Below are 263,942 nucleotides of genomic sequence, written 5' to 3'. Positions count from 1 at the left end.
TATGATTATAAGAAATGCAAACAGATAGCAGGTTAAAATTGACACTAATTGATGTATGGGATTAGGTAAAAAATAGAAAAAGCACAAGACTAGAGCATTTGATGTCTTACTTTAACACCCTTTCCGTATAACCGATAAACACAGCACTAAATCATCCGACCAAGCAAAGTTAAAGACTCTGTTGGTCTCTTCTTGGTGTTGATGAAAGTTTTCTCCTACGGATTAAAAGACATAAAACCCATTGTCTTCGTTCTTTAGGTATTATAAGATTTGGATCTGGGCTAAGTCAGGTAATTGTTCTATTAAGTACGTTTTTAAGGAACATTACACTCTACAACTAAAGCGATCCGGGCACCCCGCAGCCGAGCCACATCTTCACGAGGGACCCCCCTTTCATTTCTCAACTTGGGAACAGAAAAGAAAAGTAAAAAAATAAAATAAAGTCAGGGCTTTACCCATCTCCCAGCGGTGGGTTTTAAGGTGGAACAAAAGACTCCAGCAGAGAGGTGACATCGAGGATTACCAAAACTCCAAAGACTCATCCTCTAAAGGAACAATATAGTACAAAACTACGCAGGGCGGTGGGGAGCGCTGAGGGACGAGGCATTTCGTTAACTTGTTGAAAGATTGTCATGTTCTTACAACTAATTCTTTGACCAGCGTTCGACTGGGCATCAGTGGACCCTTTTCCATTTTTTTTTTAAATTAACGCGCCCGGGTCCCCTGTCCCAATATAATCGTAGAATTAGTCCTTAACGTTTTTCGAGACACAGTATAAACAGGACTTGCACAAAAACTGACCCTGCGGTGGTTTGAATCCGAAGAAACCAAACCAGACAAAACCACAGAAACCTAGGATAATTGATTCTCTTCCCAGATTAGTTACCGGACGATCAATAAACAAACGGGTCCTTTATTGATCTCCTGTAGGCCAAAAGCTAATGAGAATGAAATGGCTCTAAATTGACCGGCCGCGAGGAATTATCTGATAGACGACATCCGATGTTCCGGTTATAGAGATTAAGGTTATACGCCTTCAGCGCCAATAAATAAAGGTAATGAAAGAATCGCAAGCTTTGTTCACAGCCTCGTAATAACAAAATACAAACATATAATGCATTCATAAAATATATATATATATATATACACATACATGTACATACACATACACATACATGTACATACACATTCGAGATACGTATTTTGTTTTGGGGAGGCTGCAAAGGACACTACAGCTAGATCAACCAAAAGGACTTCTCTTTGGCAACGTTGAAGACCCAATGCTGGTAGCCGTGTGACCTCGATAAAATAAATTGTCACATTTGGGGATCAGCGGATGCTTTGCCACAGGTGGTGCCAACTCTAGACAATCCTGGTTCTTAATAGCACACAATTCGATGGCTGGTGTTCAGTAGCTGTGAGGTATTCCGGGCCGTACTGTTTATGCCTGCTCCTCGGTTTTCACAACCTTTTTTAATTTCTTAGGTTTTGGGGCAAATCCGCTGGCATACTCAGAACGTAAGAGGTCCGAGAAGCGCTGTTTCACGCCCGTCTTCTTCATCCCCGACCTGAAAAACAGAAACAGAACTTAATTTTGGGTGTCTTGCTCGATAACATGTAGGGTTTTATTTTGGGGGGGGTGAAATTCACAGCCTCAGCCACAAAAATATACATTTATGCCTGGTGTCCGGCCAACAAACACAATCGGGATGCTAGAGGGCGGCCATTTTGAATCTGAGCGACGCGGATGGCAAAGTTAGCTTGCGATTCCAAGATTATTCCGCAAGGTATAGTTTGTGCTACAAAATGTGACAGGATATCAAAGAGACACTTTGTTCTGAATAGAAACAAATCTAGTGTATCACATGTGCCAAAGATAAGAGAAACCCAAGAGAAATTAAAAGGAGCTCTCCGTCTGATCAAAGAAAGGATAAGAGATCCTGACTTAACTCCTTTATCACACCTTCTCCCAAACAACGAGCACTTTAACCGTTTAGCAATCAGAAGAAAAACTCCTATATTGGAAAAAAAATTAAATTGTTTAAAAAGTCATTCAAAGGTCAATTGCCTTTTTGTGAATAACAGCGCTGCGCAATATGATGGCGCTTTATAATTTACATCAGTGATTATAATAAGAAAGCCGTATATCAGTGACATCTCTGGAGGTGTGTTTGGGTTTGAAACCCTCGCTGTGACTTGCTGAACGTCGTGCTAAAACTGTAAAATGGCTCATACAATTAGAAGGTAAAAGCACATCGGTCTCTTTAATCTTCCGTCCGATGATGACGTCTCGCAGGATACCATTTTATACTTTTGTTCGATATGTTATAGTTAATTTGGTTGGGGGCGAGGGCTTAATCGGGTTTCTTATCTGCCCCTCAAGTTCCACCATAGGTGAGCTGCTATTAAAGAACCTAAACCCACAGTACACGGCGAGATTTATCACCTTCTACTGATTCACGTAAAGCAGTCACAGGGCCACTTTTGTACGGAATCACGGTTGTCGCCGTTAAGACGCGGATGGAGGTTTCCATGACGCAGGTGGAGACTCAGGAGGTTCAATAGGTTATAATCTTCCGGTAATTAATGGGTCGAGGCACCTCGTGAGGCGGTGGCCATGCTGAGTTGGGATGCACATTCTTGGAGACATTTGTTTTTCAGCGGTTGATGACTAACATGCCAGGTCAAGACAGGTCACCGCGGACTCCATTTAATCGCCTTAAGGACACCTGAGTAAGAAACGCACTTAATCACCCGAACGACACCTATGTGCTACAACGAAAGGTTGAAGGAGAAGTCCAGCCATGTTTAAGCGGATCAGAAGCTCGTTAGTGTCCTGCAGGCATCTACAACATCTTCAGCCCTCTGAACTAATTGACTACTTACCCTCAGGGGAGGAAGGAGAAGGGAGGCCGCTAAATAACATTACCAGATTGCAGAAGGGAAAGGCCAGCCTACTAACTGTCACACTCTCCTCTCTTTGGGAAAGCGGTCTTTTCTTTTAGTGGACTTTCATTCTAAAATTTGGATTTGGGACAATTAAGGAAGAGTCCAAACCTCGCCTCTTGGAGACAAACTAAGTTAAACTTTATAATTAAAATACACAAAGTACGGCCAAGGTAACAGATAGTTACGAGCCATGCTCGCCTGTCCGGTGAAACCTCTCGAGATAAATATCGGGCTTTAGGTCCGCCACTCCAACTGGCCAATTGACCGACCTGTTGAAGTTCACGAAATAAGTCCTGAGAGGGTCCTTCTAGAGAAGAAAGAGAAAAATGGATGCTTGGGAATGACTGCATTGAGCGTCAGACAACAACAGGTTGAGGTCGGATGGACGAGAGATCCGCAAGGAAGCTACCTGAGGGATAATTGATCCAGCCCAAGGTGAATTGGTATCCGTGCGTTTCGTTGAGAAGCTAACATGCCCAGACATAGCATTAAGGGTTCTGATCCCCATCGGGAAGGGCTAATTGACCTCCTGTGCTCCTTACGCCCATATCGGCGACGGATCGAGGCAAATGGATCACAGTCATTACCAACAAAACGTCTGGCTTATTCCCCGACATGACATCCAGTCTCTTTTTAATTGGGGATTAAATCTGGTTTCTACTCAACTATGACAGAGTATGAAATCGGCTTATTTCGGGAGGCAGAGGGAGCTTCCCTGATCCTTTTACAGACGAGCTCCATGGTCAACGTGCACGGCAAACGAGATAATGCAACAGACATCCCCTTCATTTTCTCTCTTTCACAAGAGTCTGTCTCTTGTATTTCAGACAGACGGAGGAGACGATCTACGCTCTCAAAAGGTAACCACTGGGGTCTGGGACACAGAGACCTCCTTAAAAGAAAATGACAAAAAGCAAACACTTTCCCCAAAACGCCAGACCAAGTTCCTTTGGGCAAGGACTGGCCGGACCGGTCAGTCTCACGATTTGCTTATAGGGAACCAAAAACTTTTGCACATCGACCAGCCACGAGGAATCATAGCACAGGTTAACCATGAAGCTCACTAGAGGATGAGAACTAATATTATCAACTGATATTATTATTAACTCATTTTATTGCCACTTATTTATATAATGAAAATTAAGAATTGTAACAAAATTTTTGATGTGAGCAAAATATATTTTTTTTCATTTTAAGTAGCAAATTCCCCAACTAACCACTTAAAGACCCACGGCTTTTTAAAATCTTGATCTCGGGACTAAGACCGAGTGAAAGTTCAACCGACAGACCGACAAAGGCTAAAATGGTTTGGATACAAAAATACCGAGTAAGAAACAATGATAGTGATTTAGGGAGGTTATGTTGACACAGGTCTCCATCCTCGTTATTTTTGTCTGTATAAAGAAAGCCTTTAATGGTCCTTTAATAGCATCCTAAGATCTCTATTTGATCCTTTTTCATCTGTAACAAGAGAACAAATTCAACATGTCTGTGCTCGCCAGGAGTTTGCCCCTAGTTTGAGTAGTCTGAAGGTTCCTTGTAATCGGAATCACATGGACTCCGTAGCCCCTCATCGTAATCGCATGACACACCTTTGGCTGTCATTCAACGGCGAGCTTGGCAGGCATCTGAGCCGGCCTCATGCTATGTTATGTGCTTATCTGCTAATCGCGCTATTCTTCCCGGAATAATACCCTCCGCAAATCCCCCTAGTCACGGCCCCAACAGAAGGGGAGGGAAGGTTTCTCCACTATTCGCCCCATCTGCCTCCGAAGGACGCAGACAGCGAGGGGCAGGGGCTCCTGGAGATGGGGACAATAGGCGCTGCATGAACCTTGAACATTTATATAAAAAAATAAAAGGGGCTGAAAGACGGCCCTATCCACCAATGGGCCACAGACGTAAAAAGCATGGAAATATGGAATATCAATAGTTTTTGTTTTCAAAAAGATCTTTAAAATAAACCTTCTGGACTTAAATATATGTCATCTTTTGATGTACCAGCATATGAGTTAAATCTGCCCCAAAAAACACCCAGAGCTGAAAAAAGAAGACTTTTTTCTCAAGGATGCAACTAAAATGCTTTTTCATTAAGGGCCGGCTTAACAATCCATGTAAGTTTTAGAGCCATCTTCAGGGGTAGATCCATGAAACGCTCCTCAGGACCAACTTTGATGAGCTAAGAAACTAAACTTGCTAAAGTCCCCTTGGACCTCGAAGATTAATGTAAGGTACGTCAACAGAATCCTTAGTTCAGCAACTTTGGGACTCTTCCCTTCCTTCAGATTTTGACTGAGGAACGAGGTCAAAATAAAGTTCAAAGAGTAGAATTTGGTTGATGCCTCAACTCCTACAAGAACCAAGTAATTATCAGGTATTAAGACAAAGAATTTCAAGTAATTATCAAGTATTAAAGACAAAGAACGTCCATTATGTGATCAGGAAAACTTAAAATAAATGAAAATATGGCAAAGCTCTTTGGTTGTACGGTTGTATATGGTGCATCTATTACAGAGCATACAGTCTACATCCGTCAACCTCCAACACGGGGCAGACTAGAAGAAAAAAGTTATCAAACATATAACAAATTATTGGTATGTCAGGATCCGTAAGCGAGTTTCCAGTGTTATGAAGGGCCAGGCATTTTGTTTTGCTTCCTTACCTCTTGTGTTTAGCTTTGTCTTGATTCTTTGGACTTTTGGCCAGCTGATGGCTGAGGTTCTGCGGAGCGTCCCTCAGTCCAAAACTCTTGGCCACATGGCCCAGGTGCAAGGAGCGGACGTGGAAGATGTGCTTCAGGCTCTTGGGATACGTAGCGTACGACCGGATATAAGACTGTAGAGCTACCAGGAGACATGACGGTATATATGACAAGATTAGATTTACATACATATTATACATTTATGAAAGTATAAGGAGGAACGGACTTCATTAGCATTGCCATAAAGCATCAGCTCAGTGTGGGGTTTGACTGGGGAAAGTCACCCAAAATATCACATGACTGACAGCGACGGCGGCTCCAGGTCTGCAGATAAAGGGAGTTTATTGGAACAAAATTAGATGCTGACCTATATTACTATATACAGCGCTGGGGGTTATATTACTGTATACAGCGCTGGGGGTTATATTACTGTATACAGCGCTGGGGGTTATATTACTGTATACAGCGCTGGGGGGTTATATTACTGTATACAGTGCTGGGGGTTATTTTACTGTACACAGTGCTGGGGGGTTATTTTACTGTATTCAGCGCTGGGGGGTTATATTACTGTATACAGCACTGGGGGGGGTTATATTACTGTATACAGCACTGGGGGTTGTTTTACTGTATACAGCGCTGGGGGTTATATTACTGTATACAGTGCTGGGGGGTTATTTTACTGTATTCAGCGCTGGGGGGTTATTTTACTGTATTCAGCGTAGGGGGGTTATTACTGTATACAGCGTTGGGGGGGGTTATTACTGTATACAGCGTTGGGGGGGTTATTACTGTAAACAGCGTTGGGGGGGTTATTACTGTATACAGCGCCAGAGGTTATTAATCTATAAAGCAATGGGGTTTAAGTTCAAGGAGAAAAATATAGATTTCCCCATTAAGTAACTTTCTGAATTGTGTTTAGGAGAAAGATGTATGCAAGAGAAGACAGCAGGTTGTCAAAGCAACAGCAAAACTGATCCCTGCATACAATAATATATAGATCCCTGCATACAGACGTTGCCCCTTCATGCCTTTTATGTAGCATCTGAATATCAGGGCTCCATTTACCACGAGGGGCAGTAATTCCCCACCTTGCTAGGTTCCTCTCTGCATTCTCTACCATTCCCCAGCAAGCCGGGCTTACACGAGGCTCACAAGTAATCTTCCTCCGACGCGCCTGGATATTGTCGTTTATGAACAGTAATAAAAGGCAAAAAGTGGCTGAGAGGTCCCTGAGAGTCACTGAAGGTGCGCTACGAATTAAATCTCTCTCTCTCTTTATATTGTTACAAAACCACATTCCTCCCCCAAAACGGTCTATGGCCGGAGCGCATCAGGAACCAAGAAATCACTAAACAAGATGCCAATATATACAAGGGGGCTTGAAACACGTTTAAATTCCTTTACCGTATTAACAGCTAATACCTCTGCTGGAAAGCTACTCCACCTATCTACCACCCTCTCTAGGAATGAATATTTTCTTTGCTAGATATTCTTATAAAACATATCGCTTCTCCTAATTTGGAAATTACCTTTTTTTGCACTTAGGGCTGCATCTGGACTGGAATGCACGTAGTCTTCAAACTTGGTCTGCAGCACAGTGGCCCTCTCCCGCACCGCTTGGGGGCCAGTGGCCTCCGATTTCTGTATGAGAAATGAGAGCATTTAATTCGGAGGATTCAGACAGCAAGGAGTCTGAGAGTGAAGGGGGGGGTAGCTTAAAACAGGTTTAATAACAGTAAAATGACACATCATCCCCCTCGGGGGGCAGCTGGGGTAATCCTTTCAATATTAATGCTAAAAGAGAAGAAATTACAATGTAATAAAACGAGGGAGGATGGAAAAATTGGATTGTGGGAGATGCTGGGCACATTTTATAGGAGGGCACCTCAATAACAGATACAGACTGCACGATTACATTTTATTAACCCCTGCATCTCTAAGAGAACAGAAAGGGGGGGTAAACAAAATATTCTGCATTCCCACCACTCTCATGCTGATTACCGCTGATTATACGGCATTATAGTCCAATGATAGCTGCTGTAGCCCAGTACTGAATGCGTTGAAGGTGCCATACAATGAAGAATGCATATTCTGAGCACTTAATATGTATTCTTTAACTTTTAACTTTTATTAACACACTTACCATTAGGAGAAGCTGCAGCTCCACAGCTGCCACCCCTCTGTGGTCTGGTCTCACGACCACTTTTAGCTACTTGAAGCAGCCAATCATGGGCACCAAAGGGCTCCTATCCAAACCAACGGGAACGCTTTCTGCGCATGTGTGTCTGTGAGGGGGTCTTGCTAGACCCCCTGGAACGCTTATGTGGACCAGCAGTACTGCTGGGGACACCCGAACATGTAAAAGGGAGAAGGCAGCCATTATGGCCATTAAAGTGAGCATGATGGCCTTTAACAGCGCAGTATAGACGCCCGGCCCGTTTCTGGCGCGAAGCCCCCTTTACTCCTTCCCAGTTGAGCTGCTCGGTTCAGCAGCATTCGTCGCTACATTGTTGCTATGCGACAATACGCCTTTAATCTTTTCTTTCAAGCGGTTTGTGTAACTTAACTCTCTTTTTATACACTTCTTTTATTATTATTATTTTTTTAATATGAATGCAAAGTTACTCCGGCTACCCCTATCCCAGATGGACACAATCCGCCGTTATTAAAACTAAAGCACTTTAATAATGAAAAAAAAGAAGCTTCTCTTTCTGCCCCCCTCCCTCTCCATTACACACAAACCTCTTCTTTTTTTTCTCCCCTCCTCTTAACGTCTTCAAATTAATGAGAAGAGCGAAGAAAAGAGGAGTAAAGATCGGGGAGGGGGGGATAGAGAGGGTTTAAAGGTAAGGGGGGGTGTGAAAGGAACAGTTGTTAATGTAATATTGAAAACCACGCTGGCCGGGGATGTATAAGCACAAGAAAATCCCCCCAAAGTATTAAATAAACAGAACGGAAGCCGCCGCCGAATCCTTCTGTTGGTTACTGTATGCTTTCCGGAGCGGGGCTCGGAATAGATCTAAGATCCGAAGGAAGGCAAGAGAGGCTTCAGAATTCCAATAAAGACCTCAAATTGAAGGCTGCCCTGCTGTGAGTTCTGCGAGAAAATTAAAGAGAGCTCAATCTTAAGTGACAGATGACTTGTCTCAATGTCACAACTGCCAGGGGATTAGCGATAATATGGCAATATATTACAAAAGGGAGGAGGAGGGGGGACAGAAGAAAGGAGATGAGCCAGGAACGCTTCTCCTTTCCGTGTAAAAGTAACATTTGTATCCAGTCCGTCCCCCTTTGCCTTCTGCGTTGGATGGCGGACACATTGAAACGGTTTAAAGAGCAGTTTATCCGACGTTGGGGGGTCTTTTTCATCTTAAACTTCCAGCCCTGTAACTAGGGCTCACCAGGAAATTCACGCAATCGAGTTAAATAATCCTCTAGGCCGTACGTGGGGCAGAACCTGGCCCAAAAACATAGCAATGCCGGTTACGTGCCAGTACATACTGGAGGTCATTGGCACCAGCCCGACCAATGGGCAAGAAAATTATGATTATGGCAACCAGTACCAAATGAGTTCTTAAGGGTGCTGTTCTACTTGGACAAAATATTTAACTGCACTCTCCGGTACTCTTAACTGCACTCAACCGAGCCCTAGGAGAGCTCCCATTTTATTTCCTTCGGTTTAATCAAACAGAAAACAGAGCATTTTAATATTTCTTTTACTAGTTTACATGGCAACAAAGCATCAATGCCTGCTGAGGTCACATGACATTTAAAATTTTTGCCACAAGCAAATGTGTTTAAAGGATTATTATTTTTATTTTTTAAGAAGGATGGGGCTTTCAACATATACATTCTAGACTAGAATATTCAAGCCTGAACTATATAGCCATCCCATTCTCAGTAATCAGCCACTAATCCTTTTCCTATGTATCGTAAAGCTGGTCACATGATCACCAAAAACATCCTATAGGTTCCTTTCTGTGTAATAGAACAGCTGACAAACACGACGAAGCACAAGGTAATGGGAGTAGTGGTTCAACACCAACTCCATCTATTTAAGGAACAGTGACCTACGGAGAGAATGTTCTAGGCATCCTTGGATCTAAAAAAGGTTAATTATAATCCATTTCCGTCACACAAATAAATGCAGGTACCTACCTTGTTCTGCACGCGTTTGATTTTCAAAAAATCCTCGGCCAGAAGGCTGGACAAAATATCATCCATTTTCATCTCGGATACACTGTTGTTAAAAGGCAGAAAAAATAAACTGGCTAGTATATACAAAATAAAGCAAGGATTTAAACCAGTCCTGCACGAATACACCCAAATTTAAGCATGCCTCTTAAAGGAGGCCAATAAGGTAATCCCGGGGAAGGCATCCGGTATCTCACCTGATCTTGTGGGCCGCCAAAGTCTGGACATACTCTGCTTCCGATGGGATGAGGATAAGCAAACTGCTCCCTTGAGCTCCGAGTCTGGCCGTCCGACCCACCCTGTGTATGTATTCGGCACTGGAGGCCGGGGCGTTGTACTTAAAAGAAAGAAGAAAAAAAAAGGATATTTATTAAAGAGAATTAAAAGGGAAAAAAATGGGCAAATTCAAGTTGTCTTTAGTACCACTGGGGCAAGGGGCAATCCTTTGCCGCAGACCACCTGATATAAGAGATTGGGCAGCTGCCCTTCAAAATGCCAACTTTATCTGAATAATCATGTGCGTTCTCGTACAAAGTAAGCGGTTATTTTTCTGATATGTCTACAGCAGCACCCATCACTCCTAGGCATCCTCTGGCTGGATAAAAACATAAAACCCTACCAAGATGCATCACCTAAAAAGTAATTATTTCCAACACAATGTTTAAGCCATCAGGAGGTTTGCGATGTCTCTCTTCTGTTGCTGTGTGCACTGGAATCCCTGTCACTCTGGCTGAGAGTGATGGGATCTGTAGTGCAAAATCTGACAAGACAGAGTGTCCTACAGAAATCCAGACTGTGACACACAATTTCAGTGACAGGGACGCGCATGCATGCTGAGTGACGTATTCTCGGGAGGAATTTTTGGAGCCGTAATTACCCCAGTGATAAGCCCTACACATAAAATACATTGTGGCCTTCTCAGGCAGCCGGTGCAGCTCCTTAACATTAGAAAGGAGAACACGGCTCAGAAGTGACTGTCAGGAGAGCGCTGCTACCTGACATATGAAGACAAAATGCCTGCTCGATTTGGAAATAATGGGCCCCATCTCCCAGGAATCTGTCCGTCGTTCACCCCGCTCCTTGTTAGCTCGCTTGAATCTGTTCTCAGCGACACCGATGAGGCAGAGAGAGCGGCTGCGTGACACCCGGGGCAGGCGCTGCACTTGAAGGATTGGAGGATTCATCCCTATTCATGATTAGCGCATCAGGTAGACCCGAGGAGTCTTTCAAGGTGTATACGGCGCATGGATGTTTACCGGCGCACGCAGGGTAACAATCTCTGCTTTACAGACCTGCCACGGCCAATTTAGCAGGACAAAGTCTCGCTCGGTGCAATGAAAGCTGGCCCATGTATAGACGTGTAGCTTAGACTTTTTTTCCCCATAGGTTCCAAATCACCCTTACAATACACGCTTGGAACTAAAAGGTACATTCAAAATATAAATGCCTGATACTTTGGGTTGCCCAAGCTATTCCAGGGAATAATAACCACATAACTGCTGTAAAGATGTTAAAGTATGATTAGAAGCAGTCATGAGGACCTGCTAAAGAAGAGAGCAGTTTAAAGTACTCTGTGGATATGGCTTACCTGTGGCAGAAGCTGCAGCTTGAAGCAGCAAATCAGTGGCAGTAAGTAAAGCCCTTCAATAGAATTACTTTCCCCAGTATTCCCAGAATCACCACTGGGGCTTACTGGGGATAAGCACATCACTTGCATTGAGAGGTGTTTGGCCAAACATCTCCTGGATTGAAAGTAGCAGGGGAGTGGGGGAAAGGGACAAATGCATGCGGGGAGAGGAATGAGATGAAAGAGAGCAATAAGATGAATGAGAGCAATAAGATGAATGAGAGGAAACAGGGCTCACCTGAATTATCCAGGTCACGCGTGGAAGGTCCAAGCCCCGAGCAGCAACATCCTGTCCAGAAGCAAAAAAGAAGCAGTAGATGATTAGAGCGGAGATCTTTTGACACAAATCTCTATTCCCATTTAACGCGTGTCCGTGTCTTATTGAGGCATCTCTCGCTGTAAAAATAAATGATTGATTTATACAGTGCCATCATATTCCATAGCGCTGTATGGCTAAACCGAACATAACGAGCGGGGCGTTACGTAAAAATTCAGACTTACAGAGACAAAAGGTGAAGATAACGGATACGTCGATGGAGGTTTTAAATCTGTAATAACACAAGTCAGCTAGAACCGGAGATGGTCCCGAGTGGCGATGCACAGAAGGACGCGGCGTTAAGTCGTTGTCTGTTCTTGGTTGAGTTGACCTCTTTGTATGCTAATTTTTAGGCTTATGGCTCTGGCTATCCTGAATCTAAGATGAGACCGAGGACTGATTAAGTCTTTACAGCAGGAAAAACAGGTAGACTAGATGGGGCCGAATGGGTCCCCTCTGCTGTCATATTCTATGGTTCTATGTGCAAAGCTGTGTATAAGAGTATGTGTTTAGAAGCAAAGGATTGAGCTGTGTATTTGATGCGCCATCCAGTACAGGACGGATGGTGTCGGGTCAGGGCTAAAGCAAGGGCTGATGGGTCTAAACCCATACACTGCCCATTAACTAATTACCGTCTGTTGGCGGGGTAGCATTAGTGTGGGGTAAAAGGACAAAAGAAACACATTCCCAAAGTGTTTTTCTTTTGATCTGCAGCAATATTTAGTGTGGGCGCCGTCCCGGTCCCTGGCAGCCTGCCTGCCCGCAGCTCATCTTTCTGCCGGGTGCGAGGAGGAGGGGGACCGGCACAAGCAAAAAGGTCATTTAGAAAATGTTTTGCTGTTTACTCAGCCACGCTAACTCATGTTGCCATTTTTCGGTGCCTCCAGCCAAGCGTCTTCACCTCCCACGCTCCGCTCAGCCTGCCTCGATTACGTAGCCCAATCTGTCGCCGTGACAACAGGGGATGCCTCCCCGCCGACGGCTCTCCTTGCTCGCCAATAATGACTTTTGGCAGGATGGGAAAGGCTGCCGCTACCTTCTTTGGATAGGCGGGGGGGCTACCCTGCTACCTGCCATACTCGGTGAGCGTGTACGGTAAATAAATGAGTCATTTTAATCCGGCTGACAGCCGGGCACACGAGCGAGCTGACTCCCATCTGTGCCTGCCGGGGAGCGCAGAATCCGCTCAGAACACGCAATCAAACACAACGAACCCGGGACTATACAGTAACCAGAATCCCGTCCCAATCCGCTCCAAACTCCCAACTCAGAATCTCCATTTATTTTCCAAAAAGTCTACGAATATGCAAATTATCTTCATACGATACATATCACTTTAGAGTATACGGGAATTGTTGGCATTGGCCACATTTAAATGGGAAATATCTACAACTAGCTTATTATGGATCGCATTGAATCTTGGATCGGATGTTGCGTTATTATTACTTTTTTAGGTAGCTTTTAACATTTTTTTTAAAAAATGTGTCAATAAAACAAATATATATATAATTTTCTATATATATAGAAAAAAAAAAGTAAAAATGCCTCAAAGTTGGCGTAGCCCTTAAAAACGCATACTGGCCACAGCATTTATGACATTTAAGAAATTCGGCTTATATTAGCTTGATACGGAAAAAGATCATTTAACACTACAACTTCAAACCTTTTGAATAAAAGCGGAAGTCGGACTTTTTTTTTTTAACACGAGCCCAGCGTTGCAGCCCTCCCTGGCACTGAACTGGTTAAACGTCGCCCTTTTCTCAGTCTGCAGTCGTCGAAGCCGTTTTCGGCACTAATTACTCCAGATAGCTGTAATTTACAAGTTGACGGCGGGTCGGACGCTCCAAGCTTCACACGTTCCTCTATCAACAGCTGCCACTATTAGAGAGCTAATTGCGCAGCCTTCTGTAGCTCACTGCCATGATATTACGGGCACCGGCGCGATGCTGCGGAAGCGTGCCAGCGCTACGGTCTAGAGATATTAAAAGGCAGCCGTCTCCTGCCGGTGGAGGGGAGATGAAGGACACACAAAGACCGGACAGATACTGCGTAGTTTGTTTTTTTCACAGGTACCCCCGCTTCCAGGCAGGGTCTCTCCGGAGAAAGCCATACAAAACCTATTACTGTCTCTGCTCAGCTGAGCCTAAAAGTAATGCACACAGGGGCCCTGGCATCGTCTCCTCCTGCCTATCTTCCTCTGCAAAGGTCATCGCTTCCATTACTGTAACAGGATTAAAACGCTCATATCAGTAGAAAATACCAAGTAGGTTCCCCGGTGCTTTATGGGAAGATTGCAAATAGATTAGATCTTTCATATGTATCAGCATAAAAAAAGAGATATTACAGGCCTGGGGGGGTGCTAGAAATCCCACAACCCTTAGCCAGCTAATATTACTTGTGTGTCAATAACAGCCAAGGTGATTTAGGAAGCAAAGGCTTGAAGAGTGAAGGTAGCAACACAGACACAGTAACCTTGTCATATATAGGTTCGTAGTTAAGTTGAACAGCCTCCCAGCAGAAAGGGTAGAGATTAATGCAGCGAGGGGATTTAAACATCCACGGCATAGGAATACGGCTCCTGAATCTAAGACGAGACCGATGACTGATTAAGGTTTTGAGTCTTGACAGCAGGAGAAACGGGAAGACCAGACAGGGCCGAATGGGGCCGATCTGGGCGTGGCATGGAGGCCAGTCGAGGTTTAGTATTACTTTTTCTTTTCCTAGAGGTCTACGCCTAGCTTTTGCCTGGAACAACATATAGATTGTGCTGAAAACATAGAACGTGACGGCAGATAAGAGCCATCCAGCCCATCTGGACAGGAGGTCTGATTTAGAGATATTATAGGGGTCATGCCTTCATTTCCTAGCCTAGCCTATTTCTTACCTAAATCGCTGCTTAGAACGTGGAACTTTTTAATTGACTTGCTCTTTAAATGCTATTTAGAAACCACTTTTGTCTAAAGCCCGGCGCTAGATACTCCTTACCGGTCTACCACCAGCAAGTCATTGTATTTTAAGCCTACTTCTTCCCCCCTTTTTTTTTTAAAGCCACCGCTAATCAGACCTTTACATTCTAAGCAGGTGGTATAATTAAAGGTGGCCACCTGTGATCCACGACACCACGGCTGCTTGACAATAGGTGAGGGTTTATGATGTACACATGAACTCACCGTACACAGCAGTATACCAGCCCGGGCCCGGGTGAACTGCTCAAACACCTCGGTCCTTTCCTGTTACCAGAAACAAGAAAAAAGAAAAAAAAAAGTATTTAGGATCAATAGAATTTGCAAGAGGAAGGTTTCAAAAGATAAATTGAGAAATAACATTTAGGAGCATAAAATGGATACATTGAAAGATATCGAGCCTATCGTGAACGGTAACATAAGGGAAGACTTCATTGTGGGACATGAGTGGGAATCAGGCTCTCACCGGGAGTTCTAGAGATACAGCCATAAAAAAGGGTTAAAAATGGATATAGAAAACACATGGAAATACCACGTTTTTAAGCAGGATACTGCTGGAAACCAGACTCAGCAAACCGCAATCCCTGGAAGGTGTCAGATCAAAAAACAAGCAAAATGCAGCTTTTACTTGGGGTAGATACCGTGTATTGGGCCAACATACAAAAAAGATGTCATGCCTGAATTCGGGACGTCATTTCGATAATTCTAAAGCTGATAACCCAGCATCACCACAGCTCAGATTAAGCATCTCTTCCAAGGTAGCTATTTGCAATTAGACATCAGATTTAAGGATTATGGAGGAAGAACTCCAGGAAGAAAATTCTAAGTTCACTTAAATTAGACTGTAAGCTCTTCTGGGTAGAAAATGGACTGTGATCATTCATCCAGTGCTAGTTTTGCGCTTTTGGCTGCCCTGTCCAGTGACGCATCGTTGGCTCACAGGAACCAAGGTTTCTAAAAATATTAGAGGGCTTTCATAGAAAGCTCTGAATATCTTCTCTGTCTCCTAGAGTCTAATTAGCTGAACAAGGGTTAACAGTGAGGGTGCCCGCCCTGCCTCGAAGGGGTTAAACCCCGAAGTGCGCGAGTCCCTGTAACACACGGCCTGCAGCGTTTTATTGTGGGAAACCTCTGCGTGTGTCCTGCACCATCCCCTGCCAGGGAGATTAAAGAGATCTGGTTACTCGGCCGTTTTCCGCTTTTGTCCCAAACCAGGCACATCCCTTGCAGCCGCTGTCAGCGTAAAGAAGGGAGGAGGGACGTCCTAAAATAACAGGAAAGGAGAAGCAGGATACTATTAATTTGTTTCAAATGCGGGGTGGACTGCCACCATCTGGGAATCCCTGTTTAGTTCCATTAATGCTCCTAATGTGAGGACATCAAGAATTAATTGCCCCCCTAAGCCCTGCCCTCCCCAGGAGGCAGGCAGCAAGGTCGGCCATGTCGCCGCGAACAGCTGGTCCTGAGTGGATTAGCCCAAACAAACGCTCTCAGGTGGTGAGGAGCCAGATCTGCATTTCCAACGCACACAAAGGACAAAACCTGGTGGCTGGTACAAAGTCATTGTGTGCGTGCGCAATAGGGCTGCAACTAACGATTATTTTAATAATCGATTAATCGGCCGATTATTTTTTCGATTAATCGATTAATCGGATAAAAAAAAACAATATGCAAATTTTTCGTTTATTTAAAAGAATTTAATGAACTGGATGTTAAAAAACAACTTAAAATTTACATTAACATTCTTATTTTGTTATGATGTAATAAAAAACAATATTTTCAAAGTACAAGAACCCACACAATATTTATGCACTTTGCACCCAGCACTTTGCACCCAGCACTTTGCACCCAGCCCTTGCACTTTGCACCCAGCACTTTGCACCCAGCCCTGGCACTTTGCACCCAGCACTCAGCACTTTGCACCCAACACTGTGCCCCAGCCCTGGCACTTTGCACCCAGCACTTTGCACCCAGCACTGGCACTTTGCACCCAGCACTTTGCCCCAGCCCTGGCACTTTGCACCCAGCACTTTGCACCCAGCACTTTGCACCCAGCCCTGGCACTTTGCACCCAGCACTTTGCAGTCAGCACTTTGCCCCAGCCCTGGCACTTTGCACCCGGCACTTTGCACCCAGCCCTGGCACTTTGCACCCAGCACTTTGCACTGTGCCCCTGCACCCAGTCTCCAACTCTGCCCTGCACCCAGCCCTGCCCCCACATTCTGCCCTGCACCCACACCCTGCCCTGCCCCCCCACCCCCACTCTGCCCTGCACCCAGTCTCCCACTCTGCCCTGCACCCAGTCTCCCACTCTGCCCTAACCCCCCCACCCCCACTCTGCCCTAACCCCCCCACCCCCACTCTGCCCTGCACCCACACTCACACCCTGCATCCCCACCCCCACTCTGCCCTGCACCCAGTCTCCTGCCCTGCATCCCCACCCCCACTCTGCCCTGCACCCAGTCTCCTACCCTGGCCTGCCCCCCCACCCCCACTCTGCCCTGCACCCCCACTCTCCCCTGCACCCACACTCACACCCTGCCCTGAAACCCCACCCCCACCCCGCCGTGGACCCCCACCCCGCCGTGGACCCCCACCCCCGCGAATCGCTCTGTGCGAATGGAGCCACTCGCACAGAGCGAATCGCTCTGTGCGAATGGAGCCACTCGCACCCCCGCGAATCGCTCTGTGCGAATGGAGCCACTCGCACAGAGCGAATCGATCGCTCTGTGCGAATGGAGCCACTCGCACAGAGCGAATCGCTCTGTGCGAATGGAGCCACTCGCACAGAGCGATTCGCTCTGTGCGAATGGAGCCACTCGCACAGAGCGATTCGCTCTGTGCGAATGGAGCCACTCGCACAGAGCGATTCGCTCTGTTCGAATGGAGCCACTCGCACAGAGCGATTCGCACATAGACATAAAGAATACTTACCTCCGCTACGGACTCGTTCCACTTCAAACTTTTAAAACTTTATTGAACTCGATTGAAGCGCGTCACATCCGTCACGTAGCTAGAAGGCGGAGACTGCAGAGCGTGGAGCAGAAGCGGGGAACGCTGGCGGAGGTAAGTAAAAGGAGCCTAGTGCTCCAACGACGAATCGATCACTCGATTAATCGATAACGGAAATCGTTATCGATGATTTCCGTTATCGATTATTATCGATTTTATCGATTCGTTGTTTCAGCTCTAGTGCGCAAGCTACCCTACGTCAAATGCCTCCTATTATGTGCACAGGTGCTAAACATGCGTAATAATATATAAATATATAATAAATATACCCAGTAAAGGGAGTGAAACGTGACCACGCCAACCGAGTGAAAGGCATCACACGCAGTAGGAGTGGGAATTATAATGCACAATGTGCATTACACACTGCATACACACCATTACAGTAACCCCACAACGCAAGCCACCATAGGCACACTTATGCATTTAAAGACCACGTAAGGAGCAGGATTCATGTTTTTTAGAGTATGAACCACAACAGGAATTTGTAGTTAAAACCAGCAATACATTTTTGGACTCTTAAGAAAAGTAGAAGTCTTACTTGTATCAAAAGTTGGGTTTGCAGAGTTGTTCTCTTACAAGTTTAGCTGGAAACCCTCTCCTTTACTTACCTTATCCCTGGTCTTCTCTGCAGAAGCTGGTCTCCGACAGTACAGGCACCTGCCGTGTCCATAAAGTGCTGATCGGTCCTCAATTATCAGTGATGGTTTTATTAAAGGGGCTCTTATGTGAGCTTTAAATTTACATTGTGTCTGCAGATCCACCCATTTGCATTTACCCCTTTTCCCGTTTTTTTTTTTACCTTTATAAACAATGTATATTGAAGTACTCGGAAAGCACTTTAACGAGCATTCTTCTTTGGGAAGGTTGCCACGCACATTACACTGTACACATTACACATTACACTGTCCCTTTAATGTACTGCGCAGTGAAAATATTGTGTGTGTTTAACGTAAATCATAGTGTACGTAGCAGGACAGATTTTGCGTAAGACGTTATAGAGAGCGTATTCAGCAGTATAACCGGCAAGAGATCGAGACAATGGGGAACTGCTGGTGTCTGGTCAGATGACATTTTAGCGATGTCCATCATGTAGAGTGGCACTTAACCTGCTGCCCACTTAAAAAGAGTATATCTGTTTTTTCCATGTTAATAGTTTTTTATAGTAACATGTTGTATGTAGCATGAAAGTTTGCTCATACTAGTTAACTGCACGCAAGAACTAAAAGTGCCAAAAGTGCCCCTCGCCAATGCATTCCATCTGAAGAACTAACCTCTGGCTTCCCAAAAGTTTATGGGACATCTTTTTACATCGGCCTAACAAAATCATCGCCTACAACCTCCACAAATGTCCTAGTCATGATATTATGAGCAGAGCGCTGATGAAAAAGATTACTTTTAACGGTTTCCATTGAATTCAGCTTTGCTAATAGCTGCGAAGGCGACAGTTCATCTTTAAATTTCTCACAACATCTCTGAAACGTTAAAGGTGACGTACCTCCTGTTCCATGTTCCCATGGAGCCGCAGGAAAACATGGAGGTCCTTGGAATCCGTTTTAGAGAGGTGAGGGGTCAGGACATTGTTGAACAGAGTGTGGTAGAACTCCACCAACTCACAGCTTGGAAAGAACACAATCATCTTTGGCTTCTTCTCGCACTGTAGGTGTAATGGAAGTAAGAGGGTAATGTAAGTTGTATTATTGCACGCACTAGATTACAGACATCGATTGACCTTTAAAATACATCCGTGCAAGAGCATGGGCCACTGTAAGAATATATATTTTTCTTCTCAACTGGTGGTTTAGGTTAGGATTTATGAAGATATCGCTGGCCAATCTTTGCTCATGCCAGAAAAGAAATGGCTAAACATGATCACGACTGCTTGAGAGTCAAAGTTCTACACCAGGGTTGGGTTGTCTGCATTTCATGGGCCCTAACCTACAGCACTAAAGAACAATAAACAAGAGTTTGGTCACCAAAGAGCGCTTTCAGAACAAGGTTTCTGGAAGTCTTAACGTGAGTGCCGCTGAACAATTCTACATGGTTCTTTATTAATACTAACAGTCTTCATTATTAAGACTAACAGTCTTCCACTGATGGAGCCATCGTGCTCCGCTGATGCCCTCTAATGAGCCATACCCTCACCTTCCATTTCCCTAAGGCGAATGCGGCCAAGCTGACGAGCTTTAGTTTGCTTGGGACCACCACTACATGCTGGCGGAGCTGCTCTGGCACAGCAAAACTGCAGGGGTCCCCGGCGTTCTCCTTTGGCTTAGCTTCCACAGCAAACTTGGTTTGGCTGCTGTCATCATCCATAACCGTCACACTGACTGGGTCGTTCAAACTGACGTCAGCCAATCTGGCCACTCCTTCATGGGGTAAAGTGAAGAGACAAAAACATTCATTACGTTTAATTAATCACCGAGTGAGATACATGCAAACACTCCGCACCTGTACCATCTTTATTGTTCTTTATAAAATGTAGGACATTATATTAGGATGTAAAGCTCCAGAGGAATCTTCAATGGAACTAAAGTTCCCAAATCCTCCTCCTTTCTTTGGTCAAGTTACAACAGAGGCTAAATGTGCAGAAAGGTCTATGAATGCCCATTATTTTAGCCACTAGCCACCAAAAAGCAAACAAATATGTTTTCCAAAGAACCACGTAGAAAGAAATGTCACACACAATATATATATTAGTACAATAAAGAGCGTCTGACCTTGGCTTAGTGTGGCTGAAAGGAGTACGTTCTGTCTCTTCTGACACTGTGCATTCAGGGCATTGAGTATGGCGGTGATGTCCTTCTCAAAGCCCAGGTCAAGGATCCTACAAATTATATTATATCCATAAAAACGAGATAATTAAAACCTGCACCACATCCGCTTTTGAAATACGCAGACTTGCCACCTTCAAAAAGGACAAAATTCACAGGGGGGGAGTACTGAATGGGTAGAATACATTTTGCAATAATCTTGAAATATTGTGATGGTGAAAGAAGCCCATTAGCAAATATTTTGGTTACAAACATTGTAGGAATTTGGTTGGAAAACATAGGACAAATTAAAGTTTTTGTTTATTTTGCCAAGGGCTGTGAGAAACACACTGTATAAATCAACACATGATGGAGGTCTACTGTTTTTTAAACATGAATTTTAAAACAGTGGAAACTAACTGCCTTTACTTTTTTAATTCAATGATTAATGTATATTTAAGAAGACTGGGTATTAAAAATGGATCTACTCTAAAAAAAATGGATCCGTTTGATTAATCCTATTACCTGTCTGCTTCATCCACAACAAGCCATCGTACACGTGTGAAGTGGATATTTTTGGTGGACCTTATGTGGTCCAGCAGCCTCCCAGGGGTAGATATCAGAATATTAATTCCTTTACGCAATCTGAAGGACACAAGCACACATACTGAATGTTATACAAGCCGGGATATAATTTACCCAGAGTAACATTTCCTCAAACAAACTCAAGATTGTCAAAATGCTCATCTGATATCATTTCTTACATATTTAGATAACATATTATATAACGTATTATATATTATTCTCCAATGAGGACCTTTTCCTCCGTACGAATAAGAGACTTTTACCTTGCTTTCTCTGATTTCTTTTTCTCTCCTCCCATAAGAACGCCAGGTACAATCCAGGTGAAGGGCTGGAAAACAAAGGATACTAATCACCCGTTGGAAATAGGATTCTTCAGGGTCATCAGCGGGACACAAGAGGCATTTGGCTGCATTTACCTTTCGCAGGAACAATGGGAATAACACTTAAGAAAGGGAGTGGAGGATTTTGGTTATGAGGAGTTTTTTTTGGTCATCCAAAAGGAACGTCCTCTACCTTGATGGGCAAAATTAGTATGTGATTGAATGAGATTTTGCAATAAGGGATACGACGCTGTGTAATTTTATAAAGCTTCAGTGCTTTAAAAACAATTATGTTGTGTACAAGAGTGTGTTGTAAACCCATGTCACTTTTGCCATTAGCACTGCCCATTTTCCATCATGCCAGCCCACCGTAATCATACTGACCTTCAGCAGCTTCTGAATAGTGTTGAAACTCTGCAGAGCCAGCTACGGAAGGGAAAGAACTAAGATTAGGATTAACTGCATTATAACCCCTCAAAGCTGCCCCCACAAGCACATCCAGAACCCGATGAATTCTCTCCTGATCAAGTTATTCACAAAACAGCTGACTTGAGCTACCATGGGACCTCAGTGACTAAAGTTTGAATCCCTTCTTGGAAGCAGTCAACAAATGTTTAACTGAACATCGCAGATCCACTTCAACACACACTGAACACATGTTCCGCTTAGCCAATATTCAATTCAAAATAATTTTTTTAGACATTTCTTGAGAAAGTTATTGAACTGCTGTCCTAGACGCAGAGACCAGGGGTCATCTTACATTGGTACTGATTTTATCTAGAGGCCAACAACATTACAAATGGTTATCTGTTTACTTTGTCCTCGTTTGGGACTGATATTTTTAAGATAGATAGATATATATATATATATCACACACACGTATACACACATATACATATACACACACACACATATTATATATATATATATATATATATATATATATATATATATATATATATATATATATATAGAACAGAGACTTGCAAAGTATTTTGCACCAGGCACTAGCATTTAATGTAACCAAATCGGCTGTTTGCCTCCTACACCCAGCAGATCCAAGTACCCAAAAATAGATTGCTCCATTGCAGATGAAATAACGTGATTACTATATATTTTCTTACCTCTCTAGTAGGAACCAAAACAAGGGCATATGGTCCATCACTGCGCTGTTATGGAGATAAAGATAGATATTACCTGGGTTAGTAGGTGCCCACAGAGACAACCAAATTTATCAAACCAGGGGGCATTCATTCAGTATAATGTATACAGGACAGGGACCCTTGCTTTACTTAATTCAAAAGATTTTACACAAGCTAAATATGGGACTCATTTTATCAAAAAAATTTTAAAGTGCCTTAATAATGAAACATTATAATTAATTTTCAGTAATGCAACAAATGACGTATTGCAAATTTTGTCTATTTTAATATAGGTCATCATATAATATAGTAATTACCTGGATTTTGGAGGTGACGCCTTGGAGAGCTTGAACAACTGGAATTCCGTATGCCAATGTTTTACCTACAAGAAGAAGGAAGCATATTGGTGAAAAATCACATGCAAACATGTAAGTGCAGATCCATTACAACTTGATCTAAATTACCAGTATGTAAAAGCGGCTGTACAGCATCAAAACAGTCCAACTCAAAATCAACAGCCCTCAGTATGATGTTTCTGCACCACAAAGCCACCCTTAGGTAACATTTAGAATGATTTTTCTTTAGAAGTAGTAATGGTTACATATTTTGACAGTGGACCAGATGTTCCTTAGGTGTTTAATAATCACACAAATATGTTTGTGATAGACACAGTGAGCAACATTAAATTAAGAATGGGCTGATTCACTGGTCCATGTTTTTCCTGAAGAGTCAAAATGCCCTGGCTGCACTGTGGATTATGAAGGCCCAGTTCAGGCATTCTTCCTGGAGGAGCACCCTTATGTTTCCTATATGTGTAACTGAACAACTAGAGCAGGTTTTTATCCCTTATTATAAAAACCTGGCTCATAGGAAATCAGCATGTGTGGGTCTTGTCTTCTATACACATTGATCAAAGAAAAAATAAATAATAAGTACTGCTATTAAACTCACCAGAACCTGTCTGTGATCGAACCAGTGCATCTTTTCCGCCGAGAAGAGCTGGGATAGTCATCTTTTGGACACTACAAGAAAATCCACACCGACAAATATATTAATGATATCTTGGACATCCCTGGCTGACCCACAATCCTTTTCTCGGTGATCTTTTCTCTCTTATTCATTCACAATTCACACTGTCAATGCCAATAAATATATATATATTACTAGAACACCCCCAGGTGGCTTTAAAGGCATTTTAATCATGGTAAGTGTTCCCTTCCACAAGCATACATAAAAGAGTAAACAAAGCTGGAAAATTACCTGGTCATACGTTCAATATTGAGTACATTGTTGATTGTGGAGACCTAAAGTAGAGGGAGCAAAATGTTATTTACAGGACAGCAAAAAAATCATCCTTCTGGACACGTAATGCAAAAAAATGTTTAAAAAAATAATAAAAATGATAATAATAGAGATGGAATCATGAAACAAAGTTCACATAAAAGCAAAAAAGCTGACATGAATTGCAGTCTTCCTCAACATAGATTTAGGAAAGACTAGCTTACAAATTACACTCCAATGAAGGATTATATCACATATTGTAAGCAATAGTCTAAAAACCAAAGGATGTTTGATTACTGAAATGTAACTAGTATCCCTAGATATTAAAATCGGAGAATGTTCTGACCAGATGAGGGTGGAGGTTCAACTCAGAGAATGAATCCGACGAGAAAACTTGTTCTTGCAGTTGTTTCACTTTGAGCCTATGGAATAAATAAAAGCATTGTGAATTTACCAACCTATGTAAGAACACTTGTCTTACTTGCAAGACAAGGACAGAAATCTTTGAGGTTGATCATATAATACCTGGAAGCCACCACAGCTCAGTAAACAGAACCCAATAATTTAATATGACAGATATATAACAGACAGAGGTTTTAACCTTTCGATTTCCGGGACCTCAGGGTTGTTCTTGAAGAGGGAGGACGTTTTCACAGAAGACTTTTCCTTTGTGCTCTCCTCCTTCTTTCTTTTCAAGACCTTCTTGTTTGACGAATCTGGAGTCGGGCACTTGCCGGGTTCCATGCCAGCATCCTTGGGTTGCTTCTTCTGGTTAGGCGTAGGCGTTGGGCGCTTAGATGAAGGCTCCTCACTGGGATCTTGAATCTTTCTTTTTGCAGCCTTTGCCTGCTAGAAGATTAAATAAATGGTAGATCAAAACAAATGGAAGATTTAATATCATAGACTAAAAAAATAAGCGGCTTCACAGCTCATGCTGAAATAAAATTTCCCATGACCCTCTGGTATAAAATGGCACGTGATGTTAAGAAAGTTTCCTCAACAGTTGCATCCACGTGTAATGGAAGACAAACCATATTTCACTGTTGGAACTGTCAAAATATGTATAAGGCTAAAGTCTATTCCATTGCTGGGTCAGTTTCAAGATCCTAGCCTAAATGACAGACAGACACCTAGGTCAACATATTACACGTATAACACACTTTCCCAGAATGCCTTGCAGGTTATCGTTCTAGTATGGTGATATATATATATATATATATATATATATATATATATATATATATATATATATACACATCTCTTTGTTTCTTGTAATAAAGATTGTTATATTACAGTATTTTTATTATTTTTGTCCTTTTATTCGCAATGAGTGCATATGCAGGAGTACTTTTGTGCCCCGTGTGATACTTTTTGATCTATAGCTCCAGGACTCTACTTTTTATATGACGCACTATTTTCCTTAAAGATCGTATGAGGAGATCCCCATCTTCTCGTGAGGAAGCGGAATTAAATCGATAAGAATAAGATTTATTTTCCATTGCACTGCAGGTAAAGGTATGGCAGCCCACGGTTGGCATATTACTTGAATATATGTGTAAACTTACCCAGTGTCCTTTGGGCTTCTGGGTGTCTTGAGGCTTGCTTCTGTTGCCCCTCTGAACGGGAGTCTGAATGATGTTCAGGATAATACCCTGATCCTCCATCGCTCCTAAAAGCTAATATCTACCTAAAAGATCACAAACTACCCCCTCAGAAACTACCCCCTCAGATACTACCCCCTCAGATACTACCCCCTCAGATACTACCCCCTCAGATACTACCCCCTCAGATACTACCCCAGCAGAATAAGACACACACTCTGACTGTACACAACCCACATGTGAGCATTTCAGTCAGAAAGGACCCCACAGCGGGCTGCCCCACAACTGCCTGATTAGAACGGTCCATAGTGTTTTTATTTTACTTTAAGCTTACTCATTAGGACATATAATTTAATAAACTTGGTAAGATTAATAATAATCATCATAATTATAATAATTAGTATTATTATAAAAGGACACTAGAATAACTTGTAACATTATTGATACAGCATGACATCATAGTATTGATGCGCGCTAAATACCATATATCTCCAGTTTTCTCATGAAACTGCTGTAAAATTGCTATGCTAATAAGTTTGAATGCAGGCACTGGAAGGGGCAGCCCGGTCTCCATGGAAGCGTGGGGTCCTTTCTCTAGTACTCGTCGCTCTGTGTGAGTGGATGGCGGAAGCATGTCCGAGGAGGAGAAGCAGCAGGAGACCGAGTCCGGTCCCCGGTTCTGTTTGACGTTTTGCAAACGGGATCCAGCCGTGAAGCTCCTGCATCCCGTGAGCGGGGTGGAGCCGCTGGCATGGTCGGAGGATCACCGGGTGTCGGTGTGTACCGCCAACCACCTGGCTGTGCTGGAGCATGTCTGTGATATCAATGGCAATTGCCCTGATCTCACCCTGCACCGCACCTCTCTGCCAGCCCCACTCACCAGCTGCCACCTCAAGGTGAGCAAAGGGATCGTAACGTGGCACTGCAGGCTGGCAAGCTGAACCAGCACTAGAATGACCTTTTCTAGCCAAATGTAAGAATGGATAGAATGTCTGACAGCCCCATTAAAGAAGAGTACCTGAGAGTACTTAAGTATGCATTCTTCCCTTCTCTGGGGGGCAATTGTGTATGGAGAGGGGGGATTCTCCATGCTGGCCACCATGTGGAAATTTAAAGGGACCTCTCAGCTATGATTTGCATGAAAGTGTCCCTGCTGGCATGCATGGACCATTATATTTAGAGAATGCCAACAGATGCCGTAGCGCCATCACAATAGGGGGGCAGCGAGCATTAACGAGAGCATCGACAACGTGCAGTATGATGATAAAATGAACGCATGTTATGATATACTGGCACAGAAGGAATAGAAGCTTCCGCTATTGGTGTTATAACCAAGTAGGAGGTTGAGGATCCATCTCACGGTTTGAAGATGGGTACCGTTTTTTTAAAGGTAAAACTCATTTTGGTAAGACCCCCTTACGTATGAATAAGCTCCAAATTCAATCATGTTTAACACACGTATGTTAGACCCCCCTCCTCGTATACCGCATAAAATGAATACATTGATCATACGCGGTGTTTGATTTTTCTTTCAGGTGGGCTCGCCCGAAGAAGTTGAGGAATGTAGAATGAAGTTTGCCAGGACGAAAGACCCCACTATCAGCCAGGCTTTCATGCTAGACAGGGTATTTAACCCAGACGGGAATTTTTTGCCCCCTTTAACCGGATTCAAGTACTCTAGCTGGTCTCCTGTCGGTTGTGATGAAAACGGGAGATGTTTATTGGCTGCGCTTACCTTGGACAACAGGTTGACCATCAACGCAAATATTAACCGATTGCAGTGGAAACCGTTGGTGGACTTGACTGAAAGATACGGGAAGCATCTGTTCGAGGCCAATTACAAAGTGGACGATAGCGACAGTCCTCCGGCGAGTATAGATGACTTCTCAGAGTTCAAGAGACGCCACAGCATGCAGACTCCGGTGAGGATGGAGTGGTCAGGAATCTGCACCACCCAACAGGTCATGGAAAACAACGAGTGCCGGGATGTTAGTACTTTACTCCTGGCGGTGCTTTTTGAAAATGGGAATATCGTTGTATGGCAGTTCCAAGTCCCATTTGTGAACGAGGAGTCGATCGTTTCCTGCAACACCATCGAGACTGATGTAGAATCCCCTAGCGTTCTGGAATGGTGGGAGTACGAACACAATAATCGAAAAATGAGTGGACTCATCGTTGGGAGCCATTTGGGTCCAATCAAGATCCTCCCGGTCAACTTAAAGGCGGTCAAAGGATACTTCACGTTGCGTCAACCTGTTATATTATGGAAGGAAATGGACCGCTTGCCGGTTAACAGCATCAAGTGCGTAGCGCTGTACCATCCCTACCAGAAGTGTAGCTGTAGCCTTGTAGTTGCTGCACGAGGATGCTACATTTTTTGGTGCTTATTATTGATCTCGAAAGCGGGCCTTAATGTTCACAATTCCCACGTGACCGGACTGCACTCTTTACCGGTTTTATCCATGGCGGTTGATAAAGTGAACGGGACGGTTTACACCAGTTCAGTTGAGGGAAACATTAGGCAGCTGGTCCCTATTTTCACCGCTGTAGCTTTGAAGTTCGAACACCAACTCATCAAGCTGTCTGATGTATTTGGGGCAGTTAAGTGTCATGGTATTACAGTGAGTCCATGCGGCGCTTATTTGGCTTGTATAACATCTGAAGGCCTGAAAAACGGGGTTCACCCAGTAAACCAAAACTACCAAGTTAATTTCGTGGCCCTCAAGACTTTCGAAGAAGCCGCAGCTCAACTTTTGGAGTCATCCAACCAAAACCTCTTCAGGCAGATGGATCTAACGGATCTGCTGCGGTGGAAAATATTAAAAGAGAAGCTCATTCCTCAGTTTCTGCTTGATGAGTTGGACAAGAAAATGGATGGAGGATCTTTATATTTCTGGCGCTTTCGTCTATTGCTGCTGAGAACCTGGTATCATTCTCTAAAGAATTCTGCTCCTGAAGCACCATGGAAACAGCCAAAAAATGAATCGAAGGTTCCTACAGCTGACGACGCGCTTGCAGGGAGCAGCAAAGCAGATGAGCAAGATGATCGGGATGGAGATAGTCCTTCCAAGCAGTCGGACGAGCCCAGCCCTGGTGAGGTATTGAAGGATCCCGCCGAGGCTGGCACAAGTTCTCAGTCCGCAGAGGTCCTTCAAGACATTCAACAGAAAATTAACGCCGTAGAAGAGCACCTATTCAAGGAAAACATGAAACGTGTGCTGGGGGAAGTCTACATGCACACGTGCGTCACCGAAAATAGCAGAGTTCCCACACGAGGTATCTGTGACTACCTGGCTGACAAGAATGGGGATGACCGAAACGCTCAGGTGTTTATTATTTTTCTCTACTCGTTCCGAAAACACCCTTGTTAAGTAGAGAGATCAGTAACTGTTTCGCATGACTGTGTGGCCATCACGGTGACCTCACATGTCATTACACAGAACTTAGAATATCTCCTTTACCTGACCAAGCAACCCCCCAAACTTCAAGTATGTGCTAGCAGTCCATCAAAAAGCCTCTTATTTATGATTCCAAAACTTGAGGCATTCAGTATTAAAGACACTTTTGTACAATGCTGACGATTCATGAAATATTGCACTGAAGCCACCGAGTGACTAGGTCTAGGGTTTGTCCGTAGGGAAGGGGTTAAGAAAGTATCTAAATGTTGTTCTCCTGCAAGAAATTGATCTCCAACCTGCAGCACAGATACGGTAAAAGCAGCGATCTCACACATAGGCTTAGAGGGAACTTCCCAAAAAATACATTTACACGATGTCGTCATTACTTAATGTCTCTATGGGATCCGTGTTGTGTGCAAAGTTCCTTAAGAGTTTAGTACAACGTTCTGATTTCGGTTTCCAGGTCCTTATTGGACACCTTGAGAAGAAGATGTCCAAACAGACGTTCCCAGAGTACTGTATTCTGTGTAAGGAGGTTTTACCGTTCAGCGACTGCAAACTGGCGCGCTGCAGCAAAGGGCATCTCTGGATAAGGTGAGTCTGTCCTGCTGTCTTTCAGGGTTGTATGTAGGTGTATCTGTCTTGTGGCATGAATAGCCCAGTAGGATTTCCATGCCTCCACCCCCCCTATTCATGTCTATAAGATTCAGGCCATACTTATTGTTGGCTTATTTTCTTTATATCATCACCACAGATGCAACTTGACCTTCCAGGCCTGCCAGAGCCTACAGTACAGACGCTGCCTGTTCCGTGACAGTTTTGCGGTGCGTCCGGTCCCGGAAGGTAAATGATCATTGCGTTGTCAATGGGCCGGTAATGGCTAACGTGTTTCAATGCAGTACAGTAATAGCGATAATAATAGTTTTGAATAAATCTCTGTTTTCTACCTTTATCGCCCAGATCCTCCGTGGATAAAGAAGTTGCTTCAAGGCTCCTGCACGTTGTGCGATTCTCTCATTTATTGACTCTTTCCGAAGTTCTAAAGGAGATCTAAACCCGGACTGCGAAGGCAGCGTGAGCCACGAGATACCAAATCTTCAGCCGCTTGGCTTAAGACGATGGGCCAAACTATTGCATATTAAGTATAGGTCACTGAACAATTAATTTATTACGTTACTAAGTAGTTTACGTCTCATGTTTCAAAAGTTATTCTCCTTGTATATTTATATATAATATGTAATTAAATATTTTGTAAGCCTCTCTTGTAATAGAGAAAGGGGGTAAGATTTTTACATGATTTTGGCTTGTTTGTTTCCTCTAGAATTAGCCCCACTGCCTGTATTTTGTATCCAATCTATACCCTGTGACGCTTGTTTTTGGAGAGGTCCCAGTAGCCTTTTTATTTGGACCGGGACTGCCTTAAAATACTTTTAATCAGATGGCAACTCTTTGTACCAAAGTTGGGTTCTTCAACCAGGGTGAGTTTACAAAAGTAAGGCAGGGACCCTTGATGTTTTTAAGATGATGTTTTATTTGATGATAGGTAATAACTTAAGAACATAAGTAAAAAGGCTGTGAAAGGGGAAGAGACTAATATATCATAAAGATGATGCTGCTTACCTTCACAAGAAAGGTAGATGTGTTTCCAAGGCTGACGAGGGTTATATCATCTGTCAGCTCTGGAAGAATGACAGGTCGATGAGAAGATAACGCCTGGTTCTTCTGTGGCATGGACCGCATGATGTGGTCGCCAAGAAATCTTTATTCAGACTACAGTCTATCGTTTCTATAAATCAACAGAGAGAACGTAAAGCGTGACCCCTACCTGCCTGTAGTCACCTCTACCACCCCCTGTCGATACGCTGTAGAAGTGAAACTTTTATTTGGAAAACAGACGAAATCCATCCAGGGGGAAAATTAGAAATAACATTTGCCGAAGCAGACCTCGCACAAAGTGTATGTTTCTGAAGCGTTCCTTTTTCTCCCACCTATAAAACACGCGGATTCTAAACATAGAACAGAACAGCATCAAGCTGGTCTAATAACAGGCTGATTCGAAAAATCCAAAGCTATATTATCATATTCTCGTTACGGTAATAGACATTTTCTGTATGTACATATCTCATTACCGCTGTTGTGTAGCGTTGAAAGTTTGGCGTATTGTTTTATCACCATTACCGATTTGGGTCAGACGGGCTGCTTAGAAATGATAGTCCTGCGCATGTCGTAGCCGTCAATGAGAAGCCCGGTGCTCCGATTTAATTATGGCAGCTTGGCAGGATCGAGTTGTCGTCGTGCGACTGAAAAACGTAACCTTTTCGTGACGATCGAGGCCTTTGTAAGCCTTCGTAGAAGCGCAGTACAGAGTATTGCTGGCAGGGCAGGGGTTAATCCCCAGCACCAATATTAAGCTTCAGTGTGACCCTAGGGATGCCAGTTTGTATATGGCACAACTTGCCATCTGCAGTTTTCAACAAGCTGTGAGTTCCCTGGCATGCGGCAGTTGGCATCATTATGAGGAACGATATCTGTTACTGCGAGCGGCCACTGATACGATGTTAAATAACAAAGAGACGGGCGCTCTACACTACTGGTGGGGTCGCTTAGCTGTTGCCATGGAAAACCAGGACATTTCTGGCTGTAACATAATTGCAAAAGGGTTTTCTAACCATCAATTATCCTTTTAAACTTAAACTTGGGTCAACAAACACAACGTGCCATTGGAGCTCAGGAGTGATGGGAGTGATAAAGGGCCATTGGAACACAGGAGTGATGGGAGTGATAAAGAGTGATGAGCGCCTACGATGATATTCTATTAAAAAACAGCCGTTTCCAGCTACAATAGTTATTTACAACATTAACACCGTCTGCGCTGGATTTCTGATCCATTTCATGTTATTTTAATGGACAGAATTTGGTTTTTATTTAAAAAAACAAAAACTTTTGAATGGTAGTGTATCGAAAAAACAAAAAACCTAGTTATACAGTACTTTGGTTTTGTGGACAGATGAGGTTATAGAGGGCATGCATCATCTTCTTCAGTTTGGCTTCCACTCCTTGCCAGAGAGACAGATGGTACCAGTTTCACCCTCTCCTGTGTGGGCATTGATTGGCTGGTTTCATGAGTGATGATCAGAAGTTTTATGACCGCTTTTTCTTTTATATTGCTTTTTGTATTTCTGCCACAATAATCACTGTGACAAGTGAAATGAGGAATTTGCTCACATAACAATTACTGTTTGATAGACATGTTGTTGGGTATGTTGTTAATATGCAGGCTAAGTACTTCCAGATCACGCTGGGCTTTAACAACATAACAGCATACTGAGTGAAGGTACAGTGGCAAGAAAAAGTAAGTGAACCCTTAGGAATTACCAGCATTTATGTATAAATTTGTCTTAAAATATGAGATGATCTTAGGTACAAGAATGAACAAACACTAATAACACACAGATTAATCTATTATTCTTGTCCATATTGAATACATCGTTCAAACATTCACTGTGTGGGTTGGAAAAAGTATTTGAACCTCTAGACTAATCACTTCAACAAAAGCTAATTGGAGTCAGGAGTTAACAAACCTGCGGTCCAATCAATGAAACGGGATTGGAGGTATATTTTAGAGCTTCTTTGGCATAAAAAACACTCAAACATTTTGAGTTTGCTGTTCTAAAGAAGCATCTGCTGATGTGAACCACGCTTCGCAAAAAAAAAGAAATCTCAGAAGACCTACAATCAAGAATTGTTGATTTGCATTAAGCCAGAAAGAGTTACAAAGTAATTCGTGAAGAGTTTACATATTCATCAGTCCACAGTTAGACAAATTGTTAAATGGAGACTATTTAGTGGGCACCCTGCTGAGATGACTCCAAGTGCATAACTCCGAACGCTCAATGAGGTTAAAAAAAAAGAACCCTAGAGAAGCAGCTAAAGGCTTGAAGGAATCATTGGATTTGGTTAACATCCCTGTTCCTGAGTCTACCAAAAGCAAAACAGTGAACAGGCATGGAGTCCATGGCAGGACACCACGGAGGAAGCCGCTGCTCTCCAAAGAAAACCAAAACATTGCTGTTTGCCTGAAGTTTGCCAAAGAGCACCTTGACGCTCCACAGCGCTACTTCAAAAAGTGTTTTGTGGACTGATGAAACTGAGGTTGAATTGTTGGGGAAGAACTCGCAACACTACGTTTGGCATAAAAAAGGGCACCATATACCAACATCAAAGAATCATCCCAATGGTGAAGAAGAGTGGAGGGGGCATCATGATTTAGGGCTGCTTTGGTGCCATCATCGAGGGGACAATGAAGGTATCATACAGGATAATATCAGGGTGGCTGCCCGCCAGCTGAAGCTCAGTAGAAGTTGGGTGATGCAGCAGGACAATGACCCTAAACACCAAAGTCAATCTACCATAGAATGTTTTTTTTTTTTAAATGCCCAGTCAGAGCCCAGACCTTAACCCATTAGATATGCCATGGAATGACGAGAGAGAGCCATTACACCAGACATGCTAAGAATATGGCTGACTTTAAGCAGTTCTGTGAGTAAAAGTGGTCTAAAGTTCCTCCTGAACGTTGCGCAGGTCCGATCCGCAGCTACCGGAAGCGCGTGTTTTAGGTTATTGCTGCAAAAAGAGGTCCGGCCAGTTATCATAGTCAAAGGTCCACTTTTTCCACCATGCACCGTTCTCGGGACCGTATGAACGATCGAAGGAGGTTAAACTTCCAAGGAGCCCCTTTTTTTGTGCAAAGCAGACTCCATAAAATCATAAGAATTAAACCAGGCTAAGAAATGAAAGCTCCAAGCCTTCCATGGGACAGGAATCGCTGTGACATCACCCTTTTCATCCTCGTGAAATGCTAACTTTTTTTAGTTTGATCGTAACACGGAAGTGGCAGCCGCGGATATATACGGCATGTTTGTGTACGCCATCCAAAGTCACATAAAATACTCAGAAGTTCTGACATTAAAAGGAATTCAGTTTTTATTATTTTTTTTAATAAAAAAAAAAGAGAGAGAACTGCGTCAACTTATACACCAGGACTTCAAAACAACATTTCCACATAAAAGGTGCGGAATGCAGATATTTGACAGAAGAACAGCGTATCCCTCAGCGGATGAGATGACAAAGAAAGTGGTGAACTTCCTACGGTTCATGGTTTACATCTTTTCATGTCATCGCTCCAACAAAGGTTGGGATGTGAGCGCGGCTGCCTCTCTACTGAAGTTCACGGAGTGCGAGCCGCTCCATTGTGAACCACGGCGGACGACAATTCACGTTCTAATTTATTCATATTTATTTGTGTAGCGTCACTAGATCACGCGTCTAAGAACCTATGTCCTAGGTTTGCTCTGCGTATATATATTATTATATATTTATTTTATTTAGCCCTGCTTAATCTTATTTTTTTTAATTATTTTTTTAATTATTATTGTTATTATTATTTTACTTAGAAATGTTGACCTATTTAAATGCAGGCTGTTTATTATTATTATTATTATTATTTTAATAGTTAATGGCAGTGTTGGGTCTATTTTAAACACAAGAGTTGGGAGGGGAAATGGGAATAATGGATATTATAATTTAAGCCGGTAAAAATGTATCTTTTTAAATTATTTTTTATTTTTAAGAGTATTATCCCGCATTTGGTATCTTTAATCACATGTTGTTAAACCTACCCTCTGACATATTGTTCTTAAACATGGATTACGTATAATGAGTCCAATAAGATAAACTGATCATTTTTGTTTTTAATGAATTCAGGGATCTAGAGATCATTTAACCATAATTCGCGACTGTGCATAAATATTCATTTTTATTTTCTAGCATTCAGTATCAGTGATGATTTATTGAAGATCCGTATTTATTACGTTAAGGTGGCAGACGAGGAATTCCCTGGTTATGTTGGCTACGGGAAATACCTTATATTATCCTCTACCACTTCTGCTGGGAGGCCTTTCCTCTTATCTACTACCCTCTCAGTAAAGTAAAACTACCTTACATTCCATCTAAGCCTCTGACCCTCTCGTTTTAGATTACGGTCTCTTATTCTAACATTTCTCCTCCTTTGAAATAAACTTCTCTCCTGTATCTTGTTAGATCCCTTTACTATTTAAATGTGTCCACCCCCCCCTTGCTCCTTCTTTAATTCTCTCTTTATTGCAATTCTTTGTGTCGTGAATATCAGGTAAATTGTTTAATGAAGCATTCCGGAGTTTAAACCGCGATAGAACCATTTTAAGCTAGAACAAAGGCTTTCTCCCGGTAACTAACCGCCCGCTCGGCGCTCGTAGACCCCCTTCGTTTTATGGCTGCAGCGCCCCTATTACTGAACTCACTATGCAAAGTAATGCGCCGAGCCGTTTTGTTTTTGATCATTAAATGTACGCCAATGGATCGCGTCGCTGCGGAGGGAGAATCGTACAAGTGTATCCGCGTGTTGTGCTAACGTTCCCGTTGATTTTCCTGGGTCGGCTACAAGCCTTTCGGGACATGACCTCCGACCCCGCGCTACAAGCCGAGCTGTACGGAAGCGCATGTCAATGAGATACACTCCGCCAAAGCCTCCCTCCGATGCCCGCATTATCCGCTGAGCCACTCAAGGGGAACTAATGTAACGGTGGAGATATGCACTGAGCGGACAAAGAACGGAAGAGAATATTAATCGGCGAAATAAATGAGGCAGATGTACACTCACGGCAGGAGCGACCATCACCGGAGTGCCAGCGGCGGGATTTTCCTGGAACGATGGATCTCTCGTGCAATTAGAGGCTAGTAATATATATACACGTGCAAACTGCACATATGTGTTATGTCAACCAGTGCCTCTACGGGCTGTTGTTACAAGGTTCCTGTATGATCTACACCTTGTTGCAGTATAAATGTATTTTTGATGCAGGGGTTAAGGGTCATCAGGTTCTAAGCAAAGAGCAGGGGAATAAGCGCTAATCAGCAGGATGTGTCTGTGGACATAGTAAGCAGGCCTCCTCACTTGCAAGATGTCCTACATGGCTCCTCAGGGGTGTGGTCTTTATTTGGGGGTGTATCTGACTGCCATATACTGTATGTGCATGCTCACCATGTGTGCAGATCGCTGGTTTATCAAGGACGTATCAACCAAATGTGGCTATTAAATGTATCCTTCCCACTCTTCCAGGATATTGGAGGGGCAGCTGAAACAATGGGACTTACCCGCCAGACCCGGACAGTCCAGGTTTTAGGGGTGTTTGTGGGGGAATGCAGAGGGCTATACTTCCTAGAACTGGGAAGGGGGCTAATGTGACACCCTCCCTTGGGTGCTGCAGATTTCAGCTCTATATATAAATATACCTGAGAAATTCCTAGGGTGGTGGTGTATTTACATAGATGAAGCTCTCCTCCTTCTGGGAGAACGGCCTGACATTGGGGTATATGAGGCAGGCAGCCTTAAGTGGGCTAAGAAAAGGAAGGAACATGAACATGGAGAAAGCGGAAAGTGACCCGGAGACTCCGGGGTAAGTATATAAATACCTTCTATTTTGTTCTGAGTTAGTGCACACCGTGGCACTTTTGAACATTCAGACGGAGTCCTTTTGGACATTCAGAATTGCGCAATCTTTAATACAATTTGAATCAGAAGCCATTATATAAAAAAAAAATCACCACATCTGCTTTTTAATCTACATATAATATTTCTTTAATATTCTATATATACTTATTTAGGAAAACCAATAGGGAAACGTATTATGAGATCAGGTAACGCTCAGCCTTCTCGCACCTTTCCAGAAGAGGCACCAAAATTAATGGAGATAACACTTGGAACAAGTCTCTTTCCGGAGCTCGACGAATCACTTGCCATGTATCTGGAAGCCGTTGTTTAAATACAATCCATTAAGCCGATCTTCCCGTGACAGGCGGCGTTTGTGAGCGCAACTCCCCAAACATTAAACACAATGGTGTCAAAATACTTTCTTTCTACTCAAGAAAAAAAAAATACCCACAACAAATAGACAAAAAAGGGCTGTTTGATTTTCCGGTGACAGCGAAGAACTGTAAACGGTTGGTAAAGCAAATTGCAAATCAATCTGATAAAAGGCTTCACGTTGTATTTTTTATTTATTTGCGTGCCTGTGCGGGAAAGCGGGTTTAAGACGAACAAGCATCAAATCTGCCTCACGAGAGGTATCTATAAAGGTGGAGCTTAAGAGGGGCTCTTACCACCGGCGCTCTGCGGGCAAAACGGGGTGGGACAGAGGTGTTCCTGGGTTATAATAACCTTTATGACTCCTCATGCCCATCCAGTCTGATAGCGATCTATGTGCTGAGTGAGATTAGGGAGACGCGGGGTCCTCAGGGACGCTCTTCGGAAGGGGATTGACGATGCAGCTTTCGATGAACTCGAAGACCGTGTAAGGATCCTGATCAGCGTTGACGTGGATGACGTTCTGATAAAACTCCTCCAGGTCCTCCATGTTGGCGTGATACATGTCTAACTTTGCCTGAACGCTCTCCTCGGCATCCTTCGGGTTTTTCTGCAGGCGCTGGTGGACCTCTGTGCTGGGAGCTGGTTTATAGATGGCATGGTACCTGCATTAAATACACAAATGGGGTTTGTAGAACCTCCACCTTTTCAGACACAGCTGGTGGAATCTCATTGATTGGCATCGGCACATTGCAAGGTTCGGTTATGTCTCGCAATACCCATACGCCTTTAAATTCCCACACTGTATTAACCTCTACCACTTCCGCTGAAAGGCTGTTCCACTTATCTGTGATCCTCCTTACGTTACATCATATAGGAATTGTTTCAGTACCAACCTCTCTCCGGAGACGGGATCTGTCACGCGGTAAGACAGGCGCTCTACGGCAACATCGTCTGGGATATCCATGAAAAAAACTCTGCCGGGGGAAAACCAGGAGGAAAGTGATTATCATGGTTTTAGTCAATGTACGTATAGACCAGAGGGAGAGTACATTCTCACCGTTATTGCCCTTGTCAAAATCTACCCCAGGTGCTTGGGGTTTGTATTGTAACATAGAACTACCCAGTTTATGCTACCCGGAGCTCTCCCACTTCTGGGGGAGTGGTTTTGTAAAGGGGGCAGGGCTAACTGCAGATAACAAAGTGGGTTGGGAATGGGAGGAAAAATGGGCAGGGAATGGGTGCGGCTAAATCCTGCTCCTCTGCAGTGACCTGGAGACCCAGGGAAGCCATGCTTAACCCAGAGACTCCAGATCAAGCCCGGATAGCTCGCAGGTAATGCCCGTAACGGGTAAGTAAAGGTTCCACGATGGTCCCGACACCTTGCCAGGGGCCTAATCTTTAAATACCTTATATGCAGTTACCTGGGGGAAATGAGCATCAGTGAGTGTCAGCTTTCATATTGTGTAACTACGAGTAACGTCATTCTGCCATAAGAACGTTGAAAACGACCTGAACTGCACCAAAAATACAGTTCAGAAAATATAAATATATATATAAAAAAAACAAGAAAAAATAATGTGCTGAGCTAATATAACCTGTGATAAATAAGAGATATTAATTAAGAATAATCACAATAAAAAAAGTCAAAAATATTTGAATATAAATAATACAATATATATATATATATATATATATATATATATATATATATATATATATATATATATATATATATATATATATATACTTTTAATGCATATGCTACATATACATTATATAAAATTAAATTTATGGGATTCTAGATATTAGACTGTATTTTCTTTTTAAATTTGCATAATGCATATGTAGAATATTCATCAGAATCCGTATACTCTGTCCTATTTATATTGAACGGAAAATAAAAATGGAATTTTCATTTTCTGCTTTACCTTTTTTTTGGCAAAAATGTATAAAAAAAGCCTAAAAGACTGTAAGCTCACAAGAGCAGGGCCCTCTTCTGTACCCAGTATGTCTTAACGCGTGTTAATCGTATTGTCAATTGTGTATATTTTCAATTTTCATTTTATTGTTAAATTACGAAATCTGCTGGCGCTCTATACGTAAAATGTAATATACCGTAAAACGCATTAAAAAAAAAAAAATTACTCAATCCATTTAACACTAAGGGGTTAATTCCAATAAAAATAAATGCAAAGTGTAGATTCCCTAATGCTTCTAGATTGTGGGAAGAAATTTTAGCAATCAAGTTTGTAATTTTTTTTTTATTTTTTTTTTCTATATAAAAAGGTTTCTGAATTTTTAATGTATGTTTGTCACAAAACAGAAATAATAACGACTATACTGAGCTATTAGAATTAATATTTATGCGGGCTGACATGAAATATTCATGGGGACAGAGTGTGTAGGAAGGGGAGGCGGAGGTGTTAGTCTTGGTGTCGTGGTAGAATCTACAGTGAGAAGGGGAGGGCGGTATAACGAGATTTAATATACATCGGGGTCTGTTTACTCGATGACTTGATGTTTAAAGATAGCTTGACAAGACTCGGTAGGAATCTGTCAGTCACCCTTTGTACGGGGAGGGGGGTAGCCTGGAACTGTTGACGGCTGGCAGATTAAATTTCCGACAGCACTGTAAAAAAAAAAAAAAAAAAAAAAAAAAAAAAAAAATTATGAAAAAAATTAAAAATATAAAAAAAAAATAAAAATTAAATAATAAAAAAAAGTCTTTAAAGGGGCCCCCTTTTTCCTGGTTTCTTTGCCTTATTTTATTGCCTGAGGCTCACTGCTCGAGCACGCTTCTTCTACCTCCGATTCCATCAGCTGAAATTACAGAACTAATGAGTCCGATATAGACTTTACGGCAAGCCCTAGGAATGTTTACGAGTTATTAAATTATAATGTGAGCGGCTGTATAATTTATCAGCCAATTAAAGGAAGTGTTAGTTGATTTGATGGAATGAGGACCTACAAAATGCATTTAACTAATAGAGAACCGCGAGCTCCTTCCCGCCGGCTCCGAGCCTCTTGGATTACTCGGCTAATTGCTTGCCTTTGTGGGGCCGTCACCGATAGCCATAAATATTTCATCGTTTTCAAAGACTTCAATTGTATGCGTTCGTGTCGCTTCTGTAATATGTAGAGGCCTGGCCAAACTTCGGTGTAGTTAAAAGTGCTCCTTCCGCAGAAGGCTGCCTCTACTGGGGCAGGAGGAAAGAGGGGTGGGGGGGGGCAGTTGGAGTGGGGGGGGTAACATGATGCTTGTGTGTTAAATGTCACTCTGCAATTACATGATTAAAAGGCAACAGCATACGACAGTCTTTTGTTTTACATCTCGCTGACACTCGCTGCGTTAGATGACTTCACCGGCTTCGGGACAGGGGCCTGGGGACTGAATAATTAACCCTTGCTGCGGCAAAAAGGGGGTTAAATTGAAAGCTGCCCCCTTTTTCACGTATAGCTTGATAGTCGGGGCTTGGAACACGATGCCCTGTTGTGTTGTAAAGTATCCGTTGGTCTAAAAAGGTGAACATTGTCAAATATAAGTTTGGACGGTGGTTCTCCATCGGTGGTACCTTTCAAGGTCATCTTCTGGATCCTACAAGATCTACACCCAGGATCGGAAGTGGGAATGATTTCTATTTTAACAGAAATGGCCCCAAGTACTGGGATGGTCTACGCCGGTTTTACACCTTAATAAGATTTTGCTTGCCCCAAAAAGTTGGATACCCGCCGTTACATTAACCTTCGCTTAAAACAACGCGCTGATCTTGACGATAAAAAGGTCTTTCGAGGGGATTTATTTTTATTCGCTTGTCTGTCGCAGAACGATGCGGAGTTCCGTAACTCTACAGCTTTTCCAGAATAATCAACTATCCTGGTAGAGTTTTTGACACTGATATGTTTTTCTGCAGTTATAAAAAGTTTACTGTCGAGGCAAGCATGTTAAATATGAAGTTGCGCCAGAGTCCGGAAGAGTCTTCATAGACTAGAGACATAGAGTCTTCCTGACCCTACTGCTCCCTTTGAAACGGTGATCGCTCAACAGAACAGAGTATCCTGGACAGCCTCAACCATGAAGAAGGCAAAGTTCTCTAATACGCATTCCTCAACCTGTTAAAATAAATGACCTTCTTTTAGAAGAAGCTGCAGCTCCAGAGCTGCAGTGCAACCCCCTCTCAGTGGTAAGTTTTCGTACAACTGATTGGCTGCTTCAAGAAGCCAATCTGTGGCAGGAAAGCACATCCAATGAAATGAATGGGGGTGCTTTCTGGGTATTCTTGTAGAGGATCCCCCCCGGAACTCTCGCCGAGCCGGCGCTGGAGCTGACTGGTGGTGAGGATAACCGCCTGAACGCTGGCAGTAGATGTGTTGGGTTGAGCACAACTCCTGCAAGCCTAGGCCTGGGGGGGGGGCAAATATAATGGGGGGGTCTGCAGAATAACTCCATGTATTTACAAAGGGGAACCATGTGAAAGTTTAAAGGGACCACACAGCTATCATATGCATTAAAGTGTCTATAACAGCTGGAGTGTCCCTTTAAGAGCGAGCAAGGCTGAATCGCCGAACCAAAACGTAAATAATGTAAATATTGCACAAATGTGATTATTTTTTAATACTGATATCTGTATTTTACAAACTAATACTGCGATTCAAACTTGAAAGGGTAGCCGTAAACTTGTAAGGAAATTTGACTTTGCCGCATGATTGACAGCATCCTGAACCCCCCCTCCCTCTTGTCTTATTCACAAATAGCCCCCTAACCCCATCTCTAAGTAAACCTAGTTGAGCTATCCCGTTATATAATTAATCACAGGGAACAATTAGCAGAGTTATCTTGGTTTCCATTAAAAGAAAAAAGAAAATAAGGAGAAAAGAAAAAAAAGGAGCCGGTCCCCTTTTATTGAAGGGTCTGACACCGGCGGTAATAAGATAGCCGTTAATTAATAAAACTGTCAGTTGACTGGTCTTGACTTAAGTGATCTTTATACATTTCGTAACTAAATCCTTGTATCGGCATCATGATCCGCCCCGGAGCTTCCAACTCAATTAACTTAATGCTATGCAAATGAGACGTCTCCCCGTCTTATTAGCTTAAAACCCACCAGCGTTAATGGCATAATTGGGCCCTCGACAGGGTAATTAGACATTATTTTATTTATTTTTTTTCCATTAGTCTTACAGGGCTAATTATTGTTGATGGGGAGCGAGGGGCTGTCTCTCGGTGCACAGAGAGGGGCAGCTGGCGACAGCCGATATGGACGAAAGCATCATCGCTAAAAGGACAAGTCATTAGATGCCGAGACCGAAAGCGACTGAAGAACGGCTTCCCCTGAAACTTAAACACACTTCTCTGAAATATTATCCGCTGCCGAAATAGTATTTGCACACAGGTTCCCCGGGAGCCGACTGAGACAAAAGTCCATCATTTTTCCGTGGAAAGGTAAAAATATGCAATCCGAAGGAATAAAGCTCTGCGCACTAGATATTAGATCTATCATCTATCCATCAATCCATCTATCTATCTATCAATTAGCCTTTTAAACTTAAACTTGGATCAGCGAACACAACATGCCATTGGAACACAGGAGTGATGGGAGTGATAAAGGGCCATTGGAACACAGGAGTGATGGGAGTGATAAAGGGCCATTGGAACACGGGAGTGATGGGAGTGATAAAGGGACATTGGAACACAGGAGTGATGGGAGTGATAAAGGGCCACTGGAACACAGGAGTGATGGGAGTGATAAAGGGCCACTGGAACACAGGAGTGATGGGAGGGATAAAGGGCCATCGGAACACAGGAGTGATGGGAGTGATAAAGGGCCACTGGAACACAGGAGTGATGGGAGGGATAAAGGGCCATCGGAACACAGGAGTGATGGGAGTGATAAAGGGCCATTGGGACACAGGAGTGATGGGAGTTATAAAGGGCCACTGGAACACAGGAGTGATGGGAGTGATAAAGGGCTGTTGGAACACAGGAGTGATGGGAGTGATAAAGGGCCATTGGAACACAGGAGTGATGGGAGTGATAAAGGGCCATTGGAACACAGGAGTGATGGGAGTGATAAAGGGCCATTGGAACACAGGAGTGATGGGAGTGATAAAGGGCCATTGGAACACAGGAGTGATGGGAGTGATAAAGAGTGATGAACGCCTATGAAGAGATTCCATTAAAAATCAGCCATTTCCAGCTACAATAGTCATTTACAACATTAACCCCGTTTGCGCTGGATTTCGGATCCATATCATGTTATTTTAATGGACCAAATGTACTTCTCTTACAAAAACAAGGACGTTTCTAAGTGACGTAGTAAACGTTGGTTTGACCATGGTTGCCTGGGTGGTTTTAAAACTCTCCTTTGGGTTACGGGGCACATCTACGTCTCATCTAGAATCCCTTTGCTCGCCGCGGAGATGCCTCTTCATGCTGACCTTTATGGAGAGCGCGTGATATGTATCTGCGGTGAAACATTTATTAAGCCGCCTCAATATCAATCTCCAAGGTAAATTCTGCTTCAGCAAAGAAAAAAAGTCTTCTTAAAACAATAATGTTTATATATAAAAATCAATGCCCCGGCCTATTCTCAGATGAAGAAGGTGGCTTTTAACCCTGCTTGTGCAAGCTTTCAATGTTTGCTCACTATGAGAGTATTGTAACAACTGCATTGATCGGTTGTTACAATCCCTGCGTCCTTCTTTCCTCCCTGATGCCCCTCTCTCCTCCCCTAACGCCCCTATTTTCTAGGAGGTCAGAATGTTTGCTGGGTATGAGGGTATCGCAGGGTTCTACAAAGCCTCAATAATGTGTATAGAAACAGCAGGGGCAGTGATGCAACGTAAGCTGTCCCTTTAACAATCTTACTTTTAACATGGTTTCTGTTAATTTGAGATACTTTTTCATTACAGAATGCAAATCTTTTAGGATTTTGCTGATGACATAAAAACAAAAAATTATCTTCCCTGACCGGGAATCGAACCCGGGCCGCGGCGGTGAGAGCGCCGAATCCTAACCACTAGACCACCAGGGACACATGCCCTGTTCCTTGACCAGTCCCTTTGATGCCCCTTTCCCCTGCCCTGATGCCCTTCTTTCCTCCCCTGATGCCCCTCTTTTCTAGGAGTTCAGAATGTTTGCTGGGTATGAGGGAATCGCAGGGTTCTACAGCCCTAAAAGCCCCGATAATGTGTATAGAAACAGCAGGAAATTGGTTAATAAATTAAACTGTGTAAATAAAACCCCATTATTCTTCTTCTAAATGCCCCACCCAGTTATATAAATAGCCAGCAATGGGTCACAACGTCAGGAAGTATACACGCGCGCAGGAAGTGTACACGCGAATGCCTCCTGCTTCAGTACAGGCAGCTGGGGGAGGAGTTAAGCCTAATTTTCTATCCCTAATAACTAAAGAGTGCCTGCACCGATTTTCATGCAGCAAAATGCCCCGGAGTCCGAGCAAAATAAACTCCAATCTGCTTGTAACTTGGAAATAGAGCTGGAGTGTTCTTTTTGCACACACTCGGTCAGTAAATAGCCAAAAACGGGGGAAGTTTGCATGCCAACATTCCTGCTTAAATATCTGAATACCGTTTTAGTTGTTTAGCTCTAGCTCCAGATCAGCGTGAAAAGCTGAAACTGACAGGGCGATTGGGATAATCCAGGCCTCCGGTGGCTGGCGGTGCTCCATATTTACTTGATCAACCCCATCCAATCCCCATTCTAGCCTCCAAGAACCATGTATTTCCTATTATTAAAGAAAATCATACTTTCTGATTGGTGCAATAGCTGGTTGTAGGGGACAGGATTTTGCCGAAGGGAAAGCTTTCTTGTTTGTCGTAAGTTTCAAAGACGTGATATTGATTTTGTGATAATGACGGACAGCGCCATATTGTGTGGCAGTAAAAGGTTAAATGACCACCCTGAAAATCAGATGTTTTTTTATATGGGGGGGGCGACGACAATCCCTTCTGGATGCAAAGCAACCGGTCTTAAGAATGTTGTCACAAGGCAATCTCTGTTCAAACACGAGACGTCCACTCATTGTCTCCCCGACGCGCCATCGAAATTGAGAGGGCAAAGGACCATGCCGTTCAAAAGGAGCCGTATCTTTTGGACGGACCCGCTTCGGAAAGTAATTGCTCCCGGCGTCTCTGCCGAGGCTGATTGCAAACCGAGTAACAGACTCTCATAAACTAAGTTTTAACCTGCATGGAGGCGGCGATGACCCCGAGATGTCTCCTCCAAATGTAATTCGCCAAGTTCTTCCGAGCGAAAATGCTTCAAAGTCAAGCACCCGCGGCTCGCGTGACTGCGCCAGCTACGGAAATGCTAAAAGGTCGGAGGGGAACGTTCTGCTTGAATATAAAAAGTAAGAAACCGGCTTTATTTTCTGCCATATTTTACGTTTTAAGGCTCAAAGAATCGAAGATGCGGGGGATGGGTTTTCCAATCGATGCGATTTACCGGCCCGACCTTTAACGCAGACTAGACTGGATTGGGGTGATGGGACTTCATTGGTGGGTCGGCTGTTTATTTAGACGGGCTGCCGGATAGTTCCAGGTTTCAAGAATCCGAAAGTTCCACCTAATGCACCAAACCTATCGTGTTTCTTATGAAAATGAACCACCTGATGCTATGGGCCGGAGTGCGGCACAAACTGAGCTCGAACCGTGATAGACGGCGGCTCGGTTTATGAACCAGTTCATTCGCTCCGTAAACGGACAACGGTCCCAGCGCGGGTCCAGAAAATGTAGCGAGAACCCCCCTTAGAAAACCGTAGAGCCAATGGAATAGAATCAGGGTGGAGATACTGCCCCCTACTGGCTGCATTGTGTATGTCAATGTACAAACTCCCACTTTGTTCCTAGGGGTGCATTCACTAACTACTGAATGGAAATGTCTCACCCCCGGTGCACTTTGTCGGTACTTTAATATGCATTATTCAGAACGTAGGAGAAAAACAGTTAGGACACGTTAGGAGAAGATGCAGCTTCAGAGCTGGTACCCCCTTCCGTGGTCCTTGAAGGAGCCAATCAGTGGCAGGAAAGCCCTTTCACTGAAGTCAATGAACCCCTGGAACGCTGGTGAAAAGTAGCGCATGGCAGGCATGTGATTTGGCGAGCAGGTTCAGATGTTCACGTCTTCTGCAAGCCTAGGAGCTGTAGGTGGAGAACGAGGTAAACGCATGGGGGGGGTCTGTAAAATACCTCCAAGGAGTAGGAAATGATCATCTAAAGGGGACACTCAACTTTCATATCCATCAAAGTGCATATGATGGCTGGAGTGTTGCTTTAACATGGGGATTTTGTCCTCTTGCTCATTGAACAATACATGACACAGCCCAGTCCTTTTTTTTGGCAGAAGCTCATAGTTATTGGCCCCTTAAAAGAGGAAATATACAACCTGCAAACTCCTGGATTAGTGAATAGACCCTAAACTCAAACTAAGTCAAAGATGCAAAGAGCCCCTATGCATCCGTCCACGCTTCCCACAGTGTTGGAAATTTGGAAGATGTGTTTTTTTTTTCGAAAATAAGAATTTCACTAGTTTTGAGACATCTAGAAGCTACTGAAAGTGCGCTTTGTTCTAGGTAGAATGTATTTCTTTCTAAAGTTACCCTAGCCGGATTGAGCGTCGGATAATGGCAGATAATACCGACTTGGGTACCCCCGCGGAGAAGCTTAGATCTCTCCCTACCTTTTCACCACGAATCAATCCCACCCCGTGAGAAAGAAAACAGAGCGAGGGCGGAATCCATATCCCAGAATAAATATTCCAGTCCAGTCTTAGTAAACTCGCAGATAATGGCAGCACGGACGGGTCACGGAGGTTTTATTAGCTCAATTAACGGGGAGTAAGAGAAGGCTTACACCGAGCTCTTCAAACGTAGGAAGCATTGAGCTTGCAGTAATGGAGTTATTAACCTTCGCCAGGCACTGGATTTCGCTGCAAATTCGGGCTCCATTCCTCCGTTCAAGCTTTTTATTAATAGGCTGTTTATTGTGTTTAATCCACACGGGAATCGGCGGTGGAAAATACGAATGCTAGGCAGCAGGACAGTGTAAATAACGGCAATCTAACACATAGCTCGGGACTGATGGAAAGTGTAGACACGGCTCCTGCGTTCTCATCGGACGTTGAAGGAACATTAGGACTACTACAGAACCCAATCTCGTTCCATGTCTTTTGAACTTAACAAACTCTAGAACATTATATTTTATAATTTGTTATGGAAACATAGAATTTGCCGGCAGATCGGACCCATCTATACTGCCCATTCCCTTGTGGTAAAGACTCAAACCTTAATGAGTCGTTGGTCTTAGATCCATGTGCCTGTCCCATGCATGTTTAAATTCCCTCAATGTTTGGTGAATGCCACCTGGGTTTGGCTTCAACGACATGCTCCTCTCCAGAGCAACCGCATTAAAACACGTTCTAACACAATAAGATGGCTAGAATGTGCCAGTTAGTGAACAGTCCTCTATAGGGAGCCCTAAGTGGACTCGTTGAGCTGCGTCAATATCATGCCAGTGGAGAAGAAGGAAAGAATACTATTGTATCAGCAGTAAATGTTGGGAGCGAAGCAGAAGCCACCTTTGGTTCTACTTATCATATGATCTTGTAGGGTGCCTATGTACACTACCGTTCAAATGTTTGGGGTCACTTGAGGGTCACTTTTGAAAGAAAAACAGATTTTGTCTATTAAAATTACATGAAGTGGATGAGAAATCCAGCGCAGACGGGGTTAATGTTGTCAATGATTACTGTAGCTGGAAACGGCTGTTTTTTAATTGAATATCTTCATAGGCGTTCATCACTCTTTATCACTCCCATCACTCCTGTGTTCCAATGGAACTTTATCACTCCCATCACTCCTGTGTTCCAATGGAACTTTATCACTCCCATCACTCCTGTGTTCCAATGACCCTTTATCACTCCCATCACTCCTGTGTTCCAATGGTCCTTTATCACTCCTGTGTTCCAATGACCCTTTATCACTCCCATCACTCCTGTGTTCCAATGGCCCTTTATCACTCCCATCACTCCTGTGCTCCAATGGCCCTTCATCACTCCCATCACTCCTGTGTTCCAGTGGCCCTTTATCACTCCCATCACTCCTGTGTTCCAATGACCCTTTATCACTCCCATCACTCCTGTGTTCCAATGGCCCTTTATCACTCCCATCACTCCTGTGTTCCAATGGCACGTTGTGTTCGCAGATCCAAGTTTAAGTTTAAAAGGATAACTGATGGTTTTTTGCAATTAAGTTACAGCCAGAAATGTCCTTGTTTTCCGTGAAAACAGCTGAGTGACCCCAAACTTTTGAACGGCGGTGTATGTCACCTTCTCTATTTTCTATGTTCGGAGCTACTGCAGAAATTCCCGTAAAACAAACTAAGCACTAGTTTTTTTATGGGCAATTCAGGTGATTATACATGGCCTCTGCCTACCTTAAAAAAAAGAAAAGGTTTACAATAAAAAGTATTCACCTGTTGGGCTGGAAGCCGGCGTCGGACAGGAGCGCCGCCTGCTCGGTGTCTCTGGGGAAACCGTGTAGCACCCATCCGTACGTGGAAGAATCCAGTCGGCCGAGTCGTTCTGTCAGAATCTTCAGTACAAAAGTATTTGGAACTGGGGATGAAAAGCCAATCATTATTTATACATTATGTTCCAAACAAGTTAAGATATTTGTAAAGTTCAACCTCCAAATGAGGGCAAACAAAACAAAAATGTAACTTCAAGCCAAATTTTTTGGGTGGTGGGGAAATTCTGTCCCCTCATAATGCCTCTTTTTGCCAAAAAAAGAAATCCAGTTGATTCTTAAAAGCCTTCATGTTACCCGTTGTAGCTCCTCCATAGTCTGTGCGTTCCTGAGCTTTACAGCCCTTACTGTAAAGAATGTCCTTTTCAGTTTAAGTTGGAACAGTGGCTGTTATAATCAAATTAAGTGGCCTATTGTGTTTAGTTCCATCCAAGGGGGTGAAGATTTCCCCTGCAAGAACCCCATACGGACCCCAAATGTATATTTGAGGTCACCATTTACTCACCTTGTTTCTCATGCAAATAAATCCAATTTCGCTGAATTTATTCCATAACTAAAACCTTCCATTTCTTTTATTATCAGATGGACTAAGTTTTGTTTAAAAACTATTGTTTCCACAAAAATGCGCCTCAAATTAAATCCCATTACACCACGAGCAACCTCCCCTTTGCCCCAATTTTCCTGCTTTTTTTTTTTTTTTTTTAGATTGTAAGCTCCCATGAGCAAAGCTTGCAACTCCACTTGTTTTGCATTGTATGGTGTTGTAGATCTTGGGCATTTACAGCAGTCACTGAAGTATATATTAACATAAAAACAACAGGCTTGTGGGGGAAAAGGGTTTTCGGAAACTCGCGCCTATCTCGTATTTGAGCCTCCTTGGTATTGCCCTGTATCGGCATGGAATGAGTTAAACTGCCTATATGATGTAACTTTCTCACTAGGGACGTGGTGGTCGTCAGCTGCTCTGAGCTCCTTCTGCGTCTCAATTACGGTCATCATCGCCTTACGCTGCCTGGCAGATAGTGGGATGAGAGATCCATGGAGATGCCTGCGCCGGCGGGTCATTAACAGCGATCCACGGTCATTATTATTGGTTATTATTCACTGCCATCTGTAGGCCGATCGGTAGAGTTGCAACTCTTCGGGACCTTTTTTCCGAGATAGCGATTAGCGCCAACAAATGCGTGTCATCTGGAAGAGATTACTGGTTCCAGAGAGGTGCTAATGAAGCACCTGGGACCGGACTGGGAATTAAGAGGAGAAGAACACACCAGGAACCCTGTGTCGCTCTTACCCCAACCATTGGGATTTAGAGGAACGAGGGCAACTGTGGCCTGTAATTTGTTACACACCCCTAAGGCACGCAGAAGGTTAAGGTGCCTCCAGAAGACCTTGTCCTGTTACTAATTTGGCACAAGGTCATGCTTTTGTTCAGAAGGCCATCATTGAAGGATTATTCCATGCATTACAACTAATGTAAGGTCAACTATAGAAGAGGACAACCACCCCTGTTCCAAGTCTGAGCGTTCTTCTTCCAGTTGGGAATGTTGAAATGTCAATTGAGTCTAGACATTTGAACGATCCCGTTGCATATAGATGCAGACTAGATGGACCAAGTAGTTATCTGCCATCAAATGTTTTAATATATTTACAAGAATCTATTATTTCAGTAGTCAGCGATTTGAATGATCTGATAATCTGGGCACTTAGATCCCTTTAAATCCAGAAGGGGTAGGAAGCCTTCAATGGACCTCTTGGAATTGGGGAAGATGGCGAGCAACGTCTTAGCTTTTCCATGCACAGGAGTGGATAGGTACAGCGCTACAGAATTTGATGGCGCTATATAAAACAATAAATAATAATAATAGGGCACTAGATTGGTTTTATAGCATGTCTTAGATATAAATCTAGCCCTGCATTTATCATTTTAATTTATTTGCCCAGCTGCCAGTAAACACCGGTGCGGACGCCTACAAGCAATGTACGACGGCATGTTAAAATGTATAAAAAATACCCCCCCCCCCCAAAAAAAAACCCTGCTCAAAAGGGTTAATAGACTTGATGGGCAATTTTTATTTTTTATAGAAAATTCTGGTATCAGGGATTCTAAAAGGAGCAAAGGCGAGAATGAAATTGCCAAGAAACCGTATAGGCGAGATTTATTCCGGTCCGTGGAAAAATGTTAAAAAAAAAAATAATAATAAAAAAATATAATAAAAAAAAATAAATAAGGGAGTTGCTCTGCGGGGCTCTGAAAGCTTGTGAAAAATTAAACTCAACAGATTCAAACTGTCCTATTTCCACTTCAAAAGCTAAGAACCAACTGAGCTCTTCCCAACTCATCTTCAAACGCCCAGTGCCCTAGAAAGTTTCTAAATAAAAAAAATAAAAATAAAATAAGTTAAAAAAAAAAAAAAAAAAAGAGAAAAAAAAATAGTCTCTTGCTCCCCCAAGCACTGTACCCGTTACTGTAGCTGCTGTCTCTGCTTCGGCTAATTATACCCATGTGTGTCTATTAATCAAGTGGTAAATTATTTACACGGCCAAGTGGTGTATGTAGCTACTGCTAATACACCGACTGCAAGGGGTTCTTCGAATGGAGAGCGAGAAGGTCCCCGCTGAATCGCTCCTTCTCCTTCTCCTGTCTTATTTATCTATTTTCCTTGTCTTCAGACCTGTCTGATTGGTCCCCCCCCCCCCCAAACAAACGCTTTCAGGGAGAGCCTAGGGGGAGCGGGGGAAAAAAAGCGCGTCTCGGTAAGTGAAGAGGTTAGACAGAAATGACCACTTTGGCAAGAGCAGCAAAGCGGCGGACGTTGTTAATGCGAGCGAGCCGTGTTGCGGGATTTGTAGTACATGCGCGTTAACGAGGCTAGATTTGCGGTCATCTGCACCGGTGTTGGTGCATCAGACCTGCGGCTTTCACGGGGGGGGGGCAGGGAAAGTTTTTTTTAACATAAACATTGGGGGAAAAAGACAAAACTATAACTTTTATATGGAAACAAATAAATACTTATATAACATATACAACTTATATAATATAATATATATATATATATATATATATATATACATACAGGTATGTATCAGGTGTGAGCGCAAGTCAAGATGCTCAACAATGATGACCAAGCTAGAACTTGCTTAAAGCAACACTATCAAGGTGTATTGCTTGGGATATACGGGGTAGATTTAATCAGTAGCCCCTTTCGCGTCACCTACCTTGCTGTGAGTTCTCGATGTACGGGGCAATCATCTCTTCGTATTTCTTCTCGTTGGCGACGGCTTCTTTTAGCAGCTGGCCACAGGAGACTACGACAAAGAAAAGAAGGCGCTGAACAAAGAGAGGCATAGGGATCCCCCCAAAAAACATGTTGACCTATCAGCCTGATCAGCGCCAGGATCGGCTAGAAAAAGATTTAATGGCAGACCGTGGCGTGCCCGCCATGCATGTACACGAGAGAAAAAGAGACCTTTTCATCCAGTACGACCTGTTTCTATAAACATTGTTGACTTTTACCGCTGGGAGGATGCTGTCGGGTCGGCTCCAGGATTTCAGACTATTTTTTTCGGGGAGTAGATTGTTTTTTTTTTAAAAAAAAACCTCAAAAGTGCTTTGTATAAAATGGAGTGTTTAGGGGGCAGGGGTAGATCTATAGCCCTCGGGGGTACAACTACGTCATGGGGACTGAGGCCAGAGGAAAACTGATGTGTTGTGTGTGGCCGGAATAAGCGATGAAGGCTGTGCGATACCGCCATCGTGTGTTGTCATAGTAACCCAAAATATCTCAGTGCTATTAAATTACCCGTCCTTAACTCAATAGTCTTAGATCCCCCATTTCTAAAGTTAGCAGGGCATGTCTGATTCGTAAAAATGGTGGATAAATAAATGAGGGCAGTATTTGGGTCTACATGGATTACCCCCGAGAACAATAAGCATGGATTCATTTAACGGGGCTGTCTTGCCTACTTTTCCGGGGGTATCATTCCCTAGGGGCCGGTTTCTGGTTTGCTCGGGACCCGACCCGTTCACACCGGAGAGGTTTCTGACTTACTGTTAATGACACCATATTTCTGAGCCAGTAACGCTGCCTGCAGGGTACAGCCGCTGCCCGGTGGGCCATACATCAAGACCCGCGGAGTGTGGGGGGCCGCAGATCGAGGCTTGCTTAACACAAAAGTCAGTACTAAGAAGGAGACAATAAAAACACATTAGTATTTGAGGTCTCTTTTTGTTTGTACTAAAATATATGTAAATAAACCCAAACATGAAAAAAGGATGCCTCGTTGAAAGGATTTCTGGTTCTGGTAAGGGGACTTGGACCTCTCGGCGCTGCTGAAGACCAGCAGTTATAATCTATAGGCAGGACCTACAGTACCTGCTACCTACCATAATCACCCGCTAATGAAATTTATTATCATGCTGGACCTGATCTACACTTTTGACCTCACTCTTATGTTTTTATTTCATAGTTTTTTGTAGCATTTAAGTGTCGGTTGAGAGATCCATGCTGGGTTTTCCAACAGTAAGACATCTAGGGTTCTCTTAGCGCTGAGGCATGGATGAAAAGGCATCCTTGTATTTCAGGAGGACTCTTCTTTGACCTTAAGACATATAACCAAACCTGCAATGTCCCACGTAGCTAAAACACCACATAATAGAGGATCATAAAGCCTTTTTTACAGATTTGGGACAAATACTTTCAGGCTTACGCCCCCAACCAAATTATGTTCTTTAAATTGAACCCTACTTTTATTTATGTTCAAGGTGTAGCGTTGATGGGAAGCGGTTCCAAGATGTAAATACAGCTTCCATTGTCCTCCATCGGCTTCAGTCTGATGAAGGCAAGTTCCGCTGTACTAAATCTAGAAAACAGCCATCTAGCCCAGCATCACGGAGTTCTAGGTCACACAACTAAGATCCCCCTGGCAGCTTCCGTAGCATTCATGAAGGAACTTTTAGGAAACCCTCATTATCCTAATTCCTTGTATTTTTTTTTATATTCTCAGATCAGCCGACAGAAAGCTCCGCTTACAAATGGAGCTAATTTCCAGTAAATAACTGTAAGTTAATTAGGAGTAATAATCCCCTAGATGGGCTCCCTGACTAATTATCTTGAATAAAGAAGGATTCTGAATCTTGATGTGCCGCAGGAAAGATCTACAGAGGATTTCCTTGTATGTGTACTGATTTCTTTCCGCCTTCCCATCCCTAATTTATCTCTCTGCATTATTAATGAATCATAATTAATATTCAAGCACCCATGTCTTTATTTACAGATCAAGGCATGAATACTTTATGAATGCTGATATCAACTTTTAGATGTAATTAACCAATTTGGAAGCTAATTAATTTGCTTTGTGAAAAAAAAAAAAAAAAAGCCTATCACTCTATCAATGGTCTTTACCTGTTAGGGCATTCTTTTATGTTGAACATAGGTTTATGGCAAGAGGTCAAAATACAATCAGCAACCCAATTAAACCTTCAAATATTCAGAAGATGACACCAGTCTGTGGAGGCTCTGCTTAGTCGGCACAGCCTCCATACCTCCATAGGGGCTCGACTGACCTTGATGGACCAAGAGGGCAATCTACCCCCCCGCCTATACCTGCTGCTCTATGCCTAGTCGACCTAGGCATGGGTACGCCGCTGACTCGGTTAGACAAATACTTATCAATAGGTCACAATGTCACATAAAGAGACAAGGAAAATGTCACCCTTAACCATAGGTCTAACCAACAATACAAAAAAAGCCCCTCACTGGCCATTTAAAATGTTGGTAGGTATGGAAATCGGAAATAGAATAAAGTAAGCAATGATCCTCAAGAACATCATCCAAAGAAGTTTGTGAAACGCTTTAGTGGAACAGCGTTTACAGATTGAGCTGTAGTCGTGCAAGCTTTCAAGAACTCAGAGATCTCTTCTTCAGGTTTAACCATCCGCAGATTATAAACTTAATCATAACAGAAGCCGCTATCCTTCATTGTTACATTTTTAGAGTTTTGTTAGGTTTGATTTAAGCCTCACCTCAAGCTCGTCAAAAAGGTGGAGATTTAATGTGTGGCTTTAAACGATTCTACACATTTAGGGACAGCAGGCCACGGAGGGCTTCCATACCTTGTGAAAATACATCCATGCATGGCTGGTCTGCGTTGATTTGTTTGTGGACCTTTTGGAAAGTGCGTAGAATGCCGGGGATGTTTCTGTGATATTCCAGAAGCTTCTGGCCGGTCTCTTCCTCGGAGATTCCCTCTGGCTCCACCAAGTTTTTCTGTATTTCTGGGTCGTCCGGCCAATCAAAGGTAGTGTGATACACCTCTGCAAGTCAAAAACCCCATTATAAAATGACAAAATATCCCCATATCCAAGACAAAATACATTGTATGAGTACGTCTTTCCTGTAGAATAAAGGTTTTCCTACCTCCGTTTCTGCGATCAATCCTTTTCCCCATATTTCTCTCAATGAGGACAATATCGGGAGCATCCAGTACCACTAAAAACACATCGAAAAAACATGGATTTAATAAACAAACCTTTGGGACAACCACACGCCACACGGGCTAGCTGAGAAAAATAATTAGACAGTGTTCAAAAGGTTCCCTAATTGCAGCTTCATCGAGGATTATTCAGGTCATGTCACAACCAATAAGCCAATGTTCCACTGACAGTAGTAATTAATTATACATGGAAATGGCAGCAAACCAGCAGAGAGCATCCGTTTGTTGTGTAGGTTAATGTGGCTTTGTCCAAAAGATTTTTCATTTCAAGATCCAACCATCGTCTCCGGCCTTTCCAACATGAGAGAGCTGGCGAGGCTGAAGAACGGCATAAATCGGGCAACGTCAACCTCTCCAAGATGTTTCCCTTTATAGCGATGGTGAAGAAGCTATCCAAAAAGCTATGCTCAATTTTGCTAAATTCAGTCCCCTGTAATACTCAACTGTTGGCTGGGTTTGGTCATTGTTTGGTCATTGTTTGTCTAGTCTGTTGGTTGACTATACATTAAGTAAAGATGGCGCTTGGCCATCCAGCTCACACAACTGACGCGTGATGGCTTCCTCTTCTATACCTTCGTCCCATAATTTGCCCAATGCTAAGGTTTTTTTTACGTACCGACGTGATCCGGGGTACTTCCGTTCATTTGAAGCATTAACGCCTGCTCGCGAGTCCTCGGAAATCCTTCCAGAATCCAACCCTACAAAACCAAGCCAGATGTAGCTTAGATACAACGTCGCAAACATTGCATGAGACGCAGCGTGGAGAAACCATACGGGGAAGTTTATAATGTGCGGCTCAGATGGAGGGTTTTATTTCATTTTTTACATCACCACCAAAATGTGGACCATCTACTCAAGAAAAGAAATTGTAAAGGAACATTACATTTAGACAAGATCTTCACCTCGATATATATCTCCTCTATAGAGGGCCAAAAGAGAAGCTGCCTAGTGGCCAAACACCATTAAAGGACCACTGCAGCTGTGTTTCCTCACTTATTATCCATGATGGGGGGGGTGAATAATGTAATAGCCCCCCTAAAACTATTTCTACTTCTTACGCTCTGTTCCAGGACTCTCAAAAATCTTACAATTAAAAGTCCATGAAAAAAGTTGTATCAATATTGATGATCACCGCAAGCGTGGTGGCCACCTGTTGCAAGACTCATGTTATGGGTATTTTGGGCACTTGTCAAAGTCCCTTCCCCTTTCCTGTTTTGTGATTCATTTAGCCATCTAAGTCCCTTCCCACTTCCTGTTTTGTGATTCATTTAGCCATCTTAGTCCCTTCCCACTTCCTGTTTTGTGATTCGTTTAGCCAAGTAGGAAGGACCAGCGGCTTAGTGGGATCTATCCCAACAGAAGAGACATAAACATATATATATAAAATTGGGGCAAAATATGCTCTATTATCTGCAAAATATTTGATAAAAATATAGACAGTGATTTGTAATTTAACGATTACCATTTTTGTTTTAGGTAGAAGGTCCACTATCGAACGTCACGCCTCTATTCAATTACGTTTGTCAAAAAAGTACATACCTATACATTGAATGATTTTATTTTTTTTAAATGTTTTTGGAAGAAATAAAAAAAAAAACCCAAGGGCTAATTTCTATTAAGATTACCAAAGGCTTAAAAAATATATATATTTTTCGCCTTTATCATGTTTTTCTTTTTAAGATACATTATTCATTATTATAACAAATACAGACCTCTTTATTCAACGTATAAAAATCTTTTGAGAACTGGCCGCTACTGCAATTCAAGTAAAAATAAATCATTTAAAAAAATAAATGAATACAAAGCTTCAAATAAAACCCAAATAAAAAAGGAAATCAATCAGTCCTTTAATTGGATTTATTTGGTAGCGTCTTGATACATCAGTGAAATGTCTATTCCACGGCGGGGATGCGTGCTTTGTTTGGAACAGGTTAATTGATATTCTGATGTGCTTTCCCTCTCTTGCCGGAGCTGGCTTCATACCCCCGGTGGTTTGGTTCTGTTTTATCACACATCAAAAAAGCCGTCTGCTCGGGGCACCCTAAGCACCGCTCCAAGCTGGAGGTCTGAACAGCTGCAGAGATCCGCCGGTATCACAGGAGGGACAAGCTTCTAGCAGATGTCACGGATAAAATAAAATAAAAAAATAAAAACCCTGCTGATAAATATATAGATACGGGCGGTCACGGGGAAGAGGAGGCTTGGGAACGGCTCGGTAACGAGGAGGAAACATGGGAGAGAGCAAGACCTGTCTAATAAACACACTGCCTTATGTTCTCAGACATCTTCATGCAGATGACGACCTTAAATGTGTCTTGTTTGAATATTAATTCCATCTGACCATTATACATAAATGTTACTGTTTTTTATTTACGAAAACTTCTTCTTATTTAGAAAAAAATATTTAACAATATTTTATTTTTTGTTATTGTGTGCCGTATAAAACGCTAGTGGTGTAAATTCATGAGGAATCGGTTATCTCTATGTATGATGTGAGGAATCTGAAACTTGGGTCGGTTAAGTCAGCTTGGGTTGAGGTGACCAAGGACAGACTGAGAAGTCCAACTAACTTGAGCAGCAAAAATATTGTCTGTAAGTTCATATGAGGTCACAGGGTATCTAACGACCACAAGACAGGTCCAATGCCTTAGATATTTACATCTTTGCAGGTAAGAGTGAGGCACATTCGACAAAAGTTATATACAAAGTTACTCGTAGACAGTAGGACACATCCAAGGCCACTTAGAAAGAAATCTAACGGTATGTATTGACACTAATACAGATAACAGGGTACTCAGCAGCCCTGTGAGGTTGAAAGGAACTCCATCAAGTTCTCAGGCTTAGAAGGTCACCAGAGAAGGACCCAGGTCCACCTTATTCAAAGACCAAAGTATTAGGGGGTTTCTGTGTTTCTACCTGAAAATGATCATATCAAGGGTGAAAATGGACCAGCTGGATTCTAGGTTCTTAGATAATGAAGATTTCATTGGTTACTAGGATGGTAACCGATTACTCATTGGTTGATCATTAAAGCTATCATGTTTGGTGGCCGAAGAGTCCACTGCTTGGCTCATAGCTACCACAGAACCTACTGCCTATGGGTGCCTATGATCTTACGGAGTTCCTATATGGTTCCTGTTACTTTGTGTCAAGAATTCTCCGCTTGTCTGATGGACACCAAGGGAGTTTTTTTCTCAATAATAGAAAAATAACACTTTTCTATTTTGTTCTCGAAATTTCTGTGCTAACCAGGAAAGAAACTTTTAATATTCATATAACCTTTTATTTTCTCCTTATTTAGACTTTTCCGTGTTAGAGGGGATTACCGCCTCTTGTGACTATGTGACATGTCCTTTCTTGGCCAACCTGTGTCTGGTTGGAAAGTTTTCTCCAGGCCAGACTGTAACGGAGACTTTTAAGTACCAGGACACTTAAAATCCAGTTGTGCGCAGATCTCGCACGCAGCCGACAATCCTTCCGCTGGCCAAACAGTTAAGATGCCATAGAAATTGTTTATGGCAATAACAGAAGAGGAGGAAAAAAAAATATATAGATCATTTCATGACAAGCTAACGACCACGATGCTCCCGGTCTTCAGTGCACAATGATGACAAAATATCTGTAATTCTAGACTGAAATTTGCCCATACAGAAGTATTTTTGCCTCGAAACGAGCAGCTGGAAGAAGCAGATCTCTCCCCAGCTCCTCTCGCCGAGTATTCTCCAGCGGGGCGAGAGCGCAATGCTTTGGATTCAGTGGGACATAACCCACTCAGAACGAGCCTCGGTGGAGTGACAAGTCATCAGATCTGCGTTCTTAGTCCTGCTTCTGAACACAATGCCAGCGATAAGTTTTCCTTTCCTTGCTATAATATCTGGCAGCTTATTCCCCCCCGTCCGCTATACTACATTTAGATGAGATTTAAAGCTCTGCGGGAAATCTCAGCAGGCCTGTTGATCAATAAAAAATTCTTCTCCTCCGAGGCTGTATTTGACATCTTTAAACCTGGCAGTGTCAAAAAAAAAACAAAAACAAAAAAGAACTTCTGCCCTTCGCCTGTCTGAGGATGGGAAACGGCAATTGATGCCGGTGCAACGGCTCAGCGTGGAAATATAAAACATCCGCCTGCCAGCCGAGGCCTGGATATTATTTCAATATGTTAACATTTATAGTCTACAAAGACGAGGAAGGATGGGGGGGGAGCGGATTCTTCATACGCTAAACCTATAACCATAAATCGGACCGGCGGAGGCCCCTGTCCAGAATGAGTTTTTATTTTTGCGCGTGGATTTGTGTAACTTACATCATCATCGGTGCGTTTGGATGAAGCGGAAGATGTTTAAAAGTTTTTAGATGGAGATAATATTTAATATTGGATACAAACGGGATAGAAATGGGACGCGAATGCGTACGGCATACATCTGACTCTATAAATGCTATAAAATGACTGGGATTCTGATGGTTGCGGCTAAAATATCATAGAGAATATAAGAATGGGATATTTCAGAAATTCCAGAGAACGCCGGGGAGAAAAGTTGAGGATTTGAATACCGGCCAACTTGCTTTTTAAAAGTATATTGCTGGTCCCTTCGATATTAGAAAAAGTATCAAGGCTCTTAATACCCCTTCCAATCTCTTACTAGAGAACCCACTCCTCTACTGGAATGCACATCGCTGTTCGGAAGTTTGGGGAAACAAGGACCTTTTCGTCTGTAACATAATTACAAAAGGGTTTTCTAACCAATAATTATCCTTTTAAACTTAAACTTGGATCGGCGAACACAACGTGCCATTGGAACACAGGAGTGATGGGAGTGATAAAGGGCCATTGGAACACAGGAGTGATGGGAGTGATAAAGGGCCATTGGAACACAGGAGTGATGGGAGTGATAAAGGGCCATAGGAACACAGGAGTGATGGGAGTGATAAAGGGCCATCGGTACACAGGAGTGATGGGAGTGATAAAGGGCCATTGGAACACAGGAGTGATGGGAGTGATAAAGGGCCATTGGAACACAGGAGTGATGGGAGTGATAAAGGGCCATTGGAACACAGGAGTGATGGGAGCGATAAAGGGCCATTGGAACCCAGGAGTGATGGGAGCGATAAAGGGCCATTGGAACCCAGGAGTGATGGGAGTGATAAAGGGCCATTGGAACCCAGGAGTGATGGGAGTGATAAAGGGCCATTGGAACACAGGAGTGATGGGAGTGATAAATGGCCATTGGAACACAGGAGTGATGGGAGTGATAAAGGGCCATCGGAACACAGGAGTGATGGGAGTGATAAAGGGCCATAGGAACACAGGAGTGATGGGAGTGATAAAGGGCCATCGGTACACAGGAGTGATGGGAGTGATAAAGGGCCATTGGAACACAGGAGTGATGGGAGTGATAAAGGGCCATTGGAACACAGGAGTGATGGGAGTGATAAAGGGCCATTGGAACACAGGAGTGATGGGAGCGATAAAGGGCCATTGGAACCCAGGAGTGATGGGAGCGATAAAGGGCCATTGGAACCCAGGAGTGATGGGAGTGATAAAGGGCCATTGGAACCCAGGAGTGATGGGAGTGATAAAGGGCCATTGGAACACAGGAGTGATGGGAGTGATAAATGGCCATTGGAACACAGGAGTGATGGGAGTGATAAAGGGCCATCGGAACACAGGAGTGATGGGAGTGATAAAGAGTGATGAGCACCTATGAAGAGATTCCATTAAAAATCAGCCGTTTCCAGATACAATAGTCATTTACAATATTAACCCCGTCTGCGCTGGATTTCTGATCCATCTCATGCGATTTTAATGGACAAAAACATAGAATTTGCAGGCAGATCGGCCCCATCCGGTCCCCGTCTAGTCGCCCGTTTCCCCTGCTGTAAAGACTCAAACCAAGTCATTGGTCTGGTCTTAAACCCGGGATATTTATTTCTTACGGGCTGTAAATAGGTTAAATAGGTTAAATGTTAAACCCACACACTTTGCCATAAAACCTAACGCACCAAACACCCGACGTCAGATCGCAAGCTCTGCGGCGCAAGAAATATTTTCTGGTTTTAAACAAGTGGGAAGTTCTACATAAGAAATAGGCTTTAAATGATTATTAGGAATTACTGTACCGATAATAATAAAAAAAAAATAAGAAATGAACCATCTTCGCCTGGCGGAGCAGCGAGGGGCATCTCAGCAGATACAAATAATTAAAGTGCAGCGTTTTGCATCGGAAAAAAGCGTTAATTCTGCCGCGAGTTCAAAGGGAGGAGCTGCATTATTGATTACAGCGGACAAGTTTCGCCAGCCGAGCGCAGCTAATCCCTTTCCTCGTTTATTTCTTCCTGTCCGGGCTTTTTCAGTTCTGGATCGCAACACGCTGATTACAAGAGATTAGACTGCGGCGGGGCGAAGAGGGGGCGAAAAAAAAGGCATAATTAATAAGATTAACCGTTTGGTTGCTAGAAGAAATCAATGTCAAAGATCTCAAAAAAATTGTATTTGTTTCATATAAACGCCAGTTTTAAAGATGCCGTTCCACTTAAACAAAAACACGTACTGCGCAAGCTAGCATCTGTATGAACTTTATGAGTTACAAGGTGTCATGTTATAGGGCACAACATTTCACCTATACACTGTGCTAGCCACGGCAAATGTATAGGGGATACGATAGCTTACATGTAATGCTTGGCAATATAATGGCGAGGCTCCCTAAAGATCGTCTTGGGTCATGGAGTTACTACTGGGGCAACAAGGAAGGGCAGATTCTGGGCAGAATTAATGAAGTAAGGCTGCAGAAAAGGCGCTGGTGGCCAAGTACAGCGTCTCATACGCTAGGCATTATGAAGGCTATATGGTGGAAGCCATTGCTGGACTGGGGCTTGCAGTGGATTGTGGGAGTTGGAGTCCAGCAGTCCCTAGAGATACAGAATACAGAAATATACAATTTGATGGCTGATCAGAGCCACTCGCCCATCTACTCTACCTGTTCCCTCTTCTGTAAAGACTCAAACCTTAATCAGTCGTTGATCTCGTCTTAGATTCAGGAGCCGTATGCCCATCCCGCGCATGTTTAAAGTGCTTCACTGTAATAGATGTTCTGAGATGACACGATAACTAATGGTTCGTAACGCTGAGCATACGCGCTAAGCAGTACAGACGGTATTCATGATCTCGGTTTCTCGCTCTCTCCGCCTGGTCTGCTGTTATTATCTCTGCCACCTGCCCCAGGCGATCAACAAAGCTCTCCTTGTTCTGCCTTTGATCGCGCCTTCGCTCCTCAATTAGCATACGCGCGCTTTCATCATCAACTTTTACTCTGTTAATCAGGAGCCTTCCCTGTGCTGCGCAACCCTCCCTCCGACGATACACGGAGCCCGAACCTTTCTGACACGGGGCTGCCGATGAATTAACGAGGCACTCAAATTAAAGGTAATTAACGTTTCTTCAGAAGTTACAAAGGAGACGCGTTCACAAGGGGAGTGATGGGTACATTTCCGCTCCTCCTTAAAGAAAGACACCCATGCTTCTTTACACAAACTTACTTTTCCCGATAGTTCTTACTAAGTCCTCTGCGTACCTTCTTCGAGTTTTACAGGAGCTGGAATTTTCCCGGCCCTGGTGGACAGAGAAACCACCATAAAGGTGCGCTGTCCACAAACCTGGGGGCTGTCAGGGTTCGCTGCATGTCTCAGGACTACTACCCCAGTCTCGGGGGGAAAGGACAGACTCTTGGGGGCACATTCTACTCTGATTTGATGATACCCCTTGCTACGTCACAGATGAAACCCCAGCTCCAATACCGATGACAAACCAGTGTCGTTCATCAGGACCGTTCTTGGAACCACTTGGTCGCCACCATTAGCGAGACGCTGTAATAGAGTTTTTGTAACGGTCTATTAAAGGGGGGTAACATTTGGAAGTTCCCAGACTTGCCCCTCAGACACCCTACCCCTTCTAACGAGAAGACATTTGCCCAGTAGGGATGTCCCTAGAGCTCTGGAGGTTCTTCCAGCTTCATGCAGACACGCTCCCCAAGTTGAGAAGCTCTATACCCCTCGCCGATGTGACTTATCTGTTGAAACCCCCTCTGGCCGGAGCTCTTTCTACATGTTTACCTGACCGCGGTCAACTATTATTTTATGGCCAGCCTACTATTTTTATTCCTTCTGCGGTTCCCGGGGTTGTTAAAATGAATTATGATCTGTCAGCTCTTGTGTCCAAGGGTGAGCCGTATTAATTGAGGCTTCCCGATGGACGGAGAACGCACAAAGAGTTTCCCCGCCGTAGCCTTTGGCGATGCAGATATCTGGATCCTTCCTGGGATACTGATCATCAAAGGTCCATATTTATGTCAGAGGCGCTAAATAAAACATTGACATTTTCATTCCATGGAACGCAGCCATCAGATATGGTCGGAACTTCGTTGAATAAGTTACACAGAATAACAAATGCGGCTGTCTTGTTCCACCTACGAGAAATAATACATGTCCCAGGATCTCAGAGGAAACTATATATTTATTTATATATATAAGGTACTCATTGTGGATATCGACAGCCAAAGAGGTTTCCAAAGTAGCCGAAGACCTTCAGCTCGGTAGCGTTGAGGGTATTTAGAGGGGAATAGGTCACGTCAGTATGCTCACAATGCCACATATTCTGGGAGATGAATATTAACCATGGAAATGATGAAAAGCCTTTTAATACGACGTGAAAAGGAAGGCTTTCCTATATTGAACACAATTATCTGATTTTGTTGGGTTAAAAGGGGATCTCCCACCAAATGTTTCATTGGCTCTGGCTCATCAGTTAAAGAGCATACGATGGACAAACAGAACTGCCGATTGTGAAAGTCCCCCATCCCGAGCTGCTCATACTGTTTAGTTATTCTGTCCCTAAAACTCCACGCTAAAAACACACGACAAGAGCAAAAGAAAAAAAGTTGATCTCTGTATTGTACCTAATTTCACAAAAAGTTACAATTTTAGATGTAAAAAAAAGGACTGAGTAGGGTGCTGTATAAAAAGTGACTCTGGTGCAAGGTCTAAAAAGTGGTCTTATCACCATAGCAACGCATGAAATCGTCCAATCAGCTAGAACAGTCCACCTGTTGCTATGGCTGTAAGACATACACGTTAGACTTTGTTACCATCCCGTGTACTTAATTTACTTCTGTCCAAGAAAATGCATTTTATGCGATGTTTAATAAAAAAATAGAAATTTAGCAGTTTGCCTGAAAATCTACAATTTATTTTTTCTTCTTTCGGCAGAAATAATTTGATAATTCTACGATCGCCGGCCTATGCTGTTTACTGAACGATGCCCACTTACTCTTTTTACGCAGTCCACTTCAGACAGCCTCTCCCGGATGAGCTGGGTCCACAGTTCATTTGGGATTTCCTTTAAAATAATAAAAAAAAGAGGATAAATAAGAAATGATTAGAATGAACGTCTCAGGACCTTCAGAGAGAGCGCGAGAACACCTGCTTATCCGGCTGCTTTTACTGGGGGAAAAAAGCAGAAAAAAGACCCCAAAAAAGCCTTGGGGAGATCTGATTATGGGGAGGATTAGGCATACGGTATTCGGTCCTCGCGTCTCGGTGGGTGGCGTGTCAGAAGCTCTCGCGGCAGGAGAGCCGAATCCTGGCTTTGAGGTTGATACCTTCCAAAGGTGCTTCACGCGGCTCTCAGACGGCGCCGGTGCCTTCTGCGCACCTTTGAAGTGTCATGTCAGAAACAGACGCGGGTGTGCAGGGGACCCCGTCTGCGCAGCGCCACCGAGCCAATTTAAGGGGGAAAAGGGAAGCCGGTTATACTAAAGCGCAGCGGAACCAGGGCCCCGTCTCTAAAATTGGACCTGATTTTTTGTTAAACTCCTGTCATTTTATTACTAAGATCACAGTTATCGCTCGGTTATCTGAGCCCCGATCTACTAGACAAACACCCCGACTCCTTATCATACTGCCTGTGGGAAACAATAGAATGACTCAGTCTCAATCACCCAGCTGGACTAATGAAAGTCTATGGAGGAACAGACTTTATTAGCATTGTCATAAAGCATCCGCTCAGTGTGGTGAGCAGGGAAATTCACCCAAAATGTCACATGACTAATTTAGTATATTACTGTATACAGCACTAGTGGGTTATTACTGTATACAGCGCTGGGGGTTATATTACTGTATACAGCGCAGGGGGGTTATATCACTGTATACAGCGCAGGGGGGTTATATCACTGTATACAGCTCTGGGGGGTTATATTACTGTATACAGCGCTGGGGGATATTACTGTATATAGTGCTGGGGGTTATATTACTGTATACAGCGCTGGGGGGTTATATTACTGTATACAGCGTTGGGGTTATATTACTGTATACAGCGCTGGGGGTTATATTACTGTATACAGCGCTGGGGGTTATATTACTGTATACAGCGCTGGGGGTTATATTACTGTATACAGCGCTGGGGGGTTATATTACTGTATACAGCGCTGGGGGGTTATATTACTGTATACAGCGCTAGGGGTTATATTACTGTATACAGTGCTGGGGGTTATATTACTGTATACAGCGCTAGGGGTTATATTACTGTATACAGTGCTGGGGGTTATATTACTGTATACAGCGCTGGGGTTATATTAATGTATACAGCGCTGGGGGTTATATTAATGTATACAGCGCTGGGGGTTATATTACTGTATACAGCGCTGGGGGTTATATTACTGTATACAGCGCTGGGGGGTTATATTACTGTATACAGCGCTGGGGGTTATATTACTGTATACAGCGCTGGGGGGTTATATTAATGTATACAGCGCTGGGGGTTATATTACTGTATACAGCGTTGGGGGTTATATTACTGTATACAGCGCTGGGGGTTATATTACTGTATACAGCGCTGGGGTTATATTACTGTATACAGCGCTGGGGGTTATATTACTGTATACAGCGCTGGGGGTTATATTACTGTATACAGCGCTGGGGGGTTATATTACTGTATACAGCGCGGGGGGGGTATATTACTGTATACAGCGCTGGGGGGGTATATTACTGTATACAGCTCTAGGGGGGTTATTACTCAACTCATTCTACAATTAAAGTGCAAACAAAGAAAACCTGGCGCTTTAAATTCTCCCGGTTGCTGGAAGTGAAAATATTCCGCTTTCGTGGACTAAATCCCGCAGATCTCCGGTAATGAGTGTAGATTTAACATCTGATTCAGCACATAGCTTAACCGGCAATCCCTAATTACCTTCATTGAAGTGCTCCCCGTGAAGAGGCTCAGTTTAAGCTTCGTACCGTTATACAGCAGATAAACCTACTTTGTATCCACGACCGCATGTAATTTCACGCTAATATCGGAGGGTAAAAAACGTAGAATGAATAAACACTGCGATCATTAAAATCGGTTCTCGAGAAGGACCCTCGTTAAGTGCAATTGGAAACCCGGCATCCGATCATTAGAGGATTACCAGACACCAGATAGATTCTAATAGCCGCGGCAGTCCGGGGGGGCGCGCGCACTCATCAGTACAGAAGATCTTAAGCAACCCCAACAATTTACAAGGGAAGTTTAAATACATCGGGTTAACCTTATCATTTCCTCGCAAAGACACAGAAGTCTCTGACTCGCTTAGATTGTCAAAAAAATACGGTTTTTCTACCCATGTTAAAAACCCCCAAACCACCGGATTCAAGGTAAAGTGGCTTTAATGAGCCATCAGTCCCGTCGGTCAGTTTAGGAGCCGGATGTCTATCCCATGCATGTTCAAATCCCCTCACTTTATTACCCTCTACCCCCTCTGCTGGGAGACTGTTCCACTTACCTACCACCCTCTCCTTAAAATAAAACTTCCTTACATTCCATCTAAACCTCCGACCCTCTAGTTTTAAACAATGGTCTCTTCTTTTAACATTTCATGCAATTTGTATGTATTATTCTAAACGTATTAATATTTTCTGTAAATTAATATTAACTATCTATTCCCCCCCCCCGCCATTATAATTGTGTATAATTTCTCCTTGGCTGTGCCGATCCTATACTTTCTATACCAGCCCTATAATATATCCCATTACGCAATAACTAGCACCTACTAATTGTTTCAGTATTTTAGGGCTGCGACAAACACACAGTATACGTGTATATATAATACACGTTTTGGGGCATTATTAGTATACATAGCAAATCACCCCCCTTTTTTTTCTCTTTCACTTCGGGAGACCAGCGTCGTTTGCAAATAATTCATGCGTTTCGGGAGCCATACCTGGCCTTTGTGTTTGTACGAGAGCGCCGTCTTCGCCAGCAAAGAGACATCGTTTGACAACAAATTCTCTGGAGTGATGTGAGTGGCATTCAGGCGCTTACCGAGCAGCGTCGCCTGCGGGGGGAAGAGAAAAAGCAAAAGTCCAAATATTTTATTTTTTTTTTTGCAAAAGAAAATCATTTTCAAAGGTCTTTTTTTTTTTTTTTTTTTTTTTCTTTTCTCTACTTCCTTCCAGCGAGCGCTTTAAATAAATGATCTAGGAACAGATGTATGTTTAAAACACAGTGCAATGCCTCTGTTGTGTACGTAGTGGGGACACGGGAGGGCTCGCCGCCTGTGCTGGGTTTTTACAGCGACGCGTGACAGATCAGGATGATTCAGGGTAAAAATTTTACAGTGCCCTGCGTGCAAAAAATAAGAAATAATAAATAATATTTATATTTTTTTTAAATCTAAATTCTGTTATCATTCTGCGTTTATGACATCATAGGCGTCTCCTGGGCTTTGTGTATAAACAATGCTCTAACCGGAATAACTATGTATCGTTTTCTCGGTGTCGGGTTATCGTTAGTTATTTCGGCTTTAGTGGCAGAGATAAAGAATAGCTCGAGGGAGAAGGAAACACTTTTAGAACAAGTGTTTTTAGTGGAAAAGTTTGGAAAGTGGACTGGACCGTCTCCTTGGTTACTATGGTGATAAGACCACTTTTTAAACTTTGCAACAGAGCTACTAGTTATACATAACGCACGATAGAAGAAGGAGAAAGAAGGACACCAGTAGAATCCCCAAACTTATATCTTAAGATTTATACTACACTCCAAAAGTTTGGGGTCACAAAAAAAAAAATCCTTGTTTTTGAAAGGAAAAAAATTTTGTCATTAAAATAACATGAAATGGATCAGAAATCCAGCGCAGACGGGGTTAATGCTGTAAATGACTATTGTAGCTGGAAACTGCTGATTTTTAATGGAATTTCTTCATAGGCTCTCGTCACTCTTTATCACTCCCATCACTCCTGTGTTCCAATGGCCCTTTATCACTCCCATCACTCCTGTGTTCCAGTGGCCCTTTATCACTCCCATCACTCCTGTGTTCCAGTGGCCCTTTATCACTCCCATCACTCCTGTGTTCCAATGGCCCTTTATCACTCCCATCACTCCTGTGTCCCAAGGGCCGGAGCAGACCTTTAAATACTTCCGGGTATGATTTGCATACGTACCATGGTGTGTTTCCCAGATGCAGGAGGACCCAAAATAACAATTCTTGGTGCTGCGGAAGAAAAAAAGAAATATGCGGTCAGAATTGTGTAACATTCTGTAAATTCTGTTACTGAAATGTTCTAGGTGTGACTTTTAAGGAGGATCTGCGTGTGAATGATGGTTCTTTAGAGAGTTGTTTATGTCAACAAAAGGGATTTTGGGGTATTTTTATTAATCTTTTGACATCAGGTGACCTTTTTGCCATGTTGGTTAAAAAAGTAAAGTACCCTGAACTTGCTGACGAGACGTATTTTGGGGTCCCATCAAGAGCCAGAGTTATGTGCATACCATGAGCCGGCCCTGAGCCTCTTGAAATATTAACCCTTTGATGGCCCACGATGAACGTCCTATGGGGTGACTCGCCTAATGAGTTGATCAAGTACCTAGCATGGAAACACTTCATTGAGTCACCTGCATTCAAGCAGGGACATCATCATCATGCTTAAGCACCAACTGGGAGTCTTAGATGTGATCACAGCAACACAGAATAGGAAGGAGTCAGCACTAGACCGCCTAAAATCGGATGGTTCTCTCGTCTTTGGGATAAACAATAAGATATCGCAGAAAAGTGGGATCTCAGGCCGCACTTTTATTTCCCTATTAAACTCTGGTTTGTTAAAATCGAACTCCGTACACCTCGGAAAACTCCAACTGTGTGTAGAAATGATTTATTAATGGAGCCATGAAAGAGTCCTCCCTTGCCAGGATTAATCAACTTCTTCACGCGCTTCAAAGGAAATCAAGAAACCTCTCCATGCGCGGATCCTTTTGAGGCTTAACGAGGAAAGTGATTTAAAATTCACAAGAAACCCCGTAAGGTATTGGATCTTTTATGCACGGCTTTTTTTTTTTTTTGGTCAAACGTTTGATAGAAAAGGAAACACTCTATTATATACCTCGTTTTATGCTTTAGCATTGCCCTGGGCTACTATAAATGCTCGGTTTGTACTAAATCTGCTTTTTTTCTCCCCACCTGTTCTTATTGGACGGCGCTGAGTATATCACTGGACAAATGAATATATTACATTAACAGCAGCCAGATAGAACTGCTGATACACAAGCCTGGCCACCTACGGGACTACTGCAGGACAAGAACTTCTAGCCAATGTCTAGGTAGGGCGTAAAGTAATCAGGGCCGACCCTGAGCCCTAAGGTACCCGTCCCCATCTCTCTTTCCCCTTCTCAGTCCGTTACGTCCACGCTGGACAAGTCAGCTACGGGTCCTAAAAGGTATCCGTTCTTCCTTTGGTCTTCATACTTTTTTGCTGGGAACGCTTAATTATCATGTGACACAAACGCAGGCACTGGTAGGCTGTTGTCATGGAAACAAAAAGAAAAAAGCTTCTTCAAAGTGTCTGTGTTGTTTTTTATGGGATTAAATCTTAGAATAAAAAGCCAGATGGGCTCAGGTTTATTTACCTAACATAACAGAGGGGGCCATTTATGCGTTGTCTACGGCAATTTAAATAACTAAACAACATTTTTCCACCCCGGCTCAGCTCTTCTTCAATTAATTTGTGTGAGATGGGTTACAAAGTAGCCCCCCAAGCCGGGCTGCTCAGGATGCTTCCAGGTCACTTTAACTCGGATCCAAGGAATATTTGGGGAAAAGGTGGTACTTTTTCCCCAAATATTTTATTGCAGCCACATCCCTGTGTGGCCGTTTGTGGAATTAAACGAGAAGAATGACTTGTTGGAAAGCCTTTGGGCTTTCTGCTAAAATGTTCTTATTTCTGATCCTGCGGGGGGGCTTTAGCCGAAACGGTATGATGCCATCCAAAAACACGCAGTGACACAAAGTCAAGGGTGGTCTTACAAATACGACGGGGGCTGAGATGCAACGAGATGAGGTTCCCTGCAGGGCTTCAGAATATACTTTCTCCCATGCAGTTTATACCGAAAACAGATAAGATTGGAGCTGGCGCTTGCTGCTTCCGATGCCAGGTGCCGTAGGTTTGCTTGGCTCTTCGCTATTTGAAATGTCATGTGGTGTATGGTCCCCCAAACCCCACCACGCTGGTTGATTTCTGCCGAGGGTTAAGAGCCAGGCATTCTATTGCCTATTCTATATCAATGCAGTAAAGCAAAGACCTGTCAGTATCATCTAGGAGACCTAAATATCATTTCATATAAAAAGTGATTGTCTACTGAAGTTATTTAAAGGAATGTTGACTTTGCTTTCAGAGATTTGATGCAGATGACTGATCATTTCACAATCTGGTACAATTTCAGCACTAGAATAATTCAGATATTAGACAAATTGACCAGCTTTAATTATTTAAATGGCCGTTTCATATAAAGAAAAACACATCCACTGGTGTGGATTTCTTACTACATCTATTCCGCACGACCCCGTCTCTGTCTAAATCCCTGACGGCCCGGCGATTCTGAAATCAGGACGGCAAGAAGAGTAAATATTGACAAGGAGCTACCCCGCCATACGATAATGATAATGTTCCATAGGGGGGCACTACAGATCATGAATCCCATTACAGCGAGCGCCCGGCGCCCCTCTCTTGGACCCACGCCGAATGCTTTGCATTTCTCGAGATGCCATACAGCACATACCTGCTACTCCTTTATCCCGAGCCGCCGCTGAGTTCGGAATTCATTAGCCGTGATCCAGAAACTAACTAACCTGAGGATTCCAGCAGCTCGGGAGTTATCGGCGCAGCCATCGAGCGGAGCCCGGTTCACTTCTAACAAAAAGCCATCATTATCCGGCTTAGAGCAAGAGAACAAAGCATACGGGGAAGAGATAGCATTAAACATTGATAACGCAAAACATCTGCTCTCCTGCCGTTCTGCATTTTAGAAGAACGGATACAGTGGGTTTTTTTTGTTTTTTTTACTCTTCCTGGACGTTTTCTACCGCGACGGCATTAAGTCTTGTTTGAAGGGGGCCTAATAGGTTTAATAAGAGATTTATGTATGGGGGACCGAGAAAGGGTTAATCAAACAACTTCAAATTGGTTAGAATAACTAAGTAATAGACACTCCAATGAATGGTTAATATGCCTTAAAAACGCATTAATTTCCCCATTTGATACTTGTTTTCTCTTGGGAATTGATAATCATTGAGACTACAAGATCAGATTAAGGAAGAATAAGCAGTTTCATAGTTTTCTCTATAGATAGTCAGCGATTGGGAGTATCGCAGGCGGTTTTTTATACGTTAAAAAAAAGAGATGAAAATTTCCACCGACTTATCAGATGGGTATACATGGGAAGTCTGCAGGTTTCGCCCCGGAGACTTCGGGTGAAGTGCCACTTCCACAGGTCGCCACCGAAAAAACTCTGGGTCGCCCAACTACCCCTCCAAAAACGAGCAGCTTTCAGCGAGATCGCCCGCCAACACCAGCAGACCACCCGCTGACCATCAGCGGACCACCGGCATCAGCAGGACCGCCTACACGCATTATGAAAAGGTCTCCGGGTAGGCAGAGCCGAGAATGTTCCCAGGTGTGCTGATGGGTCACGGCACAAGGGCAGTTCCGGCCCAAAGCATGGGGCTCATTTTATCTGGATGAGGGCGCCAGCAACCCCCTAAGGATTCATATGCATTTACGTCTCCTTGGCACAGGAGGTGTGCTGTACTCGCCACTGCACTCTATACTTACCCACCAGCAAGGGGGTCTAACAGGACCCCATGCTCGCGTGCAAAGACCACTCCAAATGATTTCCACGACAGTGCTTTCCTGCCACTGTTGGTCTGCTTCGAGCACCCAAAAGTGGTGCAAAAACTGGTCCACGGAGGGAACTGTCAGTAACAGCTCTGGAGCTGCAGCTTCCCCAGGCAAAAAGAAAAATGCATATTAAAGTACTTACTGTAACATGCACACTTTGTTTGTTTGTTTCCATGGGGCGGTATACTGTCCCTTTAAGGGCTAACTTTTTAAAAAGTCAGTAATAAGGTACAGTCATGGATTTTCAAATCAAGAAGTCAAAAAAACTATGCGCCATCACAAACATTTGTTAGCTTTTGCTGGCTCCTGGGATTCCTCGGGTCCTGTTTTCTACAAACACAATAGCTTCTGGCCTGATTAGTCAGCGAATCATTGTTGTCTCGGTTTATTAGCTTGGGATGGATGCTACCCACACACTCACACCTTCGCTGCCTTTCTATCTAATTTATGGTTAAGATTATTGACACATGATCCTACAGGGATGAAGAAAAGCGTATGTGCTTATATTTCTTTTAACAAGTTGACAAACCAAAGAAATAAGGAAAATATCTTCCTCCTGTGGTCAAGAGCCTTTGTACCGAATAAAAATCAATACCTTTAATAACTCAGCTCTGCTCGTCAGTCCGGCACAGAGAGAGAGAGATGAAGGCTTCTTGAATCGTTCTGCCGAAGAGCCTTTTTTATGTTGCACAAATAAAGCCGGCTTTATAGCTGTCTTCTGCTTCTCTCTTACCCTTAAAGGTAGTGTTTAGGAGAAGATACATCATCATCATCAGAGTTGGGAAACCTCATGAGAAAAAAAAAGCCCCGGCTTCTAAAAGTTTATTATAGTTTTTACAGGGGTTAGTGAATCGTGCAACTGCCTGCAGTTCCACTGAAATCATGGCTTGGTCTTGAAAAGATCTGTTTAAAGGGACATTCCAGGCATCATATGTACGTTAATTAGACTTGGGCGCCGGCCAACTCTTCGTGTTCGTCTTCGTGGGGGGGGAAATCTTCGAATTCCACGAATATTCAGCCGTTCCTGCGTTCGGTTTGGGGCGAATATTCGTGTACATTCTTCTTGTTCGTTTTTTTTCTTTGTTTATTGTAGAAGGGGTTAATACGGGGTTAACGCGGTACAGACTACCAAGATACCAGGATTTTAAAAGTCTGTACGAGCGACTCTATTGGTCGCCAGCAGGGGCCTCCTCTGCCATCAACCAATGAAGTGAACAAATGAATGATGTAGGAAGAGGTAAAGATGGTCGCTCAAGACGTCACTTAAAATTCCGAAACAAAGACTACCAGGCCGCTCCTGATTATCAAAACTTACCGTCATCATTATTGTTGCGCAGATGATCTATAAGGTACTGGATGGTGTCTTCCGGCCGATCGACTAAAAGCTTCTCCACCATTTTCTAATAATAAAAAAACAACAAAAAACGGATGAACAGCTGATAAATGACTTCATACAGACAACACTTAATAAACATGATTTTTTTCTAATATCAACATATATGTTATCCATTTAAAAAATATTTCAGTCGTACGATCTGCTATTTTTCACATAGCAGGATGACCTAAAAGCTAAAAAATACACAAAAAAGCAAGAATTCAGCACACACCCAGCGAATACCACTCAAAAAACACGTATCCGCGCCATAAATATTGGAGATCCCATCACACTATACGGCCATATATCGCTTCGCCCGCCACTACGTCAAAGTACCCCAAGGTCTTTGAGTCCTATCTAATGTTTCACGGCTATATTGCTTACCAAGGAGCTGAATCAGTGGGACTGCACCTTAACCCACTGAGACGCTCAAACTATTTAAAGCCTTCTCTGGACACCTCTTGGGGTACTTTGACCTCTTCTTTCGGGGTACTTTGACGTAGTGGCGGGCGAAGCTTTACGTTTTGATGCATATCCGGTTTAATTTATTAACCCATTTCCTGCTGTTTTTATACAATGTGTCAGGGCAGCCTGAAGGTAAATAATTCTTGGTAACCCCAACCAAGTCTGCCACTGGGGGTTATTTATACAATTTTAAAAGAGGTTTTATTACCATGGCAACTAATGCAATAGTGGCATCACCAGGAATATTCCATTGGTTTTCTATGGTGATAAGACCACTTAGGACGACCCCTTTATAAGCAGCTTAATCAATGGTCTCTGTGCCTACAATGCAGACCGAGTCCCTTTACCTGGATGATCTCAAATACCCCGTGCTCTTCCGCATACACAGCCATCTCTGGGGGGATTCGCAGGGGCTTCGTCGTGGCATCCATCTCGGGTACCTCAGCCAAAAACCGGAAGACTGCCAGGTGAGAGAACGGCTCCTTAGCAACCAAAGCGCGCCGCGAGGTTCCCTTGGCAACCTGAATCCAAGGACTCATAGTGAGTCATCAATCCGCGACCTCAACGTGCGTGCGTTCCACCTGGGGCATGCGCAGTGTGTGCTTGGTCAGTGCATGGGAAAACTCAATAATAAACAGGACAAAGGACAGAATGCTTCATAATTAATGTAAAGGGATCAAATTACAAATAAAACAAGGATTTAATGAAAAATACGCAGATTTTTGGCTTACTTTTAAATGGTTTGCAATATAAAAGAAGTGATTTTTAGATATATGCTCAAAACCCTGCCACTGGTCCATTTCACTGCTTAGTGTAAAGGGTTAAAAGTGCATTTGTATTTGTGTATACTATATTTACATTAAATTAATGAAAGTAATTACATTTACATACCTACCACCTCTCTCAGGTTTTCCGTGACTGTCCTTAGAGGAAAAAGGACCCCCAACTGCTATCCTATTTTGCCCAGCGCCATAAAAAATATCCTACATGTAGGATTATGTAATATATAATTGTTGGTTTTCCTATGTAAAATATTTAGGTTTTTTTAACTTAGTAAGAGAAACAGTGATGGGGGGGGTGTAGGAGCCTTGACTTCCCCCATTTGAATGCTCTTGAATAGGGTTTCCAAGGATGCATGGGCATCATGGGGATGTTACAATAAATTTGGGAAAATATGCCACTGTGCCACATTGCACTGATGTTGGATGAGACTCCCGGCTCGCAATCTCCATTCCAGTTCATCCCAAAGGTGTTCGACGCTATTGAGGTCAGGGCTCTGTGCGGGCCGGGCAAGTTCTTCCACCCCAAACTCATCCAACTATGTCTCTATGGGCCTTGCTTTGTGCGCCGGGTACAGTCATGCGGGAATAGAAAAGGGTCTTCCCCAAACTGTTCCCACAAAGTTGGAAGCTGAACATTGTCCAAAATGTCTTGGGATGCTGAAGCATTAACATTACCCTTCACTGGGTCTAAGGGGCCCAAATCCTAAAAAACAGCTCCAGACCATTATCCCTCCTCCACCAAACTTTACAGCAGAAACAATGTATTCCAGTAGGTAACGTTCTCCTGGCATGCGCCAAACCCAGATTAACCCATCACACCTCCAGATAGTGAAGCGTGATTCATCACGCTGAAAAACATGTTTCCACCACTCCAGAGTCCGGTGGCGACGGCTTTACATCACACCAGCCGACGCCTGGCATTGTGCACAGCGAGCTTCAGGTTGTGAGCAGCTGCTCGGCCGTTGAAGGCCATTTCATGAAGCTCCTGATGCAGAATACTTCTGACCACGCATGGTCTGCCGCTCTGGGGCTGAGCTGTTGTTACTCCTAGACGCTTCCACTTTGCAATAATAGTAATTAACGTGGACCGGGGCAGATTTAGCAGGGCAGAAATTTCACAATGTGACTTGTGGCAGCAGTGGCATCCTATGACAGTACCACGTTCAGTGCCACCCACTCTACTGCCAACCATATTATTGATCAGTGCCCTTTGGGGCGCGTTGTTTTGCCATAATACGATTAATTGATATTTGCCTTGTTCTCTCGCTATTATTCTAATGCCATGTGAGTGACTATTGCGTAAGATTTCAGATTGTGATCATTTACTCTCGATTGTTTCGTTATTGTTTGCGCTGTAACTGAATGTTTGCGTTCTTACGCCTTCCGGCTGGAAATTACAGCCCATTTTAATTCAACGTTAAGTCAACGGATGCCCATTGATAAAATGACTGCAAACACATTGCTCGGTGTAATTGTGCGTGTCCAGTGCAAATAGCAACACTAGGATCTTGCGCAAGAAGAAAACATGCCTGGAGTCATGGAGGATCATTGTTTTCCCCTTTGGGTTCACAGAGGGTTCAAAATCTTTAGTTCCATTTTACGGACACTCCAAAGGGCTCCCCATTCATTTAACAGGTTTATTCACTAATCCCAATGTTAGCATTTATCGGACCCACTTCCTTTATGCGAAGAATTATTATGTTTCGTAAATATCCTTTTTTTATAGTGGTGATAGTCCCTCCTTTGGCCTGAAACCCCTGGGTCTTTCCTCCTTGATGCCCCTCTTTTCTAGGAGCTTAGAATGTTTGCAGGGGCTGTCAGGGAAAGCAAACTGTCCCTTTAACAATCTTTCTTTTAACATGGTTTCTGTTAATTTAACAGACGTCATCCCATACTTTTTAATTGCAGAATGCAAATCTTTTAGGATTTTGCTGATGACATAAAAATAAAAAGCACATTCCCGGGAATCGAACTCAGGCAGCGGCAGCGAGCACGCCAAACCCTAACCACTAGACCACCAGGGACACATATGTTGTTTCCGGACCAGTCCCTTTGATGCCTTTTTCGTTGCCTCGATGCCCCTCTTTCCTCCCCTGATGCCCCTCTTTCCTCCCCGGATGCCCCTCTAGTCTAGGAGGTCAGAATGTTTGCTGGGTATGAGGGGATCGCAGGGTTCTACAGCCCTAAAAGCCCTGATAATGTGTATAGAGACAGCAGGGAATGGCTTTATAAATTAAACGGGGTAAACGCTATCAATAGCTCACAAAGTTACATAAAAAGCCTAAGCCACCCAATGTACTTCTCTGCCAAAAGCTACCCGGCTACGGAACAATCCCCTCTTTGGAGGGGGACTGACAATTAATTGAGTTCAGTTGAGCTTCCTCTGAGATGAGTTGCTCTGGCGACCTGATGAGAAATAAAATCCGCTTTGAGATTATTCAATGTCTTAAGTGCTTTTATTAAGGGTCCTTAAGATGAAAAGACTCTTAACTTCTTCCAGAACCTCACGTTTAGTAAAATTCCATATATATATTTGTGGAATTCACCATCCCATCGGTGGACCCATGGTTGACAGCTCAGTTTTCGATGATGTTCCTCAGCAGATATGGGTCTTCTAGCTCCATACCGTCACGGGTACTCACACATCATCTAAACAGACACCCCAAACCCCAAAACAGAGCAATAATTCATAGGGGCTAGTAGAATTAATTCCCTTTCTCGTTATACATTTTTGAGAAGACAACTCATTCTTCCGGTTCGATTCTAAAAGAAACATAAAATAAACTTTGGCCATCTCGTTCTATTCATTCCCCAGACTCACTCTGTTCCGAATAGCTCTCCTTTATCTCGCCGTATTGGTACTAGCAGCTATGTAGTCAAATTTACGGTCTTTTATCTCTTACCCAACTCTCTATTGATTGAGATAACATGCACTATGAGAGCTGTTTTTCCTTCTCGCTTCTTGTGCAAGCCTCGGTTGCCCCGTGAATGTTTGATTTCAAGACTTTGAAAGAGTTCAAAACCGGTTCTGTGTATCTCGCCATCAAAGCAGCCCTGCCTGGCGTCTGTTGCATTGTGACATAACGCTAAGAAAACCAGGCGTTACGGAACAAAGGCAACGCAGATCCTTCAAGGAGAATAACAAGGAACATCACATATCTTCGGTGCCTCAGAGGCTGGCGTGACATCTTCTGTTTAAAGACAAATTGCTGGTGGGTAACAAAGTAATTCACCCTTCCTCCTACGCCGGGTGAGGGTAGATACACCGTCTCGGTGTGCGGCGGAAACGGAGGTGCCATACAAAGCATTGGTGGTAGCATAGGGTCTCCTTTTGGTGAAGCCCTATGGGTGTTAGGTAGTCACTTGGCTACAACCCCCCCCCCTTTACACAGCACGCGTAAGTTCATCAGGATTCCTTTTTAGAAAGGAATGGGGTAGGACAGTGTCTGAAAAACGGGACTGAACAGCGAGAACTGGGACTGTTGGGCAGTATGTTTTTAAAATGTCCTAATTAGCAGTCAAGCTAATTTTTAGATAATTAAACAATTAAGCAGATTTGTCAAGTTATTTTTCATCAATAGCTTTAAAACACATAATAAAAACACAGAAATGCAGGAAAAAAATCCCTTTTTTTCACTCATCATCTTGTGTCACGTGACTACAGGCTAGAATTACAATTGTCTAAGAATATATAAGTAAGGAAAAAAAGGATATTGTTGGTGCTTTTTGGTAAGTTGGATAATGCTGGTTATCCGGGGGGGGGGGATGGTGATGGTCGAGCGGCCCTGGCATTTGAAGGCTGGAGACCCCCTGTTGGCGTTAGTGGCGCCGACCTCAGAACCTTCTGGCTTCTGCTACCCGGAGCCCACCCTTGCGGAATGCGGGTAGGAGGTCCTGCTGACATTGGAGCTGGTCCCGCTGATGTCACTGGGCGGTCCCGCTGATGTGGCAGGACCCAGGCAGTTGTTGGAGGGGAAGTGGGCGGGGCATGCCCCAACAACGCCCCTACGACCCGGACAAGCAGCTCTTCCCCCGGAGCCTCCGGGCGGAATCCGGAGAGTTCCCGGCTATGGCACTGGGGCAGTAGACCAGACGAGTATGCGCCGATGTCGGCCCGGTGAGCGGGATGGCCAGTCCCGGTCCGCTGGCTATATATAAAAAGTGATGGCTGCACCAAATTGTAAAAAAGGGTGTTGTCACCACAACAGCTCCAGCTGGTTGGAACCTTCCATTGGTTGCTATGGTGATAAGAGCACTTTTCAAACTTCAGAATCATCAGAATCCCCTTTTCGTCAATATTTCATTAAATATTAATAATACTATAAACGTCACCTGTAACGATAAGGTGTCTGTCTTATTACCAAAAATATCCTATTCTGTTCAGTTATGGAAAAGGGTTGGTTTTTTTTACAACTTCTTAACTCCCTGCAGAGTTTGTTGTAAAGCCAAAGTGTTCCTGCGATTATCTGATGGTAACTTAGCAACCTGCCAAACAATTACACAGCCATTCACACACACACACACACTCCTTCAGGCAGACACAGACACACAGACAGAGAGGGTATCAGAGAGCCTCGAGGGCAAGAAACATCCCAGCATCTGGCTTCCATCTGCAGGTGAGACGTTGACCATGTGGACCTCCTAAGTTACCCGATGACAGTTATGGGTGGAACGTTGATATTGTTTTCTTGATACAATGTATGTGGATTTCCCAAGAGGGCAGCTGGAAAGTTTTGTTTGTTCCTTGATGAATGTGAGACTCATCTGTTTTAGCTGTTGGGTCAATGGTGTCAAGTGGGTAATGGTTCTGTGGGCTCCGCTTAGAAGAACTTGGGCTGGGTTATTGTTTTTCAACTTAGACTCCAGCATATGGTGATGAGGTTTAGTAGAGTAAGGTGTGTTCGGGTCTGTAGCGAGCCTTTCCATTGTGACTCGATCCGTCTTCTATTTAAGACTTTAGAATTGTTTGGACATGGCGTGTATACAAAAACTGGTTTTGGGCTCTTGGGTCATTTTGGATCGGACCGGAGCTCACTTTGGAATAGGTTTAATATTTTATGAATGGGTCACTGTCCATGTTGAGGACCATTACAGGTCCAGTTCCGATTTAGAATAGGCAGTATTTATCATATCCCCAAATATACATTAGTTACATTATAGCAACATTGATGTAATGTTCTGTGATACACAACAAACAGTGTTAAGTCCGAGAAAAGAGGAATAGTTGGGGCTCAGTGCAATAAGTATACATACCGTTCAAAAGTTTGGGGTCGCTTAGAAATGTCCTTGTTTTTTTTTTGGGGGGGGGGGTGTTTGTCCAATAAACAACATGAATTCCAGTGCAGACGGGGTTAATGTTGTAAATGACTATTGTAGCTGGAAACGGCTGATTTTTTTAATGGAATCTCTTCATGTGCGCTCATCACTCCTTTATCACTCCCTTCACTCCTGTGTTCCAATGGCCCTTTATCACTCCCATCACTCCTGGGTTCCAATGGCCCTTTATCACTCCCATCACTCCTGTGTTCCAATGGCCCTTTATCACTCCCATCACTCCTGTGTTCCAATGGCCCTTTATCACTCCCATCACTCCTGTGTTCCAATGGCCCTTTATCGCTCCCATCACTCCTGTGTTCTAATGGCAAGTTGTTCTCTCTGATCCAAGTTTAAGTTTAAAAGGATAATTGATGGTTAGAAAACCCTTTTGCAATTATGTTACAACTAGAAATGTCCTTGTTTTCCATGAAAACAGTTGAGTGACCCCAAACTTTTGAATGACAGTGTATGTAAAGCTATGTTTCTCTCTTAAGGTCCTTAACCTAGAAATCCTACAATGAACGACGCAAAGCAAACCTTTAAGGAGCTGGAGCAGAGCTGCAAACTCCTGTACCAACAGCAGATGACCTTCATCAATGCTTTAGAGAGGACTCGTGAAAATGCCCATGATAGAATCAAGCCCGTGAGGAACCTGGAACAGGTAATACTGATATACTTATGATTGAATTGTCCTCTCCTTTTGGATGCATCACCAACGGAACGGCGTGGGCAAAGGTCTAAAGACCAAGGACTGATGTCCTCTACTGATTGGAACCCTTAGGAACCCTAAGTAACTCTTTAATAGCCCATCATCAAAATTGGACTCATCTACCTTTATTCAAGCAGGGATGGTGCAGGTAGCAAGGTTATGATATCCCTTCCAAAATACATAGAAGATATTTCATTCTAAGGGGGCTACAATTATATTTCAACCTACTGCAGTCTTTAAGGTCAATATGTGTGTTTGCCCTGCAGGTCCGCAGCTACCTGGACAATTACTGTAACAACAGCACAGACAGACGCATCCTGTCCATGTTTCTGAGCGTATGCGCGGATCTCACAGATTTCTCTGTCAACCTGGCCGAGCTGCAATCTGGGACCAAGGCGGCTCGTGATATTTTAGAAGAAAACATGAATCTTCTTAATCCAGACAATGACATCTCTGGTCTGAGAGCCAAGTAAGTGTGCAATTTCTAGGCATTAGGAGAGCTCATCCGACTTAAGATCTAGGAGTTCTTTGTGTTGTGAAACGCGTCGGCGTCACATCCTCACACAATTCTAGAGGATCAGTAAAGGAACCCTTAAGAATACGTTTATAACAGGTACTGTTTACCATCCTCCAAGTATTAGTTGGGCTCTAAGTTCATGGCACTAGTCTTGGCTGAGCTGTAGGAGCCACATGGCATGTCATATGGGAACCCTAACCATGTTGTGGCACGGACATAGCGCTTAAACATATTTCAATATTGATATGCAGATATCCTCATGATGTTGTGAACCATCTAAGTTGCGATGAAGCAAAGAACTTCTACGGTGGAGTAGTAAGCTTGATCCCTATACTTCTGGATAACCTTCGAGAGGCCATCTCCAGGATGGAAAAGACGCAGTCGGACCAAAAGCAACCGGGGAGCAATGGACTGAGAACCAAAGAGCGGAACGAAACTAACAAAGGGGAGAAGAATGTCACACAAACCACAGGGGTCCAAACCATGGTTAGTCAGCGAAACAACACAAAGAGAGGTTCTAATGAACTTTGCAGACCAGCCTGGAGACCATCGGGAAGAATCCATACCATATAAAATGCAGTGGCTCTAATGTTAAGCAGCCTGTTCGGTATCGAGAATTTAGAAATGGGCAAACCAGCCATGGGCAGAGCATCGACCAAGCCCGGCTCTGGATTTGGGATAAGCGAAGACCCAAACGAAAAGGGGAAACTGCATTATAGCCAACTCGGATCCGGCCCTTCTGGACGATCCCAGCCTATGCTGACTTGCCCAGTTCTAATTACGATACTTTTTCATAATGTTTGCTCTAAAACTAATCCAAACCACGTAGAAGCAGAACAGTCGATCACCATTTAGTCCATCCATGGGTCATCATATAACAGGAGATTGATCGATGGTTGTGCTTCTCAACAAGCCCTCGATTTGCGTCTATGACTATCTTTTGGCCTTTTGTAAATACCCAAAATAACTAAATTCTAAATTAAAACGTAACTTCTATCGGTATACCCCGATTCCTACATTAATTTTATCATAGCCGTCAACATAACTAAATAGCGGACGAGTAAAAGGGGATCTCGATTAAACTGAGTATACCAATAAATGTTTTCATTTAGAATTTAGTTATTTGGGGTATTTAGTGTTCAGTCATTTACCGGTTATTGATTTGTGAATATCTACTGCATGAAACTGTTGTCTTCTTACCTGTAGAATCTTGATGATGAATTACTCTCTAATTAGGGGTTTTTCACAAAACTGTTGATCGTTTCTGTAAGATTTCAATTTACCAAGATCACTCTGTATTAAGAATTTCCATTTATAATCCATGGTGTAACCGGTGAGATGTCTTCAAACATAGGATCATGAGTTTTAAATGGCTGGCTTCTGATCTTTCTAATAGGGGAAATTGACTAGAGGCGTAGATGAAATGCCTCGCAAATTCCAGATCAGCAACTTAACATTATTATATTGTTGTTATTATTATTATTATTATTATATATTTTTTCCATAGGATAAGTAGCTGAGAAGATCCCGTTTTGCCGCAGGTTTCCATCCTCACTAATAATAAAACGGCATCTGTGCTTCAACACCCAGGCTTCAGATTTGATATTTTAGAACTTTACATAAGCAAATGGAAATTTTATTTATGTTATTCACCAAATATCAAAGCTTCCCCTGTGTCGAGTCCGACCACGAAGTCTCAATAAGACTCAATCGCGGCTCCTCTAATTTTACTAAATAAAGTTGCTTTGAAAAAGGTAAAATTTGACTTCTTCGTGAAGCTCTATCATGGAGCTCTATCATCCGCATAAGCCCCCCGTCCTCTTCTAACCATCAATGTCTCCTATTTAATAGTGACAGTCCCTTTTTGGGGATCTTTATCCCCATATGATGGCTGGGGTGTCCCTTTAACTTACTCAAAATGCTATTCCCACAATGCAACGTGCCATTCATGTTCCGCACGGAGTTAAATATACACAACATATACAATATTGCCATCTGGTGGTTAACGTGAGATAAATGTACAAAATAGGCCATAAACTATACGGTAAATATACATGTTTATCGGCAATCACAGCTGTATTTATATAGAACAGAATCAAACCAAGAATCTTCACCAAGCCCTCGATAACCCGACACAGGGAAAGACCCATATTTCATATGAATAGGCCTGGGAGGGACACCGGTATCATGCAGTGCACTCTCCAAAATGCAGATTGCAAGCTCTTGGGGTGTACTAACTCTAAACCAAAGTCATAGCTCAGGTTAGCGGAAGCCATGACATCAGCGGCATAATACCAACGATGAGGACCCTTCCTTGGTCGTCTAGGAACTCGTCATCTCAACACAAGTGGTTTATATCATGGAACAAATAAACCTAAAAGGTGCTACTTTTGCATAAAAATAAGCATATCGCCAGAGGACGTCATTACATGACATGGATGTCCTACCGCATCACAATGGCCTCCAAGATCCCCAGCGGGAGATGGAGCGCTCACCGAACTCGCTCAGGTCTTCAGCTTGCGGACCTCCGCTATACAAGGTTTTCAGGACACCATAACTTGCAGCAAGTTCATTCCAGAGAAACCAAAGACACGGTGTGATAGTGCAAAACAATCGTTTGTTGTTTTTTTATTTGTTCACAGTTACACAAGCAAATAGTCAAACGTTTCTGGGCATTCTGATTTCCACGGCTGGAGTCCAACGTTACGAATGCGGCCTTTTTCCCCGCCAGCCCCCTCCCCAAACAATAGTTAAACTTCTTTGTGAAATGATCTACTTGCTGAACAGTAAAATAAAGGATTGCAAACAAATTAACCAAAAAATAGCAAAATGCAATTAAAGCGTCTTCCCCCGCCAACAGTCAGTTCATGTGCTAGCGAGTCCGTTCATTTCGGGTCACGACCGGGATGTCGGTTCTGCATCGATAGGCTGATAGAAATGGGTTATTCGGGTCTCATTTAATAGTTTTCTATCAATTTCAGGATCAACCGTCTAGGAGAAAACTGGGAGGCGCAAATCATCTTTTAGAATCCAATAGTCTAATTTCAATTGAAATTCACAAATTTTTTTTTTTTAAGGATTTTAAACTATGACTGTTTCAAATAAAAAAAAAATACGTAGGATTTCAACGATATATAAATATGGATTGCGGGTGTATTAACTACAAAATGAAAGGCTTAAAGCAAAGGAAAATAAGTGAGATGTTTGTATTTTTGCTCTGTATCAAAAATACTAAAGGTGCCTAAAAATCGATCACCAAAGTCTTTTGGATACAGGAAATCTTTAGCTATCATTTCAAAAAAATCCATATAACAGTTGCTGCTCGGTTTAATTCATTATCATATATGTCTTCTGTAAGACGATATATATAATTTTTTTTTTTTAATATATATTTTTTTAATTAATGATTTCATTAATTTTGCCAAATTTCAGGTGAAACAAGAGCATTTTAATGGCGACATCTGTAATTAAGTACATGGGAGAAGACTGGATAACGTTAGATTTTTTTTTTGCAGGACTTCTCAAAAATGGTGGCAAGTAACAAACTTTCACTTTTGAATAAGAATTTTCCCCTCAAAAAAAAAAAAAAGGTGCAGATTCAGTTGAAGTGTTTAAGTATTTTTTTTTTCTATAAAAAATAATAATAAAAGTGGCTGTGTAGTGTTTCCATGACAACACGGTCTTTTGAAGGTGCTATAGCAAAGTTTAGGAAAGGTCTCAAACCGATGCCTTTGCTTTGTCTGCAAAGGGGAAAACAAAATAAGAACGTGAAAGGGGAGTAGTTAAGAGCCTGAAGGCAATTGGTCCCTTATGTCATTTTGTCATCCAGCTAATAATGAGGTCACTTCTAATAAGCGATATATGCCGTACTGAGCTGTCGTGCTTCAGTGCGAGAGGAAGACAGGACTAGACCGTAGCAAACCCTGCCAATCTAGGTGGAAATGGTGGTAGAGATCCAACCTTCTCGTACCGAGGTTCCTCGGCCTCAAGAACAGCATAAAGAACGAAAAAACAAGGACTAATTACGCAAAAACAAGCAAAACTAAAGTCATTCTGCACCGGGTATTAGAGATTAGATGGGAATGTCCAGAAATCTGGGTTTTTTGGGGGAGGGAGCAAACCACGTCGAGTGTCATTGTTTGCACCATTGTCAAATCTGAAAACTGAAAGCAAAAAAAGAGAGAAACCTGAAGTCAAACTGAGATGATGGAAATTAAAGAGAGAAGGGTCGGAGGAAAACATCCATTTATAGGTCAGAGTCTAGCGATGCTACTTTCCAGTTCAGGAGGCCTGCTACCGATGCACGGCAGAAGTAGCAAGAGAGTTTATCGACGGCTCAGACACCAAGTCCGTAAGCCAGGAGCCAGAAGGAAAGTAACACTGATTGCTTATCTCCTAACTGCGGCGGCGGGTCTATTCGTAGTCCATGGTTTGGATATCAGTCACAGATGGCGCTTCCGCGTTGCTCGTGTCGGGGGAGATGTCCTCTGCGTTTGGATCCTGACACAACTCTGTCTTCAAGAAGTCAGAGAGGCTGCTGATGCCCTCCTCATCACAATGGCTCTCGCTCTTATTACGAAACAGCTCGCGGGTCCTGATGCCAAGGATGCTTTTGGCATTCGGGAACGAGCCGATAGTCACATGGCCGGCGGGAGGAAGCTCCAGGAATTCTCGGCGGTTAAGCAGTAAGCTCGCTCCTTTTTCCGGGGTGGAGGTGCTGCTGCCGCTTCTGCTCGCGACCATCCGGTGGGCGGGCGACCTATTGCCATTGCTACCACCATTCACCTCCTCTTGGATGCCAACCTCGGGGACGAGAACACTTGCACTGGTGGTATAGCACCTGAAAAAGGACGTCCTTATTAAAAGTCAATATTAATATATTGGGGGGGGGGGAAAAGACCTAAAACCCCCCCAAACATCTTATGTCTTAAGTTTATGAGATGCTCAAATTTACATGTGAACCATCGACAATTCTTCTCACCTTTCCTCTGCAGCTTCCGCGGTTTCCGCTTTCTCTTCTGGACGATTTTTCGTAAGACCTTCCTTCTCGAGCCTGCTATACAGACTAAGGATTTCCCTTTCAAAGACCTGCGTTATTCTTTTCTGGGCGCTGTACCTGCTTTCTGCGGCCTGTAGCTGACCTCTGAGCAGACGAAACATTGCAAGTTAGCAGATGCCTCCTTATTTCAAAGCATTGGCTGCTCGCTATAGTCATTTGGAGCAAGTATATTTAAGCTTGTCTGGAATTTCATGGAATGTTCTTTACTATACCGACTTCCTATAAAGCAGCGCATCTCCATGAAAGCCATCCTCATTACCTTCAATACTCTGCCGTTCTCATTCCCATCCTATAGCTCTTGTCCCACATCCCCCACTTACATGGCTACACTTACAGTACCTTCCCTTTATTATTCAGTAAAAATTGTATGTCCTTTGGTGCAAACAAAATATACATGTAAAATGATCCCACTGATGGGGCATCCATTTCTGCTTTCCTAAAGTTTGGAAGGAGGTCAGTTACCTGCTTTTTGCTTTGACGTCCTCCAAGAACTTCTTCTGCTCCAAGAACAGCAGTTCCTTCTTGGCCAGCTGAGCCTCGAGCTCCACTATGCGTTTCTGGGTGAACTCCAACCTTTGACTCTGCTGAGCAACCTGACTGCGTGCCTTCTCTAGCTCCTTCCGGAAGGAGGCCTGCAGCATATCCACCTCCTGGGAAAAAAATTAAAAATGTCCCCTTTATTCATATTAGAGGAAGGTGCGTACATTCCAAAAGTTGGGGATAAAGAATAAGCGAATGAATTACCAAATTTAGCACGCAACACGTTTCAATATCATTTTGGTAGCCGCTCTTTATAGAGATGCATTTTTTTGTTTTTTTGCTGTTGCCACGTACCACCCCCCAAAGCTTTTTGTAGACTCACAACATACCTTCGTTGAGTTGGTGTGTTTATGCTGAAGCTGTTCCACATATAATTCATTCACCTCGCCCAGAATCAACAGCTGCCTGTTTAAGAACTCCATCTGATGCTGGACAGACTCGCTATTGGAGAGCTAGCAGAATAAGATAAAAGGGTTACACGGCAATGCTTTTATCATTCATGATGGCGACGGCAGGTTTTTGGTTGCTGTGGATGGCAAAGGGCGATATGCTTTATTTGCTTTTTTGGTATACAGTAAGGTCGGAGTTGCAGAGCAATATTGTGAACCAATGGAAATCCCAGGGATCCTTAATTTCTGAGAAGACACCACGGCGGGTGGATCGGGATCAAAAAACCTGCTCCAAGGTGAAAAACATGGAAACGGGGAAAAGGAGAAAGAAAGCGGCAGCAGGGAACGTACCTTCTGAGACACCTGGCTGAGCCGTAGTTCCGTATGGCACACCTTGTTGTTGGCTAATTTCAGCTCTGACCTCAGGTCTGCAATCATACTGCGGCAGTCCTCAAGCTTGGTCTGGGTAAAGATAACAGACAGTCATCTACACCACACTCTGGACACTTTGCGGTTAACACAAGCAAACCCGATGAAGCGACAATTAAGTTAATTTTTCTAGGTCATAGAAACTCGAGAGACATTTCCAGCAACTGCTCAAAACCTAGATCCTAAATCTTTAGCAGATAAGAGTCAGACAGATTTAACGAGACCATTTCAAAGCATCACGGGACATTCAGGGCCGTGCTCCCTGATCTGGCGTTCGAGGAGAGCCCCCACCTGCAGCTCCTGGCTCTGGTTGTAGTACTCCTCGCGGTCGTCCTGGAGCTGCCGGATCTGGCTGTGGAGCTGCGTGATCACAGTGTCTCGCTCCTCCTGAAGTCTCTTGTACCGCGCCTGCTCCGCAAAGAGGCTCTGCTTAAACGAATTGATGTCCAATTCTTGCATCTTTAACTGGTTCCTCTGCAAAGAACATTGAAGGTTTGTGAATCACTACAATGACCTTCAGAAAGGGAGAAGAAGGGAAACAGGTGGGGGGGGCCTCACCATAGCAGCATTCTGTTCCTCCAGTGTTGTCACCTTAATGACCTTGCGCAGAAGACGGCGATTGCGCATCGCGTGCTGCTGTCTTTTGAACCTCTCATACAAGAGTTGGTTATGGAGAAGCACCAGCTGGTTTCGAAGCGTCTGGATCTCATCTGACGGCGGGGAACCTGCCGTTAAAAATACACCAGGGCAAGATATTACACGTCGGTAATTTCCTTTTAATCCTGGACAACAACTGCACCGAGCGCTTTCTCCGAAAGAGGGGAGAAAAAAAAATTGCATTGTGTTTTCAGTTAGCCCTTTAATTTCAGGTAAACTATATACGCTGTTATTCAATCACACACAGGAGTGATGGGAGTGATAAAGGGCCATTGGAACACAGGAGTGATGGGAGTGATAAAGGGCCATTGGAACACAGGAGTGATGGGAGTGATAAAGAGTGATGAACGCCTATGAAGAGATTCCATTAAAAACCCTGTCTGCGCTGGATTTTATTGAACAAAACTGGGTTTTCTCTCAAAACAAGGACATTTGTAAGTGGCCCCAAACTTCTGAATAATCTAATCCAAGAACAGCTATTTAAAGGGGAACCACTAACAAAGTTACAGTATCACCTAGAAGTTTTAGGAATATCTGATGCTCCGTTACTACAATGGTTCTAGCGGCTTTTCGTATGCGCGGCCCTACCTTAGTTTATACAGCACTGTACTCACACTCAAGCTCAAAGAGGAAAAACAAACGAGCTAAACACATACCTCCAAAATGAGTCCAGTCAGCTGATTTGGTGGGTAAAGGCAACCTGGAAAATAAATCACAAAGAGAAATGATCTCTAATCATAGAATGTTATATTTCATTTAATATTCAGGAGGCATATGCTTAAACTCCCTGACTGTATTAGCCTCTCCCACTTCTGCTGGGTACTTGTTCCACTTATCTACCACACTCCAAGTAAAGTAAAAGTGACCAAAAGCAACAGTGGAAAGGTCGGCGTCAAGAGCGAGAGCCGAGTCAAGATGCTTCATTGACAGAACAGAAGGCATTGAATGGGATTACCCACAATGGCAAAGATCACACTCACTTGTTCAGCTCTTTGGTATGGGCATCAGCTCCCAGCTGTATCAGCCGGTCAAGCACCTCCGCAGGGGACAATGAGCTCCTCTGTTCTTCTGCCTCTTCTGGGCTACATTTTACATTCTTGCTGAGTTCATCTGTCTTCTTACAAATGAACAGGTTGGCGGTTTTGGGCAATGCCAGCTCAAACAGATGCTCGTAGGAGATTGAACTGAAGCACGCCTTACAGTGAGCCTGAGAATTGCAGGGGCTGGGAGTGAAGATGTTCCTGGAATTGGGCAAAGAGTTTGGGGCTTGTTGTTTCCCTGAGAGGCTACCATTCTCCATGCCGTTGGGTGGCTCGATGGGGGTGAACGCCTGCTTGGAGGGGTCTTGAGATCCGTTGTGGAACCTGTCTGTTGCCGACTGCTCTGAGTTGTGGGATACCCCACATGCGGCCATCTTTTTCTGAGAACCGTGGTGGCTGTCACATGGGGGACAAAACGGTGAATCGAAGCCTCCTCGTCGAATAGCTGGCTCGTGATCAATCGTGGTGAACTGAGATAGCTCCTGGGATATGGCAGCTGAGGGTGAAGAGGAGATATGGTGACAAGAGGGAAAATTAAAAAAGAAATGCACCACAGACCTGTCTTATATGTACTCCTCATCGATGCATCTTGGACCTTAGAAACATTACTCAAAATCAAATACAGTTGATGATCAGGTATTGGAAAACATGATTCCCTCCTGGTACCTGGTCATTACGGAAGTGGCTCACCAAGATCTGTGAACCCATTTATGGACTCCACATAGATCATGAGGATTCAGACGATGTTGTGCAGGTCTAATCGAAGACATTTAACAGTCCAGGAAAAAAAAAAGGAGGGCACAGAAATCCGTATTGAAGAAAAACAGACTTCACCAATAGAAAATTATTAACAAGAAAGGGTTCAGTGAGCAAAACCAAAAAGGAGTCTAAAGATGCCCCCACTGTGCCACCAAGCGATGCCCAACGTGTGAATAAAAGCCGAACGTTCTTTTTCAATCCTTATGAGAAATACTAATGTGACCCCCATCCATCCATCACCGTGAGCACAGGTGCCGCCAGCTCTCCTGCTGGTTTTATCTTTTAAGATGAAAACCTTTCAACAACAAAAACCTACCATCACCGTTCATCTTCTGTCCTGAAACAGGAGATATTATTAGACCTCATGTTGGGTAAAAGAAATAACATTTTATAAAAAGGTCCACTATCTATGGCAAGTTTCAGCAACAAGGGCCACAAACTTTGAGGACTACAATACAATCTATGGGACATCACATTGAAAGGCCATCAGAGGAAAGATTCTTTTAGGACCATACAAGGTACACAAAGATTGATTTGTTGCCAGTGCAGGTATACAAGGAATATGGCCCATCTAACAAGAGGGACTCCCATTTATTTTTACTGACCAGAGACGCAAAAGCCAAATAGTACTAAAAAGCCCGGCTCTTTCAGTCTTGTCGGAGGTTGGGGTGGAATTCAAGCAATTCATTCATCCTGCATGTCCAGAAGGACGTACCAGAGGACCCATCCAGAGGGCATGGTGGTTTTGGCCATAGTCAGCCGGGGTCTGGCTCTGCTTGTGCTGCGTTATGGCAGATTAATCAGATTCTCATTGCATCGTTACAGAAGATCTTTCTACATACAATGCAGTATCAATGTGCTGGACCATATGCGTAACCCGTGTACATGAGCCCATCTTTAAAGAAATAAACACTGGGATGATTATCAGCAGGTACAGGTGTAGTATATCAGCACAAGCGCTTAGGTTATAAAAACGGGGGAGAAAAAAATACTTGCTTTATTTTATCCATCACATTGGAAAATCAGCCATGAATAGCTGCCTCCAGGGACAGCGAGCCACTCTTTAACCCCATCCCCAAACCGTGAAACGTATATTTCACACACAGCGGATCTCACCTTCTTCTGTGTTGTTGTGGTCGGCAGCTAAAGAGCCTATGAGGTCTTGAAGCTCGCTGAGTGAAACAGTCTTGGGGGTTTCTTCTAAGGAAAAAAATACAAATTGTTTATTAATAATAATAATTAATAAAAAAAAACACACACAATATTGCCAGCATAAAAATTGATGGCCTCAAACACCAAGGAAACCCCTTTAACTATAAATGCATCGTAGTATAAGGAATTGGTATGTTCAATATGTGAGAGAATATATTATCTCCACTTCAAGTACCCCAAATCTTAGGATATTCACCGGCTAATGGAAAATCAGCAAGCGCGGTGTACGGACCCCATTATCTCACCTGGATCCTTTTCTCTTTGGACTTGCAGCTGGTTTCCCACGGACCTCTTATGATCTAAAGGTTCTATCTGTGATGACAAAAAAAAAAAAAAATAATAAAAGTCAACGTACTAACAGGATAAAGAGGGACATCCATATGGACGCCATGTTAGCTTGCCTTTTTTGGGGGAGTTGCAGTAGATTGTATGTGCAGAACATCATCATAGGTGCCAACTGGAGGAGGGGAGGTGGCTGGGGTTCCCAGAGGAGTGCCTTTTGCACCTAAGGAATAAAAATGAAGGGAAGAGGGCATTATAACGCAGGACGGACGTTTTCGAAACCATTTCGGGCAACTTGTTTCAACTCCAAAGCCTACCGGGTGTGCCGAGTGCTTTGCTGGGGGGTCGAAAGGGAGCCTGCGAACCGTCGGCAGAAGTAGCGACAGGAGAGTTGGGTGGGGTGGTCATTCCACATACACTGGAGGGGCTCCAGATAGAGTCCTAAGAACAGAGATGCAGAACACAAATGTAAGTGTATGGTATGAAATTAAAGAAAACAGATATATATATATATATATATATATATATATAATTAGGAACTTTTTAGGCAAATTAGTTTAAAATACAAAACACGTGCGCTGTGCCAAGAATGAGGTTTTGGATGATGACATCCTGACCGGCTGCTCGTGTAACATTGTAACTTTGTAAGCTTCCTTTTACTGCAAACGCATCACAACTTTCACATTAGGTAAGCCGATATGTTAATACAAGAAAAAGGCAGGTTTTTTGTTTTTTTTTACAATCAATCAATACCAAGTTTTTTTTGTGTGTGTGTTTTGGACAAAAGGTACTACACATAAATTGTAACTGCGACAGGACACTTCAGGCTCACGTTACCTAGTTCACTGGGAACGGTCCAAGAGAGCCACGATAAATTAGACATCCCTAGAGGAGACCGCATTATCCTCCTTTTCTTCAATAAGGATTTTGTGCCAATCTGTGCATTCATTGAAACCTAAGGCTTACCTGCTGCGCCTCGGCTTGCAATCGGAGGGCGTGGGTGCCAATATGGTGAAGCCGCGAGCCCTGTGTACACAGGCTGGCAGACGCAAAGGGTGTTGAAGGGTTGCTTCCTAAATGGGAAGGAGGGTAGTTGCATTAAAAAATTTTATTTAAAAAAAGGACAGATCCTCTAAATGCCGTTCGGTATGTAATCAGTCTGCTCCAAACAGACAGACTTGAACCTCCCCCCTCTCATTCTGGAAGCATAAAGCTTGGCATCCTATATTATACAGTAATAACTCTGCGGTGGAGAAAAATAAAGTTACCCACCATAATTGTTACCAACTTCGGTGTAGGGGCTGGACGCAGAATCCTGCTGTCTCTTCCAGATGCGGGTGGAATGCGGGGAGTACCCTTCCTCGTAGGACGCCTCGCACGGGTCCAGTGAGATCTTGGCACATTCGACAACGATGTCATGGGTTTCTAGCCTCTTCCATCTGGACACAAAAAACAACAAAACACGAAGGAGCCAGCCTTTAGATCAAAGGAATATCCAGAGAAATGAAAACCCTCAACTACAACCCACTGAATGCACCATTATATCCTTAGCCGTTTATAAGCAACATGAACCACGCAAAGAAATGGGGGGGGGGGGGGGTCAACAAGGGAAAGAGCCCCACTATTCCAAGAGATGGTTTGATGATGGAATCTCTGCGTATTCCAAGCTTTCGCCATGACATCATACCTGCCGGGATCGAGTTCATGGTCTTTGGAGCCAGTGACCAGTTCCGGGTGTATCCGTACATGCTCCATCATTGGCTGAAAAGAACACGCATGTATTACATACACAGCTGAATTCTTCATGTATGTTACAGGCCAAACCCCACTCGGCTTCTTACAAAACGGCACTTTATCCGATATACAGAGCTAGCTTGATCCTTGACTACAGTTTGAGCTGAAATCTCAGTGGAAGACATCATTTAGGGCCACAACCATCCCCGGCATCACTTGGAGTTCCCTGCTTTAACACAGTAGGGTTATTTATTTTATTAACTGCGTGATGAACCGGTCACATTACTCAAAATCCCAGTCGTACCTTGACTATTTCTTCGAAAGTCTCCAAGTTTTCCTTCATGCTGTAATGGGAGCGCAGGAAGGACACAAAGTTGCACGGATACATCCCATAAAGCCGGTGGAAAAGAGCGTACACGCTGGCGTGGAGATGGATCAGGCAAATCTCTGCCGCGTGGCCTGAAAAAGCGAGCGTCCGTGTTTTATGGGGAGCGAGAGAATTCACGGAGCGGAACTCATCAATCATATGGTTAATGGGTCAGATTTACTTTAAAACGGGCAAAATCCTGCATTGTGAGCTTATTCGGGCCAACACTTTGCTTTTGCTTTGGAGGGCTCGTTTGATTTCCATTTCACGTCCACTTACCGGGGTTCTTCAGGCACCAGGCCGAAAGACGTCCGTATATGTCAAAGAACTCATGGAGATACTGTTTCCCGGATTGTGGAATCATTGGCAGCACCGTTATTAGAACGAGGACGCCCGTGGTGAGAATCACGATATCTGTGTCCACCTGCAAACCAGTACAAGACATTAGTAAAATAAATTTGTAAAACAATGGAAATTGGAGTGTTTTCTGTTTAAAGGGGAACTTCAGCCGTCCTACGCATTTAATGCATATAGGATATCCTTAAATTAACTTTATTCCAGTGCAAATGCATGCAGGGGGGATTCAGAATCCCCTCTATATGTTTGCAGTTTCCAAGCAGCCAGCTCCTTGGCTTGCAGGTAATACATTAGTCCAACGCGATATCCAGGGGGCCGAGCCCCCCGATGTGCAGAAAGAACTTGCATTTGCGTGAGTGACCGGCTGATTGAGGCAATAGGTTGTCCTTAAACCCATTAAAAACAATGCATTGTGAGCATGAAGGGGTTAAACACGTGCTTTTTTTTTTTTTTTTTTTTGATGGCTGTATAAATACATTTAGAAAAACGAGCTGTACCTTCAGACACTTTATCAAGGACTGCAGGACGGTTGCTTGGGACAATTTGTGCTTCCAGGATGGCTGACGGCGAATCACATGACCAAGCAGCGCCAAGGTGGGCAGACGAGTAGCAGCTTTGCCCAAATACTCGTTTATTTTGTCCAAAAGGTGCTGTAGTGGGTGAAATGAATAAGAATTAGCAGTTCGGGTTAAATATATTTAGGAAGTTTGATAACTCCGTTAACAGCTCCAGCATAAGTTAGTTACTTGCTCCCTTTTAAATATAATTAACATCATTAACACCCCATAATATAATGTTTTCAGGCAGCTGCATATCAGCCGTTTGTATGAGGTTCTCGCTCTGTTATCTGAGCCTCGATCTACTAAACACCTGACCCCTTATCACACTGCCTGTGGGAAACAATAGAATGACTCAAATGTCCTAATCACAAAGTTGAACACTGTGACTAATGCAAGCCTATGGAGGGACAGACTTCATTAGCACTGCCATAAAGCATCCGCTCAGTGTGGTGTTTGAGCCGGGAGAGTCCCCCAAAGCATCACACACAATGTCAAGGTACGCGATCGTATCCAGGACTGTAACTAAGTGTTAAAACACACTTTTTCGCAGGGCTTCCCCCCTTTAAGTTTCTGTGAGTTGATGTCATTGCGCAGGCACATTTACCTTGTCATGCGGTTCTGGAACCATGGATAGGATTAGCATTGCTTGCTCTGAGTTGGTTTCCAGATAATGTTCCACTAGGTTATTTACCAACACGGGGGAGCGATCTGTTAGAGAGAGAGAAGCCATGATTCAGGGTTAGGAAATCAGTCCGCTCGAGGAATGGCTTTACACTAAACGTTGTATTTATCATCTTGCCGAGGGGGGGGGGCGACACACACCTGATTTGAGGTGGTCTCTTATAAGCCTATGGATGTCGTCCAGTTGCTGCAGGTCTGGAGATTCCAGCAGATGGAGATGGTCCAACACATTGGTTTGTTGAGCCATCCTGCTCTACGGTATACTTGCTGGTGACTGGAAATCGGAGGGGAAAGGTCACAGCGGGTCCCTCATCTGTGCCTCCTCCAAACTAGACCGCAAGAAAAGAAAAGTTAATTTCTACGATTAGAGGAAAAAAAAAAAGGAAACGGCTCAACAAGTTAAGCCGTTCAACGAGCAAACGGACCGATGAGAGAAGGCCATGGGGAGGAAGAAATAAAAATGAAGATCCCGGGAACAGGAAGGTGGCTTCCACCTAAGGCAAAAAATAAAAGGAAAAAAAACTGACTCCCGGAAACCCAACAGTTAGAAAAAGCAGCGAGTCCTCGGGGAGTTGCAGACACATGGTGGGTACTAGGGCTGCAACAACTAATCGATAAAATCGATAATAATCGATAATGAAATTCGTTGGCAACGAATTTCATTATCGATTAGTTGAATCGATTATTATCGATTATAAAATGAGGGTTTTTTCAGAGCAAACGCTCTGAAAAATCCCCCTCATTATATAATCCGTTTAGTCTGACTAACCGTCTCACAGCAGCAGCTCCTACTTACTCCCCCTCCCTGTAATCACTGTGACAACTGGCCCCGCCCCTTCCTTCTCCAGGCCAGAACCACATGGCTGTGACACTCAGCTAACTGTAAGTATATCTACATATATATATATATATAATGTGTATGTGTGTATAGATATATATATATATGTATATATATATATATAATGTGTATGTGTGTGTGTGTATATATATATATATATATATATATATATATATATATATATATATATATATATATATATATATATATATATATTTGGGCTACTGAAAGTTAGGGGAGGTGGGGGTTAATTTAGGGGCAGTTATGGTTAGTGGGGTGTTTAGGGTTAATTTAGGGGCAGTTGTGGTTAATTGGGTGTTTAGGGTTAATTTAGGGGCAGTTATGTTAATAGGGTGTTTAGGGTTAATTTAGGAGCAGCTGTTAATGGGGTGTTTGGGGTTAATTTGAGGCAGTTGTGGTTAATGGTGTGTTTAGGGTTAATTTAGGGGATGCTGTGGTTGATGGGGTCTTTAGGGTTAATTTAGGGGATGCTGTGGTTAAGGGGGTGTTAAGGGTTAATTTAGGGGCAGTTATGGTTAATGGGGAGTTTAGGGTTAATTTAGGGGAATCTAAATCCTGGGGGCAGTGAAGTGACATATCTGGGGGTATAAGGCATATACAGTATATAAGGCATATGTGGGGAGGGCAGTGTGGCATGTCTGGGGAGGACGGAGTGGTGTATCAGGGTGTATAAGGCATATCTGGGGGTAGAGAAGTGGCATGTCTGGGAGGCAGGGTGGCATGTCTGGGGAGGATGGAGTGGGGTATCAGGGGATATAAGGCGTATCAGGCACAGTGGCAGATGTGGGAGGCAGCGTGGAGTGGCAGATGTGGGAGGCAGCGTGGCATATGTGGGAGGCATTGTGGAGTGGCAGATGTGGGAGGCAGCATGGCGTGGCATATGTGGGGAGGGCAGGGTGGCATGTCTGGGGAGGATGGAGTGGTGTTTCAGGGGGTATAAGGCGTATCAGGCACAGTGGCATGTGGGGGGTAGAGTGGAGTGGCAGATGTGGGAGGCAGCGTGGCGTGGCAGATGTGGGAGGCAGCGTGGAGTGGCAGATGTGGGAGGCATTGTGGAGTGGCAGATGTGGGAGGCAGCGTGGTGTGGTATATGTGGGAGGCAGCGTGGAGTGCTGTGGGAGGCAGCGTGGCATATGTGGGGGGGCAGCATGGCATGTCTGGGAGGCAGCGTGGCAAGCCTGGGCTCAAATGTGCATATATTGGGGGGCTGGTTGGGAAATAAAGACAAGAAATGTATTATCAAAGTTTTTTTATTCTGCTGTTTGTATTTAACATCATTTGTTTAGTAAATTATTTTAAATAAAGGAAAAATTTACATTCATTTTTTTTATCCGATTAATCGAAAAAATAATCGGCCAACTAATCGATTATTAAAATAATCGTTAGTTGCAGCCCTAGTGGGTACCCCAAAAACCACAGCAGGATAGGCTTAATACTCTGATTACTTCAACAAGCTTTATTGATCATTGGCAATCCTCACACCAGACGCATTTCACTCTAAAAAAAGGTGCTCAATCGTAAGCAACGATAAAGGGCTTTTAATAGGAAAAGGGGTCAAGTGTAACCCAGCCGAATAATGTAAATACACCCCAGATCTAAGTATGAAACAATATGTATTACCCCCTCCCTCCCCAAATAAGAATTTGCGTATAGACAGGCACGGCGATGGTGGCTTCCGACCAAATAAAAGATCATCCCTGCGACAAATAAGGAACCCAACCGTAAAACGAACGCTTTGTCCTCCGGCCAGCAGAATCCGAGCCGATAGCTTTTTGATCATGTGACCATCGCAGCCGCGGCTTCAGCTCCTGATGGAAGAAGCCAACTGGAAGCAATGAAGGATCTGCCTTCCAGGATTCGAAGCGAGCGCACCAGATGGCGGGGAAATCCACCAGCAACATCTACAGGAGTGGATCCCCCACATAATATCCCGGTAGCCCCCCCACTTCAGAAAACGGCCGACCCTAACGGGATAATCCGCGGTGTCAATCAACCGGCAGCCAATGGAAACATACATGGCATGAGACTTTTGTTTCTTTATAGCGTCTTAAGTTCCGTTCCTCGAGCACCTTGAAGGTCGGCAATCGGGGTACTGTCCCACCAAACCAAACGTTTCAGGTCGAACGTGTACAAAGGTAACAAAGTAGTTACGACGACGCAAAATAAGAACAAGCGCCAACAGGACACTCGTTTGGGGCGTATTAATGAGTATCCTCCTGGCACCATACCGGCAGCTGACTCCGTAACCTACTGCCTGCGGTAAACAATAGAATGGCCGAGTCTTAATCACATAGTCAGACACGCTAACTTATCAAAGTCTATGAATTAATGGACTTCATTAGCATTGCCATAAAGCATCGGCTCAGCGAGGTGAAAGTCACCCAAAATATCACACAACTGATAATACAGCGCCAGGGTGGGGCGCTATTACTGCATACAGCACCGGGGGGGACTAAATCCTTTGTAACTTCTCTTTAATGGTGTTTTACAGTCCGATTATCTTCCTACCGCATGCAAAGCTTCGTCTCCATCTGTATTCCAGACACAAAAACCCCAGGACAGGAGTTGACAAACAACGGGGAGTAAGTGGAAGAGCCGAGGGGCTTTCACAACATTTTGCGTGCCGACAGTAACACCTTAGCAGGTTGTGGCTTTGTGACGCTACTCAAGCTGAAGATGACTTTCAGACCCCCCCCCGGGGCCGACGGGACGCCCATCGCTGCGATCTGCTAACTATAGCTTTCCAGGAACGGCGCGGGGATCGGAATAGACACGGAGCCGCCGTTAGCTTTTCTAACCTCGCTGCCTGCTATGAGAGACACTTAAAGACGGTGATCAGTCGGCACATTGGTAATAAATACGGGTAAAATATGGATGGCATCACAAAGGGGTCACATCGCCCGCAGCAAAGATGATTAAATCCATTAAAGAGCAGTCACTGCCAGCACATCCTCTTGCACCATTAACCCCTTAAGCACAATGCCTTACAAGCCCAGGCTTTGCCGTGAAGGAGTTAAACTCATAACACAACTGCTCACAACGTGTGCTTTTTGTTTCGAGCAAATTTAGTTTGAGAGACTATTTTACCCCAAGGAGAGAAAGATCTGTATTGATAAACATCGAATCAGTTTCCAGCCCTGTCATCTGACTACATTAATTTTAAACATGCCTCAAACCGGGTGGAAAGTCATGGGGGTCGGCTATTTCTGGTGTTTAAGATATGCCGCCGGTAGTGAAAAGGGGGGCTCTGGTTAGCATTAGCTCCGTTTCAATGTTTAAGGATTATTGAGAAGGGGAGAAATCACATACAGGGGCGGGTGGGATGGAGAGACCCCTAGTTCAGTTGCCATGAAAACTACAGATGTAGTTTTTGCCCCATGATAAGTTTTCATGCAGGTTATCATACTGCCTGAGGGAAACAATAGACTGCCTCAGTCTTAATCACCAACAAGACTCTCCGACTAATGAAAGTCTATGGAGGAAGGGACTTCGTTAGCATTGCCATAAAGCATCAGCTTAGTGTGGTGATTGAGCAGGAAAGCAACCTAAAATATCACATGACTGACAACAACGGCGGCCTGCAGATAAAGGGGGTTTATTGGAAGAAAATTAAATAGAACCAGGTTTTTTGTCAATGCCGTACGGGGGGGGGTAGTGTATTTTTCCACAAGACTTCCCTTTTCAGTTAATTCAACCACATCAGAACTTAAGATTTCTCCGTCATGAAGCGACTGACAATTTTCCTTGACAATCATTTTAAAGAAAACCCCTGAAGCTCTTTCTGAATGTCTACCGAGTGCTAGAAGCGAGCGGCCTGACGAGACTCATATCTGCTGGGTATTAAATATCCCATTATCTGCCAAAAAAAGATATAAAAAAATAAAAATATATACACACGAAGCACTCAAAAGTTTGGGGTCACTTGGAAATGTACAATAAGGTGGTGTTTGGATCCGTAACCAGAAGGATTACGTGACTTGAATCGTATTATCTGGCAGGCTGCCGCTGGGTGTCGAGTCCCCGCTGCCGTCAGCCTGCAAAGGTAATAAAAACAAGAATTCAAGTCACATAATCCTTGTCTGTCGTCACTAACGGATCCGAGCCTCATTTCTTGTACATGTTACAGGCGGTAGGAGTGCCGCGCGGTACAACAACCTATATACAACGGTACACGGCTTTCCTATACTTGAAATGGATCAGAAATCCAGCGCAAACAGGGTTAATGTTGTAAATGACTATTGTAGCTGGAAACGGCTGATTTTAATGGAATCTTCATAGGCGCTCATCACTCCTTATCACTCCCATCACTCCTGTGTCCCGATGGCCCTTTATCACTCCCATCACTCCTGTGTTCCGATGGCCCTTTATCACTCCCATCGCTCCTGTGTTCCAATGGCCCTTTATCACTCCCATCACTCCTGTGTCCCAATGGCCCTTTATCACTCCCATCACTCCTGTGTTCCGATGGCCCTTTATCACTCCCATCACTCCTGTGTTCCGATGGCCCTTTATCACTCCCATCACTCCTGTGTTCCGATGGCCCTTTATCACTCCCATCACTCCTGTGTTCCAATGGCACATTGTATTCGCTGATCCAAGTTTAAGTTTAAAAGGCTAATTGATGGTTAGGAAACCCTTTTTGTAAATATGTTACAGCCAGAAATGTCCTTGTTTTCCATGAAAACAACTGTGTGACCCCAAACTTTTGAACCGTAGTGTACATTCTCACACGCACCCCCCCGCAGCTAGCATTGTACGCGGTATTAAGTTTCCCTCCTGCCAGCAGAACCCGGTTATATATTTACTCTCAGGCATTGCATTCATCACATCCCATCAGAAGTTTTTCCAGTAATAACCCTACTGGGGTTATGCAAGGTAGTTTTTCTTTACAGAGGGGGTGATAGATAAGTGGAACAGCCTCCCAGCAGAAGTGGTAGAGGGCAATACAGTGAGGGGATTTAACCATGCATGGGATAGGCATACGGCTCCCGAATCTAAGACGAGACCAACGACTGGTTAAGGATTATCTGCAATCAAATTCTACGTATCTCGAGAGTTTGCAGACAGATCCTGTCAATCTCTTGCTGTCATGCCCAGGGGTGGCTCTGTGTATCAACGCCAATGCAAGCAGCTATTGGCCCATGGGTCAGGTGGCAATTCCGGGTAATGGGGCTGTCACCCTAATAAAACAGCACCTTTTGGGTAACTTAGGATATTAATATGGGGTACGCAAGGAACCTGGCTTAATATAACAAAAAAATAAATAAAAATAAAAGCCCCATTACCTGGCTGCCGCCTCTGCCCCCCGGGAGTACCTCCTCTCCACCCACCAGCCAGAAGCAGGACCCCTGGCTGGAATCACCGCCCCGATGCCTGTGTTTTTGTCCTCCCCAGCGAACAGCCTGTTTACCTTCCAGCTCCTCAGGGCGCCGCCATCTTGCGTCGCACCACCTCCCCTTCCGTGCTTCGCCTTCCGCCTGAGCGGTCAAAAAGTGCGACGATTGACCCGGCTCACTTCCTACTTCCAGCTGCTGTGAGCTACCTCTCTGTGGTAAAACTCGATCTCCAGCGCGTACACAACGATTTACCGACCCCGGTGTTCCGCAACAGAGAGAGATATTTAGGTCTCATATGGGCGGATGGATACAAGAGAATCCGACGTGCGACTCGTGACTGAGAGACGGGACTACATGATCCAGTGACGTCGTTGGCAGGCTATTAAATTGGCAGCTCAGGACAGGGGGTGTGTGTCATGGCTCCTGAAAGCCTCCAAGAAAAGTGTTGTTTTTGTTATTTCTTTTGCTTTTTGGGGATTTTTTTTTTTTTTTTTTTTTTTTTTGCACTAAAACCACTTTTACCCTCCCAACTCTCTGCGAGGGGCTTATAAATAAATGCTGTTAGTAGCCATCGGGTGGGCAATCATTTGGTTGCTGGGGAGCACATTTTTTTTGTCAAGTTACCATGAGCAACCGTTCATTGGTGGTCTAGGTGGTGTTGCTATGGCGACTGGTTTTCTGTATATATCTCAGGAAATACATTCACTTCCCGTTTGATAAAACACGTCTGTATATTCTCATATAATGCAAGGCCGTAGTGAGGAACGCAGAAGCCTTCAGCCGGGTTCGATGGGTTTTGTCCCAAAAATTTACAAACTAGAAGCGCAAATTATGATTTTGCGGCACCGGCTCGGGTCGCTAGAAACGCGTCGGGGTCGGTATCTAGGACGGAAGGCCGTTTCGTTCTAGAAACGTCTTCCGCTCTGTTCTAGTTCCGTTTTACAGGCTCTGATTGGATACAGCAGAATCCAAGAATGTCTTTAATGGGGTCATGCGCAGAATCCTCCATAGAAGTAACTGGTGCTCTGTTCTGTGTTTGATTCTCATCTGACAGGCACAAGGGGTTAACATATAATACAATATATACAATAAAATTGTATATATTGTATTAATACTGCTTAACAGTATATATATATGTATATATATATATATATTATGTTAAATGCCCTAAAGGAATATCCCATCTGTATTGTTTACTCCATTCTATATATATATTTATATATATATAGAACTATATATATTTATATATATATATATATCTCCTGAAAAATCATTTATTAAATCACAAATTCCTCTAGATTGCAAGCTTGTGAGCCGAGCCCTCTTTACCTAATGTATCGGCTCGTCTGTCGATTCTAGTTTTGTCAGACCCTTTGAATGTACAGACTGTAAGACGCGCTATGGAAATTGTTACTGCTATATAAATACAATATAATAATAATAATGTTGCAGAATTGAATGGCAATTTGTAACACTTATTACAGGGTTGTTAGTAAATATTTTAAATATAATTAGTTATTAAGAAGCAAAACAAAATCCTATATTTTCTGCAAATCAAGTGGTAAATATTTTCCAGGGCGAATAAAATAAATAAAAAATTACTTTCTTTGTACTTATAAACAGATTTTTGCTGCGGTGTATCCGAAAAATAACCACTTGCTCCCCCAGAGGATGGTTCTTGAACTGCAGTTTGTTTTTCTAGAAGAACAATGCAGATTAAGCCATCAAAAAAAAAAAAAATTGCCTGCTTTGCTATAGGATCTGCGTCCCTGCCTTTCCAGTTCTTTGTTCTCGGCACGTCTCTGTGCCCGGCGCTATAAATCTAGAACGTTAACGTGCTTCTGGGCCAACCATTACCTCCAGAAGCTTTAAAAAGGAATGCTTTTCTGCACGCATCTGGCGGCAAAAGTGTTAAAACTCAGTAAAAACACTTTTAGAAGCAACACGTTCGGTTGTCTTTGTGCGTCGTACTGCAATACGTCGTCTTGTAGGGGCTTGGAAACCTTATTCAAGAACATAAAATAGCGATATGGCTTGTTTTGGCTATTTGTACCTTTAATGGAGATCATTTTTTGCCAAAATACATAGAAACATAGACTCTGCGGGCAGATCGGCCCCATTCGGCCCCCGTCTAGTTTGCCTGTTTCTCCTGCTTTAAAGACTCAAACCTTAATCAGTCGTTGGTCTCGTCTTAGATTCAGGAGCCGTATGTCTATCCCATGCATGTTTAAATCCCCTCACTGTATTAATCTCTACCTCCTCTGCTGGGAGGCTGTTCTCCTTATCTACCACATCTCAGTAAAGTAAAACTGCCTTACATTCCATCTGACCCTCTACTTTTACGTTACGATCCCTTGTTCTAACATTTCTGTTTCTTTGAAATAAACTTTCCTCCTGTACTTTGTTAAATCCCTTCATGTGTTTAAATGTTTCTCTTCCATCCTTTCTCTCTTCTCTCCCATCTCCTCTCTCTACTCTCCCATCCCCTCTCTCTTCTCTCCCATCCCCTCTCTCAGTTCTCTCCCCATCCCCTCTCTCTCTCTCCCTCTTCTCTCCCATCCCTCTCTCTCTCTCTCTCCCCTCTCCCATCCTTTCTCTCTTCTTTCTCCCATCCCCTATTTCTCTCCTCTCCCATCCCCTCTCCCTCTCCTATCTCATCCCCTCTCTCTCTCCTCTGCCATCTCTCTCTCTCTCTCTCCTCTCCCATCTCTCCCTCTTCTCTCTCATCCCGTCTTCTCTCCCATCCCCTCTTTCTTCTCTCTCCCATCCCCTCTCACCCCCCTCTCTCTTCTCTCCTATCCCCTCTCTTCTCTCCGATCCTCTCTCTCTCTCTCTCTCTCTCCTCTCCCATTCCCTCCCTCTCTTCTCTCTATCCGGGTTCTCTACCTCCTTAAAAGACTTGATGTGATGAGAATGATCCTGTTAGACTGATCCTTCCATCAATCCCTTTCCATACCTTGGAACTTTCTTAATGAGCTGACCCCAAGACTCTTATTTTATTAACCATTTAATAGCCCACGAAAAAGGCTCTATTGTGGTATCATCGCTGCCAGCCCGGGCGATCTATATGAGAACCAATGCTTCTCGTGTAACTCATTTTCATGGGAAAACACAGCACGCCCTCGCCTTAAACAGTCTGGAAATAAATGATATTGATATACGGGCACCAATGCATGACAGCAAATAAAAGGTGAGTTCAGCATAGGAGAACAGGTGCGACGTGGGTGATTTCCAGGGCATGGCGCCAGGGGACCACAATTAAGTAAACTAGGCACTTCTGTAGGAAAATTTCAGCACAAAAGATAAAGATCCCACACCGTGTTACAAAAACAACTCTTTTAACACACTGTAGAAATGCACCGGCCACGTTGTATTCCTAAAATCTCTGTGCCCCTTTTTCCTCCCCTGATGTCCCTCTTTATGTTCCTGATGCCCCTTTTTGCTCCCCTGATGCCCCTCTTTATTTTCCTGAGGCCCTTTTTTCCTCCCCTGATGCCCCGCTTTATTTTCCTGATGCCCCTTTTTCCTCCCCTGATGCCCCCTCTTTATTTTCATGATGCCCCTTTTTCCTCCCCTGATGCCCCGCTTTATTTTCCTGATGCCCCTCTTTCTTCCCTTGATGCCCCCTCTTTATTTTCCTGATGCCCCTTTTTCCTCCCCTGATGCCCCGCTTTATTTTCCTGATGCCCCTTTTTCCTGTCCTGATTCCCCTCTTTATTTTTCTGATGCCCCTCTTTCTTCCTCTGATGCCCCCTTTTCTAGGAGGTCAGAATGTTTGCTGGGTATGAGGGCATCGCAGGGTTCTACGGTCCTAAAAGCCCCAATAATGTGTATAGAAACAGCAGAAAACATCCATTATTCATCACCCTCTGTTAACTGCCCTCTTTGCTCTGCTCATTCTATCACTCTATGATCTCTATGATTTTACCCCGGCTGTACTTATTCCCTGCCCCATTCTGCCTGACTCCCCCCTACTTATTCGAACTTTAAATGCTTACTAAAACACCCACCGGTACACAGAAGCTTACAGTCTATCCTCTTAAAACCCCAACGTAGCATTTGACCCCAACCGTATCCAGCCGTCGGCTGCATTTACGTCATCAGTCGGCAGCTGGCCTTAAAGCGCCGGCGCCGTCTCGTTATCGCCAGTCTGGATTTGCTCTGACTGGTCCTTCTAAACGCGGACAGTCGGGTGGTATGCTGGGGTCACATGTCCTAAAGTTTATGAGATATTTGAAAGTTATTTTAAAATCCGATTTATTGTCTCCTAACAAACGTGGCCCTTTGAGTCTACCTTCGTGCCTTGTGCTGAAGGTCTGGTCTGGTTTGCTTAGTGAAATCTGACTTAATAATACAGTAATTAAGAAGGAAATTCAATCACTACGACAAAGCTACGGTTAAGTCCAGAGCCGGCGAGAGCGAGAGGGCTGCCCACGGCGCGCTGGAACTAACTAAATATTTAAAAGACGCAGCGTGCCAAAAGGAAGCCGAGCCAAGGGAGGCCTCGGATAAACCGTTCCAGAGATGCCGGCGTATAAAACAGCCGCCCTTTAATGGACGGGTAAAATAAATGGCCTTACTAACCCAGTCGTTCCATATAATATATTAAATATACAATATATTAAATATATAATATTATATAAAAGTTATCACCTTCAACTAAACACTCCATTGTCTCTTGGACCAATATGGATATATTCATCATCCTTGTGTACACGTTATAGCTTTTTAGGGCCATCTTTGCTTTCAAACAGCTTGCCTTTGCCATTTTTTCCCCCAAATAGCTTGTTAGAGCCATTTTTTGTGCCTAAACAGGTTGCCAGTGACATCTTTGCCCCCCCCAACTTTATACCAGGTGCCAAGTGTGTGGGGGGGTTCATGAAGTTTGTCCTGCCCAATGAGCCCCTGTTATTCAGAATCAAAGCACTTGGGTGCACCTGTCTAGGCTCAGCTCCACCCCCCGGTAGCCTCTACTGAAGGGGGAAGCATACTTAAGTTTGCTTCCTGCGCTTGGTGAGTAACACTCACATTGACCTTAATGTGATCCGTGCATCGCATCATCATCATTATTATTATTATACATCATATGTATGCTACATGAAGACCGCCGTCTGGTGTAGAATGTCTCCCTATGGTCACAGAAGTCAATGCGAGTACCGTGGGTCTGTGATAGAGTATTTAACCTGAAACTGAGTAATGCGTAAAGTATGTGATGTATAGCATGGACTACACCAGATTCTCCAGACGGGGGCCGAGTGGGGCCGATCTGCCGGCAGGTTCTCCGTTTCTATCCAGGTACGTGTTTTAGATTTTTTTTCGTGGACAGAGTAAATAACAATAGCTTTTTTATGGCCAGGAGCGTAACCAAAATTCCTCTCTTTTATGCAAAGCGCCCCGGGTGCTGATTATTCACCGTTTCTTTTATGCAAAGCAGTTCCTGTGTAAAGATATCCAGTTCTAAAAACATCCCGTTTGGGGGAGATCAGCATTATTCCCACTCAACAAAGGCGAACCCCGAGCCTTAATATTGCTGATTAAGTATAAATGATTAATTAAATCTTAAAAAACGACATTTTCATACCGGCCATAGACAGGGGTCTTAATGACACTTTTTTTATGTACATTTGCGTCATTTTGGGGTTTTAAAGCCCCTCTGCTGTTGGTGGGTGGCCCCTCTGCTGTCGGTGGGTGGCCCCTCTGCTGTCGGTGGGTGGCCCCTCTGCCGTCGGTGGGTGGCCCCTCTGCCGTCGGTGGGTGGCCCCTCTGCTGTTGGTGTGTGGCCCCTCTGCTGCCGTTGGTGGGTGGCTCCTCTGCTGTCGGTGGGTGGCTCCTCTGCTGTCGGTGGGTGGTTCCTCTGCCGTCGGTGGGTGGCCCCTCTGCTGTTGGTGGGTGGCCCCTCTGCTGTTGGTGGGTGGCCCCTCTGCTGCCGTTGGTGGGTGGCTCCTCTGCTGTCGGTGGGTGGTTCCTCTGCCGTCGGTGGGTGGCCCCTCTGCTGTTGGTGGGTGGCCCCTCTGCTGCCGTTGGTGGGTGGCTCCTCTGCTGTCGGTGGGTGGTTCCTCTGCCGTCGGTGGGTGGCCCCTCTGCCGTCGGTGGGTGGCTCCTCTGCCGTCGGTGGGTGGCCCCGCTGATGTTGCAGGAAAACTGGTGTGATTGGATGAGAAGTGGGAAGGGAGCGGGGCTTGTTGCAACGCCATTCCCGCAAACCCCCGGAGAGTTCCCTTTTGTAAGAATGTGGCCCCAAAAGCAGATGTACCTTCCTTCACTTGGCTGAGTAAGAGACCCAAATCCCCAAATCACTGATTTTCATCTGGAATCCCAGTTTTGAGCTGGAAATGCCGGTCCCTGAATACTATTTTTTTTGTGGCCGGGGGAGGTCTGAGTCTTTTGGCCACCACTCCACCTTGAAGACTTCAATGATCCCGCTCCTCGGGGGCGGTGGGCGTCTTAGAAAACATGGCCCTCCCTTAGGGTTTGACCTCGGAAGGAAGAAAAGGGCTGCACCTCCTCACATGGAAGGTGCAGCCCCAGAAGAAGAATATGGATCAGGTTTCTACTGTGGCCCTTTCATCCCCGGCAACTTTCTGGCTCCAGATACCAGGACCCCTGCGGGTGGTCCTGCTGACATGGCGGGCGGCCTCGCTGATGTCAGTGGTCAGTCCCGCCGCTGTCAGTGGTCAGTCCCGTAGGCGCCAGTGGGGGGTATGTGTGTGGGGGGGTGCCGCGAGGTCGATCCCACGACCCGGAGACGCTGCGCTACACCCAGACTCTCCAGGCGAAACCCAGACAGTTCCCAGGTATCCCTGTCTTCACATGGCGACAGGGAAGCGCGAGATATTTTCAGGTTATTATTGTATGCTTTTTTTAAAATATTCCCCTCTGGAGGTTAAATATTAAATACGCGGTGTTATTAGTGTAAACACTAAGCTTCCTACCAAATTACTTGAACTTTCAAGGGTTTGCATATCAACCCTCCAAGGCAGAGCGGCGAGGGCCGGTCCCACAGGAAGAATAAAACCCGGCCGAGCCAAAGAGATACCGTGTTACTTAAAGCTGTTGTTCCACTTAGATAAAAAAATATAGCTTAAATCTTTCATTCTTTTCTTCAAGGTTTAATCACATAAGACAACACATAAACTTGGTTGGGTTTTTTTCCCGTTTCCATAGCAACAACCTATCAGTGCCTACTTTTATGCCACATGACAATTATGCATTCCCTGAAAAATTATGAAAAAGGCAACATTTTACACGATTAAAGACTTTTACAAAGGGTGTGGGCACTCAGCATTACTAGGAATGATGCGATGAATGGTGCGTTTTATTATAAAAGTGTTTAATTCAGCAGAGTTGCTGGTTTGAAGACACACCGATCGGCTCTTCGATCAGCCCACTTCTCTTGCCTTCCTTCTATGAATCTTATTTAACTGCATGAAGCTGCTATATTTGGTCCTATAGCCATATGCCTACCCCACGCTTTTTTTAATTCCCTCACTGTGTTAGCCTCTAACTCTTCTGCTAAGAGGCTGTTCCGTGTATCTACCACCCTACTTTGTCTAATAATATTAGACAAAGAAAACTTGGAAACGGTATGAGGTTCTATGTGGACATACAGAGACCTTTACTTGAGAGGTAAACTTATTAGCAGAAAACTTTTATCCGTAATACATGGGAGATGTTGTGTATGACAACGAATGGCCACTAGGTGGCATGTTTGAGTATTGAGCAAGATATTAGACAAGAACCTAATACAATCATTATTTATTGATACATATATCAACATCATATCATAATCATATCAACATCATATCATAATCATATCAATATCATATCATAATCATATCAACATCATATCATAATCATATCAACATCATATCATAATCATATCAATATCATATCATAATCATATCAATATCATATGACCATTTTATATATCTTTTTGGGAAAATAGAGACAAAACTTCACAATAATATGACCTTCTGAAATCTGTCAGACTCAAATAGGTTTGAACAATATATATTCTCAAAAATATGGATAACGTTAAATAGAATATCTAATATGAAGACCCTGTAAAATGTTATATTCCACTGATTTATATATATATATATATATATATATATATATATATATCAATACATAACTATATCATAGGAGGAGTCTGAATGTTAGACTTAACATAAGTTATGTTACTTAGTGGGTGGTGGATAAGTGGAACAGCCTCCCAGCAGAAGTGGTAGAGGCTAATACAGTAAGGGGATTTAAACATGCATGGGATAGACATACGGCTCCTGAATCTAGGAGGTGACCAACGATTGATTGAGTCTTTACAACAAGAAAGATGGGCGACTAGACGGGGCCGAATGGGTCTGATCTGCTGGCAAATTCTATGTATCTACTGGAGAAAATCTTCACATCAATAAGATTTTTAGTGTTTAGGACGTTCCGGAGTTAATATGGACGAGAGAACACTTTTTATGTAGATAAGCCCTTATTGATTTGAAAGAACCCCATTTCCTGTCTTTTGGCTGCAAAAAAAGATTTTCACCCATTGCTGTTGAAATGTGATTTGGCTGATAAAACGGAGATAGCGTTAATCAAGGCGTGTTCTGGGAGGATTCTTCATATTGCGGTTCGGAGTATGACATGAGCCCCCAGATTATCTAATGATGACCCCCCTGGCAAGCTTCTTATCTAACGAAGGCTGAGATATCTGACGTTAGATGGTGGCTCAGAGATGCAGGGATTCACAGCATTGAACTGAATTAGTGAAACATTACTTGATTTAGAGAAGGGTTATTCTGGCTTTAGTCTGTTTTCTTCTCCACCTGTTTTCAGGCAGCTGCATATCAGCCATTTGTATGAGTTCTTGCTCTGTTCCCTGATCCCCGATCAAGACAAACACATGACTCCTTATCATACTGCCTGTGGGAAACAATAGAATGGCTCGGTTTGAATGACCCAGATGGACTCCCTGACTAATGAAAACCTATGGAGGAACGGACTTCATTAGCATTGCCATAAAGCATCAGCTCAGTGTGGTGTCTGAGCAGGGAAAATAACTCAAAATATCACATGACTGATAACAATGGCGGCCTCCAGGTCTGCAGATAAATGGAGTTTATTGGGACAAAATAAGATAAAACCAGGTTTTTGGAAATGCTAATCTGCACTTATCCTAGGAGAGCCTAGAGAAAGGTCCAAGCCTTCTACAGTTTGAGGATCTTTCCGAAGGACTTCATGTATAATGTTCACCGGCAACCATTCTTACCCCAAAATTAATATACCCTGGGTACTCTAAAAGCATTTGGACAACTCAAGAAGAACAACCAAAATATTGTGTGGAATCGGAGCTACATTTTGGGTGTAAAAATGTTTGAAGAAGTCAATATGTATTTTTTTTAATTTTTTTTTTAAATATAAAGAAAATACTGCCTTTCAACGTTGCATTACGCACATTCGCTTCTTACTGATAAGCACACGGCTAATAAAAAAAACATAAAGATAAAAACATTATAAATGTTTCAAGTTGAAAAAAGAAATGTGCTGAGTTTTGTTGATTTCGGCGAGTCTGCGAGAGTTTTGATAAGCAAATAGCGGCGAGCACGTAGCTTCCCTATTGGCTACGACAACTTCAGATTTTGACACAAGTAATCAGATTGAAAAATCAGGGCGGGGGGAAAGGCAGAGGCCAGAGAGAAACAGATGAAACAGGTTATTGAACCTCGCTGAATCACCAGCAACAAGAGGAAGACGAAAATATTATCCCGCAACCCGTTCCCATACGTTTAGTAAGGTACTGTAACATAAATTACTATTATTCCGAGATTTTTAAAAAATATTAAAAATTTTATATTATTATATATTATTATATATTATTATTATTATTATATTATATTTAATAGTATTATTACATAATGATATAATAGATTATATTATTTTATTAATAATAATATTATATTACAAATATTTAAAATACATTTATTGTGAGATCATTAAAAAAAAAAAAATTAACTAGCTAGAAAGAACATGAGCAAGAGAACATTTGTATTAACCCCTAAGACATAGATTCATTTGTGCATGTTGAACTTGATAATGTCAGGTGACATCCATTTAGTTAAAATTTTTTTTTATAATAATTGCAATAATATAGCCAAATATAATTTTTTGAACAAGATAAGAATTTACTGCCAAGACTAAATTTACTATTTTTTAAAATATATAATATTTAATATCATAACAGATACGCTATAATAAATCCAGTATATTCCATCTCATAATAACTAGAAAAGTAAAATGAGTTAATAAAATCATTTTATACATTAAAGTCAATATCACAAAATAATATATATATATAAAACAATTATATATATATAAAAGATATAAAACAATTATTAGCCAGCGACAGGTGATTCCAAATTAAATTCACTTACTTTACATTCCCCTTTACAAATTTAAATGTATTAAAAAGGGAAAAAAAAGTAAATTTAAATATTCCTGCTGCTTGTATCAGAAGTTGAGGAGGCAGGCAAACAGATCATAGAATATGTAAAATTGTAAAAATTCTGTAAATTTTTCTGTTAAATTTCAATTTCTTGAAAAAAAGTAAAAAAAAAATGATAAAATATGTGACAATGAGCTGGGGAAAAATGCATGTTAGAAATTCACTTCTTATACTGGAATGTCTGGTTTAATCTGACACTATATACACACTATTGTGTGTATTTGCATACTGAGTTTTTTTTCTGTATTTACATTATAATTTATTAAATAATTACATTTTTTTCATTCAGAAGAGCAACAATACATCATAATGTGTAAAAGTATATAACTACTATGGAAAAGTAATTAAAAAAATCACTAGTTATATATATATCACTTTAATTGACTAAATCATACAAACCATCACCATATCGTTCTCTAAAAAAAATGATAAAAAATAATAAAAAAAACAACTTTTAAAAAAAATCATTACCTCTCTGAATCCAATTTGCTTTGTTTTTTTTAATTCTTATTTTTACACATTTTGAGATTATTTCTTTTAACTTTTTTTGTAATAAGAAAGAACATGAAAAATGATAGTTTTAACCATTTCAGTGACAAAGGAGATGCATGTTGCATTGTTCCATAAAAAAAACATATTTACCCTGCAACAAAGCAATAAATTGCAAATCTTATTAGTCAAGGACCTTATATTCGTAGTAGGATATAGCTGCTGTATTATAATAAATGTACATAAACTTTGTTAATTGTATTACAGTTCCTTCCCTACCCCCCATCCTCTATTAGATATATTATATGATTTAATCATCTGATATTAATACTATTAATATTAATATATATTTAATATTAGATATATTATATGATATAAAATATATATTCATATTAATCGTATTAATATTAGATGATTCAAGAGGATCCAGAGATAAACATGGGTCTGACGCATGTTTTACCCATAGCAGAATTGGCAAATATTATAACTTTTTTTAGGGGGTGGATATCTCCCTTTGGTAATTTGGACATATCATTGGGTTGTTCACCTTATTCGATGCTTTCTCTCTGACGGACGTGAAATCATTGCAGAATAAATGCAAATCTCAAACAAATGAAGCGCCAGCTGAAGCAGATCTAGATGCCAGTCCAGAGTTGGTTTCCTACCTTGTCCTATTCGATTATACAGATAGCAAATACCTAATGATATAGAATTATAGAGCATGTGCCCGAGGTCACAGTTCTCTCCGTAGCCTCAGTTATTAAAGGCTCGGGTTTGTTTGGCGTGCCCTGGGATAGTCCTTTTATTGACCCAATGCAAATACTATAAAATGCAAAACTGGTGATTTTTTTTGTGTGCAAAGTTACACTGAACCCTTTGTGCCAGCCATGCAATGGTTAAGGACAACTTTGGGCTAACAGTAAGATTCATTGATCCTTAACATTAATATGTGAGTTTGATTCATTTAGAGTTTAATTAACTAATTCTCGATTAACGCACCACCTTCTCACAAACCAAACTGAGTTTGTTGGCTTTGAACCCTACGTTGAGTGACCGTCTCAACTCAGTTACCGCTGATACTCAACATAGAGAAGATGAAGAATTGGGTTTGAGGAGTGTAGTTGGGATTTCAAATGTGGAAGTCTCAATAACTTTAGTGAAGATGATCTATTAAAGCAAACTCAGTTGAGCTTTCTGGAGAAACTCAACTTTTAATGAACAGACCCTTGGTTCCAAGGGACCATCATAAATGTGATAGGATGCCATCATCGTCATCATCATCATCATCATAGTTGAAAGTCATCGAACTGTATAGTACTTATTAGGGCAACAAAGCTGTGGGGTACCTTGAGTTTTGGAAACCCAATTACTCCTTGTTCTGATGTCATAACTCAACACCCCACATCTATACAATCACTATGCCAACAAAAAGCACAGATCACAACATTCCACCGCTCGATCATCAACTAACGTCAAATGGGATGAAGAGCGACGGGACCCCCTATTGTAATGCCGCTGTCTCTACCCAAAACTAGAATGTTTTCGATACATTATAAAGGAAAATAATACCTTTTGGGCTGCCTTGGAAGTCACCCAATCAAAAAAGCCTGATAACCCTAAAATACCAGAATGAGATCATATAAAAAATATAATATATAAAATATAATATATAATAATGAAGTAAACATACAAACATACAAAAATTATTTTCCATCGTCTCTTGACCATACACAGAATTTTCCAAAATGTTCAAGAAGTCGGGTGGCCAAGATGGGAAAGGGCCACTCCACTCCACTTGTTTGGGCTAATATTATCATATTTGAATAATAATGTATTATCTATATCCTTTTAGGAAATGCCGCGGTCCTTCTTGGTAAAGAGTAAGAAGACGCACACATATCAGCGGCACCGATACGTGGATCATGACACAGTGAATGAATTCTATGGTGAGAAACCTTGTATTTTAATCATTTTAAAGTGGATTAATGAGGGATCGTGGAACTGCTGTCTGGGTACAGCCCGGGTTTACACCTCAAGGGTGGTTTTAAGCTTTTTTTTTTTAAAATTATCGCTTATATCATTTATTATAATGATATTTTTGCCGATTGAAGAATATGTTGTACAGGAGGTTACGAAAAAATGGAACATGACTTGGTGCAGCCAATCACAGGTGTACTCTCTGAAAAGCTTCTTTCTCATTGGCTCACCTGTTTACTAGAATCTGTGTACGATAACTTAAGGGGAATAATCATGGGACAAAGAAGGATCCTCACAGACATGGAATTTTTCCAGTTGAACCATTTCATTAACTCACCTGCATTCAAGCAGGAATGCCTTTAGAACCCAATTTGACGGGTGCAAGAGGGGTCCTTGAAGTCGTGGTTGAGAAACGCTGCTTTGGTGTGGCTCTCTGTCTTATTTACAGCGGGAGGAATGCCAACCCTTCAGGCTCATTCAAATGAAGTTTATTCAAATATGCCATTGTGTGTTCGTTTTCTGGCTAATCCCTAAGCACCTATAACTGTTTTCCTGGAACCAGCCTTCACGGCTAGACCAGGTTTAACGACGAAACAGGAACATTTTCATCGTGGCCAATGAAACAGGGCTGTTGGATAAAAATTCTCACCGCCTTGAGGTCATAGAAAGGTTTCATAAGTCTCCTTATGGCAATAAAGCCGTCTTGCCATCCTATGCCATGGTTGACCCTAGAGATCGACTCATAGTTTGAAGAAATGTAGTCTGATTACCAATCCAGTTATCACCATCTGGAAGTAAAGTTCGGCCAATCTGTATTTCCATGGCTTATTCCCCAACGGAACCTTTGTATCTAAAATTTGATTCTGTACTCGGGGAATAAACTCAGCTGGGACTCTCACACTTTAGGACCTTGGTGCTTCTTTGTAGGTTACAATGGCAGCTTGACCAACGTTCTCAGGAAGCATCTCAGCCAACTCCTACTTTACAGAGAACTCCATTCCAGGTCCATCAGATATGATAAGTAAATATTTTTGGAAGGGCTGACGTTGCCACAAGTTCCTCCAAGTTGAATAAAACCCTAAATCTTTCCACAAGACCCACCGATACTTAGGAAGGAGTCTCATCGTTGACCGAGAAAGCCTTCTTCGTTGGAAGGCCTTTAGCTCTTCTAATCCGTGTGGTTTCCAAACATATCATTATACTACTTCATGTATTTTTTTTTCCCATACGTATTATCAGGACTTCTGCCGAAGTGAACTTCTGGGAAGGAGAAACCATGAAGAAATCATGATAAGGGTGTGTCCCACCTGCATGGACACCTTGTGTGTAAAGACGATACTCCGCTTTTGGAGGAAATGTTTTTTCAGCTCAATCAATGCCGGATTTAAGACACAATAAATTGGCATCGAACTTGCGCAAACACTGTGGTTTCACACACACTGTGTCAACAATCTTCTTTTATAACATTGGTTTTGGCAAATATTGTGTCTCAATGATGTTAAATCACGTCAAATATTAAAATGGGGACATCGCGTAGTAAATCATGAGACAGCGAGACAACCCTGGAGACTTTATGCATTGTATCCAACATCAGCCATGACACATTGTCCACCCACATCTAAAGATGACATCTATATGGGATCATCTTCATTCTTAAGGCTATAGCCACAGATACTTTTACTGGTATTGCACCCAATTTCATGTTACCTTTCTTTTATTTCGCTCCAGCTCAGGGTTCGGGGCCACCGGCCGAAATCCATCCATTGTGCCCCGTCCTTAAAGAACATGCCGAAGAAAAAGACGTGAAGGATGACCCAGGCGATGATGATGAAGGAAAAGCTGTTTTCGTGGACAGAAGTAATTCCACACCTCCAGTCCAAGGTACATGAATACCAACAAGAACAACGCAACGCAAAACAGATAATATTATGGATTCATGACCCATGATCTCCTTTTCGATCTCCTTTGTCTTCTTCAGGAATTGCCCTGCGCTCCGTGCCCATAAAGCCCTACAGCTCGCCACCTCCGCTGTCCGCCTTCTATAAGCAGAACTTCTCATGGGACGCTCTGCACTCAGCTTATGGATTTAAGCGCATCCCACCGCATATGCACCCGGCGCTCTTACAGCACTCTGTAAGCATGTACCGCGCACCTCTCACAGAAGACACTGAAGCAGAGAACCCCATCAACTATAGCTTGGGTTACTCGTCTGCTACGGACACCTACCATTGTATCAAGTGCAGCAAAGTGAGTATCTCCAGGGACTGTAAGGTCCGACCAGACATTTTCAGCTCGAAAACTACAATAGATCCAAGGTCGGAGTTGATGACCTTAATATTGATAATACATCAATACAGGCCATTATACGTGGAACAAGTCAACGTGTGTGGTGGCAAATAGGAGGAGGTCAGACTTTAAAGCAATTGCTGTTAGCTTTTGTATTTCTCACCAGGTCTTCTCGACGTCACACGGGTTGGAGGTCCATGTCCGGAGGTCTCACAGTGGTACTCGTCCCTTTGTCTGTGATATCTGCGGAAAGTCTTTTGGACATGCGGTCAGCTTGGAGCAACATCTCAATGTTCATTCCCAGGTGAGAGCTGTACATACCAAGAATGATCACAACATTCCTACACTAGTGGTTCAAGAATTAATATACCTGTTGCTGAAGGCTTGTCTTGGGTTTTTGTTTGATCTGGTCCTGAAGCTAGCATCTGATGTATGAATTCTTCTCTTTGAACGTCCCAGGAGAGAAGCTTTGAGTGCAAGATGTGCGGGAAGACCTTCAAACGTTCCTCCACCCTGTCCACCCACCTCCTCATTCACTCGGACACCCGGCCGTACCCTTGCCAGTTCTGCGGCAAACGTTTCCATCAGAAGTCAGACATGAAGAAGCATACATACATTCACACAGGTGAGCCAATGGCTCCATCATAAGCATGTGTTACGGTGAGAGAATGGTTTGGTGGGTCATGCAGGTCCTACAAGGCTAGATTAAAACCCTGGGTACCCATAACTATCACTATAATACAAACAGTGCCAGAGTGGATCATGGTAGGTCAGAAGCCGCGTGTAGGACAATTCTAACTCCATCCGTTGCCCTCGCCTTTCCATTTTTTTCTTATCCGCGTTCCTTAAATAATTTGTGTCCCCCTAGGCGAAAAACCTCACAAGTGCCAGGTTTGCGGGAAAGCCTTCAGCCAAAGCTCCAACCTCATCACTCACAGCCGCAAGCACACAGGTTTCAAACCGTTCACCTGCGATCTTTGTGGCAAAGGGTTCCAGCGCAAGGTGGATCTACGCCGGCACAAAGAGAACCAGCACGGGTTAAAATGAAGATAGTCCACTCGAAATCACGGAACACACCTATGGACTGTACGGCTGCTCTGCGTGTTACTTTTCTTTGCCACGCGGTTCCAGCGGAGTAATAAAAGAAATTCTACACCATGATCGTGCTGAGTGACCACTGCCAACATTATTAGTGTTATTTATGTAGCGCCAACAATTTCCGTAGCGCTTCGTACAGTCCGTCCATTCAAAGGGTCTGACAAAACTAGAACCGACAGACGAGCCGATACATTAGGGAAAGAGGACTCGGCTTGTGAGCTTACAATCTACAGACATTTCACTTTCTTTGCCACGTGCTTGTCTTCCCTGTAACGCGGGTGTCTGTAGGACGTCACAACACGCTTCTCCCACGGAATCTCCCGTCTCAACCCCATTGGAGCTCAGACATGGTCGGAGGAGCCACGTTGGCAGGGGGCCCAAGAAGGAAATAGCATTTCAGTGAGGCTTTGTCGTATAACAGGTCTGGAGAAGTCACCTCGCACCCTCCAGCTTTAAGCCCACTTTTCAGAGACCTAAACGTTACAGTTTATAGAAGAAAATAAGCAAACATGTTGCTAAACTTCGTGTTCTCGGGATCCGCATCTCTCCCTTCCGTTAAGTTGCTGATTGTTGTCGGTTGGTCTCCGACAGCCTCTGTAAGGGTTGACGGGAGGAGAAGGGAGAGAACTTCAGGAACGAAAAAGCTATGACATTGATGGTTTCTATGCAAATCACTGCATTTTATTATAACAAATATTGTAATGGTGGAAAAGATGATGGCGCCTAAATCCACGGAGCTTTTCGGAATAGTTTACCGCGGAACATGAGATTATTTGAATAAATGAAAATAAATAAAATAGATTGTGAATAAATTGTAATTACTATATTTTATTCTCATCACTTTTTGAATTTTGTTACTTTTGACCAAACTTTAGTAATACCTGCTGTATTCTGATAATGAGAAAAAATACCTTTTGTGATAAAATAAACTTGGATAATAATGATAAAGATTGCAGTTTTATATCTTATGTATGACTGGGTTGTTATGGACACGCCAGACACCTTAATATTTCTGATCCTTAATCTTCTACATGCCACGTACTGATCGGATTTTATTTTCTTTTTTATTACATATTAATATAATCGTTTCCTTTGTTATTTTCTGCTGACTTGTAAGCGAGAGCTGCCATGTTGCTGCGGTGTTTGTGACAATAACTTTACAGTCTCTAGCGCTAAAAGAATGCAGGGAGAGTCCGGGAAGTCAGCTCCCATTTGGGCTGACAGCAGGATTCCGATGCAGGTATAAACTGGGCTGACAGCAGGATTCCGATGCAGGTATAAACTGGGCTGACAGCAGGATTCCGATGCAGGTATAAACTGGGCTGACAGCAGGATTCCGATGCAGGTATCAGCTGGGCTGACAGTAGGATTTCGATGCAGGTATAAACTGGGCTGACAGCAGGATTCCGATGCAGGTATAAACTGGGCTGACAGCAGGATTCCGATGCAGGTATAAACTGGGCTGACAGCAGGATTCCGATGCAGGTATAAACTGGGCTGACAGCAGGATTCCGATGCAGGTATCAGCTGGGCTGACAGTAGGATTCCGATGCAGGTATCAGCTGGGCTGACAGTAGGATTCCGATGCAGGTATAAACTGGGCTGACAGTAGGATTCCGATGCAGGTATCAGCTGTGCTGACCGTAGGATTCCGATGCAGGTATACACTCAGCTGACAGTAGGATTCCGATGCAGGTATCAGCTGGGCTGACAGTAGGATTCCGATGCAGGTATCAGCTGGGCTGACAGTAGGATTCCGATGCAGGTATCGGCTGGGCTGACAGTAGGATTCCGATGCAGGTATCAGCTGTGCTGACCGTAGGATTCCGATGCAGGTATACACTCAGCTGACAGTAGGATTCCGATGCAGGTATCAGCTGGGCTGACAGCAGGATTCCGATGCAGGTATACACTGGGCTGACCGCAGGATTCTGATGCAGCCATGACTTGGACCAACATTTGAGATTCCGGGCAAAACCCGGAGAATTCCCAGGAATGGGGATATTATTATTATTATATATTATTATTATTAGCGTCAGTTTAATGATATTTATCGGTTACAGTGAAGAGGATGCTGAACCTCCAGCTTAATCTCTCGCTATTTGCATACTTTATGAATGGAATCCTTATATTCATCCAGATCAATCTCATTTTCATTTGCTTCATAGATCAGATTCTTCCTGTCATAAGCAGACAAATATATATATCTGTTCCTCTTAACCCTTTGTGGTACGGAGTTGTGCAATACCTAAATCCCTGTGTCCCCCTCATTCCTCCCCTGATGCCCCTCTTTTCTTGGAGCTCAGAATGTTTGCTGGGTATGAGGGTATCGCAGGGTTCTACGGTCCTAAAAGCTCCGAAAATGTGTATAGGAATATATTTATAAATTAAATACTAAATATATTAATGAATTCTAATTCTAAATGCCTCACTTAGTTAAAAAATCCTGGTAAAGCCCCGCCCCAAGTCACACCTCTAACCACACCCACAAAACAAAAGTACCCCTCTTTTGGCCATGTTGGGTGGTATAAGATAGGCACACAGCACAGAAATACCCCAACCTGGGCCTGTTGTTATTGGGATTCAGCAGCGTTAAAAAAATGTAAAAAAAAATTTTACCTGAATATTTTTGAATTTTAATGAATAATCCAGGAGCGATCTTATTTGCTATCAGATAGGAATTATTCGATAGACGGAGATGGTGTAGACGCTCGTAACGCAGTGTTTGGAAATGGCGTTACTTATGGTTTTGTTAAGTCAGCCGCGGCTAATTGTTTCGCCCCGGAGAAAAGGAATAAAGACAGGGTTATTTGTTCTGTAAATACACTGCGGAAAGGTAAAGCTGTCACAGCCGGAGGGGAGGGGAGAAAACACCCAAAATCATCGTAACGTAACGATTACGTTAGCCAGCGGCAGAAGAATGCCCACTCCGTGGTCCAGCGCTTCTCGCCATGCTTGGGACATCCCCAGCATGGCAAATAGATATATGGGGGTATTCTGCAGAACTAATGCCCCCTTCATCCCCTGATCGAGGGCATGGCTTGTCCAAGGGCATCTAGGCATCCCTGGGAACTCTCTGATTACTTGGCCACCCAGTAATTGGGTCCATTGTCTTGGGGATGGGGCAGGAATGCTCGGCTTTGGCCACTCTCTGCCCATGTCCTGCACACGGCTAGACACACTAACCTTGGATGGGGTGGGGAGCGGGCAATTTATGGTCAGATGAAGTGACGTTTGACCCGACTCTTCTGCCCTATGATTAGAGAGGCCAATGGGGTCCATAGAGCTGTGTCATGTCACCTTTGTTCTTCACCCTCTCATGTCCCCTAAAGTTCTGCCCCATCAACACCTGTGTAGTCATGAAATGTCAGGTGTGTCCACCAGGTGTTATCCTTGATCAGCCTCTACACACGGCCATCGGGTACCATATCGCTATAGCCACGTCTACTGAGCTCAGCTTGTGATCTGGGGTTCTTTACGCTGTCCTGCCCTGACTTTGAACTGAAATAAGACGACCCTTCTTGGCTAGGAACCAGGCACCCTACGCCTCTGTAATGTCCCAATATGATTCATGTCACCGGCTGAGCATTCATATGGATTTCTCCTGGCACTGAAAGAGCCAATCACCCAAAATTCTACCTTAAATTTACTTATAGGGGTTGCTGCTAGAATAATAATAATGACCAATAAATACAAAAAAAAAATAAACACAAAAAAGCAAGAATTCAGTGCATATCCGGTGAACATCATTCAATAACACCTATCTGCGGCATAAATATTGGGGGTTCCGTCACACTATATTGCGTAGCCCCCCACTACGTCAATGTACCCCAAGTTAGTCGACCAACACATCATTTAAAAAAAGGTTATTAGCAATTTATAGGTCTTCTTCACAGAAGTTTTTGGGAGTTTTTGGAACAGGCGGTTCTCAAATGTCCTTAAATTCCGTATCTCCTCTCGAGTACGGGAAAGGAAGTTTTGTGGGTAAATAACTCAGAATAAGCAAAACCCAGAATTAAAAAAAGAACCCAACGTATCAAGAAGAACTCTGACAAATCTGAGGATTGGAAGGCGGTGAGATGCCTCCAGGGGTTGTTTTGGGCTGATAGCGTTATCTGTTCCTCCCGGGTGCAAACTGTCAAGTAATGAGTGGCTGTCCTTAAAGGATACAACCCACAGTTTATCAAACGCTTGGGGGGGAAAAAAACCTTTTGTGGCAGTTTTGGAAACGCAGTAAACCTTCTGACTGCTTAATCTCGGGAGACAGATTGTCAGGAACACCATCGCAAGGGAGAGATGAGGTCCGGGGGACGCTGCGGCAACAATTACATGAAATAACGAGATAAATCAAATTTAGTATATAGTATAATATATATATATAGTATATAGAATCTTTGGCACCTAAGGATCCAAGGAGAGGAGTGATGATGCAATATGTGATATGGTGGTCTTGCTTAACAGTTTTTTACATTTTATTTACAATTTCAGCCATTTCTTTACATTCTTAGCCAGAAATCGACGTGATGGACAAATAGAAACATAGAACCTGCCAGCAGATCGGCCCCGATCTAGTTGCTCGTTTCTCCCGCTGTAAAGACTCAAACCTTTATCAGCCGTTGGTCTCGTCTTAGATTCAGGAGCCGTATGTCTATCCCATGCATGTTTAAATCCCCTCACTGTATTACCCTCTACCACTTCTGCTGGGAGGCTGTTCCACTTCTCTACCACCCTCTCAGTAAACTAACAATTCAATACATACATCTAAACCTCTAAAGTTTTAGACTATGGCCTCTTGTTCTAACAGTTCTCTAACATATTGTAGAGAGATTTCAGCTCTGGGTCATACAGAGGTCCATCTGGTTGACCAATCCTTATCGGCAAATCCTTATCATCTACGTTATTGAATAACTTGGATACAAGTCGAAATATACAAAATTAAGGTAATTTTAGGCTATTTTAATCTATATCAATGGAAAAAACAGCCAACCACTAAAGTGTTGCTCATCCAAGCAACGCTACCCATCCGTGGACAGTCTATATGTTCTAATATTACCCGTGGACAGGCTGTTTTTGCATCCTAATATTCTTTCATGGACGCGGCAGGGATCGTCGTCTTTCTATGAAGGTACCACGACTCTTCTCATGGAGAATAGAAATCCCTTCAGTCCGACTGGGCGGCAATTTAAAAATAAGCGAGGTTATCGGACGCCGCATGCTGCTGATCCCGGACGTGGCCAGAAGGATTGGAAGTCGTGGTCAGGCAGCCTTTTTCCTTGCAAATTATCTTGAGGCTCCATCTGAGGGCTCTAAAACTAGCCTCGCGAGGAAGAAGATGGTTCAGAAGAACAGGCTTTATGAAGAGTTAACCATTCCTCTACTTGGGCGTTCGGAATGCTTGGACATTAATAAAAATGTTGAGTCTGCTATAAAAAGTTACCACCTGGAGCCATCCAAGGATAATTTGGGTAATAATTGGGTGCGACTGACTAATTAATGACGGACTTCACTAGGGTTATGGCTTTCAGAGTTAATAAATGGAAAATTTTGTTAAAGTCAACAGGGCTTCCGGTTCTTACTGCACAACGCTGTGTGAAGAAGTAGTACGAGGACATTCCATGGAACCCAACCAGGAGCCCAGTATCAAAAATATCAAGTTCTGCGGGATTCGTCTGTTTTACCAAATACAAGACATCACAATTGTTTCTTTTATTAAAGTAGTGGTGCCTCATTACGTAATTATCAGTCAGTTTTTGATGACTCTGGACAGGGTACCAAATAAGAGCCTCCATGATACCCAACACCAAGTAGCTGTAGGGTTCAGAGGTTATGGACCATTGTGTGTGGTCTGAGGCAGTAGGGATATGGCCAAGGATAGAAGGAGACGGCTCTATCACCCGTATAATCCCATTGCTGGAAAAGCTTGCCCAGAGAAGGGACCTATTAGCCATTTAGGTTGCTTGAAACCTCCAGACTGTCCGACTTGACCATGGAGACCCAAGGCCACCAACCTAAAGCTCTGCAGCAACTCCCCAAAATTCATAAAAAAGTCACCATAAGGGACATTAGGTGAAAATCGGCAGAACTTTGATCCAACGTTTAGTAATTGGTGGGAGGCGCTGGTCACGAGGTTTCAGTTTTAATTTTTTTCTAGTAGATGTTGCAAAGTGGGTGTGCGATTTCTTCAGCCTTGTTTTTTTTGGGGGAAAAGTGCTGATTCAGAGGGTGAGGGTGGGGTGGCTTCTTCTTGAAGGAAGCTGCCGATGAGAGATAAAGCGAAGCGGCGAGGTCCGTCAGCTGTGGCCAATATAAGAAAGTTATTTTTTGTTACGCGGTTATGACACGTTGGCCATCTTCACAAAGAGTTCTGATCTTAGCAGTGGAAGGTCTCACAACGTCTTGACGTTTCCAATCCTATCCTCCGTATTTGCAATGGAGGAATTTCTAGACACCAAAAAATCAGGTGGATCCGTCAGATCGTATAATGTCACGTTAATTAATGTAAGATATATCTTCTCTGGTCCGGGGGTGACATGTTATTTCTTAAAATATATAACTTATAAGATATCATGCTCTAAATTCTCCTAACTTTTCCTCATTTTTCCAGTCCACCATCCTGTAGGAATAAGAGGAACGTCCAGTCCCTTCACAACCTACCTACAAACCCATGACTTCATCTCACCTCAATTTTAGGTGGATCCTGGGTCAATTGTATGAGAAGGAGACCCTCCAGGTTCTGGCCAGGCTTTTCTGCCATTATCCTTGAATCCCTTTGGTTCCATGTGAGGCATAACGAGTATAATACTTGGATAATTTGAGGCACTGATAACTTCAAGCATCGGCTGTTTGGGAAATAACCCCCCGTGACTTCCACGGAGAACCCCCAGAATTAATATATATAGTACAAGAGTCATAAATGAGATATTTATTATACCCTAATACCATTTTTATTACTAGTATGAGCATAAAAATTCTCTTTTTATTTTTTAGTTATTTTATCACTTGGATTTTTTAATAGATCTAAAATAATAAATTCAGATAAATAACACGGGGATAGGATAGTAACGGGCGGTTTCCGCGATCTACAGCAAATGATGTACAAAGCGTTTTAAATGGATGGTGTTTTCGGAACACATACCGTAATAAGTAAATAAGGATCATATAATAATGTTTAGTGGAACCGTGGCGCCACCTACTGCCCAAAACATGGGAATACTCCCAAGAACAAATTAAGCCACAAAACACTGAATTACCGTGGCTTTTTGGGTTAAATAAATGAATTTATCCAAACTAGCGGGATATTTAGTTTAAAATTCACTTCCAGGATTTGTCGGCAGCCTGTGGCAGAGCCAGCGTTATATAATCCAATTCCCGTCCTGATGTTCTCTCCCTTCTCCTCCTGCCCAGCCTTACAAAGTAAAACAGTAAAATCTTCAATAAAATGACATAATACATATTGGGGGTACTAAAAAAAAAAAGTAGACTTTCTGCAACAATTAAGGTTCGTGTTGCCCTGTGGTGATGGAGCTGGTCTATAAATGGGTTAATTTAAAATTACTGCCCCTCCATATTACCCCACATGCCCCAGAGACTGTAAGCCCTCAGGAAAAGCCCCCAAGCACGTGCTGACACTGACAGGGACGCCCAAGGGGCTTATGGGAGTCCAACGGGTCACGTGCTGCTTTGGATCACAGGGTAGGAACCTTTCAGTGGCGGAACCCTTTGTGCGTGCCGTAGGGGGTTGTTTTAGCAGTCGGAACGATGGCGGGCATCGAGGGCTCAGGTACGGTGTTCCTGCCGCGGAAGAAGCCCATGGTCTGTGTGGAGTACCCGGGGCTGGTGCGCAACGTGGACAAGATGCTGCTCACCCTGGGAGGGGAGCAGGGGGTGTCCCGGGTGAGACACGTTACATGTGGCCCCTGTGTCTGCATGAGTACCTACCCCCTGTATACATCAGTACTGTGTATTACACCCATAATATACAACATGTACACTGCTACTGAGTACCTACCCCCTGTATACATCAATACTGTGTATTACACCCATAATATACAGCGTGTACACTGCTCCTGAGTACCTACCCCCTGTATACATCAGTACTGAGTATTACACCAATAATCTACAGCGTGTACACAGCTACTGAGTACCTACCCCCTGTATACATCAGTACTGTGTATTACACCCATAATATACAGCGTGTACACTGCTACTGAGTACCTACCCCCTGTATACATCAGTACTGTGTATTACACCAATAATATACAGCGTGTACACTGCTACTGAGTACCTACCCCCTGTATACATCAGTACTGTGTATTACACCAATAATATACAGCGTGTACACTGCTACTGAGTACCTACCCCCTGTATACATCAGTACTGTGTATTACACCAATAATATACAGCATGTACACCTCTACTGAGTACCTACCCCCTGTATACATCGGTACTGAGTATTACACCCATAATATACAGCATGCACACTGCTACTGAGTACCTACCCCCTGTATACATCAGTACTGTGTATTACACCAATAATATACAGCATGTACACCTCTACTGAGTACCTACCCCCTGTATACATCAGTACTGAGTATTACAGCAATAATATACAGCGTGTACACTGCTACTGAGTACCTACCCCCTGTATACATCAGTACTGTGTATTACACCAATAATATACAGCATGTGCACCTCTACTGAGTACCTACACCCTGTATACATCAGTACTGTGTATTACACCCATAATACACAGCATGTATACTGCTACTGAGTACCTACCCCCTGTATACACATCAGTACTGAGTATTACACCAATAATCTACAGCGTGTACACTGTCACTGAGTACCTACCCCTGTATACATCAGTACTGAGTATTACAGCAATAATATACAGCATGTACACTGTCACTGAGTACCTACCCCCTGTATACATCAGTACTGAGTATTACACCAATAATCTACAGCGTGTACACAGCTACTGAGTACCTACCCCCTGTATACATCAGTACTGAGTATTACACCAATAATATACAGCATGTACACTGCTACTGAGTACCTACCCCCTGTATACATCAGTACTGAGTATTACACCAATAATATACAGCATGTATACTGCTACTGAGTACCTACCCCCTGTATACATCAGTACTGAGTATTACAGCAATATTATACAGCGTGTACACTGCTTCTGAGTACCTACCCCCTGTATACATCAGTACTGTGTATTACAGCAATAATATACAGCATGTGCACTGCTACTGAGTACCTATACCCTGTATACATCAGTACTGTGTATTACACCAATAATATACAGCATGTACACTGCTACTGAGTACCTACCCCCTGTATACATCAGTACTGAGTATTACACCAATAATGTATAGCGTGTACACTGTCACTGAGTACCTACCCCCTGTATACATCAGTACTGAGTATTACGCTGATACAGCATGTACACTGCTAATGAGTACCTACTCCCTGTATACATCAGTACTGTGTATTACAGCAATAATGTATAGAGTGTACACTGTCACTGAGTACTTGCCCTCTATACACATCAGTACTGAGGGTACCAGTTATCCAGATTAAAATCTGCAAAACATGGAGACAAAACGGACCAGCTGGCAGGTTTCAGCCGATAAGGACGGGGATAGCCAACCAAATGCACTGATTAGTCTTGTCCATCACCCTCGACAGTCAGCAATCCGTATATATAAAGCTGATAAGCAGAGCACAGAAAGGATCCAGCCAGGACTGCTCTTTGACCAAGTATTACCCCAAGCCCTTTCTGGCACCCCCAATAGTTTTTAACTTTTTCGTTTACATTACTTAAATTACATACATGTTCTATCTATATACATTACTGGGGCTTTTAGGGCTGTAGAACCCTGCGATACCCTCATACCCAGCAAACATTCTCACCTCCTAGAAAAGAGGGGCATCAGGGGAGGAAAAAGGGCAGATTGGATTTTGATTTTAATGTGACAATCTGCACCTATTAAACTGGCCTGGGGGCTTTGGACCTGCCTCCCTAGTAAGAATATGCCACTCCCTGGCATCTGTATTTTTAATGGCTGGTCCTGGATAGAGCCAGGTGGCAGATACTGTGTGGCAGTTGGTTGCCCATCATTCCAATTGAACCTTATGGCCAAATGCTTTTTTTAAGGGGGTGTAGACCAGCGGACCTAGACCCTCAACGCAGTAGACCATATAACCAGTCATCTCAAGCACCGATAATGACGGTGAGATCCGTATCCGCGATGATGTCATGCTTAAGCGGCTTCTCTGATTGGTGTCTCTCTCTCCTGTAGGTGTACACCGACCCAGCCAAGCGGTTGGAGTTGTATTTCCGACCTAAAGATCCTTACTGCCATCCATTGTGTGCCAACCGCTTTCCGACAAACGCAATGATTCTTCGGGTGACGAGGAAAATCCGTAAGAAGAAGGCAAATGAGATGGAAACGTCCGAGCCGAGCCAGGAGGGTTCTATAGATATGGAGATTGTTGGCGTTGTAAGCGCAGTTTATAAATTCCAAGGTATTTATCACCTGGTACTTTGTTGGTCATCAAGTAACTCACAGCATGACGAACTACATTAGCTGGTAATCCGGGACTCCTAAAGCTCAACACAACTTGAGAAGACCTCTTATGGAACCACGTCTTCTAAAAATACCCCCAAATATTTGGCTCTTTAGCACCCCCATCAGATTTTTGGGTCAATTTACATATAGTATGTCGATACAGTATATATATATGTATAGGCAGATAGATGCCTGCTGTGCTTTGTGCTCTGATTTGGGAAATAGACTATAAACCCATAATTATATAAAATATTTAGCATATATACTCTAGATTGTAAGCTCACAAGCCGAGTCCTCTTTCCCTAATGTATCGGTTTGTCTTAGTCCAGCGGTTCTAGTTTAGTCGGACCCTTTGAATGTACGGACTGTAAGATGTGCTGCTGAAATTGTGGGCGCTATATAAATAAAATATATTAAAGAGACTTGTGAGTTTGTGGCTAGTTATGCCCCAACATTAACTAAACTAGGGCTGTAGGGACTTTTTAATTATAATGTATACTTCCAAGATGCCCAAGAGTCGCACTTTATTCAGTGGTAGGGGTTTTAGTCTACATATAAAGACACTTGAAATGATGCCGTGTGTCCCCTGTAATGACTCCTTCTTCTGACTCTCTGGGTTTAGGGATGTCCGATTTCCAGTATCTGGCCTTCAGCCGCAGTGCTGATGGCTCCTGCACGTCTCTGTACGACAAAGTTCTCCTGAAGAAGCCGGAGAAGGAAGATTTCTTCCACCAGGACATCGTCCTTCACATTCCACCACCCATATTCTCCCGGCTGGACAACCCAGTTGATTATTATTACCGACCCAACATCATTCATCGGTACGTTCTGATCAGTGCCACGTTTGTTACTCAGACCCCACTCTGTTGTATGACTCTCTGCCTATTCCCACGAAGGCTTACTCTCCATGCACTTTATTGGGCAAACCCGTGCAGCACCTCCCGGCATTCTGGACCCACAGGCTGAAGCTCTGTCCCCTGGGAGTGCTGTTGCAAGAGGTTTTGACACTCATGTTATAAAGGGACAATCTACTCGTGAACCTTCCTGCGCATGTGCTGAAGCTGGGTTTCTGATGCCTTTGATGTGCGGCAGAGCATGCGCAGGAAGTGTACTAAAGTACACGTCCTCCTTTCAGTAGAGGCAGCTGGAGGGAGTGAGAAAGAAGTCTGATTTTGTAACTCCAGTATCATCAGAATGCCAGAACACATACATGCGGGAAAACGCACCCGACGCCGTGTAGAAATGTGTCCGTGGGAATCCCGGCTTATGCTGCTGTAAATGAGGGATTTCCCTTTAAGGTTTGGGGCAGTTGGCAGGTTGGCGGACTTTCTCCCGGCACCTGTAAGAATAAAGATGAAGGTGACGTGATAAAGCTGTTGAGTTTGTTGGCAGATCGCGGAGGGACGGTGCGGTGTTTGCATTGTAATTGGAAGGTGAATGCTGTCTCAGCTGAGTTCTTTCTCAGCGTTTGCTGGCAGGGAACGGGGTGCCCACAGACCGCGAGCTATTGACAGTTGGGTCACGATCTCATCTGCCGTCTCTCTCTCTCTCTCCTCCTGCATACCAATTAACTCCGCGCCCCCATTAAAGGGTCCCTTTAAAAATCCCCTCTCGTTAATAAACATAAACTTGCCTTTTAGTTACAAATTTATTTATGTCGGTTCAGCAACTTTTTCAGTCCTAGTAATAATTTTCTCCAGAATCCAGAATAGTTTTCTAATGCTTTTGTTAGTTTGTAGACTGTGTGCAGAAACCACACAGAGTGAGTTGTCTCTTCTAGTAGATGTGTGTGTGATACTTATAGTGGGGTAAGTAATCTACTATCGCTTTACTGCAAATCCCATAACACTCAGCCTGCCGACAGCTGTTGGTGGCCCGTTTAGGCGTTAACAGAAGCATTCGCTAAAAAAAGGTTAAAAACAGAATCCGCCGGCAGATCTCAGACCCATTCGGCCCCATCTAGTCTGTCCCTTTTCCCTGCCGGTCATTAATCCTTAGGATCTCAGGCATGTTTAAATTCCCCCACTGTAGTAGCCTCTACCACTTCTGCTGGGAGTCGGTCCCACTTATGTAGTAAAAAGTAAAGGTTTTTACAGGAAAGTTTTTTCCCCCGTGATGCTAGAAGTCAAGGTACCACGGTAAAAGGGGTGAAAAGCACATCGTTAAAGTAATTATTTGCCCCGTTTTTTGTATCGGAATATGTATATTCTTAACATGCTTTTCTAGGTTAGCGAGAAGCCAGAAGGCTCCCCTGACGGCGTTTGTTCATTGAAATGCTCTTTTCCATCGCAGGGAGGGTTTCCAGCCTCCCTCCGTTTCCAGCGAGAATCTGATTGGTTTGAGCCGGGCGCGAAGGCCACACAATGCCATCTTCGTCAACTTTGACGATGCCGAGGTGCCCACCAGCCCGCACGCGGCGGCCGAAAAGAATTGGCAGAAGCTGTCAGCAAACCCTATAGACGTGAAGGCAGAGGAGGAGATGAAGAGGGTAGGTCCTGTATCGGAAGTCTTACTTCATCACGTCGTCCCCTTTAAATGGGGAACCCTTTACCGAGTCTGATTGGGGACGGCCGAATTTTATTTTCAGTTTTGTATATTGTATACAATATCTGCTCAGTATAGAGGCTGAGATGGCAGAGATACTTTGTAATGTGCTGTATGATGTCATTGTTCTTGCAATACAGAGAACGCCGACGCGTTTCATGGTTTTTATTGAATATTTGCTTGGAACCTTTAAAGAAACTTCTGTTTTTCTAGCTCTTTGATGTCCGTCCCATCTGGTCTCGGAGTGCAATCAAGGCCAACGTAAATGTCCATCCAGATAAACTCAAGTTGCTTCTACCTTACGTGGCTTATTACATGGTGAGTGGTTCCAAGTTTATTTTCTGTGGTTGGTTCCAGATTTTCGCAATGTTTTCCGTCTAACCTCGTTCCGCTTTGCTCCGACGCAGCTGACGGGTCCCTGGAGAAGTCTTTGGGTGCGTTTTGGGTACGACCCCAGAAAACACCCAGAAGCGAAAATGTATCAAGTGCTGGATTTCAGGATTCGTTGTGGAATGAAATACGGTAACATTAAAGTCCTAGAACGAAACGTCATATCCATAACATAAGGGTTATTGGCCCCGATCACGACAGTCTGGTACATACACTAGTTCTAGTCGTTACTATTGTCCAACTTGACTTCTGGAATTCGGAGAGTCAGATAATTTTTCCTACGATTCTGGAACGTTTAATATCGTGAATTCCTGAGTAACTTGTTAATGTATCGTTCTGGAAACGTGTTTGTTTTGTCCCCATGAGCCAGAGTTGAATGTTCCTTCTCATATCGGGGGAATAAGCTTACTTGATGCAGAGCGTTTTTATTTTTCTCTTGCGGCAGGGTATGCCCCGAATGACATGCCTGTTAAAGCCAAGCGCAGCACTTACAACTACAGCCTGCCCATCACCCTGAAGAAGCCAAGTGAGTGCGAGAAAAGACTCGATTCGACCCTGTTCTCTACCGCAAGCTTCATCCACACGCCGCCTTGGATCTGGGCAGCCGCTTACCTCTGCCGTATCCACTAATAAATTGTTTCTCCAGCCCCACAGACATTAAGCATGCAAGATCTCACGCAAGGGCTCGGTTCATCTAGCATTTCAGGCGGTAAGAAGACCGCTGCTAACAAGTACCAACTAAAAGTAAGTACTGCGGTGGTCCCAATCAGATGTTGACCATTGGGTATTACTAATGACCTAAATGGAACTTGTTTGGATTAAGATCCTGTCTTACCGACCTCCGACCTCCGACCTCGCTTGTACGTTAATGTTTTTTGCTCTTTCGTGGCTTTTTCTTAACCCCATTCTTTCCTCTCCCCGCAGGATTCCGTTTATATATTCCGGGAAGGTAACTTGCCCCCGTATCGTCAGATGTTTTACCAGCTTTGTGATTTACAAGTAGACAGGTAATCACTGCTTCTGCACCGATATAGACTAAAGCGTACAGAAGACATTTATTTTGGTATCAATCGTTCTCTGTAGGTTTCATCTGCTATACTATCAGCTCCCATATTTGAGTCTCGACAACAGGGTAGGTTTGCAGGATCTCCTCGCATGATCTCGCTCTTTCCAAAAGGTCCATCTGTACTCCGTCGGAGTGCTGCCATTTTGCTTTGTCGAGAACCTTTCACCCTTCGTCAGTCTACAGAACCAAAAACTGTCAAATAATTATCTTCTTTACGTACTCTGTGGAAAATCGGATGCAGCCTTAAGCCCAATTCCTCTCTAACAACCTCAGAAACCTGGAATACGTTTGATTTTTAGGTCAACCAACCAATGAGTCGACATGGAACAGAAAGCTGACAAAGTCCTAAGTTGACATTATTCAGCCTACTAGTAACTATGAATAAACAAAGTGGATTTTGCTAGGAAACGGGCTGTAGCTGGGCATCAAATCCTCTTTATCTCCTTTTACAGCTTGCAGGCTATGATCCTGAAGAACGATGGCAATGAAAGCGTTTGCACGGAGAGAGATGGCTGGTGCCTCCCGAAGACCAGCGACCAGCTGCGAGACGCGATGTCTTTAATGATCAAAAAGATCATACGGTCCAAGAGACCAGGTAGGAAGGAGCAGTGCGTGTACGGGCCAAGCAGATTGCGAATGAATGTTCTACGTTTTACGGTTCTATACACTAAGTAGCCCTATGCAGTGGTGTTTCCCCGTACAGTATATACATTGTATCAGCCGTCCGTACTCCCTGTTCTTAAGATCTGTGTGATTATTTCTTTATCTCATTGTTACGTTGTTGATTTAACATATTGTTGCCTTCATCTTGTCTGGCTTTATCTTAGCTCTCTTTACCGGGCCTTCCACTTCCACTGACACCAAGGGGCAGATGGCTTACGAATCTGGCGAGGAAGAGGATGACGAAGAGGAGGAGGAATTCCACCCGTCCGAAGGCAGCGAAAATGAGATGGAAACAGAACTTTTGGACTATGTTTAAAGACTCACCTTACACCCGTGACATCGGAGACTGATATTTTCTGGAGCAGAACTCTAGATGCCAAAGGAACACAGAGATGTGAAAGACGGGTATGTGCGACGGCACGAGCTCATTGACCGAATGAAGCTATTCCTGCGCACAGAGGTTCCTTCCTTCGATGCCGGAGGGAACTTAACGTTCTATCGCGGCTTCCACGTTACGCTGTTATTTGCTGAAGCTCGATGTGGATTTTCTATCATTCAACGATTTTTTATCTGAACGTTTTGATACCCAAATATAAATCGGGGAAATCTTCTTTTATTGTTTTCTAAACTCGCGCACCGAGTCGTCGGTGAGAAGGTGTCCACTCAAGTCTTCGATACACTTCATGCCAATGCAATTTAGGGATTTGCGCATGTGCTCATTCAGTACGCATATTTAATAAAGGACGTTTATTTCTAATACATGCTGCGTGTTGATGTGAAAGCGGAACTGAAACTTTAATTTCCCCCTAGTTCTGCATCTATGCGCATTCGCTAGACCTGGGCAAAGAGGGACAAATTGCTTCGGACAAACTTTACAAACTTTTAGTTCAGATGAAACTTGGGGGGGGGGGTCTGTGTCCCTCTTCTGAACTCACATTTCAACAAGATGTGCTTCAGGCCTCAGCATCTCTGATTGCTGTACAGGTGCCCCCTGTGCCAAGCGAAGTCCCTGGGGGTCATAAAAGACCCCCTATGGGATCTCTAAACAAGGTGCCCCACTTCAGCGTGAGAATAAATTCAGGGATATCATCCAACAGTTAATTAGCGATTGTTACATCCCTAAGTATGAATCCAATAAAACAAGCGTTTATTGACTGTTGGATGACATCCCAGATAATCTTGACCAGGTTCCAAGTGATTGAGTTAAGAATAGAAAGAGCGAGGTGAGGGGCCAGAACTTTATTGCATTGGGGGGTCCCTCCTACGTTTTTGGAGATACAAATGCACGATTTCGGCAGAATTTGTTTAAACTGAAATTCATACAAATTTGAATTAATAGAAGAAAAAAACTTTAGTATTTTTTTCCAGGATATTTAACCTGTATTTGGGATAATCATAAATTACAGCTGTGTTTATAGGAAAAATGGATTAAAGGGTTAAAAAAAATAATATCCTGAGCTTACCGGCCTCCCAAAACTTAAATGGTGTATTGGAATTACGGACACGCTGCCGCACTTGGCATTAAAATAAGTAACATCTGCTTATCTTGGGATACGGTGGATGGAAAACAGGTGTTTTGAGAGAACCCCGGCCTGCCGCGTAACCTTGGATAACGCGGATAACGTATCTCTTACTGTCCAGCCGGCTCTGTTTTCTAAAAAGCAATTTAAATACCAAGAAAAATACAGGTCAGATGTTACGGCAGGGAACCTGCTTAAATAATAATTGTTGCTTTGATTGTTTAAAAACATGTTCTTCTGTATCACAAGCCTGTCGGTTAAAGGAGAAAAAATACTTCTTTAAGCATAAGCCCCAATGCTGTATACTTTACATTCATCTGCAGACCTGGAGGCGGCCATTGTTGTCAGTCATGTGATATTTTGGGTGACCCTCCCTGCTCAGTCACCGCACTGAGCTGATGCTTTATGGCAATGCTAATGAGGTCTGTCCAGCCATAGACTTTCACTAGTCAGACTGAGTGATTATGACTGAGCCATTCTATTTTTCCCACAGGCAGCATGATAAGGAGTCGGGTGTTTGTCTAGTAGATTGGGGATCGGATAACAGACCGAAAACGTATCTTTATTTTTATTTAAAAATCTAATTTTGCAGTGTATTTAGAACCATGATTAGATGGCAAATGGGTCAGTGACTGCCTTGTGCTATATCACACCGTGCGAAAATGACCAAACTGTGTCTGTCCAGTGAGAAGTATCTTCTGTTGGTGAATTTATTTTCTAATTTAGGACAATGATGTACATTCCCTTGCAGATTCCGAATATACAGTATATATTATATATATATATATATATTTATGTGTATATATATATATATATAATATGTGTGTGTGTGTATATATATATATATATATATATATATATAATGTGTGTGTGTGTATATATATATATATATATATATATAATGTGTGTGTGTGTGTATATATATATATATAATGTGTGTGTGTGTGTGTGTGTGTATATATATATATATATAATATATGTGTGTGTATATATATATATACTGGTGTGTTTCGACTGGACTCGCAGGACTTTATGATTGTGTCCTGTAAAACACTCAGGGCTGCCGTTCAACAACATGTCTAGATAAGCTGTGTATGTGCACCTGGAGAGGGTCTCACACGCTGCGGTTGAGTTTTGGACCTCCACCAACCTTCTCTTCCACCAATCTAACCCCGGCATGAATGGGCGTTTCGTTCGCAGGAATTTAGTTGCAATAAGAGGTGGTTGGTGATTCTCTCTCCCTATCTATCTCTCTATATATATATATATATATAATCTCCTCGTACTCCTCCCAAGTTTGGGAAAGGACCCTCTGGCAGAAGCGATGGCTCGGCGGGTGACCTTAGCATTGGCGTTTACGTGCCTCCTGGCTGCAGCTCATGCTGCTACGGTAAGATATCTATGAATATTATATGAAGAACTGGCTGTTTTAAGAAAAGTATATATATAAATATATACATACAGAATGTTTTTGATAGTTTTGCCCAGGTATGTTTGGGATACACCTGAAAAAACTTGGTTTTCACCCCAAATGTGACCACATTTAGCTCTATAAAAGATGGTTGTGGACTATTCAAGTCTAGACAGAGGGACTGGCCAGTTCTCGGAGAAGATAACTCTTATAGGCTTGCCTTGCGTAACTTGCTCTGCTTCGTACTGATTGTGAGCTCTCCGTCTTGCAGCTGGGAGTGGTTCATACAGAAGGAGGATTTGTGGAGGGAGTCAGTAAGAAAATTGGAACCCTTTCCCCACAATATCTCGATATTTTCAAGGGGATCCCGTTTGGCCTGCCAACAAAAGTCCTTGAAAAGCCAGAAAAGCATCCTGGTTGGTCAGGTATGTCCATCCACATTGCCTATTCTGTAAGCAAACGTCTCCCACCATCTCTTGGGTCTTCTCATGGTCTTCAGATACTGGTCTTCAGATTTGGGTTCTGTTTTTAAAGTCGAATTTCCAAACCACCATATAAAAGTTTTAATACGATTTCAACTCACCCGAGCCCTGTCAAAGTCCAGTCTATTGTGACAGTTCTTGCTAACATTTATCACAATATATGATGTTCCTCCTCTTTTACTTCCTACCTCTGCAGGTACCCTGAAGGCCACAGACTACAAGCCGAGATGTATGCAAGCAACCCTACCTCAAACCGATGTTCGTGGGGAAATGGACTGTCTCTATTTAAATGTTTGGGTACCCCAGTCCCGTTCAGAAGGTTAGTTGGGCAATAATGGGCTGGTTTGGGTTTTCTAATGGAATCATTATATCAATACTGGGTGATAACAGCAGAAGTGGCAGATGTTCAACACGCATGGGATAGACATACGGCTCCTGAATCTAAGACGAGACCAACGACTGATTAAGGTTTGAGTCTAGACTAGATGGACGACTAGTTGGGGCCGAAAGGGTCTTACCTGCTATGTCTCTATTCCAAAATCAAGAATAATTCTTCCATGTATTTGTGTAGCATTTAAAGGTTTGTAATCGCACTCCTCAGAATGTTCAGCACTTAAACTTTAGCAGATCCGTAATTTTATTCTTATTTATTATTTAATAATATTTATTTGCCCGCTTTTGGGACATAATAAGAATTATTTAGAAACATTAAAGCAACGGTTAGTAAGGAGTAGGCACCACATTCAAGGACTTTATACCCAACGGAGCATATTTTCTCTTCTAAAAGCATCAAATAATGGTCACTGCGACCAACTGTTTAAACTTTGAGTCTGTCCATCTTCATTTAAGGTATGTGATGAATTACGTAATAAAAAACATTATTCTTCTTGCCTCGCTTAGTCAATAGAAGTAGCTATTAATAGGACGCAAAGTCACATAAAAAGTCTGGGTATTGCCCCTAAAATGGCCTTTTTTGGCCATTTTTATGCTGGAAAGTATCTACATTGAGTGCCCGCTAGGTCCCCCTGGGTATCAGCCATGGCCCTTAGAATAATTCAGGGGTCTGAATCACTGAACAATTACCCATTTCCACGGGTAGCGCTAATTTTTATGAGGGCTCAGAATTCAGTGTGTTTAAGATTTAAAGGAAGACGGAGATACGGGTGATATCGAGGTTTCTAATGACCTTCTCTTCTCTCCAGTCTCCACAAAACTCCCTGTCATGGTCTGGATCTATGGTGGTGGCTTCCTTCTCGGCGGAGGACAAGGCGCCAACTTCGGGGACAACTATCTTTATGATGGAGAGGAGATAGCTCTGCGTGGAAAAGTGATCGTGGTGACTTTTAACTACCGTGTTGGGCCTTTGGGCTTCCTCAGCACTGGAGATGCCAATGCTCCAGGTAAGGCTCCATCCACTTCATGCCCTTTCGATCTCTGGTTATGAGTTCTTGTTTCTGGAGAACGTGGCTTGTTGGAGGCCCCCGATTTGGTGCTTGGGCTTGTGATTAATATTTTTGGCTGGACATAATTTACGCCCCCTGAAATTAAGTTCTGCTTTTAACACGCAGGTAACTATGGCTTGTGGGATCAACATTTGGCCATTGCCTGGGTGAAGAGGAACATTGCCGCCTTTGGTGGGGACCCCAGCAACATCACTCTTTTTGGAGAGTCGGCTGGAGGTGCCAGCGTCTCTCTTCAGGTACAGAACCTTCAGAGCAAGAATTCAGTGTAAAATATTGGGGGTCCCGTCACATTACATGGCCATATATTGCTTATCCCGCCACTACGTCAAAGAACCCCAAATGTGGCGAGTCCTACCTAATGTTTCACGGCTGGAGGGCTGCTCAACTCTAAGATTTGGTCAACCTGGCTCTATGCAGCTATACTCACCACCCGTGTCTCTAAACCTGACTTTGCATTTTCCATGTTCCAGACTCTGACCCCTTACAATGTCGGCCTGATCAAACGTGCCATCAGCCAGAGCGGAGTTGGGCTGTGTCCCTGGGCTATTCAACAAGAGCCCCTCAAGTGGGCCAAGCAGGTAACTTTCAAATGGAACCTTGAGTTTAGTGCTTCTAGAACCCACTTTTATTACTATTTACTGAATTCTCCTAGGACTTGGGAGCTTAGGTTTGGTGGTCATTCCATGAAAACGCTTTCTTTCTTTTAGCTCGCCTCGAGGGTTGGCTGTCCCGTCGACGACACCGCGGCTCTGGCCAACTGCCTGCGAGGGACCGATCCTCGCGCCATTACTGTGGCCTATAAGCTGGAACTAGGGAACCTGCAGTGTAAGTCCATCACTATACATTACAAAGGTCCAACCCCACTGAGCGTCTGCTGCAGGAACAGCTCGGCTGGCCCTGTATAATGTATAGGTAAAGTCACTGAGATTTCTTCAGTCTCCTCACCCATCAAATATGATGCCTTATACAGGGCCAGCTTAGCCCTTCTTACTGGGGAAACTTTTCCAATGATGAATGAGTTGAAGCCATAACTCACCTGCAAACATTAGTGAATAGAACCCAAGGAGTGTTTTGGGAACCCGCTGCTGTAATTAAAGATTTGCAATGAAGCAAAGCCTTGTTCTTGCCGGGTCCTGCTGGATTTGTCTGTTGACTAGTTGGGCATTGGCTTTAATGAAAATGGGAAAGCCAGAATCCAGGCATTTCCCGTGATGCGTACATATGCCTAGGGGCCCGTGAGCTGTGTGTATGTATGTATGTATGTATGTATGTGTATGTATGTGCACCTGGAAGCCCCAGCGGGTCTTCACTGATATGTCTACAGGGCAGTGTGTTCATTCTCGCGTCTCTGTTCTTGCAGATCCCCTGGTATATTATTTGGCTTACGCCCCTGTGATCGACGGCGACTTCCTTCCCGACGAGCCGAGGAACCTGTTCTCCAACGCAGCCGACGTAGATTACCTAGCGGGAGTAAACGACATGGATGGCCATCTGTTTGCAGGGGTCGATTTGCCGGTTATCAACGAGCCCTTACAAAAAATTTCTGCGTACGTTTTTCCTTTTTTTTTCTCCCCCCCCTCCTCAGCGGGAGAGCTGGGAAAGTTCATAACGAGCAGTGCTATTGGGAGAAGCCGTCGGTGGCTAAGCTGCGTTGTTGTAGGATCTAGGTTAGTTCAGGGAGACGATTCTGCCCTGAATTTCGCCACCGGTGAAATTCCCAATAATTTTTGGGGGTTCCTTCACTGCCTGAACCCTTCAGGTTGGTAGACTGGGTGAAGAACGTGTTGCTCAGGCGTACGGCACGCGGAGACGTTAAGTCTGGAGCCTTAATTTCATGGCACTCGGTGGAAACTATGTTGATAGTTGGTCTTGTGTGTCTTTGTGTCTTGCAGGGATACCGTGCAACAACTGGTGCAGGGACTGACCCTTCCAAAAGGCTCCGGAGGATTAACTATCGCTTATGACCTCTACACCGCAAACTGGGGACCCAGCCCGAGTCAGGAGCTCATGAAGAAGACAGTCGTTGATATCGAAACAGACTATATCTTCCTGGTACCCACGCAAGAAGCCCTGGCATATCACAGTCAGAATGCCAAGTAAGTGCAAACAGTATCATGTGTCTTTAAACACTACCCATGTCTCTGAAGACCTCAAGGAGCAAACCCTAGCTTCATACCACCATGGACCCTGCATCTTCTCTTGCCCCTTCATTAACACCATGCTCTCTCTCTGAATCCTAGGAGCGCCAGGACATACAGCTATCTCTTTTCACATCCATCGCGTATGCCGATATATCCAAGCTGGGCAGGAGCCGACCACGCCGAAGACCTGCAGTATTTGTTTGGGAAGCCCTTCAGAAACCAGCTGGCTTACAGACCCCAGGATAGAGATGTTGCCGCCGCAATGATCGCCTACTGGACCAACTTTGCTGCTACCGGGTAAGTACTAGCAGCGATTACTTGGGTACTCTGCCTGGGATCGCCTTAAGGGACACCCCAGCCATCCCATGCACTTTAAAGCATATTGATAGCTAAGTGTTCCCTTTAAATTGTTTTATTGGCGCTGTTTTCCCCGCATCGCAGAAGACGCATTTGGTCAAAGGCATGTTCTGCATAGTGGTAGATAGGTGCGGATACCCGCCATCAGCCAGCTCCAATATTTGGATATGTGGGGGTCTAACAGGACCTCTTCTTTGGATGCACAGAAAGCACTCCCAGCACGGGCTGGGGTCGGCTTGTCAGGAGGGGAGCAGCACGAGCCGGAGCGGAGCTGGCTAAAGCGACAGTCCTGATGTTTTGTCGGGCTCAGCCTTGCCATCAGGGCCCAGGGTCTGGCTTGGCCTTTGTCCCATTACTGACCAGCGCATGTCTCAACTACCTTTAACGTTTGGTATTAACTACCCCAATACTTTCAGGAATACCCCATAGGATGAGAAAAAATGCATTATATGCTACCATTACAATTTGGGGCATGGACCAGCGGACGTATAGCGTCAGCCTGAATATCCCCCGCACCCCGTCTTCATTAACATGCCATTTCTCTTTTGTAACTATTTTACAGAGATCCCACTAACGGGCCATCCAAAGTCCCCACTCCTTGGCTTTCTTACACGACTCACTACGGCATGTACCTGGAAATCAACAACTCCATTAGCTACCAGTCCATGAAACAGAGCCTCCGTTCACCGTACGTGAGATTCTGGGCCCAGACTTACCGTAATCTGCCATCAGCCTAGGCGAGCAAACCATTAAACGCTCATTCTAGCAACATTCTAACGCGTTTTCATCGTGACTTATTTCTACGTCATACATGGGTATATTTAATCTATTTATATATACTTACCTTTTTTTGTCTCGGGTCCTTGGACAGTTTGGTGGTGCCGCTACCCCCACGGCTTCCATTATATTGAATTAATAGTCCTTTTGTAACAAAGAATGCTGAGGACACCGTGCGTAACAAAGTAACCTTTATACAGAGTGATTTATTGCAAAGATTCATTTACATTGCTTGTGTACATTGAGCATCGTAGAACAGTCTCCTTCATTTTAGTCGAGTTACAAAATACACAACATACAATCAGAGACATCATTAACAAATGTAAACGCTGACGCCTCGTGGCGCAGTCTCACGAACACGCACGCGCACACACACTAACACCCAGGCTTTTACACCTAAAAGAAGATTGCACTTAAAGGGGGGGGGTAAAAAAAACCAAAAAAACGGAGAAACATGGGGCAAACGGAATACCGTGGTCGAGGGAATCGTATAAAGTCTTGGTTGTGAACCGAATATACCTTCCTTTGTTACAGGTGGGGGGTGCTGTTAGAAATCACAGTCCAGTTGGGGGCTTTAGCAACAGCAAATCGGCATTCTCCAAAAAAAAAAAAATACATCATGGACTCCGCCCCCTGCAAGGGTTAAATCTGTGTAGCGGGTACAATCAGAGAATCTGTATTGGGAAGAATACATTCAACGTTCTTTGTCGCAAATTAACATTTTAATGACCTGTAGGAATTATGAATTCTAGCGTCGCGTTTGTTACTGTTACCGGTTCCTAAAAGAGACAGGCGCATCGCTCAGCGCTCAAACTACCCACCGAAAAGAACATCTGACAATGTGCCAGAAGGAGTATAGTTACTAAGGGGTAATTTACCATGCAGGCAGCTGTCTGGTTTTGCATTAGTAGTTAAGAAGCTATTAGATGTAATCTGATGACTGCAGCAAGCATGTCACCGAATGGTGATTTATGGCTGAAATAGGATACCCCAGGTAGCAGGGGGGCTTTTCCTTCACTTAGAGTCTTACGTTACTGCTTTTAAATTACAAAACGCCGCAGATCCCATCTGCCGGTTGCGCTAATTACGGCGATCGGCTCTTTAAGGAATCCTTCGATTTCATATAAAACATTACTTTATATTAATCTAGGTGGAGATTCTGAAACCTCAGGGTTTTCTGTTTAACCTACGAAATCTCAAACTCCGGGGCCGCTTAAGAAAATTTTAAGAAAAAGAGAAACCCCCCCCGTTGCTAGTTAAATAATACAGGTTTAGGCCGTATAGATGGGCAGGTTGAGTCGCTCCAGTTGTGAGACAGAAAGGAACATGGCGCCGCATCGTTAGCCAGGTATAAACCATTCACTATGGCTGGTAAAGTGAGAAATACACGTTAATCCAGAAAAAAAGAGATTGCTTAGAGACGTCGCGTCCCAGAATGCACCGGTCAGGGTATATCAGAATATTACCCAATAAATGCCATTTCCCTGCTAGGTTTGATTGGCACTTGTGAGACGGGAGGGTAACCTCCGATAATGGCAGGTAAACAGGTTGCAAATGCAATTCCACGTAAACTGTTCGGTGTGCCCTCTTCCTAACCGCGCTCGGGCTCGGTGGGCTCAGTGCCCACCTTTCTAAAAAATATAAATGGTTTAAGGAATCGAGGAGAGGGGCGTTAAGGCGCGTGTTATAGAGGCAATATGCTTTATGGATCTCAGAGAATTCCTTGGTTCCTCTGTGACCATACCTATATCTTTTCTGGCCAGCTACGCATGGGTTAACCCAATGCTGTTTAAATATATTATTAGGGGGGCCATTAAAGACCCTCTTATACATAGCAGGCAGAAGACCTCTCTATCATTGAAATGGACAACTGATGCCCGTCGCCCCCTAGTGGTGGGTCTCTGTTATAACAGGTTGGTTATCCGCAGCAAACTCAATCACTCAGTAACAGGGATAAGGCATCTTCTGGTACTCCTGCTTTGATGGACTGCAATTCCCACCATCCTCAGCCAAGGCTATTATGAGAATTGCAGCCCGACCCCATAGATCGTGTATCAGCAGCGAGATACATAACCTAGCGGTTAAATGCCCCATTTCGAAATGCATATGATTCAGTTCCTTAATCACCAGCAGATCATCCTTCCGCGTTATTAAAAGACAATGAAAAATAAAAAAAATGTTTCTTTTTCTATGTAATTGGAAAATAAAACCAAATGTAAACATTCCAACCAAACGCTTTTAAAACGCGGCACGCACTTAAAAGAACCAATAGGAGCCTTTCGCTTGCTGCCGTGCTAGCGTGTCATAAAAATAAAAAAATTATATTTAATCATTTCAGCACCACAACTGCCCCAAAAAAACACTGAGATCAATTACAAAGCCGTTATGGTGCTAAAGTGATTACATTGGGTAATGTATAGGGGGTGGGGGGCAAGGGGGGGGTGCCACATTTTCACGCTATTTACAGTAAACAAAAAAAAATCAAAGAAAAATAGGTAACTCAATACTCAATGTATAATTTTTCTAGCATCTATTTACAACCAATAAATATTTATAAAGATAAAAAAGTTACAAAAAATATTCATTTTATACACATTAAAAAAACCTTTTTCACTGGTCTGACCGATTTCATAGCCTGCACTCGGAGCCACTGCCGGAAAGTAGCTAAAAACATCGATTTGGCCCCAAATTTGTAATGGCAAAAAAATAAATATTAGAATATTTACATAAGAAAGAAAAAAGTTGTATGAATGTACATTTTGACTGTAAATTGTAACACTTATTCAGCCCGACGGGGGAAAGTTACACCATTTTTTTTTGTTTTTGTGGTTTGTTGCAAAAATAAAAATTAAAGAGAGTTTTTTTTTTTACTATGTGGTCAATGTTGCGGAGCTTCATCTTTGGTGTGTTTTGAAATGCTGGATCGGTTGAGATTGAACCAAAGTCCCGCTTTCTCCGGGTTTTAAGAAAAAGCATGGCTTATATTATAAACCCTGCAGTAATAAAGAGGTTTACAGACGCAGATGAAATGCAACAACTCCATCTCTGTAAGGATTCTTTATCAATAATAATAAAGTTTTTTTTTTTTAACATTTTTTTTTTTTTTTTTTTAAAGTGCTTAAAATATCCATAGTAAACTATAAAACGTCATCAAGTAATGTCTCCACAGGGAAAAGATGGAAGCAGTGACCCGTTGAGAGGGAAAGCGGCTCATCGTTCTACGATACGACTCCAAAGCCATTAAAATCTGAGTCCTTTCTCATAGCCAAAAGAGACGTACGGATTAGAATGTTGTCCGAATCTCCGAACGCAGAACCCTCCCTGGGTTTGTTCTGTTCACATCTTATATTAATACTGATCCACTGGAACGGCCCAACCGTCATTCTTCACAGCCCTCTAGCAAAATCTTCTCAACCCCTTCTCCTGAAGGCACCTACGGCATGGAGGCGATTTCTGGGTCCTGCTTGCTAGGGTGGGGGGGCATTGTTGGCAGCACACAATAATTCAATTTTTGGTAGAAGACTGGCAACCTCCTCCTCGTTTTTTTTTTTTTTTTTTGGCTTGCTCTTTCTTCACAATTAAAGGAAGGAGACAGTGGGACAGTTCTCTGGTCATGGTGGTCTGATGGCCATGGTGGTCTGATGGCCATGGTGGTCTGACGGCCATGGTGGTCTGACGGCCTTGGTGGTTTGATGGCCATGGTAGTCTGATGGCCGTGGTGGTCTGATGGTCTGAGGATCATGGTGGTCTGATGGTCATGGTGGTCTGATGGTCATGGTGGTCTGACGGCCTTGGTGGTTTGATGGCCATGGTGGTCTGACGGCCATGGTGGTTTGATGGTCATGGTGGTCTGATGGCCTTGGTGGTCTGATGGTCATGGTGGTCTGATGGTCATGGTGGTCTTGACGGTTGCACGGCAGCACACAATAATTCCATTTTTGGTAGAAGACTGGCAACCTCCTCCTCGTTTTTTTTTGGCTTGCTCTTTCTTCACAGTTAAAGAAAGAAGACAGTGGGATAGTTCCTGGCCATGGTGGTCTGATGGTCATGGTGGTCTTGACGGTTGCACGGCAGCACACAATAATTCCATTTTTGGTAGAAGACTGGCAACCTCCTCCTCGTTTTTTTTTTTTTTGGCTTGCTCTTTCTTCACAGTTAAAGAAAGAAGACAGTGGGACAGTTCTCTGGTCATGGTGGTCTGATGGCCTTGGTGGTTTGATGGTCATGGTGGTCTGATGTTCATGGTGGTCTGATGTTCATGGTGGTCTGATGTTCATGGTGGTCTGACGGCCTTGGTGGTTTGATGGCCATGGTGGTTTGATGGTCATGGTGGTCTGATGGCCATGGTGTTCTGATGGCCTTGGTGGTCTTGACGGTTGCACGGCAGGACACAATAATTCCATTTTTGGTAGAAGACTGGCAACCTCCTCCACGTTTTTTTTTGGCTTGCTCTTTCTTCACAGTTAAAGAAAGAAGACAGTGGGACAGTTCCTGGCCATGGTGGTCTGATGGTCATGGTGGTCTTGACGGTTGCACGGCAGCACACAATAATTCCATTTTTGGTAGAAGACTGGCAACCTCCTCATCGTTTTTTTTTTGTTTGTTTTTTTGGCTTGCTCTTTCTTCACAGTTAAAGAAAGAAGACAATGGGACAGTTCTCTGGTCATGGTGGTTTTTTATTTTTTTTTGGCTTGCTCTTTCTTCACAGTTAAAGAAAGAAGACAATGGGACAGTTCTCAATAATTCAATTTTTGGTAGAAGACTGGCAACCTCCTCCTGGTGGTCTGATGGTCATGGTGGTCTGATGGTCATGGTGGTCTGACGGCCATGGTGGTCTGATGGTCATGGTGGTCTTGACGGTTGCACGGCCCATTTTGCCGTAAAGTGGAGTCGTAAGAGTCGTAAGTGCTATCTCCTGTTAAAGATACAGGGAGCTTGTCGGGGATGCATCAGGTCGGTTAGAAGATGCCCTTGGCAATCTTAAGTCCTTTCTGCTTCATGCGCGGCAAGGTGGAGCTCGAGCCATGTTTTATCTTGACTGCATTGGAGTAGCCGCGTTTCTTCAGTACAAAGTCATAGTTGGCGCCTGAGTTCATGGCATAAAACACGTTGGCGTTGCTGGGGATCTTTAATTCTGAGGAGGCAAAGAAAATATATAATAAAAAAATATTAATATGGTTGAGATTTCAAGTAAGTGAATCATATTGAATGTTCTACTCCCTAAGCTGCAATCCATCAATGGCCCCACTGATCTCTCTCCCCATCCACTACAGACTGCTATCTTGTTCTCCCACACACTGTCCCTTCTTAAACAAAGCTCTTCTTACTTAATCCCCCATCTCTTTCTCGCTCTCTCTCCCTCCCTCTCTCTCTCTCTCTCCCTCTCCCACAGAGAAATCATGCAGACAAGTGGTTAGACTGGTCTGCCCTTGCTTATTCAAACACAACCTTAACCTATAAGGTCTTGTTGAAAGGGTTTACATTTGGGGTACAGACTCCACTAGTCAGACACACACCTTTTTCTTCAGACATTTTTTGAACAAGTTCATAATCCTCTGGACGTTCTCCATCCAAGTTGTGCTTAGCCATTGCTTTCCTGATCACAGCTGGGGTCTTGTCCTGGCTCGTCACCTAAGAAGGGATGAAAAAGGGTCAGAATAACACTTTAACACATTCCTATCTTCTCATGGGTGCCAAAAATCTGGGACAGCTAAGGTGTGTGGGATCGCAGATGGACAGCACAGGTTCCATCTGTGTCCTATGTGGGTTTTATTGAATGTATTAATTATATTAATTTTTCTTTTTATTTATTAGAATGTTCCACTGGAAGCCAGGAAGGTCTTGGATATCCACTCACCATAATGCTCTTGTACAGGTTTCCATTGTCCACATCTAAGCTGACGCGGATAATACAGCAGTCGTCTATCTGCTGGTTGTAGAGCGGAAGGGACATGGAGGAGTAGTTGGATATACCGGACACAGAGCGTTTGTGAGCCCGCGAGGCTGAAACAGGGGTTGAGGTCATGCTACTAGAGGCTGAGCCGATTCCAGAAGTGTCCAAAGAGGAGACTGAGGTTGACTCCCAAAACTGGAGAGAAATTAACGAGATGGTCAAGTTTAGGACAGACAATAAAGTAGACATAATGTCAGATATTTTATGATAGAAAACATGTATTCCATATATTCTGTACTTTACATGAACACAAAATGGAGTCAGAGCCATTTTATTTTAATTAATCATGTAGTGATTATTTCTTTTTGTCCTTGTTCCCTCTATAATTGAGAACAAAGGAGTATTCATGTATAATGATGTTTCAGCGTATATATGATACAATTAATGTTATCTTCCATGAGAAGGTTAAGGAGTAGACACTGCATATCCTGAGAAATGTAATTTAGAATGGGGGATACATGGGAAGACTACCAAGACCTGAGTTACTATCTAGGAAGTAACATTTGGCGATTAGGGTGACCAAGGATAAATTCCAAACATATATGTAATGGTTTTAAGTTAATTCTTAGACCAGAGCATCTCTCACAGGTGAATTAAGAAATTACAACGGTGTAAATATGAGTAGAAATCCTAATTATAATGGGTAAAACCCACCGTTATGATTGGAGAATTCCAATCAAGAGGTGGAGGCTATGATAATAAGCCCTGTCTTTAAAAGCTTATGTCTTGAATAAAAGAAAAAAAAGACCTTAAGATCGCACCCTGAAATGGAAATTAATTGTGTGTTAGACTCATAAAGTAGTAACTCATATTGATAACTATCGATAATATACTGTATTTGAATTGATTCATTTTTTTGACATGTTTTAAGAACTTTGTGTTTTATATTATGCACTGTTTGACTCATATATAGATTTTATAAATTGTATTCACAATAATATTTTTGATTGATTATTATTGTGATATCTATCTGATTTGAATTATAATTTTCGGCGATCTGAAAGGATTTAGGATCAGAGATAAAATATAGGGTATCTCCTTAAATTAATATTGTGGATGTGGTACTACAATATTTGGTAGCGTCGTTATTTTGCGTATGTGATAAAATATTGGTTTTGGCTATTTTGTCTCATTAATATCCCTAACATAATTGGAGGCACTGCTGAGATATTTCACGTAAAATAATAATTCAGTGGAGAAGTCCACCTCTAAACACATAAACTATAACTCTATGTTTGTCTAGAAAAGCCCACTCCTTTTATTTATCCCGTCCACACACGAAAGCACAGGGAGCAGAAACTGACCCCCTTGGGAACGCAGTGTTCTGTGGGCTTTGCCGGCGATGAACAAGCCGGTTCCTCTTGTACCTTCTTTTCTTGACAATCCGGGGAGTCTGGGACAATGCTGATGTTGATTTCCTCCACGTCTGAGCTGCTTGAGCCAGCGGAGGTCACGCTGAGAGAGTCTGGTGCTTCGCTTCCACAAAAGTGCAGACTGCACCTGAGCTGGTCAAAGGACTTGGAATGGGAGCTGACACTGGTACAAGGCTCTGAGTTGGCCGGTTGTCTACTACAAGAGACAGAAAAAAAAACACCAAAATTGATTAAAGACTTTGTATTCTAATCAATACAGCCTTGTTCTTCTTGTAGGAGACTAGACTCCTAATCTCACTTGACCACCTACCATTTGAGAGATGGAGGACTGTTTGTGAAGGACTTCAACTCCCAAATCCTACCCAACACTACATTAATATCAATTCACTGAGGTTTAAATGGATTGGAATTAGAGCTGAGGGTGAGGTCTACCAAAGGAAGACACCTATAGAAACATATTGGGGACACCTACTCGCTCCATCTTTTGATGATGCCGGTGTTCTTCTTGGCTTTCAATGTGTTGCTGGCAGGGTCCGACAGAGGCTCGATTTCACAGGATAGGCTATAACTGTAACACAATAGATTATGTTAGGTTACAATAAGTATCTTAATTAAACTATAAGTGAGAAGCCATAACATCCTTTGGCGCCGGTCTCGATTTGACCAGATAACCCACCCGTCTAGAATTGCATTATTTTCGATTTGAAATACAGCTAAGACGCGTGAGAAATTGCCCCGAGCTAAGGCATAGAGATATTTCATTGCATGGAAAAATCTCCTCCTTTGCATTTGCTCTCAAGAGGACTTTGAGGAAGAATACTAAACAGGAAGTTGCTGGCACATACAACAGGAAGTGAGCTTCCCCCAGCTGAAAACCATAATTACCTTTACGACATGTCTATAGATTATTGTTTATTTACATATGCTAATATAAACTAATTTATAGGTGTGACTCACCTTTCTCCCTCAGTTAGTCGTTCCATATTTTGAAACCACTCGACGAAGGATTCATCCGGGAGGAAGCTGTAGTTGTTACAAGCTGACTGCAGCAATTTTATTTGGGCAATAACCTCAAACTCCTGCCAGGAAAAGACAAATGGGCACATATGAATTCTGATTGACCGACTTGTCATATAAGAGCTGGATTTGGCTCTTACCCCCCTCCCCCGCTGAGTTATTTAAATACAATTTTTTTTAAAAGAAAAAGGTCAAAAGGAAAAAGACTAAAGTGAAATTTAACAGCTTAAATCACTCACCTTCCGTCTCTTCTCAAAGTTGATGAGTCCTCCCTCCAAATAATCCTTCATGGCTGTGTCCAGCATCACCAGGTCTGTCAGGAAGGTACCCAGGTAAGGAATGGTGCCTTGCATTACACCCTGCGTAGAGAAGAGGAAACCCTGAGCAATTCTCTCAATGAGCACTAGAGGGCGCTCACACTCCTAACACGCACACACGCGCATACATTCTTTTACTGCGGCCAGTCTTGTTATATTCTTAACTCCTACCATTTCTCTCTGCTGCTGCTGTCTCTTCTGTGCCCTTTTAGGGTTAATATCAAGCGTTGCAAACTTGGAAGTCCCTTCCTGAAACGCAAGTAGAAATGGTATATGTTAAATATAATACCTGCGACATATATCACCCCAAAGCTTTTATTCCGATTCATCCGTTGCCCAGCCTGGCTTTATCAGCCCCCTATAGGAAGGTGCACTGGCACACTGCGGTATATCTACTGACCATTTTTCAGCAGCAGTAAAGCATCACTGTGCGTTTTCTAAATCTCTCCCAACTGTATGAGTGGCACCATGTGTGCGGCACATAGTAAAATTATGGGGGGGGGGGGGATAATAAAATAGGTTTTCCAAAGCCTTTGTTTACCTTGCTGCGCTCTGTCTGCTTTTTAATCTCATTACATATCTGTTTGTGGAACATTTCATAGAGAAAACAGAGATTTTTTTTTCAGTACATTTCTTACATTCTATAGAAAATGTACACTAGAAGATATAACGCATTAAAAGGTGACCGTGCATGGTCACTATAACTACTAACTTTACAAATATGTCCCTTTAAGGGCCTGTAAATATGGCTGCCTGTGGATATATGCCTATCTCATGTGTGTTTAGATTCCCTTGTTGGGTTATAATGATATCGGTGTCCAGTTATGGTGGATTATTAAGGAGATTTATATCAGGCAATGCAGAACACAACCATCTCCAGAACACAACCATCTCCAGAACACAACCATCTCCAAAACACAACCTCCTCCAGAACACAACCATCTCCGGAACACAACCATCTCCAGAACACAACCATCTCCAGAACACAACCTCCTCCAGAACACCACCTCCTCCAGAACATCACCTCCTCCAGAACACCACCTCCTCCAGAACACAACCATCACCAGAACACAACCATCTCCAGAACACAACCTCCTCCAGAACACCACCTCCTCCAGAACATCACCTCCTCCAGAACACAACCATCACCAGAACACAACCATCTCCAGAACACAACCATCTCCAGAACACAACCATCTCCAGAACACAACCTCCTTACAGAACACGTGCACGTTTGCAAGATACAAGGCTGGTTCGCCCTGCAGCCGCCCACCTATCTTTAGACACAAATGACTCATAGAACTGCTCTGGAACGTATGCAGAATGAGCATAAGCTGCATGGAGGTATTGCTGCCTCCCACATCGATGCCATCTCAAGGAACTACCCTGCTCTGATATTCCAACTATGGATGAGCAATCACAGTCAGGACGAGATCTGGGAGTCAAGACGCACCCCTGCCCTGCTGCAAGCAGGAATAAGCAAGGAGGTATTTACAAATGCCCGGAAGACATAGGCTGGCATAAGACTTTATTATTAACGGAAATGGAATGTCTCTAACAAACATTTCTCGTACATACATCCACCAATTTGCCCCGGGGCAGCGCGCGGCTGGAAGACAACATTATAACAGGTGCGGAAAGGAATCCAACTGGTGCCCTTTTGGGCGACGCCAGTAGCAAAGACATTATGGAAATAGACGGATACTTTTGTAAGCTGTAATATATACACGTGGCAGGTTCCACAATGGCAAAAAAAAAAAAAGAGAACGAAAACATGTAGATGGGGACTGGGAGTTGACCCGTTTGTGCTGGTCTGTAGCTGGAATTCGAGATAAGAGAAGGGAATCCCTCTACACTCCTACACACATAGTACTCATCGGGATGACGCCCAGTCTGACACATTGAGCATGAACTTGGCCGGGTGTTCGCTGAAGGGCGTGAATCAGGGAATCCCTTCTCTGATAACAGGGATGACACAGACAGGAGGGGGGGGATCTACTAAGCACATACAAAGAAAACATATCAGGCTGAAACACAGGGGGTTGCAAAATGCATATGTAACGCCCTATCTGTCTGGTGCAGAGGGAATCTTACTGGGGAGGAAGAAGGAGAAACACAGCTCAAGGAGGCAAGAGTGCAATATTTAGCTCTTTGAAGGGAGAAAAGGCCTTTAGTGCGTGTGTGGAAGACAAAGTGCGGCCATTTAAACCATGTAGAGATCAGATAACGGGCTCTTTAAACTGGTGTCAAAAAAGTGGCGTCTTTAAAGAACTGTGGGGTCATGTAAAGGTGGTGCTGGATGTAATGAATGCGACATTAGAAACTTAGTTCCCCGTACCGATGAGTAACCAAACCCAGAAGTAAGTGTTTTGAACCCAGAAATAGTTATACGAATCATTTAAATTAAAAAATATGCATAAACCCTATACAACGTACACACGCTCTTACCTTAATCAATAGTTCTCGGCTAACCGAGTGGTTATTTTCGTCAGAAAATATTTCAGAAAGTTCCATGAATGTGCGGAAGCTCTCCCTGTACCAAAGAGAACAGAGTTTGGGTTGTTTTTCTTCTTCAAGGTTGAAGACATGTGATCATGCATGTATGGCAAATACTGTGTTGACCAAGATCGGCCACACAGTTTTGGGTCATCAGCCACATTAGCAGTAATAATCATTAGAATAACTTTGCTCCATGGTGACAATCTATGGGCAAAACCAAATAACCCTAGGATGTCTTTTTTTTAAGGGTTTGACCTTACCTGGACACCTCATCCCATGTCTTCTTCAGGCGATGGATAGCATTACACTGAAGAGCGGACAAAATGGCCCGTAAGGACGAGAAGTTCTTGAGAATGCGACACTCCTGCGGGCAAGGAAGTATAAAATAAACCTCTACTCCATTATAACGGATGGTAAAACGGGAGAGAATAGTTATGGTTACACGTACCCTCGCCACATCTATCCAGCGCTCCAACACTTTGGCTCTCTGCTGGGGCTTCAGAGATCGGTCGTTCAGGCAAGTGAAGATCACGCAGTTGGTGACCCTGTTGAACTGCGAAACGGTGGCCCTGATTGTCGGAGCCAAGTGTTCCTTGCCCTTTTTGTCTCTTTGGGACCAGATACAACCCAGGCAGTGGTAAGGCACCACTTTCTTGAAAAGGTCCTACAGTAGAACACCAACCATGTTAGCAATGAATAAAAAGCCACCATCTTCTCAGTACATCTTAAGGGGGACATCTTAAGAACAAAAATCTATAGCCGCTGAGACGCAAAAATATATTGGGTATTGTGATATATTAACACCATTACAATGAACATGCGGACTACAATATTGGGGTGGGGAACTTTCCTTGGTCTGCTTTAATGTGTTCAAAGATATATTATAAAAGGACAACTGAGATGCAAAAAGAGAGATACGAATGAACTTGCAGCAGAAGGGAGGAATGGTGAAGAAAGAATAACAATGTGGGGGAAATAATTGAAGTAGGACAGGAAGTGAGCACTTACAGCGTCCATAACTGTAAATTGTTCAGCCAGCATATCCTGCCGGAAGGAGAGGAAATCGGGCTTTCCTTCCAAGAGAGAGTTTTCTTCAATCAGCCGTAAAGTGCAGCTTGAATGGTCCACAACTGCAAAAAAAAATAATAAAACCATAAAAACATCAGGGGTAATGATCAGTCCCAGAATCGGCAAAAAAAACTGGGCCTTGGTATCAATAGTTATCGATATAAAGTCAATAGATGGCTGAGAAACATGAGGCTGACAGAGCTAGCAGATGTGTTATGTTTCTTTAAGTGTCTTTTGAATTCTCTAGACGTTATGGAAGTTCCTCAAATTTCCCCTTCCCACGTTCGAGTCCAAAGTTTGCAACTCACCGGTCTGATCGGTCCTTATGAGGTGCTGGCTCTGGAACTGCGCCAATAAATTGCGAGCTCTTCGCTCCAAGTCTGAGCCGGGGATGTTGTACCGGACGTAAGCGATGAGCTGCTTCAGACAGACGTAATCCGGGGCCTGACGGAAATCCTCGGAGTATTGATCGAGCCAGGCGCCCAAGATGGACGAGACGGTGCTACGCGGGGAAACAGAAGAGTGAGCCACCACCTTCAACACACTAAGGGCATTTGTGCAAATTTGTACTTGGTATGCAGGGCCGGCCTTAGGGGTGTGCGACCTGTGCGACCGCACAGGGCGCCATGGCAACAGGGGCGCCTGACCGGGACTTAAATTAAAACATCGTTTTTTTTTGTTTGATTTTTAAACTTTATTTAACATCCTACATGTTAAATAAAGTTTTTGTTTAACTTTAACATGGAGGATGTTAAATAAAGTTAAAACAACAACAAAAAAACCCAATGTTTTAATTTAAGTCCCGGGCAGGGGTGCTGAGCGGTCGCTCGTGAAGAGATGGGGCAGAGGTGGGCAGTGAGAAGGGGCAGAGGTGGTAGATAGCGATAAAGGGGGAGATGGGATAGATAGTGAGAAAGGGGAGTTTTGTGACAAGATTTTCCTTTCTTTTTTTGGGAGGGGGGGTGCCAGAGGAGTAGTCCGCACAGGGCGCCAGAACACCTAAGGCCGGCTCTGTCGGTATGTATTTATCTTCATATTGGGGCATAAAGGGCAAAGAAGGCAGTTTGATATTCGGTAAATGGTATGATAATGCTGAAATATTAAGCATCAAGAGGAGCCAGCGTGGCCACCAGAGCAAGCACAAAAACGCACGCACCAATAACAATAACAAGTTTTGGGCTAACTGCCCTCCTTGTTGTAATTTGTTAATGCCGGAGGATTAACCTCGTGTGTAAATCTTCCGGCAATTAAATGAACAAGCCCAAGCCTGTAGGTATTCTTGGGTAACCAGACAAGATTAGACTGTAAACCTCTAACAAGACTGTTAAGGGTCAACGTCCGGCTCGCCAATTCTCTCTGCTGGCAGATTTTTTTTGGAAACTGACCATCTGGGGCACATTGCAAAAAAAATAAATATAAAAAAGAAGGACAACTGTCGAGCCTCTTGATCGCCGGAGGCCATCAGGAACCTCGGCAGGAACCGTTCCCGAAGGCAGAATAACGTTCATCTCTGATTTCTAGAACGTTCTGTTTCTCCTAAAGATATGCTTTTAATTACGCTTGCAACAGAGCAGTCAAATAGGGAAAAGGGAGGTGGCTTTCTCTATAACGATGACAGATTTATCATGTTTTTTTTTTGTATTCCAGGAAGAAAAACATGATTTTTTCTGGCCTGTCTTATATAATGCGAGCTTTAAATTCCTCGATGTTAAAGCCCTTAACCTTTTACAGTAGAGAAAAAAAAGGGGCAGACCAGATGGGACAAATGGTTCCGATTTATTTATTTACGGTTAAATTGTTTCCATAAACATAATGTCGGCACGCACGCGCTTCATACAAACGTAAGACCGATGGGTTCAACTTACTTTTTCAGTTCCAGCCGATCGTCGATAGTGTCATGAGAGAGTTCCCCATTCAGCTTGGGGTTTAGTCGTCCAAACCTTTTGAGAAAGGAAAGGTAATCAATTATAATTTTTTTTTACATTTTTATATTGGGTGTTAAGATTAGCTTTTTTGGTGCTCATAAGCTATGGTAGATAAAGGGGACACCTGGAACTCACATGTTGAGAAGAAGGTCCAGAACCTGCTTGGTGGTCGCAAAAGCTCTATATGTGCACAGGAAGATGGTGACGTAAGTGAAGTCGTTGCCTCTGAATGCGGAGACCAGGTATTCCACCAACTTCTCCAGGGTCCCAGCCTTGATGGTTCTCACCTTGCAGGTCTCATACAAGCTCAAAGTTGACTCATTTTCATACTACAAATGAGGAAAAAAAAGTTGCCTGATTACCACCAAGGAAGCTCAACAAAATCGATGGCAGTCATCATAAAAAAAGCCAGAGAGACGTGATAAAGCTTGGACATCAACATCAAGTTGAGGCGTGGACCATGATGGAAGCTGTAGACCATCAACAGCGAGGAAACCCTGGTTGACACCGTGACAAAGTATCAGACCAGGATTCTTTTTTTCGCCATATTACCCAGGGTCGGAAAGGAATTCGTAAACCGTCTGAATATAGATTTTTTCCTTCCTTATTCTCCTGAGTACGCATTTTTTTTTTTCTTCTAACACTTGCCCTTCCGGTTTCTAGATTCTATAAACTCAACTGCGTCTCGAGGGACAAGCATGGGGGAAGGTAGGCTCGCGGCATTCTGTCTTACGAGGCTGTTTGTTAATGTAAGAAGTTGGCTGACCTCCGCTTAGCCTCCTGCCCCGCGCACCTCCTCGCCACACCCCGGCCATGCTATGGATTCTGTCTTATGTAAAAAAATAACACGGAGACAACTTCAATTACACAAGCCAGAGTTTGTTTTAATTTCCTCCTTTTTTTTAAGTTTTTGTTCATCGTCCCGGCTGGAGGTGAACCAGTGTATGAACTGTCTCAGGTTTCACCGGGAGGAGATTTTCCATGTAAATCACCCTTCTTTCCCCCCAAAAAAAGAAAAGGAACCAAAAAATACAGATGGGCCGAATGGTTTATTTCCGCCGTCACATTCCAAGTGTTTCTAGACAGCGGGGGAAGCCCTGATCCATGTCCACTTTCCCACTAAGATAAAGCACCACTGCTGGTTAGATAAAACGACCCCGTCCGAAGGGGTCACCGGGGTCAGACTGGGTTCTGTCAGAACTTGGTACGTATGCAAAAAAAAAGTTACGCTCGTAAACATGAGCGTACCTGGGAACTCACCGGGTTTGGTCGAGAGAACTCCAGGAGAAGTGCCACTTCTCGGGTTCTCCGGGTCAATACCCGGATCCTCCAGGTCGCGGGAGCGGGGTCCTGATACGCCCCGCTCCCTGTCAATTTCCCCTGGAAGTTCTTGGCTAACCAGAAATGATTAGACTGTAGACCTCTAACATGATGGGGCTACATCTGGCTGGCCAATTCTCTCCTCTCTCCAGGGAGCCCACAAGTTCCCAGGCATGGTCATGAGACCTGGTCTTCTAATGAATGGAGAAAGCTGCAGATGTTGTGAACAATGGTGGGCAACGGACACAGAATTGTGGGATAAGCGTGTAAGCGTCACAATAAAGCACAGGAACCTCAGCGACATGCATGATTGAGGGAGTTTAGGAGCGACAGAACATTCGGGGTCATCAAAGAGCACAGAGCAGGGAAGCAGATGGTCCATTGAGGTTCTGCACCATCCACAAAAAGAACGGAGGAGCCACAGAAGTTCACAGGTCCCGTTCACCCTCCCACCACCCCAATGTCTACTACAACGGCCTTCCTCACCGTGGCATCCCGGGGTCCGGCGAGCCCGCCTTCCGCATTGCCCATGGGTGATGGAACTCTGCTTACCCCCAGCCAACGCTGTCCCTTGTTGGCGGTATGGTGCAGCTGCACTTTACGGAGCGAGATGCTATAGACAACTCCATCGTAGACCTCTTCTCCGATCTCCTGAGTGGAGCTCTAGAGGAAGAAAAAAACAAAACGGCGATTTAATACATACTATTCACAGATAAACTTAAAAATACAATAAAAACAAAAAAGGAAATTCATTTTGGGGCTAAAAAGGAAAAATACAGTTTTCTAAAGCAGGGAAAAAAATAAAGAATACATTTTATTATTATTATTATTTATTCAGAAAAAAAACCAAACAAAATTGGATTTACAATTCCTAATGTTTTTTCCCGTTCATATATGTCTATTATTACTTATTATTTTCTATAGCGCCATCATATTCCGCAGCGCTGTACAATGGGTATGTCTTGTCCTGTGATTACATAATAAATCCTTTGCAGCTGACGGAGCGCTCCTGCCCAACACGGGCCTGTCCTGTTTAAAAGCCCCCCAACGCCAGGTCCCCCCCCCCGCACGCCGCCGCCTGTAATCCTCTCACATGCTGTAATCGGATACGCGGCCCCCCGTATAGCGGCTCCCTGCGCGCCGCGTCCCCATCAGCTGTCGCAGCCAGATGGTCCTGAAGGCGTATCACATAATAAACAAAATAAGATTACCTCGTAAGTCTGTTAAGGGATTAAAAGGCATTTTGGGGCATTTGCTCTTCGCGGCGTCAATGGCTGGCATTTGTTTTTAACCCTTTCAGCCCAAGACTACAAGACCCAGATTGTAAGCTCTTGGGGCTGGGTGTCCCCGCAGCCAATGATGTTGCCTTATTCTAAGGCTTTGAGACTAGATTGAAATCGAGTTGAGATATCTCTTGGCGATTACCCAGGGGTTTATTCTGGGGTGCGGCTCGTGCCCTTCCTCCACGCTAGAAGCATAGAATTTGACAGTAAGAACCATTTGGCCCATTGCCTCACTGTTTTAACCTCTACCACTTCTGCTGGGTGGCTGTTCCACTTATCTATCACCCTCTCAGTAACATAAAAAAACTTCCTTACATTCCATCTAACTCTCTGCTCCTATAGATTACAGCTTCGTGTTTTCGGATCGGTGGCGCTGTAGCCTGCAGGGAGCATCGTGGGTAAGTTCATTGTGTATATTCACTAATACTGCACGGTTTTAAAGGGTTAAATCGCCGCACAGTAAAGAAATCCCCCAAAACTTCCTTTTTTTCCCTTAATGTTGACATAATAATGAATGGAAACCGGCGGCCATGACAACTGACGCGTTCTACGCCCCCTCTGAATTCCGATAACACTTTCACATGTCACTGAAGCTCACGGCCCATGCGCGGACCCCCGGCACCTCCCCAAGGGGTTAAAGGGTTAATGCAGAAGACACTCCTTAAAGAGTAGTTATTCTGTTACTATGGAGTGACCACAACCCCTGCAACCACCAACACCAGATCTCACCAAGAGAGGAACCAGATGGAAAGGGAAAGGAGGAGGGGAGGAAAAACACAAACTGCAAAAAGATGGGAAGAGAATCTGCCGGCAGACCGGCCCCCGTCTAGTCTGCCTGTTTCTCCTGCCATAAAGACTCAAACCTTAATCAGTCGTTGGTCTCGTCTTATATTCAGTATGTCCCATGCATGTTTATTTGTTTAATACCCTCACTGTATTACCCTCTACCACTTCTGCTAGGAGGCTGTTCCACTTATCCCCTACTCTTTCTGTAAAGTAAAACTTCCTTACATTCCATCCAAGAAACCAAACAAAGAAAGAGACGTAAGAAAATGTAAAGTACGGTAATCACTGGCTGAGCGGGCCGGGGTACAGGGGGTTCGGAGGGGGGGGTTCCTGCGTGTTTGCCCAGCAGCACCCCGACTACCTCCACACCTTACAGACATGTCGGCGATCACATGCTAGGCCGGTGGTTTTGTTTGCTTTGCTTTTCATGCAAAGCAGCCGATGGCGCCCAGTACGGGAGGCAGAGATGAATGCGAAAAGCGTTAACCTTCCAGCATTATGCAAAGGGAGCCACGTCGGCCCCAATTGGCCCCACTTTCCTGCTGTAAAGACTCAAACCTTAATCAGTCGTTGATCTCGTCTTTAGGAGCCATATGACTATCCCATGCATGTTTAAATCCCCTCACTGTGTTACCCTCTACCACCTCTGCTGGGAAGCTGTTCCACTTATCTACTATTTTCTCACCAACGTTTCCTTATATTCCATCCAAGCCGCTGACCCCCTAGTTGTAGATGATGACCGTGTTTTATATCGAACAAATCAGATTTGATGGACGTGGGTATCCGACACTTTGGAAAGTGGTATTATTGCCATAGCAACCAAATGGAAACATGCAATCAGCAGCAACATTACACTGGCTGCTACGGCAACAAAACCACTTGAAAATTGGCATTAGAACCGGTTTGTAGAATTGTACAGAAACAAAGTAGAGCTCCAGATCTCGTCTCCTCCGTGACCCTGCTGCGGGAAACGAGTGACCTTTCTAATGGGGAGGAAAAAATGGAAGATATTTGACGTTTCTGCTTAAATCTCAGCTGCTCTGATGATCACATTCTGAAAAGCGACAGTGCGGGGGGGGCTTCAGGGGCTCATAATGCACGCAAAGTCAAACATTTGTACCTCTTATAAATCTAAAATATAAATCTACTTTACTGAAAGGCGGGTAGATAAGTGGAACAGTATCCCAGCAGAGGTGGTAGAGGGTACTACAGTGAGGGGATTTAAACATGCATGGGATACAGCAGGACCACAAGCAAAAGTAACGGGACCCGAGAACGCTTTCTGAGCAGCAATAAACCCGTTTAATATAACGCGACAGACAGCTCCCAGCCGGGGGTTAATTTGTGCTGCTGTCCCGACCATATGCCGCTCCCTCCGCAGCTTAACCCTCTCAGGCCTGAATGCAGCGTTAGAAGCATCACTCCCATCACTGCAAACACGGCTTATCCAACGTTATTTAGTGCGAGGAACTCTTTCCCTCTTAGAAATAAATCAGATTTTAGAGGGAAGGCCCAGCCCCCGGCGCTCAGCGACGTATCCTGGCCTAGGGCAGAGGGGCAGATCGCTCCCTCCCGGGCAGATCAGGCCCCCCGGGGTGTCCCGCTGCTCAACGGGCCGGTTACAGGAGAGATCTCTGATCGCCCCAAACGGCTCATTTACATTATGGGGGCGTTGCATGACTTTAAGGAACTGAGCGTCGGGATACGACATCATACCCTGCTGGGATATGACATCATACCCCCGCACACCATGTCCTTAAACGCAAGAAAGACGCCGACCACAGAAGGGGTCCAACTTAGTGCAGAGCATCTGCACTCAGTTATAGTTAAACTTATACACAGAAGGGGGCTGCGGACCACCACGGGGGGGGGTGGGGCGACTGCGGACTGTCACGGGGGGTTGCGGACTGCCACGGGGGGAACTGAGGACTGCCACGGGGGGAACTGAGGACGGCCACGGGGGGGCTGCGGACTGTCACGGGCTCTGTCCCCCCGTCAGACTATTATGCCTGGGCTTAGTCACTCTGTCACAACCAAACAACAATCAGAGAGCTCCAGAAAAGCTACTTTGTTGCCCGGCGGCGCGTTTGAGATGCCGCGGATACGAGGTGCCGGCTGACCTTTGGATGGTAACCCGCAGTGTGTTGTCTGCTCGCGGTGACAACAATGTACACAACACACGTCGCACAAGCTGTACGTCCCCGACGCCAATCCCGGCCGCCGCGGCACCAAGTGGCCCTTCATTCCTGGAACACAACTTTGTTTATTTTGGGTCTCGTGACGTCGTCCCAGAGCGAGCCAGGAGCTCGAGGTGGGATTTGGTCCCTAAACCTCTTACGGCCGAAGCAGGAAACACGGCGGGCCGCCTCGGAAAAAGACGATTTGGGCCGATTTTACCGAAAAACAACAACAACAACAATCAAAGGAACCGAGGCTCCAATCTCAGTAATAGCGTATGAAGACCACCTCGGAGGAAGCTACGCTCGGCTCAGGCTGGCTTCTGAATTTGGTCTCGGTTGCTTCTCGATTATAAAAAAGTAAAAAAGCATGTCAAAAGTTGGTTAATTCACAAAAAACTTGGTGTCCACAACGTCTCGTAACTCAGAGAATAACCCCAGAGGGGGTCCTGGTACAAAAGCAAGCACTCCAAGGCCGTGAGTTCTTACTCGAGCCCCCTGCTATTGTTAATTGAGCGCGCCGTGCCTAAGGCTATAAGGGATCAATATATATATTTGCAAGGAAACCGAGAAAACAAAGTAAAGAAATATATTTATCATTTTCGCCGTCTGCTTTAGCAACAAGACTGCCGTCTGCTTTAGTAACAAAGGACAATACGCCAAGGTGTGAAGGAGAGAGGCGCCAACAATAAACACAATGGCTAAGCAGACGGACACCTCTGCCGAATAACAACTACATGTAACAACAACATGTAACCTGCCATAACTAATGAAGAGCCCAGGCTTCAGCTCTTCCGGACAGCTCTCGGTTATGCAAGTCACTCGGCAGCTATTGTACTTCACCTAAATGCTTCATGCTTTTAATCTGTTATATTTAAATAACGTTCTCCAACATATTTATCTGCCGTCAAATCGAATGATATTCTCTATTGAGACGATGGAGGAACAGCCTCCCAGCAGAAGTGGTAGAGGGTAATACACCGAGGGGATTTAAACATGCATGGGATAGACATACGGCTCCTGAATAATGTAATAAAAACTTATTGGTGGATTTTACCAGTATATAGTATATGAAAAAAGGAAACAAATTAGACAATGGAAAATAATAATAATAATAATAACAATGTATCGAATGTTTATAAACAAACCCCCCCATTGTGTGAGCTCCCCGGCATGGACTCTGTGAAACCTGCCCAGGATACAGCTGGAGCGGACAAAGTAAGGGGTCTAGGGAGAGAAAGAAAGGGAGAAAGAGAGAAAGAAAGAAGAGAAAGGGAGAAAGAAAGAAAGAAAGAAAGAGAGAGAGAGAGAGAGAGAGAGAGAGAGAAGGAAAGGGAGAAAGAAAGAGAAAGCAAGAGAGAGAGAGAGAGAGAGAAAGAGAAAGAAAGAAAGAGAGATAGAAAGAGAGAAAGAAAGGGAGAAAGAAAGAGAGAGAGGGAGAAAGAAAGAAAGAAAGAAAGAGAGAGAGAGAGAGAGAGAAAGAAAGAAGAGAAAGAGAGAAAGAAGAGAAAGAGAGAAAGAAAGAAGAGAAAGAGAGAAAGAGAGAGATAGAAAGAGAGAAAGAAAGGGAGAAAGAGAGAAAAAGAAAGAGAAAGCAAGAGAGAGAGAGAGAGAGAGAAAGAAAGAAAGAGAGAAAGAAAGAAAAAGAAAGGAAGAGTCTTATTGTGTTTGTTGCTGAATCTCTGGATGGGGTGGAGAAAAGTAATAAAATAAATAAATATCTTGTAACCCCCCGCCCCCCGCCTGTCGCTCACAATGACTCTCTGATAGAAACCATTCATTAGTGACCGTCTCTCATCCGGCTACAAATGATCCGTTCTGGGTTATCCAAGACTCTGTAAGCGGAGGAACCGAAGAACCCCCTGACCTCGTCCCAGACTGGGTTTCTTGTTGTCGTCGCTCACGCATTTTGGCACTGAACGAGTTAAGTAGGTGACCTCACCTTAAAAAGGCCTTAAACCTTTTGTGCCGGGCGCGCTGCCGAACACAAAGCATTCTCCGAGTGTACAGGATTCCGGCGGGTTCTATGAGGATTATTTAGCTTGTTGCGCAATAATCACACGCCTTGGAATAGTGACCTCCGAGCCCTTAACCGTGCGCTGCCCCCCCGTCTGAGCGTACCCGCCGCGCTCTGCCCCCCGTCTGAGCGTACCCGCTGCACTCGGCCCCCCCCGTCCCACCTGCTCTAGATCCTGGAAGAGGTGGAAATGTCACCGACGGAGGTGATCCGTGGAGGTGACGTCCACAGCAACAATACGAGGGACAGGCGTAATATGTTGTTAAAACAATTCAATGCCGGCAGATCGGCCCCATTCGGCCCGTTTCTCCTGCTGTAAAGACTCAAACCTTAATCAGTCGTTGCTCTCGTCTTTAGGAGCCATATGTCTATCCCATTCATATTTAAATCCCCTCGCTGTATTAGCCTCTACCACCTCTGCTGGGAGGCTCTTCCACATATATACTTACAGTAGAAATTGTGATATCATACAGTGACTTTTTAACCCGGTTCACACACATACACCATGAAAAGAAATAGCAGGCCGTAGATTTAAGATGAATTCAGGACTAGCTCCAGTCCCCCCCCCCCATTAATATATCCGGGAATCAGCCCGTTGTTGGCTGCGCTGGAATGTATCCTCATTGCCTCCCTTCCAGCCTCCCAGGGACTCGGCCTCCACACAATTCCATCCCTGTCACATTCAGGTCAGCTGACAATTATCCCAAATCCCGTTTCCCTGGCAACCAAGTCCATGGCTGCACCCCGGAGGGGGGGGGACCAGGAAGAATGAGATCAACGCTCAACGCTGGCTGGGATGAAAAACAGAAACATCTGAAAGATGGAAACCGAAACTCTACTTTATCCATAAAAAAAAATAAAAAATGAAAGTGTAGAACCGACCGAGAGATTTATAATCGACGAATTCCGCAGAAGAAGATAAAATTAAAACTCAAAATAAATAAATAATAATAATAATAAAAATAATAATAATAATAATATAAAAAAAATTGAAGAATAGCCGTGAATTAAGATGATATGCATTAGTTTGTGGTATACTGGCTGCACGGTTCATTCACGATAAAATATTATAATTCCCATCATTTTGGCGTCTTAATACATATTATTTTTTTCCCAACCCAAGTGAGAAACCCACTCTCCCATCTGGTTATTGAGTGGGGGTGCAGCAACGCCGCCGCCGCCGCCATACGAGGAACGCGCGTTAGATTATAAAGCCTTCAAGACTTGGGCCAGACACTGACGCAACTGATATATATACGTCTAGCAAATGTATAGGTAAAATGACACCCGCTGGTGTATAGATACAACTGGGGACGTGTAGGTGCGATCTCGCAGGCGGCGTGAAGAATTACGACGATTACATCACGCGACCAAAAACAATAGAATTCATACTTTTAGACTTTTTGTTCCATAAATGGATTATTCGGGTAAGGCGGCCATAATTGGTTGGGATGGGGTCTCAAGGAACTTGGGCAGATTTAGGTCAAACGCCTAGAGCTCTTCTCAAGGAACTCAAGGGATCCACAAGTTATTATACACTCTGGTCGATAATTGTCTTATCAACTGAACTGGAGCCGTTAAACCGAGATGCCCAATATGGACCAGAACCTGAATGTTACCAAATCATCTTACATGGCGGCCGACGTTATTATATAATATAAAAGTCCAACCAGTTCTACGGGGAGAGGAATGGACACGGAGGGGCTGGAGCTTGGATTATCTCCATGGGACGCGTAACCAGCTCCATCGCTTCGGGTTCTCTTGGGAACGGCACGCTGTTTATTAAAGGACGGAGGAAACGAGACCCATTATAGGAAACCAAAAAAACAATGGAATCAGAGCGGACGAGAAGCCGACTCCACGCGCTATGGCCGTCCATCGAGCCACGGAGTATCCCTTCTCTGCCGGAAGAAAAATATTCCACGCGCTTGGAAACACAATGTAAATACATCTGTGTAAATCATAAAACAGTCACAGGAAGTCGTGGTTTAAAAATAGAATATATATTGTTTATGTCGGTACACTTCATGGCGGAGCGTTCTCATTGGCTGTCGAGAAGTCATATGACTACAGGTGGCCATCCATATAAAGAAGCCAACTACAATGAGCCTTGTCTTGTTATAAGAAGCCTCCAAAGGGACAGAACCCATTAAAACACTCCATGGTGGAGAAATCTCATTGGCTATTGAGAGGTCACTTGGCTACAAGAAGCCTCTACAAAGATGGAGCCTCACTATTTTAATTACAGTTCATGTTAGAGCCTTCGCATTGGCCATCAAGAGGTCACATGGCTTCAGGAAGGCCCCTTTGAGATGGGAGCCACTACAAAAATATTTAATGGTGGAGCCTTCTCATTGGCTACCGAGAGACCACATGGCTACTGGACGCTCCTAAAAAGGTGGAGCCTTGCTACAGTAAATAGTCGGAGCCTTACTGTTGGCCATCAAGAGGTCACATGACTACAGGAAGCCACAAATGAGAGAACCCAGTAATGGTGGAGCCTTCTCATCAGCTATTGAGAGGTCACATGACTACAGGAAGCCACCAACGAGACAGAACCCAGTAATGGTGTAACCTTCTCATCAGCTATTGAGAGGTCACACGGCTACTAGAAGCTTCCAAAAAGATGGAACCTCTCCACAATGATTAGACTTCATGTTGGAGCCTTCCCATTGGCCATCAAGAGGTCATGTGGCTAAAGGAAGTCTCCAATGAGATGGAACCCAGTCCCACTACACTAAGTAGCAGGACACTGGCCTTTGTACGTTGGGGACTTCAGTCCAATACTAAGAAATCAAGTTGTTTGAAACCTGAAGGGTCCATTCCATGTCTGACAACCACCAAGAAGACCGAAATCAGACTCAGATTGTATCCATCAGTGAAAAGAGATCAAAATCCGTAAATGTAACAAGTAAACCCCAGTAACTCTGACGAAAAACTGGAATTCTTATATTTCGAAACCCACAATCTTCTCTCCACCCCCCCTCCACCCATTAAAACGAGGAACTTCTCACTTAATAACATGTATCTGAAGTCCCTCTGTCAACATTCTTTGGGAAACACCAAAAAAAACCCCACTTCTGCATTTTGGTTTCCGACTCTTCAGCTTTCGCTGCCCTGAATAGACTGACAGAATAAACAAATACATGACAAGGCGTCGGGTAATTCTTCTACCCTGCCAGCCCGTCGCTTTCCTTTTCCTACTCACGGCACAACTTACAGGCTCTACTGAGGTGGGGGGGGCGGGGAGATGGTGGCTATAGCTGTATAAGAAATGTTACCAAAACTTAAGGTATTTGCTATTGTAACACTTTAACACCCTCACTGTCCCCCGAGTAATGACCAAACCACCTGTTCTCAAGCAGGGATTTAAAAAAAAAATTAGAGTGCAAGCTCTTCAGGCCACTTAACTTACACCTATAGCTTAGCTATACACCATTGGGGTGTAAGTAAGTAAAAAGAAAGTAAAACAAACATTATAATTTAATAGATAATATATATAATTATATATAGATAATAAATAATAGATAATATATAAAAATATAAAAAAAAATATAAAAAAATAAATATAAAATCGGACGTATGTAGTTTATTTTTTTTTTATTTTTGCATGTTTCGGTTCTTTTGGAGATTGTTACCCCAGTGAGGTTGGGCCCCCGTAGGCACATGTGTTTTAGCAGCTGTAGGAACTTAACCTCGGCCAAAAACAATAATTTGCATTCCAGACCCAAAATTGTGCAGCGGATTCCCGTTGAATTTTCAAAGGGGGAACCTATCCCAGGAAACAAGCCTGTAGAAAATCCGGGTGCAAATCACCCCCATGGGAAGGTACATTTCTAAATGAAGACATGGAGTAGTAGATGCGGGTCATGTCGACCTGGTAGGTGCGGTAGAGGAGAATCATTTGAATTAAAAGAAGATTTTTTTTTCTATAAATCGCTTGACACTGAACCTTGACTTAGAAAAAAGGCTTATGCTGCTCATAATAGTTTCATTTGGCCATAAACCTTCCCCAAAACCTGGAAAAAATTCTAACAAACAAACAAAAAAAGATTAAGTACTTTACATTCCACAGTCACCGAGGATAGTAATATTTATAGATCAATAATACAATAAGCGCGGGGTTAAAGGTCCCTGGAGGTAAATATTAAACTTTACAGCAGATAAGGGTAGAAGTTCCTGAGTTTCCTGCTGCCCTTTCTCAGGCTCCTGCCAGCAGAAAAAAACTGATGATTTCCTATTATTTTCCTTTTTTTTTCATTCTTTACGAAATTCCAACGTGTTTCGAGGTTTATAGGAAGCCAGATGACAATTAGGAGGTAGATTTACTAAGTGGGGCTAAATTTCGATCTTTATAAAGTCATGGAAACAGATAAGGTAACGGTGAAATGTTGCAACAGCGTCTTTTATTCGGGGGGAATGAATTCTGTGTTGCATTAATGACTTCCTGCTGCAGCATGTTGCTCAGAAGGTACACAGGAAGTTCTCAAGTACAACAGAAAATTGCTTCCCCCATCCAGTGAAAATACAGAAATGTATGGGATTTTGTGCTAGGCAGGAGAGACATCAATGGAGTAGAGCAGAGGTATTTGAGTCTCAAAGAGGGACTATCCTGCCTACAAAAAGGACGATTGGAAGGTATGGTTGTGATTGCGGAGAGGAATATAGGTTTAAGGCGGTAAACATAGAATCTGCCAGCAGATTGGCCCTATTTGGCCCGTCCAGTCTGCCCGTTTTTCCTGCTGTAAAGACTCCAACCTTAATCAGTCGTTGGTCTCGTCTTAGATTCAGGAGCCGTATGCCGATCCCGTGCATGTTTAAATCCCCTCAATGTCTTAGCCTCTACCACTTCTGCTGGGAGGCCGTTCCACTTATCTACCACCCTCTCAGTAAAGTAAAACCTCCTTACATTAACTCTTTTGGAGAAAGCTCTGATCCCAGCACAGTGGTCCCTGAGACCCTCTACATTTCTCCTGCCTCTAACGCAAGTAAAACAATAAGCCCGGACACAGCTTGATCAATCATCAATTGGTCGATCAACAAAGGACCCTTTGAGCTGCCAGGCATTGTCCCTGCAGTATCTTAAAGCAAATAGTGTCCCTAATCGTTCTTTATGTAAAAATATATATACTCGGCCCCCCTCCCTGCACCCGGCGGCCGGGGCTAAACGTTTAGATAGGCGGCGGGTCCCAAGCCCCGATACGCACAATGGAGTCCAAGTAACTTATTGACGAAACCAATTGTCAGGGTGCAGAGGAGGCGAGCGCCGGAGTTTGAAGGAATATTTGTAACAATAACATCAAACGAAGGTTAATTAAGGAGCGTGAAGAACATATTCTAGGTGTTTGGATCCAATCGCTTTCATCCGCAAAAGGAGCAAATTTAACCCCTCGTATAAATTAAGAGTAATAAATAATTAAAATAGTAATAAAAATAATATTTTAAAAAAAATGATGTTTCGCTTGATCAGGTTTGGACAATAGGTGGAACTCCAGCTTCTCCTGGGCTCTACTCTCCCCTGATTCCCTGCTAGCCTCGATAGCCGAGAATAAGTGGAGATGTACTATTATTTATTGATTTATATAGCGCCGTCATACTCTGTAGCGATGTAGAACAGAAATGGCCGGAGGGTAACTTTTGGTCATCCCTGCACTTTTGTGTATACAACATTTTCTACTATAGGTTTAGACATGTCAACCTGCAGAGTAAGGAAGCTTTACTTTACTGAGAGGGTGGTGGAGCAGTGGAACAGCCTCCCAGCAGAAGTGGTAGATGCTAACACAGTGGTCTATGCCAAGACCAACGACTCATTAAGGTCTGAGTCTTTACAGCAGAAAAAAAGGGCAGACTAGATGTGCTAAATCTATGTTTCCATCATGGCGGGAATGATGGGAGTTGTAATCCAGCAGCCCATAGGCAGCTGTTGGATTGCTAGTGTGGTATATTTCAAAATAAAAGAAAAATATTGATATGCAAAACACTGGCATCCTTTAAAAAAAAATCATGCAAATCGGCAGCTATTGTCTACGGGCCGCGATCTCACGCAATTTAACGAATTTATAAAAAAAAACCTTTGAGATTAATAAGAAGCAGTTCGGTTGGGGCGAGACGTTTACGTAAAGCCCTTTTCATAATGTAATCTTAGACTTCCAAAGCGTTTTCATTCTATCGCATTGTATTGTTACCCCAAACATACTCCGCTCCTTCCACTGACGTAAATGCTATCTATACGTTGAATGCTTGTTCTATTATATGACGAATTTTAAGTATTCACACCCAACTACAGGTCTCAAATTACAGAAAAAAGTTAGATACACATAAGGAGGTTTCCAATTATATATATATATATATATATATTTAAATATATATATATACATATATACATATTATTGTATATAAATATATATATACATATTATTATATATAAATATATATATATTATATATATAAATACCGTATATATATATATATATATATATATATATATTATTATATATATAAATATATATATATATATACATATTATATATATAAATATACATGTATACATATTATATATATAAATATACATATATTATATTATATATAAATATAATATATATATATATATATATATATATATATATTATATATATATATATATCATTTTAGTCTATAGACAGGTTCCATAGGTATATTTAGTGCACAGAAAAGTAAGGTGCACAATTTGGGGAGAGCGACAGCCAAACAACTGATTATCCCATTGTACAGCGCTGCTGAATATGAAAGCGCTATAAAAATAATAATTATTATTATTATTGTAACATTATTTTTGTTGTTGATATTATTACTAATAATAATAATAAAAAAATATTATAACAATAATATGAAAAAAATAAATAAAAATAATAAAAAATAAATAATAATAAAATAGTGACCATTTGCCCGGGCCGTGATATTATGGATCTGGCTCTGCGCGGCGGTGTTTGTTTAAATAGCGCGCATGTTTTTTGGAACAGTTTTCCACCCCCCTCTCAAACCCCGGAGTCAGCAGAACCGACTCGTTTCTCCATTCCAGTATCCCAGAGAGAGGATGCGGAGGAATGTGGCGAGCCAGATAAAAGGAGTCAGGCCAGCATCTGCAAGGTATTAACGGAGCCATGTGATCCGGGGATAAGTGGGACCCACACACTCTACCCCCACTGCCTGGGAGCCGCTCAAAAGACTATAAACAAGGAACTTTTCCCCCCTACTGTCTACTGGGACGCATTAACCCTCGCCGAGCCAAAGAGCTTGCACTCTATTTAAAGGGCTTTACGTTCTACGTGCGGAATAAACGATAGGGGTCAGGATGCTACTGGAAGCGTCGTGGGGCCACAGTTGCCTTTCCAGAGCTATTTTGTGATAAAGCCTTTTGTGTTGGCTGTAACATACTGTGCTAATGCCCCAGGCAGGGCAGGGGACGGACTCATCTGCTCAATAATGGCTTTGATTCTTTCAGAGGACAATCACTGCTGTTGGAAGGCAAAAAAAATAAAGAGCTTTTAAAAACACGCAAGCTGGCTGCCCAAAAATTAACCCTATTTGACATGGCGCAGCAATTTAGGAGTTAATAATTCTGAAAAAACAGATTATTACAATGATTGCGCATGTAGAACGGCCATAGAGGGGCATCTACTGATGTCTAATACCCCCCCTTAAGGCAAATAATGATTTTAAGGGCATCTGTCTGTAGAATGGGGCAATAAAAGGTGATGTAGCTAATTCGCAGCCCCAGAGGTTTTACAGCGAGGGGAGGAATAAAATGCAGCTCAAATATTCAATATCGAAATAAAATAGGAAAATTAACCCTAACAAAAAAAATTGCACACACGGTGAATTAACACAAAGCTGCCAGTGCCAGGGTTTGAAATCATATTCCTATTCCCAGTGACCGCTATTAACCCTTTGAGGAACCAGGGTGTGGTACTCTTGGGGTTAAACTGGCTGAACTGTGGTGACATCCTGAGTTCCCAGAGGTCAGCATCCTTTTCCAAAGGTCAATGATCACTTTCTGCAGAGAAAATAAACCCCTTGCCAGGGAAGGAGATCAGATACAGATGGGTAAATACTACTTAACCCTTCGTCTGCCAGAAGAGAAATTAAAGGGTTAAGCCCTGACACTGTCTGGCCTAGATATTCATTAGATTGTCGGCTGCATGGCTTAGAGTGAGGGTCACAGACCAACAGAACCATGCCAATCCGGATGTCACTGGACTACAGCTCCCATCACCCTCAGCCAGACAGGGAATTGCATAGGATTAACATATTGAATATCGCACATAATGGGTGGTTTGGAATATTTGTTATATTTGGGAGGTTATTTTTTTTTCAGTCGCTTGAAAAGAAGATATTAAATCTGTTGCTCGGAACTGGTTTCTAACTGGACGGACGGCCATGCGCGTCACGCGGAGACGGCCTGAAATATTAGATTATTCACAATGGATGCGCTCAGTTGTCACTTAAACACATCGTCATGCCGATGGCATCCCTGCTATAAAAAATAAGCCAATTACATTTCTGAAATCCTTAAAATGAATTTAATACCCCCTTGGGGCACTTAAACACAAGAAATATATTAAATATATATATATATATATATATATATTCAGATTCCCATGCCGGGGGGGCATTTAACCCTTAAAGAGTCTGAATCAATACAGATCCCTTTTAACCAGAGAGATGTATAACCATGAATAACGAATGAATGAAAAAAAATCACTTGAAAACCAAGAATGAGTGCCAGGGTAATGCAATGAGTCGCCGGCTGCAGCCTAAAAGGTTAACACATTAGATTATGCAGAATAAACAAAAAAAGGAAGGCATGGGGTGTTTTTGACTTTGAATTTGTACACCCTAATTTCTAATGATATTAAATATATATACCCCCTCCCCTCTCCTCCCCAGACAGGGGTAGTTCTGCTTTTGTTTACACCGCTGAGTGTGTCTCATTCATTTGCATTACAAAGATCAAAGTCCTTAAATAGATTGGGTTTTGATGTATTCTGGACTCAGGTACGGTATTATGGTGGAAATGGCCGCGCAAGACCTGGGTTATTGTATTTCTACCCCTGGCACATTCCCCCCCATCTGCCCCTTCACCCCCCCTCCCCTCCCCTCCAACTCCTTTGATAATCTAACTCCTTCTGCAGTCCCAGGACTTTTGGAAACTTAAGTTGCCCAATAAACCAATCCAAGTGAAATTGATGTGGTTTTCCATCTAACTGTAATCCAGCCATGATTAAAATTCCTTCTGCCACCAAAGAAAAAAAAAAAAAAAAAAATTAACCCTTTCATTGCTAAGTGCCAACATCACAAACCACCAGAGAAAGTTTAACCACAGGGTTAACAAAAAAAAAATGATGGGGGGGGTCACAAAGGACTACCAATAATTTCACATTTTATATTTCTGAATTCAACCAAAAGTTTGAAAGCCGTCGGTTAAAAAGTCCAACCATTCAAAAAAAAAAAAAAAAAAAATCCATAAAAAAAACCAAACAATGATTAACCCTTCCCAAGCCAGACGGGCAAACAACACTACAAAAGGTTAGTAACGTTACTTTACTTTTTTTTAAACCAGATTGAAAACATTGATTTAAAACAAGACGTTCGGCAGCATTTAAACGGTTAAACGCATAGCTGTATATAGATAGATATACTGTATATACAGATACTTGGTATCTCTGTGAATGGGGTGTTTACGTTGGAAGCCCATTGATTAGATAGTATGTATCAGATCGCACCTTGGGTTGGGGCAGGTCCGGGTCCACATGGGTAAAGCTGCTGAGGACCACAGGATTGGTTTCCCCGTCTAGCTCCAGCTTCACACCATCCCAAATGCTCTTCAGGTTCTTGGTCCCCTCAAACATCTCCAGAGTGGTCTTGACTTTTGCATAGCGACGCTTCTTCAACGTGAAGTAAATCATGGGGGCAATCGGGACATGTTCACGCCGACACAGTTCACACTGGCGGCTGGTTTGCCACCAACTAGATACCAAATACAAGCAGCGATCCGCCTCTACCAATACACAGCGCTGTGAAGCCTAACGTATCACCAGTCACCGAGAGCTCGCGAGTGACGCCTGCCGGGTGACGCGCCAGAGACAGCCTGGCAACGGCTAACGCGAGGCCTGGCTCGCGCTTGACAACCAGGGTTGTTTTGCATGACCACGCCCAAACAAAAACCAACTGATTTGCGTAGCCCCTCCCCCCGCTAGAAATTCCCACTGCGCTATGTTTACAGACACTTCTGGGCCGGCAATGGGATACCAATTATAATAATAATTATATTCTAACTTTATACAGTAATATAAAAGTATAATAATAATACATTCTTATAATAATAATAATAATAAATTATATAATATAAAAGTGAAATGGTGATTATATCACTTTTGTATATATATTTATGTATATATATTTATGTATATATATTTATGTATATATATTTATGTATATATATTTATATATATATTTAAGTATATATATATATATATATATACATAATTATATATATATATATATATGTAGAATTTTGTAGAAAACAAATAGAAATATATATATATGTGTATTAAGCCACTCCATTCCTGCCTTTATTTTAATATTATTATTTTATTATTATTTTAATTATTTATTATTACAAATCAAGGTATTATTATGAATGATTTATTATAATAAAAAATAATACATATACATATTTCAATAAATATTAGATTACATTATTTATTTTTATAAATGATATATTATAAATCAAATTCTGTAATTTTTTTTTTGTCCATTTTAGATACCTACTACGTCATTCTCTTTTTCTATATGGACCTTATATAGAAAAAGGGTCCGAAACATCGTTTTTTGTAACGTGATGTGTGAATAAATAGTCTCCTGTTTCCAGCGGTACATTCCATGAGCACTAAGGTCTGTTAGATGCTGAGAAGGTCACAATAATCTCTAGATTGGTTGTCCTTCAGCTATAGGTCTTCTCATGTTGTCTCTTTGGGTGGTCAACCTGGTGGCTCCTATATGGGGCCCTACTCGTCTCCTTATAGGCCAGATTTTAGAACCCAACCTAGATATTACCAAAATTGGAATGTTGGTTTGCTTTTTTATCTCAATTTTATGCAGACCTTGACAGAGATGGCATCTGATTACCAATGATACATTTATCTCAACAATCTCCACGAGGTTCCTGACCTACGACGTCATTATCCTAATCTCTGTCCCCGAGGGCGAAAAAACAGTGGCCAACAACCAGGGGGGGAAAAAGGCGAAATCGTAAAAATCTATGGAATCCTCCCCATAATGAGTAGTCCCGTTTCCTTAAGGAGGGTTGTAAAACCTTCTTAAACCCTACAGGAGACTTTAAAGTCCTTTCAAAGCCCAAGCTGGAGGCATAAAAAAAAACAACATCAGAGTGTTTAGAATTTGGCTAATTCTGGGCCTTTTTAAATAAAAGTCATTATTAGCTAGGCACAGGGTGTCCAATAATACTACATCAGTAGTGTCTGCGGGGCACTGTAGATTGTAAGCTCATAAGGGCAGAGCGCTATATAAATAAATGTAATGTGCTGACTTGGCAGAACCCCGTGCAGAAAGCAGGCCAACGACGGGGCGGCTCTGGCACTTTAAGGCCAACAGCCTCTGATGACGTAAGTGCGGCTAGGTCTGTGCTGTTGGCCAGTGGCCCACTGGGCATTTGTCCGGTGTACCAGATGGCCAGTCCAGGCCTGGCAGAAAGGGTTCCCAGTTAATTCAATGGGAGAACTTTCCTGCCACGGATTGGCCGCTTCAAGCAGCTACGGAGAAGGGCAGCTGCAGGGCTACGGGTTACTCACATGCACATTATGGTAGGGGGGCCGGTGGCATTAAACTGCCCCTTTATTGCCTCTATATTATAGGAGTACAGTTCCTGACACGGTATCAAGAGCCTGGGACGTGAGGTTTGGACTGGGTTTATCCGATTGCTCTAATTATAGGACTACGGACAATCGCGAGCATTCTGTGTTTTTATCTTTTTTTTAAAGAAAATGTATCTATTTGAAGGATTAGAGCGTTGTGACATCATCACGCCAGGCTTTCAAGCTTCAATGCAGAACAAAGTGTCAAAAAGCTCCATTTGTTTTCTCTTTGATACACTGACAAGATTAAAAGGGAACATTCGGTGACAATTTGCTAGCAAAGCGACGCGTTACACCAGGTAATAAACGCTGTAAAGACTCAAACCTTAATCAGTCGTTGGTCTCGTCTTAGGTTCAGGAGCCGTAGGTCTATCCCATGCGTGTTTAAATTCCCTCACTGTATTAGCCTCTACCACTTCTGCTGGGAGGCTGTTCCGCTTATCTACAACCCACTTAGTAAAATAAAAGTTATATTAGATTCACGAGTTGGGAAGCAATCGTGATATTTTGGTTACATTTCCTACACAAGCACTGATCTGATTCTTTACAGCAATGCTAATGAAGTCCTGTTTATGCTAATGAGGTCTCTTATAGACCTTAATTAGTCAGAGAGTCCCTGTGAGTGATTAAGACGGAGCCATTCTGTTGTTTACTACACAGCATGTTATGTTTTTGTCTAGTAGGTTGGGGAAAGATAACAGACCTGAACGCAGACAAAAAGCTGTTATACAGCCATTAAAAAATTATATTTCCTGAAAACTCCCTTTTAAAACAGAAAATGCCCCGATATCCTCACTGGGCATGGGTGACATTACACAGCTCGCCATGAGGTCACGGGGGGACAGCTCAGGACTTGGTGACCCGGTACCTGCTTATTTCAATAATTAGTACCGGTTTACAGTCTAAATGATAGCTTTACTTAGATATACCGGATTCACCCAAATTAGTGTTTTTACCGGCAGGATGAAATAATTCCGACCTCAGGTGTATGTTTATTCACTCTTTAACCCATTGTACAGCGCTATGGAATACGTTGGTGCTATATAAAACAATAAATAATAATAGCAACCAGAGACACACACCTGAATTCAAGCAGGGGGGGCATGCAATGTACAGTCTCCATAGTAAAAGGGCAAATTTGAGTATCTTACCCCAGGCACACAACAAAAAAAACAAACATTAACCATTTAAAGTAAATAAGGGGCTAGTATGATATATGTTTCCAGCCCGGTGACCTGAATTACCCTCGGACAAAGTTTTTGTATAACAAAAAGATGTCATGAGGGTGGGGGGGAGTTACGAGCAAGAAGGGGGGGTATGAAGGAGGGGTGGCTGACAAAAACATGGTATACTGCCAGCTACCGAGCTCGTATAAAATGCCCTTTAATTGCGTTTACTGGGTCTGATGGGAATTTGGGGTCACGGGGTGAAAGCCAAGACAAATAGGATGAAACGTTTTGGGGGTTTTAACTCGGTTTCCGTCATTTTTCCTAGAAGTGCTGATCTGTTGCTCTGCGGCGTTTTTTACCCTGGAATGCAGAACAAACAGGAAACCCTTGGGAATGAATCCCGGTTTTCCGGCCAATCAGAACGCTGGATTTTTTTTTGGTAAATCTGCAGTTTATTAGGTTTGTAAGCAGGGGTATGTGTACTCGGAGGGATGTACAGAGTTCACGCGCTGACCTTCTTGGCACCAAGGACTATGTATGCCTCTTACTATAACATAAGTCCTCTCCCATCACGCTCAGCCAGTCTCTGGCTGCCACGGCTGGCGACACGCATCAAGGCTGTGGCTGATGCCAGTTAAAAGGTGGCTAAGCATAATGGGAGTTGTAGGCTACAGTAACTGAATCGAGCAGAGGTGTCTTTCCCCTGTACAATAAGAAAATAAAGGTACTTAGAATGATGAGAGTTGTCTACCAATGAGGGGGGGGTGCTTGAACATCCCTGGCTGACCGTGATAGGAGTTGCTGAAGACAGTAGCCAAATTGAGGGGGGGTCGTCTGTGCCAGTAAGAAAATAAATGCTCTGGCTGAGCATGATGGGAGCTGTAGCCTCTCTTAGTGTGTAAACATGTGGACAGTCACATAGTGAAACCGCAGCTCCCCGGGACTGCTGCTTTCTATATTGTTTTTGGTCTCGACCCCCCAGGCATAGGATGATCGGCCCCAAAGGTATGAATTATATTAAAGTATAAGAATCCGCCGGCTTCCTTTATAAATCACACAGAGAAATGGCAGTTTTTGGTTGAACAGCATATTTTACGTCAGGTCGATCGACACAAATTATCGGAAAATGATTTAAATTTAACGCGTTAGTCACAGAGCGGGATCAGAGCTGCTTCACATCAGAGCGTCCAACAAGCAGGGAGATGGAACTTTAACCGCTTTCTACTCAATCACCAGAATTCATGTTATTATTATTCACATAGCGCCATCATAGTCAGCAGCGATGTACAACGGAATTTATTGAAGTACTCGTTTAAACATTGCATCGAGTTACGTGACCCCATGGTAGAAGATCGGTACAGGCTCGAGGTGCGAGGTGAGTAAGTGTGTGTGTTAGAGTGAGTGTGGGTTATAGAGTGAGTGTGATAGAGTGTGTGCGTCTGATAGAGTGAGTGTGTTTGGTTGAGTGTGTATGATAGAGTAGGTGTGCGTGATAGAGTGTTTTTTTTGAGTATGTCCGTCTGAGTGTGTGTGTATGATAGAGTGTGTGTGTAATAGAGTGACTGTGTGTGTGATAGAGTGAGTGTGTGTGTTAGAGTGCATGGGTCTGATAGAGTGAGTGTGTTTGGTTGAGTGTGTTTGGTAGAGTGTGTGTCTGATAGAGTGAGTATGTGTGTGATAGATAGAGTGAGTGTGTGTGTTAGAGTATGTGCGTCTGATTGAGTGAGTGTGTTTGGTAAAGCATGTGTGATAGAGAGTGTGTGTGTTAGAGTGAGTGTGTGATAGAGTGAGTGTCTGATAGAGTGAGTGTGTATGTTAGTCTGCACGTAAGGGTGGGTTTTTTTTATTTACAGGGGGCTACATGGCTTTACATGCCCCTCTATGCCACCCCCCCTCTTCTCAACCCAAAGTACATATTAGGATCCCTTAGACTTTCCTGATAATTTTTATCCTGTGAAATCTTATGCTTAGGGGTTAATTTATTACATTCCTCAAGGAAAGTTTCCGGGAATAAAACTCCGTCCCGGGCTGGACAGACACCAGCGGACTGCGAAACGCCAGCGGCCTGCGAAACGCCAGCGGCCTGCGAAACGCCAGCGGCCTGCGAAACGACAGCGGCCTGCGAAACGACAGCGGCCTGCGAAACGACAGCGGCCTGCGAAACGCCAGCGGCCTGCGAAACGCCATCGGCCTGCGAAACGACAGCGGCCTGCGAAACGCCAGCGGCCTGCGAAACGCCAGCGGCCTGGAAAGCTTCCGATTTTCTATAACATTCTGGATAGAATGAAACTGTGACGGCAGACACGCCGGGGATCTGCGCATTAAACTGGCCTTTCCATCCCGTGCCTACATGACGCGGGGCACGCGGACTCCCAACCGGCGACCGCTCATTAGAGACGCGCATAGTAAACGCCGGGCGGCACCTCTCTGTTAATTACCCCGTCAGAAATCCATAGCAAAGAAAGGAACAGCTGGACGTAAATCCACAAAAGGGACTCGGCTGGCCTCCTATTCAAACAGTGTCTGGGATCATTTAACCAATTCAATGCCGCAACAAACGACTGAGCCCGCAAATACATGCAGAAAGATACGGAGGCCGCCATTGTTGTCAGTCATGTGATATTTTGGGTGACTTTCCCGGCTCAAACACCACACTGAGCAGATGCTTTATGGGATGCTAATGAAGTCCGTTCCTCCATAGACTTTCATTAGTCACAGTGTCTGGCTGGGTGATTAAGACTGAGCCATTCTACTATTTCCCCACAGGCAGTATGATAAGGAGTCGGGGGGGGGTTTGTCTCGTAGATTGGGGCTCAGATAACGGAGCGAGAACTCACAAATGGCTGATATGCATATATATCATGGGGCAAAAACTGGTTTATAACAGAAAACAGCAAAATATTTTAATAATAATATTAATAATAATTTTTAATACAATAATAATAGTATAAAAAAAACTAGAGAGTGTTCCCTTTTAATTATGCGATTGCTGTATTAATTTACACTCAATCTTTTAAACCGCAGATTAAAAACAAAAAGGCCCAAACTTCGAGCTGTTTTGACAAATCCGCTAAATGCCGCGGAAGCGAGAAGTTGGCTTTAAATTCGAAACAGTTACCCATTCATAATGTTCTCGCACTTTGTTTTTCGTTTTTAAGCGCGGCAGAGATTGGCCAAGGGTATCCGGTGCACATCATGGAGCAAACACAGCATTGCTTACTAGTTTTGCATGAATCACATCAAAAAACAAGTTTTTTGTTTTTTTAAATGAAGCAATCGTGGAGGTGGAATTCCTGGAGGATTTTGGTCATCATAAGTTCTCGACGATAAAAAAAAAATACTGGATGTATAAAACATAAATAATCTAAAACGAGAGCCTCGGGGGCTTACATGGAATGTAAGGAAGCTTAACTGTACTGAGAGTTTGGTAGATAAATGGAACGGCCTCCCAGCAGAAGTGGTAGAGGGTAATACAGTGAGGGTATTAAACATACATGGGATAGACATACGGCTTCTGAATCTAAGACGAGACCAGCGACTGATTAAGGTAAAAAAAAATAAAAAAAATATTATAATAATAATAATTAGCAGAAAAAATAGTAAAAAATAGAAAAAAAAATAATAAAAAAATAGTTTACAGGTAGCTACATCAAGAAAAGTTAGTTTATAGAGAATAAAGGTTTGGCCACATTGTGACAATTTTCTAGAAAAACTTTAACCCCTTAAGGACAATGGGCGGTCCCTAAACCCATTGAAAGCAATGCATTTTGAGCCCGTACATGTACGGGCTTTGTCATTGAGGGGTTAAAAGAGACATCACTTCCGTTATTGCTAAAATTTACAAAAAAAAGGTTTTTATGGCCGATTCTCACTTTTTTTGGCGATGAAAATGAAATATTTTTCTAGATTTAAAAGGTTACTGTATGCGTGCCGCTCAGAGCCCTTATCTTCAAGATTCCTGGTAAAGCGTCCTCCAACAAAGAAGAAGGCGGACGATCCTCAGATACATGAACAAAACAAAAAAGAAGATTTTTAAGGACTTTATCCAAAAAAAAAAAAAACATGTTTCTGTAAAAGGGTAGGTAGGGCTGCCAGGAATGGGAACGGCCGAGCTTTCAATAGGAAAATTATTTGAACAGCGAAACAAATATTGCGCAATAAAAATACACTTAAGATATGAATAAAATACCGAGGAACCACTGATAAGGGAAAATGTCGGCCAATTTTATAAAACGTAAAGTCTTATTGGCCTTTTGTTCTAGAAAGAAAACAGATTCTGAGAATTTGCGGAATTCTATTTTGGAATGGGATATCCTTTTAGGCTTCTTCCAAGACGATCCATGTCAAGGAAACTTACTGGATAGGTTCCAATTAGGTACGATATCCAGGCTCGGACTGGCCGTTTGGCACGCTGGGCTGCACAAAACACCGTCCAGCGACACACGGGGCGATGCACTCTGAGGCTATGCCGGCCGGAGGCTACGTAAGCATAAAAACAAGCGACTGCCTGCATCCAGCCGTCATCCGCACTTCCGTCATTGTGCGGCTGCCGGCCTTAAAGTGCCGTAGCCTCCAGATCATCACCAGTCCGGCCCTGGTAACATCCCTTTAAGTGTTGTTGCCGTCGCCAGTTATATAAATATTATCCGAGCCCGTTCTGTAATTTCAGCTGTAACACACTTTGTGGTTTTTCTTAAAATAGTAAACTTTCGCAAGTGGTCCTGAAGGACGTGCAATAATCCCGCATGACCTCACGTGCTGTTTGCTTACTAATTTTGTTAATGGCGTTCCAAAAAATAACTATGGCAGAATGTAAGCCAAACTGAAAACCCACCATGGAGTTGGGAAAGTTATGGCGTCTTCACCCAACTCATTGTGAGAGACGTGATGTTCCAAAAGGCTCAGCTTGACAACCACCTGACCTTCCATAAATGAATGAATGTCTGTTCGAGTTGCCGGTCAAGTGATTTTGAGTGGTTTTGATTGAAATCATTATATTTTCCTACGTTATTTGGCATTTAATCATAGTGGATTGACTAGCTTGATCAGCAGCAGGAACTTCGGCTAGGACACATATTATGGGATCTACCAGATCACTTTTAATCACTAAACCTTGAAAGGGGCTCCTTGAGTAGACGCATAGAATAACAAAGGTAAATGGAAATGTGTCTTAAAGATATAGGGTCCTCTGGCACTCCTCATTAGCCCTCCCTGGCACATATTGGTGTAGAATTTTGGCACCTGCCATAGGGAAGATGTCCTTGGTGGTCTACTGCAAGTTCAGGAAGATATGCGGAGCTCCATAAACATACCTTGTGCTTCTTCTAAGTCTATATGTTTTGTGAAGACATACTGAGATATACTGGTACAAAGGGAGAGGACAGCACTACCCTTGTGGGCTTACAATGTAGAACAGCGGTGGTCTTACCTGGGGCGCAGCTCTGGGTCAGGAATAGGGAAGGTCCCTCAGCCATCCCCTCTGCGGTGGCCACCTTCATTACGGAGCACTGGGATATCCCAGTCTCCGCAGTCTTTCATAGAGTAACTGGGCCAGTTGAGGAGATCAGGGTATTGTAACCAGCCCATTGAACAGTGGCACACACCATGGGGACCTTAGAGCCCAAGATGGTGAGCTGCTGACCATTTTCTGCGTCGGGGGGACTGCCACCCACCTGGACCTGCCACCCTGGGCCAGAATACATCCCTGATCTACAATCACTTGAATCCCTTGCAAGAAAGTGGTATTGCTAGGACTATGTTCTGCTCCCATGGACCACAAGGCAACGGGTCACATGGACTGTGGCAGTGACTATACCCCCTGAACCATCGCCCCTTTTTGGGGCGATGGTTCACTCTTTGCACTCTGATCCCTAAACCCCCGACCTCTTATGACCAACGGCAAGGTCACAGTTGCCATCTGATTATCAAGAACATACCCCGCGCCTACACGGACAAGCGTCTTTTTGCAGAATAAATTGTGCTAAAACAAACAATGCATTTAGTAACATTTGTGTTATTTTGAAATGAGTAATTTCTGAGAAAACGCTGTTTTCTGATAATATTTTTTTTTTGTTTTGCACAATGTATCAATTTATTCTTATGTTTCTCTATTTAACGCTACAGCTAGAGGCAAGAGCAGAAACAAGAGGGAAGAAAGCGTGATTTAATAAAAAAAAAAAAAAAAAAAGCAATTTGTACAAACTGGTATTTTTCCAGTTGGATTTATAAAACTTTCTTTTTTTTTTAAACAGGTAGCCATGGAAATAAGTAAGGTCTATTGGCTAAATAGAATTAGATTGCAAGCTTTCAAGGCAACTTACCTCTCTGCTTGTACTGTAAAATCTTATGGAAACCACCAGTTTATTCCCACTAGGGCTGGACTGGGGGGGGGGGCAAAAGCGACCCTGGCTCTTTAAGGCCAGAGGCCGCCGGAAAGCTACATTCTTACCCTTGCACATCATTTGGCTGGTGTATCATTGAGCGGCACGATGGTGAGTGGCCAGCGTATCTCACACGGACCCACCATTTGCCCAGTTTGCCAGATGGCCAGTGTGGACGCCTTAAGGCGTCCGAACCATTTCTTTGATAAGTTCAGTAGCCTTCCCGCTTCTATTTGCCAAGGATTTCAAGGTTGTGAATTCCATAAGGACCCCAGCTATTTACAAAGGTACATCCCCATGATCCTTAGCTAGCCTCTCAGTCACCAGAGAATCATGGGATTTGTAGTTCAATAACAGGTCAACAGATAACTCTTGATGAGCCTCCTCCTGGAGACCACACCAAGCAGCCCGAGAAACAGCGTCAATCTGACTCCTTATGACGGTAGCTAAGCAACCGACGGACTGCGTGTCTGTCAGTTTTAACTGTTTAGTTGTTGGGCTGCTCGCCTTAAATGGATTAGAACTGAATAAATCCAAGCTTTATGAATAGTATATAAAAAATGTTTCAAAAAGTTTTCTTTTTTCCCCACCAAGGACAACAACCAAAGGTCATATAGATTTCTAGACTGGAATAAAAAATTAAAATGATAAAAACATGCCTTGCCTTCATGAAAATCTTGGGTTTTGGGGTCTGTGTTCCGAGCGCGGACGTATAATCCTAACAACCCCTCTGAATCCCTCCTCGTCTCTGTGTCACGGTCTAAGACAAGGCTTGGCCAAAGCTTGAGGGATCTCGGTTCCACCCACGCAAGAAAGAGGAGAGACATTTAACCCACTCCAGTAGACTCGCGCCACAGTATTTTCCTGACGTCTTAGTGGTCCGAGTGAAATATCGCCAAGTCCTCCGGTGACTACGAAGTTAAAACCGGATACTTTGGCAGAATGAAAGAATAAGAAAAGGGTTTTAGATCCAACGATAAGGCAGAAGTTTAGAAGAGGGGCCTTCGATGGGGAATATTCTCTCTGTAGGACGTTTGGCGGTCTCTAAAAATGATCAAGATTCCGATTTCTCGAATGATTAAACGCTATTAAGCTCCTGGGACTTATAATGTTTCCATGATGTTCATCCGGCATTCTAACAAGAATACCACTCAATGGCTAGTCGCTTCTGGACACTCTTGGAACACTCAAAGTGGTGGACTTCAGCTTAAGCGGCCAAATTCCTCTTTATTGTCTTCTGCCCACTCTCGGCACTCTCAGGCAGACCTAAGCTTGTTCTCCAAGTTCTGTGAGCTGAAGGCGATATTCTCTTCCCTAAAAACGGGATATGATAACATCCAAAAATACGCTTGGGAACAAGGAACAGACAATCGCTTAACCGGGGTTTCTTTTAGGAGAAGTCTACGCAAGAAGTCTTTATGTTTTTTTTTAGGTTTGGGGGCATTTAGTAGAATAGAAGGACCCTCAGGTCCTGCTTTCTATAAAATAAAGTTTTGGGTTCTGTAGGGACGTTCGTCAGAAGATCCAAAAATACCGGTGGTTCTCAATGCTTGTAGTAGGTAGGTAGACCTACGTATCAAGTAGCATCAATAATATCTCCAGGAGCCAGGGCTCCATGTCTCCTGCAGCTGGCCAAGCCCATGCCTAGGGGTCTCAGTTGGTACAAGAGATAAGTCTGAGGAATTTAATTCGCTTTGATGAGATAGGAAGACAGGATCCGCTGTCACTTTTGACTTAGTGGGTCACCTGCCACCGCGTGTCACGTACCAACACCCACATGCCTGTCGGCTGTCACTTGGGCACCAGATGCCATCTGTAACACGTCATACAGTACATTTCTGACATACTTACATCCACACGCTATGAAAAGAACCCGAATGTTTAACATCTACAGCGAGCTCACCAGCCTGTAACGTAAATATATACATTGCTGTGGCTTTATTTATCATATCTTAATTAAATATTTTTAAGGGTGTGTGTGGTGGGGTGTAACTGTATCTATGGAGCTGCAGCTTCTCCATAAGGTAAGTACGCGTTTTCTCTTTTTATGCAGCTATTTAACAATGCAGTCAACAAAGAACTTTCATTTGTATTTATCGTTTACGGGGCTCAAGTGGGTCGTCTGATCAAAGCCGTGTACACGCGCTGCTAATTGCCCATGCGCGGGGGGTATGGCTTGTCATTGTACTGGAATGTTTGTGGCAAATTCTGTTTCTTTGCTGGAAGTGGGGGAGGACGGGCGGGGGGGCGAACAATGGGGCAGTGTGTGGGATCTGGACACCGACTGGCACAAGGAGAGCGCGCTCAGCTCCTCTTATGAACAATCGAGCGATCGCCGCGGCCCGTACGGATTCTCAAGAAATGAGGGCAAGACCGGAACCCCCAGACTCTTTAAGAAAAAGGGCGAACCTACGTGTGGGGTCCGCAGTAAAGGGTCACGTGACCCCGTACATACATACATTGCTCAATACAATAATACCCCCGAGGAGGAGATGCCTTTGCCGTGTGTCATCCACCCCTTCCCGGTTACCCCAATGCTACGGTGAAGCTGGGTTTGCATCCGCAATTTTTCTTTTTTGGGGAGAAAAAAAGACAATTTGGGGATTTCACTGTAATTTAACGCTTTGATTGCCAGATGGCAATGCATGTGTTGCGGTGGCTTTTGAACCACAATCTGGTTAATGGATGTATACCCAGAAATTGGCTTGGCATGCAGCTGTCACGCAGCCTCCATAGGGGGGGCTTACAGAGCCCCCCCCCCCCGCTGGGTGGCCACCGTTGGGGTAAACATGACATCATCCTTAGATTAGTGGATAAGACCCCCGTTGAGCTGCTAATAAGAGAGTATCTGGCTGTGATTTGCCCCCGACACAAACACTGCCGAGCCCGGCGTCTGCTATCACTTTTTACATTGGATTGGAAGGATCTTCCGGTCGCGTTAAGATAATTAAGAGTTAATTAAATGGAATCAGACTAAGCAAATTAACCGGTGCTATTAACAGTACAGTGTGCAATTATCATACTTGTCAACTGTCCCAGATTATCAGGGGCAGTCCCTAATTTAGGATTCTAAACTGGACACGTGACGCTATCTTGTTATTTTAAGTGAACGTATACCTTTTTTTCCTCCTTGTAAGTGCTAGGGACAACATTTAATGGGTTTATGCATAAAAAAAAACCCCAGATGGGGTCTGAAAAGTGGATTTATCGCCATAGCAACCAAATAGAATGTTCCCGCTGATTGGTTGCTCAAACCGTTTCCGCCTTTTCTTTATGTATTTTTGTGACTCATTACAGAGCGCTCAGAATACTTAGCTATTAAATCTATACAAGATACGCACAAAAAAATACAAAAAAATGCTTAATCTGTCACTTTTTGGTCTGTGAAACCACATTTTAGAAACAAAGTTCTCTTTTGGCATCTGTTTAATTTCCGTTTCTGTATAATATGTGCAGCTGTTATTTCAAGCACGACTAGTCACAATTTTTGTTACAATTTCTTTTTTTTTGTTTTGGAGAATTGTTGAGTCGTCAGCTCGTTGACGTGACAAGGGAGGGAGGGAGGGAGGGAAAGAGAGGAACGAATGAAAGAAGGAAAGAAAGGAAGGGAAAAAAAGGATGGAAGGAAAAAAGAAAGAAAGGACAGGGAAAAGGAAAGGAGAAAAGAAAAGAGGTCTTTACTGTCCGTGTAAGTCAGGCTTGGACTGGCCATCTGGCACACTAGGCAAATGCCCAATGGGCCACTGGCCGACTTCTACCCATGCTCACTCGATCTGACTCTCCAGTGTGCCAACCGGCTGGATAAGCGGGGCCACATACCGCGTGAGCATAAGTGTGTTGGGCCACATATGTTTTTTATTGGCCGTCCATCTTAAAGTGCCAGGCCTGCCTCGTTACTCCCAGTCAGGCCTTGAGGGAGTATGTGTTAACATGAGTGTGTGGAGTGTCAGTGTGTGTTAGCGAGAATGTGTGGATGCATGTGTGTTTGCATGAGTGTCTGTGTGTGTAAAAATATGTGCCAGTGGATAGGTGAGTTGCCGGTGGGACAAGGGGCTGATGGGGGGGATGCCAAATATAGGACCCGCCCTGAGGGGCAAATACTCTAGGTGCCTGGCCACACTAGAAGGCCTAGAGTCGGGGTCTTCGGGGAGATGGAAGAAGATAAGGAGACAGAGGAAAGAGAAGCAGAGTGACGGATTCAACCAGTCCGTCAGAAACACCTGTGCAGCCAACTCGATTGAGTAACACTCTGATTTCCAAACTATGTAAATCCAGCACAGAAGACACGGCCAATACCCCTGACCAGTCCCAGCTGCCGGTGTTGGGACAAACCTAGTGTCCGGGTTTTGTAATCCAGAATAATGTTCAGATGGGGAAATTTTCCTCTCCTCTTTCCTGAATAATAAACATTATTCTTGGCGTCGCCGGCACCGCTAGGTATGCTGAGGCGGCTGATCTGGGGCACCATAAAACGAGTCAGATCAGAAATCCGTGCCCGATTTACTGTGCAGAAAAACAGATCTGTCGACAGAGGCGATGCAGGTGATGGAGAATGAGGTTCCAGAACGGACGAGGGTTCGAGAACCCGGATATCGGAATGGACATTTACCAGAAAGCCGCTAAAAACACGTGCCGTAAATTACATTCCGCCATTGAAAAAAGTCAATTTCTCTATAATACAAACCAAAATAGATTGACGGTAAGCATTACCTTGGTAAGAGAAATGAGAAATTGATGGAAAATTAAGTAATTTGTCGGAAATTGATACCTTTTATCAGTCCAACAAGCTTTTAGGACCTCAGAGGTCTCTTCTCTAGAAGAAGGAGACCTTGGAACGCTTATGTAGCTTTAAATCTTTTTCTATGCCCACCCAATAAAAGGTATTAACCTTGAGTAAAGACTCCTGGTAGCGTTCACAAACATTATGGAATATAAAAGATCTGTGATTATCACCTGTCAATTATATCATGAAAATAATAATTAAACGTTAATAAAAACAAGTTTACGCATCAGCGTTCTGCATTTTGGATACAGTTTATAGAATAAGGACTAAAATATTTAACGTTTAGTCACTAAGGGGGCTCTGGCACCTAAACAACATGCTATAGAGAACTGCTTGTAATCTGTACAATGTATGGATCATGGGGGGGGGGGTTAGATTTGTTGGCCCAAACAAATTCATGCTGCATTATATGCAAATGTTCTACTAACACGGAGGCCATTTAATCGGTATATGGCGACGCGTGGGGATGCCGCTAAGATTTTGGTCAAATAAACCGAAAAACCTTGTTTTTCTTTTCTTTTTCTTTATCCATGCGCTTGTTTGCAATTCAGCTAACAATGCATCAGGTATACATTCACACAAGAGCACTGCTTAGGCAATCGAGGGCCTTTAAAAAAAAAAGGAATTGCTTAACATCATAAAAGAGGAACAGAAATTGACAGAATGCGGTCCTTCTAGTAAATCGAAAATGGTAAAGTAACCGAAACTGCTTTGGACTTATATCACGCGGAGAGCTGGGTTCACGCGTGATATGTGCTGGACGTGTCGCTAAACCGCTGAGCGATGCACTAGAGAACGGCCCCACGTAACCCTGCGTGTCGGAGGATCTTCCGTGGGTATCATCCAGGGTCATGTTCATTGCCAGACACAATGTACGGCTTTGTCTTGAAGGGGTTAAATTCCCTTAGTGTATTATTCTCTGTCACTTATGTTGGGAGGCTGTTCAATGTGACTACCACCATCCCAGAAAAGTAATATTTCTTTCCGCCGCACCTAAGACTATGCCCCCCCCTCCTGTCCTCATACTTATCCTTCTTAAATATCCTTTCCTCTTTTAAATGGTTTATCACAACCCCTTGTTCTCTTCTCTACACTACACATATATATATAAATATACTGACTTTTCCAGAAGCATATTACCTTAGGGAAAGAAGGAAGGGAGGAAAACAAGGGAAGGACTGGAGAGAGGAAAGGAGGGAAGAAAGAAGGAAGGGAGGAAAGAAGAAAGAAAGAAAGAAAGACAGGAAGGAAGGAGGGAAGGAAGGAAGGAAGGAAGAAAGGAAAGGAGGGAAGAGAGAAGACGGAAACAGGGGAACGAAGAAAGGAAGTAAAATAAATGAAAGAAGAAAGAAAGGAAAGTGGGTCTTTACTGCTCACATGTGACACTGTTGACCCCGCCATTCTTTGCTTAAGTACAGAATATTTGAAAAATGTTTTGTCGAGATTTCATCTCAGCAGAAAGTTTCACAATCCAGCCTGAAGTGCCGAGGCCACCGAGAGGCCATAAATGCCTTGCTAAGCATTCATCAATGGCTGGGGGGGGGGTCACGTGCCACGCGTGGGGCTGCATCGGCCATCGCCGTATCACCGGCTCCGATAATTCAGCTCGTTTTGATGTGCTTTTCCTTTTTTTGTAGGCGACTGATTTCTGGGAAGGAGACGCGGGGGGGGGGGGTTGTTGGAGAGGGATCTTCATGACTCAGGCATTCTTTTGTGAATTCTGGCAGGCATGGGACATATTAGCCTCCCACTGCTTTGAATATTGCACCATAATGCAAATGGCCTCTCTCATTGGGCACATATCTCTACCCTACTCCTTTAACACAACTCTGTAGATTAAGGCGATATATATGTTTCCGAAACCCACGCAATAATAATTATACCAAAGAGCCATCCTAACTTCCTGTTCTCATGTTGCTGATTGCTGCTGATTGGTTCAGACAGCCTGTGTAAGTGTGGAGGAACAGGAAGAGAACTTCGGGAACAGGAAGTTCCCTAATCCTGGCTCTGCCACAGGCTGCCACCCATCTCAGCTTCTATAAGTTATCTTTTTACGCTAAAGATGTTTCAAAACAATAATACCGATTGACAAACAACACTAATTATCAGTAAATCAATTAATTTCCCCATTATTATTATTATTATATTTTATTTATATGATGCCAACAATTTCCGTAGCTCTTCTTACGGTCCCTACGTTCAAAGGGTCTGAAGGAACTAGAACCGACAGACTAAGATTAACTGAAAGAAAGAGGGCTCGGCTCAGGAGCTTGCAATCTAAATAAGTATAATCACTACTCATGACCCCCTATTTTATAAATCCAGAACCCTTTTACTTCTTGGGTTATTGTTTCTGCAGCAAACAGTCCCCAGTATATAATCTACTGGGCAACTATTCCATGGACCTACTACTCTCTCTGTAACCGAGCCGAGAGCGGCACACAGGGCAGGGTGTGTTACATCGACATGCAGTGAACGGGTTTAATTAATAGGGCCGGCACAGAAGGTCTGACTTAGCCCTTGGCTGTAATCACAGATGAAAAAATCAAGGAAAACCCCAAGGGGTGATTTCGTTAATTAAAATTTCATTTGAAATTTGCATTAATTGAAAGTAGGCCAGCGTTGCGCATTACATCTGGTCTGCTGCGCCTTCTGTGACACGCTGACCTAGTTCTAAGGGTGACTAGGCTTCGAGTTACATCGGGATCTCACGTGTCTATGAAATGTAATAATAATAAGAGAATTATTTTTTATAATTCATCATCAGTGACCTCACTACCGGGATAAGGAATCCATACAGTGTTGGCATTCCACATAACATACGTGCGGCATATCAAGATGGTGGACGTTGCTGGACCCTGATCTGCCACTGGAGTATATTGGCAGACCGATTGGCCACCGGGCAAGTGGCCTTAAAAATCTACACCCAGGCACCCCCTTAATGCATTCACTTTCTTGTCAACGTAGAAGAAACCAAGTGGGGGGAACTACCACCAAAACTCAGCCTCTAGGCAGCTGCTTAGGTCAGGGCCAGCCTGGAGTCATAAACCCTACACATACAACTTCAATTCAGAATGCTGGAGGGGGCAGTAGAGAGTATACTTACCCTACAGCACTCGTTGAGATCCGTGGCAGGCTCCTTTAAATGCCAGGAGCTGTAGGCAACCACTTACACTGCCTAGGGGCAAAATACCCGACGCATACAACGAGGGCTCTGCTCTCATCTCGATGTCCAAGTATCCACCAGCTCAAAAAGTCACAATGGGTTACACTGTCGGCAAACTGACCCGTTCCCAGTTCTTTCTCTGCTTACCATCGTAGTCACAGGAACCCGGAATAATGAGACTAATACTGGAGAGATGTGTCATGCGCGAACCGTTCTCCTTGTAGGTGGATATAAGAATGGGATATAAAGCACACAGAAAGTGGTTCTTATGGCCGCTTAATGGGGCGTCTTACGGTTCCGTGTGTATATCGCCCGAGGGATGGATATGTATTATCCCCCGTGTGTGTGTTCCTGTATACAGACAGATTACTGGGATTAGAGAGAGATCCAGAATGAATGCCGGCATGTTCCAACCTGCACTACGCAAGGCAAGGAAGCCAAAGTGTCCTCGTGAAACCCTGAGAACCAACGACACGGAACCCTCCTCAACCGGAATTCTGAACCAATTCCAGGAGACGTCCATCAGCAGCCATGAATCGTCCGCTCTGTCTGTCAATACCTGAACACGGAAGCTTTACCTGTAACTAACGTGTACCCGGGGTAAAGCAAGCAGATCGACGACGCTGATTCCAGAAACACACCAAGAATTCTGCCACAAATCCATACCTCCTAAGTGTCCCGCTTTCGGCGGAACCATTCCTTTCGATGCTATGCTGATTGGACCACTTTGCACCTTAGCCATAATATATATTTTTTCACCGAAACACGGATGTCCAGCTCCCGACAAACCTTAGATCCGCCATTTTATTCTTCCCTCAAAGAGTTCAAATCATAAATCAACTACCAATCAGTGCCTGCTTTCGTGTCATGTGACAAATAAACATTCCCTAAAATAAGTTAGTATGAGGCAAAATATGACATTAATAACAATAATATAATTTATTATTTTGGGATGTTAATTTACTTTGGACGCTAATACAGTCACATGTTTATCTTCTGCACAGCCAACTAATTCTAGGGGCTTCATTCATTCATTCATTCATTCACTCTCTCGCTCTCTCTCTCTGAATGTCTCCCTATCTTCTCCGCCGACCACTTCTGTGTCTCCTTTCCCACAAAGGGCATGAGAGAGCGTGAGAGAGGGAATGAGAGAGTGAGAGAAAGTGTTAGAGAGAGTGTTAGTGAAAGTGTGAGAGCAACAAAAGCAAAAACAGTGGCTTTATTTTTTTTTCTCTTATATTCAGGCCTTTTCCAAAGTTTGGGGGGGTGGGGGTCATCTTATAATTGAGTAAATATTCTATATTTAATTATCGAATGATGCATTTAGCTCCAAAATTATTAAAATCTGCAAGGCAGAGGGACTAGAGAACGGAAGGTCTCAAAAAGAAAATGGAAACATTGGGAAAAAAACTGGGTTTTTTTCCGGAAAAATTGAAACAAAATAGAGCGTGTAATATCTTCTTTTACAATGATAAATAATATTTTTATAACACGCCATTCAAAGTGCAAATCTGATTGGGCGATTGTGATCTCCCCGTCCAATCCACGGCGGAGGATTAGGGGAGTTTGTTTTTTTTCAACGTTTTTTTCATTTATTTTGTTGCATTTGATTTGTTGTTCCATTTGCAACAAGAAATAAAGTTTTAAAAAGCAAATTTGGCGAATTGTATTTTTTATTTCATATGCTTTTATTTCAAGCATGATACTTTTTATATATATACTGCGTTTCATGTTCCCAGTGTAACAAAATAATTTTACATTTGTAAAACTACTCCATTTTTTTCAGTTTTTCTGAAAATTTCCATTTTCTGGAAAAAAAACAGTTTTTTTCCCCTGGTTTTTTTCCACGGCTTCAAAATTTCCGGAAATTTTACATCTCTAAGAGGGACACCAAAAAACCTGTACGACATGATTTCATTTGAGACTTAGTTTAGTAATCACACCTTACGCTGCTTACCGCCGACACCCTTGGGAGAGAATCCAAGTGGCGGTTATCTAATGGGCTGAGCCGAGAAGCAGGTAAAAGTGCAGAAAAAAATAAAGGATTCCCCCCAAAACCCCACGGAATGTTTGCCAACAAGAAGGAACTTTAAGATTTTAATTATAAATGAATCCCCCCCCCCCGGCGCTGGCTAAACTCGGTGTTTGTCTCGAGCACAGAGGCCTTGAAGAAGAGGGGATAGTGACATACATGATACATGTTCCTGGACATTCTTCGTTACGGTTTTCCCCAACCTATTATAATTTAACCCTTTTTTTCTGGCCGAGCTGCCAACACTCAACTGTCGAGAAACAAAGCATGCGTTATAAATCCGAACTTCATCCGGGGGTAACCAAAACTATAATTTTATGGGATTATTCGCAATCTCGGCTCTCTGGCTACTAGTAATTAATGTCTAGACATGTTTTGGGGGGTTGTAAAGCCCGTGTTTAACGTTACAGACCTGCAAAGGTTCTACCTGCGGGAGATCCTGGCTTATTCATGGGTTGTTGGCCCATGTCGTGATAGCAGAAAGGGTTAAAAGACCAGGCTGCGTGGCTATCAATGATTAACCTGCTTTACCGTGTAAAGTGCTGGGTGGATATGGCGCTTTTGATAAGCAGCAGGGCTCGAGAAGAAGACATTATCCCCATCTGTAATGATCCGAGGGTTGCAAGGTTAGAATTACTCACTTCCTGGTCCTGAACCGACAGGGGCATGTCCAGCATGCACATCTTCACCGGCTGCAGCAAGGCTTTCTGAAGGGTGAACGTTGGCTTCATCTCCATCTTTGAAGAATGTTGCCGTTTCTTCTCCTTCTTCTTCTTCAACCCCTTGTTGATCTTCTTTCTCGTCCTTACGAATTCCCCTCTCGAGTCTCAGGCCCTGTGAGTCATACGTCAACCAGTTTTGATGAAGGCCATCATTATCGGCCCTATTCTTCTCTGCCCACCCCACCGACCTTCTTCACACTGATTCTCCACTCAGCTGTAACAGGTGATACGTTGTATCTTTCGTGTAGCAAGGGGTTCCTTGAAGGGTTTTCTTGCTTTTTCTTCCTTCTTCAGGATCTGAAATGTTATGTGATTCCCTTACCCCACCCCAAAAAAAAAAAAATATATATATATATAACGTGCCACAACAAGAAGGCGAGATCTTTAAGGGAAGATCCTTCTTACCACCAGCTCATCTGTATGCAGCAGACAGCCCCTCCGCCTGCAGCTGCCTGCAGTAACAGCTTCATAAGGCCATGGAGAGTCTCCCAACACTGGAGAGAGAGGGAATTCTGGGGAGGGAGTGAAAATACAACTGCGTTTAAGAGCAACGGAGACGTTTAACCTGCCAGCTGCTGGAACGGACTGTGTTGCAGTCCTGGGTAAAACCTGCACAAGGCACAAGGATGCCTTTCCCTGTTACCACTACTGCTTAAAAACACAACGTTTAAAAAAAAAAAAGGACAAAGTACCTCTATCAAAACTGATCCGTGACTTTGTTACCAGTGCGATAACTTCAGGTATAACCCAGGGGCATCTAATAAGAAGGTCACCAGCCCATGGTTTCCACGATCCTTACCCATGCCAGCTGACGGTCTTATAGACTGTAAGCTTGCAAAAGCAGGGAGCTCTTTTCCCTTTGTGTGTCTGTTATTGGAAAATTGTTATTAGACCCTATTATAATAGCGCTCCATAATCTGCTGGTGCTCTATCAATTAATTGTAATATAAATGTAGCTTTCTGTCTCACTTTGCTTCTTTCCTCTTTGTAACAACATAGACAGGAAGCATACTTAAGTACACATCCTGCGATATAGCTCATCATTTTATTATCCATATATGATATATATATCAGTGTTCCATGTATCTTCTAATCTTGGCAATTAAACTTTCACAGGGTTCTAAAAGTCATCATCAGGCACTCAACCGTGCAGGGTTGTTTAGGTAAGAAAGAGACTTCCCCAGGTTTAGTGCATCTGACCTCCCCAGGCGAGGTGAGCCTCAACTCATATAATGTTCCTCTAGGATAAAGTATGTCTATAAGTGGCCTAATGTCTCTAATTATTGCTGGTACTTCGTATCCCACCGGCCCGGACACAAACCCTTTCTCGGTACTCCTTATTGGCTTCCCTCGTTGTTAGATCGGTCATGCAATTTCACGCAGCTCTGACACTCTAATTCAACTCCCTGAGAATGGAAATAGCAGAGATTCCTGAAGGCTCACGTGTCTCATTGATTCAGAGACTACCCACAGGGCGAAAGCAACGCACATTTAGCTTAACAACCAGATAAACAGCCCGGGGTATCCCTGCCCTGGGTGTTCCTCTAATAACAACTACGTCACGCATACCTGCAGGGATACTTCTCAGCCTGGATTCCATCACCCTCTTGATTTATTGATTAGACCTTCATGCCCGGTGTGAAAAATAAACCCGACCAGCTGGGACTCATGCCATGATTAATCTATGGAGAGCAGATAAACTCCGTAGGAACATAGTGCTGAGTTCCTGCCAAGTTCAGAACATTAAAGTTACTGGGGACTCCGGGATTCTAGAACCTTAACAAATACATTTAATAATACACATACAGCACACCCTAGGGCAGCGTTAAGGACTCATCTCACGTCCTTCCATTGTCTCTTGCAAATGACTTGCGCAAGAAAACTCACTGCCCCTTTCGCTGTGGGACACCTTGTGTATCTACACTTGCAGGGGCAGATTCCTGGCATACCGGGTGGCTTCGCGCGGTGGAATGATAGTCTAAGCTAGGGAAGGGCAACCACATGCCACATGCCGCTGATCCATCAAGATGACAGGGGGTGAGCTTGTTGCCATATAACCCGCATAAACCACAGGTGAGGGATAAGGAGATGACATAACAGGTTCTTAATTCCCCTTGGAGGCTCTTCGCATTGACCATCGACTAATGATGACATTCTTCATTAGCTGCTCTTATGGTGTTACTATAAACCACTTGTCCTGTTATACCTTCCATATTGTAAATGTCTCCTCTTTGCTGTTACCAACAGCAACCCGGCTTTATCTTTTAATAAAGTGATATATCGCATAAACATAGACATTATCTAACAATTTACTCAGATATTTTACTTCTTAATCAGTCTGTTATCTGAGCCCAATCTGCGAGACAAGCACCCCCACCCCTCATCATACTGCCTGTGGGGAGCAATAGAATGGCTCAGTCTTAATCACCAAAAGGACTCTCTGATTAATGAAAGTCTATGGAGGAACAGACTTCATTAGCATTGCCATAAAGCATCATCTCAGTGTTGTGTCATGCAAAGGCAGGGAGACAGAAGTGATACAGTGTTTCTTTCAGAACATTATAAAAAATAACAAAAAACAATCCTTTTTTTAGGTGAATTTACCTTATAATTTTACCATTTTCTGGTAATGCCAACTACATTATGTGTCTTCTAACCCAGCCCCCCCCCCGTTTTGTACAAAAATGTCACTGCTTGCAAGTTTTTGTCCTTCTTTTTTCTTATCGTCGAGGGAATATTTTGACTATAGATTTCCTTTGTAAAAAAAAAATAAATGAAGGAAGGACAGATTAGAAATAAATATGTCGGATAGAAGCCCCTGACCTGAACACCTCTCAGGAAACGGGGCATCCGGAGTGAAGTATTCAGGGGAAAGATGTGGAGACAGACGCGATACCGACGCACACACGGGGCCGGAATACGCACAAACAGCACTTAGAAATGAACGGAGGTACGAAACGCAGCCAAAAAAAACCTTGTCTTAATCGAGATATAATAAAAATAATGAGCGCCGACAATCAGATAAGATAAGTTATATTAATATGTTTCACGGCTATTTATAATACTAACGACGGACTCTTTGTGTTGTTGTAGAGAGAGCAAGAGAGAGAGAGAGAGAGCGAGAGAGAGAAGGAGGGAGAGAGTGTGTACAGTGTGCATAGTGTTAGAGTCAGTGTGTATATTACACAAACACTGATTCTAACACAAAAGTACAGCACACATACATACATACACACACACTACTACCTCTCTAAAAGAAAATGCTGGTGCCCCCTGAGAGACATACGGTTGGGACCCCCAACCTCCTTCTACACTCACAGTGACATAAATTATACACATTCTAACATACTAACGTATTTACACACGGTAACACGCTTACACGCACTCACACACACGGTAACATACTAACATAAGTTAATATATGGCACCTACGACATATTTTCACACATACTAACATACTCAGGAGGGGGTAGGCCGGTGTTGGCTCTTCTGCTACCTCATGTGCTATGTCTGAGCGACAGGAAAATGATGTCATATTCCAGCAGTCGTGTGAGGATTGAGTGCAGAGCCGGCCTAGCGGTCTGTCCAAGGTAGTTGGGGGAGCTGGTTGTAGGGGGGCCCAGCTTCCTTGCTATCTCAGGTGAGAGCAGAGCGGCCGGTGGTACACCCCTGATGCCGGACTTTTTTCAGGACTGTTGGCTACTATGCATTTGTTTTTTTTGATAAACACGAGGTGCAGACCCGGGCCGGCCATACTGTCGGCGGCCCCCAATACTCGCACATACTAGTGGTAGATATGGAACCCGAATCAAACCCACAATAAATATGTGTTTGGAGAAGATTGGTTTCTCCGCCAATTCAGAGGCCAGCAATATAAACTAAAACTATCCCCCCGTCCCAAAAAAATTCTAGGAAAAAGGACAGTCTGAGCCCCCTTTCCTCCTGCATTTGGATTCGATTCTTTCCACTGCGTTTCCTGATTCACAATAACAGGAAGGCCTGATCCAGGGGGATTAGGAGGGGCAGTTGTCCTTTGATATTACCCTGGTCTAGGCACACAAAAAAAAATATATATATTTTTTTTGCTGTTTTTACTCTTTTTTTGCAGATGGAGGGAAGTGACTTTTTAAACGACAAAAGATAAGGGGGGGGTCTCGCTGGGGACGGAGAAGCCGCCGGAGACATGCAAAGGGATTTCAACTTACAAAAAAGAAGGGAAAGAGAGGGTGGGGAGAGGGGTGAATCAAGACAGAGGAGGAATGCAGAAGGAGGGAGTGAGGAAAACTACGAAGAGAGAGAGGAGACACTTTACTGTAATAACAGAGAGCGTAAAAACATATTGTGCGGTCTGTCATTTCCAGCCGTCGGCCGCGCTTATGTCACTAGACGGCCACCAGCCTTAAAGTGCCAGGGCCGCCTCGTTATTCCCAGTAGGGCCCAGTTACAGCATATCAGTCATGTTTCACTTTCACGTACGCATTAGTACAACATCTTCCGTTATTTTTGTTGTCGCACCTTAAACTGACACCCAACGAGGCAGGTAGACTCCAGGAAGTGGGTTATAACAACTTCCTGATTGGGTCGATAAGATAAAAATGTCATATTCGGCCTCCACAAAGAAAAGCCACACATATTTTGAAGGGGTCTCCACCTTTTCTTCTGCCCCACGCACCCATTGCCTGGTATCGATGGCACCATAAATGTTGTCCGCCATTTTGTATTCTGCTAAAGCTTTGTCACTGATGTTCCACGTATAATCAGGCCCATCAGAAGCGATTCTGGAAAGATAATGATGTTTTTCCGCAAGTATTAATCCTGAAATTAATCCAGAACCAGGTCTTCAACCCAACGGGACCCTACTAGGGACACATCGGCCATGTTTTCCATGTTATTCATGACCAGCACAGGTAAAGTGCTGCCCTGCAGTAAGTAGGATGTATAGACTCACGGAAGGGAACGAACCAGTTAGTCAGTTATACATCCCCCATACTGCAGGGCAGCACTTTATCTGGGCTGGTCATATGTAAAAAATATATGTGTCCTGGAAAACATGGCTGATGTCGTCACCGTAGACTCTGCTGATTCGGGGCTGCCGGCCTTTATGTTTAGCCTGACAGGTACTTAGCGGAAGAATTTTTAGGTAATGCTTCCTCGTAGAAGTTCAGCGGAGATACCTGAATACGGGTTTGAAAAAGAAAAATTATAACAAATGAGGCGAGTTTTCCGTCAAGGGCGATGGACATTTTGGTTTCCGTTCCGCATTTTTTTCATTTTCTGTGTGTACCAAAAAAAAAAAATTATAGAATTTTTAAGAAAAAGCATTGGGGAATAACATAGCTTTTCCCTATATGTGCTATATTAAAGGATGCTCCTTTAACTGTACCTCACTGATGGGATGGTAGATGAGTTGAACAGCCTTCCAGCAGATGAGGTAGAGGTTAATACAGTGGGGGACGATAAGCTTGTGTGCGATAGGCATCAAGCTATATTGAATAAGAGAAAAGACCATGGGCCAAGAAAGGTTTTGTGGTCTTACAGCAGGTAGGTACATGGGCAGCCTAGGTCACCTAGGTCACATAGCCAGTAAAATGAGTCGTCTTATTGTCACGCTACAAGGTGCCACAAAGCATGTTATTAGATATCAATCTAATGCTATCATAGGTTCGAAGAGACAGAGATCGCACGTGTAACGAAGTAATTCCATCAGTAATTACCGGACAATGAAACAATAATTACCATTACTGGCAGGTGGCAGGGAGATGGGGGAGACCCGGTTCAGATTCATGGAGCCTGGTGCCCTCTAGTGGTGACCTAGTGACCTGCACCCTGAACAAAGGAATGTGACATTCCCTACATTTCAAAATTCATTACAGTTATCTAAAGTAAAGAAACCCATTAAATTCACAGAAACAGGAGAATAAACCTCAAGGCTACGGCTTTGGGCCCCTGCACTGGGTCATAAAAAGCAACAAAAAAGGTCCGCGTCCGCGTGTTTTGCTGTGCATTAAGTAAAAGGGTAACCCAACTACACAGTTTTCATGTATTTAGTTGTTGAATGAATAAAGGGGTTTTTATATATATTCTTCAATATGCACCAAAGTTATTGGAAATTAAAACTAATGATTACACAAAGGTAAATACATTCTATAAGGTGCCACCCTTTACAAACAGGGACTGTCTGATGTCACCTGCCGACAGATGTCATTCAGCCTTCAAAACTGTCACTCTTATCTCCTTCACTGACATTGCTGGGCTGCAGCCAATGAGCTCCTTCTTGGGTGCGAAATACTCCATTCTAATTGTAGCTTGGATCCGCCCCTCTTCCAACTCATTCATGGAATTAGCTAGATTTACATTTAACCCCCTTAACTGCCAAAAGTAAGGAACATATTCTTCTGGAAGGTTATTTTTCGCTTTTGGTTGACCTGGTGCCACTTTTTGGATTTCCAAGAACATCTTGGTGGCTTTCCTTATGATCCAAGCCCGGGTCTCCAAGTCGCACATGAGCCAAGATGGACTTGCCTTCCTGAGGCACATGTCTTCCTAAAAACATGTGAAGACCAAAAAGATAAGATGGTATGAGCGTTTTAGTTGGCCCTTCTCTGGGTTGGGGTCATTAGCCTCTGGTGAATGGGGCCCATATTTTGCAGGGTTGATCATTAATAACACACAAAAAAATAAAATAAAGCCAGCTTCTGCTCTAAAGCAACAAAGTCCTGAATCAATTTAAGGTTCAGGCCTAATGTGCAGGACAACTCATCTTCGAGTTTCTCAAGAGTGGAGCTCTCAATGAGTCTTCAATGAGACTAATCTCAGTCTAATGATGCGAGATACCCTACGCATTTCACCTCCACCCTTAAAAACGCCCGGTTAATGTAGACTTGTGAAGTTTTTTTATTCAACTGTAAGTTTAGTAAATCCAGCCCCAAACAGTATACCACTCTTGTATTATATCTGGGAAAGACCTGGGTCCATTTAAAAGTTGCAAGGCTGTGTACGTCAACTACTTTCCAGTGCAGATCATATTTCGCAGAGGGTGTCAAACTTGATCACAATCTATAAATTGGATTTTTTCGGATATTTATTAGAAGCAATCAAGTTACCGAGTGATAAGCTTACTGTTATCCTACAAACCCAATAAGTCTAAGATACAAAGTCAGATGTCAAAAGTTTACTTTCAGGCGTCCCAAAGTTCCAAGATGCCTCAAAAATCGAATCGATATCATCCATCTGTCCATCAAAAATACACCAAATGACACAGGGCTCTTCTTTCCAGTTTACCCCACGTCTTCTGGTTGAGCGAGTTATTAAAGTTCCAATTAAGATTTGAAGAATACCTTCTTACAATTTCTGAAAGCCCTCAGGGTTATTAGAGTGAATGGATAGATTCTTAGGGTTAGACAGCCTGTAGCTGACAACCACAAACTCAACCTCGACTCTTGGGTACTCGACTCTTGGGCTTACCGGACTGTACTACCTGGTACCTTTAGAAGAAATTTCTGATCTAATCAAATATATCTCAGATTCCTCGATGTTCCTTCAAGCTTGACTTGAGATCACAGGGTTAACAAAGGTGTGAGACTCAATTCACAATTCCACCCAGCTCCTTAACACTTCTAGCATCAAGTCATATCAAGGATATCTGAAATCTGATGTTCCTTGGGAAAGCCCTGTGGCCCTAATCAATCACATCTCTAATACCCAACTACTTAATGAGTCGTAAAGGTTCCAACTGGTCTAATAAAGCCAACAAACCAAACTATCCAACTGGTCAACACTTTCATGGGTCAAGCGGACATCTCCCATGGAAGACTCTTTCGCAGCAACCACAGTACACATCATTTTCAAAACACGGAACGAAAAATAATAACTTATGGCTACATTATGCATTAGAATTCTGTTTAGAAATCGAAACATTTAAATATTTGTCTGGATTAACAGAAGAATAATAAACGCAATTGTTGATATATTTTCCAGAGAGGAGAGTGCATTTATAAAATAAAAATACAAGTACATCGGATAGAAGAAATTGGCCTTACCTGTGTATCGAACATCATCATTATAAATGATCATTCCCTGATTGTACCCAGAGAAATTCCTTTTTTTCTGCAAGAAAAGTCTTGAATTCTTAATTTCAGCTACCCTCAGTCCTGACGGCCTCGGCTTTAACGTAGGAACCTCAGTCATGCAGCTGAATATCGGTTTGGAAGGTAAGATAATTCCTGCTACAAAATAACTATTGATGGGACTTCATCTTGACAGGTCACTCCACTCTTCCACAGCTAAAAGAAACCCACTTCACCTTTGTTAAAAAGGTCTCATCAAAGAGAGGACACAAAAGCTTGCTGGGCTGGTGTCTCCAGAAGACCATCTCTAGCAAGAGGACTCCTGTAATGCCTACCAACAGCCAGTGCTAAGGAATGAAAGGAAACCCTTAAAGGAACAGCTTGTAACCTGCTACAAGAAAAAAATAGCACCAGTGCTACAAATTAGCACACAGGATCCAAAAAAATATATATACCCAATTATATTCCCACAAAGGAACATTAAAAAAATTATTTAAAAATATAAAACAGCTGAGAAATCCGTCAGCATCTTCTCCAGAATGTCTGTGAAATCCATTGTGTGGCTTTTCTCAATTGATTCAGCAAAGTAGGTTTGGAGGAGACTGGTGTTGGTGGAGTGGACATGCTGTCCTTGTCTCACCTTAAGGAATCATGGATGGTGGAGAGAGAGAGAGAGAGAGAGAGAGATGGAGGGTGGTTCCAAGTTAAAATAAGCCAGACTTCTCCCATTCATAAACTGACCTATGTGATCTTAGAGACAGTGGGTCACATATCTTCTCTGTATGTCCTGTTTTGAGCAGAATGGGGTGGTTGGCATGGTTGAGTAGATCTTGCAGGTGATTCCTTCCAAGCCAAAAGGAGGTGGTGGCTTTTTTTTTTTTAGACAGCTCCAGAATTTGATGGACAGCAACAGGAAAGGAATCCAGGATTCCAGGTCACATCCAGACACACTGCTTTGCTAAATACAAAGGCCATGCAAGCAGAGAGAGAGAGACAAGGAGGGGAGGAATAAGAGTGGGAGGAGGAACTGAAGATGAAGCTTCATGCTCTCCAATGGTAGGCAAACATCTGCAGAATGAAATGGCTGGGTTAGATTGCATGTGATATCCTCTGTGCAGTGGAAGCTACTCCTTAAAATAGGAATCACCATAGAGCTGTTTGCTGAGCAATGCTTGTCATGAGATGCTGCTCACTCTGGATGCAAGGAAAGAAACCTACTGCAAAGACAGAAGGGTTAGGGTGAGAGGATAGAAAGCATATGGGAGTGCCTGCATTTAAACTGCTGGTATTAAATGTCCCTTCTCTCCAACCCCCCCCCATCCCCATGGCCTCCTCCATCCTATAATAAACCACTCAGCCTATTATAGTTTAAAGCCATCCACCCCCCCCTCCTCCATCATTCCCAGTGCACAAGGTGGAAGGAGAAGTGTGTGTGTTAGTGTTCACAGGGATTGGCACTGCATAAATCATGCTTTACAACCTAGTAACATAGTAACACAATCATTGAAATGGGAAAAATACACAGGTCCACCAAGTTCAGCCTTGGAGTTCCTCCACCAGAATCTAGCATTTATTGTATCTTTTATTGTATGTGTGCTGTGTGTGTTATACTCACAATGACAGCTGTCATACACCCCACACACCCAGACAGATGTTTAAACATGTCATGTATTATCAGTTTCCTACTTATTACAGCAATATGGCACAATCTAAATCTAAATCTAAATGTATTATTATTATTTTCATAATAATAATAATAATAATAATAATAATAAATGCTAATAATAAATTTAAATATAATAATAATAATAAATGACTATAAAAATAATACATAGCAAAATTCTAATTAAAAAAAATCCTATACTGTATGAGTAAAACCTTTTTTAGTTGAGCTTTTTACAAATATGTTGATAAATATGCACCTTTACAAATATTTACATAAAAAAAATTGTATATTTACAAATTTACTTTTAAAAATATACTTTGATTGTAAATTGCATTTACCAGTCGGGTTCTCGTTTGTAGGAGAAGAACGCTGTGCGGTCATCAAATCACGGCAGGGTTTAATTCGTTAAAATAAAGTTTAAATGATTCATTAAAAATGGGAGGAACTTGGTTCGGGGTTTGTATGGTTTTATCATCAAAGGATTTAATTTACATTAATCAATAGAATAGAAATAAATATATATTTTTGTTTTAATTTTTTATAACCATTAAGAGTCAGTAGATTTTTTGAACAGCAAGTCTCTTTATTATGCTAGAGGTATTTTAGGAACAGGTGACCCCAATGCTTGACGTCTTCTGTGTCATCGAAAAGGGAAAGTGTGTGTCGGATCTTAAATCCCTTCTCCTTTTAAGAGTCAGGTACAAGAATAATTCTGAATGATTTGTCACGTTCTAATGAGATGAAAGGTAACTACATGCCACTAACACTATAACTAGATTGTAAGCTCTTTTGATCAAGGCCCTCCTCACCTAGAGTTTTTGTAAGTCAGATTGTTAAATTATATACTACTTGTAATATCCTTGCTACCCATTGTACAGCGCTACAGAATTTGATGGTGCTATATAAAATTATAAATTATAATAATAGTTATTATTATTATTATTATTATTATTATTATACCTAAAACATTATTCATAAACTCTAGTATGTAAGGCAAAAAATCTAAAGAAAAAAACCTAGTAGATCAGGCATTCTATTTCATTAATAAACTTGATGCAAAGTGTTTCTGTTGTGACCTTTTGTGTCACATGACAATTAAATATTCCCCGGATTATTATTATAATTATTATTATTATTAGGAAGGCTTTGACCATATAACACAGTACTAGAAATAGTATTTCTAATACACCATTTAAAAGTGTTTAGCAGTGCAGATGGAACAGCAGCTTTAAAAAGATGTGCTGTAAGAGTTTCTTAAGGTAAATTCAGCGAGATGAGAATTATCGGTGGCAAAATCCTTAAAAGAAGACAAACGCAGCAAATATTCTGCAGGGGATCAAGATTGTCCCCAACGTAATAATACAAGGTGGACTTGGTAGGACTACTAATGAGATGGTCTATGGTGATCAGGTTGGTGTCGACCTCATCCTCATTGGTTGCCAACATTAATGACTCCGCCCCCAGCTGCACAGTGATGCAAAAATATTAATGTTCATTCATAGATGCTGACTATATAAATATATATAAATATATATATACCGTATATATATATATATACCGTATATATATATATATATATATATATATATATATATATATATCTATATATATATATATATATATATATACTATATATATATATATATATTTCTAATGGGGGTAATCTATATCATTTATATATATATACAATATATATATATATAGCGGCAGCAGATTCCATAGCGCTGTTATAGGGGACAGTGAAAATATTGAACAAAATACAATTTAAAAATAATAATAACACAGATTAAGAAATACTGGCACTGAAGGAGAAGGGCTCTTGCGAGGTTATAATCTATTGTAGGTGAAACAATGTATCTAAGAATTAGTGTTACCCTAAAATGTATAGGGGTTAAGCTGTGAAACGTGTAGGAGCGTATACTGGTGACAACACACCTTTTTTTTTCTATTTATTACAGGATTCTTGGCGTATCCATGGGAACCGCTGAAATCCAGTAATGATACTCCTGCTTCTCCCATGTGAGTAGTATATCCGAGCAAGGTCGATTCCGGAGGCCATAGGATTTGTGTGTGTGTGTGTGTGTGTGCGTGTGTGTGTGTGTGTGTGTGTGTGCGTGTGTGTGCATGTGTGTGTGTGTGCGGGTGTGTGGGGAGATACATTAATATTACGTAACGTATATGCTTAGTACACACCGCTATATATAGTCTGCAGGCTGAAGATGGGTAAGAAATGTACTGCTGCGGCTAAATATAAATTGTACCAGAGGAAGCCCAAGCAAGCTGGTGTATAGATAGAGCTGGTGTATAGATTTAGAAATATATATATAGAATTAATCCCTTGGCTGTGCCAATTTCCAGGCAAACCAAAAAATGTGTTTATTTTCGCTGGTTGCCGGTGGGTTGCATTTGTAGAGTTTCTGTTGCAAAATCTTAAAGATTGATTATTAATTCTAGATTTTTGCCGTCGGTGCTGCGCGTGTTGGCGTGTTTCAGGGACACAGCAGCTTCATTCTCTTTATAGAGGTTGGAGACATTGGGTGTCCCGTCAGTGGTGGCCTTCGCCATCCGTATGTCCTACAACAGCCTGTGCTCGTCAGGATTTTACCTTCACAGATCCCCCCTCCAGGGTCATATGAGAATATTTAGGGGCCCTCGCCAATGCCCATTCCCTGGTACTCAACTCTAAAGAGGACCTGCCCTTCTATAGACCACCACAGTCATGGGTTCCTCAGCTTCTGGGCCCCTGCTCTCCATTGGCCCCTGTGGTTACCCCCCCGGCCAGAGAGTTCTCAACAGATTTCTGTGCAACAGGAGTCGAACGTATGTGGAACAGTAGTGGAAGGTGGATTCTCTATCTTTACTGCCCTTTCTGCAGTTTCCATAATAAAAGTGATGGAAACATGTGGAGTCCCCACGGATCTTTACTCCTATTGGCTAGGTGATGTAAGTCAGGATGATTACTTGTTTACCACCCCATGTTTTTGTTCCGGATCACGTTATTAACCGATTTGACATCCCGGCAGCCGAGAAGATTATAACGAGAGCCGAGGAAGACCCGGCCACCCAGTATTATTGGCATTTCTGATTCAGCAGCTGAATAACACGTTGGAAAGCCTTCCCCGCTCAACGCTCCCTCTCTCGAGCCGTTCCCATGGAGACCGCTTAGTCTCGCTGTGTTTTCCGAGCTATTGTGAATTCTCTACAGAGCCCTCGAGGAGAAGAAATGGGGGGTGGGGGGGTAAACATCCCAAAACACCTTTCATTTATTGCTGCTGTGAAAATACGATGTTAATGATCAAACTAATGCTGAATTATAGCTGTTAGAACACGATTCAACCATCGCGGTTGGGTTGTATTTTTGCCGCCTCTTTTTCGTGGCTGGATTTTAGAACAAGAGGACTCAATTGGCCTTTAGGGTCGCTTGTTTCCGAAAATCAAAGGGGTTAAACTGTCTTCATTCATGTCCTCTGCTTTTATGCCTCAAACAAACTATAGACATTGAAATACTCCGTTACAATCCTTTACCGGCAGGAGACCGGCAGGAGAAAATGCTGGGATATTTAAAGGGAAACCAGCGGAAACCTTTTTCTTTACAGAAACTGCTAAAATCAATTGAAATAACCTCTGAAAAACTCAGAAACGACACCTCTCAGATGTCTTGTGGGAACAGCTAGCAAAAAAAGAACCCCAAAAACCATTAACTGTGAAGCAGATCCCTGAGTTTAGACGTGTAGACGAATGCCTAGATGTGACAAGTGATCCCTGTGGGGTGTAAATGATCCGCGTCTGTGAGCTCCATGTGACAAATCTCCAATCAGACCCTGAGAGACAAAATTAGAGGATCACTTACGTTTTTTTTTTAACTGGGATTAGATATTTCTGCGAAAAACTGTTAAGAGGCAAGAGTGACGCATAGTGGCCATTTGGGGAATTGCAGACAGATTTCACACCATTGACTCCAAAATGTATGGATCAAATGTGGACCGCTACATACCATGAAACTTAGCTTGGCATTTAAAATGTATAGTAAATAAAGTCTTTTCTGGATGAACCAGTTTCCAAATAACAGTCAAGCTTGTACTGGCCATCTGGCACTCCGGGCAAATGCCTGGTAGGCTACTGGCCGCAGCACCTCATACTCAACCAATCTGCCACTCCAGCGGCAGATAAGGTGCTGGGGTTGGCGGCCACCAGCTTTAAGGCGCCAGGACCAGGGGAATTGGGAGTGTTTTTATTCTGGAATAGCTCCGATTGCAAAATCTTAACTATAAAGTGACCTTTGTAAGGAAAGAATTCAAGGAATTTCCATAAACGTTTAAAAGTACGATTTGTCAAAGAACATTTCATAATAATCTTCCCATGCCAGCCATTACATCATCACACGGAATCCTCTGACAACAAATATATTTTTGCTATCCTTACCAGAATTATTAACTCTTTGTTCATAATTCTGTCTCTCATAAACTGTTGCTTTCAATGTTCTGTGTCCTCAATATTTGATCTAACTTTTTATTAAATATTCCATTTTATTTTTTTGTTACAAATCAATAGGTCACAATATGCTCAGTAGCGCTCCCACTCTAGTTAAAAATGTAAAAATCAACGGGAGCCACAGCAGCCAATCGCATGTTTTCGGATAGCATGCATGTTATTCAGTGACGTAGACCCAGGCCTAGGGGCGGTTGATGCCCCCCGGCTCAGCACAGCCTCCACAGACCTCATTAAAGGTAAATACAGCACTTATGTGATTGGCTCTGCTACCTCCATTGATCTCACTAGAGTGGGAGTGCTACTGAGCATGTGCAAGAAGTGTACTGACAAATGCTTCCTGGTTTCAAATGAGGCAGCAGGGGGAGGAGTTAAGTGATACAACAACTCCAATAACTAAAGAATGACTGTACTAATTTGCATGCTGTGAAATGCATTTGTGAAATATACATTTAATAGAAAAATGGGCCTTTGTTTATGAGGGAGATGACCTCAGGCATTGTTGTCCAACTTGCAGCTCCCAGGGAGATACACGGCCCCAGATTAACTGCCCCTTCAGAGGGAGCATTTGGCTTCTCGTGACCGTTGCATGAATGATGAGAGAGGGAAAGAGTGAGAGTGTTTATGTACGTGTAAGAGTATGGTGTTAGGGTGAGTGAGTATGTGTAAGTGTATGGTGTTAGAGTAGATGTGTGTTAGTGCAAGTGTATGGCGTTAGCATGAGTGTGTGTTACTGTATGGCATTAGGGTGGGGATGTGTTATTGCAGGTGTTAGTGCGTATGAACGTATGGTGTTAGCATGTGTGTGGGTGTTACTGTATGGTGTTGTAGTGTATGTGTATTAGTGTATGCTGTTAGTATGAGTGTGTGTATGTTAGTGTGTGATGGTAGCTTTTGTGTCAGGGGGAGGCCTTCTCTTGGCATGTGTACGGTGTTAGTGAGTGGATATTAGAACAAGCTTGGGTGTTAGTATGTGCGTGTGTGTTTTAGTTATGGATGGACGGGGGGGGGGCAGATACTGCGCCCAGGCGCCAATAACCCTGCCTGCAGTTATGAAACTTTGTTACACAATGGCGTAGTTGATTTACACACCATGGGGTCTAGCACAGTAGGGGATCTCCCAGAAGGCACGCTCTTCTTATCTAGAACAATAAATCACACGGTGCTGATAAAGGGGATTATGTGAAACCTTAACCTTCCGTAAAGAGATTGAGCAATAATTCACCAATAGACACCCAGAACTGGGTGGGGAGGGATTTTTATGTTTATTCTGGGTGTGGCTTGTGATATATAAATTATGTTTACGGTCTTTTGCCATAATTAATTTCCAGAGCTGGAGGATAGAAGAAGGTATGATGGGTCATTCACTCATGGGGGGCTTCATAATCACAGCCGCCTGGATCTTGGCCACAGTCTGCTACGCTGAAGATTCCTGTCCAGGTAAACATGTGTTAATATATATATGTAGATCTATAGATATATATATTGGGAACTCTCTGGGATTCGGATTTCTCTGGGGTTTATAGAAGTTTATGTGAGTTTCCATATTAATGCGCTTAAATTTATTTTTCTCCTTAAATTTTAAGGATATATATATTTTGACCCCTTCTTCTTATTGTTCGTTGTCTCTCTTCCCACAGAGGTTAAGATAATAGGAGTTGGTGACTCTGAGAAGTTGACCATCCTGAGGGGGTGTCCGGGGGCTCCTGGAGCTCCTGGGCTAAAGGGGGAACCGGGAGAGAAAGGTGAGCGTGACTCCAACAAAACAGACATGAGGGTCTTAGGGTCCACTAGTCTTCCCTCTACGTCACAGTGTCTGCGGGTGTACTAACTCTCCCACTAAGAAAATAAAGGGTGGCTGAGCATACTGGGAGTTGCAGTCCAATAAAAACAATACAGCCGCTCGTTGTCGTCTTCCCTATTGATCCCAGGCAGCACCCATGGGGTAATTGTGTGTGTGTGTGTGTCTTTTAGTTATTTGTTGCTGGATTGTGTACCATGAGAACACCAATGTGATAATAGGGTATAAAAATGATGATACATTTAGTCCCCTTTAATGATGGAAATAGTAGTAGGTTATGGAATAACCTTCAGCATCTCCATTGTTATTATGACCTACGAAGGATATTAGAGAACGCACAATGGTTTCAGTTTTTTGTTGGTATTTACAGGAGAAAAAGGATCATCGGGGTTGCCTGGAAAGGTTGGACCACCAGGACAAAAAGGTAACTAATTAAGAGAGCAGCCATACTGTACTGGAGATTTACTGGTACTTTTACCTCTTCCATCCACCGTCATGTCATAATGAGTTCCCGTAGACATTTAAAATGACCATTCTTCACCTTTGTTCATGTTCTGCCTTCTACCTACCCATGTCCTACCCATACATACGCTTAAGGGAAAATGCTAAAGGGTATCTAAGATAGAAGTCCAGTAGTTTCCAATACCGTTACTTTTTATTGCCCTCTCTCAAGACTCTGTAGTACCCCAAACATCACTAAAGACAACTCAAGAGCAGTTGAAGGCTCTCTCCATCGGCGACATCATTAGGGATTCTTAAACCCACCCTGTTCTTAGAACAACGGAGATCTCATGAGTTCACATTTGTGAATGCATACATCATCCATTCATATAGTAGAAGTTATAGAGTTATGGTTTGACACGGGTAAGGAATGGTTCTCTCTATGATGGTTCTCTAGTGTTTGTATTTATACTTCTGCTTTCGTTCTTCTGATGCAGGTGAAATTGGTGCCAATGGAATCAAAGGAGAAAAAGGTGAGATTCTGAGAAATTATTAGAGAAATTCTTAACAGAGAACTTACGTTTGTATTTTACTTTGCCGAGGAGTAGACTTTTCTTTAATACGTTCTGTAAGTTTCAAGCAGCACCCAACTTACCTGTCATTATTGGCTGATTTGATTCACATCAGCATTCGCCCAAACAATCATCATTGTAGACATGAGAGTTATTTAATGAGGGTCCGCCATGCCATTCAAAGGAGTCTTTGTGTTTTGGCCAACAGGAGAGAAAGGGGAACCTGGAGCATCACAACCGTTATATGGTGAGTAAATGTTTGTCTTTTCAAAAGTCAAAATCCTTTCTTGAAAGACGTTGTAATCAAGGATGTCAAACAAACTTCAGTTTCAAAATTACTCTTGTGGTTGACGTAAGACAGAGACACTTGGTGCCCATCTTCCATTAGCGTTTGGCCCAGGTCCATTCAGATATTAAATCACTTCATGGCCAAACAGAACCTTTCCCTGGGACGATTCACAAGTTAGACGATGGCACTTCTGTTCTGAGCTACTATTAGCCTCAAATGTATTGTTTCAGCAGTAACATTAAGTAACATTTTACTTTATATATGTCTAACTGTGAGCCGAAGGAGTCTGATCTGTTGGGAAATGAGATGTTTCTATGTTTCGACTTTTGTCTCAGCTGCCAGGAACTGTAAGGAGCTCCTAGACCAGGGAGAGATCCTGAGTGACTGGTACACGATCTATCCAGATGGAGAACAAGCCATGAAAGTTCTGTGTGACATGGACACAGACGGAGGAGGGTGGATTGTAAGTAAGCCGCTAGCTAATTGGATGTCAATTGGGTACCAGCTGCCCCACTTTGGTTAAGGCTTCTGTCCGGTAGTGCATCACATAACAGTTTGGATTTACAGAAGCCTGGAGGGCTCTGTTCAAAAGAGCTTACAATCTAGAGAACCTTTTTGATACAAAACAACAGCTTAGGTGGCATCTTGTGCCGCATCCAAAGTCACTGAGCTCTTCAGTATGACCCAACCTACAGCCAATGCTTCTCTATAGAGATGATTCTTCTAACTGTACAGCTGGCGAGAAACGACGGAAACCTCAATGGATTTATTTTTCTGAAAAAGTCTCTTTCCAGCATGTTTGGGTTGTTATGAAGCTCTACATGATTTCTTAACACAGGTTTTCCAAAGACGTTGGGATGGATCAGTAAATTTCTTCCGCGATTGGAATTCCTACAAAAGGGGGTTTGGTGGTCGGCTGAACGAGTTCTGGCTGGGGAACGACAATATTCAGAAGATAACATCCACTGGTAATTACCCCCCCCCCACCCCGAGCAACGCGCCTCTCCGTGATGGCCCTGTATACTGTATATAGTGAGTTATTTATACTTAATATGTAAAATCCATGGTTCCGTTCTCTTCAGGTAAATGGGAACTCCGTGTCGACCTACAAGATTTTGAAACTACAAAGACTTTTGCCAAATACTCGACCTTCCAAGTACTAGGAGAGTCTGAGAAGTACCAGCTAGTACTCGGAGCCTTTCAGGAGGGCACGGCAGGTAAGCAGATCCTTTCTAAATAAAATGTGTAGATTATGATCCTACAGATGCCAATTGTACCCCGGTTGTACCCGTTGTGCCACTTATGTTGTTTTTTTGGGTTGAGGGAGAGCAGCCTGCACCCCCTTTTTTTGTGGGAACCTCGTAGTCTCCAAAGACCACTCAAAAAAATGTAAAATTATTTTTGCAGGAGATTCTATGGCTGGTTTGAATGGTGTGAAATTCAGTACCAAAGACGACGACAATGATTTGTATGAAGAAGGAAGCTGCTCCGAACTTTACAAAGGGGGCTGGTGGTACACCAAATGCCACAACGCCAACCTGAATGGATTATATCTACAGGGGCAACACAGTTCCTACGCCAATGGCATTAACTGGTCCTCCGGCAAAGGCTACAACTACTCTTACAAGCATTGTGAGATGAAGATTAGACCTGTTTAAAATCTTAATGAAACTTTAGAATTTTCATTTTAAACAATTATGTGGTTTTTTTATATGGAAACAGGGCTAGATTTTTGAGACGACACATCAGGCGGTGGCTTGGAGAATTTTGTTGAGGGCAGGGCTGTCACACTGAAGTGGGAGTGGCTATCTTTTAAACTCCACCCAGTTCCCCGAGTTTTCAGACCCCTACTCAGCCAAGCCGTCCACAATGGGGTCTAGATAAGGTCTTTAGAATCTATGCCTAGGGGTGCCTCGACGGACGATCCATGTCTTCGCTGAAGAAGACACACGAAAAAAACAGTACCTATTATTATTAATGAAATGATTGCTTTTGGCCAGTTTAAATGTTTTAAGATTTAAAATGATTTAAAATGTAATATTAAGATTTAAAATGATTGAAAATGTTTTATTAAGATTTAAAATGAGTTAAAATGTTACATTAAAAACTGTCATCGCTACGGAATGTGTTGGCGCTTTATAAATAAATGTAATGTTTGCGCTGCAGGTCCCATCGCTCTCAGCCAGTAAGAGTGCCACAGATGTGTCCTTCTGTATAGGTGTAATTGGAAATATGTGTTGTGTAAACTGTTCCACAAAACTTTTTGTCCACCTGACATTATATAGGTTGGAAAGTTAGAGAAATCAAAGAGCGCAATCGTGAAAATATCACAGATATGGCTAGTGAGAGCCCCCCCTCCTGGGAATGTAGCGGAGGAGATATATTGGATCTTTTAGCTAGATACTCGCAAGCCATTGGGATTCAATGCCAGAGATGATGTGAACAGTTTTCTTTTTTTTTATAATTTTTTAATCTTTTGCATTTTTTGATAATATACATTTAGTTATTTTGTTGCTTTCTTTATATTTCTAACAGACCTTGCATTCGGTGCCATATTATATATTATACTGACCCTGGAATCATTTTCATACCTTAATAGACATGCATTCATATATATGTAGATACATTTCTATGTTGATATGTACATTTGAGATCCTCTATATATTTAAGGAAGATTTTTTCAGCTTCTATGTGCCCAAATATTGCTGTTTGGTTATATTTACCTCGCACGCCCTCTAGTGTCATTTCTGATTATTGCAACTTAGCGTTGCCTTGCTTTTTGAGACATCTCTGCAGTGACACCAGAGGCAATTGTTTGGTTGTTTGTTCAGATGTTTTTGATTGTTTTTTTTTTAAATTTCAAGAAGTATTTAAACTCCTTTAGCATCTTTGAGTGCTTAGGTGGCTTTTTGACGAAGCGCACTGCGAAATATGTTAAGCGTTCGCCTAGTTGCAGGATGAATTGGTGAGATGCACTATGAGTGTTATTTACATAAATTCTATGACTTTTATACATTTTTATTTATATACCTTTTATGACCCCTGAATAAAATTTGGCATATTAGGGCTAAAACCGAAGAAAAAAACCTATACTACCTGGAGACATGGGTACCTCTCTTACCCAAACGTTTATTCTCTTCACCAGTGTCGCTGAGCTGGGCGTTCTTAAGCTCTATGGAAGCATTCGGGCGATACATTATTGCGCAATAATTACATTTTCTTTTTTTTCATTACTACTATCAGATTAAAGATGTTTTCTTTTTTGCCCCATAAAATAATGTTTTTGGGGAGGCCATTTAATCTCCCATCTGGACCCTCAAAAGTCTGGAGCTCTTGAAACGAGTGAAGCGCTTTGTGGCGGTGGTGGTCGGGTAACACAAATGGCGTGGGTTGTCTAATAGGTCATTTACCACAAAAAATAATTCAATCTCACAATATTAGCCGTGGTAGTTGATGTATTTTTCAGACTTGAATTCAAACAGAAACCAAAAAGACACACACAAGTCGGGATCACTTAAAATCAAATTTTACCATTTTTATTTGGATGGCTGATTAGTAAAAAAAAAGTAGATTTATTACAAGACAATCCTACAAACTGGCCAAAAGGAGTCATTTCATTAATAATAAGTACGGTTTTGTTTCTCTTCTGATGCACCCCTAGGCCTAGATACTAAAGACCTCACCTAGACCCCACTGTGGATGACTTGGCTGAGTAGGGGTCTGGAAACTAGGGGGTGGGGTTTGAAAGTTAGCCACTCCCATTTCAGTGTGACAGCCCTGCCCCCAACAAAATTCACCAAGCCACCGCATGACGTCCGGTCTCAAAAATCTAGCCCTGCTTCCATATACAAAACAGCCATCATTTTAAATGAAAATTCACAAATTTTAAACAGGTCTAATCTTCATCTCACAATATTTGTAAGAGTAGTAGTAGCCTCTGCCAGAGTTCCAGTTAATGCCATTGGCGAAGGAACTGTGTTGCCCCTGTAGATATAATCCATTCAAATTGGCACCGTGGCAATCGGTGTACCACCAGCCCCCTTTGTAAAGCTCGGAGCAGCTTCCCGCTGCGTACAGATCGTTGTCTTTGTCTTTGGTACTGAATTTCACGCCATTCAAACCAACCATAGAATCTCCTGAAAAAATAATTTAAAATATTTATGAGTGGTCTTTGGAGGCTACGAGGTTCCAACAAAAGAAGGGGGAGCAGGCTGCTCTCCCCCAACCCAAAAAAAACAACATAAGTGACACAACGGGTACAATCGAGGATCCTAATCTTATAGGCTGCTTTGGCATCTGTAGGATCATAATCTATACATTAGAAAGGATCTGCTTACCTGCCGTGCCCCCCTGAAAGGCTCCGAGTACTAGCTGGTACTTCTCAGACTCTCCTAGTACTTGGAAGGGCGAGTATTTGGCAAAAGTCTTCGTAGTTTCAAAATCTTGTAGGTCGACACGGAGTTCCCATTTACCTGAAGAGAACGGAACCGTGGATTTTATATATTAAGTATAAATAACTCACTATATACAGTATACAGGGGGAGGGGTAATTACCAGTGGATGTTATCTTCTGAATATTGTCGTTCCCCAGCCAGAACTCGTTCAGCCGACCACCAAACCCCCTTTTGTAGGAATTCCAATCGCGGAAGAAATTTACTGATCCATCCCAACGTCTTTGGAAAACCTGTGTTGAGAAATCACGTAGAGCTTCATAACAACCCAAACATGCTGGAAAGAGACTTTTTCAGAAAAAATAAAATAAATTCATTGAGGTTTCCGTCGTTTCTCGCCAAGTTCATAGTGAAAAGAGTCATCTCTATAGAGAAGCATTGGCAGTAGATCGGGTCATACTGAAGAGCTCAGTGACTTTGGATGTGGTGCTAGCGGCTTACTTACAATCCACCCTCCTCCGTCTGTGTCCATGTCGCACAGAACCTTTATGGCTTGTTTTCCATCTGGATAGATCGTGTACCAGTCACTCAGGATCTCTCCCTGGTCTAGGAGCTCCTTACAGTTCCTGGCAGCTGAGACAAAAGTCGAAACATAGAAACATCTCATTTGCCATAGTTTTTAGGTTTTTTTTAGACATATATAAAGTAAAACTAAAGAATTAATAGTAGCTCAGAACAGAAGTGTCATCGTCTAACTTGTGGATCCTCCCAGGGAAAGGTTCTGTTTGGCCATGAAGTGATTTCATATCTGAATGGACCTGGGCCAAACGCTAAGTGAAGATCTCTTGACTTTGGGCACCAAGTGTCTCTGTCTTACGTCAACCACAAGAGTAATTTTGAAAATGAAGTTTTTTTGACCAGCATTTTACATCCTTGATTACAATGTTTTTAAAGAAAGGATTTTGACTTCTGAAAAAACAAACATTTACTCACCATATAACGGCTGTGATGCTCCAGGTTCCCCTTTCTCTCCTGTTGGCCAAAACACAAAGACTCCTTTGAATGGCATGGCGGACCCTCATTAAATAACTCTCATGTCTACAATGCTGATTGTTTGGGCGAATGCTGATGTGAATCAAATCAGCCAATAATGACAAGTAAGTTGGGTGCTGCTTGAAACTTCAACTCCTCGGCAAAGTAAAATACAAATGTAAGTTCTCTCTTAAGAGTTTCTCTAATAATTTCTGAGAATCTCACCTTTTTCTCCTTTGATTCCATTGGCACCAATTTCACCTGCATCAGAAGAACGAAAGCAGAAGTATAAATACAAACACTAGAGAACCATCATAGAGAGAACCATTCCTTACCCGTGTCAAACCATAACTCTATAACTTCTACTATATGAATGTACGGTGTATCCATTCACAAATGTGAAATCACGAGATCTCCCTTGTTCTAAGAACACGTTCAGCTTAATAATCTCTATTGATGTCAGCGATGGAAAGATCCTTCATTCTGCTCTTGAGTTGTCTTTAGTGATGTTTGGGGTATTATAGAGCCTTAAGAGAGGGCAATAAAAAGTAACGGTATTGGAAACTGCTGGACTTCTATCTTAGATGCCCTTCAGCATTTGCCCTAAAACGCATGTATGGGTAGGACATGGGCAGGTAGAAGGCAGAACATGAACAAAGGTGATGAATGGTTATTTTAAATGTCTACGGGAACTCATTATGACATGACGGTGGATGGGAGAGGAGGTAAAGGCACCAGCAAGACGGATTCCTCTTTTCCTACAAATCTCCAGTACAGTATGGCTGCTCTCTTAATTGGTTACCTTTTAGTCCTGGTGGTCCAGCATTTCCAGGCAACCCCGATGATCCTTTTTCTCCTGTAAATACCAACAACAAACTGAAACCATTGTGCGTTCTCTAATATCCTTCGTAGGTCATAATAACAATGGAGATGCTGAAGGTTATTCCATAACCTACTATTTTTAATCATTAAGGGAGCTAAACGTATCATCATTTTATACCCTATTATCACGTTGGTGTTCTTATGGTACACTATCCAGCAACAAATAAGTTAAACCAGCTACATTGTTTTTATTGGACTTCAACTCTCATTATGCTCAGCTACCCTTCATTCTTGATGTTAGTGGGAGATTTATTACACCAGCAGACACTGTGACGTAGAGGGAAGACCCTAAGACCCCCATGTCTGTTTTGTTGGAGTCGCGCTCACCTTTCTCTCCCGGTTCCCCCTTTAGTCCAGAAGCTCCAGGAGCCCCGGTACACCCCCTCAGGATGGTCAACTTGTCAGAGCCACCAAGTCCTACAAGCTTAACCTCTGTGGGAAGAGAGACAACGATCGATAAGAAGAAATGATACATAATATCTATAATTTAAAATGATATATTTAAGCGCACTCATACGATCTGATCCCAACTATGGTTAAATGGGGAGGGGGGGCATTTTACTTAAATATCTATATTCAATATATATATATATTATATATTATATGTTTTAATTTACCTGGACAGGAATCTTCAGCGTAGCAGACTGTGGCCAAGATCCAGGCGGCTGTGATTATGAAGCCCCCCATGAGTGAATGACCCATCATACCTTCTTCTATCCTCCAGCTCTGGAGATTGTTCATGACAAAAACTAGAAACATAACTTGTATTTATATACAAAAAGCCACGCCCAGAATGAACCTAAAACCCCTCCCCTATCCCAGGTCTGGATGTCTATTGGTGAATTATTGCTCAATCTCTTCAAGGAAGTTTAAGGTTTCACGTAATCCTCTTTATCAGCACCGTGTAATTTATTGTTCTAGATAACAAGAGTGTGCCTTCGGGGGACATCACACACAAACATACACACACTCATACTAACAGCATACAATAATACACATACACTACAACACCATACAGTAACACCCACACACATGCTAACACCATACGTTCATACACACTAACACCTACAATAACACATCTCCAACCTAATGCCATACAGAAACACACACTCATGCTAACACCACACACTTGCACTCTAACACCATACAGGAACACACACTCACTCACCCTAACACCATACTCACATATATCAACACTCTCTCTTTCCCTCTCACCATCATTCATGCAACGGCCATGAGAAGCCATATGCCCCCTCTGAAGGAGCATATCTGAGTCCATTTTGCCCAAAATGTCCTTTTATATAATATTTCAATTACAAATCATATCTGTAAATTTAATAAAACACACAAAACCCTCAACTTCAAATCTGATGTGAATTGAAAGGAAAGCTTTTATTTTTTCATTTATGTTTTTACAATGAGAAATGATTGCTGGTGATTTGTGTTCTGTTTTATCGATTTACATTTTATTGTATGAAGGACATATATTCAAGTAAATAAATGTGCTTTTTTAAATTAATATTTTAAGTCCAACTTCCATACAATAAAAAGCTTTTCTAATGGGCTACGATATTATTATTATTCATTGTTTTCTATAGAGCCATCATATTCCGTAGCGCTGTACAATGGGATATCAAATGTAACTACATAACTCTGCAGTTATCAACCATAAATGGATCCAAGAAGGTCCTCGGTTCTACCAAAAGGCCAAAAAAAAGTATGTAATGTCTCTATTGTAGGGAGAAGTAGCCATGAGCAGACCAGGCCGGTTTGGGACTAATGAACATGCGCCTGTCAAACGGACATGAGAAAGTATACAAAGCTGTCAGCACTCCATACCGTAAGATGTGGGCACTCATAGAATGCTTTAAGCAGTGTTGTTCAGCCTGTAATGTTTCTCAAATGAGGGAAAGTTTGCAAGCTATGCATATTTTTGGAGGAAAAATGCGTTAATGTGCGGGAAGCGTTATCGCCATAATCTCCAAACAGACGTGAAAATTACAATTTAAAACCACAGCTGCGGGCTTAGATGGATGAGATATAGCAGGATGGATCGCTTTCACTGGACCAAAGAGGTCCAGTAATGCCTTGAAGTAGAATTGGACAGCCTTAGAAATGTAAACTCTGTTAATATTAATTTTCGTAAGTCTAGAGCGTAAGCTCTGAAACCAAGCCCTCTTTAGCTAATGACCAACCAAAATATCTTTTTCCTTCTTCATGTCCTTGGGTAAAGTCAACCCACCCTTTACCCAAGGACTCCCATGTTAAGGAGGAATAGACCCCTCAGTATCTGTGCTACAAGCCACCTAACAACAAGGTAGAAAATAAGAAGAAATGTGTCTATCTTGGCCTTCTGTCTATCATCGATCATGGCATGATGTTCACAAAGATGTAAGCAGACCAGGAACCAACATAGATAAATCCAGCACACATGCTTCGGGCTCTGTACATACCCCCAACGTCTCTCCGTTTAGAAGAATCTTAAAATATTTCTGCAATTTAAACAGTAGAAGCACGGGGAAAAAGAAAAAAAAAATGAGTTAAAAACCCCATACCCTTCCCACGGCCCTTTTGGACTGTGTGAAAGCTATTAATCCTATAGTTTTCACAAAGTGAGCTGAATCATAGCTTCATAACATGATAGGAACCTTCTAATATTTGCTTTACAAAATACATGAAAGCCCCGGCCATATAATGTGTTTGCACCCAAGACATTTTTAGGTACATCACTTAGTCACAAGTGATGACATCAGACTTTCGCGCCTAGATCTGTTGAATGACGTAAGATTGGATAGGTAAATACACCATTAAGTAGCAATTTCTGTTTACAAATAGAAACATTGTATCAAGGACATTGTACCAAGTTCTAGATACAAATAGAATCCTAAGGACATTGTATCACGTTGTAGATACAAATAGAATCCTAAGGACATTGTATCAAGTTCTAGATAGAACTAAAAAGAACTGAGCTGGACGTTTAAGACTGGTTTGAATATTAGAACCAATCCAGATGTTATGCTACCTTCTGAGTTCTAGGTTCTGAACGCTAGAACCAGCAGGATCCACCCAGCTTGTTCTTCTACAGAGGTCAATAAACCGTTGGGTAGTGACAATTCTTGGCTTCAGAGTTTTATGTTTGAGGTTCCATGTTCTGCACACACGCTGAAGTCATATCAGAATAGACTGTTAAGGCAATCAAACCAAAAGGACCCTTGAATGCATGGTAAAGCTGAATTTGTTTACAATGGATAAAAGAGTATTGTAGAGGGGATATGACATCATTATACAAATATAAATGGGACAATACCAACTGCTCTCTGAGGATCTGTCCATTAATAGGACTGTACAAAGAACAAGAGGTCATCCATTCATTTAAAGGAGCAAAAAACGGTTCCTTACAGCAAGAACAGTAAACATAACCGATTCACGACCTACAAAGGTTGTCCTAACAGTTTAAAAGATGCATTTAAATATGGGTTGGATGATTGATTTGCAAATAAAAACGTACAAAGATATAGCAGATTATAAGGTCAGGTTTAGTTATAGCTAACCCAGTCCTGAGTTTGACATGAGTCTAGGTAAATATTATATGGGACCAATGGCTGCCACCATAACTAGGAACATCTCAGGAGGCTTCCCTTCGACCACAAAGCTGGCGTTAGAGTTATAAAGGTCCATACCGTGGGCAGAACTGTCCTGAGCCTCTCTCATCTTGACTCTCGTTCCTCTAATATTTACCTTAACAGATAAACATTAATATAATTCTAAATTTATCTTCATTCTGCCTACAGAATGGTCTACGCCAAGCCTGATGTTCTTCAACCACCGTAAGTTGCTTTTACCTCGATATAGCTAACTGTGTATATTGGAATGAGATATAACGTAACGCCATATGGGGTGGGCTGTTTGTAGATAAGTTCCATTGACTACAAAGCATACATTAAGAGAAAGAGATCATCAGCAAATATACCGGTAATACAGCTGACTTAATTTGCAAAACATATATTGATACATTGGGTCGACTGGCTGGAATCTTTACAAATTCAAGGAGGACATATGATATTTTTACTATTTATTGTTTTCTATAGAGCCATCATATTCTGTAGCGCTGTACAATGGGATACCAAATGAAACTAGATGGCTCTGCAGTTATCAACCATAAATGGATCCAAGAAGGTCCTCTGTTCTACCAGAAGGCCAAAAAAAAGTATGGCTCTAGTAAACAGGTAATGTCTATATGGTAGAGAGAAGTAGCCATGAGCAGACCAGGCCGGTTTGGGACTACGGAACGTGCGCCTGTCAAACAGAGATGATAAAGTACGCAAAGCTATCAGCACTCCATACCGTAACGTTTGTGTACTCATAGAATGCGTTATTCTGAGTTGTTAAGCCTGTAATGTTTGTCAAATGAGTGAACGTTTGTGTATACTTTGCAAGCTATGCATTTTTTTGGAGGAAAAATGATTTAATGTGCGGAAAGCGTTATCGCCATAATCTCCAAACAGACGTGAGAACGATCACTTAAAAAAACAACGGCGGGCTTAGATGGATGAGGAGCAGGATGGGTCGCTTTAACTGGACCAAAGAGGAATAGAACGTGTTGAAGTAGAATTGGACAGTCTTAGAAATGTAAACTCTTGCTGTTAATACTTATTTGCATAAGTCTAGAGTGTAAGCTCACAAGCCGAGCCCTCATTATCTAAAGGTACGTCTGGAGAACTTGGTGCTACATAAGTCAGAGGAGTCAGCTTTGTTCCCCCGAAGTTGCTTCTAAGTATCTCATTGTAATTTGCAGGACCTCCATCAGGAACCCTCAGGGATACTCCTCGGACCCCACCATGTCACAGCCCATCATCTTAACCCTTCAAGGTATCCTCAACGTTAAACAAAAAACCCACATTCTTTATCAGTCATTATCTCCATGACCGACCAAAATATCCCTTTCCTCTTCATGTCTTGAAAATGGTGACCCACCTTTTTCCCAAGGACCCCCATGTTAATGACGAACCGACCCCCCCCCAGTATTTATGCTACTAGTCCTTGCCTTGAAATGCTTTTAAGATTTTATTGGCTTCCGTATGAGCCTCACTTTTCCATTTCTTTTATGAATCATAAAAATCTGCCAAACAACAGAAGAATTCAACCAATACTGATTTTATTTAAGTCAATAAAGCTAACCATAATCTTGATGGGGCATAGTCTTGATTTAAAATATATAACAAGATGGCTCAAAAATGAGCAAATTACTCAAGAAATCCAGGTGTGTGGGACCGGAAAGAGGCCGCCGTCATCAATTTTTGGGATAGCTTGTTGGCCAACAGGTAGACCTTCCCGCTCACTGAGACCTTCCTAGCAATAAAGGAGTAATATGAACGTGGAAACCGGAAGCAGGCAGAGAGCTGAACGTACGCCGAAGACCAAGAATGACATTTTATCTTCCACATTGCCTTTGAGGAAAAAAAATAAACACAAGAACACTTATTTATTATTATTATTATAATAATTAATATGACAAGTTCTCAAAATTGGTCTGTAGAAGTCCTCCACCCCAACGGCACACATCTAAAAGACTGAACATGGCGGGGGGGAAGGGGGAAACCCAATGGAACCCCCATACGTACCTGGAGACGTGGATATCTCTTTCACCCAAACTTTTATTCTCTTCACCGTTTCGTTTTTCCCAGTTCTGGCGCTTACGGAATAAATCCCAGCGTCGCTGAGCTGGGCGTTCTTAATCTCTATGGAGGCATTCAGGGGATGAAACTCCACTCGGTCTTTATAATCCGGGTCCGTTTTAATCCTCCCCAAACTCCACGTGGGGAATCCTCGAGGATCAGTGGAACAATTATACCCATCGTAACGCAATAAGACATGATTACGTATCATCCAAGTAATTCTGTATTCACAGTCATGGCCGACTATGGTGTAGGAGGCCGGCAGGAGGATGGTCTGGCCGACGGTGATATTTACAGAACTTCTGTATGAAACGAGATCGATTTTAACTGTGGATTCTGAAGAAGCAAAAAAATATTTCAGAGATACAATGTATTCAGTTCGTAGCGGAGAGAAACCTGGTCTTAACCTGGGCTAAAGAAGGCAGCAAAGGTGTTTAAAGGGACCCCCCCCCTTATTATCATTTCTTGAATACATTTATTTATTAAAAAATGCTTAAAACCTGTGCTTTTTGCTTTTTCAACAAGGAAGAACCAGCGCAGAATTTTGCTGATTAAAATAAAATGATCTTCAGCGCCCTAATTTCCATCAGAAATGGAAAAAAGTTAAAAAGCCACAAGATTCCGTACCGCTGAATTAATGTAACATTTTCAATCATTTTAAATCACTTTAAATATTACATTTTAGATCATTTTAAATTTTTATGTAACATTTTCAATCAAAGAAGGTCGGTACAAATGATCTCAGAGGCTTACCCACAATAAGGACACCAACGAAGGCCAAACAGAGGATCCCTGATGTTCTCATTTTATTAAGTAAAAATTATCTTTAATGTGCAAAAAAAAAAAAAACAGAAAATTGCATGCGAGGTCCGTGTGGTCAGTTATACAGGAAAACATGTGATGGAAAGAAAGTATTAACGCCGCGGCTCTGAAGGACCCACAGGAAATAACAAAACAGCACAAATATCTTCAGAAGTACAACAAAAAAAGAACTTTTGTTTAGGTGTTAAAGAATTGAATTGCTTTGGTTACCTACTGGCTAGTCATTAATAATATTAATGTGAACAAAATACGATCAAATGATAAAAAGTATCCCATGTGTAGATAGGTGGAACTGTAGTTTTTGCACAATAATTTATTTATTTATTTTTAGAAAGGATCTGCTTGCCTGCCGTGCCCTCCTGAAAGGCTCCGAGTACTCGCTGGTACTTTCCTAGACTCTCCTAGTATTTGGAAGGGGCGAGTATTTGGCAAAAGTCTTTGCCGTTTCAAAACCGGTAATGGACCGGTAAAAAAACAGGTAATGGTGACCTCTAGTGACGGAAATAATTGAGTTCATGTAGATACAATTTACAAAAACGAACCCACGTCAAAGAACAATTGATTCAAATTCATTCTTCCATGCCAGCGTCCAAGAAAACATGGCCCCTTGGTATAAATTAACCCCTTAAGGACAATGGGCGGTCCCTGAACCGATTGAAAATAATGCATTTTGTCATTAAGGGGTTAAACGTGCTTAACTATACATGACCACCATGTTGTTTTCGACGAGCTAGTGGCCCAGGAGACTTCTCCGTTATCCATGTTTCTTAGCCACTTTGCTGGTCATTTGCATGATTACACATTCCTCCCTCTAGGGGGCCCGGTGCCACCGCTTCTTCCTGTCTCCTCGTTCCAGTTCACAATTGGCCGCACCAATCCAGGTCGGAAAGGGCCCTTTTTTAAGCTATTTCGAACTGGCATGGGGAGGCAGAAACGTATCGGGTCACGTGACTCCTCGGTGAAACCGATGTTGCTCGCACACTTTGTGCGAACAGCCAGAGGGAAATCTGCAGGAGCGGTGAGAGGTGAGTGTGGGGCAGGAGATGGAATATATGTATATGTGTGTATATATTTATAGATATATGGATGTGTACTGCTGTGTGTTTGCGTATGGATGTGTACTTGTGGGTGTGTGAGCATGGATGTGTACTTGTGGGTGTGTGAGCATGGATGTGTACTTGTGGGTGTGTGAGCATGGATGTGTACTTGTGTAAGTGGGCTTAGATGGAGTGTGTATTAGTGAGTAGGAGTAAGTGTGTATATTTTGTGTAACTGTGTTTGAATATGTTGTATGTTGGAAGAGGGCAAGGGGCAAAAAAGGCACAGACCAGTGGTGTGGGGGCAATGATGGCACAGACCAGTTGTTGAAGTTGTGGGGGCCAAGGGTCCCGTGGCTTCTAGTTACACCCCTGATGACACTACTTGAAGGTCTTGAGACGGGAGGACTTTTCTTCGTTATATGGCAATGTCAGTCTGTAACACAACTTTGTCACAATGGTTTTATGGTTAAAGAACTTTGTGAGGATGAACCGTTGTCGATCATCGCTGTGTCTAGTGTCAAGTAACATTCACGTGACGCCAATGAAAACACAATTTAACAAAATGACAGTCGATGTGAATCCTTCGCCTTGGACTCTTTATTAAGTCCTGAGTAACGTGGAGATGCGTTGGCCTCCTTCCTTCCAGGTCAACAGCTTTGTTATATGAGAAAAAACGATAGCTTGATAAAGGAAGGAGCCTTTTGGAAAAGCACTTAAGTTAAAGTTAATTTACTTTAAGCAATACATTAAACAACAGAAGAATTCTACCAAAAAATACTGATTTTATTTAAGTCAAAAGAGATAATCATCAAGGAATCCAGGGTTGTGGAATTTTTTGGATAGCTTGTTGGTCAACAGGTAGACCTTCTCACTCACTGAGACCTTCCTAGTATGGAGGGATGAAGATGAGTGTGGAAGCTGGAAGCTGGATCTACATGAGCTCAATTATTTCCGTCACTAGAGGTCACCATTCCCTTACGAAAAAATTACTGCAGTTTTTCTGAAGTAATACTGCAGTTTTTTGGACATGAAAAAACTGCAATGCTGCACATTTACTGCAGTTTTACTGCATTTGTACTTCACTGTACTGCAGTTATTTTTGTACGGAAGTACAAATGCAATAAAGCTGCAGTACATTGAAGCACAACTGTAGGTTTGCAATATAAAAAAAAAAGTGCGGTAAATGTGCAGTAAAACTGCTGTACAGTGAAGTACAAATGCAGTAAAACTGCAGTAAATGTGCAGTAATACTGCAGTAAAAGTGCAGTATTGCAGTTTTTTCATGTCCAAAAAACTGCAGTATTACTTCAGAAAAAAACTGCAGTAATTTTTTGTAAGGGATTACCTCTCAGGGTCTGGTGTCAAGGGCTTGTAGCATAAATACTGGCGGGTCTGTTCTTCTTTAACATGGGGGTCCTTGGGTTAAAGGTGGGTCACCATTTTTAAGACATGAAGAACTCTGAGGAAAGGGATATTTTGGTCGGTCATGGAGATAATGGGTGGGCTTTTTGCTTAACATTGAGGACACCTTGAAGGACTAACCTTATGGACTGTGACATGGTGGGGTCCCCGGAGTTCCCCCTGAAGGTTTCTGATGCTGGTCCTTGTCACGGAACTAGCAAGAGTTTACATTTCTAAGGCTGTCCAATTGTGTTTGGAGATTATGGACGTAACGCTTCCCGCACATTAACTCGTTTTTTCCTCCAAAAATATGCATAGTTTGCAAAGCTGTATTTGCAAAGTATACGCAAACTTCCACTCATCTGACAAACAGACCAGGCTTAACAACACGGAAATAAACACTCTATGAGTATACAAACGTTACAGTATGGAGTGCTGATAGCTTTGTATACTTTCTCATCTCTGTCTGACAGGCGCACGTTCCGTAGTCCCAAACCGGCCTGGTCTGTTCATGGCTACAATAGAGACATTACATACTTTTTTTTGGCCTTTTGGTAGAACAGAGGACCTTCTTGGATCCATTTATGGTTGATAACTGCAGAGCCATCTAGTTTCATTTGGTATCCCATTGTACAGCGCTACGGAATATGATGGCTCTATAGAAAACAATAAATAATAAGAATATCATAACCCCTTAGAAAATCCTTAAGGTAGGGCCATCTCTCGTGGGGTACAGGAACGAGGACGACTTGAATTTTATGGGGACTCCCATCGGCCAAACTCATGAATATCCGACCATGATAGAAAATGTGGGACGGTTGGGGGCATGCGACCCATTTGGCCCTAAGGCAAGTAGATTGGGCTCAGATAACAGAGCGAGAACAAACGGCTGATATGCAACTACCTGAAAACATTATATTACGGGATAAAAACTAGAATTGTTTAAAAAAAGTATATACTTTTTAAACTTATTTTCAAAAAAATGGTGAGAGTTCCTCTTAACGGACAAAGGTCTGCATCTCTATCACTTGTATGTTTCTGCTTAACAATATCGTAGTGATGTTCGTATATTGTTGGAATTACTGACTTTTGTTGAAAAACACCTTTTTTTTATTTTCTGGAAGTTCCACAAATAATAATAAAGTACATTTATTTATTTGATTAGAAGATCCGTCCTTCACATAATAAAATGTAATTTAATAAATGTAATCATTTCACATTGTAAAAACATTTTATTGGCTAAAGAGGTATATTATCCAGGCTGGTCAGTTGCTTCGGACGGCCTTGAAGTCTTTGTCGACGTGGAGAAGTCTTTTTACCTTTACGACGGCTGGAGAGCCATAATAATTATTCCAGGCATACTCAGGAGAGAGGACTTTGGTCGGTTTGTGAGAAAGAAAATATTTGTTTAAATAGCTCTCGTCATGCCAGAGAGCCTCCATGTTTTTCGCTTTGTCTGCCAACATAGCATGATGGGTGAAATTAGTCAACTTATAAATATCTTCTACTGCACCCCCAAAAAAACACCCCGTGTAATAGAAGTCCCCCTCATCTACAGCAATGTAGCCCGCAGACTCTGGTCGGCGTTCATGCGTATAAGCTTTACGAGATGCTCCGAAGAACCCAGGATGGATGACTCCAACCACATCGCCTAAGATCTCCACTCCAATGTGCTCGGAAAAAACCATGTCCACGTCGATGCACACTAAGTAGTCTACCTCATTGACAAAGCGATCGCGAGTGTGATCTCTGATCATCTGCATCCTCCTCATGGTTACATCTTGCCATCTTTTGTATCCGGGGACTTCAAGAACAGACAGAGACCTGCCTTCTGCGAGAGTGAAGTTGGGAATGTCGTTGGGACGATCGGTGAAGATGTAATAGTTGACCTTGTGTCCCACCATGAAGAATTTCTCAGCTGTTTCAATATAATCTTTGATAAAAATAACATATCTAAAAAAAACACACAAAATAAGATAACAATGATCATACAAGAAAAGATGCACATTGTCAGGCCTCATCTGAGCTGCGGAGCTGCATATCTCAGGTTCCTCTGTCTCGCTACAGTTCCCCAGTCTCGATACTGTTCCCCTGTCTCGCTACAGTTCCCTCTTTCCTGTAATCCATTCCTGGATTTCCCTGTGCTCTGCCGTTCGCTTTTGATTCTTTGATATCGGTCCTGCTCTTAGCTTCAGATTCTGTTTCCTTTACAAGGTGTCCCCCACGCATTTGTTGAGTTTGTCTCAGTCTGCAGTCTGTTCTGTGTTTTGATTCAGTGTTTAGTTTCAGCCTATTAGAAATTCAGTAGGCAGGGTTTAGCGCTAGGACCCACCGAATATTGGAGTACTTTGGCGTAGAGGTGGGCTAAGCATACTATGGCCATATGATGTGACTGAATCTCCAATTGTTATCATAGAGTCCTAGGCTAGTCCTGTATTTTGTGTGCCAGTATTTTATTTGAAGATCTTGGTTCCTCTCTCCTCTCCCCATGTCCCTGTTAAAATTCCTATCCTTGCTTAAAGGAGAAGCGTCTGAGGATCTCGGCTCCTCACTCCATCCCCTGTGTTGCTTGTTCCCTGTCCTATGTTGTGTCCTGTACCATGTGTGTCTTGTCTGGATAAGTTTCTTGCTTTTTCTCCGTTTCTTGCTAAGTCCCACTTGCTCGCTCTGTCCCCTTGCTTGTTATGTTTCTCTTTACCCTCTGCTATTACTCTGCTTAGCTTGCAGCACACCACACATTTCTCTGTAGAGCTATGTCTCATGCCTGCTCCAGGGTGCCTGCAGGATATCACCTGGTTTTGTTTTGTTCTGGGCAGCATCTACTGCTATGTCAGGGACCTGGTATGTGGCCGCACAACCCTAGGTGCTCAACACTCGGGGGAGTGTGGTTGCCCTACACCAGGCCCTGTCTGGCTGCGTATTAACTCATGAATCCCATCATTGGGCGCTATGGGTCATTACAGTCGTCTGTATGGACCCAGTATCCTAACAAACCTATATAAAGGTGAGTTCTCTCTAATTCCAACATGTCTGTCTAGTTTACCATGGATCTGAATCAATGGTATGGGATCACTTTTAAAATACTGAGATTACACTACAAATTACATCAATATTGGGTACTTACTTTTTAATGGCAAACACCGTAAGACCGATTCGGACTCCAGCCTGGTGGTATTGGGCGTTCAGAATGTCTCTGTTGTAAAAGCCGTTCCAGACAATGGGTGCAAGCCAGGGAGTTATCGTTAGAACATCTGTCCTCCTAGAAATTATAAAGATTCTCTCTGTTTACAAAGCCCTAACGTCTTCTTTAGAGACCAAGATAAACAACGTGGTAGCCTCTGGCCAGTACGTAAATTACAACAATAGTTATGATGAACAGGATGGAAAGAGCTCCTGCCACCAGTCCAACCATGAACACCCTAATATTTGTTTTGCAAAGTAAGTAAGCTGTATTATGTTTTGTTGATGTTCTCTTTCTCTGGATGTATATTTTGTAGTCAAGGATGGCAACATATGTCCAAACAGTACACCCCATATGGAATTAAGTTATATCTCATTATACACAGTTAGGTAGACCAAGGTAAAGGCTACTTACGGTGGTTGAAGAACATCAGGCTTGGCGTAGACCATTCTGTTGGCAGAATGAAGATAAATTTAGAATTATATTAATGTTTATCTGTTAAGGTAAATAGTAGAGGAACGAGAGGCAAGATGAGAGAGGCTCCGGACAGTTCTGCCCACGGTATGGACCTTTATAACTCTAAAGCCAGCTTTGTGGTCACTGGGAAGCCTCCTGAGATGTTCCTAGTTATGGTGGCAACTATTGGTCCAATATAAAAGTTATCTAGCCTCATGTCATACTCATGGGTTTCCACCCATAAAATGCTGGAGTTGCAGTCATACATTTGAAAATTGAAGTCATCATAGTAACTTAGGTTGAGAAAAGACTCAAGTGCATCAAGTTCACCTCCGCTATTGTTCCAGAAAAAGGTTTTTTTTTGCTAATAAATCATGCAACCTATATTTAAAGCCATCTGTTAGGACATCCTTTGTAGCTAGTGAATCAAATATGTTTACTGTTCTTGCTGTAAGGAACCTTTTTTTGGTCCTTTAAATGAAACTCTTTTTGTGAAGTCTGAATGGATGACCTCTTGTTCTTTGTACAGTCCTATTAATGGACAGATCCTCAGAGAGCAGTTGGTATTGTCCCATTTATATTTGTATAATGATGTCATATCCCCTCTACAATACCCTTTAATCCATTGTAAACAAATTCAACTTTACCATGCATTCAAGGGTCCTTTTGGTTTGATTGCCTTAACAGTCTATTCTAACATGACTTCAGTGTGTGTTTGTGTAGAACATGGAACCTCAAACATAAAACTCTGAAGCCAAGAATTGTCACTACCCAACGGTTTATTGACCTCTGTAGAGCAACAAGCTGAGTTGATCCTGTTGGTTCTAGAGCCCAGAACCCAGAACTCAGAAGTTAGCATAACATCAGGAATGGTTCTAACATAAAAACTTCCAGCTACGTCCTTTCTAGTTATATATAGAGCTTGATACAATGTCCTTAGGATTTTATTTGTATCTAGAACTTGGTACAATGTCCTTAGGATTCTATTTGTATCTAGAACTTGGTACAATGTCCTTAGGATTCTATTTGTATCTGGAACTTGGTACAAATCACTACTTCATGGTGTATTTACCTATCCAGTCTTACATCACTCAACAGATCTAGGCGCGAAAGTCTGATGTCATCACTTGTGCTGTGGAAAAACATTGAATAACACACTTTATTATCCTCTGATTTTTGGAATGATGTTTTATTAATTATGTATTATGTGTAAAATACCTAAAAATATATGTTCAGAGGAATAAATTAAATAATGTGTTATTTTTCCAATCGCTAACAGAGCATCTTTTTTTGTAATATATTCTCAGGAAAAATTGTATTTACCATTAACTCTTTTTAACCCCTTAAGTACAAATTATTTTACTGTTTTTAAAGGTGATGATCAGAGATTTTTTTTTCCTTTCTCCAAAAGAAATCTTCCTGTTTCTCATTTTGAGAGCCCAGCCAAACTATATATATATCATGTCTTTTTAGGACAGTTATGGTTTTCTTTTTAAATCATTCCCATGCAAAGTAATTCAAATGAAAAGAAAATGCTTTGAAATATATTCATTTGCAAACACGTCATACGGCCGGGTTTTTTCATGTAGTTTGTAAAGGAAATATTAGAAGGTTCCTATCATGTTGTGAATTTATGATTTAACTCAGTTTATGGAAACTATAGGATTAATAGCTATCACATGGTCCAAAAGGGCCGTGGGAAGGGTATGGGGTTTTCAATACATTTTTTCTTTCTTTTTTCCCATTTTTTAATTTTTACATTTTTTTTACTGCTTAAATTGAAGAAATAGTTTAAGATTTAAGACGTTGGGGGTATGTACAGAGCCCGAAGCATGTGTGCTGGAATTATCTATGTTGGGTCCTGCTTACATCTTTGTTAACATCAGACTGACTGGCCAAGATAAGCATGTATTATCTTCTTACCCTGTAGTTACGGGGTTAATATTATGATAATTAAACAAATAGACCTTCCGTAATTTGTAAATTGATCCACTATCCCCTTTTTAGATAACATACTTGTTTACTGTGCAGCGAAATATGATGCTAGGGTGCCATTCGCTGGATTTCAAGCCGTACCTGCAAGCAAAAGAATGGGAAAATAGGTTATTTATAAAAAATATATATTTTTAAAGAGTCCTAATTTGAGATACTTTGTAATCTATTGCTGGGTATTTGTGTCACCGGGTGGGGTATTTAGAAGAAGAATAATGGGGGTTTATTTACCCCGTTTAATTTATAAACCCGTTTCCTGCTGTTTCTATACATATAATTGGGGCTTTTAGGGCCGGAGAACCCTGCGATCCCCTCATACCCAGCAAACATTCCGAGATCCCAGAAAAGAGGGGGACCAGGGAGGAAAGAGGGGCATCGGGAGAGGAAAGAAGGGCATCGGGGGAGGAAAGAGGGGTGCAGGAGTTTGGGGCTAAAACAGGGATACTGCTCTAATCTTGTGTCTATATCAAGATGAAGAGGGACGGCGTTCCCGCCGTGGGTGTAAAATATGGGATATTTAATCATATTAAAGAAATATAATATTTAAATCCCCATCATGCATGAGTTGTAAAGCCAGCGTCACATCGATTTAAACTCACCAGCCGAACAAGAATGTGAAAACGAAAGAAAAGGCAGCTAGAATATAACATCTTCTCCGAGAAAAGGTATCCCCTGAAATAGAGGACGCAAAATAAAGGGGACACCACTAAAAGTCAACGATACACGTTTACATTACTCACATTTCATTTAGTTTTTAAAAAGATTCCACAACTTATGATCATATTTTTCAATATTGTGCTTTAGCCTCGTATCCCCGCAATGATAGCTATAAAATGGGGTGGGAAGTGGGTGGAACCTGGGTGGGGCAGATGTCACTCCTCTGCCAATCACTTACACACCTACTCTCTAACACCATACATTTACACACTCTCGCTCTAACTCCATACACCAACACACACTATTACACAATACACTAACACACATACCATGTACTAACATACACACACAATACACTAACACACATACCATGTACTAACATACACACACAATATACTAACACACATACCATGTACTAACATACACACACAATACACTAACACACATACCATGTACTAACATACACACACAATATACTAATACACATACCATGTACTAACATACACACACAATACACTAACACACATACCATGTACTAACATACACACACAATATACTAACACACATACCATGTACTAACATACACACACAATACACTAACACACATACCATGTACTAACATACACACACAATATACTAACACACATACCATGTACTAACATACACACACAATACACTAACACACATACCATGTACTAACATACACACACAATATACTAACACACATACCATGTACTAACATACACACACAATACACTAACACACATACCATGTACTAACATACACACACAATACACTAACACACATACCATGTACTAACATACACACACTATATACTAACACACATACCATGTACTAACATACACACACAATACACTAACACACATACCATGTACTAACATACACACACAATATACTAACACACATACCATGTACTAACATACACACACAATACACTAACACACATACCATGTACTAACATACACACACAATACACTAACACACTAGATACATTTGTGGGTCATGTTGAGAGTGTAAGATTAATAAAATAACGACAGACACCAATTGGATTTTGAAAGGCCACAGTTTTATTTATGGTAAGTACTGTGACACATAAAACTTTATTAAAACTTTAAAACATACATTTCTTTAAACTTGTGTAACCTCCAATGTTAATGTACAAACCGCCAGATTTTACCCTTTTAGAACCAAGGAGGTTACAACCACCGACCGTGCGACAACCTCATACCTCATCACAGGTAACTGGCACAAACATGTTGCCGCGTACACCAACCACGAGCCGTAAAACCGCACTAGCTTGTGGTGTAATCACGAAGGCCCTCCCTTTCCCATGGGACCCTGCCCGTGGAAAAAAGGCCCACCATAACTCAATAACCATGGATTCCATAACTCGGAAGAAAACCGCGACAAGTTCACCTCGTACCATGAATAAACCAACCATAAAAACCTGACGGGAACCTCAGTTCCCCGCCACACCAAAAAACCATCAGAAGAAACACAGGGAGGGTGGGAGGGAAACGCTTCTCTCTGCCTCTCCTTCCTGCTTTAATGAAAAAAGGGTAGAAGATCAGAGAAAAACAGCAACCTTTAAGGACCTTTAACCCCACGCCCACCATAACCCTGACCTATGGCAAACTAGCCATGAGGTGATCATGCCCCCCTAGCATGATCCAGGCCTGATCATGCGGACCCTTCTTCGATGCTGTGTATCCGGGGCCCCCTATAGACTAACACACATACCATGTACTAACATACACACACAATCTACTAACACACATACCATGTACTAACATACACACAATACACTAACACACATACCATGTACTAACATACACACACAATACACTAACAAACATACCATGTACTAACATACACACACAATCTACTAACACACATACCATGTACTAACATACACACAATACACTAACACACATACCATGTACTAACATACATACACTTTAACACAATATACTAACATACACTCTAACATTATTTGTTTATAGATTTAAAATATGTTATACGCTGTGTTCAATTATCACCGAATTGGGTGAATCTACAGAATCTACCATTATTAATGCATATTATCAGAATCCAGTAGGGAAATTCTAATAATGCATTGATATCCTGATGATTTTGGATCATCCGGAACCCAGCTGTGTGATCCTAGCCAATCACAATGCTTTCTCTATACCAATATCACGAAAAGATAAGGGGAAAAGGTGTGTAAAGTTTATCTGTCAGGAATAACACATAAAAGGGGTTCTAAAAATATATAATAAATAAATATAAAATATATTAATTTTAAACAAAATACCCTTAAATAAAATAGTTAAATTCTAATTAAGAAACCATCTTCCCTTCATGGGTAGAAATTATTTATGAAATATGTGAAAGTCCTTTTATAACCCTGAAATATCCACAGATTTAGAGCAACTAGTAATAGGATAATAGAAATATACAAGCTACACCAACATGTACAGGTGCAGGACTCAGCTCCCCTCCCCCATACAGAGACGAAAAATGCAGACACTTAACATTTGTGATTTCAAAATATCTTAGCAAATTAGAACAACTGAATCCATCTTTTTTAATCGTACGTGTCTTCTCTGCAGTAGCCGGAGGAACCAAACGGCCTGTCTGAGACACCTCAAGGAGGGGAATTATTTAAACAGACAAACGGGTAAAAGTCTACTTTGCATCAGGTGTCGAATTTTGAAATTTCAAGCCTTCCCGAGAATAAATGTTCATCTCGTTGCGATACATATCAAGGTTTAGCGATTCTACCCCTTAGACTGCGGTCCCCAGATTCTAGAACGCATATTTGTTTTTCTTTCTCGAAACAGCCGGGATTAGTCACAATGCAGTAAAAAAATTATATATATTATTTGTTGTGCCTAAATCTGTCGAGTTACTTACTGATTTCCATTTTTCCAGAGATCCGGGAGAGAATGGGTGATGATGTATTCTGACACGTTGGATGACTATATGAGTCCTTTGTACAGTCGGTGTGAGAAGTTCCTCCTCTTCTACACTCTTCTAGTAAGGAACGGTAATAACTATGTATTATCAGTCAAACCAAACCACACCTCACAAGTGTCAATGTTTAGGAGAACCAGTCCCTATTTGGGGTTAATCCTCCCGTCCTCGATGGCCATTTTTGTTCTAGGATTATAAAAGTATTTCAGTGTTTTACACGACGACGTATTCTGACCTACACGGACTAGAGCTGCAAGTCCCAAAGGGACATATTAATGTCTATGTACCTAGAATGTGATGTCATCAAAGTCCCTGTTGGTGTAATGGTCACCTGTCCCAATACTTTTGTCCCTATAGTACATTTACCTAATACATAATGTACACGTGCAAGTCTCAGCCCTCCCCCCTGAGAAAGATGAACGAAGAGAACATTTTACTTTTGTGATATGAAAATAATTTAGCGACAGGAACTTCTGAATCCACCTTCTTTCATTTTACTTTCCTCGTTTCATTTTTTATTCTTTCCAGAGGCCAAAAGGAACCAGGTGGACTGAGACACGCCGAGAAGGTATATTATTTCAACACAAAGGGTTAAAGCCTCATTCGGATGAACTTTGAGTATATTTTTTAGAAATTTCAGACCTTCGTGACCTCCATAAATGTTCATCTCACTGCAAAAAAAACACATTCTCACTCAACCTGACTGCGACTTTTGTTCATTTCCAAATTCTTCTCATTCCTCGAAACATCCGGGATTAGTCACGGTAATCCTAAAAGAGCTCTGAAAAATGAAGAAATCTGTCAAGATAATTACTCATTTCCATTGAAATGGGAGAGGATAGGGGCGAAGATGACATGTAACTGGCGTGCTGGATGACTGTAAGATTCTTTCATACATTAGGTGTGACACGTTCCTCCTAAAACGCATTCATACCACCCAACTGTCAACCTTTAGCAGGACCAATTCCTACTTGGGCCACTAAACCCTCTGTTAATTTACCCTTCCTTGATGCCCATTTTTTGTTTCTTGTAGAAGTATGAAAGTATCACAGCATTCCACACAGCGACGTATTCTAACCTATACTGACCAGGGCTACAAGGGCAACAACCCTTGTTGGACCTGTTGGGGAGACCCCAGACCTGCCTTGTAACCCCTTTACAGTGTGTAGTTGTGTGTTTGTAACCTCAAGGAACGTCAACAGGGCAGGATTTAGTAATCACCGCATGACTCGGGCACTATCTATAACATACAGCTGAACACATAAATAAAACACGTGAGACATGAGGTCGTTGGAAAAGTGTAAGGCCACAGCGCTTTATTACTGTGACAAATGCAAGAAATAAAAGAAGATATGAGATAGGTTCTGCATACATCACATTTTAAAACCAGATAACATTTTGTAGGGATATCCCGCCAAATACCATGCGGAGACCGCTGGGTCGGAACACCCTACCCTTTAAAGTTCCCCCAGGGACTGAACCCGTGGAGAAACTGAAATACACATAACTGATGATATAACAACCAATAAAACACAGCATACCTATCTCAAAACATCCGCCATAACTAGAAATAAAATTAAGAAGGAGACAATTAAAAAAGGGGAGGGAGGGCGGGGATTCACTGCTTTAAGCGCTGGTTAAAGTATCTGACCAGTGGCGGGAAAAAGGGTCACCTAAATAGACAGCCAAAAAACCCCACCCAACCAGCCGAGGAACCCCATAGGGTGTCCTTTATATGACCCCCTAAGACCTGGCAACAAGCTTTCTGTTAGACTAGGCCCAGTCATGCAGCCCTTCCTCTTAGTATCCAGGGCTTGACTTTCTAACCAATACTCGTGAATTCATCATAGAGTCTGTATTGGCCCCCCCAAAACACAAGAGGGAATTGTTAGGACAATAGCTTTTATATATATATATATATATATATATATATATATATATACCCCTTTCAATATTCCCAGCATGAGGGGGTTAATTGCTGGAAGTCAGCAGGTGGATCCAATTTACCTGCACTGAGGTAATAATTAGAGGCATTAGTGGTCTGAAACAGGGAGAGAGGCCGTCAAGCCAGAGACCCTCAGACTTTACGAGAAAGGTACGGTTCAAACAAACTAGTGCTGTGCTGTTACTACTTTATGACTGGGACTGGATTAGCTGGCCGGTTGGTTAGTGAGAGAATAATTTTGTATAGGTAGTCTCCAAGATGGAGTACGATTTTGTTTTTGTTTTGTTTATTGACACTGTGAACCTGAAAGAAAGCTACAATAAACCACATTTTGCTTTTATTCTGCTGGTGTTTTGGAGTTTCTTGTTTGTAACCAGGCCATCCTGCCACAATATATATACAATATATTTTTTACCCAGCAAACATTCGGAGCTCCAAGAAAAGAGGGGGCATCAGGGGAGTAATTTGGGACTCCCCCAGGGACTGAACCCGTCCAAATTCAGGTGTCTACTATGGAAGCCCAATTTAGTCAACCATTTAAAGTGACATGGCCATATTAAGGACTGTAGAATCCAAATGTGGTCCAAAGGCCATAATCACAAATCACAATAGATCAAAATTTCCCATTTCTTGCTGTTTCTATAGACGTTATCAGGACTTTTAGGGCTGTAGAACCCTGCGATACCCTCATACCCAGCAAACATTCGGAGCTCCTAGAAAAGAGGGGGCATCAGGGGAGTAATTTGGGACTCAAAGAGGGACACTTGGGAGGTTGACACTGGGCAGAATTAATGTTTTTTTACCTTAATGTTAATAACCAGCTTTGTTTGGGTTGTATCTTAAGACAATTCTACAAAAGCAAACATTTGGTGAATAAAGTGATTCTGATCTTAATTTTGTTAATTGTTTTAGCTCGTCTGAGATGGGGGATAACGATTTCCATCTCTAGAGGTCACCATTAACTCTGAGACCCAGAATATAATCCCGTGTCTATATATTTGCATCTAACACATGCATTTGACAGAAATCCCTTTTATAAGGTAATCAGATGGGTTCTGTAGATGCCAATTCGGATGAATTAAATACCTCATGTTTCATAAGTGCGTGATACTTATAGTAAAGTCAATCAAATCTAAAAAAAAACAAAAAAAAAAAACTTTTATTTTCTGAATGGATTGTCTCCACCATTCCCTCCAGCGCTGAGCTTCACAGAGCTGCTGTTCCGTCTCCTCCTTAATTTTAGCCAGCTCAGTTTCTGTGTCCTGGATGAATTTCTAGATAAAAAAAGGAAATTCTTAAAAAAAAAAAACGTGCCTTTCTACTTTTCACAGTATCGTGGATTACGATAGCAGATAAAGGGCTGGAGCCAATTGTCCAGCTGTGCAGAAGTGCTGGTGGCCGGATGTATTGCGCAGGTAGTAGACAGCAATAGCCACCGGATTGCTTACACGTGGTGCTAGCTGAGTAAACACTAACCTTGTAAGCAGAATCCCGAGACTCCACTGTGGACAGGTGGCTGAGAGTTGTCTTAGCGGTGGTCACTGTCGCCGTTGACTGGAAACCTGAGGTGTCTTCATGCTTTGCGTCTGTGGACTTGACGTGCAGAATTCCCGGCCAGACCCTGAGAGGAAAAACGATGCGATCGGTTAAAGCTTTGGTTTATTACATCATTTTTTATTTATTTATGCCAACGAATTGACTAAACTGGTAATCCTTTTAATCATGTGGTCTAAGGAACAAGCCATAGGGCTTTAATCTTCTGGAATAGCAGCTCTATAAAGGGTTCCGTAAACCTTTGTGAGGGTCTCTTGGTGTAATAGATCTGTAAAGCTCACGGCCCTTGGTGCATTAGTAAGGAGAGGTTATGATTACCTGCTACCACGCTCAATCAGTGGTTGGTATTCCGCGTTTTCCAAGGGAAGTCCTGCCTGCTTGAGTCGGATCAACGTGGATAATTTCTCCTTTGGTGTCTTGGTCTCTACGTGGGTTACACATCATTAATTTTTTGTCAAACGTTTCAATAGAGTTGCAGTTGTTTTTCATGTCACTGATTCGTTTCAAGTATTTATTTTTGCAATTTAATAATTCAATTAATAAAATTAATATAAATAACAACTATGGATCCTTTCACAAAGAATACAGCACAAGCTAATAAAAAATGTAGCAAGGAGTCTTAACGTTACCTCCGCCATATACAGCAGCGCGTCGTTGCCCTCCCAAAGAATCGCAGTCACCACCCCTTTAAAATTGCTAAAAAATACAAAATTAAATGATTAAACTTAGAGGAGAGACAAGGTAATGGAAATGTTTTTTTTTTATTAGAAGTTGATTTAAAGGAATATTGAAGTGACATATTCAGAACTTACTCAGATTCCTCTTTCTTCTCCCCGAACACTTGGTATCTCTCGTCAAATCTGGTAGGTTTTACGAGTTTCCGAATGCTGGAATTGCAAAGACTATTTAGGACATTTCAGAAACTAAAGATTTCCTGATATCACATAAAAAATGTGGAGCTGGGATATCCAAAGGGTGGCCAAAAGGTATATCAGTAATGGATGTCTATCTAAACCTCCGTGTATATCTCCATAGCACCTCCGTGACTGTAGAATATGTATATCTCACAAGTGTCCCAGCCAAATCCATATACCTCTCTTTCCTCTTCTGATGCCCCTCTTTCTTCCCCTGATGCCCCTCTTTTCTAGGAGGTCGGAATGTTTGCTGGGTATGAGGGTATCGCAGGGTTCTACAGCCCTAAAAGCCCCCAAAATGTGTCTAGACATGGCGGGTAACGGGCTTTTATATAAATTACTCAAGGAATCCAGGTGTGTGGAATTTTTTGGATAGCTTGTTGGTCATCAGGTAGACCTTCTCACTCACTGAGACCTTCCTAGTATGGAAGGATGAAGATGAGCGTGGAAGCTGGAAACTGTATCTACATGAGCTCAATTATTCCGTCACTAGAGGTCACCATTGCCTCTCAGGGTCTGGTGTCAAGGGCTTGTAGCATAAATACTGGCGGGTCTGTTCTTCTTTAACATGGGGGTCCTTGGGTTAAAGGTGGGTCACCATTTTTAAGACATGAAGAACTCTGAGGAAAGGGATATTTTGGTCGGTCTTGGAGATAATGGGTGGGCTTTTTGTTTAACATTGAGGACAACTTGAAGGACTAAGATTATGGGCTGTGACATGGTAGGGTCCCCGGAGTTCCCCCTGAAGGTTTCTGATGTTGGTCCTTGTCACGGAACTAAAGCGGCAGAGGACTTTTAACCCCATCTTCAGTTGTGTTCACCAGTTGTGCCCAGGAGTATAAGCCCACTCTTGTGTCACCCGGACCCTTTGGATCTTGATTTCCCTCGCCCCGTACCTTGCCGGGTCTTACCCGTAATTCTCTGAAAATGTTTGTAGGCTAGGATCAGCTGCACCTTTAAACCCTAAAAAAACCTTTTTAACCCAAAATAACTTGCTCCACCAGAGTGCTATTTTGCACAAATGTACATGAATGAAGTAGCATCCAGTTTCAGCCCCCCCCCCTTCTAAATAAAACAAGAGACAATTCTTTATTTCAAAAACTTTATTAATTGTCAACTATGGATTTTATTTGTCCGCGGTGCGGACCTTTATTAAATGTTTACATCATTGATAATTTTATAACCGTTTATTAGCCAAACATATTTTGGCCCAGTATATAAACATTTCACCGTCAAAATAACAACAACAATGATAACCAATCATAACCATGAAGTAACCTGCTGGTATGGGCGTATCCACCTGTATCCCTGCTGGAACTGCCGGCGTCCCCCAGCGCGGCAGTCACATGACCATACGATTCACAGGGGCAGCTGCCCCTGGAGTGTCCTGCACTTACACCTCTGTGCACCACAAGTAACCGCACCTAGAGGGTTAACTCCTGCACCGTACCAGCGGAAAAACCTGAGCCCCCGGCTAATGCAAAAATCAGGGAGGGATGGGCGGGAAAATATTTTTTTTAAATGCTGACCCTATAGCATAAACCCCCCCTTTATATACCCCCTCAGGGAGGGCAATTACCCCCCCCTTCTGGTCTTGCACGTGCCTCAAAAGCTTAACACCTTAGGTGCTAAAATTTTGCCTAGTCATGCCTTAACCCTTAACACTAGGCTTTCAACGGGGTACCTCGTCCGGCACTTCATTCATGGGGCCCCTCCGTCCAATTCTTTCCCTACGGGGCTGTTCTTGTAGTGGGGCTCAGACGAGGGGTAGTTGGGAGAGGGAGCTCCTTGGCAACCTCGGTTCTAAGCACCTTTTGTTGACCAGGGTTTAGCAGCTGCGGCCATGGAGACTAAGGTGAGCCGATGCATTAGGTAAAGAGTGCTCGGCTTGTGAGCTTACACTCAAGACTTACGAAAATAAATATTAATAGCAAGAGTTTACATTTCTAAGGCTGTCCAATTCTACTTCAACACATTCTTTTCCTCTTTAGTCCAATTAAAGCGACGCATCCTACTACAACTCCTTATCCATCTAGTTGTTTTCACGTCTGTTTGGAGATTATGGAGGTAACGCTTCCCGCACATTAACTCGTTTTTTCCTCCAAAAATATGCATAGTTTGCAAAGCTGTATTTGCAAAGTATACGCAAACTTCCACTCATTTGACAAACAGACCAGGCTTAACAACACGGAAATAAAGACTCTATGAGTACACAAACGTTACGGTATGGAGTGCTGATAGCTTTGTATACTTTCTCATCTCCATTTTACAGGCCTGGTCTGTTCATGGCTACAATAGAGACATTACATACTTTTTTTGGCCTTTTGGTAGAACAGAGGACCTTCTTGGATCCATTTATGGTTGATAACTGCAGAGCCATCTAGTTTCATTTGGTATCCCATTGTACAGCGCTACGGAATATGATGGCTCTATAGAAAACAATAAATAATAAGAATATCATAACCCCTTAGAAAATCCTTAAGGTAGGGCCATCTCTCGTGGGGTACAGGAACGAGGACGACTTGAATTTTATGGGGACTCCCATCGGCCAAACTCATGAATATCCGCCATGACAGAAAATGTGGGACGGTTGGGGGCATGCGACCCGTTTGGCCCTACGGCAAGTAGATTGGGGCTCAGATAACAGAGTGAGAATCATACAAACGGCTGATATGCAACTACCTGAAAACATTATATTACGGGATAAAAACTAGAATTGTTTAAAAGAATATATACTTTTTAAACTTATTTTCATTCTGATACAAGGAATAAAAAAATGGTGAGAGTTCCTCTTAACGGACAAAGCTCTGCATCTCTATCACTTGTATGTTTCTGCTTAACAATATCGTAGTGATGTTCGTATATTGTTGGAATTACTGACTTTTGTTGAAAAACATATTTTTTTTTTCTGGAAGTTCCACAAATAATAATAAAGCACATTTATTTATTTGATTAGAAGATCCGTCCTTCACATAATAAAATGTAATTTAATAAATGTAATCATTTCACATTGTAAAAACACATCATTTTTTTTTTAAAGAAAAGCTTTCATTTCAATTCACATCACATTTAAAGTTTCGGGTTCTGTATGTTTTATTAATTTTAGAGATATTATTTGTAATTAAAATATAACATTAAAGAAAATTATTGGCTAAAGACGTATTTTATCCAGGCCGGTCAGTTGCTTCAGACGGCCTTGAAGTCTTTGTCGACCTGGATAAGTCTTTTTACCTTTACGACGACTGGAGAGCCAGAATAATTCATCCACGCATACTCAGGAGAGAGGACTTTGGTTGGTTTGTGAGAAAGAAAATATTTGTTTAAATAGCTCTCGTCATGCCAGAGAGCCTCCATGTTTTTCGCTTTGTCTGCCAACATGGCATGATGGGTGTAATTAGTCAACTTATAAATCTCTTCTACTGCACCCCCAAAAAAACACCCCGTGTAATAGAAGTCCCCCTCATCTACAGCAATGTAGCCCGCAGACTCTGGTCGGCGTTCATACGTATAAGCTTTACGAGATGCTCCGAAGAACCCAGGATGGATGACTCCGACCACATCGCTTAAGATCTCCACTCCAATGTGGTCGGAAAAAACCATATCCACGTCGATGCACACTAAGTAGTCTACCTCATTGACAAAGCGATCGCGAGTGTGATCTCTGATCATCTGCATCCTCCTCATGGTAACATCTTGCCATCTTTTGTATCCGGGGACTTCAAGAACAGACAGAGACCTGCCTTCTGCGAGAGTGAAGTTGGGAATGTCGTCGGGACGATCGGTGAAGATGTAATAGTTGACCTTGTGTCCCACCATGAAGAATTTCTCAGCCGTTTCAATAAAATCTTTAATAAAAATAACATATCTAAAAAAAATAAAAAAACAAAACAAAATAAGATAACAAATAAAGATCATACAAGAAAAGATACACATTGTCAGGCCTCATCTGAGCTGCGGAGCTGCATATCTCAGGTTCCTCTGTCTCGCTACAGTTCCCCTGTGTTACTACAGTTCCCTCTTTCCTGTAATCCATTCCTGGATTTCCCTGTGCTCTGCCGTTCACTTTTGATTCTTTGATATCGGTCCTGCTCTTAGCTTCAGATTCTGTTTCCTTTACAAGGTGTCCCCCACGCATTTGTTGCGTTTGTCTCAGTCTGCAGTCTGTTCTGTGTTTAGATTTAATGTTTAGTTTCAGCCAATTAGAAATTCAGTAGGCAGGGTTTAGCTCTAGGACCCACCGAATATTGGAGTACTTTGGCATAGAGGTGGCCTAAGCATACTATGGCATAAATATTGGGGATTCCATCAGCCATATGGCCATATATTGCTTATCCCACCTCCGAGGCAAAGGTGAGTTTTTTCTAATTCCAACATGTCTGTCTAGTTTACCGTGGATCTGAATCAATGGTATGGGAATACTTTTAAAATACTGAGATTATACTACAAATTACATCAATATTGGGTACTTACTTTTTAATGGCAAAGACCGTAAGACCAATTCGGACTCCAGCCTGGTGGTATTGAGCGTTCAGAATGTCTCTGTTGTAAAAGCCGTTCCAGACAATGGGTGCAAGCCAGGGAGTTATCGGTAGAACATCTGTCCTCCTAGAAATTATAAAGATTCTCTCTGTTTACAAAGCCCTAACGTCTTCTTTAGAGACCAAGATAAACAATGTGGTAGCCTCTGGCCAGTACGTAAATTACAAGATATATTTCCAAGAGAAATATTGCGTTCCACAATGTAATATGTCATCCTACATAATGTATCCAACAATAGTTATGATGAACAGGATGGAAAGAGCTCCTGCCACCAGTCCAACCATGAACACCCTAATATTTGTTTTGCAAAGTAAGTAAGCTGTATTATGTTTTGTTGATGTTCTCTTTCTCTGGATGTATGCTTTGTAGTCAAGGGGAACATATGTACAAACAGTACACCCCATTATATTAATGTTTATCTGTTAAGGTAAATATTAGAGGAACGAGAGTCAAGATGAGAGAGGCTCAGGACAGTTCTGCCCACGGTATGGACCTTTATAACTCTAACGCCAGCTTTGTGGTCAATGGGAAGCCTCCTGAGATGTTCCTAGTTATGGTAGCAACTATTGGTCCAATATAAAAGTTATCTAGCCTCATGTCATACTCAGGACTGGGTTTCCACCCATAAAATGCTGGAGTTGCAGTCATACATTTGAAAATTTAAGTCATCATAGTAACTTAGGTTGAGAAAAGACTCAAGTGCATCAAGTTCACCTCCGCTATTGTTCCAGAAAAAGTTTTGGGTTTTTTTTGCAACCCATATTTAAAGGAATCTGTTAGGACATCCTTTGTAGCTAGTGAATCAAATATGTTTACTGTTCTTGCTGTAAGGAACCGTTTTTTGCTCCTTTAAATGAATGGATGACCTCTTGTTCTTTGTACAGTCCTATTAATGGACAGATCCTCAGAGAGCAGTTGGTATTGTCCCCATTTATATTTGTATAATGATGTCATATCCCCTCTACAATACCCTTTAATCCATTGTAAACAAATTCAGCTTTACCATGCATTCAAGGGTCCTTTTGGTTTGATTGCCTTAACAGTTTATTCTAACATGACCTCAAACATAAAACTCTGAAGCCAAGAATTGTCACTACCCAACGGTTTATTGACCTCTGTAGAGGAACAAGCTGAGTTGATGATGCTGGTTCTAGAGCCCAGGACCTAGAACTCAGGCGTTAGCATAACATCAGGATTGGTTCTAACATAAAAACTAGTCTTAACCTTCCAGCTAAGTTCTTTTTAGTTATATATAGAACTTGATTCAATGTCCTTAGGATTCTATTTGTATCTAGAACTTGATACAATGTCCTTAATACAATGTTTCTATTTGTATCACTCTAGGCACCAAAGTCTGATGTCATCACTTGTGCTGTGGAAAAACATTGAATAACACACTTTATTATCCTCTGATTTTTGGAACGATGTTTTATTAATTATGTATTATGTGTAAAATACCTAAAAATACATGCTCAGAGAAATAAATTAAATAATGTGTTATTTTTCTAATCTGTAACAGAGCATCCTTTTTTGTAATATATTCTCAGGAAAAAAACGTATTTATCATTAACTCTTTTTAACCCCTTAAGTACAAATTATTTTACTGTTTTTAAAGGTGATGATCAGAGATTTTTTTTCCTTTCTCCAAAAGAAATCTTCCCGTTTCTCATTTTGAGAGCCCAGCCAAACTATATATATCATGTCTTTTTAGGACAGTTATGGTTTTCTTTTTAAATCATTCCCATGCAAAGTAATTCAAATGAAAAGAAAATGCTTTGAAATATATTCATTTGCAAACACGTCATACGGCCGGGTTTTTTCATGTAGTTTGTAAAGGAAATATTAGAAGGTTCCTCTCATGTTGCGAATTTATGATTTAACTCAGTTTATGGAAACTATAGGATTAATAGCTATCACATGGTCCAAAAGGGCCGTGGGAAGGGTATGGGGTTTTCAATACATTTTTTCTTTCTTTTTTTCCCACTTTTTAATTTTTTGACAGTTTTACTGCTTAAATTGAAGAAATATTTTAAGATTTAAGACGTTGGGGGTATGTACAGAGCCCTGAAGCATGTGTGCTGGATTTATCTATGTTGGGTCCTGCTTACATCTTTGTTAACATCATGCCATGATCGATGGCAGACAGACTGGCCAAGATAAGCATGTATTGTCTTCTTACCCTGTAGTTACGGGGTTAATATTATGATAATTAAACAAATAGACCTTCCATAATTTGTAAATTGATCCACTATCCCCTTTTTAGATAACATACTTCTTTACTGCGCAGCGAAATATGATGCTAGGGTGCCATTCGCTGGATTTCAAGACGTACCTGCAAGCAAAAGAATGGGAAAATAGGTTATTATAAATAAAAAATATTTTTTTAAAGAGCCCTAATTTATGATACTTTGTAATCTATTGCTGGGTATTTGTGTCACCGGGTGGGGTATTTACAAGAATAATAATGGGGTTTTATTTACCCCGTTTAATTTATAAAGCCGTTTCCTGCTGTTTCTATACATATCATTGGGGCTTTTAGGGCCGGAGAACCCTGCGATCCCCTCATACCCAGCAAACATTCTGAGATCAGTGGCGTCGGCGGGGGGGGCAGAGGGGGCCATGGCCCCCCCAACATCATGCTGTGCCCCCTGGTGTGCCCCCCCAATTGAAACGCTGGCTTTTTTTTTTAATAGACCCGGAGGAGAGAAAGAGAGGCGCCGAGCGGTCGCTGAGGATTAAGTTCTCAGCAACCGTTCGGCGCCTCTCACTCTTCTCCGCGACCGCGAGGCCTCTGCCTTGGTCGCAGTGCCGGCATTTCAAGCCGAGCGCCGGTATATGTCGTCATATCCGGCGCCCAAGGTAAGTGAACTTCAAAGGGGGGTAGAAAGTTAGGAGGGGGTTAGAGAGTCAGAAGAGGTAGATAGGAAGTGAGAAGGGGTAGATAGGTATAGATTGGGAGGGAGAGGGGATAGATGGGATAGATATGATAGATAGGGAGGGAGATGGGGGTAGATTGGATAGATTGGGAGGGAGAGGGGGTAGATGGGATAGATATGATAGATAGGGAGGGAGATGGGGGTAGATTGGATAGATTGGGAGGGAGAAGGGGTAGATGGGATAGATAGGGAGGGAGAGGGGGTAGATGGGATAGATAGGGAGGGAGAGGGGGTAGATGGGATAGATTGGCAGGGAGAGGGGGTAGATAGGATAGATTGGGAGGGAGAGGGGGGTACATAGGATAGATTGGGAGGGAGAGTAGGTATATAGGGAGGCAGAGGTGGTAGATAGGGAGGGAGAGGGGGTAGATAGGATAGATTGGGAGGGAGAGGGGGTAGATAGGATAGATTGGGAGGGAGAAGGGGTAGATAGGATAGATTAGGAGGGAGAGGAGGGGACAATCTTGGCGTACGTTCAGCTGTTTGGGGACAAAGTTGACACAATATGTAATTTGGGTGCTGGTCGGGTTCTATGTGGGCAGTGTGGACACCAGGGCTGGCTTTGGGGTGTGTGACCAGTGATCTATGCCTGTAATTTAGGGTGTTTTATCTATACCTTTAATGCAGAGTTTATATGTAATTTCCAATTGATTTATATCTGCAAAGCTGGGTTTTGTGTCATTCTGTTCATCTGTATCTGCTATGTTTCCATACATTATTTATGTTTACCTGCAAATATAGGATTTGCATGTCTTATTCAGTTGATCAATACCTGGAGTGCTGTTTCCATGTGTTGTTTATTTGATCTATACCTTCAGTGCTAAGTGTACATGTGATTTCCAGTTGATCTATACCTGCAATGCTGGGTTTGTGTGTTTTGTTGGTTTATAACTGCAATGCTATGTTTCCATACATTATTTATGTATACCTGCAAATACAAGTTGTTGTTTTTTATATCTCATTTAGTTGTATGTGCTGTTTCCATGTGTTGTTTATTTGATCTATACCTGAACTACAGGGTGTAAGTAAAAGAGCGGTATGGTTTAGTGAATGAGGGGATAAAGGGACTCTGGGGATGATTACAGGGGAGAGGACCTCTCAATGTCACGGTGTAGGACTGACTCTCACGTTCTTTCCCTGATCTGCAGTCAGTGTGGGAAATATTTCTTTTTTTTGTTGTGGTAGCGGAGGGAGTGATTGCATGCAAGGAAGCGCTGAGCAGGACCCAAGGAAATGCTTATTAGGGTCCAATTTTTTCACTATAAAATATATTGGCAGCAGGGGCAAATATTTATATATGTTTTGGCAGCAGGGGCTAATATTTATATATTGGCAACAGGGTCTAATATTAATATATATAGGAAGCAGGGACCAATACTATATATATCGGCAGCAGGGTCTAATATTAATATATATCGGCAGCAGGGTCCAATATTAATATATACCAGCAGCAGGGGCTAATATTAATATATATCGGCAGCAGGAGCTAATATTAACATATATTGGCAGCAGGAGCTAATATTAACATATATTGGCAGCAGGGTCTAGTATTTATATTCATATTGGCAGCAGGGTCTAGTATTTATATATATATATCGGCAGCAGGGGTTAATATTAATATATATTGGCTGCAGGGGCTAATTATATATATTGGCTGCAGGGACTAATAATATATATTGGCAGTAGGGGCTAATATTAATATATACTGGTAGCAGGGTCAAATATTTATATATATCAGCAGCAGGGTATAATATAAGTATATATCCGCAGCAGGGGCTAATATCAACATATATCCCCAGCAGGGGTTAATATTAATATATATCAGAAGCAGGGTGTAATATTTCTATATATATATATTTATATATATATAGTGTATATGTACCGTTTTATAATTGGCCCCCCTACTTTGGTCCCTGGACCCCCATGTGCCCCCCCTAAATATGAAAGCTGGAGACGCCACTGTCTGAGATCCCAGAAAAGAGGGGGATCAGGGGAGGAAAGAGGGGCATCAGGGGAGGAGTTTGGGGCTAAAACAGGGATACTGCTCTAATCTTGTGTCTATATCAAGATGAAGAGGGACGGCGTTCCCCCCGTGGGTGTAAAATATGGGATATTTAATCATATTAAAGAAATATAATATTTAAATCCCCATCATGCATGAATTGTAAAGCCAGCGTCACATCGATTTAAACTCACCAGCCGAACAAGAATGTGAAAACGAAAGAAAAGGCAGCTAGAATATAACATCTTCTCCGAGAAAAGGTATCCCCTGAAATAGAGGACGCAAAATAAATGGGACACCACTAAAAGTCAACGATACACGTTTACATTATTTCATTTAGTTTTTAAAAGGATTCCACAACTTATGATCATGTTTTTCAATATTGTGCTTTAGTCTCGTATCCCCCGATTTATCTACTTTTAATGTACCTGGGAAAATCCCCCCCCCCTTATTTAGTTCAGCTAAGGAGGCAGATCTAGCATAAAATGGGGTGGGAAGTGGGTGGAACCTGGGCGGGGCCAATGTCGCTCCTCTGCCAATCACTTACACACCTACTCTCTAACACCATACATTTACATACTCACACTCGCTCTAACTCCATACACCAACACACACTATTACACAATACACTAACACACATACCATGTTCTAACATACACACAATACACTAACACACATACCATGTACTAACATACACACAATACACTAACACACATACCATGTACTAACATACACACACAATACACTAACACACATACCATGTACTAACATACACACACAATACACTAACACACATACCATGTACTAACATACACACACAATATACTAACACACATACCATGTACTAACATACACACACAATACACTAACACACATACCATGTACTAACATACACACACAATATACTAACACACATACCATGTACTAACATACACACACAATATACTAACACACATACCATGTACTAACATACACACACAATACACTAACACACATACCATGTACTAACAAACACACACCAGGCCCGGACTGGCCATCGGGCACACCGGGCATTTGCCCGGTGGGCCGGTCCACGGCAGGGCCGCATTGACATAGGGGCTGATGGAGCTGCAGCTCCAGGCCCCTACCCTACCAACTGCGACCGGGTCCGCCACTCTAAGGGGCCGGGAAGTCCCCACCAAGGCCGGCCTTACGGGTCTGCGGCCGCACAGGGCTTAAATTAAAACATCGGGGTTTTTTTTTACTTTATTTAACATGGAGGCTTTTAAATAAAGTTGGAAAAAAAAAAAAACCCGATGTTTTAATTTAAACCCTGTGCGGCCGCACACCCGTAAGGACGGCCCTGGTGGGGGCTTCCCGGCCCCTTAGGGCAGGGCCGACCTTTGGGGTGTGCGAGCGCACAGGGCGCCACACTCCAGGGGGCGGCCGCTCATCAGGGGGTGCCAACTTGCGGCACCCGGCACCCCTCCAGAGACGGACAGTAATGTCCGCCGCTGGAGGAGCAGGCTCGCAAGGGAACGGTATCGGAGGTCTTTAACAGACCTCCGGTTCCCTTGAGTGATTTTAAGCCGGGTTCAACCCGGCTTAAAATCACTCAAGGGAGCCGGAGGTCTGTTAAAGACCTCCGATATCGCTCCCTTGTGATCCGCGCGGCAACAGCTGTTGTACGCCGGGGTTTGTTTTCAGGTCCCGGCGCACAACACTGAAGCCGCACCCACCGCTGTCCGTGCCCTCTGACCCGGAAGAAGACAGAGAAGACAGAAGAACTGAAGAAGAGGAGAAGAAGCTGAAAGAAGAAAGGAAAGGTAGGAAAGCATTAAGTGAGAGTGGATTGGTATGTGTGTGGATCAGTATATATGTGTGGATTGGTGTATGTGTGTGGATTGGTGTATGTGTGTGGATTGGTGTATGTGTGTGGATTGGTGTATGTGTGTGGATTGGTATATATGTGTGGATTGGTATGTGTGTGTGGATTGGTGTATACGTGTGGATTGGTGTATACGTGTGGATTGGTATATGTGTGTGGATTGGTATATGTGTGTGGATTGGTATATATGTGTGGATTAGTGTATATGTGTGGATTGGTATGCGTGTGGATTGGTATATGTGTGTGGATTGGTGTATATGTGTGTTGATTGGTAAGTGTGTGAGAGTGATGGGTGTTATGCTGTACCATTTCCAATGTATTTTTCATTATATAATTATGCTCTAAAAGTACATCATAACTCCCATCACTCTATACTGTTCCATACAGTGGCAGAGCTGGGAGGCAGAGGCCTTGCACCCCCACCGCAGGACTCCTGAAAGGTAAGTGAACTTCAAAGAGGGAGAGGGTAGATAGTTAGGAGGGGGTAGTTGCGGCGGGCTTAAGGGGCTCTGCGTTAATGCTGCCATATAGGACCAGTCAGTCCGGTCCTGACTGGGCCTATTTTAAGGTGGGGGCCTGGAGCTGCAGCTCCATCAGCCCCTAAGTCAATCCTGCCCTGGCACAGGCGCGGTCGCAGTTGCCGCTTGCTCCGGCAACAAGGTAAGTAGGGTGAGGGAGGGGGGTGCAGTGAAAAGGGGCAGAGGGGGGTTAGATAGTGAGAAAGGGGGAGAGGGGATAGATAGAGGCGGTACATATTGAGAAGTGGGGAAGGGGGTTACATAGTGAGAAGGGGCAAATAAGATGAAGAGAGGGGGTAGTGTGAATGCGAATGAGAATTAATGAATAAATGTGTGGAGGAGTTGTGTGAATGCGTATGACAATGAATTCATGTGAGGATGAATTGCTTGATTTGTGAGACTGCATTAATGAATGTGTTAATGATTTGTCTGAATGATTAAATGCAAAGGTGGTACATGAAGGGTGGGCTGTAACAATAAATAAATAAATAAATAAATATGGGCTGCTCAGGCTTAAATGCCCGGGCCTATTTTTTGTCCCAGTCCGGGCCTGACACACACAATATACTAACACACATACCATGTACTAAAATACACACAATACACTAACACACACACCATGTACTAACATACACACAATACACTAACACACACACCATGTACTAACATACACACACAATACACTAACACACATACCATGTACTAACAAACACACACAATACACTAACACACATACCATGTACTAACAAACACACACAATATACTAACACACATACCATGTACTAAAATACACACAATACACTAACACACACACCATGTACTAACATACACACAATACACTAACACACATAGCATGTACTAACATACACACACAATATACTAACACACATACCATGTACTAACATACACACACAATATACTAAGACACACACCATGTACTAACATACACACACTTTAACACAATACACTAACACACATACCATGTACTAAAATACATACAATACACTAACACGCATACCATGTACTAACAAACACACAATACACTAACACACATACCATGTACCAACATACACAACACTTTAACACAAAATACTTACATACACTCTAACATTATTTGTTTATAGATTAAAAAAAATTTATACACTGTTTTAAATTATCACTGAATTGGGTGAATTTACAGATTCTGCATTTTATCAGAATCCAGTAGAATTATCAGAAAATTCTAATAATGCATTGATATCCTGATGATTTTGGATCATCCGGAACCCAGCTGTGTGATCCTAGCCAATCACAATGCTTTCTCTATACCATTATCACGAAAAGATAAGGGACAAAAGTCTGTAATGTTTATCTGTCAGGAATAACACATAAAAGGGGTTCTAAAATTATATAATAAATAAATATAAAATATATGAATTTTAAACAAAATACCCTTAAAGAAAATAGTTAAATTCTAATTAAGAAACCGTCTTCCCGTCATGGGTAGAAATTATTTATGAAATATGTGAAAGTCCTTTTATAACCCTGAAATATCCACAGATTTAGAGCAACTAGTAGTAGGATAATAGAAATATACAAGCTACACCAATATGTACAGGTGCAGGACTCAGCTCCCCTCCCCCATACAGAGACGAAAAATGCAGACACTTAACATTTGTGATTTCAAAATATTTTAGCAAATTAGAACACCTGAATCCATCTTTTTTAATCGTACGTGTCTTCTCTGCAGTAGCCGGAGGAACCAAACGGCCTGTCTGAGACACCTCAAGGAGGGGAATTATTTAAACAGACAAAGGGGTAAAAGTCTACTTTGTATCAAGTCTCGAATTGTGAAATTTCAAGCCTCCCCGACAATAAATGTTCATCTCGTTGCGATACATATCAAGGTTTAGCGATTCTACCCCTTAGACTGCGGTCCTCAGATTCTAGAACGCATATTTGTTTCTCTTTCTCGAAACAGCCGGGATTAGTCACAATGCAGTAAAGAATTATATATATTATTTGTTGTCGAGTTACTTACTGATTTGAGTTATTTTCATTTTTCCAGAGATTTGAGAGAATGGGTGATGATGTATTCTGTCACGTTGGATGACTATATGAGTCCTTTGTACAGTCGGTACGAGATGTTCCACCCCTCCTATAATTATTCTGGTAAGGAATGGTAATAACTATGTATTATCAGTCAAACCACACCTCACAAGCGTCAATGTTTAGGAGAACCAGTATTTGGGGTTAATTCTCCCATCCTGCATTCATACCACCCAACTGTCAACCATTCATTCGCTAGAACGCAACTCCTCAGAATTCATTTATATATATTTTTATTTGTCAACCCCATCCGCTAAGGATGAGCCTTCTGCTGAGTCTGCAGAGAGTAGGTAAGGTGTGAGGTGTGATTTAAATGTAAATGTGTAGATATGTATATAAGGCACAGAGTGAGGTACATGTGAGTGTGTATATGTTTAAGTGTGTGTATAGATATAAAAGTGTGTGTATATATATATATATATATATATATACGTATAAGTGTGTGTATATGTATGTGTGTGTTGGTATATGTATAAGTGTGTGTATATGTATGTGTGTGTGTTGGTATATGTATAAGTGTGTGTATATGTATGTATGTGTGTGTTGGTATATTTATAAGTGTGTGTATATGTATGTGTGTGTTGGTATATGTATAAGTGTGTGTATATGTATGTATGTGTGTGTTGGTATATTTATAAGTGTGTGTATATGTATGTGTGTGTTGGTATATGTATAAGTGTGTGTATATGTATGTGTGTGTGTTGGTATATGTATAAGTGTGTGTATATGTACATGTGTGTAGATATAAAAGTGTGTATATATATATATATATATGTAGACGTGTGTGTATATGTATGTGTGTGTTGGTATATGTATAAGTGTGTGTATATGTATGTATGTGTGTGTTGGTATATGTATGTATGTGTGTGTTGGTATATGTATAAGTGTGTGTATATGTACGTGTGTGTAGATATAAAAGTGTGTGTGTATATATATATATATATATATATATATATATGTATGTATACGTGTGTGTATATGTATGTGTGTGTTGGTATATGGATAAGTGTGTATATGTATAAGTGTGTGTTTTAATGCTTTTGTTAAAAAGAATAATCTCCGCTCAAATGTTTTGGGTTTTGTTTGTAATTCCCAAGAATTAATTAATAATAATTAAATAATGTCGTAACTCCATATAATTGTGAGATGCCAGATGGGCCTATGAATTATACATCGGCAAGCAACTCCCTAACAGACAGGATCGTACACGTTTTATTAGATTGGGAAAAATGCATTTGCTTTTTAATATATTATCAGAAACATAGAACCTGCCAGCAGATCGGCTCCATTTGACCCCATCTAGTCGCCCGTTTTTCCTGCTGTAAAGACACAAACCTTAATCAGTGGTTGGTCTCGTCTTAGAGAGACAGGAGGATCCAGGTCCCCTGCAGCTGCAGTCGTCTCATAGTCAGACCTATTTGAGGTCTGATTATAAGACGAGGGGTATTTTTCAGAGCATTTGCTCTGAAATAAACCTTGTCTTATAATCGAGCAAATACGGTAAAACAATAAATAATAATAATAATAAATCACAAAGACAAGTTAAAAAAAGGTTAAAAATGTAGCCAAGCGTCAATACTTTATAGATAAAGCTGAATAATAAAACATAGTTTGTATTACAAATATAAGATAAGAGGCGGCGTTCACAGGTACAATTCTTTTATTTTCAGAATGGATTGTCTCCACCATTCCCTCCAGCGCTGAGCTTCACAGAGCTGCTGTTCCGTCTCCTCCTTAATTTTAGCCAGCTCAGTTTCTGTGTCCTGGATAAATTTCTAGATAAAAAAAAGGAAATTATTTTAAAAAAAAAGCGCCTTTCTACTTTTCACAGTATCGTGGATTACGATAGCAGATAAAGGGCTGGAGCCAATTGTCCAGCTGTGCAGAAGTGCTGGTAGCCGGCTGGATTGCGCAGGTAGTAGACAGCAGTAGCCACCGGATTGCTTACACGTGGTGCTAGCTGAGTAAACACTAACCTTGTAAGCAGAATCCCGAGCCTCCACTGTGGACAGGTGGCTGAGAGTTGTCTTAGCGGTGGTCACTGTCGCCGTTGACTGGAAACCTGAGGTGTCTTCATGCTTTGCGTCTGTGGACTTGACGTGCAGAATTCCCGGCCAGACCCTGAGAGGGAAAACGATGCGATCGGTTAAAGCTTTGGTTTATGACATCATTTTTTATTTATTTATGCCAACGAATTGACTAAACTGGTAATCCTTTTAATCATGTGGTCTAAGGAACAAGCCATAGGGCTTTAATCTTCTGGAATAGCAGCTCTATAAAGGGTTCCGTAAACCTTTGTGAGGGTAATAGATCTGTAAAGCTCACGGCCCTTGGTGCATTAGTAAGGAAAGGTTATGATTACCTGCTGCCACGCTCAATCAGTGGTTGGTATTCCGCGTTTTCCAAGGGAAGTCCTGCCTGCTTTTCATGTCACTGATTCGTTTCAAGTATTTATTTTTGCAATTTAATAATTCAATTAATAAAATTAATATAAATAACAACTATGGATCCTTTCACAAAGAATACAGCACAAGCTAATAAAAAATGTAGCAAGGAGTCTTAACGTTACCTCCGCCATATGCAGCAGCGGGTCGTTGCCCTCCCAAAGAATCGCAGTCACCATCCCTTTAAAATTGCTAAAAAATACAAAATTAAATGATTAAACTTAGAGGAGAGCCGAGGGAAAGGTTTTTTTTTTATTTATTTTTTATTAGAAGTTGATTTAAAGGAATATTGAAGTGACATATTCAGAACTTACTCAGATTCCTCTTTCTTCTCCCTGAACACTTGGTATCTCTCGTCAAATCTGGTAGGTTTTACGAGTTTCCGAAATGCTGGAATTGCAAAGACTATTTAGGACATTTCAGAAACTAAATATTTCCTGATATCACACAAAAAATTTAGGGCAGCCAAAAGGTATATCAGTAATGGGTGTCTATCTATATCTCCATGTATATCTCCATGGCACCTCCGTGACTGTAGAATATGTATATCTCACAAGTGTCCCAGCCAAATACATATACCTCTCTTTCCTCTTCTGATGCCCCTCTTTCTTCCCCTGATGCCCCTCTTTTCTAGGAGGTCGGAATGTTTGCTGGGTATGAGGGTATCGCAGGGTTCTGCAGCCCTAAAAGCCCCCAAAATGTGTCTAGACATGGCGGGTAACGGGCTTTTATATAAATTACTCAAGGAATCCAGGTGTGTGGAATTTTTTGGATAGCTTGTTGGTCAACAGGTAGACCTTCTCACTCACTGAGACCTTCCTAGTATGGAGGGATGAAGATGAGCGTGGAAGCTGGAAGCTGTATCTACATGAGCTCATTTATTCTGTCACTAGAGGTCACCATTGCCTCTCAGGGTCTGGTGTCAAGGGCTTGTAGCATAAATACTGGCGGGTCTGTTCTTCTTTAACATGGGGGTCCTTGGGTTAAAGGTGGGTCACCATTTTTAAGACATGAAGAACTCTGAGGAAAGGGATATTTTGGTCGGTCATGGAGATAATGGGTGGGCTTTTTGTTTAACATTGAGGACACCTTGAAGGACTAAGATTATGGGCTGTGACATGGTGGGGTCCCCGGAGTTCCCCCTGAAGGTTTCTGATGTTGGTCCTTGTCACGGAACTAAAGCTGCAGAGGACTTTTAACCCCATCTTCAGTTGTGTTCACCAGTTGTGCCCAGGAATATAAGCCCACTCTTGTGTCACCCGGACCCTTTGGATCTTGATTTCCCTTGCCCCGTACCTTACCGGGTCTTACCCGTAATTCTCTGAAAATGTTTGTAGGCTAGGATCAGCTGCACCTTTAAACCCTAAAAAAACCTTTTTAACCCAAAATAACTTGCTCCACCAGAGTGCTATTTTGCACAAATGTACATGAATGAAGTAGCGTCCAGTTTCGGTCCCCCCCCCCTCTAAATAAAACAAGAGACAATTCTTTATTTCAAAAACTTTATTAATTGTCAACTATGGATTTTATTTGTCCGCGGTGCGGACCTTTAATTAAATGTTTACATTATCATTGATAATTTTATAACCGTTTATTAGCCAAACATATTTTGGCCCAGTATATAAACATTTCACCGTCAAAATAACAACAACAATGATAACCAATCATAACCATGAAGTAAACCTGCTGGTATGGGCGTGTCCACCTGTATCCCTGCTGGAACTGCCGGCGTCCCCCAGTGCGGCAGTCACATGACCCTACGATTCACAGGGGCAGCTGCCCCCGGAGTGTCCTGCACTTATACCTCTGTGCACAACAAGTACCGGACCTAGAGGGTTAACTCCTGCACCGTACCAGCGGAAAAACCTGAGCCCCCGGCTAATGCAAAAATCAGGGAGGGATGGGCGGGACAATATTTTTTTTAAATGCTGACCCTATAGCATAAACCCCCCCTTTATATACCCCCTCAGGGAGGGCAATTACCCCCCCCTTCTGGTCTTGCACGTGCCTCAAAAGCTTAACACCTTAGGTGCTAAAATTTTGCCTAGTCATGCCTTAACCCTTAACACTAGGCTTTCAACGGGGTACCTCGTCCGGCACTTCATTCATGGGGCCCCTCCGTCCAATTCTTTCCCTACGGGGCTGTTCTTGTAGTGGGGCTCAGACGAGGGGTAGTTGGGAGAGGGAGCTCCTTGGCAACCTCGGTTCTAAGCACCTTTTGTTGACCAGGGTTTAGCAGCCGCGGCCATGGAGACTAAGGTGAGCCGATGCATTAGGTAATGAGTGCTCGGCTTGTGAGCTTACACTCAAGACTTACGAAAATAAATATTAATAGCAAGAGTTTACATTTCTAAGGCTGTCCAATTCTACTTCAACACATTCTTTTCCTCTTTAGTCCAATTAAAGCGACGCATCCTACTACAACTCCTTATCCATCTAGTTGTTTTCACGTCTGTTTGGAGATTATGGAGGTAACGCTTCCCGCACATTAACTCGTTTTTTCCTCCAAAAATATGCATAGTTTGCAAAGCTGTATTTGCAAAGTATACGCAAACTTCCACTCATCTGACAAACATACCAGGCTTAACAACACAGAAATAAAGACTCTATGAGTACACAAACGTTACGGCATGGAGTGCTGATAGCTTTGTATACTTTCTCATCTCCATTTTACAGGCCTGGTCTGTTCATGGCTACAATAGAGACATTACATACTTTTTTTTGGCCTTTTGGTAGAACAGAGGACCTTCTTGGATCCATTTACGGTTGATAACTGCAGAGCTATCTAGTTTCATTTGGTATCCCATTGTACAGCGCTACGGAATATGATGGCTCTATAGAAAACAATAAATAATAAGAATATCATAACCCCTTAGAAAATCCTTAAGGTAGGGCCATCTCTCGTGGGGTACAGGAACGAGGACGACTTGAATTTTATGGGGACTCCCATCGGCCAAACTCATGAATATCCGCCATGATAGAAAATGTGGGACGGTTGGGGGCATGCGACCCGTTTGGCCCTACGGCAAGTAGATTGGGGCTCAGATAACAGAGTGAGAATCATACAAACGGCTGATATGCAACTACCTGAAAACATTATATTACGGGATAAAAACTAGAATTGTTTAAAAGAATATATACTTTTTAAACTTATTTTCATTCTGATACAAGGAATAAAAAAATGGTGAGAGTTCCTCTTAACGGACAAAGCTCTGCATCTCTATCATTTGTATGTTTCTGCTTAACAATATCGTAGTGATGTTTGTATATTGTTGGAATTACTGACTTTTGTTGAAAACCATATTTTTTTTTTCTGGAAGTTCCACAAATAATAATAAAGTACATTTATTTATTTGATTAGAAGATCCGTCCTTCACATAATAAAATGTATTTTAATAAATGTAATCATTTCACATTGTAAAAACATTTTTTTTTTAAAGAAAAGCTTTCATTTCAATTCACATCACATTTAAAGTTTCGGGTTCTGTATGTTTTATTAATTTTAGAGATATTATTTGTAATTAAAATATAACATTAAAGAAAATTATTGGCTAAAGACGTATTTTATCCAGGCTGGTCAGTTGCTTCAGACGGCCTTGAAGTCTTTGTCGACCTGGATAAGTCTTTTTACCTTTACGACGACTGGAGAGCCAGAATAATTCATCCACGCATACTCAGGAGAGAGGACTTTGGTCGGTTTGTGAGAAAGAAAATATTTGTTTAAATAGCTCTCGTCATGCCAGAGAGCCTCCATGTTTTTCGCTTTGTCTGCCAACATAGCATGATGGGTGTAATTAGTCAACTTATAAATCTCTTCTACTGCACCCCCAAAAAAACACCCCGTGTAATAGAAGTCCCCCTCATCTACAGCAATGTAGCCCGCAGACTCTGGTCGGCGTTCATGCGTATAAGTTTCACGAGATGCTCCGAAGAACCCAGGATGGATGACTCCGACCACATCGCCTAAGATCTCCACTCCAATGTGGTCGGAAAAAACCATGTCCACGTCGATGCACACTAAGTAGTCTACCTCATTGACAAAGTGATCGCGAGTGTGATCTCTGATCATCTGCATCCTCCTCATGGTTACATCTTGCCATCTTTTGTATCCGGGGACTTCAAGAACAGACAGAGATCTGCCTTCTGCGAGAGTGAAGTTGGGAATGTCGTTGGGACGATCGGTGAAGATGTAATAGTTGACCTTGTGTCCCACCATGAAGAATTTCTCAGCCGTTTCAATAAAATCTTTAATAAAAATAACATATCTAAAAAAAATAAAAAAACAAAACAAAATAAGATAACAAATAAAGATCATACAAGAAAAGATACACATTGTCAGGCCTCATCTGAGCTGCGGAGCTGCATATCTCAGGTTCCTCTGTCTCGCTACAGTTCCCCTGTGTTACTACAGTTCCCCTGTGTTACTACAGTTCCCTCTTTCCTGTAATCCATTCCTGGATTTCCCTGTGCTCTGCCGTTCACTTTTGATTCTTTGATATCGGTCCTGCTCTTAGCTTCAGATTCTGTTTCCTTTACAAGGTGTCCCCCACGCATTTGTTGCGTTTGACTCAGTCTGCAGTCTGTTCTGTGTTTAGATTTAATGTTTAGTTTCAGCCAATTAGAAATTCAGTAGGCAGGGTTTAGCTCTAGGACCCACCGAATATTGGAGTACTTTGGCATAGAGGTGGCCTAAGCATACTATGGCATAAATATTGGGGATTCCATCAGCCATATGGCCATATATTGCTTATCCCACCTCCGAGGCAAAGGTGAGTTTTTTCTAATTCCAACATGTCTGTCTAGTTTACCATGGATCTGAATCAATGGTATGGGAATACTTTTAAAATACTGAGATTACACTACAAATTACATCAATATTGGGTACTTACTTTTTAATGGCAAAGACCGTAAGACCAATTCGGACTCCAGCCTGGTGGTATTGAGCGTTCAGAATGTCTCTGTTGTAAAAGCCGTCCCAGACAATGGGTGCAAGCCAGGGAGTTATCGGTAGAACATCTGTCCTCCTAGAAATTATAAAGATTCTCTCTGTTTACAAAGCCCTAACGTCTTCTTTAGAGACCAAGATAAACAATGTGGTAGCCTCTAGCCAGTACGTAAATTACAAGACATATTTCCAAGAGAAATATTGCGTTCCACAATGTAATATGTCATCCTACATAATGTATCCAACAATAGTTATGATGAACAGGATGGAAAGAGCTCCTGCCACCAGTCCAACCATGAACACCCTAATATTTGTTTTGCAAAGTAAGTAAGCTGTATTATGTTTTGTTGATGTTCTCTTTCTCTGGATGTATGCTTTGTAGTCAAGGGGAACATATGTACAAACAGTACACCCCATTATATTAATGTTTATCTGTTAAGGTAAATATTAGAGGAACGAGAGGCAAGATGAGAGAGGCTCCGGACAGTTCTGCCCACGGTATGGACCTTTATAACTCTAACGCCAGCTTTGTGGTCAATGGGAAGCCTCCTGAGATGTTCCTAGTTATGGTAGCAACTATTGGTCCAATATAAAAGTTATCTAGCCTCATGTCATACTCAGGACTGGGTTTCCACCCATAAAATGCTGGAGTTGCAGTCATACATTTGAAAATTTAAGTCATCATAGTAACTTAGGTTGAGAAAAGACTCAAGTGCATCAAGTTCACCTCCGCTATTGTTCCAGAAAAAGTTTTGGTTTTTTTTTGCAACCCATATTTAAAGGAATCTGTTAGGACATCCTTTGTAGCTAGTGAATCAAATATGTTTACTGTTCTTGCTGTAAGGAACCGTTTTTTGCTCCTTTAAATGAATGGATGACCTCTTGTTCTTTGTACAGTCCTATTAATGGACAGATCCTCAGAGAGCAGTTGGTATTGTCCCCATTTATATTTGTATAATGATGTCATATCCACTCTACAATACCCTTTAATCCATTGTAAACAAATTCAACTTTACCATGCATTCAAGGGTCCTTTTGGTTTGATTGCCTTAACAGTTTATTCTAACATGACCTCAAACATAAAACTCTGAAGCCAAGAATTGTCACTACCCAACGGTTTATTGACCTCTGTAGAGGAACAAGCTGAGTTGATCATGCTGGTTCTAGAGCCCAGGACCTAGAACTCAGGCGTTAGCATAACATCAGGATTGGTTCTAACATAAAAACTAGTCTTAACCTTCCAGCTAAGTTCTTTTTAGTTACCGTATATATAGAACTTGATTCAATGTCCTTAGGATTCTATTTGTATCTAGAACTTGATACAATGTCCTTAGGATTTTATTTGTATCTAGAACTGGATACAATGTCCTTAGGATTTTATTTGTATCTAGAACTGGATACAATGTCCTTAGGATTCTATTTGTATCTAGAACTTGATACAATGTCCTTGATATAATGTTTCTATTTGTATCACTCTAGGCACCAAAGTCTGATGTCATCACTTGTGCTGTGGAAAAACATTGAATAACACACTTTATTATCCTCTGATTTTTGGAATGATGTTTTATTAATTATGTTTTATGTGTAAAATACCTAAAAATACATGCTCAGAGAAATAAATTAAATAATGTGTTATTTTTCTAATCTGTAACAGAGCATCCTTTTTTGTAATATATTCTCAGGAAAAAAACGTATTTATCATTAACTCTTTTTAACCCCTTAAGTACAAATTATTTTACTGTTTTTAAAGGTGATGATCAGAGATTTTTTTTCCTTTCTCCAAAAGAAATCTTCCCGTTTCTCATTTTGAGAGCCCAGCCAAACTATATATATATCATGTCTTTTTAGGACAGTTATGGTTTTCTTTTTAAATCATTCCCATGCAAAGTAATTCAAATGAAAAGAAAATGCTTTGAAATATATACATTTGCAAACACGTCATACGGCCGGGTTTTTTCATGTAGTTTGTAAAGGAAATATTAGAAGGTTCCTATCACGTTGCGAATTTATGATTTAACTCAGTTTATGGAAACTATAGGATTAACCCCTTAATGACAAAGCCTGTACATGTACGGGCTCAAAATGCATTGTTTTCAATGGTTTTAGGAACCGCCCATTGTCCTTAAGGGGTTAATAGCTATCACATGGTCCAAAAATGACGTGGGAAGGGTATGGGGTTTTCAATACATTTTTTCTTTCTTTTTTTCCCACTTTTTAATTTTTTGACATTTTTACTGCTTAAATTGAAGAAATATTTTAAGATTTAAGATGTTGGGGGTATGTGCAGAGCCCGAAGCATGTGTGCTGGATTTATCTATGTTGGGTCCTGCTTACATCTTTGTTAACATCATGCCATGATCGATGGCAGACAGACTGGCCAAGATAAGCATGTATTATCTTCTTACCCTGTAGTTACGGGGTTAATATTATGATAATTAAACAAATAGACCTTCCATAATTTGTAAATTGATCCACTATCCCCTTTTTAGATAACATACTTCTTTACTGCGCAGCGAAATATGATGCTAGGGTGCCATTCGCTGGATTTCAAGCCGTACCTGCAAGCAAAAGAATGGGAAAATAGGTTATTTATAAAAAATATTTTTTTAAAGAGCCCTAATTTATGATACTTTGTAATCTATTGCTGGGTATTTGTGTCACCGGGTGGGGTATTTACAAGAATAATAATGGGGTTTTATTTACCCCGTTTAATTTATAAAGCCGTTTCCTGCTGTTTCTATACATATAATTGGGGCTTTTAGGGCCGGAGAACCCTGCGATCCCCTCATACCCAGCAAACATTCTGAGATCAGTGGCGTCGGCAGGGGGGGGCCAGAGGGGGCCATGGCCCCCCCAACATCATGCTGTGCCCCCTGGTGTGCCCCCCCAATTGAAACGCTGGCTTTTTTTTTTAATAGACCCGGAGGAGAGAAAGAGAGGCGCCGAGCGGTCGCTGAGGATTAAGTTCTCAGCAACCGTTCGGCGCCTCTCACTCTTCTCCGTGACCGCGAGGCCTCTGCCTTGGTCGCAGTGCCGGCATTTCAAGCCGAGCGCCGGTATATGTCGTCATATCCGGCGCCCAAGGTAAGTGAACTTCAAAGGGGGGTAGAAAGTTAGGAGGGGGTTAGAGAGTCAGAAGAGGTAGATAGGAAGTGAGAAGGGGTAGATAGGTATAGATTGGGAGGGAGAGGGGATAGATGGGATAGATAGGATAGATTGGGAGGGAGAGGGGGTAGATGGGATAGATATGATAGATAGGGAGGGAGATGGGGGTAGATGGGATAGATTGGGAGGGAGAGGGGGTA

The 263,942-nt window shown here is 42.6% G+C and overlaps 14 protein-coding genes and 1 non-coding gene across 26 annotated transcripts; 6 read left to right on the top strand and 9 right to left on the bottom strand.

The window, feature by feature from the left end:
* Nucleotides 1–1,016: 1,016 nt before the first annotated feature.
* Nucleotides 1,017–25,555, bottom strand: DDX31 (DEAD-box helicase 31). The gene is made up of 20 exons (XM_053472404.1): nucleotides 25,406–25,555; nucleotides 24,442–24,689; nucleotides 24,187–24,262; nucleotides 23,820–23,863; nucleotides 23,511–23,581; nucleotides 22,877–22,941; nucleotides 22,542–22,586; nucleotides 21,802–21,843; nucleotides 21,361–21,425; nucleotides 21,038–21,157; nucleotides 20,480–20,586; nucleotides 19,905–20,128; nucleotides 19,258–19,416; nucleotides 14,958–15,017; nucleotides 11,710–11,760; nucleotides 10,042–10,181; nucleotides 9,809–9,890; nucleotides 7,180–7,291; nucleotides 5,612–5,792; nucleotides 1,017–1,568 (listed from the first exon to the last, which is right to left on the bottom strand). Exons 1-20 carry the CDS (start codon nucleotides 25,502–25,504, stop codon nucleotides 1,442–1,444), a joined length of 2,118 nt encoding a protein of 705 aa, XP_053328379.1. The 5' UTR covers nucleotides 25,505–25,555; the 3' UTR covers nucleotides 1,017–1,441.
* A 507-nt stretch (nucleotides 25,556–26,062) lies between these two features.
* GTF3C4 (general transcription factor IIIC subunit 4) lies at nucleotides 26,063–29,991 on the top strand. Its single transcript, XM_053472401.1, has 5 exons — nucleotides 26,063–26,337; nucleotides 26,977–28,767; nucleotides 29,303–29,433; nucleotides 29,594–29,682; nucleotides 29,800–29,991. Exons 1-5 carry the CDS (start codon nucleotides 26,074–26,076, stop codon nucleotides 29,862–29,864), a joined length of 2,340 nt encoding a protein of 779 aa, XP_053328376.1. The 5' UTR covers nucleotides 26,063–26,073; the 3' UTR covers nucleotides 29,865–29,991.
* Nucleotides 29,992–36,908: 6,917 nt separating this feature from the next.
* AK8 (adenylate kinase 8) lies at nucleotides 36,909–74,264 on the bottom strand. The gene is made up of 13 exons (XM_053472408.1): nucleotides 74,161–74,264; nucleotides 73,289–73,373; nucleotides 68,248–68,297; nucleotides 67,029–67,142; nucleotides 64,100–64,168; nucleotides 55,397–55,478; nucleotides 54,705–54,776; nucleotides 54,401–54,601; nucleotides 52,338–52,469; nucleotides 51,505–51,594; nucleotides 48,233–48,374; nucleotides 37,636–37,716; nucleotides 36,909–37,404 (listed from the first exon to the last, which is right to left on the bottom strand). The coding sequence occupies exons 1-13, from the start codon at nucleotides 74,242–74,244 to the stop codon at nucleotides 37,149–37,151; spliced, it is 1,458 nt and encodes a 485-aa protein (XP_053328383.1). The 5' UTR covers nucleotides 74,245–74,264; the 3' UTR covers nucleotides 36,909–37,148.
* On the bottom strand, nucleotides 43,702–43,773 carry TRNAE-CUC (transfer RNA glutamic acid (anticodon CUC)). The gene has a single exon. It is a non-coding gene; the product is annotated as a tRNA-Glu (tRNA).
* Nucleotides 74,265–77,665: 3,401 nt separating the features above from the next.
* Nucleotides 77,666–82,720, top strand: SPACA9 (sperm acrosome associated 9). 3 transcript variants are annotated; one of them, XM_053472416.1, is made up of 5 exons: nucleotides 77,666–77,807; nucleotides 80,406–80,572; nucleotides 80,887–81,089; nucleotides 81,389–81,623; nucleotides 82,645–82,720. In XM_053472416.1, the coding sequence occupies exons 2-5, from the start codon at nucleotides 80,429–80,431 to the stop codon at nucleotides 82,651–82,653; spliced, it is 591 nt and encodes a 196-aa protein (XP_053328391.1). In that variant the 5' UTR covers nucleotides 77,666–77,807; nucleotides 80,406–80,428; the 3' UTR covers nucleotides 82,654–82,720. The 3 variants fall into 3 exon arrangements, with proteins under 3 accessions (XP_053328391.1, XP_053328389.1, XP_053328390.1); XM_053472414.1 differs by lacking the exon at nucleotides 82,645–82,720 and having other exon boundaries at nucleotides 81,389–81,724; XM_053472415.1 differs by lacking the exons at nucleotides 77,666–77,807; nucleotides 82,645–82,720 and adding an exon at nucleotides 79,097–79,211 and having other exon boundaries at nucleotides 81,389–81,724.
* Nucleotides 82,721–85,302: 2,582 nt separating this feature from the next.
* Nucleotides 85,303–101,504, bottom strand: TSC1 (TSC complex subunit 1). Its single transcript, XM_053473289.1, has 22 exons — nucleotides 101,473–101,504; nucleotides 95,345–95,532; nucleotides 95,127–95,230; nucleotides 94,460–94,612; nucleotides 93,885–94,029; nucleotides 93,543–93,697; nucleotides 93,192–93,265; nucleotides 92,777–92,943; nucleotides 92,471–92,577; nucleotides 91,822–91,945; nucleotides 91,624–91,727; nucleotides 91,468–91,576; nucleotides 91,127–91,210; nucleotides 89,192–89,747; nucleotides 88,868–88,911; nucleotides 88,113–88,279; nucleotides 87,846–88,028; nucleotides 87,477–87,587; nucleotides 87,066–87,188; nucleotides 86,659–86,846; nucleotides 86,119–86,280; nucleotides 85,303–85,977 (listed from the first exon to the last, which is right to left on the bottom strand). Exons 2-22 carry the CDS (start codon nucleotides 95,448–95,450, stop codon nucleotides 85,551–85,553), a joined length of 3,393 nt encoding a protein of 1,130 aa, XP_053329264.1. The 5' UTR covers nucleotides 95,451–95,532; nucleotides 101,473–101,504; the 3' UTR covers nucleotides 85,303–85,550.
* A 14,446-nt stretch (nucleotides 101,505–115,950) lies between these two features.
* Nucleotides 115,951–117,800, top strand: GFI1B (growth factor independent 1B transcriptional repressor). Its single transcript, XM_053472411.1, has 5 exons — nucleotides 115,951–116,240; nucleotides 116,338–116,606; nucleotides 116,812–116,949; nucleotides 117,105–117,270; nucleotides 117,514–117,800. Exons 1-5 carry the CDS (start codon nucleotides 116,060–116,062, stop codon nucleotides 117,690–117,692), a joined length of 933 nt encoding a protein of 310 aa, XP_053328386.1. The 5' UTR covers nucleotides 115,951–116,059; the 3' UTR covers nucleotides 117,693–117,800.
* Nucleotides 117,801–125,484: 7,684 nt separating this feature from the next.
* GTF3C5 (general transcription factor IIIC subunit 5) lies at nucleotides 125,485–133,745 on the top strand. The gene is made up of 11 exons (XM_053472407.1): nucleotides 125,485–125,636; nucleotides 128,054–128,279; nucleotides 128,946–129,144; nucleotides 130,616–130,811; nucleotides 131,081–131,185; nucleotides 131,275–131,389; nucleotides 131,703–131,783; nucleotides 131,904–132,001; nucleotides 132,182–132,264; nucleotides 132,776–132,918; nucleotides 133,151–133,745. The coding sequence occupies exons 1-11, from the start codon at nucleotides 125,502–125,504 to the stop codon at nucleotides 133,300–133,302; spliced, it is 1,533 nt and encodes a 510-aa protein (XP_053328382.1). The 5' UTR covers nucleotides 125,485–125,501; the 3' UTR covers nucleotides 133,303–133,745.
* A 2,005-nt stretch (nucleotides 133,746–135,750) lies between these two features.
* Nucleotides 135,751–141,137, top strand: CEL (carboxyl ester lipase). The gene is made up of 11 exons (XM_053472405.1): nucleotides 135,751–135,896; nucleotides 136,189–136,342; nucleotides 136,596–136,718; nucleotides 137,602–137,799; nucleotides 137,968–138,098; nucleotides 138,333–138,440; nucleotides 138,570–138,687; nucleotides 139,223–139,409; nucleotides 139,755–139,958; nucleotides 140,103–140,300; nucleotides 140,923–141,137. Exons 1-11 carry the CDS (start codon nucleotides 135,831–135,833, stop codon nucleotides 141,095–141,097), a joined length of 1,662 nt encoding a protein of 553 aa, XP_053328380.1. The 5' UTR covers nucleotides 135,751–135,830; the 3' UTR covers nucleotides 141,098–141,137.
* Nucleotides 141,138–144,708: 3,571 nt separating this feature from the next.
* RALGDS (ral guanine nucleotide dissociation stimulator) lies at nucleotides 144,709–201,877 on the bottom strand. Of its 8 annotated transcripts, none has more exons than XM_053472395.1 (17): nucleotides 172,634–172,892; nucleotides 157,096–157,272; nucleotides 155,425–155,618; nucleotides 155,230–155,304; nucleotides 153,673–153,866; nucleotides 153,305–153,426; nucleotides 152,745–152,960; nucleotides 152,557–152,660; nucleotides 152,246–152,330; nucleotides 149,969–150,046; nucleotides 149,720–149,839; nucleotides 149,421–149,542; nucleotides 148,936–149,031; nucleotides 148,395–148,659; nucleotides 146,995–147,225; nucleotides 146,654–146,768; nucleotides 144,709–146,271 (listed from the first exon to the last, which is right to left on the bottom strand). In XM_053472395.1, exons 1-17 carry the CDS (start codon nucleotides 172,814–172,816, stop codon nucleotides 146,096–146,098), a joined length of 2,553 nt encoding a protein of 850 aa, XP_053328370.1. In that variant the 5' UTR covers nucleotides 172,817–172,892; the 3' UTR covers nucleotides 144,709–146,095. The 8 variants fall into 8 exon arrangements, with proteins under 8 accessions (XP_053328370.1, XP_053328371.1, XP_053328372.1 ...); XM_053472396.1 differs by having other exon boundaries at nucleotides 148,458–148,659; XM_053472397.1 differs by having other exon boundaries at nucleotides 157,162–157,272; nucleotides 172,634–172,891.
* Nucleotides 201,878–208,587: 6,710 nt separating this feature from the next.
* Nucleotides 208,588–212,548, top strand: LOC128503520 (ficolin-1-B-like). The gene is made up of 9 exons (XM_053473634.1): nucleotides 208,588–208,696; nucleotides 208,897–209,001; nucleotides 209,428–209,481; nucleotides 209,996–210,031; nucleotides 210,279–210,317; nucleotides 210,695–210,822; nucleotides 211,198–211,327; nucleotides 211,442–211,576; nucleotides 211,767–212,548. The coding sequence occupies exons 1-9, from the start codon at nucleotides 208,609–208,611 to the stop codon at nucleotides 212,015–212,017; spliced, it is 966 nt and encodes a 321-aa protein (XP_053329609.1). The 5' UTR covers nucleotides 208,588–208,608; the 3' UTR covers nucleotides 212,018–212,548.
* A 1,321-nt stretch (nucleotides 212,549–213,869) lies between these two features.
* On the bottom strand, nucleotides 213,870–217,402 carry LOC128502638 (ficolin-1-B-like). Its single transcript, XM_053472502.1, has 9 exons — nucleotides 217,282–217,402; nucleotides 216,992–217,096; nucleotides 216,585–216,638; nucleotides 216,008–216,043; nucleotides 215,744–215,782; nucleotides 215,256–215,383; nucleotides 214,914–215,043; nucleotides 214,697–214,831; nucleotides 213,870–214,495 (listed from the first exon to the last, which is right to left on the bottom strand). The coding sequence occupies exons 1-9, from the start codon at nucleotides 217,367–217,369 to the stop codon at nucleotides 214,245–214,247; spliced, it is 966 nt and encodes a 321-aa protein (XP_053328477.1). The 5' UTR covers nucleotides 217,370–217,402; the 3' UTR covers nucleotides 213,870–214,244.
* Nucleotides 217,403–226,607: 9,205 nt separating this feature from the next.
* LOC128503245 (histo-blood group ABO system transferase-like) lies at nucleotides 226,608–260,934 on the bottom strand. The gene is made up of 4 exons (XM_053473284.1): nucleotides 260,870–260,934; nucleotides 260,582–260,716; nucleotides 259,118–259,957; nucleotides 226,608–226,841 (listed from the first exon to the last, which is right to left on the bottom strand). Exons 1-3 carry the CDS (start codon nucleotides 260,932–260,934, stop codon nucleotides 259,279–259,281), a joined length of 879 nt encoding a protein of 292 aa, XP_053329259.1. The 3' UTR covers nucleotides 226,608–226,841; nucleotides 259,118–259,278.
* Nucleotides 226,840–246,157, bottom strand: LOC128502637 (histo-blood group ABO system transferase-like). Of its 3 annotated transcripts, XM_053472499.1 has the most exons (7): nucleotides 234,826–234,922; nucleotides 231,831–231,903; nucleotides 231,256–231,315; nucleotides 230,312–230,371; nucleotides 229,198–229,233; nucleotides 228,727–228,861; nucleotides 226,840–227,555 (listed from the first exon to the last, which is right to left on the bottom strand). In XM_053472499.1, the coding sequence occupies exons 1-7, from the start codon at nucleotides 234,833–234,835 to the stop codon at nucleotides 226,868–226,870; spliced, it is 1,062 nt and encodes a 353-aa protein (XP_053328474.1). In that variant the 5' UTR covers nucleotides 234,836–234,922; the 3' UTR covers nucleotides 226,840–226,867. The 3 variants fall into 3 exon arrangements, with proteins under 3 accessions (XP_053328474.1, XP_053328475.1, XP_053328476.1); XM_053472500.1 differs by lacking the exon at nucleotides 230,312–230,371; XM_053472501.1 differs by lacking the exons at nucleotides 231,256–231,315; nucleotides 231,831–231,903; nucleotides 234,826–234,922 and adding an exon at nucleotides 246,110–246,157.
* LOC128503247 (histo-blood group ABO system transferase-like) lies at nucleotides 242,485–243,114 on the bottom strand. The gene has a single exon (XM_053473286.1). It carries the CDS (start codon nucleotides 243,112–243,114, stop codon nucleotides 242,485–242,487), a length of 630 nt encoding a protein of 209 aa, XP_053329261.1.
* Nucleotides 260,935–263,942: the final 3,008 nt, after the last annotated feature.

This window comes from Spea bombifrons, chromosome 8 (assembly GCF_027358695.1).
Source record: "Spea bombifrons isolate aSpeBom1 chromosome 8, aSpeBom1.2.pri, whole genome shotgun sequence".
Taxonomy (NCBI): Eukaryota; Metazoa; Chordata; class Amphibia; order Anura; family Pelobatidae; genus Spea; species Spea bombifrons.
The sequence above is the reverse complement of the archived record's forward strand: the minus strand, read 5'-3'. Positions and strand labels throughout refer to the sequence as shown.

Bases quoted from the DNA above. Each gene is read 5' to 3' on its own strand.
- DDX31 (XM_053472404.1), bottom strand. From the start codon at position 25,504: ATGGAGGATCAGGGTATTATCCTGAACATCATTCAGACTCCCGTTCAG. The intron at 24,690-25,405 runs GTAAGTTTACAC...TTAATCTTCTAG, and splicing joins AGAAGCCCAAAGGACACTGG to CAGGCAAAGGCTGCAAAAAG. The intron at 19,417-19,904 runs GTGAGGGTATGG...TTACACCTACAG, and splicing joins TCGCCTTAGGGAAATGGAAG to TGCGAGAAGAAGCCAAAGAT.
- GTF3C4 (XM_053472401.1), top strand. From the start codon at position 26,074: ATGTCCGAGGAGGAGAAGCAGCAGGAGACCGAGTCCGGTCCCCGGTTC. The intron at 29,434-29,593 runs GTGAGTCTGTCC...TCATCACCACAG, and splicing joins AAAGGGCATCTCTGGATAAG to ATGCAACTTGACCTTCCAGG. The intron at 29,683-29,799 runs GTAAATGATCAT...TTTATCGCCCAG, and splicing joins GGTGCGTCCGGTCCCGGAAG to ATCCTCCGTGGATAAAGAAG.
- AK8 (XM_053472408.1), bottom strand. From the start codon at position 74,244: ATGGATGCCACGACGAAGCCCCTGCGAATCCCCCCAGAGATGGCTGTG. The intron at 54,602-54,704 runs GTAGGAAAACCT...TTTGACTTGCAG, and splicing joins GATTGATCGCAGAAACGGAG to AGGTGTATCACACTACCTTT. The intron at 51,595-52,337 runs GTAAGTCAGAAA...TCTTTGTCGTAG, and splicing joins GAAATATGGTGTCATTAACA to TCTCCTGTGGCCAGCTGCTA.
- SPACA9 (XM_053472414.1), top strand. From the start codon at position 80,429: ATGAACGACGCAAAGCAAACCTTTAAGGAGCTGGAGCAGAGCTGCAAA. The intron at 80,573-80,886 runs GTAATACTGATA...TTTGCCCTGCAG, and splicing joins CCGTGAGGAACCTGGAACAG to GTCCGCAGCTACCTGGACAA. The intron at 81,090-81,388 runs GTAAGTGTGCAA...ATTGATATGCAG, and splicing joins ATCTCTGGTCTGAGAGCCAA to ATATCCTCATGATGTTGTGA.
- TSC1 (XM_053473289.1), bottom strand. From the start codon at position 95,450: ATGGCTCAACAAACCAATGTGTTGGACCATCTCCATCTGCTGGAATCT. The intron at 94,613-95,126 runs GTAAATGTGCCT...CACCCACTACAG, and splicing joins TTCCAGAACCGCATGACAAG to CACCTTTTGGACAAAATAAA. The intron at 93,698-93,884 runs GTAAGTGGACGT...TCGCTTTTTCAG, and splicing joins CTGGTGCCTGAAGAACCCCG to GCCACGCGGCAGAGATTTGC.
- GFI1B (XM_053472411.1), top strand. From the start codon at position 116,060: ATGTTACCTTTCTTTTATTTCGCTCCAGCTCAGGGTTCGGGGCCACCG. The intron at 116,607-116,811 runs GTGAGTATCTCC...ATTTCTCACCAG, and splicing joins ATTGTATCAAGTGCAGCAAA to GTCTTCTCGACGTCACACGG. The intron at 117,271-117,513 runs GTGAGCCAATGG...GTGTCCCCCTAG, and splicing joins GCATACATACATTCACACAG to GCGAAAAACCTCACAAGTGC.
- GTF3C5 (XM_053472407.1), top strand. From the start codon at position 125,502: ATGGCGGGCATCGAGGGCTCAGGTACGGTGTTCCTGCCGCGGAAGAAG. The intron at 125,637-128,053 runs GTGAGACACGTT...TCTCTCCTGTAG, and splicing joins GGGAGCAGGGGGTGTCCCGG to GTGTACACCGACCCAGCCAA. The intron at 130,812-131,080 runs GTAGGTCCTGTA...CTGTTTTTCTAG, and splicing joins CAGAGGAGGAGATGAAGAGG to CTCTTTGATGTCCGTCCCAT.
- CEL (XM_053472405.1), top strand. From the start codon at position 135,831: ATGGCTCGGCGGGTGACCTTAGCATTGGCGTTTACGTGCCTCCTGGCT. The intron at 137,800-137,967 runs GTAAGGCTCCAT...TTTAACACGCAG, and splicing joins TGGAGATGCCAATGCTCCAG to GTAACTATGGCTTGTGGGAT. The intron at 138,099-138,332 runs GTACAGAACCTT...TCCATGTTCCAG, and splicing joins GTGCCAGCGTCTCTCTTCAG to ACTCTGACCCCTTACAATGT.
- RALGDS (XM_053472391.1), bottom strand. From the start codon at position 172,816: ATGATTTACTTCACGTTGAAGAAGCGTCGCTATGCAAAAGTCAAGACC. The intron at 150,047-152,245 runs GTAAGAGCGTGT...CTTGCGTTTCAG, and splicing joins GCCGAGAACTATTGATTAAG to GAAGGGACTTCCAAGTTTGC. The intron at 149,840-149,968 runs GTAGGAGTTAAG...TTCTCTACGCAG, and splicing joins AGCAGCAGCAGAGAGAAATG to GGTGTAATGCAAGGCACCAT.
- LOC128503520 (XM_053473634.1), top strand. From the start codon at position 208,609: ATGATGGGTCATTCACTCATGGGGGGCTTCATAATCACAGCCGCCTGG. The intron at 209,482-209,995 runs GTAACTAATTAA...CTTCTGATGCAG, and splicing joins TGGACCACCAGGACAAAAAG to GTGAAATTGGTGCCAATGGA. The intron at 210,318-210,694 runs GTGAGTAAATGT...CTTTTGTCTCAG, and splicing joins AGCATCACAACCGTTATATG to CTGCCAGGAACTGTAAGGAG.
- LOC128502638 (XM_053472502.1), bottom strand. From the start codon at position 217,369: ATGATGGGTCATTCACTCATGGGGGGCTTCATAATCACAGCCGCCTGG. The intron at 217,097-217,281 runs GTAAATTAAAAC...CTCTTCCCACAG, and splicing joins CGCTGAAGATTCCTGTCCAG to AGGTTAAGCTTGTAGGACTT. The intron at 214,832-214,913 runs GTAATTACCCCT...CGTTCTCTTCAG, and splicing joins TCAGAAGATAACATCCACTG to GTAAATGGGAACTCCGTGTC.
- LOC128502637 (XM_053472499.1), bottom strand. The intron at 231,316-231,830 runs GTGAGTTTAAAT...TTTTGCTTGCAG, and splicing joins TTCACATTCTTGTTCGGCTG to GTACGGCTTGAAATCCAGCG. The intron at 227,556-228,726 runs GTAAGTACCCAA...TGTTTTTTTTAG, and splicing joins ACGGTGTTTGCCATTAAAAA to ATATGTTATTTTTATCAAAG.
- LOC128503247 (XM_053473286.1), bottom strand. From the start codon at position 243,114: ATGGTGGGACACAAGGTCAACTATTACATCTTCACCGATCGTCCCGAC.
- LOC128503245 (XM_053473284.1), bottom strand. From the start codon at position 260,934: ATGGTTGGACTGGTGGCAGGAGCTCTTTCCATCCTGTTCATCATAACT. The intron at 260,717-260,869 runs GTAGGATGACAT...TATAATTTCTAG, and splicing joins ACTATTGTTGGATACATTAT to GAGGACAGATGTTCTACCGA. The intron at 259,958-260,581 runs GTAAGTACCCAA...TATTTTTTTTAG, and splicing joins ACGGTCTTTGCCATTAAAAA to ATATGTTATTTTTATTAAAG.